The 283,247-nt window shown below is 45.8% G+C and overlaps 14 protein-coding genes, 2 long non-coding RNA genes, 3 other non-coding genes and 1 pseudogene across 33 annotated transcripts; 6 read left to right on the top strand and 14 right to left on the bottom strand.

Annotated features, from left to right (window-relative positions):
* Window positions 1–3,873: 3,873 nt before the first annotated feature.
* LOC101687011 (olfactory receptor 10AC1) lies at window positions 3,874–4,839 on the top strand. Its single transcript, XM_004772098.1, has one exon. The coding sequence runs from the start codon at window positions 3,874–3,876 to the stop codon at window positions 4,837–4,839; it is 966 nt and encodes a 321-aa protein (XP_004772155.1).
* A 25,833-nt stretch (window positions 4,840–30,672) lies between these two features.
* LOC106003718 (olfactory receptor 2F1-like) lies at window positions 30,673–31,614 on the top strand. Its single transcript, XM_013045637.1, has one exon. The coding sequence runs from the start codon at window positions 30,673–30,675 to the stop codon at window positions 31,612–31,614; it is 942 nt and encodes a 313-aa protein (XP_012901091.1).
* A 4,840-nt stretch (window positions 31,615–36,454) lies between these two features.
* On the top strand, window positions 36,455–37,037 carry LOC106003717 (annotated as a pseudogene).
* Window positions 37,038–45,620: 8,583 nt separating this feature from the next.
* Window positions 45,621–46,532, bottom strand: TAS2R41 (taste 2 receptor member 41). The gene is given in 4 exon segments (XM_013045661.2): window positions 45,621–45,931; window positions 45,934–46,032; window positions 46,035–46,355; window positions 46,358–46,532. Coding segments are annotated over 4 exon segments (906 nt in total).
* A 27,056-nt stretch (window positions 46,533–73,588) lies between these two features.
* On the bottom strand, window positions 73,589–80,070 carry TAS2R60 (taste 2 receptor member 60). Its single transcript, XM_045089751.1, is given in 6 exon segments — window positions 73,589–73,800; window positions 73,803–73,857; window positions 73,860–73,962; window positions 73,964–74,151; window positions 74,153–74,384; window positions 79,865–80,070. Coding segments are annotated over 6 exon segments (996 nt in total).
* Window positions 80,071–103,850: 23,780 nt separating this feature from the next.
* EPHA1 (EPH receptor A1) lies at window positions 103,851–119,492 on the top strand. Its single transcript, XM_004772072.2, has 18 exons — window positions 103,851–104,003; window positions 105,049–105,116; window positions 109,476–109,757; window positions 111,231–111,633; window positions 111,819–111,974; window positions 112,262–112,606; window positions 112,747–112,874; window positions 113,127–113,277; window positions 113,752–113,848; window positions 114,077–114,135; window positions 114,968–115,093; window positions 115,942–116,127; window positions 116,280–116,341; window positions 116,460–116,666; window positions 116,880–117,029; window positions 117,317–117,510; window positions 118,921–119,076; window positions 119,156–119,492. Exons 1-18 carry the CDS (start codon window positions 103,922–103,924, stop codon window positions 119,232–119,234), a joined length of 2,931 nt encoding a protein of 976 aa, XP_004772129.1. The 5' UTR covers window positions 103,851–103,921; the 3' UTR covers window positions 119,235–119,492.
* A 78-nt stretch (window positions 119,493–119,570) lies between these two features.
* ZYX (zyxin) lies at window positions 119,571–128,499 on the bottom strand. Of its 2 annotated transcripts, none has more exons than XM_045063106.1 (10): window positions 128,364–128,499; window positions 128,010–128,232; window positions 127,330–127,529; window positions 127,088–127,180; window positions 126,463–126,993; window positions 122,316–122,436; window positions 122,004–122,173; window positions 121,689–121,867; window positions 120,649–120,769; window positions 119,571–120,137 (listed from the first exon to the last, which is right to left on the bottom strand). In XM_045063106.1, exons 2-10 carry the CDS (start codon window positions 128,215–128,217, stop codon window positions 120,033–120,035), a joined length of 1,728 nt encoding a protein of 575 aa, XP_044919041.1. In that variant the 5' UTR covers window positions 128,218–128,232; window positions 128,364–128,499; the 3' UTR covers window positions 119,571–120,032. The 2 variants fall into 2 exon arrangements, with proteins under 2 accessions (XP_044919041.1, XP_044919040.1); XM_045063105.1 differs by having other exon boundaries at window positions 128,010–128,229.
* A 193-nt stretch (window positions 128,500–128,692) lies between these two features.
* Window positions 128,693–129,530, top strand: LOC123387057. The gene is made up of 2 exons (XR_006601431.1): window positions 128,693–129,042; window positions 129,329–129,530. It is a non-coding gene; the product is annotated as an uncharacterized LOC123387057 (long non-coding RNA).
* Window positions 129,531–146,788: 17,258 nt separating this feature from the next.
* Window positions 146,789–149,400, bottom strand: LOC101676480. Its single transcript, XR_001176378.2, has 3 exons — window positions 149,049–149,400; window positions 147,535–147,598; window positions 146,789–146,865 (listed from the first exon to the last, which is right to left on the bottom strand). It is a non-coding gene; the product is annotated as an uncharacterized LOC101676480 (long non-coding RNA).
* Window positions 148,017–157,723, top strand: FAM131B (family with sequence similarity 131 member B). 3 transcript variants are annotated; one of them, XM_045063104.1, is made up of 7 exons: window positions 148,017–148,247; window positions 150,867–150,976; window positions 151,530–151,565; window positions 151,818–151,911; window positions 152,176–152,373; window positions 153,800–153,943; window positions 154,140–157,723. In XM_045063104.1, the coding sequence occupies exons 2-7, from the start codon at window positions 150,923–150,925 to the stop codon at window positions 154,610–154,612; spliced, it is 999 nt and encodes a 332-aa protein (XP_044919039.1). In that variant the 5' UTR covers window positions 148,017–148,247; window positions 150,867–150,922; the 3' UTR covers window positions 154,613–157,723. The 3 variants fall into 3 exon arrangements, with proteins under 3 accessions (XP_044919039.1, XP_044919038.1, XP_044919037.1); XM_045063102.1 differs by lacking the exon at window positions 148,017–148,247 and adding an exon at window positions 148,368–148,594; XM_045063103.1 differs by lacking the exons at window positions 148,017–148,247; window positions 151,530–151,565 and adding an exon at window positions 148,367–148,594.
* On the bottom strand, window positions 157,539–188,179 carry CLCN1 (chloride voltage-gated channel 1). Of its 4 annotated transcripts, XM_004772061.3 has the most exons (23): window positions 187,898–188,179; window positions 185,077–185,197; window positions 184,496–184,627; window positions 183,927–184,055; window positions 183,570–183,703; window positions 182,414–182,491; window positions 181,315–181,393; window positions 175,817–175,942; window positions 175,459–175,543; window positions 175,160–175,261; window positions 174,779–174,863; window positions 174,382–174,531; window positions 169,679–169,748; window positions 169,380–169,490; window positions 167,389–167,602; window positions 167,025–167,158; window positions 164,106–164,350; window positions 163,722–163,833; window positions 163,327–163,406; window positions 163,039–163,077; window positions 160,047–160,151; window positions 159,870–159,956; window positions 157,539–159,381 (listed from the first exon to the last, which is right to left on the bottom strand). In XM_004772061.3, exons 1-23 carry the CDS (start codon window positions 188,075–188,077, stop codon window positions 159,007–159,009), a joined length of 2,973 nt encoding a protein of 990 aa, XP_004772118.1. In that variant the 5' UTR covers window positions 188,078–188,179; the 3' UTR covers window positions 157,539–159,006. The 4 variants fall into 4 exon arrangements, 3 of the variants coding, with proteins under 3 accessions (XP_004772118.1, XP_012901120.1, XP_044919036.1); XR_006601430.1 differs by lacking the exon at window positions 157,539–159,381 and having other exon boundaries at window positions 159,938–159,956; window positions 163,327–163,450; window positions 163,722–163,778; XM_045063101.1 differs by lacking the exons at window positions 157,539–159,381; window positions 159,870–159,956 and having other exon boundaries at window positions 163,327–163,450.
* A 4,465-nt stretch (window positions 188,180–192,644) lies between these two features.
* Window positions 192,645–208,769, bottom strand: CASP2 (caspase 2). 3 transcript variants are annotated; one of them, XM_004772056.3, is made up of 11 exons: window positions 208,599–208,769; window positions 205,419–205,569; window positions 204,959–205,126; window positions 204,724–204,805; window positions 204,022–204,116; window positions 203,583–203,759; window positions 198,632–198,760; window positions 198,391–198,481; window positions 195,262–195,411; window positions 194,976–195,085; window positions 192,645–194,844 (listed from the first exon to the last, which is right to left on the bottom strand). In XM_004772056.3, the coding sequence occupies exons 1-11, from the start codon at window positions 208,670–208,672 to the stop codon at window positions 194,713–194,715; spliced, it is 1,359 nt and encodes a 452-aa protein (XP_004772113.1). In that variant the 5' UTR covers window positions 208,673–208,769; the 3' UTR covers window positions 192,645–194,712. The 3 variants fall into 3 exon arrangements, with proteins under 3 accessions (XP_004772113.1, XP_044919035.1, XP_004772114.1); XM_045063100.1 differs by lacking the exons at window positions 204,022–204,116; window positions 204,724–204,805; XM_004772057.2 differs by lacking the exons at window positions 192,645–194,844; window positions 194,976–195,085; window positions 195,262–195,411 and adding an exon at window positions 198,241–198,305.
* Window positions 208,770–209,053: 284 nt separating this feature from the next.
* Window positions 209,054–211,574, bottom strand: TMEM139 (transmembrane protein 139). The gene is made up of 3 exons (XM_004772053.3): window positions 211,555–211,574; window positions 210,807–211,056; window positions 209,054–210,577 (listed from the first exon to the last, which is right to left on the bottom strand). The coding sequence occupies exons 2-3, from the start codon at window positions 211,037–211,039 to the stop codon at window positions 210,193–210,195; spliced, it is 618 nt and encodes a 205-aa protein (XP_004772110.1). The 5' UTR covers window positions 211,040–211,056; window positions 211,555–211,574; the 3' UTR covers window positions 209,054–210,192.
* An 11,083-nt stretch (window positions 211,575–222,657) lies between these two features.
* TRNAE-UUC lies at window positions 222,658–222,729 on the bottom strand. Its single transcript has one exon. It is a non-coding gene; the product is annotated as a tRNA-Glu (tRNA).
* A 1,823-nt stretch (window positions 222,730–224,552) lies between these two features.
* Window positions 224,553–229,275, bottom strand: LOC101694516 (glutathione S-transferase kappa 1). Of its 5 annotated transcripts, none has more exons than XM_045063096.1 (8): window positions 228,831–228,981; window positions 228,168–228,249; window positions 227,839–227,967; window positions 227,447–227,547; window positions 227,246–227,281; window positions 225,532–225,648; window positions 225,061–225,238; window positions 224,553–224,806 (listed from the first exon to the last, which is right to left on the bottom strand). In XM_045063096.1, exons 1-8 carry the CDS (start codon window positions 228,900–228,902, stop codon window positions 224,757–224,759), a joined length of 765 nt encoding a protein of 254 aa, XP_044919031.1. In that variant the 5' UTR covers window positions 228,903–228,981; the 3' UTR covers window positions 224,553–224,756. The 5 variants fall into 5 exon arrangements, with proteins under 5 accessions (XP_044919031.1, XP_044919032.1, XP_044919028.1 ...); XM_045063097.1 differs by having other exon boundaries at window positions 225,061–225,154; XM_045063093.1 differs by lacking the exon at window positions 228,168–228,249 and having other exon boundaries at window positions 228,831–229,275.
* A 5,574-nt stretch (window positions 229,276–234,849) lies between these two features.
* On the bottom strand, window positions 234,850–234,921 carry TRNAE-UUC. Its single transcript has one exon. It is a non-coding gene; the product is annotated as a tRNA-Glu (tRNA).
* Window positions 234,922–236,741: 1,820 nt separating this feature from the next.
* On the bottom strand, window positions 236,742–241,126 carry LOC101687538 (glutathione S-transferase kappa 1). Its single transcript, XM_045063098.1, is given in 10 exon segments — window positions 236,742–236,995; window positions 237,254–237,347; window positions 237,725–237,841; window positions 239,447–239,482; window positions 239,648–239,748; window positions 240,040–240,127; window positions 240,129–240,172; window positions 240,374–240,455; window positions 240,618–240,624; window positions 241,041–241,126. Coding segments are annotated over 10 exon segments (684 nt in total). The 5' UTR covers window positions 241,106–241,126; the 3' UTR covers window positions 236,742–236,945.
* Window positions 241,127–247,082: 5,956 nt separating this feature from the next.
* Window positions 247,083–247,154, bottom strand: TRNAE-UUC. The gene has a single exon. It is a non-coding gene; the product is annotated as a tRNA-Glu (tRNA).
* A 1,819-nt stretch (window positions 247,155–248,973) lies between these two features.
* LOC123387056 (glutathione S-transferase kappa 1-like) lies at window positions 248,974–253,708 on the bottom strand. Of its 3 annotated transcripts, XM_045063092.1 has the most exons (8): window positions 253,264–253,414; window positions 252,602–252,683; window positions 252,273–252,401; window positions 251,881–251,981; window positions 251,680–251,715; window positions 249,970–250,086; window positions 249,495–249,588; window positions 248,974–249,229 (listed from the first exon to the last, which is right to left on the bottom strand). In XM_045063092.1, the coding sequence occupies exons 1-8, from the start codon at window positions 253,333–253,335 to the stop codon at window positions 249,108–249,110; spliced, it is 753 nt and encodes a 250-aa protein (XP_044919027.1). In that variant the 5' UTR covers window positions 253,336–253,414; the 3' UTR covers window positions 248,974–249,107. The 3 variants fall into 3 exon arrangements, with proteins under 3 accessions (XP_044919027.1, XP_044919025.1, XP_044919026.1); XM_045063090.1 differs by lacking the exon at window positions 252,602–252,683 and having other exon boundaries at window positions 253,264–253,708; XM_045063091.1 differs by lacking the exons at window positions 248,974–249,229; window positions 249,495–249,588; window positions 252,602–252,683 and adding an exon at window positions 249,742–249,815 and having other exon boundaries at window positions 253,264–253,708.
* A 19,902-nt stretch (window positions 253,709–273,610) lies between these two features.
* On the bottom strand, window positions 273,611–274,550 carry LOC101684827 (taste receptor type 2 member 40). Its single transcript, XM_013050449.2, is given in 5 exon segments — window positions 273,611–273,724; window positions 273,726–273,786; window positions 273,788–274,062; window positions 274,064–274,160; window positions 274,162–274,550. Coding segments are annotated over 5 exon segments (936 nt in total).
* Between the last annotated feature and the right edge of the window lie 8,697 nt (window positions 274,551–283,247).

Genomic DNA, 283,247 nt, shown 5'->3' with positions numbered 1-283,247 from the left:
ATTTCCTCATGAGTTTCCTAAAGCCAGAATGCTATGTACACCCTGCTTCTAGGACCCCAAAAAGACAGAGAAGGCACCAAGTAGGAAAGCACCTGAAAGGATAAAATCAAGAGAGGAGAGGTTTGCTTGGTAGCCCATCAATACTGAAAAAGAGAGATAAGAGAAAAATGCTTTTCAGGCTTTTTGTGCACAGCGTTCTGAGCTAGTATCTCACGGAACCCACACAACATCCCTCCTTTGTTAACCTCAGCTGACAGTGAGGAGGCAAGCCTTTGGAAGTGTTAACTAACTTGTCCTCACCCCAAGTCAAACTCAGCAAATAACAAAGCAAAAATTTACACTGGGGAGACTCTTCCTTATTTCACAGAGGATTTAGAAAAGGAAAAAACAAAAACAAAAAACTTTTTGAATATATAGTGTGTATTTTTCCTTAAAGGAAGCACTGGAAAAAAACAGATTCCAGAACAATTTGTATCAATTCATAGACCAGAGGCCCATGACAGATTATTATATCAAGCTAGGGAAATACATGCATATTTATAATTTTCTATATTTAAGTCCACGGGAGACAATGATCTGATTTTTCTGTGACCTCTCCTGTGGTGCCTTTGTAAACAATAATACTAGATCGGTGGGCTTGGGTCTACTCTGGAAGACAATGCTGGCAGAAACAGAACTATTAACCAGGAGTTGTAAGACCTAGGCTCTGGCCTTGCCCTGCTGCCAACAGACAGCAGTGAGACCCTAGGCTGGTTAGGTGACCTCTCTGGTCCTCACCCTCTATAACAGGAGGATATGGACCTTTGACCTCTTAGCTCCAGTCCAGTTCCAGATTCTATGGAATCCTCACAACCCAGAGGGGCCTGACCTGTCTGCCTCTCAATCTCTCACTGTCCAACCTCTTTTTAGAAGTGCTTTGATTGACTATTAAAATGACTCTTCAAAACATCATTATTACAGATCATTTTCATTATTCTGCACAGCAAAAATCAGATCTCAGATCTGTATCCCAAGCCCAGTGAGGCTTCCAGCCACATCCAGATGTCCTGGGCCACCAGCCAGCCATGCTCTGTGGAGCCTTATACAATCAGGAAAGCAGATCAGCCAGAACAGTAACAATACCAGCGATGAATGTCAAAGCTAAGGAGAAATTATTTTTAGATTTGTTATCTGAGGTTATCTATATTACTGCTCGCATCGACATGTCCTCAAGAGAAATGTCAGCAAAGGGAAATCTGAGGACAGAAATGCCTAGGAGAGTGTAGGCAATTTCCAGGCAAGGGACAGTGGGAGATATGGGGAAAGGGGTAGGGTGTGTCTTATGTGTAGAGGATTTTTTTTAGGAGAGGTATAAATATGGAAGACTGTGTAGTGGATAAGACCATGAACTATGAGAGGTTAGGTTGTTTGAGCATAAAGCCTGCCATTAGCACTAACCAGCTACATGACATTTAATTCCTTTAGGCCTCAATTTACTTGTTGGTGAGATGGAGCTGCTAAGAGTTCACCTACCTCATGAGGAGCCTAAGAGTGATGAGGATTAAGAGTCACTAGGATTGAGTGAGTTAAATGTATAAAGTCCTTCTGAGCACGGACCTACCAGTCTCTTACAAGTAGCAGTTATTGTCGGTGTTATTAATCACCTGGAAATGAGAATATCTGCCCTTCTGCCCCTGGGGAGAAAGGTGGCTCACACAGGCCTTGTAGTGTTTTCCCTCTATAGCTTCTACTAGGTTGGAGCTGGACTTTCAATCAAATCATTGAAGTTTGGAAAGTGTCTCTTCCCCAACCCCCATCCAGCCCCTGGATAAAAGACATTTCTAACATACATTCCTAGGGTTTATGATAAATGCTCCTAAATATACTAAACTAAGTTGAAACATTCCTCAGTGGACATTTGATTGGATTGACCTACCTGGCTTGCTTTCCACAGCCTTGTTTGTAAAGCATGACACATCTTGAGTCTGTAGTTACTGGTGTCCCCGCCCAACCTTTCTTGTCATTTCTGTGCAGTGCGAACATGAAGGAAAAAGAACTGGATTGCTTCTGTCTCTCTGGCCCCCTCCCTGCTTCTTTAAGGAGATGAAAAGAAGGAAGTAGAGAAAGGGCAAGCCGAGGCAGAGTGAAGAGGGCCGCGGTGGGTCCTTCTGCAGTTTCACCCGGCCTGAGTCTCCAGGACAGCCAGGCTTCTCCCTCTTGTCCCCACCTACAGCTACAACACTCAAAACTTGACACCTGACACTTGGCAAGGAAGAGGCACCCAACACAGGTTTGTTAAATTGGCTTACAGATAAATACCAGCCAAAACAAACAAACCAACAACAACAAATGTGAAGGCTCTCAAATAGTTGGGACACGACTCCCCTCTCTGCACCCGCGCGAAACCCCACCCAGCTCCTCCTCTGGAAGACTCCAAACTTGTGTTTGAAGGTACTCCCCTCAGATGACAAGAAAGAGCATGGAATGATACTGAAATATATAAACCACCAGATTTCTCCTCTCAGAAAGGAGCATTAGATAGCAAAAATCAAGCTCTTCCCACTCCTTCAGTTCTTCCACTGATTTACGTGTTGTCCTTAAACTGGCTTTATTGCTCTTGCATTCTATGCTATAATAACCATGTACAGATACCACTTCCAACATCGGTCATCAACAGTGACTCAGAGGCACTAAGAACAAATAACAGTTGAGCTTACATTAAAGTTAATAAAAAGAGATAAGGGAAATAAAAAGAGATGTCATTAATAACTACTGGAAAGTCAAACACCATCCTCCAATTTGCTTCAAAGTCCTTATCAGCTCATGTTCCCCACTGCAGAGGTTTGCCACAATTGCAGCCAACCTACATGCTCTCAAAGTTTTCCAAATGTTGCCTGCAAATGAGTCACTGGGTAATGCTGAGAAAGAAACTGCATTCAGTCAGCAAATTTGGAATGTACTGCTAACTCTGAAAGGCAAGTTAGAACAGATACGCATCACTTTTTCTCATGTTGAGAGAATATTAATAAAAATGTTAGGGACATTTTGTTCCTGATGCACCTAGAGAGACCTTCCCACTACTCATTCCCTGCTGCCTGAGTGTCTGCCTCAGCACCTGGAACGGAACTGGGTCTCTATTTAAGGCTAAATCAATACAGATTAACCAACTCATCCCAGTGACCTTTTTTTTTTTTTTTTTTTTTGGCTACTTATGGGATCATGGGAAGTTCTACTTCAGCCTCAGGAATGCAGATTCTGTTCCTAGCTTTCTGTGAGTGGTTAAGCCTTCCCTAGACATGTCCTACCAGCTTTATTTTCCTTTGTAAAATCATGAGGTTGTATGAGATTATCACTAAGGTCTTCATCTGTATCTTGTTTTTGTGATTTTGTGACACACCACAGAAAGCAGCTCAAAGTGATAGAGTAGGGCAGGGAAGAGGAAACAGAAACAGGGCGTAAAGACACACTCGCTGCCTTGAGGAGCTGAGGCTGAGAGCAGCGTAATACTCCCGGCAATACAGGACCCAACAAATAACAACTAAGGTCTGAAGGCAGGGAATCCTTTGTAAGTGGAGGTCAAGAGTGATACACTGTAAGGAAAGGGCCCAAATTTAAGGCTTCTTTGGAAAAAGCATGTTGAGAATTCTAGTCCAGGAGGCAGGCAAAACTACGTAAGTTAATAAAAGGCCGACACGACGTGTGTGGGGGTGGGAAGGAGTGTCAGGGCGGCTGGTAATGCACCTGGGAGCCGTACCCCCTCTCTGCAGCCACTACTTCCTCCCACCCTCTAAATTCCATCTAGCCTTTCCTCACCAGTGGGGCGGAGGAGCTATACCCTCAAGCTCTCCCTGTCCCCATTTCTTTCCCTACAGGTACCTCTGGGCAAGCCAGTGCATGGACAGCTCCAGCAATGCCACCATGCCCTGTGGCTTTCTCCTTCAGGGCTTCTCTGAGTTCCCGCACCTGAGGCCGGTGCTCTTCTTGCTGCTGCTGGCTGTGCACCTAGCCACCCTGGGCGGGAACCTGCTCATCCTTGTGGCCGTGGCATCAGTGCCCAGCCGGCCGCCCATGCTGCTCTTCCTGTGCCAGCTGTCAGCCATCGAGCTCTGTTACACTCTGGTGGTGGTGCCCCGCTCCCTGGCCGACCTGGCCGCACCAGGCCCTGGCAGGGGCAGCCCCATCTCCTTTCTGGGCTGCGCTGTTCAGATGCAGATGTTCGTGGCTCTGGGTGGGGCTGAGTGCTTCCTGCTGGCCACCATGGCCTACGATCGCTATGTAGCTATTTGCCACCCGCTGCGTTACACCTCAGTAGTGACCCCAGGGCTATGCACAAGGCTGGCCCTGGCCTGTTGCCTTGGGGGACTGGCAGTATCCGTGGGGCTCACAGTGGCTGTCTTCCACCTGCCCTTCTGTGGCTCCCGCCTGCTGGTGCATTTCTTCTGCGACATCACGGCACTGTTGGACCTGGCTTGCACACGGAGCTACGTTGATGAGCTTCCCCTGCTGGGCGCCTGCCTGGTGCTCCTGCTGCTGCCCTCACTGCTCATCCTGTCCTCCTACGGCGCCATCGCTGCCGCCTTGCACCGCCTGCGCTCCCCTGGGGGTCGGCGCAAGGCTGCCTCCACCTGCGCCTCGCACCTGGCTGTCACCTTCTTACACTATGGCTGTGCCACCTTCATGTATGTGCGGCCCAAGTCCAGCTACTCCCCGCGACGGGACCGCACACTTGCACTTGTCTACACCAATGTCACGCCACTATTGTACCCACTCATCTACAGCCTGCGCAACCGTGAAATCACTGCTGCCATCCGCAGGGTGCTGGGGCGTGGGCGGCAGGGACAAGGTCTGCGTGGGCCCTGACAGCAGGCAGGGTACCAGGCCAGAGGGGGCAGCTCTGCTCCCTAAAGTTTTCTCTGTCAGGAGGTGTCTGTGTCAGGAACGCCACCAGGGGGGACTCAATGACTAGAAACCTGTAAAAGTGTCCACAAAAGAAGAGTCTCCCAGCAGGTGATCCATCCTCCATCCCCTCCTTTGAGGAATGGCCAAAGACAGTGAGGTATAGACCCTAGACCTAAAGACAGTGGCCCCATCAGCACTTGCTGGTTCTCGCCATGCACTGGGCCCTGTGCAGGGTGATGGGCTCACAGTGATGAAGAAGGCACAACTCTTGGCCACTGGGGCTCACAGATGGGAGCAGAAGGGGTGAAGAGGCAATGGATAGAACGGCTCCTGAGGAGGAGTCTCTGTGGTAGACTTTTTCAGAGGAGAGGGAGTCAGGGAAAACCTCCTGTGAAACAAGGGTGACTAAGTGGATTACTAGAAGTTGAGTAGAGGCCAATCAGAAGAGGAGGGTAAAGAATGGTCGAAGCTACAAGGGTCCAACAGGGGCGGGGACATTGGGGGAAAGACCCTGTAAACAGCGGAAAGAAGTGAATTCCCAGAGTGAGCTGTTGACTGGCGGTTCCTGTGTCCTCCCTCTGGCCACGGTATGGAGAAGGACCCAGGCCCGTGGAGGCCTGTCTGGGGAGCTCCGCCCTATTACAGGAGAAAGGTGACGGAGTGTGGACAAGGTGATGGAGTCTGGACCAGAGGACTGACACATGGGATTAGGGACATGGAGTCAAGAGATATGCCCGACGTGCAAACTACAGAACCTTGACTGGATATGGAGGCGTGAAAGAAAAGGGAGTTAAGGAGCACTTCTAACCTGGGTCACTAGGAACGTGGTGGTGCCATTTGATAAAAAAGAGAACACAGGAGCAGGAGCAAGTTGGAAAGGTGGTGATGGAGGCTTCTGGGTTGAACTTGTGGGGCTGAAATGCTGCCAGGACAAACCTGTGAAGATGCTGATTGAGGCAGATCCGGGAATCCAGAACACAGGCTCCAGAGAAGGGTAGACTTGGGTTTACAGATGTACACTGGGACCATGAACTAGGTGATGTCACTCACCAAAATGTTAATAACTGTTCCCTATATGATGAGATTATGGATCATTTTTATTTTCTTGACTGTATATTTCCAGATTTCTCCTAATCATTCTCAATGGATGTTACTTTTATACAGAAACAACTGTTACTTAAGAACAAGCATTTTGGGGGCCTGTTCATTGAATCATAGAGACTTCTTACCCTCCATCATGGAGATAAAGGCCTGCACCCGCTTGGCTAAAAAGTGTCTCCTCACTAACAGTTCAGGAGTAGAGAGCAACTAGAGTAAGCTTTGCAGGGACAGGTCCAGTGTGTGGTACAGGGTAGAAATGTACCAAGGAACTTTAATCCACCCATGGTCTGCAGGAAATATTGCTGTCATAGAAACAGAGAGGAGACACTGAAAGGAAGAATTACTAATTTAGAATTAATTACTAAAGAATAACTAATCTACATTGTGATGTAAAACCAACAAAAAAGATAAAGTCCCTTGATGTGACTGTTTCTAAACAATGTTACATTCGAATATCTTGGCATAATAAAGGGGACAAACAGGCACAAAACCTTAAGTACAAATGTTAGGGTACACTGGGAAAATCCCAGAAGCTACTCATTTATCCATATGCGTAATAAATAGTTGTTTATTGAGTGATGGTTCCATGCCTAGAACTTGACAGTTAAGGATTCAACTGTGATCAAAATGCCAAGGATTTTGAGCACCTCAACCCAAATTACTCAAGGAATGAAGATGAAGCCCATGTGTAATTTGAAATCTATAGGGGACTCAGGCAAATAAATAGGCATTGCACTATTATGTGACAGGTACCATGATGGGAAAAATACATGACCCTGTGGGAAGAAATTAGCCTAGAGGTGGGGTGGTAGGGGCATCAGAAAAAGGTTATGATTAAGTGATGTGTTAGGACCTCAGTGCAAGAAGGGATAGCTGAGCCAAACAAAGACAGCTGGGGAAGGAACATCCAGGCAGAGGAAAAGCATGTGCAAATGCACCAAGTCAAAAGAGACCATTATACATTCCAGGAGCTTATTGATAGGACTGACTCTAATTGGTGAAAATGGGTGGTTGGAGGGCTAAGTATTTCAAGTATTAAGAGATTATGCTAGAGGCACTGGAGTACACAAGCCTTCAAGCCATATTAAAAGTTTGGGCTTCACTCTAAAGAAAAAAAGAGGAGAAAAGAGAAGGGGTGGGCGGGCAGAGAAGAGGAAAAGAAGGAAAAGCAGTTAAAGATGTTCAAAGGGGAAAGTGATATGATCCAGTCTGAACACTGGCTACTGTGGTAAGAAGGAACTGGGAAGGACATGACAAAAAATATATTTTCTAGGAAGCCTAGATAGAAGTACAGGTTGGAGATAATGTTGGCCCATTTTAGGCAAGTGGTACTAGAAATGGAGGGCAGTGAGCAGGGGAGAGAAAGATTTAGAAGGTAGCTATAGCAGAACTTAATGCACATTGCTTAGGGATAAGAAAGAAAGAGGAGTCAGGGATGACACAGATTACCCGGAGAAGATGGCAGAACGGGCCCCCTGAGATGGAGCGCAAAGGAAGAATAACTAGGTTGAGGGCCGGACAAGGTAGAGAAGGTGAATTCAGTATGGATAATGTTGACATGGGGTGTGGAGCTATATGGTTGGCAGGTGGGTATAAGTGAGGAGAATGGGGGCTAGAGAAACATATTTGGAATTCACCGGCTTAGTCTCAACTGACACAGCTGCGAAGAACAGAAGAGACAGGAGGATCAGAGCAGTTCCAACAAAAGGACTGTGAGGAACAGCAGCACTGAAGGGTGGACTGACTGAGCATGACACAAAACATATAATTTGTTAACTAGATGTAAAACAGCTTGATTCATGGGACACTACCTTAAACAAAATGAAACAAGAGATGAACTTCCATACTTAACATATGGAAGAGGCCCATTTCATAAATGCAGAAGGAATTCTTGCCAACTGGTAAGAAAAAGATGAAGAATCACAAAGAAGAAATGGGCAAAGAAAAAGAGAAGCAAGTGGTTTTTACTCATAGGAAAAGAATTTTTACCTCATTCTTCAGAAAAGTTCAAAATAACATTTTAAAATGCTATTTGGAGCATTTATGTAGATGATACTCGAAGGGCAAACACACAACTTAAGGGTGAAATATGGACTCCCATACCTTGTTGCTGAAAGTACACATTTGTTCAATTCTATAGAGGGCAACTGGGCACATCAATTAAATATTAATTAGAATTAAAGGCACATATCATTTGTTCCTATCACTCTACTTCCCGGGTATGTCCTTACCAATGTATCTGTCTTATGGGCAAATATGTATGTTCAGAAATATTCCTGTCAAAATTGCTTGGATCAGCAAAAAAAAAAATTTTTTATTTAAATAATAATATGTGACCAGTTAAGTACATTATGGTTTATCCATTTAATGGAATCCTATACAGTTGCCGAAAAGAAAAAGCAGTTTAATCAGTGACAGACATGAAGCCATCTCTTATGTGTTGTCAAGTGAAAAAGCAAGGTATACAGCAATAGTATACATTGCAGTCATCCTTGATTCTGGCCTTTTTACTTGTGATTTCCACTCCTGTGCTCTTCCCTCCATTTTCAGAGACTGGCTCTTTGTCATTCAGATGCTGTCTGGACTCAAATACTAATTCCTTGTAGAAGGCTTCACTGATTGTACCATATAATATTGCCTCTCTGTCTTCCATCACATTATCATGCTTTAATTTCTAATCATCTCTCATTATTTGAAATGATGTTTCTTTCTTTTTAATGTTTTAATTACCTGTCCCTCCCAGCAGAATATAAACTCTATGAAAATGGGTCTGTTCACCACAGTATTTCCTGTTCCTAGACAGTGTCTGGCATGTTTAGCTTCTAGTACATTGTTGAATAAAAGAGTGAATAAGTCAGTGTTACAGTATAATAGCATTCATTTATAAAAACACATAGAATGCGTGTATGTACATATCACGTGTCTGTATATGTCCTGTATGTTTTACATATACATACATATTGTAACCAAATTAAAAGTCTGGGGAGCTGGAGCATAGGGTGAGACAGACCTTTACTCTTCATTGAATACCCTTCTTGCATACATATACTTATTCAACAAATGGTTTCAAAATAAAAATAAAAGCTAGGCAGAGAAGGCAGAATGCACAGAAAAGTTTGTTTGTTTGTTTGTTTGTTTGTTTTTTTAAAGAGCAAGCAGGAGAGTAGAAGAGAATCAGAGTGTGGCATCATGAAATTCAAGGAAAGAGCATTTCAAGGATGGAGTGGTTAACAGTGCCAAATGATACTACTATTTCTAGAATAACATGGTACTGGCACCAGAAATACCTTTAAGGATGTCTAATCCAGCCCAGAGGGCACCAAATTCACCTGTACAAACCTCAGCAAAGGCCTCAGCACGTGCAAGTCCTGGAAGGCAAGCAACAAACCCCACATCTAGAAATGCCATCTACTCAGGGATCGTGCAATGTCTCCCAGGCCTCAGTCAACATGGAAGAAATATGGAGAACCAAATCAAACCATGTTTAATCGCCTGCCGGAATGGGAAGTAAAATTGGATTTCAAATGCTTCAAGATTTGTACCTGGGATTTTTTTTTTCATCAGATACCGTAAGGTAACAGACAGAGAGACAACTAGCCCTTGACAGTAGGAGTTTATTAGTTACAATTCCCAAGAGAAGGGATGCATCACACCATGAAGGACCACTTGGGGAGGCATGGGTCAGTCGGGAGGCAGAAAGAAGGGAAAGCAGGGCCTTGAGACTTTCTTGTGATTTCTGTGGGAAGGAATGGGCAAAGCAAAGTAGGAAAGCTTGAGCTTTCCTTATCCAAGTTTAATTGGATAGTTTGAATAATTTCAGGGGGTTCTGGGATATCAGAGGGGTCTCTAGCTGTCTGGTTTAGCTGACCTGGCCCTGGGGTACAGGGCAGGCAACTTGCTGGTTTGGTACAGGAAGAGTCAGATGAAGGGGGTAGTTGAGGATATGGGTTCAGAACTGGTCAGTTTGCATATGAAAGGCACAGTCACAGGAAGCTGGTTTGGTATCTCAAGGAATTAGCTAGCTCTGGGAGGGGCAGGAGGCCTATCCTCAACCAGCAAGGCCCCCAAGATATCAGAACATAAAGTATAGAAAATAAAAGACACAGACTCTAAGACAGCATGTGTAGCTTCTCAAATACAGATCTGTGAGCACTTAGAACTGCTGAAGAAGCTCTCACAATTCTTCACGTTGGTGCCACTGGAATTTTAAGAGATTTAGACTCAGCCAGAAATTATCCTCCATCCACAATACATCGATTTCAGTGGGTCCCTCACTTGGCTGCACACTGAAATCACTGGAAGTCCTTTAAAAATACTGCTGTCTGGAACCAAATACTAGGGATTCTGACTGAATTGGTCTTATGAAGGTCAGGCATTGGAATTTTTAAAAGCTGCCCCCTAGGTAATTGTGAGGTGCAGCAAAGATTGAGAACTCCTGCTCCTCAGTATGAGAGACTCCAGCCCTTCAGAGAGGTTGTCCCTCCTCACTTAAATGTAATCCTTCCACCTGAGTTCCAGGTCCCATTTCAAACACTCATACATTTCTTACTGCTACTCTCTGCCACGGCTTGAACTCGAGCATATAAACATCTTTAAGATAGGAAAATTCCCACTTCTCTGATGGCACGAGGTCTTATCCTTGAAGTGGACAGTTCTAAGTGAGGGGAGGTGGCTAGATCACTAAGAATCACAGTTTGCTGTCAGTGAACACTTCCACAAGCTAGGCCGATACCAGGACAAGCAGGTTAGAAGGGGCAGAGGGGAGAGAATTAGAATGTGGTCATGCAGACCGGATAAAGGAAGGTGACGTAAACATGGAAGATGCTGATTTACCTTTATGAAATTCCTCTGCATATGAAACTGTTTCCTACATCTAGTTTTAAGGCCCACTTACAGAACTAATACTTGTGTAGCCCTGTGGGGGCCACAAGTCTTCAAGAAATTTGAGACATAGATAACAGTTTAGCCATTCTATTAATGACTTAAATCTTTACCTAGAGTTTCTGACATTCCAGTTCCACATGGTAGACAACTAAGATGTCTGTGCCTCCTGACAATGGGTACAAGCACCTTATTCATCTCATAATGAGAGGAAAAGGCCTCATAACCATATAATCTTCCTTAATCATCAGGTATTCCCATCCACTATAGGGTCAGTTTCCTCTTCTGGCTGTTTCTGACATGTTAGTCTTAGGGCCTTATCGCAGACGTCCAGATAGCCTCCAAACTTCAGCTGCTCCCTAAAGGAGGTCACTACCCTTGTGGGAAACATCAAAGGAAATGAGCTTAATCCATTCTGTCATTACAAATAAACACATATCCATGAAGAGGAAAGTAAAGCCCTTCACCAGAGCATTCCTGGAACATGGCAGCTATAGAGGCAAGGTAGACCCTCTTGGAGAAAAGTGGCAGTGCTATGACCATCGCTGGGACATTGTGCCAGGCTACTTAGGTCTGAATTCCGGGCCCCTGAATTCCTAACTGTGACCTTGGACAAGTTACTCTAACCTCCCTGGACCTGTGAGTCTTCACTGGATAATCTGGAATTGATATTAATACCTGTCTCATATCACCTGTTGTAAAAATTAAAGTTAATACAGGAAATGTGCTAAAACAGTATCTGGCATTAAAGCATCATTAATGGGGGATATTTTCTGATGGGCAGGACTGAACGCTGAAGTCCCAAAGTTATTCTAGGCAAAGAACATGTGTACCCCTACACCTCAAGCCCTATACCCTGAAATGGCATACATACATTAGAGGAAAGAGGGTGTATATGTAGTAGAGCATGGGCAAGGGGGTTGCTAGTTGGGATTACAGGAAAAGGAGAAAGCAGGCTGCGTTCTACCCTTTTCACCTCTACTTGGGTATTTCTTGGGTAGGTCTGTCTACAAGCTCTTGTATATTTGCTCTCATTTTTTGTCATTGTTTTTCCTGGATGAACTGAGGACCCAAGGTGGTTGCAGTTTTTGTTTTTCTGGACTGCTTTCTGCCTCTCTCCTTACCTAACAAGGGAGTTCTGAGGTAAGAAGCCTAGTAAAGTGAAATCTCTGAAAAGACTGAGACCTGGCTTATGGATTGAGGTTGAGATCAACAGGTAGATCAGTAAGCATTTTGGTTGCACTAAAAAAATAATAACAAACCACTATTGTAATTTAAGCAATTTAAGCAAAAAAAAAAAAAATTGTTTGTTATGGCTATTAAAAGACCTGTAGAATCCCTAGGAGGGCTGTAAAGTTGGGTATGTTGTCAGTGAAGCCAGGAACCTACCTACTCCACCCAGCAGAGTGCTTTGGTGAAGACTGCAAGCCTCTGCTTCTAGGACAGACCATGTATGATGCTGGGCACTGGATACCAGACATGTCCTGAGAACCTGGATCCTTCCATCATCTCCTTCTCTACATGGGATGCCTGCTTCTTCACACTGCTCTTTCCAGAAACAAACTAATACATGGGCATCTGGCTGAGGAAGCCTAGGCTATGGGGAAAGAGGTAGCTATAATGGGCAGAGGGATTTCAAGGAAAAAAATCAAAAGACATTTAGGGTGATTTTTAGAAAGGCTTGCTGTGTGACATATGAGGTTGCCCCACTTCCTCAATTTATCACACTCTACAGTGAAATCAATAACCTTTCCGTGCACTGGGATTTACAGTTCATGTGGTGGATGCAACCTTAGAAAAGGAAGTCTAAGGAGTTTCAGTTATGGTGTGATTATGTTTGCAAAATATGGGCTTATTTCGGCTTTGTCTAATGTCACTTCTAAAACTGAAACTAACTTATCATCGATAAAAATGTTTTTGCTGCATGGGTAGTTAAAATTAAAATCTTCAGCAGAATAAATTCACACTTAACTATTTAAAAAAATATTTACCTATGATATTCCTGGCAATTTACATCTTCAGGTGGTGTATCATGCTATAAATTACATTTTCCTAAAAGGACAGTATTATCAGCAGATAATTCTCTATCCAAAAATTGTCACTAAATTAGTCCTCTATGTGGCCAAAAATAGATCATAAAATAAAAATAAATAAAACAATTAATTAATTAAAAATAAGTAAAATAATTTACTTATAAATTTTTATAATTCATAATTTTATTATTATATAGGATGCATACTATACACATTTTATAATTTAATATATTCTATATAATATAATAAATAAAAAATTTAAAAGATAAATAATAATAAAAATAAAAAACAAACTTTCTAAACAATTTGATGTAGTGAAATAAATATTCTAAAGTCTTATAAAATGGGTATAAACCATCCCTAATTTGAATGCAAGGCTCCCAACCATAAAATGCACATATAGATAATCTTAAAAACATAACTTATGTGACATACTTTATTTTTAAAAATAATATGCTAGCTTTAATAGTCTTGTTGTTTTTCTTGGAAAGAAATTTGGAGTAAATATTTGGACAATCTAGGTATCTTAAAATTGCTTGTCAAGGGTTTCAAAATAGGTATCTTTTTTTTTCTTTAAATGAGTATCGTTTTTGTAAGCAGAAGCCTTCAAAATCATTCCACTGATATTGCTACTTCAAACTGATAGTATAGGATTTTAAACATGTTTGATGGTATGGTGGTAATAATGATTTTAGCACTGCTCCCACTAGATTCTTAAAAGAGCCAACCTACATCCATCAATAGAAGGACAGATAAAGAAGATATGAGGTAGATATAATGGAATGTTACTCAGTCATGAAAAAGAATGAAAAAAAAAAAGAATGAGATCTTGACATTTGAGACAACATGGGTATACTTAGAAGTTTATGCTATGAAATAAGTCAGAGAAAGACAAATACCATATGATTTCACCTATATGTAGAATCTAAAAATAAAAAAAATTAAGAAACAAAAAAGCAGAAACAGATCCATAAATACAGAGAACAAAATGATGGGGGGATGGACAAAAATGAGTAGAGAGCGGGAGGTACGGGCTTTCCTTTATGGAATGAATAAGTCTTGGGGATGAGAGGTACCCCACAGGGAACATAGTGCTATTGTAATAGCATTGTTTGGTGACAGATGGTGGCTACACTTGTGGTGAAAAAAGTATAATGTATAGAGCTGTGGAATCACAACAGTGAACACCTGAAACTGCATAACATGGTGTGTCAACTATACTTCAATTTAAAAAGAAAAGAATAGACTTTTCCTAGATGGTTAGATTTGGCCATTAATAAATGCAAAGAGCCAATCTAATGTAGGCTGGAGTCAGAACCCTTGGAGTCAGATTTAGGAAATATTTGACCTTGGAAAAATTTATATAGCCCAATTCAGCCTCGATTTCTCCTTCCCCAGTGAGATAGTGCTGATGAAATTCCTTAAAAATAATTAAACACAATGCAAATAAAGTTTTTTTCCTTTTTTATGATGAAGAGAAGTTGAACCCCCATCTGCAAGTACAGATCAGGAAAGTCAGGTGACTTTCTTATGGCAGCTGAGGGAATTCCTTTGGATTTTTTTTCGCCCACTGGACTTGGAGATAGATGGAGAGAGGGAAGACGTCTATAAGGCAGTTTCTAAGACAGACCCTTCCATCTCCACCCTTTATGACACCAGCAGTAAGTTCACTGTTAATAGGAGCAGGGGCGAGATGAGAAGGGGCTCTTATCTCTGTGGATAGCTTCTGGACCCATATTTGCTCTTTGATAATCATTCCCAGCCCCTATACTCATTTTCTTTTATAACTTCCCTGATGCCTCAGTGTCCCCATACCCACCTCACCTGGCTGGAAGAAGGCTTCCTGAGCTGGAATCTAGCCTCTGCTTGTGGGCTAGACCCAGCTGCCCTCCACAGCTCCATGGGCCAGGAGTTCTGAAGCTTTCTGCACTTAATGCAAAGTTTGAGGGGTAACAAAACCATGGAAGCCATGGAAGCTTCTAAAAAGATACTTCCAAAATGTCTCACAAAATTCCCAAATCAGCATAAAACACTTTGATTTTGATGCAGAGAACTGTTGGAACAGCTTGTATTTTGCAAAAGGGAAAACTAGAAAAAATTGAGTTTACAAGGCTCAACAGGATAGAAGTAAATGTATGAAGGAAAAATTTTACTTTCTATTTGTAGCACTAGTTTGACTAGCACCTCTCTTCTAAAGTGTTGGTGGTAATTTTTCACAGAGCTAGAACAAACAATCCTGAAATTTGTACAGAACTACAAAAGACCACAAATAGCCAAAGCAATCCTGAAAAAGCAAAGCAAAGCTGTAGACATCACAATTCTGGACTTCATGCTATATTACAAAACTGTAGTCACCAAGACAGTATGGTACTGGCACAAAAACAGACAAATCAAGTAATGAAATGGAAGAGAAAAGCCAGAAATTGACCTATAACTGTATGATTAACTAATCTTTGACAAGCAGAATAAAATATCCAATAGAAAAAAGGCAGTCTTTTCAACAAATGGTGCTGGAAAAATTGAACAACAACATGTAGAAGAATGAAACTGGACCAGTTTCTTACACCATACCCAAAAATAAATTCAAAGTGGATTAAAGACCTAAATGTGAGACAGGAATCCATCAAAATCCTAGAGAAGAACACAGGCAATAACCTCTTTGACCTTGGCCATAGCAACTTCTGCTAGATATATGCTGCCAGAAACAAAAGCAAAAATGAGCTATTGGGACTTCACTGAGATAAAAAGCTTCTAGGGGCACATGGGTAGCTCAGTCGATTAAATGTCTGCCTTCAGTTCAGGTCATGATCTCAGGGTCCTGAGATGGAGCCCCACGTTGAGATCCCTGCTCAATGGGGAGTCTGCTTCTCCCTCTCTTTTTGTCCCACCCCCCCTTCATGTTCTCTCTTTCAAATAATTAAATTAAATCTTAAAAAAAAAAAAAAAAAGATAAAAACCTTCCAGGCAGGGAAGAAAACAATCAACAAAATTAAAAGGCAGTTTACAAGAATGGGACAAGATATTTCCAAATGTCTTATCAGATAAAGAGCTAGTATCCAAAAAAAGACAGCCTCTTCAATAAATGGTGCTGGGAAAATTGGACAGCCACATGCAGAAAAATGAAATTGGACCATTTCCTTACACCACACACAAAAATAGACTCAAAATGGATGAAGGACCTCAATGTGCGAAAGGAATCCATCAAAATCCTTGAGGAGAACACAGGCAGCAACCTCTTCGACCTCTGCCGCAGCAACATCTTCCTAGGAACAACGCAAAAGGCAAGGGAAGCAAGGGAAAAAATGAACTATTGGGATTTCATCAAGATCAAAAGCTTTTGCACAGCAAAGGAAACAGTTAACAAAATCAAAAGACAACTGACAGAATGGGAGAAGATATTTGCAAACGACATATCAGATAAAGGACTAGTGTCCAGAATCTATAAAGAATTTAGCAAACTCAACACCCAAAGAACAAATAATCCAATCAAGAAATGGGCAGAGGACATGAACAGACATTTCTGCAAAGAAGACATCCAGATGGCCAACAGACACATGAAAAAGTGCTCCATATCACTCGGCATCAGGGAAATACAAATCAAAACCACAATGAGATATCACCTCACACCAGTCAGAATGGCTAAAATCAACAAGTCAGGAAATGACAGATGCTGGCGAGGATGCGGAGAAAGGGGAACCCTCCTACACTGTTGGTGGGAATGCAAGCTGGTGCAGCCACTCTGGAAAACAGCATGGAGGTTCCTCAAAATGTTGAAAATAGAACTGCCCTATGACCCAGCAATTGCACTATTGGGTATTTACCCTAAAGATACAAACGTAGTGATCCAAAGGGGCACATGCACCCGAATGTTTATAGCAGCAATGTCCACAATAGCCAAACTATGGAAAGAACCTAGATGTCCATCAACAGATGAATGGATCAAGAAGATGTGGTATATATACACAATGGAATACTATGCAGCCATCAAAAGAAATGAAATCTTGCCATTTGCGACAACATGGATGGAACTAGAGCGTATCATGCTTAGCGAAATAAGTCAAGCAGAGAAAAACAACTATCATATGATCTCCCTGATATGAAGAAGTGGTGATGCAACATGGGGGCTTAAGTGGGTAGGAGAAGAATAAATGAAACAAGATGGGATTGGGAGGGAGACAAACCATAAGTGACTCTTAATCTCACAAAACAAACTGAGGGTTGCTGGGGGGGAGGGGGTTTGGGAGAAGGGGGTGAGATTATGGACATTGGGGAGGTATGTGCTTTGGTGAGTGCTGTGAAGTGTGTAAACCTGGTGATTCACAGACCTGTACCCCTGGGGATAAAAATACATGTTTATAAAAAAAAAAAAGAGCTAGTATCCAAAATCAATAAAGAATTTATCAAACTCAACACCCAAGAAACAAATAATCTAGCCAATAAATGGGCAGAAGACATGAATAGACACTTTTCCAAAGACATCCAGATGGCTAATAGACACAAGAAAAGATGCTCAACATCACTCAGCATCAGGGAAATGCAAATCAAAACCACGATGAGCTAGCACCTCACCCTGTCAGAATGGCTAAAATTAACAACACAAGAAACAACAGATGTTTGTGAGTATGTGGAAAAGGGGGAAACTTCTTACACTGCTGTGGGAATGCAAACAGGTGCAGCCGCACTAGAAAACAGTATGAAGGTTCCTTAAAAGTTAAAAATAGAATACCCTGGAACCCAGAAATTGCACACAAGGTATTTACCTAAAAGATACAAAAATACAGATTAGACAGGGTACATGCACCCTGATATTTATAGCAGCCTTATCAACAATAGCCAAACTATGGAAAGAGCCTGAGTGTACACTGACTGATGAATGGATAAAGAAGATGTGGTGTGTGTATGTGTATATGTGTGTATGCATGTATGTGTATGTATACATATACATACACATACATACATACACACATACACACACACACAATGGAATATTACTCAGCCATCAAAAGAATGAAATCTTGCCATTTGCAGTGACATGGCTGGAGCTAGAGTGCATTATGCTAAGCAAAATAAGTCAGTCTGATAAAAACAAGTACCACGTGATTTCACTCATGTGGAATTTCGGAAACAAAAAAGATGAATATATGGGAAGGGAAAAGCAAAAGAGAGAAAGGGAAGCAAACCATAGGCTCTTAACAAACTGAAGGTGGAGTTGAGCGGGGAATGGGCTAAATGAGTGATGGGCATTAAAAAGGGCACTTGTTAGGATGAGCACAGGGTGTTATATGCAAGTGATGAATAACTAAATTCTACTACTGAAGCCAATATTACACTGTATGTTAACTAACTTGAGTTTAAATAAAAATTTGGAAGAAAAATTTAAAAATGAAGTGTTGGCAGTATTTCAAACATAAAAATACCTCACATTTGTGGGGGGTTCACCATAGACTAGACACTGTGCTCAGTGCTTTACATGAACTACCTCATTTAATCCTCATGAAAGCCCCACAGTCATGCAATGGCTGCCAGGTCCCAGCCAATAGTGAAAAAATGTGGAGAAACAACTCAAATCATGTTTAATTACCTGCTGGAGTGGAAGTAACACTGGCTTTCATTTTATCATTCTTTCCTTTTGACATCAGAGCAAACTGAGGCAACAGAGACTTTAACTTGTCCAATGTCATAAATGTACTGGAGGAGAGCCAAGATTTAAATGCATGCATTCAGAGTTTAGAACTTATGCCTTTAGTCACCAGGCATTAGTACCTCAGGCAGGCCACGGTCTGCTAAGTAAATAAAACAACCTTGGCTACACAGAGTCCATCCAAGCCTGAAACAGGTTTGATAGTCTTGGGAAAAGGTCATGGCCAAGATGGAATTCCAGGCTTCAAACCACAAGATCTCGTCTATCATATTCTGGAAACTAAGAAATGGTTAACTGAACATGCTGAATTCTCAGAGTATTAGCCAACTAACTTTATTCCTTTTGACCCCCATACTCTCAAACCTACACCATGGGGATAGTTCTTCCCCCATTCCTGAACCAAATCCACAACATGGAGCATTGATGCCCTGGCTCCTCTTGGAAAGTAAAAACTCTCCAGGTACTTTCAGTCCCCAAAATATTATTATTTCAGTATTAAAAGTAGCTTTTTATAAAGCTATAGATACAAATATATATATTAATATAAAATACAAAACATAATAAAATAAATATGACTCTCATTCCAGTCGACACTTCTCTTCACCCTCAACTCCAGAAGCCTACATTAGGAGGGTCTGCTTCTTCCTCTTCTCTAGACTCCTTCCTCACCTCTGTCTCCTGACTGGTCTTCACTAGACTGCTCCTGACTTTTCCTAGGTTGGAGCAGGGGAAAGATACCAGTAAGAGGTGGAAATGTCTTTCTTGACCAGCAATGGTGCCCTTTGAGAGCAGATTCCCAAAGTCAGCTGTATTCAAAAGCACCTTCACAATTTCCTCAGAGATTCTTCCCTGGGTTCACTGCAGTTCCCTTGATGTCCTAAAAGTTTCTGCTCTCCCCAACAAACATTTCCCCCTTCTCCCCCAGCTCTGGTGACCACAAATAGTTTCTCCCTAAATCTCTGGGTATCTGAAGGTCCACCCTTCTGTGAGGGTCACATTTCCCTTCCAAGCAGTCTCTTGGGGAAGAATCAGTGACACCTGGCTGACTCACTTCCATTGAGTCCATGTCTGATCTACAAGAAACCCTCAACCAACTCTGCTGCACCTTCAGGTGAAAAGCCATCTACTGCCCTGCAGCCCTCTTCCTTCTCTGCTTTGCCTTCTCTAGCTTCTTTAGCCATGGCTCCTCTTACCAGTCCTTAGCTTCCCAAACTCAAGGGGTACAGAGTAACAGGTATAAGACAATGAATGGCCTCAGGTGGGAGGGAAACCCTCCCATTCTTTATGCATGGAGGTGAGGGATGACAAACACTAACAAATACCAACTCTCTCCAAGAAACTCTTTTCTTCAATCTTTTCTCCCTCCTCTTCAATTTCAACCCTTTCATACTGGGCTGGGGGGATGGGACAAGAGCCACCAGTTGATTTTAGAAATCCTCTCTGAAAGCTCTGCAAAAGCTCTTCTCTTTGGAAAATTTGGACATAAAACACTGATCTGGTTGTTCTCACACAGAGGCAAAACAGAAATGGAATCCATTTTACTGTTCTTTTATACAAGTTGCAAAGCCTTTGGAGAAAAAGGAGGAAGCAGCTGGGGTCTTCATAAGTAGCTAAGATGATGTAAAATGCCTCTGGGACCCAGAGAGTCAATAAGTCCTTGAGCTATTGTGACTTGTGTCCTGAAACAACCCAGCACAGGGGCAAAGGAGGCAAGAAGCTGAGCACAGACATGCCTGCACTCCACATTTAACACATGAAAGGCAGGAAGATCGGAGTCAGAAAAAGATGTGTTGATAGAAAGAAGAGTCAGCAGTGATATGAGGAAGCAGTCACGAGTCAAGGAAGGCAGGTGGCCTCTAAAAAAGGCAAGGAAAGTGTTCTCTTCTGAAGTCTCCAAGAGGAACAAGCCTTGCCAACAGCTTGACCTGAGCCCAGTAAAAAGGTTTTGGACTTCTGACACCCAGAACTATAAGATAATAAATTTGTTTTGTTTTAAACCACTAAATGTGTGGTCATTTATTTTAGCGGCAATAGGAATCTAATACAGATTCTCATCTCTTTCCTTATTCTTTCTCTTTCCTTATTCTTCATCCCGAGGTTCCCCTGCCATTAATTCACAATTAATAATGTTTCTGCTTTGTTCTCCGTACCTTGCCTTATCTTCTTGCATCTGACCTTCTGCCTCTCCATCTCTGTCCCTCAGACTGTGGACTCTGTTTGCAGAATTTTCTGACCATCTTGTCCCCCAATAGACAGTACAAGTTAGGAATTCTGCTTTCCTCAGAATAGGTGATTCCTCCGCCAGCCTTAGTTCACGTTGAGGGACACTTCTTGCTGCCTCAGTTGAGAAGGGGCTCTAGCATTTAGTGATAATATTGGGGATATCCAGGACCATCCCAGATAATCTCCCCATCTGAGAATTCTTAACTTAATCACTTAACTCCTCTGCCATAGAAGGTAAAATTCATAGGCTCCAGAGATCAGGATGTAGACATTAGTGGGGAGATGGGGGCATTATTTAGCCTACCACAGGACCCAAAGTGTTAAGGCAAAATTGAGGCAAATGTTTAGGCCTAGAAGTGAGTCAGCAGACTTCAAAGGAAAAAAACAAGTCAGTTTCCTCGTATAAAGGCCAGGAAGCAACCATATCTAAGAGTAGCAGGAAACACCCAGTCAGAAACATTTTCCCTGCTCCTTTTGAGTATAAAGAGATATGGTTTTGCTTAATTGGGACATGGAAAAGATTCTGAAGCAGAAAGATACTGCCTCCCCTTTTGCATATCTCTATGTAGAGAATTTCAGAAAGTCAGAGCATCGAGAGACCTCCGCATTCTTCCATTTGCAACCACATCATTTTAGAAAGGGAGGAATGGTGGAGGCAGTATGGTCTAGTAAAAAAAAGCGTAAGATTTGACATCAGACATATATTGATTCTCATCTGCACTGGTTCTTTACCAATTGTCCAGCTCTGGCCAGGTCTGTGTCTACCTGAATTTGACAGATTAATGTTTCCCTCTCTCATTCCCTAGGACACGGCACATACCCTGTCCCCAAGTTATGACCAACCCTGTATTAAGCAAGGGGAACTGAGAAGGGCCTCTCAAGTAGATTCAAACAGGGTCTTTTAGCAAAATATTTCACATACCTTTTGCTTAGTGATCACAATCTGATTATCATGTTGTTGCTTGGTCCTGCAGTCAGATATGTGTGGCTACATCCCTCCATCCCCTCCACCCATATGGTCCATAGGCCCAGTCAGTTGTAAACATGGAAGAACAGAATGGGACAGAATGGCTGGCAACCCAGGCCAAAGACCAAGAAGAAACTGTACTCTAGATCATAGCCGGGATGCATATGGAGCACAAAGACTAAAAGAGCTCATGGAGAGAGAAGTGAGGAGAATATCCTCAATGGAAACTGAGGGAGTTGAAAATGAAGATCCAACTTGTCCAGTGGGGGCAAGTATGATGAGCTGAACAGAGGACAGAAGAGGTACCTGATTCCTCCTGAAAGACGAGCACTATGTGAAAAAGAGTGGGTATAACAAATAATACTTTGGGATTATTAGTTTTTTTGTTTTTTGTTTTTTTAAGAGGGGCAGAGGGAGAGGGAGACAGAATCTCAAGGAGACTCACACTCAGCATGGAGTCTGGTGTACTGGGGTGCATCCTACAACCCTGAGATCCTAACCTGAGCCAAAATCAAGAATCAGACACTTCATCAACTGAACCACCCAGGCACCCAGGTATATCAGATTAATATAGTTTAATCTTGATTAATTCTACACTCCTTATTGTCCTGAAGCACCCAAAGTCTTTGGATTTGAATTACCAAACTGAGATTTTAATAAACTAGGAGCACAGGGAATTCAGGAAAGGACATAGGGGACATCCCTGCATTCCTTAGAGGAGAAAAACCTTTCCCACTGACACAGGTATGGGAAGAAATAAAGGAAGAAAAAAAGTAATGGAAGCAGAAGTCTAATATATGTGTCCTGACCATATCTTTGAGGGACAAGTTCCCCGAGGATAGAGAAATGATAGGTGAGGAGAGGGTCAAGAGTGGAAATACTTTCCTGATCCGCACTGGAGACCTGTCAAGACATGATTGTTCGAGGTGGCTCAGAAACTCCAAAGAGGTTAAGGGATTTCAGAGCTGCAGTGGAGGAGCACACCAAATACGTCAATCTGAGACATGTTCCTGGCAACTAACTAGGTTGCAGGATATATGTCCCAATTCTGCATGCCTCCAATGTGGTATAGAATGAGACAACCTGCTAAGGGAGGATCAGCATTTTAGAAAGGAGGGGCAAAAAAAGTAAAGTTCCTTAGCTAGGGCCCCAGAAGGAATTGGAGTTGGTTCTTGGAGGTGGGTGGTGGTGGTGGTGGTGGTGGTGGTGGTGGTGTGTGTGTGTGGGGGGGGGGGATCACATCAGAAAACCCTGATGGGGGACCATTTCAACACAAAGATTGCCACTGAGCCCTGACAATGCCACAGACTTCCAACAGTGATGTCAAGGGCAAGATCTAGATTCTCAACAGAAAGGCTATGTACATATTCATAGATAAGAGTAAATGCCCAACTGCAGAGAGGAGCACCAGTATGAACATGAGGTAAGAGTGATTCTACACCCCCAACCCAAGTCCTGCCATATTCCATAGTATCAGTTTTCTCTTCTACACAAACGTCACCTCAAGAAAAGGAGAAAAAGAAATAAGCCATTCTGATCAAAGGTTAAATTTTGAATTAATTAAATATTTACTTGGAAAAATTATTTTAAGTTAAAAGAGACTGTACTGTAGGAAACTAAGATATTTTTAATTGGCATGCTATATTGTTTGCTTTTCCCCCCTTTCCATACTACCCATCAGGATGTAGACTTAGAGAGATAAGATCATTACTGAAAACAAGGAAGGTATATTTTCACTGAACATCCAAGAAGAATGTATTTACCCCATCTAAAGGAAAGCTGATCTTTTTTTTTTTTTTTTTTTTTTGGCAAGTTGATCTTGAAATAAAGGTTGTCTGGACGTCCTGTGTGCTGTCAATCTATTAAGGAAAGACTTCTTTTCCAGAAAGGAGCTGTACTGTACCTGTCCAATGTCAATACACAGTAAGGAAATTATATAAAGTTCCAAGGAGATGGTTCTTTTTTTTTTTTAAGATTTTATTCATTTATCTGACAGACAGAGATCACAAGTAGGCAGAGACAGGCAGAGAGAGAGGAGGAAGCAGGCTCCCTGTTGAGCAGAAAGCCTGATGCTGGGGCACGATCCCAGGAGATAGTGGGTGGAGAAGTAGGGGGTAGAGAAGTGGGTGAGGGCACTGCAATTCCAAAAGAGTAAAGAGAAAGATCTGACAAGCAGCAGGTCTGGGGCTACATAGGCTGTGCAGGAAGTGAATTATCTCCAAGGGCTAGGGGTCCCAATAGTATATAAAATACTGATTGCCAATGAAATTCCTGGCGTGGATCAGGCTCAAAGGAGACAATTAGTCCTAGCTCCTCAAGACCACAGTCTGGAACCCACAGCAGCCTATTCCAGCCTCAGACCCCATTTCCAGGATGAAAGCAGAATACTGTAATGTCCACACTAATAAAGAGACTTCCAGAATGCAGAATCCTTAGCAGTCTAATACAATCCTTGTTTCACAAATGATGAAACTGAGATCCAGGGAGTTTAAATGACATGCCCAAAGTCACAGAGCAATTCATACCAAAGCCAGAGCAAAAAACAATTGTCCTATCCCTGGTCCAGAGTGTCTACCACAATAGGCTATTTATAAATCCAACTTACATGGTCTAAATTACATAAAACCTGCCATCATATCTACTTTCCTGAGGCAGAATTATAGTGATACCTTCCTTCTACCATAATACTCACCCATGTTACTCAAAGGCCACTCAGTACTGATAGACTTGAGCCAGTGAACTGATTTCTCAGCATTCCTGTCTCATTAAGCTACACCTATATCAATAATAATCTTTAAAACATCACTGGGATTCTTCTTAGAAAAAATATTATGTTTATTGTAGATATTTTTCAAAATATGAACAAAAATAGAAATACCTGCAAACCTATTACCAGAGATAACCTGTTAATAGTTTTGATCACGCTTCCAGTTCTGCATTTCTAACTTTAAATACATCAAACTGTATCTATATTATTTTATACAATATAGGATCATATTGAACCTATAATTTTCTAACCTTATTTTTTTCATCCAGTTACAGACACCTGTGTTCAGAAAAGTAGGAAAGATGCATTTTTATTTTGCCAGCAAGGAGATATTTTCATTAGATGATCATACACTACGTCATCTGGGGAAGATGGTATCCAAAAGTTCTTTTCCTTTATACTTGGCTCCTCTACATCAGACCATATTGAGTCTACCTTCGATGTGCATCACAAGGCCCACCTGGCAGGGGTCACTCTCTCTTCTCCTTCATGGTATCCTCAGACTTCCACCTCTGTCATCCTCCTCAACTTTTGGCTACAGCTCTCAGACAGAAGGTCACATCAGCTTTTGCTGTCAGTGGACCTTAAGGTTAGGACAGCTTCAGGTCCTTAGTGTCCTGAGCTTTGTTATGTGATAGGAGGAGCAGAGGTGAACCTGAGGGAAGAAGAAATAAAAGTACCATTTCCCAGTCTGTTGTCATTAGAGTAACAAATCTTCAAAATAATTAAATCATTATCTTGTGGATATTGATTATTGTAGAAAAATTCTAATAAGTTACTTGCTAATAACATCTCTGTTTTTAAAAAAACTAAATTTTAAAAAAATGTGTTTTTTGTTCCTATCTTCTCAAAGACTTATGTTCTATTGCACAGAACCGATAGGTAAGTATTGGGAATAAAACCCATCCTGACCTATTGTTTTCTCTGCTCCTTCTAAGTAATTTCAGTAAAGAAATTAAAACTTTGGGCGCCTGGGTGGCTCAGTGGGTTGAGCCGCTGCCTTCGGCTCAGGTCGTGATCTCAGGGTCCTGGGATCGAGTCCCGCATCGGGCTCTCTGCTCGGCAGGGAGCCTGTTTCCTCCTCTCTCTCTCTCTGCCTGCCTCTCTGCCTACTTGTGATCTCTCTCTGTCAAATAAATAAATAAATAAAATCTTTAAAAAAAAAAAAAAAGTATTTAAAAAAAAAAAGAAATTAAAACTTTGTGGAAGATGATCAAAAACCAGGAAATCAAGCTTAGTGAGACATAGGAAAACTTCTGGTGGTATGAAAATATGCAAAGGAAACAACTTAACAGAAACGTGATATCTGGGGCGCCTGGGTGGCTCAGTGGGTTAAAGCCTCTGCCTTCGGCTCAGGTCATGATCCCAGGGTCCTGGGATCGAGCCCCACATCAGGCTCTCTGCTCTGCGGGGAGCCTGCTTCCTCTGTCTCTCTGCCTGCCTCTCTGCCCACCTGTGATCTCTGTCAAATAAATAAATAAAATCTTTAGAAAGAAAGAAAGAAAGAAAGAAAGAAAGGTGATATTTGAGACCACTGGGGAGTCTACAGAAATATTTTCATGACTGTGAACTTGGAACTTCTCAGTGGCTTCTAGGCCATAGACATGGTGGTTTTACCATGCAATCTTACTCACCACTCCCTGGTCACTAAAACTAGGTATGTGGAAAGAAGGGAGAAGGTGCACTCATCTTCTTCCCTTAGAAAGACCAGGCTCTGAAATTTCAGCTCCTCTTCTCTTTCCCAATTAATTTCAATCCCTTACCACCAACTCAGAGTAAATATTTCTGTCTCCTGACTCATCAAAATTTCTCAACAATGCCATAGCCTTTAAGGACAGTGAATGATCCAAAAGTCAGAGAAGGCAGGGCTCATTAGTCTGAGAACTAGAAGGACAATTAAAAATGGAGATAAAATATGTTCAGAATGTTTATCCCATAGGGAACTAAGAAGGATGGGGAGCTGTGGTTGCAGGGAAGTAGCTGGGGGCAGGGGTGAATAAAGGTACACACCAAGAACAAGTAATTGGCCTCTGGAGATTCTCATGTTCTAAAAAGTTACCAGCTTAGACTGAGAAAGTAAAAAGTCCATCCCCCAGAAGAGAATGGACTACTGCTTCAACGCTTTCTAAGAAATGTGCCACTTTCTCATTCAAAAGGAATTATGTACATGAGATGAGCACTGAACCTCGGTGAGTCCCCTACAGGAAGGTTGAGAGGAGGTGAGAGAGGAGCCCAAATTCCTGGGAGCAGTTAGGACTGCCCTGGGATTCTCCCCCATGTTTTTCTCACTATTATAGTTGGAGGCTCTTTGATTTTTCCCATGACCCAGAAAATGTAGCTCATTGTTTTCCAGCCCCTCAACAGAGTCCCGGGTCTTGGTCAGTCACCCAATCAACAGTATAAACTGAAGTGCTCAGTATATACAGAGACACATTCGAAACACTCAAGAGAAAGACAACTATCATATGATCTCCCTGATATGAGGAAGTGGTGATGCAACATGGGGGCTTAAGTGGGTAGGAGAAGAATAAATGAAACAAGATGGGATTGGGAGGGAGACAAACCATAAGTGACTCTTAATCTCACAAAACAAACTGAGGGTTGCTGGGGGGAGGGGGGTTGGGAGAAGGGGGGTGGAGTTATGGACATTGGGGAGGGTATGTGCTTTGGTGAGTGCTGTGAAGTGTGTAAACCTGGCGATTCACAGACCTGTACCCCTGGGGATAAAAATATATGTTTATAAAAAATTAAAAATTTTTAAAAAAAAGAGTGGAGGTCAAAAGGGATGCATCTCTTTTCTGAGCCTCAAGACACTTGCATTATGTTGGAGATAAGAAGGAATGCAAAAGGGCTGAGCTTCATTACTATAAGAACCAAACTTAGACATAAGCCTATCTTTTTTCGAAAAAGAGGAAGGTGAATATTCTTATCCATTAAGAAGCATAATGCTTTGGCGAAGGAAGGTAGGTATGTTAGGGGTCATCCAACTCTGGGAATTCCCTGGGTCCAGCTTTGGAAAGAAGCTTTGACCCAAGCGGATGTTCCATTTCTGTCTGCAAGGCTCCTTCTCTATTTCCTGATCTTCTGGTTCTCAAGTCAACCTGATCCCATTCAGTGGCACTTCCCCATAGTTACATGTGATATGAATGCTTTGATCCCCAAACCCAGTAACCTATAATATCTTAGTGCCCATAGCCTCACTAGCTATGCATTCTTAGAGTAATCAAAGATTGAAGGATTTCTTTTCCCCTCTTACATTGCTTTAAAGTATAGCTTACATATATTCACTTTCTGCAGACCGTTAGAGCTGGAGAAATCTTGGTGTCTACCTTACTTGCTCATTCTGCAGATGAAGAAAATATGCTTCATAAAGGTAGGGATCTACAATGATATCTAGATGGTTTGTGGATACAGGTAGAAACCCCGCCCTCCTTACTACCCGTCTACGTGAACCTTAAACTGCTTCTACTTTTTCAAAAAGCAAATGCACTGGTTGTTTCTTTATTCGGCTTTATTATTTCTACATATCTGCCTGGGTATTTAAATAGTCTGACTCTATGTCTCCAATTACCAGACTTGGTAGCTTCCTTTGAAAACTCTAGTAAGTCATGATAACTCACCCTCTCTATCCTTCGGCCAGGCTGAATTCTTGGAGAGGGAGACAAGGCTGCAGTGATCTTGTTACTCAGCTCCTGTCACTGGACCAGGCATTATTTGGTGCTCAGTAAATGTTCTCTAAGTAAATCTAAGTGGAATGAAATTCTCTAATCCCATAAAGCTGAGAACAAGACCATCTATTAGTAAATAATAGTTTATAGCCATCTAAAAACAGCATATTTCAAATTTTATTGGGAAAAAATATATTGAGTTCATACTGCTTGTAGAGCACAGTACTACCCACTGGGGATATAAGCAAACTCACTACCTTAGTTCTTTGCTTATTGGAACAGGGTCTCTATAAGTAAGTTATTTAGGCACTATGATGTATTGCAAAGGGGATTTATATTTATGTATATACTGTTAACTTTCTGGCCTCTACAGCACATATTCATACTGTTTCTTGTCTCTGAATCACTGGGCAGAATTTACTCCAGTGAAATTGACTTGCTGAGTATAACAATAGCCAGTTATAATTACTTAGTACTTTGCAAAACACATTCATGATCATTTCTTCATCTAATCTTACTCAAAATATTGTGAGGTAGGCATTATTATCATTCCCACATTTCAAATGAAGAAACTGAAGCTCAGGGAGGTCAAGTAACTAGCCCAGGAGACTTAGCAGGTGAATAGAAGAGGAAAATTAGAACTTGGATGCCTTGACTTCTCATTCAGAGCTTTTCCCACTCACTACACATATTTCTCTACATGGCAAGATAGCAGTGCTGGGCCTCTAATCTAAGATTCCTCAGGCATCTCCCTTCTAGTCCACATCCTTCCACAACTCCTTCCCACCCCTTACTATAGGAGCAGAGAATGTGCCATGCACACTTAAAACTTGGTGCCAGCTTGGTTCCCTGGAAGATACGACACATGGGCTGACCACCTTACTCCTGTTCTTTGGTTTCCTCATCTATACAATGAAATGAATGAAGTATGTGATCTGTATGGCTCCTTTCGCTTCTCACATGCTTGATTTTCTTATATATTAACCAGGCTCTTATGAAGGGAATCTGAATCCATGACAGTAACTCTGAAGGGTTGAATTCTGGATGCTTAGCAGCCTACAGATCATAGAAGATCAGAGTGGAGCTATTTCCTCTGGCTGATACAAGGACTTGGCTTTTCGGGCAGCCAAATTCTTCCTGGGGTGGTGTTCAAAACCCAGCCACCAACCACCATCTTCTGGTGAACGGGGCCTCCAAACCTGAGAATCTAGTGTTAATTTCTTTTTTTTGTTTTGTTTCTGTAGTGAAGCCCTCTGGCCACTGCAGGACAAGAGCTGAAGGGAAAGTGAGAGATGCCTGCTCCTCCCAGGTTCTCTGCTCTCCACAGGCCACTGTTACCAGCCAGAAGAAATCTCAATCAGATCACCCTTTTCAGTTCTATTGTACTTGATTCTGTGGATCCTTACTGTTGATGTATTCCTTTTGTCCTTTCTTTGGTTGACTCATTTGACAGTCACAGATTTTATTTTAAAGTTTCTTATTTGATTCTTTTGTACTGTTGATTTTCTAAACATAAGTTCCTAACATTGAGAGGCATTCTATGCTAGAAGTTGGATGAAAGCATAGTGCCTCATAGACTCAAATATTTTTACTAAATGAATTAATTTATTAACTGTTTTAAGAGCAGAAAATACACCTTGAGATTATATTCTATTAAGAAAAACTGGTGGCATTTAATTCTATTTTTATAGTGGGCTGGTGAACATGTTGGAAGGGAGTTAATCCAACACAATCCTAGCTAAGAAAGGAGAATTCATTCCCTCTGAAAGATTCAGTGGATTTCAGTCAGTTCATATTCAGTAGGAATATGATCATTGGTTTCCAAAAGCCCTCACTGCATTATTTTGCTAATCATTTACTTAAGCATCTAAATAAATATCTGCAGCTTACTATGTAAATTGCACATTATTGAGAAGTAAGACATAACCAGTGGTAATTTAATTATAGCCACAAATTTAATTAAACTAGTAACCTTGTTCTTCTCTTTCAAAATACTTAGCACAATTATACTTAATTAATTTTTGTAATTATTAATTTAATCTTGGTGTTCCTGATTAAATTACAAGAACCAAGAAAGCACGACTCAAGTTTCCATCTTTCTTGTTCCCAGGCAGGTGTCTGATATCTAGCATAGGCCCTAGCACGCACAGAGACTAAACAGATGCTGGCTTCAAACCAGATCTGCCTTTCTTCCCTATCTTCCACTCCCTTCCTTTTCTGATGTCCAAACTTTCTTCCTTAGTTTTTCTTTGTTTTTTAACTTTCTTTTTTGTCTTTCCTTCTTTCCTTTTCTACCACTTTTTTTTTCTTTCCTTGTACTGTGAATGATCACCTCCTCTGTAATTATAACCATGCTGGGTCCTAGCCACAAAAGGATGACCAGAACAGGGACTTTGTCCTTAAGAGAATCTCAATCTAGTTGAGAGTCCAGCTGTCCCTTCCTCCTAAAGTGAGACCTTTACTTACCCCTCTCTGCCTTTGCTCCTCTCCTGGCAGCCTGATCCACCTGCTCTATGAGGAGGGACAACCTGACCTGGGAAAGTGAGTTTGTCCTCCTGGGGCTCTCCAGTGACAGGCAGACCCAGGCTGGACTGTTTGTCCTATTTGGGGCCGTCTATCTGCTGACCCTGCTGGGCAATGGGCTCATCATCCTCCTGATCGGACTGGATGCACGACTGCACCTGCCTATGTACTTCTTCCTCTGCAACCTCTCGGTGGTGGACATTTGCTACACCTCTAGCGGCGTCCCCCAGATGCTGGTGCACTTCCTGCTGGAAAAGAAGACCATCTCCTTCACCCGGTGTGGGACCCAACTCTTCTTCTCACTGGCCCTGGGGGGTACTGAGTTCTTGCTGCTGGCTGCTATGGCCTATGACCGCTACATGGCTATCTGTGACCCCTTGCGCTATGTGGCAGTGATGAGCCCAAGGTGCTGCATTGGGCTGGCAGCTGTCTCTTGGTTTGTAGGCGTGGTGAATTCTGTGGTGGAGACAGTGGTCACCATGCGCCTGCCTACCTGTGGACATCATGTGCTGAACCATGTGGCCTGTGAGACACTGGCATTCGTCCGCTTGGCCTGCGTTGACATCACCCTCAACCAGGTGGTCATATTGGCCTCCAGTGTGGTGGTGCTGCTGGTGCCCTGCTGCCTGGTCTCACTGTCCTATGCCTACATTGTGGCAGCCATTCTACGGATCCACTCTACAGGGGGACGCCGCAAAGCCTTTGGGACCTGTGCCTCCCACCTCACTGTGGTTTCCATGTCTTATGGGATGGCCCTGGTTACCTACATGCAGCCCTACTCCACAGCCTCGGCTGAGCAGGACAAGGTGGTGGTGCTCTTCTATGGTGTGGTAACCCCCATGCTGAATCCACTCATCTACAGTTTACGGAACAAAGAGATGAAGGCTGCCCTGAGTCGAGTTCTGATGAGCAGTTCTGAATCAAAACTTTAGTATACAACTTTGTCTTAAGAGGCCTCACTCTGAAGACCATAGATCTTGGAGTGTGTGTCTTCAGCATAATGGATGCATGTGTCTGTGCAAGTGCATGGTGTAAGGGAGCAGGTAGGAGGACCACAGTCTGTTCCACTCACTATCGCTTGAGGTAACAATGAAATGGATTATATCCCTGGGCTCTATTTTTGGTCCCTAACTTATAAAAATGTGAATTATAATTTACAAATACATACACACTACAGAAAACTAAACTAAAAAAAAAAAAAGATACCCCAGCAGCATATATGAATTAGAAAAGAAGATCAAATCAGAAGTCAGGTCAATGCACAAAACTTATGCCAGGAAAGTATATTTCCTTCAAAAATCTACAACTGTATGTTTAAGCTTTCCTATAATCAATGAGAAAAGAGAGGGAAGGTGGGAGCTGTAATTTACAAAATTCACTGTGCCCAAGGGATGGAACAGGCATTGGGCCAGAGGTGCAAAGGTCACCCATGTGACTCACACATGGTCCAGCCCAGCTCAGCAGGGTGGGGAATTCACACAGGGACATGCAGCCAAAGACATAGGAATAATCCGCACAGCCCTGATGAACAGGACTGGACTGTGCATGAGTCATCTGAACATCAGTCTACATGCCTCCACGCTCTCGGGCTTGCAGTGGTGGCAAATGGCTGGCCAAAAAGTCAAGCCTTCAGAACCTCAAACACATACTTTCTACACAATCAGGTCTAAGGATGTACTCTTCTGAAAAGAGAGATGTGTTCAGAATTCACAGTTGACTATCATGCCACACACCATCAGAGGTGAGCCAAGTGAGCTACTCAGCAAGGAATCTGTTTCCAAGTTTGCTCTACTCTGGTAACACAATGAGTGACTGAGCACTAAACATTCTAATCCAGAAAGTGAAATAGAGATAATTTTTTCCAGAAAAATATTTAGAACATTTAAAAATTAAAGTATCTCTTACCTAAATATTACAGATATCTGGTTTGTCTTCCCATAAAATAAATTAAAAAAAAAAAAAAAAAACATAAATTGAGCGGTGTCTGGGGTGGCTCAGTCCAATAAGCGACTGCCTTCGTATCAGGTCATGATCCCAAGGTCCTAGAATGACAGCCCCACAACAGCATCTGGTGACCTACTCAGCAGGGAGTCTGCTTCTTCCTCTCTCTCCTCACCCCACTAATGTTCTCTCTCACTCTGCTCTCTAAGAAATAAATAAAATATTTTAAAATAAAAAAAAAAAACATAAATTGAGAATAATTCAAACTTCTAATCAATCTGCTGAGAAAAGGCCAAAAGTTTGCGGAGGAGGAAATGGAGTATCTTTTTATTTTTTTATTATTTTTACTTTTTTAAGTAGGCTCCATGCACAACATGGAGCCCAATGTGGAGCCCAACACAGGGCTTAAACTCAAGACCTGAGCTGAGATCAAGGGTCAGATGCTTAACCCACTAAGCCACACACGTGCCCCTGGAGTACCTTTTTAAATTCTAGTAAAATCTTTTTTTTTTAATCGAGATAAAATTCACGTAACATATGAGTTATGATTTTTACCTTTTTAAAGTGTACAACTTAGTAGCATTTAGTATATTCACCATGTTGTTCAACCTTCTGTCTCTCTAGTTCTAAAACATTGTCATCACTCCAAAAGGGAACCTCATACCCTTTAAGCAGACCTTCTCCATTCCTCCCTTCACCCAGGTGCTGGCAACCCTGATCTGCTTTCTGCCTTTATGGATTTGCCTATTTTAGATACTTAACAGAAATGGATCCAATACCTTTCATCCCTTCATCAGCCTCTCTTCCTCCCTGCTCCCACTCCCATGGAAGGCACTCAGCCCCATCTCCAGTCAAAATGTTTTAACTCATCATCATTTTTAGATTCTTCTATAACTACTAAGTTCTCTTCCCAAATCAACAAATTATCTTTTCCTTTCTCTAGTGCCTCCGTGTTTAGGTGCTTGTCTGCTCTTTGCCAATGTCTGCATTTTGCACAGCAAGGAAACCTCAGTTTTCTCTTTAGTTAGTAAGGAAGAACAAATCACAAGCTCTTACAGTTTAATGTATTTTTTTTTTTATCTTCATCACATACCAGTGGAGCATCTAGCACCGAGCAGTGTGATACCCTAGTCTACGATAAAATGGAAGGAGGTCAGGTATCTAATGAACTGGGCCACCAGTCGGCTGGCCTCTCCAAACTGCTTTTCAGCCAGTTTCCTTGCATCACTTTGCAGCAGCTCCAAGTCCCCCCAGAGCAGCATCTTAAGCACTACCCACTTCCTGACATCACCCTCCCCCCAACAAAAATCAAACCTGTCACACAAATCATTCTGTGGGTGTGCTGCTCCCCACCACCTGCTATGATACACTCCACCCTCCAAGTGATCACACACATGATATAGCAGGAAGAACATGGAATAGGGTCCTCTGATTCCAGACCCAGTTCTAGCTCTGAGCTTAGCTGGCAAAACCACCTCAAAGAATCACTCCTGCTCCCTGAACCTCAGTTTCCTCATTCTGCAAAATGACAAGGTAGACATGAAGATCCTAAAAGTTCTTTCCAGCTTGTTTTCCCTTCTGTTCTCATTTTGCATTTCATTCTCTTCCCTGGTGAGAATTTCAGTTAATGGTGTTCTGGACACTCAGGAGCCAAATTTGGGAAGTAAATTTGGCTACTTACTGCAGTGTTGAAGGAAATAGGCTCAGTGGGAATAGGGCTCCATCTCAGGTACAGGGCTCAGAAAATCAGTGGGGTACCCTGCCAAAGCCAGTCTATTCTTAGCATTTTCTACAGTGACACCTTCTGGACACAGAAGGACTGAAAGGAAGGAAACTGGCTAGACAGAGGTGTGTCCAGGGACTCCGTGCTCTTCACCCCCATCCAGCCATAAGCCTAATCTTTGAGTTAGAAAGAGAGCCTGGTTAGAAAAACTTGGGTTGAATTGTTTTCATTTCCATATCATTGGATTCTGTGACTCATCTCTCATTATTTCTCATACAGATCCTTCTCATTTAGATAATTTATGAAGGGTTTTCTCACACAAAATCTCACTTGATATTTACTACTTCTTCCCAGGGTCTAAGATACTCTGAAATACTGTTTTTGGGCAAGACCTAAGAAAGTAAGACTAAGGAAAGACCCAACACACACACAAAAAGGCAACATACCAAGGATCACTTTTTCACTGATCCAGTGGAATTTCAGGCAAAATCATTTAAACTCTTGACCTCAACTTTTTCTAACAAAGAATGAGAAGTTTAGCCCAAAAGATCGTTCCTCCACAAAAACTTTCCAGATTTATCTCAAAACATATTCCTCTCCCAAAAAGAATATGTCTTGAATCTTCAAAAATAAGATTAAAAGGTTCTGTCACATTTTAATTGTTTGGGAAATGTTAAAAGTTACAAATATACTAATATCTGTGTGTCACTCACCTGAGATTGTGACTTAATTGCTCTTGAGTTTTTTCTGGGCTTCTGGAGTCTTCTAAGTGTGCCAGGTGATTCTACTGTGTAGCTACTGTGGCAGGCACTGCCCTAGTGTCCACCATGGGTTGTGTGGGATTTTCATAGGCAAATCCTAATATGTATAGTTTTTTCCTTCCATCTCAAGCTTCCCTAGTGAGCATCCAAATGGGCTTTTCCAGCAGTCAGACTCTTCTCCATGTCTCTGTGGTCTCTCCTTATTCCTAAACTAGCCAATAATGCTATCTCCTCCCGCCATGTTGCAAAGATACACAATGTAAATATGGCAATGGAGCTAGTGGGACTTGCTATTAATATAGAGATAAACAAAGATTATAAAATTGCTTAGTACATTTATACTGCGGGAAAATATGACATCTTATCCTTTGGTAGAGGCTAAAGACCAGCAAAGTAAACAGGGAGGTGTTCCAAGGGCAAACCTGCCCCTGCTATGACAGAGGATTTACACATAACAAAGCTCAAAGGGTTTCAGAGGCACTCCCTTACTGACTCCCATCTGTGGGCACCGTCAGGTTCCAAATGCTATCACTGCAAATAAGTGATGTATGCATTCACCTTTTATAAATCACTTACTTTACCATTCAAATAAATGCCAGCATTTCACCAAGGAAATAGCATAATCACAAGAAGTTGGGACATAATTATAGTTAATATAATTGAGGCCCTGATCTTATCAACCCAGGAATAAGCCTTATTAATCAGTACAATGAGAACCAAGTTGAGCGATTTTCTCTGTCACTGACCTAGCCTGGCTTATGGGAGGAACAGGAAGAACCATAAGCTCCAGTGTGAGCAGTAAGGACAAGGAGGAAGTCCAGAACATAAGTCCTATATCTTAGGATCAGAGAATAATCCTCAAGGCCACTGCTTTTAACTTTTTTTTTTTAATTTGTGTATTCAACAAAAATTTTATTGTGAAACATTTGTTAGGAATCTTTGCATACAAAGAAAAATCACAGGGGCACCTGGGTGGCTCAGTCATTTAAGCATCCAAATCTTGATTTTGACTCAGGTTATGATCTCAGAGTCCTGAGATTAAGCCGTGGGTGGGGCTCCATACTGGGTTTGAAGCCTGCTTAAGCCTTCTTCCTCTGCCCCACCTCCACTCTGCATGCACTCTCTCTGTGCCTCTCTCAAAAAAAAAAAGAGAGAGAGAAAGAAAGAAAAAAAAAAGTAAAGAAAGAGAAAATCACCAAAGATCCCTGATTTCAAGAGGCTCAGAGTCTAATAGAAAAAACATTCAAGTTCTTGCAGTTCTGCTTACAGTCCTTTGTTCAGGCCCAAACTTAATTCTGATTGATTCTGAGCTACCTCCTCCTGCTGGCCACCTACTCCACCTGCTTCATGAGGAGGGACAACCTGACCTGGGAAAGTGAGTTTGTCCTCCTGGGGCTCTCCAGTGACAGGCAGACCCAGGCTGGACTGTTTGTCCTATTTGGGGCTGCCTATCTGCTGACCCCACTGGGCAATGGGCTCATTGTCCTCCTGCACCTGCCCATGTACTTCTGCAACTTCTCAGTGGTGGACATTTGCTACACCTTTAGTGGGGTCCCCCAGATGCTGGTGCACTTCCTGCTGGAAAAGAAGACCATCTCCTTCACCCAGTGTGGGACCCAGCTCTTCTTCTCGGGGGCCCAGGGGAGTACTGAGTTCCTGCTATTGGCTGCTATGGCCTATGACTGCTACATGGCTATCGGTGACCACTTGTATCATGGCAGCTGTCTCTTGGCTTATAAGCCTGGTGACTTCTGTGGTGGAAACAGTGGTCACCATATGCCTGCACACCTGGGGACACCACGTGCTGAACCACGTGGCCTGTGAGTGTCACACACACCCAGTTGTAATGGTGGCTCCAGTGTTGTGGTGCTGGTGGGGCCCAAACCTGAATGCTGTGCAGGAAGTTAGTTGTGTTAACAGAGAAATATAGACAAGTTGAGAAGGAGAAAGAGAAGGCTACTTCCTAAGGACAGTGAAACTTGTCAACTTCATCTTTACAGTCAATCACCAAATACCACATTTAATGGACACCTCTTCTGTGCCCAGCCCGAAGCCGTTCCTCACCTCAGTTATCATCCCAACACCCTCCTCCCAGATGCTAGGAGCATGATGGACCTGGGACACCATTCAGGTCTCAGAAAGAAATATCAATCAGTAAAAAGATTTGCGCGCAATACACCACTCCAGGTACCATAAGAGACACGCAAAGTCTGATAGGAGATCCTTCCCAGCTACCTGGAGACTATTTAAAAAGATAAAAGATAGGTGCCAAAAAAGAAAAAAGAACTTAAAACATAATCCAACAATGCAAAAAGTTAAATAAGGGGATATTTGGTTAATTACTAAATACAGGTCAGACATTAAAAACCCCACTGAACTCATGAAATTCCCCCATGAAGGGGAAAAATCTGGATAGTTTGCAAAGGGATTAAAGGAGGAGTACCTTGGTGACTCAGTTGGTTAGGCGTCTGCCTTCTACTCAGGTCATGATCCCCGAGTCCGGGAATCCCCAGGATGAAGCCCACGTCTGCTTCTCCATCTGACCCTCTCTGCTCTCATGCTCTCTCTCTCTCAAATAAATTCTTTAAAAAGAGGGGGCAGATTAAAGAAGAAGAAAAAATTATTTGGGGCCTTAGAAAATGGTCAGATTTTGACAGCTGAGGGAGTCGAGAGAGAGATCTATTCTTGGTGAGTGGGGGAACGACACAAATGAAGTGAGGAGGTTGAAAAAACTGAGGTTTGTCTGGGAAAGAGTGAGCAAACCAGTTTGGTTAGTGCAAAGACTTCACTCTGAGGATTTATGAGGCAGAAGTAAGGCTGGAAAGAGAGGGTTGACTTCGTAGGGGTCTGAAAACTAGGCCAAATAATTAGTTTAGAGGTCCTGGCATAGGAGAGTTTTTGATATGGGAAAGTAACATATCTTACAGGGTGTTCCAGAAGCTGTCCTGTTTCTCTAGAGCAGGACTGTTAGACTAACTAGACAAAAACAAGTAGCACAGACTTTTTCTTCCCTTAGTCTAACAAATTCTCTATTTTATGCTTAACTAGAGGGAGTAAGTGAAACGGCTATTCGTAATTCAACTTCCTCTAATTAGGGCAGACTTTGTAGAGCAGGTAGATAAGGTTTCAAAGACCAAAAGAGTTGGGAAGAATATAGACTAGAAATTATTTAAGAGATAGGGAAATGTTGAAAGTAAAAGTGAACAGATCTTGAAGTTGAGACTGAACAGAGGTGTAACTATAAAGTGCCTTCTACTTTCCTTTTTTTTCTTCTTTAAATGAAAAGTTAGCCATTCCATCTGATTAACACTCTGAAGCCTGAGTAAAACTAAAGAGTTTATTTGGTGTTTTTGTAAGCGGTGACAACCCTGTTTTTTTTCTGATCTCATGCCATGTCTCAAGAGGTAACCCTCAGGTTAGACAGGTCCCATTCTGGTTAAGGAGGAATCTGGAGTCTGCTTTTCTAATACTGATTCACAAAACGGGTCTGAGTCTCACCAAAAGCACTAGCCTGGCAAAGTCTTCATACTTTTATCTTTTTTCATGGAAAATAAGCCAATGTGTGAAGAATAGGAGAGAAAAACTCAGGTCTGAGCTGGGAACTATATATTAGGGGAGTATTTCTAGAGTCACTCGGAGACAAAGGAAAGAGTAAATGGGCATGTGGGAACGTTGTTCCGTGGCCATCCTGAACAGACCTGGGAATTTCATAGTAGAGGATCCCTGATGGTAAGACCTCCCTGCTTTGTCAGGAAAGCACAAATCCCGTCTCTTCCATCCAGAACAAAAATCACCCCCTACTAAAGCACTCTTTGCTTCACACTATCACACAGCCAAGATACCACCAGAGAGAATGCTTCCCAGACTGGAATTCACGGACGGGTTTCCAGGTCCACAAGCACCTGGAATTGTGTGTTTAAATGTCATCTCATCTACAATGTTATCACCTGCTGAAGCATTTGTAATGATATGCTCATTTATATGACTAGACACTTTGCCGGGCTCTCCACGAGACTATAAACACTATGGGGATAGAAACACCATCTGTAATGCCCAGTACTTTATCCTCAGCATAGGGCGTGTCTACAGATAGACACCCCAAAAATATCTGCTCACCAAATACATTCTCAAACAATCTGTGGCCTTCTACAATGTTAACACATCGTGACTTATATATTGTTTTGCATTATGTTTTTAAATTTTACAAAATGTCTTCTGTGAAACCTTTGGCAGTGATCTGTGATATCTGCCATGGATCAATAAAGACAGGGATGTTAGTTTAGCTTTCCTGATACCAAGAACTGAATTTGCCATTAGGAAATTTGCTACCAGAAGAGGGCTGAGGAAGGTCTAGCACATGGTCCAAAGTCCACCAATCAATCTGATTTCCTGCTGGTTTAATCTCCAATACATTTTCTCAGTCTTTTCATTTCCTTTCGCAATAGAACAGCTCAATGTAGTGACATGACAATGCATAATATAGAACATGGTTTAAAGACAGCTAGATAATGTTTAGTAACTCTTACTATTCCTATCTGGTTTTTCCCTTTCCCCTTTATGTCTTCAAAGTAAAAACACAACTCTTAGTTCTTTCTTTCTCTCCCTCAGCTGATGTCAAAAGCTACTGAAGTGCTAAGCAAAATAAGTCAGTCAGAGAAAGACAAATACCATATGATTTCACTCCTATGTGAAATTTAAGAAACAAAACAAATGATCAGGGGTACCTGGGTGGCTCAGTCAGTTAAACTTCCAACTCTTGATTTCAGCACAGATCTTGATCTCAGGGTCATGAGTTCAAGCCCTGTATAGGGGCTTGAAAAAAAAACTTAATGAAAAAAGGGGAAAAAAGGGAGAGAGAAAGACAAACCAAGAAACAGACTCTTACTACAGAGAACAAACACGATTACCAGAAGGGAGATGGGTGGGGGGATAGGGGAAAGAGGTGATGAAGATGAAGGAGTGCACTTGCTGTGATGAGTACTAGATAATGTATAGAAGTGCTGAATCACTCTATTGTATACCCAAGACTAATACTACACTATATCCTAACTAACTAGAATTCAAACAATTTTTTTCAAGCTGCTTAAGTGAACTGTTCTCGGAGAGTCACCCACCCAGTGAATCTCCAGTGACCTCCTTCAGCATCCGAATCCCTTCTCAAGTGATTCCTTACCCACCACAAGTGGTTTTTCTTTATCTCACTCATATTTAACATATTGTCCTGATTTAGTAGTTGAAAAAATTAAAAGAATGGGGAAAAAAACAAGAGGAGTTAAAAAAAAAAAAACACTAATTTTTCCTGGTGTCTAGAAATGTCCTCACCATACTTGGGTTTCTCAACTTTCTTCATACTGATGCAGATACAGAAAATAATTTTTTAAAGAATTATTTATTTATTTATTTGACATAGAGAGATCACAAGTAGGCAGAGAGGCAGGCAGAGAGAGAGGAAGGGAAGCAGGCCCCTGCTTAGCAGAGAGCCCGATGTGGGACTCAATCCCAGGACCCTGAGATCATGACCTGAGCCAAAGGCAGTGGCTTAACCCACTGAGCCACCCAGGCACCCCAATAATTTTTAAATAATATTAACTATCTAATACTATAATTATTATTGTTAATAATATGAAGAACACTAACATGTCATGCACATATATTACCTACTTTAGTCTTTGCAATTACTTCGAGACAGTTGTTATTACTTCAGTGAATATGCCAGGAAACTAAGGCATAAAGGGTTAATTATACATAAGCATTCACATCACATCATGTAAAAGGTATGCATTTTAAAAAATTAAAACACTACTGAAAGCAATAAAAGAAATCATGACTAAATGGAAAAGCATACTATATTTTTGAACAGAAAGATGCAACATCATGTATATGTATGACTCCTTATGTTGAATTATACATTTAGTTATATCCAACTTAATTTTCCTAAAAAGGAATTTTTGTTTGGGACCAGACACTATTATATTTTAAATAATGGCCAAGAAAGTTAGAAAAGAAGATTAATGAAGAAAGACTAGTTTACCAGTCACTGAAACATCATAAACCTAAAATAGGCAAAATGCTGTAGTACTGGTACATGACTGGTGCATATCAAGGTAGCAAAACCGAATAGAAAGTCTGGAAATAAACCAACATGTATAGGAATTTAGTAATAATAAAAAGTAGCTTTTTAAATCAGTCAAGAAAAAAAATTATACAATAAAAAGTGTTAAGGCAACCATTAAATGGTTAAGTTAACCATTAAATGGTTAAGTTAACCATTAAATGGTTAAGCTAAGCATTTTGGGGAAAAATTATGCATCTAGGATATCTTGTGTTAGAAAACATCCCAGAAGGGTCAAGTATTTAAATATAAAAATGAAAGCACTAGAAGAAACCAAAAGGCATTTTTTTTTTAATATCACAGTGAGGAATACCTCATTATTGTTTTAAATAAATTCAACAAGGGATGCCAGTCAGTTAAGCGCCTGCCTTCTGCTTGGGCCATGATTTCAGGGTCCTGGGATTGAGTCCCACATTCAGCTCTTTTCTCAGTGGGGAGCCTGCTTCTCCATCTGCTCCTCCCCCCGCTTGTACACACGCACATGTGTGTGTATGTGTGTGTGAGCTCTCTCTCTCTCTCCCCCTGACAAATAAATAAATAAAATCTTTTTTAAAAATTTAAAAATATATAAATAAATTCAACAACGAAAAAAAATCTGCATGGTGAAAGCCAATGTTATACACTCAAAAAACAGAAAATCATGTCAAGAAATGGGCAGAAGACATGAACAGACATTTCTCCAAAGACGATGTACAAATGGCTAACAAACACATGAAAAAATGTTCATCATCATTAGCCATCAGGGAGATTCAAATCAAAACCACATTGAGATACCACTTCACACCAGTTGGAATAGCCAAAATTAAGAAGACAGTAGACAACTTTTGGAGAGGATGTGGAGAAAGGGGAACCCTCTTACACTGTTGGTGGGAATATCAGTTGGCGCAGCCACTTTGGAAAACAGTGTGGAGATTCCTTAGGAAACTAAAAACAGAGCTACCCTATGACCCTGCAATTGCACTACTGGGTATTTACCCCAAAGATACAGATATAGTGAAAAGAAGGGCCATCTGTACCCCAATGTTTATAGCAGCAATGGCCATGGTCGCCAAACTGGAAAGAACCAAGATGCCTTTCAACGGACGAATGGATAAGGAAGATGTGGTCCATATACACTATGGAGTATTATGCCTCCATCAGAAAGGACGAAAACCCAACTTTTGTAGCAACATGGACAGGACTGGAAGAGATTATGCTGAGTGAAATAAGTCAACCAGAGAGAGTTATCATATGGTTTCACTTACTTGTGGAGCATAAGGAATAACATGGAGGACATTAGGAGAAGGAAAGGAAAAGTGAATTGGGGAAATTCAGAGGGGGAGACAAAGCATGATAACCTATGGATTCTGAGAAACAAACTGAGGGTTTTGGAGGGGAGAGTGTAGGGGGATAGGTGAGCCTGGAGGTAGGTATTAAGGAGGGCACATATTACATGGAGCACTGGTGTGGTGCATAAACAATGAATCTTGGAACACTGAAAAAATAAAATTAAATAAATAAAAGCACCAAATAAAAATGCACAGGAAAATACTGGGAGAAAATTACAAAAAAAAAAGACCATTGTTATAAAAGTAAAAATAAAAAATAAAAAACACAGGGAGGGTACAATGCAAAGGGGTAACATGAAAGAGTTCCTTTGTGATGATGGAACAGTTCTGTGCCTCAATTGTGGCTACATGAACTGTACTTGGAATAAAATTGTATTAAATCACACACACATGAATGCAGGTTTGAAAAAGGGGAAACTGAATAAGATCTGTAGACTTCTTACTGTAATGCACCTGTATCAATTTCCCAGTCTCACTATCGTACTGCGGCTAGGTAAGATACTACCATCGGGGGATGCTAGCTGAAGGGCACCTATGACTCTGTACTGTCCTTACAACTTCCTGTGATTCTATAATTACTTCAAAATAAGGAAAGTTTTAAAATTAATATCGGTCTCAAGAAAAATTAAAATAAAAAATACTGAGGGTAGGAGAATATTTTGCCACTCATATCAAAAACAAAGAGTTAAATTTTCTAAGGTATAAAGAGCTCTTACCAGCCAATAAAAAAAAAGCAAAAATCAGGGGGCCTGGGTGGCTCAGTGGGTTAAGGCGTCTCCCTCCGGCTCAGGTCGTGATTCCAGGGTCCTGGGATCAGGCCCTGCATAGGGCTCTCTGCTAGACGGGGTGCCTGCTTCCTTCTCTCTCTCTCTGCCTGCCTCTCTGCCTACTTATGATCTGTCTGTCAAATAAATAAATGAAATCTTTGGGGGAAAAAAGCAAAAATTCAAATCTAAATGTAAGCAAAGATATAGACTGTCTACAGAAAATACACACACAAATGGCTCTAAACATATAAAATAATAATTAACCTTACTCAAAATAGGAACCATACAAATGACAACTATACTAATAGGGCATTTTTTACCTAGATTGGCAAAAAAGAAAGTATGAAAATAAGTGCACTCCTAAATTGCTAATGGGGAAGTAAATTGATCTGAACCTATGTAGGGCAATATCTGTCAAAACTCGAAATGCAAGGTGAGGGGATGGGGTCACTGGATGATGGGCATTAGGAATGCATGTGATGTAATGAGCACTGGGTGTTATATGCACCTGATGAATTACTGAACTCTATATCTGAAACTATGATATACTATATGCTAATTAAATTTAAATAAAATAAATTAATTAAAAATATTAGAAATGCCACTTGACCCAGTAATCCCATTTCATGGAATTTATCCTACAGTTAATTGACACATGTGCAAGATTGCTTATGTAGAAGATTCATTCAACAGTGTAACATTGCCGTAATAGCAAAAGACAAGAAGCAACCTAAATGACCACTAACAGGTAATCAAAGACACTATAGTGCATCCTTGTCAAAACAAAAACCAGAAAACCTCAAAGTGAGGAAATGCTGTGTTCCCACATGTGTAGATCTCCAAGATATATTAAGTAGAGCAAGGAGCAGAAGAGCATGCATACTGTGCAGCCATCTGTGTAGAAGGACACAAGGAGAAAGGACATAGCTAATAAGTTAGTTAGTTAGTTAGTTAGTTAGTTTGTTCCTGGTGGAATACATAAGTAAGTACATAGGTAAGTTAGTGGAGTGGTCTGGTAGTTAACTATTAGTGGCTTTCTGCTATAGAATGAAATATCTCTAGAAGGATACAAAACTGATGAGAATACCTCAGAAGGAGAAGGTAGGAGAGACATTATATATATATATATATATATATAACCTATTAAAAATAAATGTTTAAAGTAAAAATATGGAATAATCTCCACAGAGATTAGTTCATGAGTGCACTTTCACTCAGCAACATATACCCTAATCAGTAGGAAAATAACTTACAGTCTCAGAGGACATTAAAATTTCTCTCTACCAGGCATCCAGTTGCGAGTCAAATTCTGAAATTTGAACACTAGTGCCTTTGAGCAAAAACTTTTAAGCCTGCCTTAGAGGCACCCCACTCTAAATAGAAGCTTTTCTAAAATTATTTCTAGAAATGTTTGTATAGTAAATGGAGCAAGCTATTTCAAAATAACTTTTAAACATAAGATTTAATAGGATGATTCTTTAAAAAAAAAAAGATTAGTTTTTGGACACAAACTAAGTGAAACTCTTGAGTCTTCATTTTTCAGAACTCAAAGTACATGTTTATTCAATTCACATGTGACTTTGTGACTTGCTTGAGGAAAAAAAAAGTTCCAGAGACAATTTGAAAATGTGGAAAATCACAATGTGTAATTCTAAAAGAGAATAAACATGGAAAAATTCTGGCTGCCACTTAGACCTCAGAGGGGAGAAAACTGAAGGCAGAACAATGGAAATAATAATGAGAAAAGAGATGGGTTGGTATAAAGAAACCCTCCAGTAGTTTTCATAAAATTAAAACCAAATTCTCCAAGGATGGTGAAGGAAAAAGGATCTCCACAGAAGGGAAGGCTATTAGACATAACAGCCCTGAGCACTGCCAGCTACAACTACCAACCTCTGGGGCTCCCATGGCAACCATTACATTATCTTCAAGAGGCATGCTCCTTCCCTATCCACAGCTCAGCCATAGACACATTTTCTCTTCATTCCCTGGGAGGCTACTGAGATCACATGTACTGTTAATCAAGATTTTTTAACCTAAAGCTGCCACATAATGAAGGGGATACAAAATAGAGAGTAGACAAAATTTTATATTCTGAATCTCTGAGCCCTGTGTGGCCCTATTTTAACAGCGTCCCAAGGAAGGAATCTCATTCAGAATGCCCAGATTTGATTTCCCTGCTCTCCTTCCCAAAGGAAGAAGCCCAGAGTAGAATCCAATGGATATCTGCTTGTGACTGTATCTCCATGTAAGTGGGCACTGACTGGTTCAATCATCATCCAGGGCTTTGGACGGGACCATGACACCTAGGACAGCTGGAAGCCCCTGGCTAACAGAAGTAGCTACCTGCACAACCTTCAAAGCTGGAGGTTGCTGAGAATGAGGATGTAGCGATGGACGGATGTGCCCAGGTAGGTTAAAATCTGCCATGGCCAGTACCAGTCATTCTCTTAGAAGAAGAAACCCACACCATCAATGACCAGGGATGAAAAAGACAGAGCATAAAGAATGAGGAAGGAGATGAGAGACTTCAGAGCTCTGGTGTGAGCCTGGCCACTGGGGTCCTGTGGGCTATGGGCGCTGTGCTGCATTCTCCCTGTATGTCACCTCAGAGAATCAACAGCGCAATTGAGAACAGAAAGACAGAGCAGGGAACCGACAAGGTGATAAGTTTCAGGGGCAAGAAATAGTGAACTTCCAGCCTCCTGCTCCACTCCTGGTCATGTTCCCAGGAAATTTTCTAATTAAAAATCTTTGATACACAGCGTGGTCTCCCCAAGAGAAGAGCAGGGTGATGCTGAAAGAGATCAGGAGAGAAGCCATGAAGAGCACTGACCCTGGCAACCTCCACTTCAGCCAAAGGAAGGTCGGGTGGGTGAAGTTAACAATCTTCATACAGAAGAGGACACTGAGCCAAGAGCTGAACCAAAAGGAGGCCGAGTTCAGGAAGTCCCAGTGGAGACCAATGAGCTGCCGCGTAGGACCACTGCTGTACTCATTCAGGTAGAGGAAGTAGTAGAAGCTGTTCACCATCCCAACCACTGCAGGCAGAAGCGAGAGGCACCCAAGCTAATGAGAATCATGTCAGAGGGAAGCGGCCTCCCACGCCGCATCATTTCCCTGCTCAGCACCAGCACAATGAAGCCATTGGCCAGGATTCCCAGGAGACACAGAAGGACAAAGAGGAGCATGAAGAAGGCTGAGAGTGCTGGCTACATTTTCGCCCCTCCAAACACCACTCTGAGCCTTGTGTCTTGCTCCCTGGCCTCCTCCCTACCCCCACCCACAGCCCCTCTTTTGATCTTTCCTGGGAGCCTGATTAGACTGCTCAGGCTCTACATCTGAACCACAGCTCACTTAGAAGACAAATGCTCAGGCTACAGGGGAAAGATGAGCTCAGTTCAGTGAGGATGCAAATTTCCCATGGGTTCAGTTACCAGCAGCCCCTGATTTGCCTTCTCTGGTTTTGCCTGCATGCTACCATCATTAGCATCAATGTAGAAGGTTTTTCAGTGTCTCTGTGAGTGAGTTCCATCCTTTTTACTTCCCCTTTGGGCCCTATAAACATAACCTCTCCCATCAGATCATTCTTAAGACGTCAAGTATATAGGTAACAAGTATATGGCACTTTCATGACTAAGACCTAAGCAAAACAGTGATGATAGACAAGTCTGTCTCCAGCTGAGCGTCCCTGTTACACATCCACCTCATCTACAAGTAGTCATCCCCTTTAAGGTCAGAAGCCTTGGTCCACATTTCTACCATATAGAAATCCTTCATGAACTTAAATCTTTCATGGACTCTGAGGTATAAATGATTGATAATGGTTTAAACTGGTTTTATGTTCCAGTGAGAGAATTCATTTCCTTGTGGTTGTGGAAATGTGGTCCACATTTCCTTGTGGTTCCGTGTGGAGAGAATTCATCTCCTTGTGGTTGTTCCTTGTGGATGGAGAGCCATCCGCTTCTTGCTGCATGTTGGTTGAAGGCTGCCTCAGATCCTGGTGGCCACAGGTGGTCTTTGCCAAGTGAGCTGCTTCAACATGGCACCTTATTGCATAGACACCAAACACAGTCTCTAGACAGAGCTGGCTAGCAAGACGGACTCTCAAATAGCACAGTATAATCACAGAAGTAACATCACCTTTACCATAGTCTATTGCCTAGAAGCAAGTCCAGTCTGTAGGGACACTCAAAGGGCAAGGTGTTACAAAAAGGTGAAGATCCCAAAGTTGGAGGTCATGGGAAACCATCTTAGAGTCTATCTGCCACACTAAGATACCATAGCATACAAGATGCATGTGCTGTCCTGTCCTCCAACACCAACATTTAAAAGAGATCCCTATGAGACCATCTTAAAAAGCAAAACTATTTTCTTGAAAGAAAATATAGTCAAGTTGATCTAATTTGTCCTTTCTCCACATTTATTTGAAACTTTTTTTATGTGTTTCCTTTTGGATTGTGACCTTGTAATGAAAGAAAAATCATTATGCAAATAATGTAAAAGTTGTCACAACCACAGTATCCGTGTAGAATTATATTAAAATACATAATCCACAATAGAAAGAGAGATCTCACTGAAGTTGGGTGAATATGCATTTCTCCCACTCTCAGATCTATGTTGCTCAGTTTTTACACATTCACTCAGCAAATATTTATTGAGCACTTATATATACAGAGTACCTTTTCTAGTCATTGCAGATAGAGCAATGAACCAAGGAGATGGGATTCCTGCTTCTATAGAACGTGCAGTCCAATGGAAGGTAACTGACAATAAGAACACATATGAACAAGATACTTTCATGTAGTAATCAGTGCTGTGAAGAAAACAGATGAGTAAGATTGCCAGAGAATATTTGGAGAGGGAAAAGTTGCTCCTTCAGACCTGCAGGCAGGGGAAGGCGTTCTCAGGGACATGCGCTAAGGGACCAAGCAAGTACAGTCTTTGCCATGTATGGCTGGCTGAACTCATAATATTATCAAGTCATAATTTCATTCATTCTTAGCCACCATATCTTCTAATTTTACCAAGTAAGGCCTTCTTCTGCCAGAGAATAAGGACTCCAGCAGGCCACATGTCTACATGTCTTACCAAACAGATTATCCCAAGATCACTTTAAGCTACAAAAACACCTCAAAAGAGAAACTGGGCGTTTCTGTCCAACATATGAATACAAAAATAACAAGACGGCTGCACCTTCAACCCCTCTGGGATTAGTTAATGCAGGTAGATAATGGAAAAGGGGCAGGGAGGGTCTTACTGGACTAGTTCCAAAGACTTGTACTTTTCACACCTAGCAGATATTGAATGCTGATTTTCCTTCATGACAAAATTTGGGGGCTCTGGAGGTTTCCCACTGGGCTATCTCTCTTGCAATTCCCTTTGATGGGGAGAAAGCATCTCTATTTGGGTGATCCCTTGAGACTCCTTCCTCAGCCCCTAAACATTTGCCGCCAAATTACTGCTTCTGGAATTTCCTCACTCCACTAGACAGTCCTATTGGTCAAACCTTAAGATACCCACAACACATGCTCTCTCCTTTGGGGCCCACAACTGGTGCCCTAGCTCTGCTACCACAGTTCTAATATGGCCACATTCTCCGGACTCTGCCCAAAAAATAACTAGTCTGTTTGTCTATCATTATCTTAATCCCACAAGCAACAGAAAGACCTTAGCTTACTACATCTCCCAACTGAAGCAATAACAAAGCAAGTTTTATAAGTGGCCCCATGGAAGGTCTAGAGCACCACCAGATTTGAGATAAGTCCTCCTTGGTGGAAGATGGACTGGGTTTCATTTCATAGCTTTTCTATATATTTATACTTCACAAAATCCTTTCTTTTCTACTCTCTAACCCTTTCATTTTATCAAAGTGTGTCAGGAATTAAAACAGGTTTATGCCCATTTTTTTTGAAAACCTGAATATTGTGAACTTCCGAAATCTCCTGTCACAACAAATTTCAACTTTTACTCGAAGGGAAAGATCAAGAAAGTCATGTTGGTCATGGTAAGAAATTGGAATGTTATTGTAACATAATAGAAAGCCACTAGAGAGTTTTAAACAAGGGAATAGCATAACCTAATCTATGTTTTTAAACAGATCCTTTCGAGAATGGAATTGGGAAGGCAAAAGGATAGAGGAGAGCAGTCAGAGGGTATTGCATTAGTCTATGCATGGGCAGACACAAGCTTGATCCCAAGTGGGAGCACTGGAGGTGGTGAGCAGTGATAAAATGCTGGCATATTTTGAAGACAGATTTAGTATGATTTTCCTGATATGGGGATGAAAGAAAAAGAGGAATCAAGGGGGTGCCTGGATGGCTCAGTCATTTAAGCATCTGAATTCAGCTCAGGTCATGCTCCCAGGGTCCTGGAATCAAGACCTGCTCAGCAGGAGTCTGCTTCTCTCTCTCTCCCTCTACTTCTCTCCCACTGCCCCTCCCTTCAGTGTGCTTGCTCACTCACTCTCTCTTTCCCCAAATAAATAAAAAAATCTTTAAAAAAATAAGAGGAATCAGGATGGATCCCAAATTTTTTACTAGTCACTGGGAGAATTTATGGAGTTATCTACTGAGATGAAGAACATGTTTGTGGGAGGAACTCAGTTTGGTCATGTGAAGTTTGAGACAGCTATTAGATATCTAAAATGAGGCATGTGGCAACAATTAAAATGTAAGTCTGGATCTCAGTAAGGCTGGAGTAACAGGTTTGGGAGTCATCAACACTGACTTGGTATTTAAAGCCATTACATTAGATGAGATCTTGTGGGAAAAACGTGTAGATGGAGACTACAAGAGGCTGGGAGTGAGCTTTCCACCTTCAGTTTTGAGGGGCAGAAAGCCAAAGGATACAGCAGAGGAGATTTGGTTGAGACTGATATTCAAAAGCAACTCCACTCTCCAGCCTCATGCTCAGGAATAAGAGAAGGAGGAAGCAAATGGCGAGGAGGGTGACACAGGAATGAGAACTATGCTGAATAGATCCTAGTTCTGCAGGGTGATCTAATCAAGGGTTGCATGCTGTGTGTTCTGGGGAGATGCCCTAAGGTAGATACTGTCAGTGTGTTCTAACTTTGAGAGGGCCTCTGGTCAGGACCTAAGCCAAGCCCAGCAGAATGTCAGTGTTGAAACTGTGCTTTACCCTCTTACTGCCTCAGCAGAGAAGTTCTACTTATTATTCATCCATTTAACAAAATCCATTCAGCAGGTACATCAGGCACTGGGCCAGGCACGTAGGCATGAAGACCATTTTTGAGGGAGAAGGACAAGTAGACATATGACAACTTCATATAATAAATGATAAAATAATAACTAATATTTACTCAGTGCTGCTATGCATACCCATGTACTTTTAAGTGCTTTACATATGTTAATTTTTGATACTCATAAAAACTCAAAGAGTATCAGAAATGGTGCTGAGACACTAGAAATCCACACACAAAAGAGTAAAATTAGACACCACACACAAAAATGAACTCAAAGTAGATCATAGGACCAAATATAAGATCTAAAACTTTAAAATTCTTAGAGGAAAACATAGGAGTAAATCTTCACGACCTTGGGTTAAACAAACCCTTCTTAGGACATCAAAAGCACAGGTGACTAAAGGAAAAATAGGTAAGATAGGTTAAAAAAATTAATTGGATTAAAGCAAAGTTTAAAGACTTTTGTACTTCCAAGGATACCATCAACAAACTAAAAAAAAACCGGAGATTGGAAGAAAATATTTGCAAATCATATATCTTCTAAGGAACTCACATCTGGAATATATAAAGAACATTTATTACCCAACAATAAAAGGACATAACCCAATTTAAAGTGGGCAAAGGATTGTAATAGACACTTCCCCAAAGATGACATACACATGGCCAGTAAGCATACAAAAGATGTTCTACATTATTAGTTACTATAAAAAGGCAAATCAAAGCAATGACATACCACCTCACATCCATTAGTGTGGCTAAAACCAAAAAGATGAGCAAGTGTTCAAAAGAATAGAGAGGAATTGAACCTTTCATGCACTGCTGGCAGGATTACAGAAAATGGTGCTGCTGCCTTGGAAAACTGCTTGGGTATAGCTCCTTACAGTGTTATACACAGTTACCATATGATCCAGAAGTTCCATGTCCAGCTATACAGATTATCTTCAATTCACCATTATCCTCAATCAATGGGGTTATGTCTGGATAAATCCATCGTAAGTGAAAAATACTGCAAGTTCAAAATGCATTTAATATACCTAATATATCAAATATCATAGCTTAGCTGAGAAAGCTCCAGGTGGGCAAAACTATCCAACACAAAGTCTATTTTATAATAAACTGTTGAATATCTCATGTCATTTATTGAATATGGTCTATTTATTTCAATTTCAAAAGATCATATTCAATATTTATTGAATATGGATATGGATATGAATATGAATAAATATTGAATATGGTTTATTGAAAGTGTAAAACAGAATGGTTGTGTGGACATAGAATGGTGTTATCAAAGGAGTCAAGATGGTGGAGGAGTAGCAGGCTAAGATGACATCAGGTAGCAGGAGTTCAGCTAGATAGTTATCAAACCATTCCAAACACTTACAAATTCAACAGGAGATCAGAGAGAAGAAGAGCAGCAATTCTAGAAACAGAAAATCGACCTCTTTCTGAAAGGTAGGACTTGCAGAGAAGTGAATCCAATGCAACAGGAAGATAGACCACAGGGGGAGGGACCAACTCCCAGCAAGCAGCAGAGCAACTGAGCACAAAATTAGAACTTTCAAAAGTCTGCTCCACTGAGGGACGTCGCTCCAGAGGCTAAGTGGGGGTGAAGCCCTCGTGTGGACAGCATGGTCTCAGGTCCAGCGGGGTCACAGAAGGATCAGGGTTGTGAGTGTTGCAGAGGTCACAGGTATTAGAGGGGGGAAGCCAGCTTCAGAGACAGAGCCGAGGAGTGAGCTCTCAACTCGGGGTAACCTTTAACTGTTATCCGTGGCACAGTCAGACCACTGCTCTTTGAGAAGGGACCCCACAAGTGGCAGATCTGGGAAAAACCCCTGGAAGAGCAACAGGAATCTGCTGGGTTTGGAGACTCCAAATGGGGCTGTGCGCCAGAGACAGAAATACTCGGTCACAGGCTGGGTGAGCTCGGAGCCCGGCTGGAGACCAGGGAGACAGGAGTGATTGAGCACCTTTCCCTGAGGGTGCACTGAGGGGTGGGGCCCTGAGCTCTGGCTCCTCCGGGCTGGAGGGTGGGAGGTCACCATTTTCACTCCCATCCTCCAGAGCTCTACAGAAAACGCTCACAGAACAAAAGCTCCCAAGAGCAAATCAGAGCAGATCACTTAGCCCAGCCCCTGGTAAAGACAAAGCAATTCCACCTTGGGCAAAGACATTTGAGAATCACTACAAGAGGCCCCTTCCCCCGAAGATCAGCAAGAATATTCAGCCAAGACCACACTCACTGATCACGGAGAATAGCGGAATTCCAGAGGAGGGGAAAGCAAAGCATGGAATTTGTGGTTTTCTCCCCATGATTCTTTAGTTTTGCAAAGTTAATTAAATTTTTTAACTTTATTTTTTTCTTATTCTAATTTTTTTAACTTTTACCCTTTCCTCTTTTAACGTTTTTTGAACAACCTCAATGTGAGACAGGAGTTCATCAAAATCTTTGAGGAAAATACAGGCAGCAACCTCTTCAACCTCAGCCTCTTCCTAGGAACATCACCAAAGCCAAGAGAAGCAAGGGCAAAAATGAACTACTGAGACTTCATCAAGATAAAAAGCTTTTGTACAACAAAGGAGACAGCCAACAAAACCAAAAGACAGCTGACAGAATGGGAGAAGATATTTGCAAACGACATATCATATAAAGGGCTAGTATCCAAAATCTATAAAGAACTTATCAAACTCAACACCCAACGAACAAATAATCCAATCAAGAAATGGACAGAGGACATGAACAGACATTTCTGCAAAGACGACATCCAGATGGCCAAAAGACACATGAAAAAGTGCTCCATATCATTCGGCATCAGGGAACTACAAATCAAAACCACATGCCAATCAGAATGGCTAAAATGAACAAGTTAGGAAACGACAGATGTTGGCGAGGATGCAGAGAGGGGGGAACCCTCCTACACTGTTGGTGGGAATGCAAGCTGGTGCAGCCACTCTGGAAAACAGCATGGAGGTTCCTCAAAAAGTTGAAAATAGAGCTACCCTATGACCTAGCAATCGCACCACTGGGTATTTACACTAAAGATAACAAATGTAGTGATCTGACAGGGCACGTGCACCCAAATGTTTATAGCAGCAATGTCCACAATAGCCAAACTATGAAAAAAGAACCTAGATGTCCATCAACATATGAATGGATAAAGAATATGTGGTATATATACATATATATAATGGAATACTATGCGGCCATCAAAAGAAATGAAATCTTGCCATTTGCAATGACGTGGATGGAACTAGAGGGTATTTTTGGCGAAATAAGTCAATCAGAGAAAGACAATTATCATATGGTCTCCCTGATATGAGGAAGTTGAGAGGCAAAGTGGAGGGCTTGTGGAGGGGGGGGGTAGGGAAGGAAAAAAATGAAAAAAGATGGGATTGGGAGGGAAACAAACCATAAGAGACTCTTTTTTTTTTTTTTTTTTATTCATAAGAGACTCTTAATCTCACAAAATAAACTGAGGGTTTCTGGGGGAAGGGGGGTAGAGAGAGGGTGGTTGAGTTATGGACATTGGGGAAGTTATGTGCTATGGTGAGTGCTGTGAAGTGTGTAAACCTGGCAATTCACAGACCTGTATCCCTGGGTCTAATAACACATTATTAAAAAAAAAATTAAAAAAAAAAAAAGAATGGTGTTATCAGTTGCTTACATTGTAATCATGTGGCTGACTGGGAGTAGAACTTGTATGTTCTCACCAAAAAAAAAAAAAGTAACTATGTGAGGTGTTATTTAAATTGACAGTGGAAATCTTTTCATAGTGTATACATACCAAATCATCACAATGCACACTTCTTATATATTACAACTCTTTGTCAATTATACTTCAATAGAACTGGAGTCAATAAAAAAAATAACAATGAATATAGTGGAGAAATGGTGAACACTTTGTTATGTGATAACTATTGTATTAGTTATGTCCATAAGATACACAAACACATGATCTGTGCTTATAAAAGAGAAAGAGAACTGCTAATACTTCGGATGGAAAATAGAAGAGTCATAATAAATGTCCCTCAAGTGACAGAGAATCAGTAAATATAATCCTTGGAACATTCTTAGATAATTCTTAGATAATAAAATTATCTATAGTGGTTAAAAATAGTAAATATAAAGTCAGCATACATTAAATCATGCTTTTTGGTACACAATGTTAAAATGCAGAATACTACTACCTGAGAATCTAGGGTAGAACTGACCCATGATTCCCTATTTGAAGAGAGGAAATGGAATGTTTAAAATGACAGTTAGCACAATATAGACTGCAAAATAATGAGCAAGGATATAAAAACACTGCCTGCAATAAAATCTTCAGAACCTGTGCCTTTTCAGACTGTCCTGCTGAGTTCTGGAGGGAAAACACCACTGTGGTGGAATATGGAATGACATTACCAAGTTTATTGTGTCCTGGTTCCATTTAAAATTACTGTAAAAGGGGCGACTGGGTGGCTCAGTGGGTTAAGCCGCTGCCTTCGGCTCAGGTCATGATCTCAGGGTCCTGGGATCGAGTCCCTCATCGGGCTCTCTGCTCAGCGGGGAGCCTGCTTCCCTTCCTCTCTCTCTGCCTGCCTCTCCATCTACTTGTGATTTCTCTCTGTCAAATAAATAAATAAAATCTTTAAAAAAATTTAAAAAATAAAATTATTGTAAGACTTAAAATTTTGCTTATTCAACAAAGTTATTGAATCAAACATTTTTACTCCTAAGCTTTAGGTTTCTCCATATTCTATGCCATACTTCCCACAAAACATTTGTGTGACCTAGAAAAGTGCCATCTGTGAGAACAAATGGTGATTCTCTTCTGAGAAATTAACCACTATTTTGTTCATTATTTTTTAAAATATTTATTGATTTTAGAAAGAAAAAGAAAGAGACAGATAGCAAGTTGGGGGAGGGGCATAGGGAAAGGGAGAGAAATCCCAAGCAGACTCTTCACCGAGGGCAGAGGCCAACACTGGGCTCAATTCCAGGACCCTGAGATCATGACCTGAGCCAAAACCAAGAGTAGGACACTTTACCAATTGAGCCACCTATGCACCTGCATTTTATTCATTATTGATCATCTTATTGTTCATGCTTTTTCACATATAAACCTCATAGTCTCTTTTGATATTTATCCAAAAGTCTTTCTTATGTCTGTCATGACAGAAAAAGGAAATAATCATAATACCTTGTATTTATTTATTATTCCAATTTTGTAAAAAGTTATTTAAATATGTGAAATATTAACTTTATTTATTTTTGTGTACACTTATACATACATGCAATTCTATGTAAGGAAAATGTCTAAAAGGAATAATGAGTGTTAATGATACTTATCTTGGGTAATGAAAATCTGAGTGATTATTAAACTTCTTTATAATATTCTGTATTTTCCAAGTTCCTACCATAATTATGTATTATCAAAAAGAACAAGTGGAGATGCAACATGGGGGGTTAAGGGGGTAGGAGAAGAATGAATGAAACAAGATGGAATTGGGAGGGAGACAAACCATAAGTGACTCTTTTTTTTTTTTTTTTAAAGATTTTATTTATTTATTTGACAGAGAGATCACAGGTAGGCAGAGAGGCAGGCAGAGAGAGAGAGGAGGAAGCAGGCTCCCCGCTGAGCAGAGAGCCCGATGCGGGACTCGATCCCAGGACTCTGAGATCATGACCTGAGCCGAAGGCAGCGGCTTAACCCACTGAGCCACCCAGGCGCCCCCCATAAGTGACTCTTAATCTCACAAAACAAACTGAGGGTTGCTGGGGGAGGGGGTTTGGGGGGGGTGGGGTTATGGACATTGGGGAGGGTATGTGCTATGGTGAGTGCTGTGAAGTGTGTAAACCTGTCAATTCACAGACTTGTACGCCTGGGGATAAAAATACATTATATGTTTATTTTAAAAAATTGAAAAATTTTTTAAAAACAATAAAAAAGAACATTTAAGTTTTAAAACTAATAAATCATTTGTACACAAAGTAAGGGAGACCAAATAACTCTACTTCATTGCCAACATTAAGCTTAGCCTATAAGACCCTATGATTTGAGACCAGTAAGAATTGATTCATTTGGTATAGAGCAGGCAACTTAGGGCAGAACAGAGCAGGATAGAACTAGAGTCAGTGTTCAAGATTCTACTAGTACACAGAGTTATATACTTATCTTCCAAAGACTGACTTACTGCTGTTTACCTACAGATCTTCTATATAAATACTAAGCATTTAATTAATTGGTGCAATGAACTTTTTCAGTACATCTGCCCCTCTGCCCCCTGCATACATATACCACCACCATCAACACCAGCACTACCATCTGACAGCCACCATCACAACCTGAGGATCTCACCCTTTTCTCCCATCCTACAGTAAGAAAACTGAGGTCCTAGAAAGGTTATTGACTTTCCCAAGGCCATAACATTGATAAAAAGGCAGAAAAGAATGAATTCTTAAATTCAGATCTTACTCCAAGATCCTGCACCATGTCCCCCAAGAGCCTTTATGTCGTTAGGTTAATTCTTAACATCATCAAAAGTTTCATGCCTTGGAAGCCCTTTAATTTCCAAGATAGAGACCAAAATTGGGATCTTAATAACTTCCACTATCCAAATCTCTGCCAGAAGAGTCTGCAGTAGAACATAGGGTGTGGGGCATGAAAGCAGTGTTAGTGTTTGGTCCTCACTTGTACTTTGGGAATCAGTGATTAGGAGGACAATCAGCTGTGATTAGGACTCTTGACAGGTGTATTCCAAATTCCCAGGTTCTGACTCCACAGGATTTCCTAAATTCATGGAAACCATTCACAAATTTCAAGTCAGAGAAAAGAAAAGAACCTTCTTGAGGTTTTGGTGATTTCATTTCTCAGGGTTCAGTTATCAGTTCCCATAAAACCAGGCTGACCAGGAGAAACTAGGATGGAATCCACCCTAGTCCATAAAGTTTGATGCTGTCTAAAGGCAAGTACAAGGCCAAAATAGACCAGTCTTATGAGTCAAAGACAGAAACTGCCCAGCTAGAACAAACTGGATAGAATAGGCCTGCAGAATCCTCCATGCAAAATCAAGTCACTTTCCAGACGTCTCTACAAGACAGAACCAATGCAAAACAAGCGAAGAAATGTGAGTAGATAGCATAGTTAAGCAGAAGAAAACACATCAAGGTTTAATCTGGTTTTTACCAAAGGAAATAAGCTACTGAATTTAGGATAGAGACTGATGCCTTGAATTCTGTGCTTTTAAAGCCATTCTTGATGTGAGAGAACTAGAGTTTCCAGCATGTGTGCTCCAGAGTTGAGTGAGGCTCCATCTATCAATGCCTCTACCTGCCACTGCCTCTGGGGAAACTCTAGGTTCTAAGAGCAATGGCTGAGCAGCTCCCCGTAGCTGAAGGACAATGATATGTCATATTCTTTATAGCAAAGATACTCTACAGCATGTCTTTCACAGCTCTAGTTTAAAAAAAAAAAAAAAAAAAAAGATGTTATAAAAAAGTTTCTGGTTCTTTCACCCATCAGCAACAGTAAATATTTTAATTCAGTGCACTACAATGAGTCTTCCTCATGGTGTCCACTCAGATTCAAAAAAGCATTTTCTTGGTCTCAAACAGATATTTGTACATCTATGTTCACTACAGCATTATCCACAAGAGCCAAGAGTGGCAGCAACCCAAGTATGCTTCAACAAATGAATGGATAAATAAAATGTGGTCTACACAGATGATGGAATATTATTCTGTCTTAACAAAGAAGAAAATTTTGACATCTGCTACAACATGGATGAAACTCAAAGACATTATGCTTGGTGAAATAAGCCAGACACGGAAGGACAAATACTATGTGACTCCACTTAAGTGGGGTGCTTAAAGTAGTCAGACTCATGGAGACAAAAAAAAAGAGAATGGTGGTTGCCAGGGGCTGGGGGAAGGGGGTGTGGAGAATGGGGCATTTTTTGTTTAACAGCTAGAGTTTCAGTTGGAGAGGATGAAAAGTTCTGGAGTCTAATGGTGGCGATGGCTGCATAACAATGTAAATGCACTAATGCCACAGAAATGTACACTTTACAAAGGCTGAAACGGTAAACTTGATGTTAAGTGAATTTTGTCCCAATAAAATATTTTCTCAAAGCATATTTTCTGGACACAGTAAAAGGGCCTAATCTTTTAAATGCACGCTTCAATTTCAGACATTGCTTTTGGGCTAATAGAAAAGTGTGTTTTTCTTTTAAAGCACAAAGACTGTGTCTTCTCCAGTCCCCACATCTCCCACACAGTGGGCACAAAGGAAATATATGTTGAATGAATGGGCTTGGTTGTTTTCCTTTTTAAAATAATCTTTATGTGTCACCCTTCTACAAATTGCATTATTGACATATCTTGCTCAGATGCTTTTAAATTTTTGGTTGTTTCAGGAGACTGAGTTAGCAAGACTTTTATACAAATACTATGATAACAGGAACAATAATACTTATGTATTATTATTCTACCTTGGAAATGCTGAGAAGAAACGTGTATGCTGTACATATAAAGATGTCCTGTCTTATTCACAGGAGCCCTGAAAATCTGGTCTTACTACTAAAAGCTGGTGATTATTTTCCCAAAAAATAACAGATCCGTAGAAACTCAGCTCCACTAATACATGTAACAAAAACAGATAACATAAAAATGCGGGGTGCCTGGGTGGCTCAGTGGGTTGAAGCCTCTGCCTTCGGCTCGGGTCATGATCCCAGGGTCCTGGGATCAAGCCCCGCGTCGGGCTCTCTGCTCCACGGGGAGCCTGCTTCCTCCTCTCTCTCACTCTCTGCCTGCCTCTCTGCCTACTTGTGATCTCTGTCTGTCAGATAAATAAATAAAATCTTAAAAAAAAAAAAGTGTTGCTGACTCACATAAATACATAAATTAAAGCTGATGAGCTTTAATTTGAGAAATGCAGCTGTGTCCCCAGCTTCCTTATGGATTTCACTATTACAGTACAAAGGACTTAGAATCTAAATGTTTTCCAATTCTGAACCTTAAGACCATCTATTTTCCATCTCCATTTGAAACTTTTCAGCAAGAAGGACAACAGTCTCCTAGAATCTGATCCCTACATGACTGAAGGATCCTACTTCTGGTGATGACCCAAATCCTAGTACACCCACGGACTTTGTCAGCAGGGTAAGAAGCCACCAACCTCAGTCCTAATCTTAAGAAAACCATAGTGCTCCTTAGAGGCAGGAATCCACATTGCTCTCAAAACTATTGTACTTTAGGAGTGCCTAGCTGGCTCAGTCGAAAGACTGCATGGCTCTTAATCTGAGTCGTGAGTTCAAGGCCCACATTGGGTGTAGAGATTACTTAAACAAATAAACTTAACAACAACAACAACAACAACAAATTGCACTTTCGTTCTGATGTAAGTGATATAATCATGTAATGACAAAGGAGTGGCTTCTCATTTTCAAAAATCACCTTGAGCAATATAGAGAATGAATACTGTTCTGTAAATACTGTATCTTAAATAGTTTATTCAAGCTCTTCTAAAAAATGGTTCATTCATACTAAAAGAAAAACAAGAGTCCTCAAAAAACACTGCCACCCCCTCTAGTTCTCTGCTACCCCACCCTGGGTTTGCATCACTGTAGTCCAGGATTAGTATCATTTATAGTTAAAAGACATGTCAGCTCAGCTTACTAAAATTTAAAATGCATTCAGCTGCCCACTGCTAAAGCCCAGTTTCAAACCTTTCATCTGTCACCAAGGCTGACCCTTCAAACCACTGGAACTTAGATTCATTACAAGTCTGAGCCAGAGGCCCGCCACGTGAGCAGCCACCTCAAGCCACGTCCTGGCTCATTCCCTGCTGCATGATTCTGACCTGATTTCAAAGGTTCGGTTCCCTCCCAACTCTCCTCCCATGCAAGCCCTTATTCTTGTGACTTTTTAAAATCTTGAGATTATCCCTCTCCTCTTAAGTGAACCACAAAAGAGTGGCCAGCAACGCAGGCCCCAAGTCTGTAGGAATTCAGAACAGGAGGCCATTGGTGACATTAAAAAATGTCAAAATCAAACAGTGTTATCAAAGATAGATGGGTCCCCTATATCATGTATTTGAGACATATAAAATTTGCAGCAAAACATTATAAATAATGCTGGACAACTGTGTCTGATTCATTTCTATTCTAGAATTCTCTCAGAACCAGGGTCACATGGGAACTAGTAGTATTTGATAGTGGTCACTCCAGCGCTTAACTGTTTTGTATCCCTGTAACTGGGGTGTGTATGTTAGATGGTAGATTTCTTGAATGTGGGAGATATAGACCTAAACTTCCATATCTAGATGCTCAATAAAATTCTTGTTCAAATGGCAAAGAATCACGGTGAAAATCAGCTCTCTCTACTGATGACTACAGAAAAAGTAAAGGCTAGCTGCTATGTCAGTGAACCAGCAAAAATCACCGAAGTGTCTGAATTTATAAGACACTCTTCATTGCTGAGATGCCTGGGTGGATCAGTGGGTTAAGTCTCTGCCTTCAGCTCTGGTCATGATCTCAGAATCCTGGGCTCTAGCTCCACACTCCGCATCCGCATCCAGCTCTCTGCTCAACAGGGAGCCTGCTTCCCCCTCTCTCTCTGCCTGCCTCTCTGCCTAATAAAATTTTACAAAAAAAAAAAAAAAAAAGACACTGTTCATTGCTGATCCAGTTTCTAGCAGCTGTAGATACTTCTATGGGCATAGAAATAATGAATTCTTGCATTAATTAAGTAATCTAGTTAATTATAATAAGATAATGCTTTCCTGTCTTCAACAAATATTTATGGAGTGCCTGCCACTTGCCAGGTGGGAAGAAAACAGACACAAATTGCTATCCTTGTGGCATTTACATCCCTGTGAGGGAAATAAATGATAAAAAAATGTAAGTCTAAAATAGAGAGCGATGATGCTGAGGAGACAAAACAGGGCAGGGAATGGGAGTACAAAGAATGGCAGTTTATAGAGGAGATGACAATGTCTGGAGCAGTGAGGGAATGAGTCATACCAACATGTGGGGAAGCAGAGGGGTCCCCAAATGTTAAGGCTCAGAGGAAGGCATATGCCTACTTTATTCAAAGGACACCAAGGGGGGCACCTGGGTGGCTCAAGAGGTTAAGTCTCTGCCCTCAGCTCAGGTCATGATCCCAGGGGTCCTGGGATGGAGCCCTGCATTGGGCTCTCTGCTCAGCAGGGAGCCTGCTTCCCACCCCCCACCATCTCTCTCTGCCTGCCTCTCTACCTACTTCTGATCTTTCTCTGTCAAATAAAAAAATAAAATCTTTCAAAAAAAAAAAAAAGTACACCAAGGAAGCCAAAGTGTAGTGTAAGACGGGAGTAGAATAGCCCAGGCAACTATCATACCAAACAGTATCATAAAGGGCATTCTAATTCATTACAGAAACTTGGGCTTTTTCTCAAGGTTGAAAAGCAAGTGGAGAATTCTAAAGGAAATGTGACATTATATGACTTATATTGTTATTCATTTAAGTTTTATTTATTTGAGAGTGTGCATGAGCAGGGGAGGGTCAGAGGGAAAGAGATAGGGGAAGCAGACTCCCTGCTCAGCCCAACACGGAGCTCGATCTCACAACTCTGAGACCATTGAAATGAGCTCAAACCAAAAGCTGGATGCTCAACTGACTGAGCCACCCAGGTGCCCCATGACTTATTTTTAAAGGAGACTGCTAGCTGCCATGCTGAATATAGACCGAAAACCAATGAGAGTAGAAGCTACAAAACCAGTTAGAAGGTCATTGCAATAATCCAAGCAAGATGCAATAGTGGCTTGCACCAAAGTAGGGGCAGTGGAGGTGGTGATAAATGGCAGAGTTACAGATTCATTTTGAAAACTGTTGATATAACACTGATTTTTTTCAAACTCTTTTGTCAGGGGCCAACTTTCAAGGGATTGCAGTGGAGGAGAAGGACCTGCTTGCTACATATGAAACCCCAACCCAGAAGTATCTTATCTAAACATCTATTTAGTAGCCTATTCAATAGTTTAACAACAGGATTACTGAATGATTGTACATGGAATGTAAAAAGATCTGTTCAAAGAACAGGAAAAATGGCATTGCCATCTACTGAAACAGAATTTTTTTAAAAGGTGGTGAGAATAGCATGTTTGAAGTAGAAAAATATCAGGTGCTCAGGCTGGGATAAGATAAGTCTGAAATGTCTATTAGACATCCGTGTGGATGTCTCAAGACGGAATATGCAATGTAGATCAGAGATGCAGTGAAGAGCAGACTACTCGGACCAAGCTATCTAGAAGCAGAGCCCATAGGGGTTCTTGCACAAGTGATTTCTGACTAACTGCTTTCTGGAGAAAACTGTAGGGAGTTAAGAAACACAAGATCGGGCAGGGGACAAAACTAGACCAAAAAACACAAAGGGGATTAATCTAGACTTGCTTTGATATCATGAGGAGATATGGAGTGTACACTGCTTCTAGAAACTTGAACCCCTAAGTTCTGTCAAATCTTCTTTACCAATAGAGGCAACTTTTCCTCTCTTACTGAAGAAGCTGGTCACCCCTTCCCTGCCAAGGTTGCAATGGACTCCCCTCTATTAGCTTCCTTGCAAGGCACTGCTGATCCTACTAATGACCCCACCTCCTCTCATTGCTTCCAGACCTATAACCAGACTCAAGGCCCAGCAGGCCCAACAGGGTTAGATACAAATTGTGACTGGTGAAAAGGTGTGATATACCCCCAAATCCTGGGGAGCATCACTGAATCAAAGGGTGCATGCACTACTAAATTTGATAGATATTGCCAAATTGCCATCTATAGAAATCATACAAATTTATGCTCCCATCAACAATGTATAACAGAACATATTTCCCCAATAATTTGGTTAAAAAAGTGGTTTCAATGTTTAGTTTTCCCAAATGGATAGTTAAAACTGCTCTCAGTATAGTTTTAATTTGTACTTATTATACATTAGATCAACTACCGTTCCTGTGTTAAAAAAATCATTTGTATTTCCCCTTTTCTGTAAACTACATATTCATAAATATTTGCCTTTTCTCTTTTTATTTTGGGTTATTGACTTTTTTCCATCATTTCTAAGAGCTCTTTATATATTAGAGATTAAACCTTCCTAATGAATGCAAATATTTTCCCAGCTTGTTATATTTTTGTTAAATTTCCTCTAGATTTTTACTATAAAGAATTTTTAAAATTTTAATTGATCAAACTTTTGTGAACTTAAAAGACTTTCCATACCCCCAAGGTTTTGTTTGTGTGGATTTTTTGAAGATTTTATTTATTTCTTTTGAGAGAGAGAGAGAACACACATGAGCAGTGGATAGGGGCAGAAGGAGAGGGAGAATCTCAAGCAGATGCCATGCTGAGCATGGAGCCCAATGCTGAGCTCAATCTCACCACCATAAGATCATGACCTGAGCCGAAATCAAGAGGTGGACACTTAACTGACTGAACCACCCAGGCACCCCCTCTTGTGTTAATTTCTTAATTTAATAAAAGACCTATAAAAATGCCAATTTACTGCCTCTTTTTAAACCTTTAAAAATAATACTAACATATTCAAAGGCTATTATGGAAGTTGAAAGAAGCCAAAAAAGAAAACAATGAAGGTAGACAAACTCTATCATATACTGACATATAGTGTGAATCTCAAAATTTAAGTGTTTATTGTTATATCCCAGTAGGATAAGTAATCTAGAAGCAAATACATACAATATGGGAATTTAGTCTTAATTCAGTACAAATAAATGTAATATTCCAGATCTGAAGCAAATGGATTATTCATTCAATAACTGATATTGAGATAACAGGATAGCTCGGGAAAAAATTAAGGTATTGCCATACCTCCAGCTGCATACCAGGATGAAGTCCAAATGAATCAAATATTTAATGTTGAAAAAAAACAATACAACTACTAGAAAAAAATGGGAAGATGAGGATTCTGTTAAAGCCTTGGGGAATGGCTGGGGCCATATGCTCCCTGCTGAGCACAGAGCCCAGCATGGGCCCCTATCCCACAAGCCTGAGACCATGACCTGAGCCAAAACCAAGAGCCATACACTTAAGCAACTGAGCTACCCAGGCGCCCCAAGAATATGGTATTATCTTCCATTCACTCGTGTCTTCCATGTCTACCTGGGTAGCTTCCATCGTATAGGATGTCTTTACAATTTATATCTGGGTATTTTGCCCTCTTGTTATTAATGCAAATAGAATCTTTTCTTTCATTCTATCTTCTAACTAGTGATTAACTGTTTATATTAGAAAATATATTTTTTTAATTTTTAATTTTTTATAAACATATATTTTTATCCCCAGGGGTACAGGTCTGTGAATCACCAGGTTTACACACTTCACAGCACTCACCAAAGCACATACCCTCCCCAATGTCCATAATCCCACCCCCTTCTCCCAAACCCCGTCCCCCCAGCAACCCTCAGTTTGTTTTGTGAGATTAAGAGTCACTTATGGTTTGTCTCCCTCCCATTCCCATCTTATTTCATTGATTCTTCTCCTACCCACTTAAGCCCCCATGTTGCATCACCACTTCCTCATATCAGGGAGATCATATGATAGTTGTCTTTCTCTGCCTGACTTATTTCGCTAAGCATGATACGCTCTAGTTCCATCCATTATTTTTCACCCTACTACCTTACAAAATTCTTATTGTTCTATAGTAGTTGTTACGTTGTTTAGATTTTTCAACTATACAAACAGATATTTTTACATCCCACTTCCAATGTCTGTATCTAATCTGTTTCTCCTTAATTACATTAGTTATTATCACCATTAATGTATAAATAGTGGTGGCAGTACTCATTCTTTTAATATTCTTGAGTTTTTTAAGAATGCCATATTCATCAAATATGATGGAGCTTTTGGGTTGAGATACATTTTTCATGTTGTTGGATATGTTATTGAGTATTTTATCAAAAATTAGTATATTGGGGCACCTGGGAGGATCAGTGGGTTAAGCCTCTGCCTTTAGATCCAGTCATGATCCCAGGGTCGTGGGATTGGGCACCGCATCGGACTCTTTGCCAGTGGGGAGCCTGCCACTCTCTCTGCCTGCCTCTCTGCCTACTTGTGAGCTCTGTCATATAAATAAATAAAATCGTTTAAAAACAAATAAATAAAAATTAGTATTAAATTTTTCAATTGTCTTTCAGCATTTTTGAAGGTAACTATATGAATTTTCCTTTAGATTAATAAATAAGATTGGTTATATTAATGGATTTCCTAATATTGAATCACCCTTAAAATTCCTTCAATAAATGTGCTGGGAAAACTGGACAGCTATATGTAGAAGAATGAAACTCGACCATTCTCTTACACCATACACAAAGATCAACTCAAAATGGATAAAAGACCTCAACGTGAGACAGGAATCCATCAGACTCCTAGAGGAGAACATGGGCAGTAATCTCTTCGGTATCAGCCACAGCAACTTCTTTCAAGTTATGTCTCCAAAGGCAAAGGAAACAAAAGCAAAAATAAACTTTTGGGACTTCATCAAAATCAAAGGCTTCCGCACAGCCAAGGAAACAGTCAACAAAACAAAGAGGCAACCCACGGAATTGGAGAAGATATTTGCAAGTGACAGTACAGACAAAAGGTTGGTATCCAGAATTTATAATGAACTCCTCAAACTCAACACACATGAAACAGGCAAACATATCAAAAAATGGGAAGAAGATATGAACAGACACTTCTCCAATCAAGACATACAAATGGCTATCAGACACATGAAAAAATGTTCATCATCACTAGCCCTCAGGGAGATTCAAATTAAAACCACACTGAGATATCACCTTACACCAGTTAGAATGGCCAAAATTAACAAAACAGGAAACAACATGTGTTGGAGAGGATGTAGAGAAAGGGGAACCCTCTTACACTGTTGGTGGGAATGCAAGTTGATGCAGCCTCTTTGGAGAACAGTGTGGAGATTCCTCAAGAAATTAAAAATAGAACTTCCCTATGACCCTGCCATTGCACTCCTGGGTATTACCCCAAAGATACAGATGTAGTGAAAAGAAGGGTCATCTGTACCCCAATGTTTATAGCAGCAATGGCCACGGTCGCCAAACTATGGAAAGAACCAAGATGCCCTTCAACGGACGAATGGATAAGGAAGATGTGGTCCATGTACACTATGGAGTATTATGCCTCCATCAGAAAGGACGAATACCCAACTTTTGTAGCAACATGGACGGGACTGGAAGAGATTATGCTGAGTGAAATAAGTCAAGCAGAGAGAGTCAATTATCATATGGTTTCACTTATTTGTGGAGCATAACAAATATCATGGAGGACAAGGGGTGTTAGAGAGGAGAAGGGAGCTGGGGTAAATTGGAAGGGGAGGTGAATCATGAGAGACTATGGACTCTGAAAAACAATCTGAGGGGTTTGAAGTGACGGGGGGGTGGGAGGTTGGAGTACCAGGTGGTGGGTATTATAGAGGGCATGGATTGCATGGAGCACTGGGTGTGGTGAAAAAATAATGAATACTGTTTTTCTGAAAATAAATAAATTAATTTTTAAAAATTCCTAGATTAAATTCTACTTGGTGATAATATAACATTTACTGCACTACTGGACTTTGCTTTCTAATTTTTTTTTTTTTTAGGATTTTATATGCATAAGTGAGAGTAAGTTGCAGTTTTCTGTTTTATACAATTTTTGTTAGCTCAATTTTCACAAATATTCCACTGGTATTTGCAAAGAAGTTGTGTTCTCTGGGTGTGTACAGAGTTTAATATCTATCAATAAAACTAACTTATTTGGTTATACTTTTTTTCTCTGTTTGACAAAGACAGTCTTTTGTTTTTAGTGAACCTGTTCAAATTTTCTTGTATTTCTTATAATTTCTGCTTCATAAATGTGGCTGCTATGATATTTGTCATATAGATATTCACACTAATTCTACATTAATTTTATATTTTACCACTTAATATTAAAAACTTATTATCCTGATATGAGGAAGTGGTGATGCAACATGGGGGCTTAAGTGGGTAGAAGAAGAATCAATGAAACAAGATGGAATTGGGAGGGAGACAAACCATAAGTGACTCTTAATCTCACAAAACAAACTGAGGGTTGCTGGGAGGAGGGAGGTTGGGAGAAGGGGGTGGGATTATGGACATTGGGGAGGGTATGTGCTTTGGTGAGTGCTGTGAAGTGTGTAAACCTGGTGATTCACAGACCTGTACCCCTGGGGATAAAAATATATGTTTATAAAAAATTAAAAATTTTTATAAATAAATAAATAAAAAGCAAAAAAAAACCTTATTATCATTTTAGGTATGAATTCCTTCTGTTTGCATTCACTGGACATACTATTTTTCATTTTTTAATTTTCGAACTTTCTCTTTTTTATGGATCTTAGAAACATAGAGTTGTGTTTTGCTTTTTGAGCCAATCTGAAGACCATTCTCTTTTAAGTATAAGCCCATTTTTACTTAATTTTATATTCCCTATGCTTCATCTTAGTTCTAGCACAATACTTTATGTTCTGTGTTTTGTTTATAAAATTTATGGGGGGTAAATTATTGTCTTTGTATTCACTGTGTTTCTTCATTTTTTGTTTGTTCTATTAATCATAAGAAAAGTGTATTTTTTGTTCTAGTGCTTACCTTTGTAATCATAATTTTATATAGTTCTCTTAGTCCTCTTTCTTTTGACCACATCTATTGGCTACCACCAATGAGCAATAATGGAAAAAATAATTAACTAGGTTACAAAGTCTGTGACTTTTGTCTTAGTGGTACTCTCTCTTTTGCAAATGCTCTGGGGCCAGTACATCTATTTACTCAAATGAAGTCAGATACTTTAAGAAGAGCATTATGTTGCAAGGAACTGAAGGAGGCCTCCAGCCAAAAGCTCATGAGGACCTGATGCTTCAGTCCAGTAATCCATGAGAAACTGAATCCTGCCAGCAAACAGGTTTGCTGGAAAGTGGCTCCTTCCCAGATGAGCCTGAAGTTGAGTAAGCCTGTGACAGGTAAGATATGCCTGGCTTCCTGATCCATAGAAGCTATGGGGCTATAATAAAGGTTGCTGTAAGCCATTAAGTGTGAGGATAATTTGTTATGCAGCAATAGATAACTAACACATGCATACTAAGGGTTAAGCATCTGACTCTTGATTTCAACTCAGGTCATGATCTCAAGGCCGTAGGTTTGAGCTCCATGTCAGGCTCCCCACTCAGCAGGGAGTCTGCTTGGGATTCTCTCTCTCCGTCCCTCCACCATCCCTCTGTGTGCTTTTTCTCTCTCTCAAATAAATAATCTCTTTTAGAAAGTTTTAAATTTACCAATTAATTCCATTACAACTTGGTATTTCAAGTTTTACTAAGAATGCCTAAGAGGGGCACCAGAGTGGCTCAGTTCGTTAAGCATCCTGCTTTTGATTTCAGCTCAGGTCATGATCTCAGGATCCTAGGACCAAGTCCCACATTGGACTCCACACTCAGTGGGGAGTCTGCTTGAGAATTCTCTCTTTCCTTCTGCTCCTTCCCCTGCTTATGTAAGTACGCTCATAAATAAATAAATCTTTAAAAAATAGAAGGTGGCAGCCTAAGAAAACAGGGATTTTCTAGATTGTGGAAGCTGAAGACATGTACACATGTTACAATGTCATCCAAAAAGGTGGGGGAGAAAATAGCGAACATTTCTGTCACATTTAAAGGCAGTATTTCATGAAGCAAAATACATGAAAAATTGAATTATCAAAAAAAGGGGATGTTTTAAAAAAATTAAATAAAATTCAGTCTAAAATAATCTATCTGCAATTGAGGATGAAATATTGGCTCTAACTATATTTTTGTTTTTCCAACTATAGTACCAATACACTGCAACACAATGAAATGACCATTTTTCCCTCACTGACTTAAGATGCCTTACTTATCGTATATAATTCTCCATGTAACTATTACCTGGACTATGTATTGATGCATTTATCTATCCCTGCATCAATACCACACTATTAAAGTTTATAGCACTAAGGTTTTCTACTTCCATCATTCACTCAGTAATCTTCTCTAAGCCTCAGTTTCTACTTTGCAGTGTTGTTTTCAGAATTAAATATATAAGGGATGTCAGTAAATAAATTTCCTAGTCCCATGCCTCACACAAAATAGGCATACATAAATGACTATTAGTAATATCATCATAATGCACAAAAAATTAGATGACAGGCAAAAGTTAATGATAATAATAAGCTATGTATTTTTAAAATATAACAAACCTGGCTACTCTTTTATGTTTCCCTGTGTGTTCAAGCTCCATGAGAACTAGTCCCTGTGGGGAGATCATTCAGATTCTGGTAGATATTCTTTTTCCCCAGGCTAACAATGTGAAAAGAGGAAGGAACAAAGATTAGCTTATACAGGGTGCTTTGGAGACGGAGACTGGGTCAGTAAGAAAAGAGAAGTGGCACTTCACTAAGATTCCCATAGGAAGGAGCTAAGCTAGTCATTCACAGTTGCTTAGCAACATGTAAATGCACAAGAAAGAAGCAAAGTACACCCATCACAAAATCGGGCATATCTTACTCTCTCACTTACCCATTTATTATTTCTACATTGAGGATTAGTCAAAGAGAAACAGAATATAAGTCTGACCTCCAAAAATAAGCTGGCCAGTCAGCAAAGGAAATACATTTCATACATCAACATAAAAATGAACTAGGTAGCCCAGAAATAAATATACAGACAAAAGCCCATGTACTTCCGGCTGAGTTCCAGGGGCCATAGAATTATTCTGTTCAACGTAAAAAGTATTTATAAGTGCTTCAGGGGACACATAGAAATGTACAAGGTAGCCCATGCTTTCAAACACTTTAAAAAATACTACAAAGGAGTGCCTGGATGGTCAGGCACTTAAGCATCTGACCCTTGGTTTCTGCTCAGGTCATGATCTCAGGGTCATAAGACTGAGCCCCACCATCTGGCTCCACACTCAGCTCCACACTCATGGAGTGTGGTTGGGATTCTCTGCCTCTCCTCTCCTTCTGCCCTTCCCACTCACACTCTCTCTTACTGAATTATACACATAAATAAAATCTTTTTAAAAAGAATAAAATAAAATAAACTATGGAGAATAAAGCATGAATATAAATCATTCCACCACAAAAGAGAATTCAGCCCATGACTGAGGAACATCCCATTCATATGTACTCAAAGGTCAGAGAAAGCAAAGCTTAAGGGGTAGCAAACCAGAAAAGCTTCCCTGAAGAGAAGCCATTTGAATTAACCTTTAAAAGTTAAATAGGGGGTGGAATGTATAGGATTTTCACAGGTAGATATAGGGATAAGAGAGCACATTTCAGTATGTCAGGGAGAAAGCTCCTGGTATGTTGGGAACAAGGTTAATCCAGATTTTGCTACAAAATAGGATTCTGCTAAAATAGACACAGAGAAGATAAAATTATTGCCACATTGTGAAGGTCTGTGAGTGCTTAGGGACCCATGTTTCATTTCTCACTCAGAGGCATTGACAGTGTGGGTGGAATGGTTAGTTATGCCTTCAAGAGATGAATCTGGGGGCGCCTGGGTGGCTCAGTGGGTTGAGCCGCTGCCTTTGGCTCAGGTCATGATCTCAGGGTCCTGGGATCAAGCCCCGCGTCGGGCTCTCTGCTCAGCAGGGAGCCTGCTTCCCCCTCTCTCTCTGCCTGCCTCTCTGCCTGCTTGTGATCTCTGCCTGTCAAATAAATAATAAATAAAATCTTTAAAAAAAAAAAAGAGATGAATCTGGTAAAGGTAGTTCTGATTAGGAGGGAGGGGAGAAGTAATGGAGCAAGTGGTGAAGAAGACATTTTAGCAGTCCCAGTGAGAGGAGGAGAGTCTAATCTAAACTAGAATCCACAGAAATGGGAAGAAGGGGACAGACAACAGAGACACTTCAGAGGTCGCAATTGAAGATAAGCTGCTAATTAAGTTCAAGGGCTCAGCAGAGATGGGGAGTGAAAATTATCTCAGAGGTGGATATAAAAGAAGAAACAGATGCAACTGAGCGTAAAGGGGGTTAGTGGAAGGAAAGGAAGAAGGGAAAGGACATTCATTTTGAACTTACTAAATTTGAAATGTTCATGGTACTATCAGGTGGTGATGCCCAAAGTGGAAGAAAACAGAGGTTTGGAATTCTGAGGAAGGTCAACGTTCTGACGACTGATTATTCACATGAAGGTCATAAGTAAAACTATGTGAATAGTTGTAAACACAAAAGGAAAAGGAGCAGATGAATGCCCAAGAACAAGATGGTTGGCTACGGAAAGAGCTGGCAGGGAGGGCACAGGAGGATGAGCACGTAGTGAGGGAGACACAAGAGGAGCAGTAGAGTGAGGAGAAGAGCCTAGTGCAGCATCACAGGACCTTCAGGAAGATCCATGGATGGGCAATTATGAGTGGTGCTCATTTTCCTTTTTTTTAAATCTTCTATCAAGATCAGGTTGTACTTTTGCAAAAGTATCATTAATCAGTTTTTTTTTTTTTAAAGAAATCACTTGTTATCATGAAAAGCAAATACTACAGAGACATAAGAAGATGAGGGCTGATGGGGCACCTGGCTAGCTCAGTTGGAAAAGCTTGCAACTCTTGATCTTGGGGTTGCAAGTTTGAGCCCCACACTGGGTGTAGAATATTGCTGAAATAAATAAATAAACTTAAAAAGAAGATGAGGGCTGAGGATAACATTACATTTAAGAATTAGGAACTCCTATGTGTCCTTTAAAAACACTTTTTTTTTTTTTTTTTTTTTTTTTTTTTTTTTAGAAAAAAAGGGAGCAGAGAGGATTGTAAGGCAGCATGGGGTGGTGGGTGATTCTCAGCACGTGACTAGCAGAATGGCTACTTGAGGGGGTAAAAGAATTGGGGGGATTTTTTTTTTCAGGAAAAAAGATAAGAGGCACATTTGTTGAGGAAAGTAAGGACAGTGAAGAGGGAAAGTTTGAAGATTCGCAAAGAAGTGGGAATCCTTGACAGAGCAGGGCATAGGAAAGAAGCAAAGAGAGCCATGAAAAGCCAACAGCCAGTCTTCTAGAAAACCTATCTTCTAATGAAAAAGTGGAGATGAGTCGTAGAGGTTTTAATGCAAATAGAGAGAAGGTTAGGGACCTCAGTTTGAATTATTCAAAAGGTAACTGAGTTTAAGGAAGGTTTGAGGTTTATGGAAGGCAGAAAAGCAGGCTGCACCCTTCACCAAACCAAAATCAAGTCTTTCTTCTTAAATCTTATCAGATAGATATAGGTAAACTTCCCCAAATCAAAAATTTCAGTAGGTCTCAGTCTCAGCATAAAAGAAGTCACTTATGGGTTCATCGACCTTAACAGTCACAGAACAGACTAGCAGAGTAGGCTATGGCAGAGAACATAAGCAATATATAAATCAGAAATCCCTAGCTTTCATAGGGATTTCCAAAGGTCATCTGCAAATATACAAATCCCAGATAACACACACTGCCACACAAGTGCACAAATGGACCATGGTCTGTGAGAAGAGTTCAGACACCAGGAACTCATGCACAGGAGAGAGGGGGGCTTCCCTGCACCAGACGGGGGGAAAACAAGGACGTGATAAAAAGAAAAGGGAGAGGGGAGGGCAGGACAGTGAGCGGAAGGGAGAGAAGGGGAGGGCAGGACAGGGAGCGGAAGGGAGAGAAGGGGAGGGCAGGACAGGGAGCGGAAGGGGGAGAGAAGGGGAGGCAAGGAAAAAGAAAAAGGAAAGGCGGCTTATAGCATGGAGCCAGAGGAAAATCGAGGCTCCAAATATCTTCTCCAGTCTACTCAACAGATAAAAATTGAACTATGTGTCAGGATCCTTGCATCCAGTTTCCAGAAGGATAATTTTAAACTCCAAGAGATCCATCACAGGGAAAATAAAAGTTTCCTGATTCTTTGGCCCCATCAAGTCCCACAGGGAACCTAGCTGCATTAGCTACACACTTGCTGAGTGTAAATCGGTGATGCAAGCCCATTATTTCAGGACCTTCGATCTCACCCTGAAATCCTGTTTCACTGAAGTTATTCTCCTCGTCATTAAATAGAGCAGAGAGGAAAAGAGCATTAAAAGTGGCAAAAAGATTTAAAGAAGCCACGTCGCATTGTACCATCCCCTCTGCAGTAGAGTCTCTGAGGTTTTTCCATTAATTGCCACTCCATTAAATGCCCAGCACCATGCAGAGCATCCCCCCTCCAGCACACCTCTCAGCCTAGGGCTGCTCAAGAGCAGTCATGGGTGGACAGCTGTGCACAGATAAATCACTGTTTGCCATATCCAATGCCTAAATTCCAAGAAGGAAAAACACCTGCAGCACTGAGCACCAGTGACAGAAAATAGGAGGTGAAGAGCATATAGAGAAGGAGATAAGAACCAGAAGAACCCTGATGTGCGCCTGGGCACTGGGGTCACGAAAGCCGCAATGGAGAGCAGGGCCTTCATTATGTCTTTCCAGAGAGCAAAACCATGCCAATGAGAAAGACAAGAGTAAAGATTGTTCAGGTAACAAGGTTTAAAGAGAACAGGGATTTCTCATATGATCTTATAGTATTCCTAGTGGCATTCCAAGATTGCAACCCTCTCCTTAAAAAGTAGTGATATAAGCTTTGGTTGTCTATGAAAATAGGATGGTGCTCACTATGGAGACCTCACAGAACTGAGCAGCATCTACGGAACCAATCCAGACACCTTCTGTTTTAGCTACAGGAAGATGGGGAGGGTGAAGGTTGTGGTCTTCACGCAACAGAAAGCACTGAGCTAGATGAAGAAGCATAAGGTGGCAGTGTTCAGGAAGGCCAGGTACTGCAATACAGAGTTGTATGGGAAGGCCAATGGATTCTGGAAAATATAAATGCTCTTCCCCATCACCACTCTGTTGCCACTGCCAACAGAGGCAAGAGTCCCCCACACAAGAGTCCCCCAGGCTAATTTAGCACAAGGTTAACAATGTTCTCTGTAACAACCACTCCATGCTCAATGTTACAGTGATGAACACTGCTTACTGCTGTCACCAGGAACAAAAAATAAAATAAAATGATAGCCAGGGTGATGGCTCTCTTATCGGCCAGTCACTGGAGGTTCTGGAACCATGTCATCTCCATTCATCTCTCCTGTGGACAAGATGGATCCCTCCAGACTTCAAGGTCTATTCCTTTTGGGTGGCTCTGGAAGGTCCTGCCTGATGTTTGCCCCTCTTGCTGCCGTCAGGTGTAAAGGACGGAGTAGAGGACACGGGCTATCTCCTGAGGGTAAAGAGGTTTCTTCTTCTCAGAATAGATGCAAATATTTCTAAGGCTCAGTTTCAAAAATCTCCCTGCCTATCCCTGAATTTGTGTGCCCTTCCTCTGCCCACTCTCTGTCCATGTCAACATTGGTGTGAATAATATGCCAGGCAGGCACTTGCATTTAGCATCCCTTACACAGAGGTTCTACTTCTCTGAGCTGACACCCACATCACAGCACACCTGCTGGCAGCTCTGTGAGGAAATCCTCTATCAAGGGTCAGAGCTCACATTCATTGGTTGATAGTTTGTTCCAGGCATTGTTCTAAGTGTTCTCCACTGTGTTAGTTCTCAGCATGACCTTATGAAATAGGTGTTTTTGGAAAAGTGAGCTAAACCTCTACTAAAGAGGTTAGTTTACTCCAGCTCCCTTCTCCTCTCTAAGAGTCTCAGCTAAGGTCATAGTTAAATGGAGGGAAGACCAAGACCCAAACTGATTTCAGAACCAGAGATCCCTGCCATAGTTAGCAACACATCCTTTACTCTGGTCTCCTTCATCCCTAGCTGAAGACAGAGACCAGGTTTTGAATCTTGTCACAATCACAATCTATTGATCTTCAGGCTAGTCATTTAACCTTTCTGAAAGCTTATTTCTTCACATATAAAATATATGGATCACAAATACATGTGAATATATATCTATACTATCTGCATAAGTATAAGAAAGAATTAAGGTAATGATGACAACTGTTATTATAATAACTACCTTCCTCCTGTGGGGGGACAAATAATCCAAGGAGAACTCAGGAGAGCATCAGAGATGCAGTAGAGGTCAGAGCACCAAATCTTGGACTATCTACATTAACCAGAGGGAGGCAAAGTAAGCAAAGGTTCTATTTTTCATAGGAATGCTGCTCAAAGAGTAAAAAAAAAAAAAAATCAGCAAGTAAGGTGAGTACTTACTTACCCAGGTGAGTGATAAGCAGATTAATGTGTCTATAGGCACATTAAGGCACATTAATTATTTACAGACAAACAGAAATTATTCTGGTTTTATTATATTATTTTACTATTATAATTATATAACATATATTACATAATATATATTATATAAATAAATTATATAATATAAAAGTATATTTTATTCTAATGATATAATAGTATTATTAATTAATTACAAGAAAACAGAAATTATTCTGGATCATATATGACAATACTGAAGGCTCAAGATAAAGTAACTTGAGAGTAAGGGAATATTTTATAGTACATTCCTGTTCTGGCCAACACTATATCCTACCAGTTCCATGCATACAACATCATCAAGAGAGAACAGAATGCAGAAACACAGCATCTCTTTCCACTTCCCAGTCCACTGGGACAAAGTTCCAGGCAGAATTGTTCTTCCAACACAGAGCCCTTGCTATGATGAATACTGCATTCCTGAAGACAGGAGAGATGAACTAAGGTGTTTTTTCACCTTGCCTTTCAGTGAAGATGCAAATCCTCAGTAGATAGAGTTTCTAACTGCTCTCTTTATTGACCTTGCTTCTCTGGCTGACATTTGGCCATTTCCTACTGGACCTTGGAGTAGGAATCCAATGGGGCAAACTTTGAACTCCTAAGTTCTAGAGTTTGGCCAGCCAGAGACCTCTCAGTATGGAAGCTCATCCTTCCCATCCACTTCCTACATCTTTGATGGCTTGTATAATTGGAAAGATATGTGCTACCCTAACCTTCAATGCACTCAACAATAATTTATGAGGCATCTCCCATGTCATAAGGACCCTGTGAAAGACACTGGGGATTCAACAGTGAACTAGGTACCTGCCCTCAAAGTGTTTTCATGCACCAATCATAAACTACAACATTACCTAGCCACAAACTTTGTGCAGATTAAGTTAATCCAAACAGGTAAATAACCATTTGTATTTAAATATGCAGTATGTTTTATAGTGATTCTTTTGTTTGTGCTTATTTGTTCACTGCCTTTTACTTCCTCATATCCAGATTTATCTCAGGTGGAAGCCAAAACTGAGAATTTTGAATTTTCACAGCTGGTCTTTATATGTGTAATGGTGGGGATGCTACAGTTAGGAATCCAGAGTAGATTCTCTACATGGGAAATACATACCTCAAGGACTCTCTCTGAGAGGGATAAAGTAGGAGGATTCCCAGGCTGCAGTTGGAAATGTTATATTTCCATTCCTACCAAGAATTCCAAGAAGAGCTCAGTGGGAGAAGCAGCAGCAAAGCCTTCACTGGGGTACAAGAAAGATGCTGTCTTGTATGTTGTAAGGAAGGAGACATGGGTCATTGAAGGAAATGGAAATGCCATTATGTTTAGGGAATAACCAGACAAGTTTGGGTACAGCAAAGGAAATGGTGGCTTATCAGGCTAGGAAGAGTACACAGAAGGCCTAGAAAGCCAAGATGAGATACCGGGTTATGTTTTTGGTCAAGATGGAGTCATCAAGTGTTTGAGGGCTCTTATGAGCTAAAACCTAGGAAAGAGTGGTTAATAACATCAACCAATCAAGAAGTCCTGAGATAAGCCCACTAGACGTGGCATAACTGAAAGGGTTGTGAACAGGATGCAGGACATAAAAGTCGCATCACCATCCTCTCTCCACCCAAGACATTCAGTACAGTTCTGGAACTCTACTGTTTCAGGGAACAGTAGACACGGAAAGGCAGTCTTCCAGGTGCTTCCAGCTGAGAGGTCTGTGGAGACAGATACTGCTGATGCTCTTGCCTTCACTGCTCCCACCCAACCCTTTTCTAGTCTTTTGGTCTGCATGTGTTTTTTAAAATTGATTCCATCAGCAGGGGCACCTGGGTAGTTCAGTGGGTTTAGCATCTACTTTTAGCTCAGGTCATGATCCTAGGGTCCTGGGATCAAGTCCCACATCAGACTCCCTGCTCCGCGGGGAGCCTGCTTCTCCCTTTCCTCCCCACTCCTCCCTGATCATGCTCACTCATCTCCCTCGTGCTCTCTGTCACTATCTTCATATCTCTCTCTCTCTCTCTCTCTCTCTCAAATAAACAAATCTTTAAAAAAAATTCTAGGAGCACCTAGATGGCTCAGTAGGTTAAAGCCTCTGCCTTCAGTTTAGATCATGAACTCAGGGTCCTGGGATCAAGCCCCACATTGGGCTCTCTACTAAGCAGAGAGCCTGCTTCCCCTTCTCTCTCTGCCTGCCTCTCCGCCTACTTGTGATCTCTGTCTGTCAAATAAATAAATAAAATTTTAAGAAAAAAAAAATTCCATCAGCAAAAAAAAACAAAAAATTCATGAGCATGCATCCAACCATATGCATATTTACTTAACATATTGTTTAACATGCATGTGTACTTTACTAATACATTCTGTACATCATAAAATATACACCAGGGGCGCCTGGGTGGCTCAGTGGGTTAAAGCCTCTGCTTTCGGCTCAGGTCATGATCCCAGGGTCCTGAGATCGAGCCCCACATCGGGCTCTCTGCTCAGCAGGGAGCCTGCTTCCTCCTCTCTCTCTGCCTCTCTGCTTACTTGTGATCTCTGTCTGTCAAGTAAATAAATAAAATCTTTAAAAAAATATATATATATATATATACACCAAAAAAAGGAACTAAAAGGATGAGATAAAAATAAGTGGAAATTGGAGTTGCCACACTTTTCTTTCCACATTCAGTGGATCATTACGCACACAATTCTGGGATGCCAACACCCCAATTTGGAGACTACCATCGTAAGCAATGGCATTCAGGATCCACCTTTTGGGTAAGCAGACAGGAAGGGCAGGATTATCAAAATTAAGAACAACAGCAAACATATTTTGTATTCCTTCTCTATCTTCTGTTGGCCAAAACCTAAAATTATTTCCACATCACACAATTCCTTTGAATTCAACATACAGCAAACAAACAAATCATGGGCAGAGCCTAGAGTGGTGGAAAACTCCTATACAACCTCAGCCTTCCATAGGATCAAACTGAAAAGACTCCATGTGCGTGAAATCAGTCATAAGCTGGGCACCAAAGAAGGGAAGGGACAAGACTGGCAGACAGAAGAAAGAAGTAATTTCCAGATGGGCCAAATGACCACAGGCTAGAGTGAAGAAGATATGGAGATGTGGGGAGATGGAAAGAATCTTTCCTGGACTGGAGTGGAGAGACCACTGACAGGAGAGCAGTTGTGTGTGGGATGGTGGGACAATCTATGCCACCATTAAAAAAATACTTCAGGTTGACCTCAAAGATAACTGACAGCCATTACAGGTCTCCATAAAGTGGTCAGACCCAAAGGATGTTTCGAGAACTCTCATATAGAGGGTGTGAAAGGTCTATTAGACAATGAGGCCATCATCCCAGCCCAGAGTGGTTTGGGACCCACACTGGGTACTAGGAGCAGTGGAGGGGATGGCAGGAACAGAGAAGGGTGCAAAAAGAATTGATAGGGCATGGAAGAAGTATAAAAGAAAGAGGGAAATGAAAAGAACAGTACCCAAAAGAACAGTACCCAAACTTTACAGGTTCTCACCACTCATGGGCTTGTCCACACATAATGATTACTGACACTGTTAACTTGAGACGGACCAGCCTTTGTCCAGAGCTTTCCAAAGCATGGTCTTCAGGACTTTTCGCAGCTTGGGGCTGCTTAGCACCAGGATGCTGGAGTGCAAACAGATGCTTGCATAGGTCACCACTTCCCAGGACCAGTACCAGTGACCCAGGACCAGTATCAGTGAAGACTGATTTTCATAGCAACAACAATCAGAGACAGGAAATATGATATATAAAAGACAAGGAAGAAAACAAGTGACTTTCGGGGGCATGGTGTGAGCCTGGGTACTAGGATCACATGCTCCCAGTCTACATTCCCTCATCCGCCCCAAGTGCTGGTACAGTGAGAACATGAACAAGAGCATGGACACCAAGAATAGGAAGAATGGGATCAACCATGTGAGCACTGTATGAGGTAGAACAAGAGACCAATAGAAGGGCTGTACTGTCAGCCAGGGTGCTATTTCCTTGGGAACTCTGGGGGGTAAGCATCTGCATAAAAATTCTCATTCCAGTGGCTGATGAGATGACTCTCAGGCCAGCTAAGACCAGAGAGCCCAGCAGCAGCCTGGGCATTGACGGAGAAATCCTTCACTTCAGGCAGAAGAAGACAGGGTAGGAGAAGAGAGTGATCTTCACACAGTAGAAGACGGCAAGCCACACAGTGAGCCAGGAAGTGAGAGTATTGATGAAGTTCCAGGGGATCTGGTAATAGTCTATTTCAGAGAAGGTCAAGAGGTTATTCAAGATGGCTACCCCATACAGGCAGAACTGGGAGGCAGCCAGGGAGGCCACAATCATGTCACCTGCAGGCAGCACCCACATCACACTCACTCCATGCCCAGCACAATAACCATGAAGCCATTCTGCAACATCGCAATCATCAACTCCAGGAAGAAGATGACCATGAAGATCAATGCAGGTGAGGAGGACATCATCTCCGGGAGGCTCTGCTCACACTGGGACACTGGGATACATCCACAAGGAAAAGTGGCCTCTCTGGCTAGGCCACTCTGTTGAGACCAGAGATCCAAAAAGCTCTCTCCCTGGATTCATACAAAAGCCCAGCTACTAGTAAATACCTCCAGTCCCGCAGAATTTGAAAAGAAGATCCCTGTGATCTCTCTTGGCATGCAAATCACTCCCAGCTCAATGATCCACTGTCTATATTTGCCTATCCTGTTGCCTGCTTCTTCTTTTTTTTTTTTTTTAATTTTTTCAATTTATTTATTTTCAGAAAAATAGTATTATTTTTTCACCACACCCAGTGCTCCATGCAATCTGTGCCCTCTATAATACCCACCACCTGGTACCCCATCCTCCCACACCCCCACCACTTCTAACCCCTCAGATTGTTTTTCAGAGTCCATAGTCTCTCATGAATCACCTCCCCTTCCAATTTACCCCAACTCCCTTCTCCTCTCTAACACCCCTTGTCCTCCATGATATTTGTTATGCTCCACCTGCTTCTTACCAGAGCCAGGGAAAGGGAAATGTTAACAGAAGAGAGGCTGCATGAGTGATTGAAAATACTCATATTTTGTACTTTATTTATTAACCATACTATTTTTTTTCCTGACTTTTCTTTAAAAGATGTCCTTATCCTTGTTTGGCTCCCCTAGCCCCAAACCTTCCTGGATCCTTCATGTCCCAGTTTAATATTTTATTCACTAGTCTGTACACATTACAATAAGGCCCATCTCTTGAATGGGTAAAGTAAAAAGTCATCCATATGCACAAGCACCAGGAAAAGGCTCATTTTCTCCTCCACTGACTGCTCATGCTGCCTAAAATGTCACTGGCAGGCTCCATATTGAAATTTGAGGAGTCTCCAGTTAAAATGTGAATTTCCCTAATGTTAACATCAAATCTGTTAGCCATTAATGCCTTAACTTCAGTGTGCTTAGCAAACAGAAATTACTCCCTTCCCAAGAAGGCTCTGAGGAAATGAGAGTAGGTAAGTCATGAGAAGGGAAAAACAGAGAAGGGAAACTGGGAGACCAGATCCAGAGTGGGCATACAACTGAAGCCAGGGAACCAAAAACTGGGATGACAAGAGGAGCTCTGAGCAAGCCCATGGGGTGGGGGTGGCACAATAAGAGAATAGCAACCAACCTGTTAGAACACCTTGCCGTTGAAAGGGGAAAGAAAGAGGAAGGTAGAAGGAAGCAGAAGTGCGGGAAGAAAAACAGGGAAGGGAGTCTCCTCTTCCACTATCAAAGATCCTGGAGTCACAGTCCTCCCCAAAGCCACTCACAAATAAAGGCTTCTCTCGGGGCACCTGGGTGGCTCAGTGGTTTAGGCTGCTGCCTTTGGCTCGGGTCATGATCTCAGGGTCCTGGGATCGAGCCCCGCATCGGGCTTCCTGCTCCGCAGGAAGCCTGCTTCCCTCTCTCTCTCTCTCTGCCTGCCTCTCTGCCTGCTTGTGATCTCTGTCTGTAAAATAAATAAATAAAATCTTTTAAAAAAAAAAAAAAAAGCGGTGGCGCCTGGGTGGCTCAGTGGGTTAAGCCGCTGCCTTCGGCTCAGGTCATGATCTCAGGGTCCTGGGATCAAGCCCCGCGTAGGGCTCTCTGCTCAGCAGGGAGCCTGCTTCCTCCTCTCTCTCTGCCTGCCTCTCTGCCTGCTTGTGATCTCTCTCTGTCAAATAAATAAATAAAATCTTTAAAAAAAAAAAAAAGTTACACAGCAATACATTCTTTAAAAAAATAAAAAAATAAAAAAAAAATAAAGGCTTCTCTCCCACTCAGTATGGTCTCACTCAAAACTCCACAGTGAGAGGTCTATTGTGAATGGTGAAAGAGAATAAAAACAAGAATAAACATTTATAGAAACCTCAGGAAAAAGAGTTTGTTTGTTTTTAAAGATTTTATTTGACAGAGAGAGAGACAGCAAGAGAGGGAATACAAAGCAGCAAGAGTTGGAGATGGAGAGGCAGGATTCCTGCTGGGCAGGAAGCCCGATGTGGGGCTCAATCCCAGGGCCTGAGCTGAAGGCAGATGGTCAACAACTGAGCCTCCCAGGTGCCCCAGGAAAAAGTGGTTTTGGTTACCTCTCAAATATGACATTTGGTTGAAGAACTGCTTCAGTTTTCTCAAAAGATCACCAAAGAGCAAATAACCCACTCTGATCATTGGTTTAAAACTCAGCTTCCGTGACTTGATTTAGTTCTTCCCATGTTTTCCCCTGCCTTCTCCTTGAAGATAGCAGCAGTAAGTGGCTCCTGCAAGTTTCACAATATTTTGGCTCTTCTTGTAATCCTTTTGGTGAAAGGCCAGTTTCATGATGTCATCAAGAAGCAAGTTGAGGCCATGGCACACACGCCCTGTTGCCATCACATGTAACCAAGTATCCCCCGTGTGCTCAAAGGCAACCTCGTGACTTACACGGACATCAAAGCAAATACTTTGCTGGAAATGGTTTTCCCGGGACTCTTCCTTTTCTATGGTTGATAGCTCTTCAAGTGTTTTCTTTTGTTTCCACACTCCTCCGTAAGCAGGTTGAAAGAGTACTCTTCCATGGGCACCAGTTCATCCATCTCTCAGTGCGTCACTAGATGTGAGCCTTAGAGAGGTCCCATGCCCTATGCATAATCTGCCTCCAAAAGAGGCCATAAACAGGACAACCCATTTCATTGTTTTTGAGACTCCTTCCAATATACACCACCAATCTAAATACCATGTGTTTCTCACCAGTTTGGGGCATGTTTCTGTTTTCTAAAGGTGTCTCATGGTTGAAAATAAAACGGATAAATCCTTTTGTAGCATAATTGTCAAAAAAATTTTTAGCATGATGCCTGAGTCGCCTGTGAAATTTTGCTGGTGTCAACACATAACAGCAGAAGGTCAGATTCAAGTGGATAATTCTGAAGAGACTTACCTGCACTCCCTTCATTTTGACTCTCTACACTAGAAAAGGACTTTTTTGGCTTCTGTTCACGAGGGAGTTTCTTTTATTTTTCTCTTATTACATTAGAAAACACACTGGGTCACTTTAGTGACATGTAAAAATACATATTTCATTTAACAGTAAATCCTTGTGTCCATTCCCAATTGGACCTATGAGTGACCTGCAGTGTACAAATACTTCCACATTCTTCCATGGTTTCATCAGGTAATTGATGGTCTGTGCCAGGGAGAGGTGGAGGAGGAAGGAAATAACAATGTTTTTAAAGGCTACACTGGGCATAAACATGAAGCTAAATTATGCACTAATTTAATAAGATTTCCTGGCAGAATTAATTCAAAATATTCTTCTGGCCCTACAGACCTTCTCTCATCATATATTCACGTAAATAATTTTGAATAAAACACTGAATTTATTAGAAATCCAGTATAAAATAGGGGCACCTGGGTGGCTCAGTGGGTTAAAGCCTCTGACTTCAGCTCAGGTCATGATCCCAGGGTCCTGGGATGAGCCCGCATGCATCGGGCTCTCTGCTCAGCAGGGAGCCTATTTCCTCCTCTCTCTGCCTGCCTCTCCACCTACTTGTGATCTCTGTCAATAAATAAAATCTTAAAAAAAAAAAAAAGAATTCCAGTATAAAATAGAATTGTAGCTTTCTAAAAGTAAACTTGAGTTTACAATATCCTTGTTTTTCAAAATGTATAAGCATAGTTAAATATTGCCTAATATTCAGGTAGATTGATGTATTTTCCTTTTAGCTAAAGAAAATAGCATTTTAAGGTTATTTTTGCAATGATAAAATTTGTTTGCAAGGAGGTCCAGAGTCTAATTTTATTCTAATTCCAAAACTTTTAGATTAGTTTTTTTTTTTTTCTTTCTCTGACTTGGACCATCTGAGCAATGGAGAGCAATAAAACTAATTTTTAAAGGAATAAATCAATGCTCCTTCCATAATGCCATAAACTTTACTCAAATGTCTAACATTTGGTAGAAGGATAAATCATGTTCAACTCCTAAATCAGCAGTTTACAAACCATGCCTTAAAGGAAGTTCTCATGGTAGAGATGGCACAAGATGAGAACTGAAGAAGGGCAACCACGGGCACCCACTTCCTTTTCAAACAGAGCAGCTTTGGGGTGCCTGGGTGGCTCAGTCAGTTAGCCTCTGACTCGATTTCAGCTCAGGTCATGATCTCAGGGTCATGGACAGAGTCTGCTTGTCCCTCCCCCACCTTGTGCATGCAGGCTTGCTCTTTCTCTCACTCTCTCTCTCTCAAATAAATAAATAAATCTTAAAAAACAAAACAGAGTAGCTTTGCTCATATCTAGTTTATATACATATATATATACATACATATACATATACATATACATATATTTGTGTATATATACATATACATATACATATACATATACATATATTTTCAGTTAAAGACAGTACTGTACCACAAAAAGCAAATTTGGAGCTGATGTCCCAAATCGAAAGTCAAAGAGGGAAAGAGATTGAATCCCTACATATTCTTTCACCCTCTCCCCAAAACTCTTCTAAAATGACTATACAGAGATTTTTAGAAATTATTTTTCAAGCCTTCAATCTACAATAACAGAATGAGGGAAAGAAAAAAAAAATTAGGGGGAAGCTGGAAAGTAGATGGACAAGTAGCCAAAAACATAGCTGATCTGAGAAAACTAAAGCCTATGCAAGCAGAAGGAAAAGTCAAGAACTAACCTGACTTTTACTCAGGATTTTCAGTACCAGGCACCTCTGGAGAAAAGTTGCTAAACATTGGTTATAAGTCAGTTTAAGATTCAGATTCCTAGATCACTTCCTCCCTTTTGTATAACTAGGCAACCACTCTTTCTCAGCCTTAGGGAAAGACTGGAGGTTATTCCCTGGAGATGATAAAACAGGGTCTCTGAGCTGGGTGAACACCAAACACATCTGAGGTAAGGGTACACTGAAAATGACAAATTAAGTAAATTAATATCTTTCCCTCACTTGGGTTCCAAGAACACTGGCACCCAGGCCTTCAGCTTCCAGGCATGAAATGAGTGTAGACTTTTCAAAGAATCCAAGCTTTCCAAGAAAAAGATGTAAAGACACTATCAGAGATTCCTCAGATAATTAGCCCTGCCAGCATTCTACAGGGAAGCCTGGGGTCAACAATCTCATTCACAAGTTCACAGCTTCCAGTCAGTCCTCCATCCCTTATTCAACACAAGCAGAAAACAAGGAGTTTGGAGTATCTGAGAAAAGGTGGAAGATAAAATGAAAACAAAGCAAAAAAAGAGCTACTTGTGGGAAATTCATCAATGCAAGGAGAAAAAAAACTTTTCTCACCAAAATTGACATTCTCAGAGAGTTCACAGTATCCAAAACAACCAAATAAAATAATAAGATTTTATTAAAAGAAAACATTCAAAACTTTAAAAAATTTCACTCAAATTAAAAACAGGATTAGCTAAAATTAAAAACTCAATATAAGAGACAGAAGATAAAACTTATGAAGTATTTCAAAAAGGAGAGCCAAAAAACTCCACAAAACCATAGGTAGAAAACAACAACACTAATCCAGGATATCGAATATCCAACTAAAAAGATTCTAAAAGGAGAAAAATAATAAATGAAGGGGGAAATCCCACCAACAAAATAACTGAAGAACTAAAAGACATAATTTTTTCTTTTAAAAGGGCCTTCCAAGTATCTGGGCCATCATAAAGTTTCAGAATATTGAGCATAAATTGAGGATCCCACAAGCTTCTCAAGAGGACAAGAAGTGAAGAGGATACTATATTCAAAATATTAATAATTTGAGTATTTTTTAGACTTTTTAAAGGTAATTTTAGAAGCTAAAAAGACACTGCAACAATCATCTCTGATCTAGAATTTTCTATCTGGGTACTCAAGTTCAAGGGCAAAATAGTCTTTTCAGACAATCTTAGTCTCAAAACAGCTTACTTTCTATCTAATCTTTCTCTTTTTTCTTAAGAAAAAAAATTAGAAAAGACAACAAGGAGAGAGCTAGAAGCAAATGTAACCAAATTATTCCTCCTTGGTTTTTGTAAATAGCAGTGCTTCCTAGAAGCATGGATTCATTTTCCTCTTGCAATTAAGTATTGGACTGCTATCCTCCATAAACAGGAATTATAATGATCTAATATTACTCATAATCTTATTAAAATCTTCCAAGTATGTGTTTCTCATAATCATTTGGAGGAAGAAAGGGCAGAAGTCAATATATGAGTCATGTTTCTAGAATGGCTTAATCATTCTGCTAAAAAAAATCATAATCTAAGATTTTCCATTGTTGAAATGGTGATTGTTCTCCTAACTTTTTTTTCTCTTCACACCCCTCCATCTTGTCCCTCCTGGGATCCTCAAACAGCCCCCATCCACCATTCATCATACACCTCTCTGGAGGCATAGGGGGTGAAGGAAGCATGAGACAGGAGGGAGTGCTGGTGATAGCATATTATGGAACACTTCCTAGGATGAGGCCAAAATGTGCTGACCATGCTTAATGGTGTGACAGTCCTGGGAACTGGGGGATAAAATAAAGGGGCAAAAGAAGAACACAGCATCCACTGTTTTCCCACCATGATGTGGGAGCTTAAGTGTCTCCTCTTAAACTCAATAAAGGAGTTTAAAAATGCATTCCCAATCATCCAGTGACTCCTAACAAGCCCCTCAGAGAGCTCCCATCATTTTGTCTGCATGTGCAGAAATGAAAGCAATAGAGGGACTTCAGTGGGCTGCAGTGGTCAAGTTTCCAACTGGGTAACCCAAGGGAAGAATTGCAGAATGGCTGCAGGAACACTGGGTGAGGGAGTGTGAATGCAGTAGGGACTGGGTACTGGGCTCCCAGGTAGGTAGCTTGGTAGACTCGTTCATTTTCCCCCATCAGACCATAGTAATAAAAGTCAGAGGAGAGTTTTGTTTGTTTGTTTGTTTGTTTTTTAATCACAAGGCATTAAGTAGGGAGCTCTAGGAAAGAAATACAATCTCAAATCGAACCAACATTCACTGAAAACCTAATTGTGGCTGGCATTTTGCTAAGCACATTTGCATACATCATTTTCTCATTTAATCTTATTCCTGCCATATGTGCTCCAGATTTCACTCTTTAGTACTAGATACACTGTCTATACCTCTGTGCTTTTCCTCAGGAAAGTACAATGAAGCTGTTGCCACTCTGCCTTTGCCCTGAACGGAAGACTGGGATGCCACATGCCACATGTGACCCAGCACCTGGTGGGACCAAAAGAAACCAGCTTTATCTCCTTGCTGCTTCTCAGTAACCGAGTCTCAAATTTCGGAACCAAGATTGCTGTTTGGAGTAATGAACAAGTGTCTTCTTATATTCCTGTTTCTCCTCTTCCCCATAGTCTTTCTTATCTACCACTAGGGGACAATGCGTAAAGACACCCAAGCAGACAAACATTAGAGAATCTGAGAAAATATCATGACATTCCCAAGAAAGCTATAAAAACACGATTTTTGTCGTAACATTCTATGAATTCATATTCATTTAGAGCTGGTTTGTTGTAAAGGGCATATGATGTAGATTTGGAAGCCCTGGGGTTGGGTTTTATTTCTGTCACTTTTTCAACCTATAACCTATGATTATAGGTCTTTTCCACCTGGGTGTGTACGACTGCGGTCATAAATACTTGCAACTCTGTGAACGTTAGATGAGGCAATATATATAAAAATATTTGTGTCCATGGCTAAGCTCTATATAATACTGATTGAGAAAAAGAGCAACAGCCCAGGAAAGATAATGGAGACAAAGCAAAAGAAACACAAAGCAAACTCCTTGCTATCAGTCTATTGGTTTCCTTTTCTGAAGGGAAACTTATTCCCATGACATTCCTGCTCCAGAGTCTTTTCCTCGTTTACAAAAAATTGCCTTTTCTATTCCTTACTTATGAACAAATCTCAACTCTTTTCATGGCTTCTCTGTAATTTTTTGGAATCCTGCTTCTTTTTCTTAGGATATAAAGCAGTAGTACCTGCTGCATCTGAAGCTTTTGAAAGGGGTCTTGCTCGTGGAAAGGGCACCAAAACTCAGACTAAATGTCCTTCAAATTTCCTGCCAGCCTGAGAGCCCACATCTCTAACCCTTCTTTCTTGTTCCCAGTCACTCTTTGGGAACCTCTATCTCTTTTTTCTCATCAGTCTCTTTGGGGACAAGTCCAACTTCACTAGCTCTCCAAGAAACACCTTCAAGGTACTCTTAATTTTCAACATGCACAATGAAGATACTTCATTATTTAAAAAAATCAACCTAATAGTTTCTGATATTTTACTCCTATTCTGAACTTGACATTTTGGCAAGTAGTGGCATCCCCACCAGCAGGACGTCCCACCAGAGATCATATCTTACAGTAGAAATTGTAAGGTACATTATAGCAGAGGAGTCACACTCACTGAGGACAACCTCTGTGGAAGAGGAAGGCGGGCTCTTTGATATCATGAATGTGCCACCTACCTTAGATGGACAGGTAAGAATGACCCACCTCAGAGGAGGGCTGCATTCCCAGAGACAGAAAGGAGGGCATGACTCTGAGCTTTCCGTGAATCGAAACCTGCTCTGACCCAGATCTGGAAAACACCTGGAAAAAAGAAGAAATTTGGAACAGAAATAGGCATCATCTAGAGAAGCCCTGCTTCATGCCCCTGATGACATGTGAGAGTACCTTGGTTGAAATGACTTGAGGATTTATCTTTCCCTGAAGAACTGTTCTGACATGTGCATAAGGAGGCATATATAAGGATATTCTTTGCTACTCTGTTTATAATAGCCAAAATCCAGAGGGGAACAAAGCATAAATACCCTCAGATCAGCGGTTCTTAATGAGGACAGTGTAACCCTCTCTGAAAGATACTTAGAAAATTTATGTGGGTATTTAGATTTGTACCATCTTTGGGGTTACTATGGGCATTTATTGGTGGGAGGCCATGATCTATCCTGCACGGTGAAGAATTTTCCCAGCCAGCAAGAACTTTGGGTGTCCTGCCAGATAGCCCTGTAGGTAAAGAACATCTGAGCCAAAAAGTAATTTTTGCACAGCTTTAATATGCAATGAGTCTTTTAAGAATGGAACAACCAAATAAACTGACACATCGGAATTTTGTGAAGTTTGAATCTTTGCCACAAGTTGTTCATCATCTCAGAGAAATCCTGAAATCGATAGCAACATCATCCCAAGTATTTAAATCAGCAACAAACACACCTAAATCTGTCTTCATGTGGGGCTGTAGCCATCCCTTAAATCCACACTTGGTGCAGGCATCTGTCTACTTTATGATGTCATATGTGGCAACGTGCATGAGTCATTTATACATCAAAATAACATATTCGCTTATTATAAATTGCTCTTCTTTATATCATTATACTGCACTTAAAGGGATGTATAGATTTTAAGTCATATTTTAAGTAAGCCATTTATGAATTTCATTTCAGGATAATATAGGAGGTATTTCTCAATATTTTATAAGAAAGGGGGCATTGATTCAGATGGAGTATCTTTAATTATACAATGTGATACATTATACTATGGAATAATCTGCAAGAGTTAAAGGATTAGCTAAATCTATATAAACTGATACGGAGAAATATCTAAGACAGTTAAGTGAAGGAAACTATTTCAGGGAAACATATATAGCATATGTAGGTAATACCAATTTATACAAAGATATACACACAAAATCATAAAATCATATATGATGATAAACATGTATAGAGAGAAAAATGCATGGAAGAAACATCTGAAAGTTTACAAAATGAGCCAATAACAAGGGGGTAGAATCAGGAATGGTAGTCAAGGTGGGTTTCCATTTTATTTGTAATGCTTGAGTGTACACAGAGAATGAATGCAGACATCTGCAACATAACTACAAATTGCTAAAATAAAAATTTTGTAAAGAAGTGCCGGGGGAGAAAAGCTCTAGCCATGTTCTCACAGCTGTCACTCCTATGTTCCTTGCCTGAATTTTGGTGTGGCCCTGTGCAGCAGTAGCATCTCCTGCTAGAGGGACCTCCCAGGTGCCAGGGCTCTCTGACCCCCTTCTGCAGTGCACTGACCCCTTCAGCTTTGGTCGGCCATACCTGGATTCCTGCATTCTTCTGCACAAGAGATAGGAAAGCTATGACTTGGGTCTCACCTTTTATTTTTTTTTATTTTTATTTTTTTAAAGATTTTATTTATTTATCAGAGAGAGCGGGGGGGAGAGAGCGAGCACAGGCAGACAGAATGGCAGGCAGAGGCAGAGGGAGAAGCAGGCTCCCAGCTGAGCAAGGAGCCCAATGTGGGACTCGATCCCAGGACGCTGGGATCATGACCCAAGCCGAAGGCAGCCGCTTAACCAACTGAGCCACCCAGGCGTCCCAGGGTCTCACCTTTTAATCAAAGGTTTGCCACTCTAGGGAATGGCACTGCATTATCACCATTAGCCATCAGGAATGTCCTACATCTTCACCCAGTATAGAAAAGCCAATTTCATGCAGCCATTGAGGTAGGACTGAGTCAGACTGGGCTCCCTCCTGCTGCACCAGACCAAGACTGGATTAAGCATTAGGACACCCCAGACACAGAACAAGAAGGGGCAGGAGCATCAGAGGAGGATTGGGAGGAAGTCCTGAGCTTTCTTTCATCACGGCAGGGTAGAGGGCTTGATGCACTCCAAAGAAGCAGGCACTTATCCCACGATCCCACGTGACTGAATCAGAAGGATCTTGTGGTTGGGGGTTATGGTCAGCAAAAACTGCCCCCCTCCAAAGTTCATTGGGCCCACTCTCAATAGTAAGTACAACAAAAAATTCTGGAACTTACCTTCTGATGAGGCACTCAATAGAGCAGTACATTCACATAGCCCAGTTTGGAAGATGTTCTTAACAGAAAAAAAACATTTGTCTATAGTAGTAACAGCTATTTCCCCAGGTTGCAACAGCCTGGGGGTCAAATGACACATCTCAATGGCACTAGGTTCTATGTGCCCTGCCAGTCTGGTCTGTGCATTTCCACTCCCCCTCCCCCCATGGGCCTCCCCGCCCCCACACAGCTGTGCAGGGTTCTGCTCCCGCAGCTGTCAGACTCCCTGCTGTTGCTGTCCATCCTGGCCACTGGTCCGCCTGCCCATGTCCTCATATCACCACCTGTATCCTGCGGCCCCCACACTTAGAGGAGCAGCCCCACCTCCAAGGAACATGTTCTTTCCCTCAACCTCAGAAAGTCAAGCCTTTAAGTTTTCGATTGCACAGAAATTCGTTCCCCTCCAGAGACATGCTTTAGACAGGCAGCTCTGCGCCAGGATGGCCGAAGAAGCCTCCTTGATGACAAGAGCAGTGTGCTGTGACAGCCGACACAAGATCTGGAGACGTGTGCAGAATGAAGCCACCACTACCATTTTCCTACGTGGCAATGTTAACGACCTGTATTCAGATTTAAATACAGTCTTATTTCTTTAGGATTGCCTTATCTCTAGCCTCTTCCATGATTCTGAAATTATGCTGGATTGATTCTGCCCTTGTTTCTGGGACCTAATAGTATTCACAGAATTGAAGATCTTACTAAAAGAGGGGCCTTTAGGAGATCATGTGGTCCCGCCCATTCAGGGAAGATCTTATCACCCCTACTCGAAGCCCCGGAGAGCTCAAAAGACTTGGCAAGGGTGTTCTAGCTAGTAAAGGATGGGGGATCAAAGACAGAAGGAAGCTGTGATTACCCAATTAAATCAGGACATTTTTCACATGATTGCATGTGAGTGTATCCACGGTTCTTGGTGTCAAACTCTCAACTCCCTAAGGACCAAGACTTTCTGGATAATAATTATGCTTGTTCCCCGCTATTCCCACAGACTAGTTACAATTCCATGCTTCCACAAGATTCAGTGATAAACATGACAATAGTCACAGTAATGACAAAATTAATGCCATTTCTGTTAATCTATCGGTTTTCACTTTGGTTCTGAGAATTGCAAAATGACAGCAAGAGGTGTATTTCAAGCTGGAAAATTGATAAAGGAAGAGGGAACCACAACAAATCCTCACCAGGAAATGAAAGACAAGTGAAGAACTGAGTAAACTTGTATCTCTTCCAAACAAATACCACCTTTGGGCAAAAAGCCAGACCCACAGGGAGGACTTTGAAGATCCTGGCACCCAGAGAGAGAGCTGGAGAGCAAAGGCAAGGCTGACAGTGACCTTTATTTTCAGTCAAGCTAGACTGTGGAGAGATATAAAGCAAAACCTACATCACAGGGCAAGAGCACAGAGCAAAACATGGGGCTTAGAAGAGGAGAAGGTAGGAATAGAACACATTAAATAGAGAAAAAGCAAAATATCAGCATAGTTGAAATTTTCAACTGTTTCATTCTCTTACCAAGCAGCAGAGCAAACAAAAAGATTGACCCGATCATGGGGGACTGTCCTTGGCATCCTACACTTCCAAGAAAACCAAGAATCTGAGTCTAAAAGCCCCACATAATGACTTAGTTTCTATGGGGAGAGAGAAGAATGCCACATCCCATGTGGTACTTCACTGCCGATCTTCACAAATGTCCCCTTCAAGTATCCGGGCCATTTTTCATCAACGTTCTACTCTGGAAGGCACCTGCCATGTCATGATTTCTTCTCTTGTCCTCTTTCAGACTAGTTTCTGCCTGTCCTCTCTGGTTCCCTGCCTCTCACCAGCCACTAACAACTCCTTTTCCCAGTCTCCCCAGCCATACACCCCACTCCACCACACAAAATCCTGGTTAACCATTCCAGTTCAAGCTGCAATTCTGCACCCAACTCTGATGGATGGGCTTTTTCCCCCCCAGCACCACAAAAGTCTGTAACAGCTGGGGGGTCTTTCCATTCAATTTTGACACTATCTACCCAGAAATAGTGTCAGATCCCACAGGTTACTCACTCAGTCCCACAAGACTGTCCCCCACTTCAGATGCGAAAGCAAGTCCAAATTTTCACCTGTGCTCCTGACCGACTGGCTGTAAATTAGGAATTATCATGCCCCTCCTCAGAGGGTGCCTCAAGAAACCGAGGAAAAGGGTTTACTTACTAGATTATCAGTTTATTATAAAAGGATATAACTCAGGAACAGCCAGATGGAAGAGATGCATAGGGTAGGATATGTGGGAAGGGGCACAGAGCTTCCATATTGTCTCTGGACTTACCACTTTCTGGCATCTCCACTCATTCACCAACCTGGAAGCTCTCAAAGGCCTTCATTTTAATAAAATAAATTTTATTTATTTTAAATTTTATTTTTAATGGGGGCCTCATTATACAGTCACGATTGAGTGAGTCATGGACCACTGGTGACTGACTCAACCTCCAGCCTCACTCCCCTCGCAGGAGGTCAGGGTGGGACTGAAAGTTCTGACCCTCTTATCAGGGATTCCTTTCATTCCCCTAGCAACAAGCCCTTCCTATGGTGAACTAGGAGCTTTCCAAAGTCATTCATTAACATGACAAAAGATACCTTCCCCACTCTCAGCACAGGATATTCTACTGTTTTTAAGAGTTCTGTGCCAGAAAAGGGCCTAAGACCAAATATATATTTCTTACCAGGTATTGAAAGACTCCTCCCCTAGAAGATAGATAGGATAACTAACCGCTTGTTTGCTTTTCTGTAAACCGCTGGCTTTTAGGTATAGACCAGGTTATTAATTAGGTTATTAATTGCTTATTAATCGCTCTTTTGCCCTTCTGTAACCGCTTGGCTTATAGAAATAATAGAGACGCCATGATGGCATTCCTACCTTCCCCCTTCTTGTTCCCCTTTTCCGCCTCTCTCCTCCTGCGCGCAGGCCCTCAGAACCAATCAGCTTGTTCCCCCTTCCCCCCTCTCTCTTCCCGCGCGTGGGTCCTTAGAGCCAATCAGCAAACTCCACGTATGCCTTTTTCAAAAGTTCTAACTGTCAACCAATCAGTTGCGCCCCACCCAAAACTTGTTTGTACCTGTCTATAAAAACCCGGCACCACCCAAGCCGGGTGTGCTCAGCTAGCAGGAGCTGCTGACCACCCGCAGGCGCGCGCTGACCACCCGCAGGCGCCTGCGTAACAATAAAGAACCTCTTGCTGATTGCATCCAGTGGCAGTGTTGGATTCTTGGGTAAGGGGATCCGCGGGTCTTTCAGTATGGCAATATCATACTGATTCATCATCATCTCTAAAGCATTTTCCAGAGACCAGAAATTCCTCCCAGCACACCTACTTCCATAGAAATATGGTTTTCCGAAATAAAAAATATGACTTTCACCAATATGAGTCTACATGAATTGGTGGACTTGCCTCACCTCCCCATCTAACTGGCCAACACACCCTATTACTCCATGAGTAAAATGTCACTCCATATCCCTTCCACTCCCTGCCCAAGTTTGAACTCTTATTATTTCTTACCTGTAGAGGCCACATTTAGGTAACAGGCGTGAGCACTGAAAACCTGACCAAGTGTACAAGGCAAAAGGGATCACAGCGACTCTCAGTTGAATGCAAACAGGCTCATGAAGGGACCCACCTCGAAAGAGCCACCCTAACTGACCAATTACAACCAGGCACCTTTCCTAAGATTACCAAAAAAGAAGAAATTCTATACATCCCCTATACATCTGCCCTATAACTATGGCCCCTCACTACTGCCTCACAGACACAGCCTCTCCTTTGGAGTCCTGCCCTCCACTTCCCAGAGGTATTATATTTAGTACTATCTCTTTAGTTCTGCCTTAGATGAATCTTTTACCACCTGTCCCACCGGCTTCCACCTGATCTGTCACCCCACATTTGGGGGCTCCCCATATGATTGGGAGATACACCACATTATCTGGACCATTATCTCTGCTTCCCTCCTCCTCTTGTACCTACAGTCTCTCCTCTGTTGTCCACCAGAGCTCAAACCCTCATCCGATCCTGTGCTCCCATGCTCAAAACTTTTGCTATATATCATCAAGGCCAATTCTACTCTGCCTTGTAGAGTTTATCTCCCGTCTCTTCCTCTTCACCCCAAGTAAGCCCATCACAACAGGAAGCCTGCCGTTTCCTGATCAAGCCATCTTCCCACTCTAAAGTCAAATGGCGCTGCCTGCTTGGTATAAAACAATGTTTGCTGCACTATGGCTCTCGCCCTCGCGGGAACGTTCCTCCAGAGCACTCTGCTTCAAGCCCTCCCATCTCTCCCAGGGGCCAAGACTGAGACCCCTAACTTGTCCCTGCTCTGCCCCCACCCCACACCAATCTGTTCTCTGCACACTAGAGCCAGTAGCCCCTTGAAGAGCTCAGGCTGAGCATGCATCTTCTTTGACTGACTCCTGCTAAGGGTGCCCCACTCACTCAAACGAAAAGCCAAAAAGTCTTTCAAATAGTTTAGAATGTTGCGTGTGTGCTGTTCCTTTCCCAGGACCTCTCTAATCCCCTTCTCCTGCTGCTTGCTCTGATCTGAAACACTGGTCTCCTCGCCTTTCGCTGAACCTCTGCACACATGTGTCCAGGGCCTTGAGCTGTTTTCTGCCTGGGTTGTTCTTCCCTCTAATCTGAATCTGTATGGCACATTGCTTCCTCTCCTTAAATTCTCTGCCCCAAACTCACCTCATCTATATTCAATAGAGACCACCTCGCATAAACCTGACCCCCTTCCCTGTTTCAATTGTTCTCCCAGTATTTCTCACGAACTGAAAAACTCATTTATTTGTGTACTGCCTGGTTCCTCCCCCTGAGATGTAGACTCAGTGAGGACAGGTCTTTTTTGTTTTCCCTGCTTACAGGTATATCCCAATACCTGGAACAGTGCCTCACTCACAGTAAAAGCTGATTACATTTTTGTGGGATGAATGAATAAACTGCTTTATTGAAGTCTTTCTATTTCATTCTACTTGTGGCCCAACACAAAGGCTACCTTTTCCTCAGACAGGATACTGTTCCTGTATCCACGTGGCTGTCCGCTTCCGCCTCCACCTGAGGGCTTATGGGAGCTGCCTTCCACTTGGGTGCACACCACACACACACACACGGAGGTACTCCCAAAAGGTAAATGAACCGCTTGCATGAGAGGAAGCCTAAGTCTCAGAGAGGTAAGAAAAACAGCCACACTCCTGCTCCTAGGAGGCAGAAATCCAAATTCTACTCCAAGTCAATCTGAATCCAAAAGCTCCAACACCTCCTTTCCACTAACCCTCAGTACCTCTCAGAAACAAATAGGAACTTTCTCCCTGCCCCAACCAGAAGAATTATTGGGACGTATAATTACACAGGATCAAATTGAGGCTTTAGCAACAGAGAAACCGACACCACCTCAGTATCATCTTCAATAAAATCTGGATATCTTTGGACTTTTGGACACTTTTTTAAGTGTCTTGAGCATTATTAAGTAAAAATAAATTCTGAGTTAAAAAATATTTTTAAGTAAATGAAACACCAAGTACAATAAGTACAAGTTTTGATTTTGGTATAATGAAACATGCTTCCAAAGAATTATTTTTAAAAAATAGAAACAAGAGAGGGAGGGAGGGGTAAGAAGGGCAAGAGAGGGAAAGAAAGAAGAAAAAAGAGAAACACTGTTGCCATTCTTTCTTCATGGGTTCTCTGCCCAGCTTCAGGATAAGAGGACTGAAAGGGAGTAGAGAAGCATCTCTCTCCACTTGTACCTGATGGAAGCACTGCAAATAATGAATGTCCTCTCCTCCAGCCAGCGCTTCCTAGGCAACTTGGATCCTACTTTCTCACTTCAGTTCTGGATTCGCAAGAACTGAGCTGAAGCAAGAAGGTAGGACAAGGCCTCATCAGGCCATGCCGAACTCCTACCTCCCTCCCTCCCTCCCTTCCTGCCTGGACCTTCACTGCTGGGATGACACGGTCAAGCTCCAAAAGCTACTTTCTAGCCTAGAGCCTACCCATTTTCATAATAATGAAAATCACTCTTTCAGATTATGTCGATCATTATTCCCATGCTATTCTAAGAGTTTATAAGGGGTAAATTACCTATTGATTGCATACCTAAAGATACAGATGCAGATACTTACTTCTCCTCACCAGGTGGCGCTCAGATTTTATGACCCTTGGCCTGGATACTTCCCCAGCTAGGGGATATATTTGGAGAAGTGTACATTAATTTCTTAACAGAGGTGGTTGTAGCTGTATGTTCAAACATGCATGTTTCTGTGTATACATTTATAACAGTAACTTTCTAACTGGAACTTCGAAAAAAGTATGGATTGCCCTATTAGAATCTCTTTTATTAAAAACTTATTCAAAGCAAAATTTGAAAGGAATCAAATATGGCCAATTAATAAGGTCCATACTTATTAAATACTTCTTTTATAAGACAACAAGGTAGTATTACCTCTGGCCCACAGGACCAGTAGCTTAAAACTGAAAGTGTGGGTTATACCAATCTACATTCCAGCCCTCTCTAGAGGTTAGTTTCCCAGAACTTCCAGCCTAGGCTAGCAATAAAATTGTAAGTTTTTCAAATAAACTTTGTTGTCCCAATCCGGAAGACAAAGCTGACAGTTTGTTTCAGCCCTTTCCTCTCTCATACTAGCTAAACAAAAATTGACTTTACAACATAGGTAGTCTACCACTCCCTGTTCTCTTCCTGCGGTCTAAGGAGTAAACATTTCAACAAGGACCAAGCTCTCACTCTTCTCCTGGGGGATTCTGGTATTTAACACTTGTCTCAACTTGTTCTTATTAAATTTCTGACATGCCCCAGTTCACTGAGACACATTTGTTCTCTCCCTCCCTTCTACCTGCCTAAGCATTAATGGAGCGTATTAACTTCTCAGGGTAGCAATATTATCTTCTGAGGCAGTCAAGCAAACAAGTTAAGGTAGAAGCACAAGGAATTCTCAAGAGACACACACAAATATTAGTATAAGGAATTCTGAGTCACAGCCCCTTTACTAATGACCACTCCATAACTGGAGTGTCACTATTCTAGAAATCAATGAAATAACAGGACAGACCGCAAATTGGTTTTATTTTCACTCTGGAATGAGATCAGTTAAGCCTGGAGGTGGGGGCAGAGCACCTGGGTGGCTCAGTGAGTTAAGCGTCTGCCTTGGGCTAGGGTCATGATCCCAGGGTCCTGGAATCCAGTCCCACACAGGGCACCATGCTTAGAAGGGAGTCTGCTTCTCCCTCTGCCACTCCCCCACCCTCCCAAGCTTGTGCTTTCTTTCTCTCTCTCACTCTCTTTCTCTTTAAAATAAATAAATAAAATATTTTTAAAAATAAAGAATTAGAAAAAGAATGGGGGATGAGGAAGATGTTGAAGGAAAGCCCATATCTAAATATGCACTCGGATGGAAGGCAGAACCCCTAGTGAGTTCCCACTTCACACCACCATGTATCTCCCATCAGCACCAGAAAGAGCCCCATCTTTTTTGTGGCTGCTACCACTCATCCTCCATCTTGAGTTTCCTCTCTTCTGGGGCCCATGCTAGAATGGGGCGCAAGCTCATGGCTTTTTCACTACCTTCTTGCCTCTAAAACAAATAAAATGCTTGGGAGGATTCTAATATTGCAAAGGGAAACAGAAGCTTAAGAAAAACAAGAGCAGGCAGAATTGCAATATCTTCTAAAAGTGTTAGTGTCATATTTAGTCCCATAATGGCCTCATAATCTAAATGGATCAAGAGTAATTTCTCTTAGCTCTTGCTTTATTCTTCTCTTTCCTCTTCTTGAGGTCTGAGCTTCAAGCAAACATCCCTTATAATTTAGGGGCTGACACTACTTAGTCTCCTCCTTCCTTCAGCAGACTTATTATTCCCTGATTCTCCAAATCTATCTTGCAAATAACCCTGTACAGGAGGACACAAAAAGGAAAGCAGAAGCAGAAGCATCTGCTTGCATCCTTTATCCTGTTGGTACCCATCTCATCCACAGTACTGTAGATGCTTAGAACCAACACCTATTACCACTTCCCCCATCTTTTAGAGGAGGAAGCTGAGATTCAAGACAGGTGATTTCCCCAAGGTCACATAGCTATTCAGTCACAACAGTAGGACTTTCTAATTGATATTTTTGCTCCTGAAATCTTCAGAAAAAAAAAAAATCCAAATGGCCTCAAAACAGTCCTACTCCTGGTATGAAGAGTTCCAACTACTTAAATCAGGTGCTTTCCTCTTATCAAAGTGACATGGGAGGTGGGAGGGACAGACAAAGGGACAGGGGAGCAGGAGGGCAATAACCAGGCAGTGGCATTGCTCACAGGCTACCTCTGTATAGATTTAATCAATTTAGGAATCATGGGGCTAGCAAGAAATCTCCTTTAAATACAGAATTACCAGGCGCCTAGGTGGCTCAATCATTAAGCAGCTGCCTTCAGCTCAGGTAAGATCCCAGGGTCCTGGGATTGAGCCCCACATTAGGCTCCCTGCTCAGCGAGAGGCCTGCTTCTCCCTCTCCCCCTGCTTGTGTTCCCTCTCTCTGAGGGTCTCTTTCTGTCAAATAAATCAAATCTTTAAAAAAAAAAAATTTAAAAATTTTTTAAAAACAACAATAGAATTACCTTCTGGAAAGATCAAGCCTCTTTCAGAGATATCCAGACCAGTCAGCCACATAAACTCTGGGAGTCACCCTGTGTGACAGTTCAAGTGTAGAATGTTTAATCAAGAGTAAAGAAATCTTTAAAAATAAGGTGTTCTTTATACAAGAGAATATTGTACAGCAGTGAGAGTGAGTTAGCACACAACTGCATAAATAAATCACACAAACATAAGAGTAAATGGAAGAACTCAGATACCAAAGAATGCATATCACGATTCCATTTCTAAAGCTTGAAAACAGGCAAATCTAATGCATGCTGTTTTAAGCCAGGAGACGAAGGTAAGGAGGTAGGAAAACAAAATTTAGGTGTTGCCTACTTCTTTTTTTTTTCTGGAACTTCAAGTAGGGTCCATAGGCCCCAGAGCTGGATAGACCTGGATTCAAATCCTGATTCTGCAACTGAGTGACTTTGAACTAAAGTAACTTAAATTCCCTGTGCCTCAGGTTTTTCCATCTATAAAATAGAACTAATAATACCTTCTTCAAAGAGTTGGTGTGAGAAGTAAATGAAATAATGTATGTGAAGTGCCCTGGCAGCATGCGTAGGTGCAGTAATAAATGGTAACTATGATTATCCCCACCCCTGTTGCCTGATGGTAAACCAGGATCAGAGAACAGATAGGTAAGAGCACAGAGGCGAAGGAAAGGGAAGGACCAAATTAGTCTTGTGATCAAAGATGTGCGGAATTCACCAGAACACATTCAGAGAAGGCTGTTCTTTCGCTTCCCACTGCCCACACAGTCTCCTGCACTATGCTGCCTACAAGTGCAGGCCAGCCCGAAACAGCCAAAACAAAGCTGTTTGGTCCCATCTACACAGGCCCCTGCTAAGGAACTAATACCCATTTGATAACCAATTTGCACTAATGTCCTCAGAGTTTTACTGGCAGCTTACTGCGTTACCCTGCTGGTTAGGCTGTGTTTTAACCAGAACTTTATGGACGTGACAAGGCCTTGACCTAGGCTAGCTGAAGTTTCCCTTTATCCCAGATCAGCAGAGCCAGATGAGGCTGGCGAGGGGGAATCAGGGCAGGCAGGGGACGGGACAACATAAACGTGAAAGTGTTAAGGTCCAGGTTATGGGAGCAAGCCAGAAACCCAGGAAGCAGGGACAGATAAGCTTCCCTTCCTTCTCAACTACAGAAGGAGAACAGGGCCAGACAACTTGGGTTCTTTCCACCTAAGAGGAAAACCAAGTGTTCCTCTGAGAAGCCTGAAGAGTTAAGGGGCCAATAGTTCCTGGGGAAGCTGAAAAGAGAAAGACTTTTGGGTTTGATTTTTATGTTAAATGATGTCTTAGGGCATCCACACAGGGAATATACTGGTCAACAAACAGAAGGAACAAACGGCTGATACCCAGAACATGCATGGACCTAAGGATAAAGTGGGGAGGGGGGGCAACACTTATCTATACTGACGGGAAGACTGGGCCCACCGTGGGATCGATTGCAAAGGGCATAAGGCACGGTTTCTGGGTGATGACATTGTTCTGGATCCTGACTGAGGCAGTGGTTATGAGGGCGTATGCCTTTGTCAGAACACATTGAACTGTACACTTGAAATGGGTGCAATTCATTTTCTGCAAATTATCCCTCAATAAATTTGCTTTTAAGAGAAAAAAAAAAAAAAAAAAGCTGATGCCTTAGTCACTGCGATTGTTCCAGTCCAGAAGTTCTCTGGAAGACCTGCAGGAGAACCTCAGTAAGCCACACCTCCAACCATCTCCTAGTACCTCAGTGTTTGTATAGCACCTCACTGCTAGGGAGCACTTTCTCCCCTTTGGATTATCACATCTAGCTCCTGAAATGGGCTCGATTAATCCCATTTTATTTTTTTTTTATTTTTTTTTTTTAAAGATTTTATTTATTTACTTGAGAGAGAGACACTGAGAGAGAGCATTAACAAGGAGAAGGTCAGAGAGAGAAGCAGACTCCCCATGGAGCTGGGAGCCTGATGCGGGACTCGATCCCCGGACTCCAGGATCATGACCTGAGCTGAAGGCAGTCGTCCAACCAACTGAGCCACCCAGGCGTCCCGATTAATCCCATTTTATAGCTAAGGAAACAGAGACACAGAATAGAGCCAGCCTATGTCTTCTGACTTCAAATCTTGCCATCTTTCCTGGAATGGGCTTCCAAGATTCCGAGTCCAAGGAAGCTAAGGTCCAGGGAGTATGAAGCGGCACTGCTAGTTAAGGGCCGAGGCCAAAATCGAAGGCCAAATGGAATGAGGAATTGTCAAACTGGGACCATCATGAATGGAGATAGAAGGTGGGCTTTCGTTCTCCTTCTGCATCACTTCCCGACCCTGGACAGAAAAGCAATCTTAAAACCAGCCCTCTCCACACCACCTCTCACTGCATGGAACAGCCCCCCACCCCACCCCCTTCCGTCCCAAGGGTCTCATAACTTTAACAAACTACAGCAAGGAACACATGCATTACCTCACCGCAGTCTGGCTTATTTCCTAGCAGCAATTGTCCAAAGCTTGCTCCATTTCCCCCCTTCTGTTGGCTGTGCACCCTTCACCCGCCCCATTCCTCCTCCCTGCTGAAATCACAAAGCTCTGACCCCTGTGGGCCTGCAGGAGCCTGGGCCTCCTTCCCAAAATACTTACCATTAGAAAGAGGCCCCTGGTGCATAACAGAGTGTAACCCAGGGCCCCTCTGTATACATTCTAAAAGCACATCTGTATGTGTGTGTTTAGGAGAAAAATCCTGGGAGAATCTCAAAACAGGATTGGTGGCAGTTAACTCTGGGGCGAGGAACTGGTAGGAGGGAGGGTTCTACTTTCCATTTTGCTTCTTATCTCTTCAAAGTGAATTTTCCAACCAAGGTGCAGGGATTACATTTACTTATTTATTTATGCCAATGAGAATAGTCTGGGCCAGGAAATTATACACCATTTTCTTCTCATATGTATCTATATAAAAAAGAAGAAAGCCTGAGAAATATTAATTTTTGAAAATAAAGTATGCATCTGTAATGCACCACCTCCCTTTCTCCACAGTGATGTGAAACATGCAGTTTAAATGATACAAAGACTATGAATGATTCACCCAAATGAGATGGAGCCATGAAGGCGCATAGGAACGAGAGGACCTAGGAGTGGAGCCTCCACCATCCTCAGTGGATCCATCACTCCCCCTTTGAGCCACCATCACTCCCATTTCACACCTCAGCTGGGGTCTACGCCTGTCTGTCATTTTAGTCATATGCATTTGCTTTATGCCCTAGCCCTCAACACTCCTCCGACCTATGGTTTGTTTAGGGCAGGAACTGTCTTACTCTTCTTTGATTCTCTCAGAGCTTGATGTGTGCAGACTAGAAAGTGAATAAACATTTGTTAAATATAATGTAAGACAGTCTTCAAGAGGATGGGAAGGATGTGAATTGTCTCCCTATAGGGCTAAAGCAGCTGGACCTGCTCCCTCTCAACACTTGTGCTGAGAACCCTTCACGGAGTCCTCTTTTTTTGCTCTGTGAAGTGCATGGTAACGTGTTTACCAAGACCTTCCCTGCTCTGGCCACACCTGCCTTTCTGCCCTGCTCCCAAGACAAATCCCATGCCCCAGCAGTCAGACTGGTCCATTTACCACTCCCAGAGTGCACCTTGAGGCTCCCTGCCTCAGGCCCTTGCCTTTCCCAATATCTGCCACTGAAAACCCAGTTCACACCGTCTACTCCCTGAAGACTCACCTAATGAGCCTTGAAGGCTGGGCTTGCTTCCTCTTTCAACCCCCTCGCTTCTCTAAGAGTTGTAGCCCACCTTGCACTATGGTTATCTAACTCTCCCCTACTGCAGCATAAAACCCTGCCTTCCCGGTGCCTATTACAATGCTAGACCTTTAGAAAGGCAGAGGTGTAATTCAAGTCAGAGGTAGAATTAGGTTAAAGGCTGGATCAAGACTGGGTTGGGTTTAGGTTAGAACCGGGCTAGTCAATTCCTAATCCCACTCACTAGGCGGCGCCCGCAGTCTCATTCCGGACGAGACGCCTCCGGTTTTGAAGTTTATTACCTGTCTAACAAGTTTCCTTCCTGCCCTACTGTCCCTTTAAGAAGGTGATCCAGGTGAGGCCGGGCTCCGCCCCTAGCGCTGGCCCCGCCCCCCACCCCCGCCCGGCCCTCCCTTCCCGTCCAGTCCTCGAGACCTGACCGAGCCGTCTGGGCCGAGGTCCCAGGTCCCGGCCCGGCGCCATGGAGCGGCGCTGGCCCCTGGGGCTTGGGCTGCTGCTGCTGCTCTGCGCCCCGCTGCCCCCGGGGACGCGCGCCAAGGAAGGTACCGACCCCCGCTCCCGTCCCTACCCCCTCCTCTGGGGCTCAGCCGGCATCCTCGTCCAGGAGCCGGCATTCCGGAGGAGGCCCTCTCCGCGCCCCCCTTTCCAGCGCTCTTGTTTTGCCCCGCAGCCAGGCGACCGACTGGCCAGGCCAGTCTTTGGTCTTTGACCCCCCAAACAACTGCTTTCCCGGGTCAGTCACCCTGGCCTACAGTTTGTGCCTGGTGGTGGGGAGGGAGCTCCTGGCCGCTGCGGAGAGGCAGCGTCCAGACCCCCACCCCAGGGATCGTGGAGATCCCTCATTCCCAGGCGGTTTTAGCCTCAGTTGCCCAACCCAGAGATCCGGACCATATGAAGTCAGGGGTGGGAAGTCGCCTTATGCCATCCTAGGCCCGAGGACAGAGGGACCTGATGATAGGGGATGGATTAGAATTCGGGGTGCAGGGGTTCCCAGATGTACAGGTCAAGCCTTCCCTGTGAAGGCTTGCACACCCTCTCTGGCGCTACCTCCCAGACTCAGCTATGCCTTGTACCCACACTGAGCACCCCCAACCACAGGCAGAGCAGGCCCTTTGCCAGCAGAAGGGAACCTCCCCACCCAGGAACCCCCTCGAATGTCCCCTGTCCACACCCTAATCATTTATGACCTCCAGGGGCTGAGATTCTCTTTTGCCTATCCACCCTTCCAGTTCTGCAGCGGATGGATCCCCCAGGCAGCACCAGTCCCTGCTGAGTGAGAGGGTGCAAGTCTTGTGTGTGGCTGCTCTTCCCAACATTTCCTGCCTTGACTTTGGCCAAAGATCCAGACATCCAGTCCTTGCCCCAGCCCTTCCCCGACTCTGCCTTCCTCCCTTCACACTCTGGAGGAAGACAGACTAATCCCTAGAGCTCTTCACTCCTCCTTCCTGGGCTAAACCTCAGGAAGTCGCAGCAGTTAGGAACAGGATGTGGAAGCCTTAGGGCTGGGGGCCCAGGAGGAGGAGAGTGGGTTGCATGACTAGGGCCTCCTCCCCCAGAGGTAACAGGCCCCTTTTCTCCCTACTTCAGTCACTCTGATGGACACAAGCACAGCACAGGGAGAGCTGGGCTGGCTGCTGGATCCCCCAGAGGATGGGGTAAGTGTCAGGGGAGGGAAGGCTCAAAGCTGCAGGCCAGTGGGAAATGGGCGGAGAGGTGGGTGGAGGAACAGAGAAAAGAGCAGGAAAAACTGGAAGCGTCTCCTCAGGGAGGGGGAGGGGAGGTGAGTCAGAGCCTCCTGAATGGGACATTTTGAGGGGGGGGTTAGGCTTCGCCCCATGAAGAACGCTTCAATGCCTGGCTCCCTCCCTCCTCATTCCAACGAGAGAGAGCTGAATACTTAGAACTTGGGGGTGATGAGCCCACATCACCCAGGGAGAGGATGAGCCATACTAGGGATGGTTGAGGGCTAAGAACCAAAACACCAGATGTGACCTCAATCTGAGGTCTCATCTGGACCAATAGAGTTGCACAGATAGGCTTCAGAGGGTCAGGGAACACCATAAATGTGTATATTCTAAATTGTGTGTATGTATATGGAGAGGAGAGCCAAAGTTTTCACCTAACTCTTTAAAGGGTGTTTGCCTCCCCAAAGTTAAACGCTCCCCCCACTAGAGGTCCTGAGCCCTTGGCACCTTCTCCATCCTCCCCAGCCCAGGCACACCATGCATTCCAGCTGTCTGAACCTGCTCCAAGTCCCTTCCCTCCTTGGGTGTTCCTAAAACCTAGTGAACAGAAGTAGGTTTTTGTGAGTCCCAGAGAACACCTTCCACCACTCAGCAGAGCCAGCCAAGAACCATGGGAGGCAGACCTCTTTGGCCTCAGCTTCCAGGAGTCTGGCCTCAGGCCCTCCTCCCCTCCAGTCCTGGACCCCTTTCCCCTTTCTATTCCAGTAGGAATGCAGCCTCTATTTCTGGGATTGGGGTCACTTGCTTACTTTCCCTCTGGGTCCTAGGGTCCTGGCTCTACTCTTCGTTCTCCCACAGAGTGGCCTATAATTAGAATTAATAGACTAAACCATAATGTATCCTACAGGAGGGGCTGCTTGGAAAATCCTGGATTAGGCCAGTCGTAATAGGTGCCTCATCTCATAAACCAGCTAATCACTCCACAATGAGGGCTGCAGGTCCATTTGTTGGCTCCCACAGGCCTTCATCCCCCTCCCCACAGTATGCACCAGCTGTCCCCACCCAAATAACTCTTCCCTTATTGGGTTGGAGTGGAAGCAAGACCCCTTTTGCAGCTCAAGCCAAACAGCTTTGCACCAGGAGGGCACAGAGACAGCCCCAGTCACATACTCCTGATGACTACCTTGCCCCCTCCCCTCCTTATCTTTTCAACACACACACACACACACACACTCACACACATTCAGGCTCCCCAGAATGTACCCATGAAGCAGCCAGCAGCCAAAATGATAAGCAAAAGGATTCTTGCTGCTGATCCTGGGCAGCTGGTTCTCCCCCGTCTGTCACTGCTGGGATTGGGAGAGGCAAGTAACAGCTGGGAACATCTGTGCCTGGCTCCAGCCGCAGCTATGGCAATCTAGCTAATGAGCTGCACATTAACCACCTACTACCCTTCCACCTGACCTCCATCCCAGGCCTTCCACTCGGGCTTCCCCATCATACTTCCTCTTAAGAACAGGCCCTGCATGCCTTCACTGCCGGGACTCTCTTGCCCAATCTTTGAACTATACCTCATGGATTTCTGCCCCTACCCCACCCCACCCAGTTCTTAGTTATTGGTGCTTTCTTCTTGCCTTTTCCCAGAGGTGAGTGTAGCAATGAACACCCTTGGAAAAGGAGATATTTTGAGGGCCTCAGACTCCACTATAAGATAAAGGCGTTGCAACCAAAATACCAATGGAATATTTTATAGAATTTGAGAGCTCCTTTCTTAAATCCATCTAGCATAAAAAAATACATAAGAATGGCTGAGAATTTTTGAAAAAGAATAATGAAATAGAATACTTGCCCTACTAGATATCAGAACATACAATATATCACCTATAATTAAAACATGTGACATTGCACAAGAATACTCAGGTCAATGGAACAGAATAGAAAACCCATATACATGAGACTTTAGTATGTGATAACACTGGAATTGCAAATCAATGTGCAAAGTATAGACTAGACAGTAAATTGACATTCGGATGTCCATAATTTTAAAAAGAAGACAACACGTTAGAAGAAGGCTGTAAAGTTACATCTCCATTTCACACTATACACAAAAATACAAATACTAGGGAGATTCAAATCTAAACCTAAAATCCAAACCTACAAAAATATTAGGAGAAAATATAGAAGATCTTTATAAGCTTGGGATGGGAGAGTTTTCCAAGCAAAGTACACAACCCAGAAATCATAGGGAGAGAAGAGAGATGTTATGTGAAATTTTTAAGGTACCAACATCAGAGACATCATTAGCAAATAAAGTGGCATGATGGGAAGAAAATATTTGAAACATATTTCAAGCAAATGATTAACATTTATCATGTAAAAAAAAAAAAAAAGCCTCATCCAAATGCATACCTCAAAAAGATAAGAACAGGCTATCAGGCAAAGTTTAGAAACAGATAATTACATAGAAATAGAAATAGCCAGTGAACAAATTAGAACTGCGAAACCTCCTTCTCAAAAAAATGTAAATTAAAATGACAAGAAGCTGTATTTGTGTCCATAAGATAGGCCAAAAGTAAAGAGATCATTAATATCCAGGTTTTCAAAAAATGGGGCCTCATGCATTGGTGGTAAAAGTATAAATTGATAAATCCTTTTTTGGAGGCCAATTTGACTGTATCTTCTTTAAAAATTTATAATACTTATCCTTTGATACAGCAATTCTACAGAAATCTTGTAGAAATCTGTACATGTTTACTTAAAAAAAAAAAACTAGAAACTACCTAAATGTTCAACAATATGTGAATGATTAAATGAATTATAGTTCATTCATACAATAGAATACTATTTTATGGACTGCTAAAAAGAATTAGATCTTTTTATACTCTTGTGAACATCTTTTTTTAAGATTTTATTTATTTATTTGAGAGAGAGAGAGCAAGCAAGAGCACTAGTGGGGAGAGAGTATGAGTCGGGGGAGAGGCAGATTCTCCACTGAGCTCGATCCCAGAACCCTGAGATCATGACCTGAGCTGAAGGCAGATGCTTAACTGACTGGGCCACCCAGGCCCCACTTATGACCCTCTCAAAGACTTTTTTTTGTTAAGATAAGAGCAAAAAGCAGGTTACAAAATTTTAAAAATATATATATGTTAAAAAACACATCCACCCAAAAATCTTCAGCCATTTCTATAGAGGTACTATATTCCAAATTATATTCCAATTATATTCCAATTATATTCCAAATTGTTCAGAGTGGCTCCCTGTGAAGGGGTAGTCGGGTGAGAGGACATTCACTTTACACTATACATGTTCTCTGACTTTGACTAACAAGTGCATAGAGACCTAATGATCAAGAGCATAAACTTGAACCTAGAGTGCCTGGGTACATGCCCCAACTCAGCCTCTTAACAACTGAGGGCATAGGGCAAGTCCTTTAACCTTGCTGTGACTCAGTTTCCTCATGGGAAGTGCTTACAACAGTGAGTGGCCCGTCCGTGCTATGATTATTAGTAGGTTTAAAAATTATTTTAAGGTAGGGACGCCTGGGTGGCTCAGTTGGTTAAGCAGCTGCCTTCGGCTCAGGTCATGATCTCAGCGTCCTGGGATCGAGTCCCACATCGGGCTCTCTGCTCAGCAGGGAGCCTGCTTCTCCCTCTGCCTCTGCCTGCCATTCTGTCTGCCTGTGCTCGCTCTCTCTCCCTCTCTCTCTCTGATAAATAAAATCTTAAAAAAAAAAAAAAGTCTTAAAAAAAAAAATATTTTAAGGTAAAAGCAGTTAAGGGGGCGTGGACTGCATGGTGTCCAGGAGTCCACCCAGTCCTGTCTGTTGTGGATTTTGATAGTGACCATAACTGGAAGGAATATTAGAGAGAGTGAGTTCCCCCTATACAGAAGAGTGCTGTGCCTGTTCTTGCCCTCCAAAAGCTTAAGGGCCTTGATATTAAATGCAGTATCCTCTTCTCTGAACAAACAGGCAGAGAGGTTTTGGACTGGGCCTATGCCCTAACAGTCTCCCTTTAGGGCCCTTGAGAGCTCCGCTGATGAGAGCCAGTACACATCGGTGCTCCAACTTCAGTTGGGAGTGGACTCATCCAAGGCTGCAGATCAGAAGGGGGTATTGTCTTGCCTGTCCTGCATATCTCAATAGCTCCTGACCCCAAACATTTAACTGACTTTCCTTGGGCCCGGGAGTGGGAAGAGAGCAGGAGCAGGACACGTAGCCTGAACCCCTGGAGCCCTGACAGCAGCTTCCCCATCATCAGCTGCACGAAACCAGAGTTGGGGGAGCACGTGCTGACTGGGAGCCTGACTGGGATTTTCCTCCCGCAGTGGAGTGAGGTGCAGCAGATACTGAACGGGACGCCCCTCTACATGTACCAGGACTGCCCCGTGCAAGCAGGCGGAGACACTGACCACTGGCTGCGCTCCAACTGGATTTACCGAGGCGAGGAAGCTTCTCGGGTCCATGTGGAGCTGCAGTTCACCGTGAGGGACTGCAAGAGCTTCCCCGGGGGAGCCGGGCCTCTGGGCTGCAAGGAGACCTTCAACCTCCTCTACATGGAGAGTGACCAGGACGTGGGCATCCAGCTCCGACGGCCCTTGTTCCAGAAGGTGCTTTTTAAACCCTCAGCGTTCGGTCCTAACACTGGTTCCTGCCTCCCTCCTCCCTGTGACCCCGCTCCGCTAAGGAAAAGGCAAAGTGGCAGAAACAAAGAGGGTCTAGATGAAAAATCAGGAGAATGTGGGCCTAGAGCTCAGAAGGGGTGGATGGGAGTAGAGCAGCCCCCGGTTAGCCGGGGGGGGGGCGCACGTCCCAGAACCCCCGCTGGATGCCCGAGCCGCGGGCAGTGCTGTTTCCGGGCGCCCGTCCCCGCGCACACGAGGCACGGCCGGAGAGGGCGAACAGTGACTCGTAAAGAACGACGACAGTTAGAGCAGCGTAGGGTGACAAAGGTCTTCGGACTGTAGTCTCTTACCCTGTCGGTCTCTCTCCATCTCTGTCTCTCTCTCTCTTTCTCTCTCTCGAAATACCCCATTGCTCCGTTCTCACCCTTTTCCTTCCGGTGATGCCCCCTGTGAGGAGATGAGGGGAGGCCAGCGGCGAGGTGTTGAGGCCTGACGGTGTTGAGGCCTGACGCTGGGCTTGCGGCGTGACGCTAGGCTTGCGGCGTGACGCTGGGCTGGCGGCGTGATGACGCGATGACGTGACGCAGCGTGAGGCTGCGGAAGGGGGATCACCCGTTTCGGCGCTGGCTGACGGCCCCGTGGTGAACACCTGCCGCCCCAAAAGCCAGCGTGCGGATAAGGAGGAGCCGCTGTGCCTTTTCTGCCGTGCCCCATCTTCGGCCTCAGCCTACCCCCTCCCAGGTTCCCGGTGCCCGCCTCGCCGCTTGCCCAGGCCAGCCTCGGCTGAGCGAACAGCCTTCCCTGGCGGAGACCGGGAGGGGGTATTCGGACCTGTGCCGTCAGCACGCAGGGCGCTGGTGTGCGACACGCCCCTGCGAGTCCGCCTGGAGTGGCGTAGGGAGACTGATCTCGGCAGGCTCGCTCTCCAATTCCGTTTCTTTCCTGCTCAGGAAAGCGCACTGGAAGGCGGAGGTCTACAGAGCATAGTATCATAGGAAGTGCTCGCGTTTTTTTTTTTTTCCAGAGGGAAGATGTTGTAAAGTTTGTTATTAGTAATAAATTAATGATGATGCACTCTATAACTGATCACCTCATTGGCACAGAGGTTGGGAACACCTTCGAGTAAGGGAAATTATATGGGCTGTGGCGTCTCACGGCCTGGATCCCAGTCCCGTCATGTAGTGACTGTGTGATCGTGGACGAGGTCTGGAACCTCTCTTAGCCTTAATTTCTCTGTCTGTTAAGTGGGGCTGGTAATCCATCCTGCCTCGTAGGTTTATTGTATGGACCCAAAGAGCATAACACACATAAGATGCTTACTTAGCTCACTAGCTCACAGGTAATAAGCCCTTGGTTTATGGACGTGTAAACGATGAAGAATTACACAAATAATCGTTTTCTGTTCCATGGAACTGAAGCATGACTTCGCCAGACCCCCTTTCCCCTGCTCCTTCCCAGGTAACCACTGTGGCGGCAGACCAGAGCTTCACCATCCGAGACCTGGCGTCTGGTGCAGTGAAACTGAATGTGGAGCGCTGCTCCTTGGGCCGCCTGACCCGCCGAGGCCTTTACCTCGCTTTCCACAACCCAGGTGCCTGTGTGGCCCTGGTGTCTGTGAGGGTGTTCTACCAGCGCTGTCCCGAGGCTGTGCACGGCTTGGCCCGGTTCCCCGACACCCTCCCTGGCCCTGGCGGGTTGGTGGAAGTGGGAGGGACCTGCTTGCCCCATGCCCAGGCCAGCCCTGGCCCCTCAGGGGCACCCCGCATGCATTGCAGCCCCGACGGTGAGTGGTTGGTGCCCGTGGGGCAGTGCCACTGTGAGCCAGGCTATGAGGAAGACGGCAACGGTGAAGGATGCCTGGGTAAGGAGCCTTGAGGAGGGGGTGAGGACACGCAGAGGCTGCTTGGGGAAGGGAAGGATGCCTGTCCCCCAAGGAGACACATGTAGGGTGTTTCTGGTACAAAGGCTTGGGGGAGAGGGGTTGAATGGGGAGGAGACTGCCCGTAAAAACTGGACATCCATGGCTCTCCTGCATTCTCTCTCCAGCTTGCCCTAGTGGCTCCTACCGAGCGGACACAGATGTACCCCATTGTCTCAAGTGCCCAGGACACAGCACAGCAGAGTCTGAAGGGGCCACCATCTGTCCCTGTGAGAGCGGCCATTTCCGAGCCCCTGGGGAGGGCCCCCAGGTGTCATGCACACGTGAGTCCAAGGAGGCAGGGCTTGGCTATCTGCAAGGGGGTGCAGCCCTTTGTTGAGCCAAAGCTAAGGTTGGAATTTTCCAGAGCTTTCATATGCTGGGCATCCTTTAAAGCAACGAACCATTAAAGCTCCTCCCTTGCGCCTTACTTTCCCTAGAAGAATGCAGAAATGAGGTGATTCCTCATTTCTGGAGTCAGACCTCCCAGCAAGGCCTTCAGAGGTGGAAGGAGGCAGGGGCCAGCAGCTTGGATGAGAGCAAAGCTTAACGGCCCCTCTTCTCCTTACAGGGCCCCCCTCAGTTCCCCAAAACCTGAGCTTCTCTGTTTTGGGGACTCAGCTCTCCCTGCGTTGGGAACCCCCAGCAGATATGGGGGGGCGCCAGGATGTGAGGTACAGTGTGTGGTGTTCTCAGTGCCGGGGAGCAGCGGTGGACGGAGGACCCTGCCAGCCCTGTGGGGGAAATGTGCGCTTTTCTCCGGGAGCCACTGGGCTCACAGTACCGGCTGTGCGTGTCAACGGCCTTGAGCCCTATGCCAACTACACCTTTAATGTTGAGGCCCAGAATGGAGTGTCGGGGCTGGGCCCCTCCACACAGGCCAGCGCCTCCCTGAGCATCAGCATGGGGCCTGCAGGTGAGCAACCGGGGCAGAACTGGAAGAAACCAGAAGGGCTTAGAGCCACAGGGATAAATGGATGGGCAGGAAGCAATCAAAAGGCCATTAAAGTTACTTCCTCTTTCTTTCCAAACCCCTGGGACTCCCCCGACTTACAGAGTCCCTGTCAGGCCTGTCCCTGAGGCTGGTGAAGAAGGAACCACGGCAGCTGGAACTGACCTGGGCAGGGTCCCGGCCCCGCAGCCCCGGGGGGAACTTGAGCTATGAGCTACATGTGCTGAATCAGGTGAGGGCAGGGCTGAGAGATGGTGTCCAGTGTCCATGCCTGGGCACACCCCAGCATCCCTGGCCCGGGTGATGGGATGGAGGGAAATCGGACCACAGTGAACTGTGCGGCTTTCTCAGGACAAAAGCCTACAGAGAGCCCTTGCCCTGGCCATTCCCCCATCCACCCCACTCCACGTGATCCCAAGACTGCCCATCCCCTTCACCGGGTCTGGCTTGGCACAGCCCAGTTAAGGTTAGCTCTCATCAACAGGACGAAGAACGGCACCAGATGGTTCTGGAACCCAGGGTCTTGCTGACTGAACTGCAGCCAGACACCACGTACATTGTCAGAGTTCGAATGCTGACCCCTCTAGGGCCTGGTCCTTTCTCCCCTGACCATGAGTTTCGGACAAGCCCTCCAGGTGGGTGGATTCTCCTGTGTTCTACCCCAAACACACACACAGCTGTCATCCCACTGAGTCTTCTCAGACCGAGCTCCAGTCAGTGACCTTTCCTCTTCCTGTATGCATGTGCACAGACACACGGGAGCTGCCCAGGGTGCAGGGAGAGCCCCACACATTGACACACGAAGCCCCCGCCTCTTCATAATCTCCTCAGATACACCTTCTGATGTGATGCTGTCAGCCAGCTCCCTATCAGATCTGCTAACCCCTCAGTTTTGTGCTCATCAGTAGGCCTCCCCAAGTGAGTGGTCCCAGTGTGAGGCCTCCACGTGCTGGCTCTCTTTCACACACACATAAAAAACACCCATCTCCTTGGGGAGGGGACACACACCTGAGGCCCACTGAGGGCCCTGCCCCTGGGTGTGCCCTTTCAGCCTCCATCATCCCGGTGGACTCTGAGCCCTCCAAATTTCCTCATCCCACGTGCCACAGTTTCCAGGGGCCTGACCGGAGGAGAGATTGTTGCCATCATCTTCGGGCTGCTGCTGGCTATTGCTCTGCTGCTGGGCATCCTCTTCTTCCGCTCCAGGTGCTGTCCCCGCCCCTCCCCAGCCACCCTCAGTGCTCCCTCAGCCTGGCCAGAGCCCCCAAGGCAGCCCCGGCAACCTGCCCATCGCCTAGTATGAAAGCTCTGGCATACCCCCACCCTATCCTATGCCCCCATCCCCTGTCGTTTGTGGGAAAAAGCCAGCCAGAGGCCCTTGGGTGCATGCAGTCATGCCAAGACTCTGAAGAAGCTGCCCCCTTACCCCCACAGGAAAACCCAGCAGCGACACCGGCAGAGGCAACGTGATCGCGTCACCGACTTGAACCGAGGTGAGTGAACCAAGGTGAGCTGGGGGCACCTGTGTGTGTATATGTGGGGAAGGGTATTGGGAAGTACCACTGGGATGGAACCAGAGAACCCACATTTGTAGGCCAACTCTGGGAGCGCAGGTTGGGGCTGTTGTCTCTAGGGCTTTTCTGTTTTGCTACCTAATTAACTTTGGTTAATTAATTTTGTTCTGATAGCCCCCCAGAGGCTCTGTGCAATTACCTGGTAGCTCTTGGTGCCACTGTTCCAGCACCCGGGCCCTGGGCAGCCTCCCCAATCCTGGCTGGCCAGGTCTGTGGGCTGAGGCTCAGCGGGAAAGGGATTGCTGGCAGGCTTCCTAAAGTCCTCTAAGGCATGTGGCCTTCCTAGTGATCACCTCATTAAGTGCCCCACCAAAGGGGGAGTCAGTGATCCATCCAAGTGAAGAAGTGAGAGTGAGCCTTGTCTGTGAATGTGAATGAGGTGTGAGTGATCAGAGGAGTATGGCTAGCAGGGGTGAGGAGGAAGGGCAAGGAATCCGAAGTGTGGTCAGTGAGCCGTGGGAAGATTGGGTCACTGGAGGCCAGGAACCGCTTTCAGGCCCAGGTTCTGGCCCAGTGCTCTGGGCCCCTGGGGGCAGGGACACAGTGCTTTGCACATGGACAGAGGAAGACCCCACTGCTACAGAGACTTTATTCCATGGGAGAAAGTCCCACGGGACTCTTAAGGGAACAGAAGAATGAGAAAGCTGGGAAGTGCTTCTGGCCTCACCTCTCCTCACCAACCCCCCAAAAAACCCTCCTGAGCCTTGCAGTTGGAGCTCCTGTGGCCGAGCACTCCCTGTTCTCCCCACAGACGACAAGCTGTGGCTGAAGCCTTACGTGGACCTCCAAGCATATGAGGACCCGGCCCAGGGAGCCCTGGACTTCACCCAGGAACTTGATCCAGGCTGGCTCATTGTGGACACTGTCATAGGGGAAGGTGAGCCGGGCAGGTCCCCTGTTACGTGGCAGCCCAGAGCTCCTAGCCAGCCAGCCTTTCAGCTGGCCCAAGAGCTCCTAGATGAGTTCCTTCCCTCTTCTACGCGATGTTCTCCTTGAATCACTGTGGTCATGTTGTAACCCCCTTATCAGGTGTCTGAGAGCCGCCCCTGCTCCCCACACAATCTGCTTCTGTGGTTGTGGACTTTCTGATGAACAGCCTGCACACATCATCCTTGTCAACAGAGGGGTCGCTGTGCCCAGGCCCAGGATATTCTCACATGGTTCCCAAATATGGGAGAGATTCAGAGCCTCCCTCTGAATCTCCACCTTCCACCCCACCAGAGGCCCAGTGTCCTTGGGCTGCCCTGATCCCTTGGGTCAGCAGAGGAAATGAATCTGAGCAGGAGAACAAAGCCTGGCAGTGTCCTTGCCAACTGTGCAGCCATGCCAGCTGAGCTGTGACCGGAGGATCTTGCAGAAGAGAGGAGGCAATGGTCAGCTTCCCTGGTCATTGGTGCGCTGGCCCTGGCCCCGCCTGCCCTTTGTTGTAAACACAGCCCAGAGCTACCGCATGACCGCCTTCACCGGGCATTTGCCGAGCAGCTCCTGTTAGCCAAGAGCTATGCTCATGTGGGAGACAGTTCTAGACAGGTCATAGAGCTACACTCCTCTTCCAGACTCCTGTCCTCTTCCCAAGAAGGGCAGCCCAACCCCGTGGCAGAACAAGGGCAAGCCACTTCTTTGATCAGAGAAGACAGGAATCTGGGGACTGGATGATATGGCTCCCTGTCCCCTCAGGGGAGTCTGACAGGTCATCGGGCCACGGCCTATTTTCTTTCCATCCAGGAGAGTTTGGGGAAGTATATCGAGGGACTCTGAGAATCCCCAGCCAGGACTGCAAGCCTGTGGCCATCAAGACCTTGAAGGACACCTCTCCAGACGGCCAGTGGTGGAACTTCCTTCGAGAGGCGACTATCATGGGCCAGTTCAACCACCCACACATTTTGCACCTGGAAGGCGTTGTCACAAAGAGTACGAGCGGCGGCCTCTCGGAGCATGGGGCAGGAGAGGAGGGCATGAGCCCCCTGGGAGTGATGGGAAGATACTGTGCCAAGGGCAGGAAGTCTGGCTCTGGGTAAAGATGGGGCAGAGGCTGCCGTGCTGACGTGTGCTTTCTGTCTCAGAAAAGCCCATCATGATCATCACAGAGTTTATGGAGAACGGAGCCCTGGACGCCTTCCTGAGGGTGAGGAGGGCAGAGCCAGCTGGGCAGGGGAGTGCACCATGGATCCCTGGGGTTGGCTCCTGGTTTGGGAAGAGGAGACCCTGCCCATTCCCTAACCTGCCCACTCACTGTGCTGCAGGAGCGGGAGGACCAGCTGGTCCCTGGGCAGCTGGTGGCCATGCTGCAAGGCATCGCATCTGGCATGAACTACCTCAGTGACCACAGTTACGTCCACCGGGACCTCGCCGCCAGGAACATCCTAGTTAGTCAGAACCTGTGCTGCAAGGTGTCTGACTTTGGCTTGACCCGCCTCCTGGACAATTTGGATGGCACATACGAAACCCAGGTTAGAGCCCTGTACTCATCACGCACGTGCACACATGCACACACACATGTGTGCAATTATGTGCCATATATATATATATAGTCACGTGCACGAGTAAGGACACATGCTTTTGTGGACATAATAATTACTCATCCCTTTGACCGTTATTTTCTCACCCACTGGCCCCACCATGCCCTGAAACATGTCACCTTTCTGTCCTACATGCCCCATTAGGGAGGAAAGATCCCCATCCGTTGGACAGCCCCTGAAGCCATCGCCCATCGCACCTTCACCACCGCCAGCGATGTGTGGAGCTTTGGGATTGTGATGTGGGAGGTGCTGAGCTTTGGAGACAAGCCCTATGGAGAGATGAGCAATCAGGAGGTAAGCCTGGAGTACTCCTCCCCCCCATGTCACCCCTAACTCGCTTCTCATCTCCTCCCCAAATCCTCCCATGGCCCTTGCCTGCAGATCCCCTCTTCCTTCTTCCTGACCCGCAGCTGTTCTGTACTCTTGTTCTCGGTGCCCTTTGCCTTATTCCCTGTTCTCTTTACTACTGTCAGGGGCAGGCAGAGGCTCAGTTGCCTCTATCTTGTGTGAACAGAGATTTCTCAGGGGCCACCAGGGAAGGTGAGCTTCTCCCTCAAGCCTGCACCCCTTCCCCACTGCAGGTAATGAAGAGCATTGAGGATGGGTATCGGCTGCCACCTCCCGTGGACTGCCCTGCCCCTCTCTATGAACTCATGAAGAACTGCTGGGCCTATGACCGTGCCCGCCGGCCCTCCTTCCACCAGCTGAAGGCACACCTGGAGCAGTTGCTTGCCAACCCACATTCCCTGCGGACCATTGCCAACTTTGATCCCAGGTACCCACATTGGAGGGGGCAAGGGCTTTCAGAGGCTGGCAGGTCTGCAAGAATGGAAGTGGACATTCAGCTACATTCACTGAGTTCTGGGCCTATGGATTTCTGGGAAGAGCACAGCATACTCCCAAGGCAGGACTGTAGTCAGCGTCCTTGGGGACAGTCCACCCTGATGGGAGAGCTTTCTGGCCCTAGCTTGGCGGAAGAGAGGAAGCAAGTGCACAGAGATGGAAAGCTCATAGAAGCAGTGCTGACCACCTGATACTGACTCCAGGGAGCTTGGTCCCGGGTGGGGAAGACAGAGACCAGCAAGTACCGGTGGGATGCATGTCGCGTGGCCTTGTGGGGTCTCCCAGGACACATGGCCAGCACGGGTTGGGGAGCGAAGGACAGGCTGATTACAAAGATTGCAGCGTTGTTTGGGGCCCGTGGCCAGAGATGAAGCTGGAGAGATGACCCGGTCAGTGCCAGGAAGACCAGCTCTGCCAAGAAGTTTGCGCTTCCCCCTGAGCATGGAGAACTGTTGACCAGTTTTTAAATGGGAGGGGCAGGATCAGAATTGTGTTTGACCAAAAAGATTGCCAGAATGTGACGAATGAACTGGTGGCAGGAGTAAGGTGTGGGGGATGGGCAAGGCTGGACTCCGAATGCTTAACCAAGTAAACCAGCCCTGGCATGCCAGCCTCTGTATCAAACCACCATATATAACCTTGTTTCTGGGAGAAAATGTGCTCCAAGTTCCAACTTTTGAAGCTATCTTTTGGAGCACAACTCCCTCCTATACTGGAGAGTGCATGTGCTAATCTTTCTGGAATGCTGAACATTTTTCCCCCAGCAGATTTACTTTGCTAATGGTTTTGGCTCTGGTTGGCTTTAGCACAGGAACACTCATTGTCTTGTGGGTGTCGGAGGGCAAGAATAACAGCCAGGCTTGGAGGGGGCGAGCAGTGGCTGCTCCTGGCATTGATGGGGGCCACTCTGACAATGGCAGGAGCCTGTCCGGCTTCCCAGGCCTCTGCTCTTCTGCCTTCTGCGTCCCCTCGGCTGGGATGGTTGACCCTTGCGCATCAGCCCCTGATCAGGCAGCACCAGTCCCTCTGACAGGAGGTGGGCTAGCGGTCTGCTGGTGTGCAGGCCTCCCAGGGCGGCCACTTCCCCTGGGCCCGTCAGTGCAGCAGGACTGTCAGCCTGCCTATTGACCTGAGCAGACCAGGAATCGGGCCAGGAAATGAGTTCACAGACAATGGCCAGGCTAATCCACAAAGTCCAGATAATCTCTGTGTTCAGACACCCAACTTGAATGCTGGCTGCAGATGCTCACGGGCTGAGTCCGGATGTCAGGGAAGCTGGAGGGGGGCGGCCGAGGACAGCGCCTGCCTCTCCCATGGGACTGAGGTACCCTGCATCCCACAGGGTGACGCTTCGCCTGCCCAGCTTGAGCGGCTCGGACGGGATCCCCTATCGAAGCGTCCCGGAGTGGTTGGAGTCCATTCGCATGAAACGCTACATCCTGCACTTCCGCTCAGCGGGGCTGGACACCATGGAGTGTGTGCTGGAGCTGACGGCTGAGTGAGGACCCCGCGGGCCTGGGCTGGGAGGGCTGCTGGGAGGGAAGCCCACACTCACACTCCCCTTTCGTCACCCACAGGGACCTGGCACAGATGGGGATCACGCTGCCAGGACACCAGAAGCGCATTCTCTGCAGTATTCAGGGTTTCAAGGACTGAGCCCCTCCCTCACCCGCAGAGATGAGGGCCGTGGTCACTCCCCCCCCAGTCCTCCCCTCAACCTACGAGATGTAGGCCTTTGGTGCTGCTCCTGCCCACCCTTCCCTGAGGAACTCCCCTCTGGGCCTGGGGGCCTTTGTGTTAAAAAGGGAGGTGGGGGTAGAAATAAAAAGGTAATTGGGGGAGGGACCTGGGGAAGGGTTTAATATATACACATATACATATATATTTTTGTAAATAAACAGTTTTCTCCTTTACCCCTGGCTGCTTTATGCTTGTTATTTCCTCCAACCCACCCATGAGGGCTGTAGGCACAGAAGAGTTGACTCCTAAGAATTCTGGAAAACAGGGTTTTTTATTTGTAGCTGTAGCCACAACCTGGCAGCATGGGGATGGGAGGGAATGTCCAGGCCCGTCTGCCCGGCCCAGTCCAGCCTCCTGGAGTCCGGGCATCTCCTGGCCTCAGCAAGCAGAGGACGCAGCTGCTCAGGCGCCAGCCAAGGGCATGGGTGCAGCAGTGAAAGCAGCAGCGCTCAACCTGGTGCCCCCACAGGTGGGGTACACCGGAGGATGGTGCGTGGTCCCTGCGGGGTGGGGGGGGGGGGGGCTGGAAACCCGGAGCTGGAACTCTGCAGCCCTAGGCCGTGCTGGGACCCCCGGACAGGGTGCTTGGGATCCTGGGGTGGGGATTGGCGCGTGGAAGGAGGGGCTGGACATCAAAAAAATAACTGAAGGGGGGGCAGGGTGGTCTCAGTGTGGGTGGTACGCTGATGGGGAAGAGACTCGTCCATCCCCTGCTCAGGTCTGGGCTCTGGCAGTGTGGCACTTCCGGCAGAGCACATGGCCATCCAGGGGGAAGCAGCCATTGTCATCTGCCTCAATGGACAGCGCTTTCCCACAGTCCTGGGAGACAGGAAGAAGAGTCTGCTGGTGGAAGGCCCCTGTGTCCCCCCACACCTCCATCTTTAAAGTAGGAAGACCAAATGCCTCAGGGCTTGGCTGATATCCAGGTCACTTCCTATGTCCCCAACCACACGCACCCCCACTCCTAGCCTCACCACTATTGCCACTCGTTTCGCCTAGACTCCTCCCACCGAAGGCAGGCATTGTGGGTAGAGCCATTTCCAAAGCACCCACCCAATAAAAGACATGGACCTCACCTCTCCCACATGCCTCAGCTCCCTTCTCTGCCTCCTTTAACTTCACCCAGCACATCCCCCTGCCCCTTCCCTTCCACTATAGCAAAGCACAAGCCCCTTACCTCCCACTGATCACGTTCTTTCTTGGTTTATCCAAACTCAGGGACCCCACAGCCCTCCCCCTCACCTTGCACAGGGACAGAAGCACTGGATGGGGCAGGCTCGGGCATCGCCCCCACCACCACCCAGCCCGGGGGTCCAGAGGCACAGCCAACCTCACACTTGTAGCACTTCATGTGGAAGTTCTTATCCAGAGCCACCACTCGCACGGTCTCCTCGCGGCCAGGCTCAGGCATGATGGGTCCCTCGCAGACAGAGCACCTAGGGGCGTACTGCCTGGAGGGGCCCAAAAGTGGGGCAGGAGTCAGAATGGGGGCACAGGGTACCCAGGGTTATCCATCGAAGTGCAGGAAGGAGATGACATGCTGGTTGCATGGCAATGGGGCAGGCAGACATCTTGGCCAACTTGCTTCACATCCCTAGGCAGAGGAAGCTCAACAGGGTAGTCCTAAGACAAGCCACCTTCGTGGGCCCTTATCAAGGGGAATTTCCTGCCTTTCCCCCATCCTCCCAAAGGCCCATCCACTCCAGGGACCTCTGCCATGAGGCCTTTACCTGGTGGTACAGACCACAGCCAAAGGCGCCCTTCTCCAGCCCCCCATGCCTGGACCCGGGACCCTAGCCTCCCCTGCCATGCAGCTATCTCCGCTCCACTGGTGGGGTGGGTGGAGGGAGGGATGTGAAGTTCTGGACACGTCAGGTGGAATTCTGAAAACGTACACCTCAAACACTGGCAGAGGTGGGAATGAGACTGTGCAATGTTCCCGCACCGACCTCGAGATGCACTGTGGGATCCTGCTGAGGACCTAGGAAGTAGCCACCTTGTAAACACTGTTTCTAGGAGAACACCAGAACTCCAAAAAGCTGATCTCCAAAAGAACTTTCAGAGCCCAGCTTGTGTGTGAAATGAAGTCATTCCAGCACACAAGGTTGAACCTAAGACCACACCCAAAAGAAGCCTCAGTGAACCAATGGCGGCGGGGGGGGGGGGGGCGCTACCAGGAGTGGGACTTGCTACCAAGTTCTGAGACTGCTGGACAGCTACATCCAGACAAATGGGGCTCCTGCTGTTGGACAGAATGTGGGACCCGAAAGTGAGGCCAGAAGTTTGAAGTGGTCTTGGACTTGTGGGAGGGCAGCCTAACTCTCAGACAACCTCAGAGAAGAGCCCAGGAGACAGGAGGTGGGTCCTCACTTGTGGTAGTCAGGTACACAGTGGGGCCGGTTGGCCTGGTCCACGATGAAGGAGGTGCCTTCCAGGGGGCAGGCACAGACCACACAGGTGAAGCACTGCGGGTGGTAGGCTTTGCCCGTGGCCCTCAGCATGCGGTCCGTGATGGGCTGCCCACACGTGTCGCACTTCTCCAGAGTGTCCTAAGGAGGCAACAGTAGGGCATTGGCAGGGAACTGGCACCCAAAAACCCGCCGGGAAGGCGCATCTGCCCCGCACTGCCCCCCACGCGCTGGCGGAGGCTCCAGGCAGCACCTCTCAGCCCCAGCAGGGACTCACGGTGTAGCAGCCCTCGCAGTAGGGCGCCCCCGCCAGGCTGTAGAACTGCTGTCCTTGCAGCTGCTGCTCACACTGGTGGCAGGTGAAGCAGGGCACGTGGAACAGCTGCCCCAGAGCCCGGACCGCGGGCTGGGTGCGTGCCAGCGGCTGACGACACCGGCCACAGGACTCTGGGAAGGCCGGAGAGGACAGAAGTAAAGGGGAGAAAGAAGCATGCAAGGGTCCGGCCACCCCGACAGGGAGCAGAGCCAAGGTGCTGGGCAGCACCGCAAGGCCAGGGGCGAGGTCCCAACGGCTCGCCAGGGAGCTCACCGTTGACAGCCACGTTCTGCCTCTGAGGGTGCTCCATGTCATGCATCAGCTGCTGGGTCAGCTGCTCCAGCTCCTCCACCTCCTTCAAAGTCAGAGGTCCTGGGGCCCCAGGGGAGCGTCCCTGAAACGCCAACACTCTCTTCATACTCTCCCGAGGGCCGCCCTCTCTAAGAACTTCACCCAGCCAGCTTACTCGCTTTCTTCCAAGACCGACTAACTCCCCGCCCATCTCCCAGACACTCAGGTTGGACTCAGAAAGCTGCTCCTCCTCCCTCCCTGACCCCCAGCACCACAGGGGAAGGGGATGCCGCTTCCGCCCACTTTGCCCAAACCCCCCCTGGGCAGTGACGGACAGGCCAGAACAACTGAGCAGACAAAGGCCACACACACACAGCAGCTGAGGTTACTGAAGCACCCGACACACCAGGCCACGCGTCAAGTCCACGGAGCATGCGCAGACATGGCCCCCCACAGGAGAGGTTGGCACGTGATGGCATGTGCACCCCGGTGCACACACACCTACCCGGCCCGCCTGCTGCCGAGCAGCCCCTGTCAGCGTGAGGATGCAACACAGGCGGGAATCACACGTTAAACCCCCAGGGCCATCTTTTGGAGCCCAGCCCCCAGCTCCCCAAGCAGGGGTCCAGGAGTACCCGACCCCACTCCCTTCCCCGCAGGCCTCAGAGGACCATTCGCCAGACCTGCCTACCCTTCTCTTAATGGCATCCTGAGAGAGTTGGAGACGGGGATGGGGGTGCCGGTAAGGTTAGGGGGGCACCGCCAGTCACCCTGAGCCGTGCCAGGGGCTTTGTGGCCTGCACCAGCATTTCTATGACACTCCAACAGAAACACTAGGTTGGTTTTCTCTGTACTGGATAAGCCCAGCCAGGACTGAGGCTGCAACCACCAAATGTTCTACCTGCCAGTGCCTTCATTTCTGTAACGCCTGCAACCTCAAAGCCTCTCAGCCCCCTCTCAGCCCTGATTCCCCCATACTCACACCCGCCTGCATCTAGAGCTGCCACGGCCTGGGGAAGCAGGGCTTCTCGGAGGCTCCAGCTCCTAGCCCCTTCCCCCACAGACTCTGACCACCTCCTGCCCTTCCGCGACTGTGGCCCCGCGGAGCCCCTTCTCCAATGTAAGCCTCTCTGTCTCTTCTCCCAGTCTTCCCTTCCTAGCATCTTGGGGACAGAGGAAGGGCACTCAGCCAGCCCTTGCTCTCTGGGGTCCCCTGAGGTGTCCATCCCATTCTTTTAAGTATGAGCTCTTCATACGCATCAGCTCCCCGTGGGTACCCAGCCACAGTTTTCCCTCTCTGCCTGCCAGCACCAATGTCCCAGCCTCAACATCCATGGTCAGACCCCTAGCTCTTCCACTAGAACAGCTCCAAATGTCCTTCCGTCTCGGGCACCTTCCGCCGGGAACACTTCGGACCCGAGGTTCACCCGTCTCAGGTCAATCTTCCTCCAAGACCCTGGTCTTGACCTCCCAACAATCACCTTCCTTTCTCCTTTCCCCTCCGTACCTACTGAATGCACCAATTCAGAAAAGGTTCCTCTGCTTCCTGACCGTCCCCACGTATCTTGTGCATCAAAACCTCCTAGCTTGCCTCCCCCAGGTCTGGTCCCTGAACCAGCTATTTCAACAAGGCCCTCACAGCTACTCATGCCTCCCTCAGCCACCATGGCTGGCTTAGCCGGCCCCATCTCAACCCTGGCTCATGCACTGCCCGCTTCCTGCTTCTGCCTCCCAGCTGCAGAAAGTAGGTGGAGAGATCCTGAACACCGCAGAGTGAGTTCACGAAACACTGCAGCGCCCTCTGTGCCCTCCAGCCTCAGCCCCAGGGGGGCTGTCTGGTACTCGGCTCCTGCAGATTCCCAGCTCCTGCCTTCCCCACAGCAGCTGTTCCAAACCTTTCCATCTCCTAGAGCCCCCGACTGCATTGCCCCCTCGCTCACCGATGACCTCACCTCCTACATGACTGAGAAGATGGAAGCCAGCCAGCTCCAGCTCCCTGCTCGTTCCTCCCCTACCAGAAAACACGGTGGCCATACTGCCCTTGCTCTCTGGGAATGCCTGGGGCGGCGGCATCACCATGTTCCCCTCCAGGAGGCCATGAGAGCAGCAGCCCCCGCTTGCAAGCATCATGAACCCCTCCTCCAACAGCTTCTTCCTCCCGGTTCTCACATACATGGGCACTCTCTTCCCTGCTGCTTCACCTCCCTGCCAACCTGGGGGCAGGCTACTCTGGCAGCTCCATTTCTCACCACCTACTGACGCCCCTCTTTTCACTCTGTCCCCAACACAGGGCCCCAAAGGGCAACAACAAAGTCATCTAGGACTTCAGAATGGCCAAATCTCTGACCTTAGTCCTCGTCCACCTCAAACCCCCGCTGAGGAACCTCTCCCTCGTCACACTGTCTTGAGACCCCACCCTGACTTGTGACCCTCTTCCTCCTGCTGCCCGTCTTCCCCCCCCCCAACCTGCTCAGCCTGAGCATCACCCAACTGCTAGACCCTCAGCTCCTCCTCTCAGCATCCCCTGGGCCCCTCAGCAGCCCCTGCTCCTCTGGTATCATCACACGCTCCTCAAGAGTTCAAGGCCCTCTCCTGAAACCCAGTCCTCCATTTCTAACTAGATGACAGTTCCAGCTGAGACCAAGTCCTCCTGGAACCTGTTGCTCAACATGCTGACAGCTGGGCCCCTCCTCTTCCCGTCCAAACCATTTCCCCTTCTGGACTTCTCTATTTTGTCAGCAATACCATCATTCCCCAACACACCCCTCCTCTTCCACGGCTTATCGGTTACCAAGCCTGGAGGCTCTTCCTTTTTAACAGTTCTCGTATCTGGGCTTTATTTTTCACTGCAACCAACACTACCACGGTCGCCCAGGAGTGAACTCCCATGCATCACTGACCTCCTACCTCTAGCCCATGCTTGTGCTGGAAAAATTTCCCCCAAAGCTTCCAAAAGCACAGCTGTCACCAACCCTCCAACCCGGCCACATGACTCCTCAAAACCCAGTACCGACTCTCCAGGACTCACGGGCTCCCTTGGTGTGTTGTCTTACTTCCTCCTCCCTCAAACCCCCACCTACCTATCTCTGTGAGTCCAGCTCTGCATTACTGCCACAGGAACTACTTTCTCTTCTCCAAACACCCCGGCAGCCCTTGAGTCTTGCTCATGCCGTTCCCACTCAAATGCCCTTCCCTCTCCTCTCGGGTACCTCAAGTCCCACCAACCCTTCAAGGTACACTAGGGCTGTCACACCTTTCCTAACCTGCAGCCTCCCATGTTGGTGCCTGTCTGGAGCTCCTGTAACAGCAGATTCTGTAAAACTCACAGGCACTTGCATCCCTTCAACTGTGCCCGCGCACTAACACATTGGTGGCATCGACTAACATGACAGTTCGTAGGACTATGTGACCGGCAGGTTCCCCTCAACTCAGATCTTGACCCCTGCACCAGAAGGTAAAAATGGTCAAACAGGAATGATCACTTTCCTATGGTTAGCATTCAAGAGCTAGATAGAGATCCCAGGCCTTTCTATGAGTTAGCTCACTTAATCTTCAGAACCACTGTGTAGGGTTACGGTGGGGAAACTGAAGGCCAAAGTTCACCCAACTTGCCTAGGGTCTTGTGAGCCAGGAATTCTATCCCAGGCCCATCTGACTCACTCAGAATTCACCTCTTCGAGAGATCTCTTCCCTCCAGAGCACAGAGCACAGTGCCTGGCACTCAGCGGACGCTGGCTCAGCCAGTGTTTACTGACACTGTGACTCTTATCATCAGATGAGCCCCAGGGCACTGAGAGTGGTTCAGAGCCCCAGAGAGATTAACTCAAGAATCCAAGAAGAGGAAAGAAGCAAGATTGGACCAGTGATGATCTCATCCCTCCATTTAACATTCTAGAGGGCAGGGTGCAAGGAAAAGTCGATCTTATGACCCCACCCAGACCCGGAACCTCCGGAGAACTTTCTCTTACCACTGACCCACCAGGCCAAGTTCAGAGGCTCAAAAGTCCTAGCCCACTGTTTCCATGTCCACCTCCCTCTCTGAAGCCACCTCTGCCCTCATTCTCTGGCTCCTGACTTAGCCCCCTCCCCAGCTCCCTGGTCTCAGCCTGGTCCTCCTACCCTTCCTCACCTGATTTTGGTTTTGAGCCGGTGGGGGCACCGGATGCTGTTTCTCCTGCACTCGGGGCTTTTCCTTCTGCTGAGCATAGGTGAAGCTGGGGGGCTGAGGGGAGCCTGTGCTACTGGAAGAGGGAGGTTCAGCGGACCCCAACTTCTGACTGGGCTGTGACCCGGGTCCACCTGGGGCTCCAGGGCTGAACTTGGAAGCCACAGGAGTAAACTTGGGAGGGACTGGGGAAAACTTAGGGGCTGGAGATGGGGCTGGGGGTCCTCGAGGCTGGGTGTTAGCCGAAGGCACAGGCTGGGGATGAGCCTGGGGCTGGGGCTGCACATGGAACTGGACCTGAGGCTTGGCTTGGGGCTGCACATGGAACTGGGTCTGACTGGGAGGCTTAGCCTGAGCCTGGGCCTGGGGCAGAGGCTGGGAGCTAGAAGGGGACTTCCAAGGAGGCAGGGGTGCTGTGCCCCCAGCTGCAGGCTTAGTACTGGACTTGGGAACGAATGGAGTGGCAACTGGTGGGGGTACATATCCAGAGGACACCTGCAAGGAACGGGAAGGAAGGGAAAAGCAGCTCAGTTAGAGGGGCGGGTGCCTTTCCTCCCTGCCCGGCCTTTCCTACTCTCCCATCTCTTACCCGGGCTTTGAAGGGATCATTCCTGGTCATGTCATCCAGCAGCGAGGACAGAGAGTCGATCTCCAAATCAATACTGCTCACCTTCTCCCTGGGCTAGAGGGTCAGGGGTCAGAGCAGGGATCCCAGGTCTCCACTCCCACCTCAACCCCCATCAGGCCAGAGGTGCAGAGGTCAGAGGTAAGGACTTGCCTCTCCTCCCCAGCGGGTGTCCCACTGTGGCCGACCCTCCCAAGCCCCCATACCTGTGGTGGGGGAGGTACGGCAGCCTCAGGCCCTCCCTCTTCCTCCAATGGAGGCGGAGGGGAAGGGAAGATCTCCTCCTCCAGAGCCTCAGAGGGAAACGGTTCCTCCACAGGCGGAGGGGGAGGTGGAAAGGCACCTCCTAGAGCACCCTCCGAGTCGTCGCCATCACCAAGGACAGGAGGCGGTGGTAGGGGAAAGTCTGAGGTAGGAAAGCGAGAGAGGACAGTCTGGTGAGAAGACAGTCTGCAGGCGACCCCTCCACCCCTTCCCCAAGCTACTCTCCTTCTACAGCTCTCACCCCTAACCCGAGAACTCTCCCGGGGCCCCGGAGCTTGCGGGAAGGCAAAGAGGAGGCAGGGCGCCCTGGGAGCGCTGGGTCAGTAAAGGCGGGGGACTCGACAGTGGAGTGATGCAGCTCCCGTTACACTGGGGAAAACGGACCCAGAGGGGAAGATTCGTGCCCCACATTCCCGCCTCCCACCCCCAGGCGGGGGACTTGGAACGGTCCCAGGAGCCCTGGCTCCCAGCCATGAGCTCCACGATGAGGTAAGAACATCTGCTCGGGACAGGCTAGCTGCGCCCAGCCCCCTTCGTGCAATCAGACCCCCAAACTCCCGAAACCCCTGCCCCCGGCCCGGCGCATACCCGCCGGGGTTCAGCCCCAAGCCCAGCCGCATACCTTCAGGGGGCGGCGGGGGGATCTCGCCCACCCGGCCCATCTGCGCGCGCTGGACCCCGGCGGCCGAGGGGGGCTCGCTGTCTCCGGGCCGGAAAGGATTTACTTTGGGCTTTGGGGCCACCACCGGGCCGAACTTCTTCTGTGGGGCGTAAAAAGCCGGAGCCGAGACCGAGACGGAGATCGCGGGAGGCGGGCGGGGGGCCGCCATGGCCAAGCCGGGCTGCTGGGGGGGGAGGTGGCCAGGTTACGCGGCGCGCGGCCGGCCCGAGGACCCCCGGCCGGCCCGGCTCCCCGCGGCGCCCGCGCCCCCGCCCCTCCCCGTGCGCAGCCGCCGAGCGGTTCCCCACTCCTCACCGCGGGCCGGAGCGTGCGCGCCGCGTCTCGGGTGGCCGCCTCGCAGCCGGGTCCCAGGACTCTGCGTCCGGGTCCCGAGCAGCCTCCAGCCTGGGCGGGGAGGGACGCAGGGAAGAAGGAGGGAGGGAGGGGGCGGGAAGAGAGCGGCGCTCAGACCATACAAGGAGCGGCCCGGAGAGGGGGGCGGGGAGAGGCGGGGAGAGGCGGGGAGGGCGGACCCGGCAGGAAACTCCCCCAGGAAGGGGCCCTGCTCCGGACCCCGGGCCCGAGGCTCTGCCAAGGTCCTCCCGCCCCCGTCCCGCCGCCCCCGCCGCCCCGGCTGGGCTGAGACCTCCCCTCCCCAGGCACAGGCCTCTGATGTCATTTCCTGACTCGCCACCACCTCCACCAGCACCCCCGCCCGACCCGACCCGCGGGTGCCCGAGATCTGACTCACCGTCCCCACTCCCGGCGAAGCCCGCGGAGGTCGAGCGGCTGCCCCCGAGGTGGCGAAGCAGCCGGACTGCGCCTCCCGCAGGGGCCCAGCCCCCTCCTCTCCCGGGCAGCCGCTACCTGCCCCCGCCACCTCCAGCTGCTCCTCCTCCTCCTGCCCAGCCGCCGGCCACGTCCCCCGTCCCCTCCGGCTCAGCCCAGACCGGCAGGACTGGGATGGAAACGGGCTCCAGGGTAGACGGGGATGGTGAGTGGGGGATTCTCCCTGCCCACGTCCCCCGGGTCCTTCTGTGCCCCCGAGGCGGGGTGTGAGCATGAACCTGGAGGGTCGTTGGAGGATCCTAACTTAAAATCTCGGGTAGCCACCTAAGGCTTCTAGGAATTCTCATCACCCGCGCCCCCGCCTGCGGATCGGTGAAGCTTCGAGGGAGAGAGAGACTGGGAATGGGGGTCGGGGGCCCCCGAGGCCAGGGCGGCGGGCGGACTTGGGGCGGGGAGGACGGAGGTGGACCCCCGCAACATGGCTTCGACAGTACTTAAGCGCCCACCGTGACCCACCCTTCCGAGAGGCTTTGGGCCGCGAGGCCACCCCGGGACAAGCGGAGCCTGCGTTCGGTGGAGCCCCCCACTGGTCCGACCGGATTCCTCGGCCTGGGACTCGGCCCCTGGCTACGAAAAAGGGCCAGACCTAGGCTCTTTTTCTCTTTGTTTTTAATAAATGGGAAATTTACCAAATTGCCGCCTGAATTCCAACACATCACTACTTGCAAAGTAGGAGACATAGGGCATTTCGGCCTGTGGGGCCAATATATCACCCGCGGGTGCTTCCTTTTCTTTCATTCTGTGCTCCCAGCCTTCACTGCCATCTAAGGCAGTCAGCGCCCTTGTGCGCACCATACTCAGTGTGCTCGGTCAGTCCTTGGCCCTAGGAATGGGCCATTCCACACAGTCAGGGAGCCTCCGGGCTGTGCTTTAGAGACCTCCAGACTCAGCCCTCACATTCGCACAAGAAAACAGGCTGGGGACTTAGGAGATGGGGCCAGGTCCCACCCAGTCAGCTGCAGGGTCTAGACTAGAACTAGGTGTCTTGAGGGCTGTAATGTGAGAGCTCATTCCCCTGCACCCTGGTATCAGGTAAAGCAACCCTGGATACAAGAGAGCAGAATGAGGTCAGGGTTCAGAGACCCAGCCTGAGCGCCCCAAATAAGTGACAACTGTCTTCATTCTCTCTGCTTCAGTTTTCTCTGTAAAAGAGGGGATGATCTTCAATCCACCAACCTTATTGCAGTGTTATGGAAAAATAAATAAAACTCCATACCTGAAAGTGCTATATATTGCTCCGTATTATTTTCAAGCCCCAGTTCTGCCCAGAAGGGAAATTCTGGTGGATTAACCTAGAACCAGTTCCCCCTGGAGGTTGGCAGGCAGACCTCTCATGGGCCTTGGTACACACGAAGCCCTGCTCCTTTCATGCACCTTATCCAAGAACTTATTCTACCTGTGACTACATTTTCATCTCCTTCTATGACCCCACTCTTCCTTTCTCTAGCGTCCTACGGTCGTCACTGGGATTTCTCGCAGCCACAAGCATGTGTGGCCATGTATAATACTAAGCCTGCAGTGCAGATCTCTGACACGTAGGAGCAGGTCCTGGGCCTGTCCCTATGAAGATCTGCTGGAAATTTGATATTAGATTTTTCCGTGCATGTCGGAGACTGTGTCTTGGGCTTTGCAGACCCAAAGTCTCATTGCCAACCCTTCAAAAGACAGTTGGTCCTTGAACGGCATTGGTTTGAACTGTGAAGGTCTATTTATAAACAGGGTTATTTTGTTTTGTCTTTTGAGAATTACAATACTGTAAATGTATTTACTCTTCCTTAAGATCTAGTTCACATTTTCTCTAGTTTCCTTTATTGTGAGAATACAGTATATAATACATATAGCATATAAAATATGTGTTCATGGTTTGTTTATGTTACTTCCAGTCAACAGCAGTCTGTTGGTGAATTCTGGGGGAATCAGAAGTTATTGGTGGATTTTTGGCTGCACAGGGGTCAGGTCCCCTAACCCCCATGTTGTTCAACAGCCGACTATACGCCCACTTGGGGAAAAAAGTTAGGAAGATGGTTTCCAGATAGCATCGCAAGAGTAAAAGCCATCTACCCTCCAAATGTCTCCTTAAGGAATATGCATGTGCAAAATATAGTACGTTTAATTGTTAGGCAGCTGAACCTATTTATAAATCAAGAATAGAAGAGTGCGTAGGCAGGCTTAGTTTTACTGACAACTAAGAGCATTTGGGATACAGAATATTAAACCCAAGAGTTTTAAGCCAGCTTTCCTAAATACAAGTAGAAACACTGCAGAGCATCTCAGAAGGACACATTTACTAGGCCAAGATGTCTTAAGTGCAGCTTCAGGGTCAATGCTATCAGAACGTACACAATGAATAAGAGAAGCCCTACAGATTCTTAAGTATTTTCTTAAGTAAGCAGTCCTAATTGGCTTTTTTGGGTAATATGTGTAAAGTGCAGCAAGTGTATAGATGTTCCCACCAAATCATTTCCAACAGCCTGGGGCCAGGTGAGAGAGAGGACAGGAGAAAACTGGCAGTGACCTTTTGCCACAGAAAACATCCCTACACACCTCTGAGGATTTGTATTCACCAGGTCTCAGAGAGTTTGCTTCAAGGGCACACAACATAAATAAGAAGTTAGAGGCAGTCAAGGGGAAAAAAAAAAAAAAAAAGAAGAAGAAGAAGGGAACAGGGCAACGAATTCAGTAATGAAAAGAGGGACGTCATCACGGATGTCATCACGAAGTTCTTTCTGTGTGCTGGCTGCCGATGGACAGAGGGTCAACAGGGCTCCAGGTGTGGTGCTGGCTGCTGAGACAACAGCAGGAACTACAACCACCATTACCACCACCACGTGTAACATCACCCGCACCACTAATAATCGCACACGAGGTAAGGCTTCGTGTGTGCGGCTAGGCACAAAACTAAACACTTTAAACATATACCCCTATTTTATCCTCACAATAAATCTGTGAGGAATGTACATTATTATCCCATTTTTCAGGTAAGGAAACGGAAGCCAACCAGATGTTGGATTTTCTTCACCTCCAAAACTGAAAAAAGAAGAAAAAAAATTGTAACACCAAAAAAAAAGAGAAAAATTCCCATGCAAATATGTTACTATTTGAAGACACCCCCACCCTCCACTTAGACTCTTGCGGTCCCTCATTTCTTCCCTTGAAAAGCCCCAGCCTGCTGCATCGACGACCTCTTCAGGTCCGCCTCCACTTCCATCCCTTATTGAAGTCCTGGTGCCTATCTGTCTGTCTGTCTATCTGCATGTGTGCATACACACTCGTGTTTTGTATTTGTGAGATTAGATACAGATATAGATATATAGATATAGATAGGCACTTTGGAAACTTCATATATATATATATATGAAATATATATATATATATATATATATATATATATGAGACAAGCCTTTATACCCAAGTGTGAACTGCTATCAGAGGACATGCTTAGGCTACAAGAAATCTTTTTGTATATTACACTTTTGTATAATATGTAGTTTTGTATGATGGAACGTTTCCAGGAGGCTTCTCAAAGAGTCGTTAATAGTGGTTGGTGTTATGGTTTGGAACTGGGGGCGAGCAGAAGACTTTTATAACCATTGTCTTTTTCTCCATGAATGCACATTACTTTTATAATTTTTTTAAAAAGGAAGAGAAAGAAAGAGGAGCAATGACAACGCCATGGTCTCTTTCCTCCTGTTGGAGAGCTCTCGTGCACCGGGGTACCGGGAGCACATGGTCTACAGTTCTCCCCCTTCCTCCAATATTTACTCCTCTCCTGGTCCCACTTGCATTTCTTGTGGGTACAAAATAAACTTGTAGCTGGAAGAATAGATACCAGGCAGGGGCTGGGTAGGGGCTGGGTAGGAGCTGCTGAAGTACTCAACAAGACCCAGGAAGCTTGGTGGCAAAGCCAAGGAAGCGGAGGGTCCTGCCACGGCCAGGAGTCACACCCCCCCACACACACACATAACCCCCCTGGAACGGATGCACTGACAACCACAAATGCCCCCTTTGTCCTCCTTTCTTCCAGGGTGGCCCCAACAGGCTGATATCGAAACAGCATCCTCAATGTACTTTTCTCTTCCCTCTCTCACTTCGGTTCAACCAATATTTACTAATAACGTCTGTATTCTTGGCACTCTGGATATAAAGATAAAGCCAGTTCTTGCCTTCAAGGAACTCTCCATCAAGAGGAGAAAACACTTACATGGATATTTTAGTATAATAGGGTAAATGTTAAGGTTAGGAAAGAAGCTTTCACCCACCCCACAGTGCTGCTTGGTGTGGTCACACTCCTTACAATAGCTGGGTGGCCTTCTGGCCCCTTAAACCTCATGATGATCATCCCACCAGGTCCCAAGCAGCAGTGAGCAGAGCCTGCATAGGTCATCCAGGGAACAGAGGTCAGATGAGCAGCAGAAGTCAGGGCCCCATACATCCCCAGGTCTGAGCCAGATGGGCACCCAAAGGCACTGCAAGTGTCAGCAAGGCAGAAATGCATGGTGGTTATGGAGGGCGGAGTAGGACAGATGGTCAGATGGCGGAGAGTCAGCAGCCCAGGGAGCTGGGAAGGGCAGACAGGAAAAGACACCCAGGCCTCCCACAGCAGCACAAGCAGGTTCCTGGCACGGGGGGGATGAAGGCGGGAGACGGCCACTGGTGAGACATCTGCTGCCTTCCTTCTCCCTGAACCCAGGCAAGCCAAAATCAGAGATGGTCTGGCCTCAAAGCTCCTGTGTTCACCATGGAAAATTGCAGATTAGGTGGCTCTAGAGAGTAAACACCTCCGGAATAGGGGGGTTAACTATAGAGAGATAACCTAGCTGCTTGAGATGAGGAGGACTGATGTTTCTCGAGTGGTTCCTGCCACCTCCACTCCCTTTAAGAAGATGGGCCTAATATGAAGAAACCCACCGGCCAATCTGACAAAGGAAGTGGGCACTCCGGAGCAAAGCCACAGAGCTTGTTCAAGCTTCCTCCAGCACCTTCCTGCCCCTGGGTTTATTTACCTGCCATCCGGAGATGCCACCCACGTGGCAAACGGACACCCAGTCTTAGAAAGATGAGAGAGGATCCACCCAGAACACAGCCGTCTTCCTCCACAGGCTCGCTTCTCTCACTTCTCCAGGAAGCCAAGAGACAAGCCTTTGTACCCGAGTGTGAGAAGCTAGCAGAGGACACGCTTAGGCTACAAGCAACCCACCCAATTCCCCCCAACCTGCCCTAATCTCTGTAGTAGCAGAGCCTAGCAGACCTAGCATAGCGCCTGCGGGGGGGGGGGGGGGGGGGGTTGTTGCACTTGCAGCCTGAAAGTGAGTTCCCGAGCCATGCAAATCTCATGCTAGATCAGAAAGGCCTGAATTTAAGGGCTTTTAAATTATCTTGAATCGTTCGTTTATCCATTTAAGATTTATTGAGTACCTACTGTGTGCAGGACTTTGTCAGGCGCTAGAGATGCAATATTGAGCGAGGAGCTCAAGCCCGCACGAAGGGCCACGCCCTTGGAGAGGCTACTAGGGGAGAGAAATATTAATCGAATATCGTAAATGCGAAACTGCAGCTGTTACTAGGACCTGGGGGTGGGGGGAAGCATATATGATGCCTCAGGGGAGATGCGATCTGGTGCGGGAGCTTAAGGAAGGGATGGCCACGCTGAGATCTGAAAGATAAGACTTAAGGAGGCAAAGTGGGAGGGAAAAGGCAGTCCCCGCCGAGGCCGGAGCAAGAGCAAAGCCCTCGCTGGCTGTAGGCACGCGCTGCCCGGGTGAGCGGAGGGAAGGCGGGCGGGGCCGGGCCCTCCGAGGGTGCGGCGGGAGCGCGCTCCGCTCCGGGACAGGTAGAGAAGGGGCGGGCCAGAGATGCGGAGCGCACTTTGTCCCGCGAGCCGTGGGGCGCCACTGCGGACTTCCAGGTTGAAAAGAATGGCATGAAAAGACAGGGATTTTGAAAATCCCACGTTGGGGGCAAGGTGGAGAACAGCAGGAGGGTCTGGTACAGATATGGACAGACTCATGTAGGAGGAGGACGTTTGTGGAGATGCACAAAAGTGGATATAGATCGAGGGCTGTTTCGGGAAGGAATAATTGGCAGAACCCAAGGATGGCTTGAATCTGATGCCTGGGCAGGGAGGGGAGAGGACGGGGTCGGGGTCGGGGGGGGCGGGGGGCGCTGAGGAGAGAGAGACATCGTGGACCCAGCACCGCGTCTGGCTGGTACCTCCCCAGAGTGTGGTGCTCAGGACTGAGAGCTGCAGGTCTGGGAGGAAGACCGTGTGTTTTCCTCCGGACTTGCCAAGAATGAGAGGGTGTACAGTAGGCAGTGGGCTGTCCTGGTCCAGAGCAGAGTAGAGCGAACTCCCCCGAATATCCACCTTTACAAGTCATCTGGCTCCAGGTACTAATGTGAAGTTGCTATTGACTGAAAAAAACCCGCCTTGTGAGTAGTTGAGAGGGCTTTGACGGATTACAGCAATTGTGGGACATGTGGATAGGGAGGCGCCACTCTCTGAATAAGGAAGCCCCTATCCAGGCCCCTCTGCACCTCCGGTAGGAGTGATGAAAGGCCGCCTCCACCCCGCTTCTCCTCCCCTCCCCACCTGGCCTCCTTGTGCTCCATTGCATTAAGCCCCTTAACCCCATGTGTCCGTCACTGTAAGAAGCCCCAGGTGCCCAGCTCACCCCACATGCTTGCTCTTCTGCCCACCTCTGGAAACCAGTGCCTGGCCCTCAGGATCTCATAGTGGGGGCCCTCAGGATCTCATAGACGCTGCCAGCCTGTTCTTCCAGCATTCTCTCCCCATTTGCTCTAACCTGAATCACCTCTGAGGACACACCTCCCTCTGCAGCCCACTCAAGTGGCAGTAAAAAATTTCCTCCTAGACTTCTTACCAGTAGCACTGGATGTGGACACAGATCTCCCTTTCGATCCTCATTACTACTTCCACACTATTCTCCTTGCCTCTTCCCTAGAATCCCCAGCTTTGTCTATCTCGTCATCAAACTATACCACCTCCTGCCCGTCTGTGGCGCAGCCGTCTATTGCCATGGGCCGTTTCTCCTTGTTTCTCAAAGACTGTCATGTCCTAGCTCACTAGCACTTTCTCCAAAACAATGTTGCTATTAAGTCTTGGTGATTTCAACATCACAAAGAAGATCCTTCCTTCCCTCTGCATCTCTCTGTTCCTTACACTTCTCTTATCCCATGTCTTTGCTCTGCCTCAACCACGATTCCCACGGTAATACCCTAACCCAATATTGACCAACAGAAATGTGACATGAGCCATTATTTAATTTAAAAATAATCTAAATTTAGGGTGGCTCCTGGGTGGCTCAGTCGGTTAAGCATCTGCCATTGGCTCAGCTCATGAGCCAATGTCTTGGAATTGAGCCCAGGTCAGGCTCTCTGCTCAGCAGGGAGCCTGCTTCTCCCTCTCCCTCTGCCCGCCACTCTCCCACTTGTGCACTGTCTCTGTCAAATAATAAATAAAATCTTTAAAAAAAAAAAGAAGAAGAGGGGCGCCTGGGTGGCTCAGTGGATTAAGCATTTGCCTTCCACTGAGGTCATGATCTCAGGGTCCTGGAATCCAGCTCCCTCCCCCACCTAGGGCTCTCTGCTTCGCAAGGAACCTGCTTCCTCCTCTTTCTCTGCCTGCCTCTCTGCCTATTTGTGATCTCTGCCTCTCTCTCTCTAATAAATAAATAAAATCTTTAAAAAAAGAAGACGAAGAAACAGATCACAGTAACTTCAATAATACATTTAATGTAATATATCCAAAATATTATCATTTCAACATGTAAACAATATTCTAAAATTATTAATAAAACATTTTACATTTTTTGTACTAAGCCTTGGGGATTTGGTATGCATTTTAGCGTTACAGCACATCTGGATTCGGAAGACGCCCGTTTCAGTGCTTAGCCACTAGCGACTACTGTAATGGACAGCCCAGCTCGAGAAGCCCTTGTGCTACCCCTTCCCAATCACAATTTCAAGCAACCCTCTCTCCAACCAGCTCCTTATATGTTTCCAGTTTATTCCCTTCTTCTAGCTTACCCTTAACAATCCTTGGACACACTGGGACCTACAACTGATGTCAGCTTTTCTCTTTACCTCCCCCTACATCATGCCCTCCCCACCCAGCTTAAATGCCTCAGGCAATCATGGGAGGTACTCCCTTGCACCTGCTTTCAACTTCCTTCTGCCTCCCATTTTGTGGTCCTCATTGGGCAAAACCCAACCCTGGGGTCAACCCAACTCTACCAAACCCATAACCGCAGCCAGGCAGCTCTATGGAGCGGAGGCAAACACACAGCCCTTCTGACCAATCTCATTTTAAAATTCATGACAACAGGCCTTCAGGTGCTACTCAGCAACTCTACTTCCCCATAAGCACCCAAATTTCTCTTGTCCGTTCACCTCCTTACTCTTTTGAAAGACTTCTAGATCTTCCCTCTCTTCAACTTCTTCCCCATCCCCCACCACAGCTGATGACCTTGCTTCCTGTTGCACTGAGAAAATTGACGAAATGGAAAAGCCCTTGCCCAGGTTCCCCTCGTGTCCACCCCCAACCTGAGTCTGCATTCCTGCCCTCTGCTCTCCTTCCTCTTAGTGTCATAAAATGATGCATAAAGCTACCACCACTCTTGCACTAGATTCTACAACTTCTCATCTGCTCCAGGATGTTGCTCCAGGAATTAATGCACTCCCCTGAATTTCAGTGTCCTTCTCTACCAGATCATTCTCAGCAGTATACAGATATTTGCTAGTGTTTGCCCCAACTTAAAAATTGACCCCATCCCCCCTCCCAGCTAGCTCTCCATTTCTCTGCTCATTTCCTGAGTTCTGTATACATGTTATGTCTAATTCCTCTTTTCCCATTTTCTCTTAACTTACTCTAGTCATCTTTGACCACCAGCACCGTACCAACATTACCTTTCTCAAGATTAGTGATGACCTCCTTATTGCCAGTCAATGAACAACTCTCGGTTCCTACTTTTCTTAACATATCTGCTATATTTGATTCAGTTGTTTACTCTCTTTTTTATGAAGCATCTGTTGCTTCACTCCCTGTGCATCATGTACTCTTATTTTCCTCCACCTCGCTGGTCCATACTTCTCGTTCCCCTTCTCTGGCTCCAGTTTTTCTGCTCAGCCTCTATGTGTTGGGATTGAGTTCTTGCATCTTGAGTCCACCCTGAGTCCATCCATCTGGGCACTCTTCTTGATGACCATACCCAGTCTCAAGCCTGTAAATGCCATCTATGCTAATGATCCCTAAATGTGTACCTCTGTGTGGATCTTTCCTATTACCCAACAACATACATCTGACCTCTTACTCTTCATTCCCACTTGATTATCCAGTTGACATTTCAAATATGCCCAAAACCTAACTTCTACTCTTCCCCCCCCAAAACTTCTACCCATAACCGTCCCTCATTCAGCTGATAGAAACTCCATTCTTTGGTTCAGGCTAAACATTCCGGAGACATCTCTGACATCTCTCTTTCTTTGGCACTCCAAATCCATGGAATCCTGTTGACTCTGTCCTCAAAACATTTCCAGAATCTGGCCACTCCTCGCCATCTCTATCACTACCCTCTTGGTCAGAATTTCCATCATCTCCCCTGATTTACTGAACGATCTTGCCGCCCTACAGTCTACTCAAAATGCAGACGCCAATGCTATCCTTTCATCTTGTTTCACATCATGTCACTCTGATCAAAACTCTCCTTTCTCATTTCACTCAGAATGAAAGCCAGAGTACAAGGCTCTCCCCAGATGGGTCCCACATACTCTCCGAGCTCACACTCTATGACTCATTCATTCTGCTCCAAACACACTGGCCTCCTTGCTTCCCCTCCAACATGAAAGGCACATTTTCCCACCCAAGAGCCTTGCTCCTGCCGTTCCTCTGCTTCCAAGGCTTTCCCCCAGACATCTGCATGGGTCGCTCCGACATCGCCTTCATAGTCTTCCTCAAATGCCGCCTTCTCAGTGAGGCCACCCTCACTGAGGGTTAAAACTACATATGCTTAAAACTATATACTAAAAAACCGTATGGGTCACCCGGCTGGCTCAGTCAGTTAAGCATCCAGCTTCTGATTTTGTGTCAGGTCATGATCTCAGAGTGGTGAAATCAAGTCTTGCATGGAGCCTGCTTAAGATGCCCTCTCTCGGGCGCCTGGGTGGCTCAGTGGGTTGGGCCGCTGCCTTCGGCTCGGGTCATGATCTCAGGGTCCTGGGATCGAGCCCCGCATCGGGCTCTCTGCTCAGCGGGGAGCCTGCTTCCTCCTCTCTCTCTGCCTGCCTCTCTGCCTACTTGTGTTCTCTGTCAAATAAATAAATAAAATCTTTAAAAAAAAAAAAAAAGATACCCTCTCTCTCCCTCTGCGCCTCCCCCAGTGCATGCATAAGCACATGCATGCCTATGTTCTTTCTCTCTGAAAAAGGAAAAAAGAAAGAAAAAAAGAAAAAGTAAAACTACATACACGAATCCTGTTTATTTATTATCTTCCTTTCTTTCATTTTTCTTCATAGCACTTATCTCCTTAAATATATTCTACTATTAGGTCCTGGGCTTCAATAGCCAAAAAAAAAAAATTATAATACTTATTTAATTTCTATATTGATATCGCCTCCCAACTACTTCTCACTAAACTGTGAGCCCCGTGAAGGCATGAGTTTGGGCCCATAATACTTGGAATAGTTCTGTTATATAGGTGCTCAAGAAATACTTATAATATGGAATGAATGAATGAATGAATGAATGAACGAGCAAAGAAAGAAGACAGAGAAGGAGCAGCCAGAAAGACAAGAGGAAAACCAGGAAAGGATGTTTAGGGACAAGGGAGTGGTCAACTGTGGAATGCTCCTGATGTGTCAAGTTAATATTAGAAATGAGCCCCATCTGCTGACATGGAGGAGACGTGAGACCACCATGCAAGCTGTTTCAGTGAAGTGAAGACACCAGATTGGAGTGGGATGAGGAGGGAGTGGAGGTGAGGAAATGAGGAGGGATGTTGGCAGCTCCGCCAAGAACTTGGGCTATGAAGGAAACTCGAGATACAGGGAGAGAAAGATCAAGTGGCAAATCCCAGCTCCCACGTTAGAAGGCAGAAAGTGTTCCTGTTTCCTCCCTCAACACAATTTTCCACCGTCAGTAATAAAATCCAGTGTCCACTACCACCAACCGCGTCAGTGCGTATAGATGCATGAGTCAGTTTGAAAGGAAATGCTGTAAAATAGTGATAGTGTAAGAAATAGGTGAGGGCTTTGGTGTCCTTCTTTCTGCTTGTGTGTATTTAGATTTTTTCTGGGGGTGGGGAGGGGGATGTGGCTGGCTCAGTCAATAGAGCATGTGACTCTTAATCTCAGGACCATGAGTTCAAGCCCCATGTGGGGCTGTGGAGCCAACTTAAGAATAAGTACATTTTTTCCCCCTAAAACAAGTATATATTGTTTGAGAAAAACATGTACACACCACTCAGAGCTCAAAATTTCCAGTCTCTTTTGGACTTTCCCGTCTGGGTGAGTCCACTGCCCATTGGCAGGACAATCGTGATTACTCTGGTGCATGAACAGCCCTCAAGTGAACACCCACCCACCCCGACACCCAGGGAAGGAAAGCCTTGTCCCCTGCAGCTTATCACCATGAAAAACACCTAAACCAAACAATGACCTGAACATATACATAAAGATTACATACCCATTTTTTTTTCTTTTCCCGTACACACCCATTCTCAAGCCCAAAGAACAAACCTCTGGAACTCCTAAGTTAAAACAATGTTCTCTACTTTTTTTTCCTTTTTTTTTTTTTTTTAATTTTATTGTGGTAAGAACACTTAACATGAAATCCACCTTCTTAGAACAACGTTGTTTTTACCTTTTAGGTCCCAGAAGGAGCTGATCATCTACATGAGCAAAAAGAGTAGGGGGTCTGAGGGTATTTCAACAGGGTTTAGTGTTACACACATTTTACGTAATATAAACCAGAAAAATGACCCACCATACATTTAAGGTAGCATCATAGATAGGGAAAAGAATGCTAGAAGAGAGTTGGAGAACATGAATTTAGGTCATTAACTGAGCCACTTAGCCGTAGGATTGTGAAGACTGGAGAGACCAATCTTCCGTGTCTGTGAAACACTAGGAGCAGACTTGATGTCTAAGGTCTTGTCTAGTTCCAACACTCTCAGACCACTACTTAATGCCCTGCATATCTCTGCTCTTCCACTGTCGGGAAGACGCCTCTGATTGGCTCGCTCATGGGAGAAGAAAACAGACTGAGACAGGCAGAGCTGGAGCTACACTGACCCATTTTGCAGTAAACTCATCATTGGGGATCTGGACCAGTCACGGGAAAGAAGAAAAGGTTCCAGGCAGTTAGACTTTGCAGCAAAACAGATCCTTGTCCAAGAAAACATTTGCAAGAGGGATCCATGCTGAGATTGCAGGACATCCCAAAATTTAAGGAAGGCAAGGGGCTGGGAACCCAGAACAGGGGTAAATTCGGGGAATCCAAAAAGGGGGCTGTCAACTGTCAGCTGGTGACAGAGAAGTCTGGCAGGTAGTCATGGAGCCTCACCCAGCAGGCCATGATTCAGAGGTAAGACCAGGGGAGAGTGTGTTGTAAGCAGAGGCAGCGGCTCTCCTGGGGGAGCTGGGCATAAAGGTGCAGGCAGAGGGGTGCCAGCAGGGGGGTGAGAGGGCTCTAGAGGCATGGTGTGCTTGGCTGTTCCTCTCCTTTGAGTTAGTAAATACTGGCCCACAAGCTATCAGTGATGCTCAGGACCCAGTCTTCCAATTTCGGGTTCTCCCTGATTCTCTCAGACGGAAGACTATGACATTGGCAGGTAGGCTGCAAGAAGCAGCTGCCCGGCGTTCCCCATCTGATTCTTCCCTTCTCTGTCCGGGGCTCTGGGATGTGTGAGTGCTGAGAATTTGCTGGACCTCTGAAGATCCCATCGGCTCCGTCTCTCTTGCTATTGATGGACTCCCCTTTTTAACTGTTGCCTCACGGTTGCCTATACTTCGGGCCTGCTTCCTTGGTCCTGGCACCCTGCCTGATCTGCTGCTGGCTGTGACCTGGACATGATGAAGATGGTACCCCGAAACCCTAAATATACTTGGGGCCACCATGAAAGCAGTTGTAAAGCACTGACATCTTTTGGGCCCGTTGGACCAAAGCCTCCTCTTCTCTGAGGGACGTAAGATCTTGTTGGCTTAGAACCCGCTGGTCTTTCTCATCAGAATCTTTGGAGGGAAACCCCAAATCTTCAGTAATTCTCTGATAGCCTTTCCCCCAGGGCTGCTTTTCAAAGAGAAAACAGGGCAAATGCATCCCCTTGATAAAAAGAATAGAGTCTATTAGGGTCACCAGGGAAACATTCATTTAGGCACTGTCCTGTGCTGAATGAAACCACAGGACCCTGGACAATGGATTCTGTGATGGTGAACTGCCCAGGCAGGAGACTTTGCCTCACACGCAGAGGTGTGTCTCCAGCCGCTGCACCAGAGACAGCTCACCGCCGCTGCCCTCGCTGCCAAGTTCCTTATCTCAGTACACGTGGCCATGAGTTCACCTTACCTTGATCCCTAATGTTCTGTAAAGTTTCAAACTTCCTCTAAAAGTCAAACCAGCAATGACCTATGCCAATCTAAAAGGTTTTATCTTCCTCAACGTCCAACAGATCAGACATTGGTCAAGTGAGGTCTCTCTGCCCCCACCAACCACACTGAAGCCGGAGAATTTCTGTTATGGAATGTGTTGTCCTGTATAATCAGCTGCCCCGAGTCGGCTCCCTCTCCCTCAGCAAACTTGCGCTGCCCTAGGAACGCCCCATCCCCCCACAATGGCCAGGAAACTCATCAACTGACTACTCGGGGAACCCAGCCGAAGGGGGGGGTGGGGTGGGGAAAAGAACTTCACAGACCACCGAAGATTCAAGGGGTACTTCCTCCTCCGTGGAAATTCCATCTGCACACCACTGACTCCCCCGCCCACTCATGACTTCGTTCTGAGCCTGTTCCTCTGTGTCAGCAACTTCCAGCTCCCTTCTTTGTCTTCCTGTTCCCAGAGGATTAAGTAAATGACTCCCACTTGAAAGAATCCCTGCCGCCATCACTGCTGTTCTGACCTCACGCAGATGCACTGCCATTCCAGGTGCTACCACCAGATAACCTGCAGCCCCTTCCCTGAGTTCCCTAAGTTCCCTAGTAGCCGCATGGCATGCCCACTTCCGGTGCCTTCAGCCAACGAGGCCTCCTGTGAGCCACTAAGAACTGCCCCAAGGCTGACTGAATGTGGGGGTGGCCTGAGTCACTTTCTTGTCTCCCTGAGACAGAGACTCTGATACAAAACACTGACATTGATAAGTAGGAACCGACACTCTGGTCATCTGTGCCTCGTGACCTACACCAGGGGCTGCAAATCTCCCTTGGCATTTCAAAATTTAAGAGTGTGGATAGACAATTCCTCTCTTCAGCTTACGGCCCCACCTTCATGAAAGAAAGACAACAGTGAGAGAAGGTGTAGCAAATAAAACCCTGAACAAAGTAGCTCTAATTATTTAAAAAACAGATGAACAGACACATAAACGAGTTTTCCTACAGCTTCCCGAGTGAATTTTCTACCGGAGGGGCTGAGTTTATGCTCTTGCTTCTTCTCTTTCCAGCTGGGTAATTTGCGGGGGGGGGGGGGAAGATAGTTAGTTAATGGGCCTCTAAGCCCAGATTTCTCAGCTGCAACACAAAGACAATGATTTCCCTCTTGGATTGTTGTAAGAAGACAATGAAAACTCTTTGTCAACTGCTCAGTGATATTTGCACATTACTTATTATTATTTTATGCCATCTCCCCCATTCCCAGACTTAGTAGATGACTTGCTTCCCACTTCTCAGAGAAAACAGACACCATCAGACTGGAATCCCTCAACTCCCCAACACCAAATGTGCGACCTACTGGCATCTGCTCCATCTTTGCATCTGCAAGAATAGCTGGGCTTCTCGGTCTGAGCCCAGTGCCCCTTCCTGAGCCTGGTGTGCATCCCTTGCGGTTGTTGCCTTAGGAATTCACGCTCTGCCTCATGAACCTTCCTCTCCAGTACTTTGAACCTCCCCCTCTCAGCTGGATCTTTTCATCCACCCTTAATTGTGATTTAGTGTCTCCCAGTAAAACCAAAGAAATTCTTTATTAAGCTGTTGTTGTTTTAGGGTTTCCTCTGGATTTCTTGGGGGCGGGCATGAAGCTTGAGTGTGACTCTTTTAGTCCTGCAGATAAAAGGGACCTATCTTTGTTCCTGGCTTGGGGACCAAGTCTTCAAAATGAGATGTCAATTGTCTTGCTTGGTCATTGAAGTCGGTACTATTAACGGGATTATTAAACTCCTGCAGAATCAGAGACCACCCCACATCACCATCAACACCAAAAATATATTTAGAAGCCAGAGATTCTTTTTTTTTTTTAAGTTTTTCAAAAAAATTATTTTTAAGCAATCTCTACACCCATAGTGGGACTTGAACTTACAACCCCAAGATCAAGAGTCAGAAGCTTCCCTGATCCAGCCAGGCATCCCTGAGGCCAGGGATTCTCAAATGTTTTTCTGGTCTGGATCCCTTGGCAATCTAGAAAATCCATGGCTTCCCTGTCAGAGTAATACTAAATACTAAATACTAAACAATAATATAAAAAGGGAACAACTAATATAAAAAAAACAATTATTATAAAATGGTGACATAGTAATATATTTGCTTCTTTATCAAAGCATTTAATAGGAACATGTACAGGCAGGTTTACTACCACAATAATTTCAATGTAGTGATGAACATAAAGGATAGTGTAAGAAATCTGCAACAACCGTTGTATAATAGAAACATCTATGATTTCTATGGGCGGTAAAGACACAGAACAACAGCTCTAATACCACTGTGCTTTGCTGCCTATACACATACCTGAAGGACATGGAGAATTTCAGTTACAAGTCAGGGAACATAAAGATGTAAGTGCTTCCTAACTTTCAAGTTAGACACTCTGGATGCTGCCTGTGTATCCTGGGACAAGAGTTCCTGTTTTAGGGACACCTGGGTGGCCCAGTTGGTTAAGCACCTGCCTTTGGCTCATGTTGGGCTCCCTGCTCAGCTAGAAGCCCGCTTCTCCCTCTCCCTCTGCTTCTCCCCATGCCTGTGCTCGTTCTCTCTCTCTCTGTCAAATAAATAAATAAAATCTTTACAAAAAGTTCCTGTTTTATTTAATATTTATTTATTTATTGGGAGAGAGAAAGATCGAGCAAGCCAGGGGAGTGGCAGAGGGAGGAAGAGAGAGAATCTGGAGCAGACTCTTCATTGAGTGTGGATCTTGACCCTGGCCTTGATTTCAAGACCCAAGTCAAAACCAAGAGTCAGAGGTTTAACCCACTGGACCACCCAGGCACCTCTAGAGTCTCTGTTTCAGATGGTGCTATTTCTTTCTTTCTTTTTTTAGAGCAGGCTCCATGCCCAGTGTGGAGCCCACTGTGGGGCTTGAATTCACAACCCTGAGATCAAGACCTGGGCTAAAAAATCAGACACTTCACCAACTGAGCCACCTAGGCACCCCTAGACAGCACTGTTTCTGAACTCGGTTCTATTCCTTCTGTCCAAGAGCTATCCATAGGAGATTAGGGGCATGAAACAGCAACCACAGAGAAGGGGGAAACATCATTCCACCCCGTCGTGTTCCAAAAGGGACCAGTTAGGAAGTACCAATGCCATACTTGGGCATTCGGCCAAAGTCCTCTATTTTTAGAGTTTGGAAATAGACTCATTAATATGGTGATTTCATTGAGAGCCAAACTTACCTGATGAGTGAGCCCGGACATCTGTGAAACATAGACTTTCCTCAGGGAATCCCATAAATTACTTGGGATGGAAAGCCTGACAAAAGGCAGAAGAATGTGTGTATGCGATTTTTAAACAAACATTGATATATTCTAATTCTTGTATTACAGCTTGCTTCTTTATAATGTCATATCATGACTAATTTGTCAACAAATTCAATTGTCAAATATTATCAGTGGCTACATAGTATTCTCTTATAAGCATATACATAACTTATTTAATTAATCCCCAGGTTTGAGCATGTGGGGTGTGTACCATCTTTCATTATTATGTAAATAGTGCTCTGATGGGTGCTGTAGATTAAATCTTTGTCCACATTCTATTTTTATTTCCTTAGAATATTTCTATAAATGGAATAGCTGTGTCACAATTTAGTAATGCGCAAAAACAGCAATGCATATTTTAAAGATTTTTTGATCAGTACTGTCAAATCGTCCTCCAGAAAGGTTGTTCCTGTTCATATCAGAACTGGAATCTTTGACCTTGGCTCTGAAGATAGCAAAAAGACTGGGAAAGAATGCTTCTAAATGGGGAAAAGTAAGAGGATCCTGTACTAGAAGCAGAAAGAAAGCAGGCCAGTGTTGCGCCTCTGACATTCTGTGTTTCCCTCGTGCTGGAAATACCTTTAAAACAGAATAGGAAACAGGACTGATTCCTTAAAACCTGGGGTCCCTTTTGTTGACTGGATTTCAATCATTAGGATAAACCCAGCCTTGTACAGCTGTGGCAAGGGGAACAGGAGCGGGGTTTGTATCCATGTTTGGACCAGATGAATAGTGGGAATACTGGAATCAGAGAGCACCCCAAAGGGAGAGCAGTTTCAAGTGGGAAGGTGTGAGCAGAGCTGGCCACTTGGTCTGTTACTTCCTGACCTGGATATTCCCATCAGTGCTTTCCCTCCACAAGCAAAAGGGACTGAGTGGCGCTGCTGTAGTACTGGAAGCTGTTTCCTCTTCCTATTCCCCTTACCCTTCTCCTCCTCCTCCTCCTCCTCCTCCTCCTCCTCTTTCTTCTCCTCCTTCTTCTTTCCCTCCATCATTCCATCTTCTTTCCTTTGCAGCTGGACAATATATTCCAGAAGGGCAGAAACCACATGATGCTCCTTTGTATAACCAACAATAGTAAGTATGGGGGGAAAATACTTGTTAATTCTTCTCACTGTCAAAATAAGGTATCAGATCTTGCCACAAATGATACTGGATGATTAAAATCTCAGATGCCTACTGGCGACTCCCTCTTCTCTCTCGTGCTTTTATAGATGCAGACTGGATTTCTTTTGTCATGCACAGAGAACAAAGATCAGTTCTCTCTCCATAATTCCATCTCCCAGATCTACAATTAGATTATTATCACCTTCTCTCCTATCTTTCATCTGGGACTCCACAGAACGTGGTGGTTATCACCCTAAAATTTAGCTCCCCATTCAAACTATACAGGGTTAAAAGGTGCATCTATGAGACTTGGTATTTTGTCCTGTTACACACCCGCACCAGGGACAGTGCCCTGCTCCCTGCCCAGCCCGGGAGAGACATGAACGCAGGTGGGGAACACACAACCCTGGGTCAGCATTTGCTGTCATTGGTGCTGACCCCATCAGCTCTCTCACACTCTGGGTTTGTGGGCGCTGCTTTGACAAGAGCCTCTGGTCCCTTTCTTGTGTGACTTTTCTGGACTTCACTTCCTCCCTGCTATACTATAGTACTTGACCCCTACCACATAGATCACTCCCTCTTTCTCTCAGTCTCTTACCCACCGCACCCTTGGTACCTACCTGACCCCTTCTGGCCAGCCAGAGGGCAATCCTCCCTTCTCTCGACTGCTTCCTGACATCCATGCTGTCATTTGTCAGAGGAGATCATCGCACAGAAAGTTAAATTGGATATAAAACTGTGCCGTCTAGTCAGTCTTGAATCCTGATTTTTATTCCCCTCTAGCTGGGACGGAATTATCTCATTCTACTCTCCCATCCCCAGGCAGGCCTGGAGGGATCTGCGCCAAACCCATACTTATCCCCGAGTTTCCAGCGAGCGCCCAGTACAGGGAAGCTTAGCACACGATCCACTCGCAAAGACTCCGCGATCTGTTTGGGTGGACAAAACAGCGCACAGGAAACGCAGAGCAGCCGAAGCTGTATCCAATCACGCTCGCGTTTGTGTCCCAGATGAGGCCCCAGGAAGAAAACAAGTGTTTGCGGAATTAGGCGGCCAAGGCCCTTCATCCAAGCTCTATTGCACGTCCCCCGCGCGCCGCCCCCCCACCCCCAATCCCGCGCCTTTCTCGCTGGGCATCCCCAAACCCGGCCCTCGAAATCCATCTACCAGAACCGGAGGGCGGGCGCTGGGTTCCTTCCCAGCGGTCCCCACCGGGGACCCAAGGGGGACGTTCTCCGGGTCTCCAGCACCCCCCGACGCCAGCCCGGCCGGGACCGGGCGAGGAGCCCCCGAGCGGGCCACGGACAGGGCGGGCGGAGGGGAGCGCCGCGAGGTGCGCGGGGAGCGCGGCGGCGGGGTCGAGGGCAGGGGCGGGGAGGCGCCGCGCGCAGCCAATCCCCGGGCCGCCCCCTCCCCGCCGCCGCCAGCCGAGCCGGGGCGGGGGAGCCAGGCGGCGGCGGCGGCGGCGGCGGCGGCGGCGGCGGCGGCGACGGAGGCTGCCGCGGGGAGGGATGGAGAGGGGAGGGGGGAGCGGAGCCGAGCGGAGACAGCCGCGGCGCTGCAGAGCGGCTGGGGCGGCGGCGCGGCTCCCGGTGCTGCCCCCGGCGCCCGCCCCGCGGCGGTGAGCGCCCGGCCCCGGAGGCGCCCGAGCCATGGGCTGCATCGGCTCCCGGACCGTGGGTGGGTACCGCGGCGGGGCGGGGGCGGGCGGAGGCAGGCTCGGCCCGCGCCGCTCCCTGACCCCCTCCCCCACCGCCCCCCGGCGCCCCCCGGCCCCCGCCCCGGCCTGGCTCCCGCACTTTCCCCGCGCTCGGCTCTCCTCCGCGCTCTCCCCTCGCGCCTCCGGTGCCGGACGCCCTCCCGACTGCTCCGCTCCCTCGTCTCCCTCCAGCCTCCTTCCGCCGCCCTCCCCCCGCGCCGCGGTCCCTCTCCATCATCTCTCCAGCAGCCTCCTCTCGCTACTCGCGCGTCCCCGCGCCCGCCACCTCCCGGCCCTCCGCCTCGACCCTGCCTCCCCGCCCGCGCCTTTCTCCCCTTCCATTTCTGGGGCAGCCCCCTTCCAAGGACCCCCGGCCCCCGCCTCGGCCCCCGCCCCCCCCCCCGCCTCCGTCTGCCTTGGGTGTTTTGCTCCCACCTCTTTCCCTCTGTCTTGTTGCCTTTTTCTGCCGTTTCGGCCTCCCCCGATTCGCTTTGTTCACGTGCATCTTCCCTCCGGGGCGGGGGCGGGATGCGCCCGGTACCTCGGGGAGGAGAACTGGGTCCACGCCCGGAGAAAATGGGGCCGGGCTGGGCTGGAGGAAAGGGCCAGGGGCGCGGGAAGGAGGCTGGGGGATTTAGAGCCGCGGACTGGGGTGGGGAGCCCGCTCCCAGGAGGGTGGGGCCGGCCGGCCGGAGGAACGGGGACCAGCACCTGTCGGCGGGGGCTGGCGGGGCGGGGCCGCCTCTTTATTTACCTTGGACTGGGGGCGGGCACAGGCGCCTCCTAAGTCGTCTCTCCCCTCAGCCTTTGCCTTGCTTCCACCCCCTTATCCCCCGCCCCGCGCACCCACTCCACGCTCACAGCTCCATGAATTAGTCCAACCCTCTCCCAAACCCCCCAATTTTTCCCATTCCAACTCCCAATTTCCCCCGCCTACACGACCCAGTGACCTCAGGCTGAGAGAATAAATCGTATTATTATTACAAACAAACTCACTCTCGGGAAGCCCGATTTCTCTGAGACCCCATTTATTTCCATGGATACTCCCCTCCTCTGCTTTCACCTCTTCCTGGGGTTCTCTTTCCCTCCCTGCCCCCCCCCCCAGCTCTGACTCAGCTCTCCCTCCTCTACAAAGGCCACCCCCCCCTCCTTCTCTGCCCTCCTCATCTCTGCCCCCTTCCTGCTCCCTACCCCAGGGGTCAATTATTTCCTCTTCCCTGACAACCACAGCCTGGTCTGACCCATCTCATCACTCCCCTGTAGCTCCAAGGGAGAGGGGCTCACTTAGGAGGGGGCTACCTCCTTCCCACCCATTAACCACCATCCGCTTTGCACTAGCTGTGTGGATTCCTGCTGAAGGCCTCCCCATGCTTAAGCAAACCATCTGATGGTTGAGTCCCTTTCCAACTGCCCAAGGGGTTCTTCCCCAACTTCTCAGGAGAGGCACCACCCTGTCCTCTTGCCAGCATCTGCCTTGGCCACAAGCTCTGGCCTCCCCTGAACAATTCCCAGCCTCCTCTGTCCTCCAGCTCTCCAGTCCGCCCTCAAATCCTGTGCACCAGCCCCCTCATTATTTTTTGTCTTCTCCTTGACTTGAATGCCTATTCTTTTAGGTCCTCTTTTTTAAAGTCCCCTTCGCTTCTCCCCCATTTTGCTCCTCCTCCATCCATGGCTTGTCTCCCACCAGTCAGGGCAGATGATGGCATCTCAATCTTTGCTTTCTCCCCTCTCATCATTTCTGAGTGAACACACCCAAATCCTGCCTCTATCCTTGCCAAGCCTCCTTCCCGCCAGAAAGACTCACCAACTCCAAGATACAAGTCACAAAGGCCACATATAGGGAAGCTTACCCCTAAAGAAGCTGTGCCCTTATTTGTGGAAACAGAATGGATGAAAGGCACCGCTCCCATATACTCCCATATAGAAACCCTCAAAGATTCCTCAGGACAGAATAAAGAATGATTTTCCTGGTAAAACCCAACCACCGATTCCTCCATTTAAACAACAACAAATAAGGCCATACAACACTTTCTCTGAATATGCTATTCTTGGGTGAGCTCAGAGGGAATATTCTGGCTCAGCATTAGGGTTTGTCCTACCAAAAATTGGGGAAGAGTAGGGACCGGAAAGGAATGTACTTTCAGAAGGAGTGGGAACTGGAGGGAAAGGAAGGTTCTGGTGGGGCTGCCCCTGGGCAACACTCTGCAGGGGGTGTTGATGGTGGAGCAACTAATGAGCCTGTGGCTTCTTCAGGGAATGAGGTGATTGCAGTGGACTGGAAGGGCCTGAAGGATGTCGACCAGATCCACATGGACAGCACCAGCTCGCTGCACGGGAGCAGTCTCCACCGGCCATCCACTGAGGTGAGACCCCATGCCCGGCTGCCTCCTAGCCAAAAGAGTTTTTGTTTGTTTGTTTGTTTACATTTTATTTATTTGTGTGAGAGAGAGAGTGAGCCAGGGAGGCACAGAGGCAGAGGGAGGAAGCAGGCTCTTTACTGAGCTGGGAGCCCAAAGTGGGACTCCATCCCAGGACCCTGGGATCAGGACCCGAGGCGAAGGCAGATGCTTAACTGACTGAGCCACCCAGGCGCTGCAGCTGAAGGATTTTAAAAGACCCCAGAAACCCTCATGAACAAAGCCTCCCAGCTGCCTGATCCTTGAATTATCTCCCTAAATTCCAAGAGAACAGCCCAAATACTTCTTCAGACTGACACTTTTAAGGAACATTTCTCCTGCTTTCCTCAAAACACAGGCCAAATGTTCCACATTGAACTCCTAATCCCCTAAATTAAGCTGAGGAAAAACCTCTCTACTTCACACACTCCTAGAAGTCCCTGGGATGGGGGTAGGGGGCGGGCTACTTGCATTCCTGGGAGTGCCTGAGAGCCGCACTCCATTTGCTCTCTCCTCACAGCAAAGCCGGACCGATTTCTCCTGGGACGGCATCAATGTGAGTGCAGCCTCGGCCGGCCCTCCCCGGGCACCCTCGCTCCTCTCCCTTATACTCTCCCTTGGTCTGCCACAGCAGGCACCAGGAGCCTCACATTTCCTAAGGATTCCCCATATTTTCAAGGGCATTTGTGGGATAAGCGTCCTTGGGATTCCTGGGCATAATGTTTCCCCGTCACCTGCCCTAACTCAGACCCTTTCTCCTGCAAGCTCTGAACTCCTCTCTGCCCCTCCTCCACGTTCCCTCTCCCAGCTCTCCATGGAGGACACCACTTCCATTCTTCCAAAGCTGAAGCGAAACTCTAACGCCTATGGCATTGGGGCCCTGGCCAAGTCATCCTTCTCAGGTGAGACTCCTGACCTGGGGATGCATCCAGACAGGAGAATACCTGTGCATTCCTGCTCTCAGTCTCCTCGCTCCTTGAGGTCTAAAGAAGACTCCTACCCCTGACCTATTTGCCCTTTCCATCAAGCCTCCTGTCCGGGCTGCCCGTCATATGGGGCTCCCCCATTGGATGGAGTCCCGTGGGACTTGGGTGGGGACGCGGGGTGGATCTTGTATGGGTATTGTGTGCTATTCTGGAGGATGTGGAGAATGTCTGGCCCCTCAGGGATTTCTCGCAGCATGAAGGACCATGTGACGAAGCCCACAGCCATGGGGCAAGGCCGGGTGGCCCACATGATTGAGTGGCAGGGCTGGGGGAAGACACCAGCCATTCAGCCGCAACACAGCCACGAGGCGGTGCGCAGGGATACCGACGCCTACTCGGACCTCAGCGATGGCGAGAAGGAGGCACGTTTCCTAGCAGGTACTTATTCTGGGGACCCTCAAGAGACATGTTTTCAGGATGACTAGAGACTGACCTTCCAGCCCAATCCCTGATGGTAGGATTGGCTCTATCCATAGGATGAGCATAGTCATAATTTCCCCATCAGCTCCGATTTCAAGTACTTTGACTGATTTGGGTAAGTGCCCTCAAACTTATTTTTATTATTATCTCAGAAATTAAAGAGAATTACATAGGACTGTGGGTCCACCTGTTCCAAATTCCTTCTTTCCTAAATGGCAGCACTATCAGTATAGAACAAAAAGGCAGGGGCCTTCAACTCTGAAAGACTTTCCTTCCACTCATGTCTCTTGAGGAAAAAGAAGAAAAGGCAGTGGGAAGTCCCTTCTAGACTCTGCCCCCTCAGCACATTGCAGTAGTGGGTTCACTCACTTGACTCATTGCTTATGACAGCCACTAGAAGATCAAGGGAGCTCGGTGAGGTGAGGGCGGGAGGCAGAAAAGGCTTCCGTCCAGGACGTGGAATCCCTGCAAGACAGGCATATGGCGTGATTACAGGAAGACAGCTGGGAAGAATGATAGATCTGGAAGAGAAGGGAGGTCTCTCTGTGCCGGTGGCATGAAGGTAGAAGAACTATCCGCAGGGAGGGGGGAGACAAACGTGTATTCGTAGGGGGTAGTCTAGGGCAATTGGAAATGTAAGCTTCAACCGTCAGCTTTGACTGCAATGGCGACCCACAGATCTACCCAACCTCCCTTCTCCCAGTTGCTGGAACTTTCCTCTTGATACCACTGTGGACCTACAAGGCCATGGTGCTTCCTTGGGGATTTTCTATTGGAATCGAGCCCCCTCATTTAGTTTCCACTGTCTTTGATGACCTAGTACTGGCTAACATTCTTAAAACCGTCCAAAGAGAAACTTCTGGAAATTCCTCATTTTAATCCCTTTAGATATTTCACTAGAAGACCCTCCCCCCCACACACACACACCAACTCTCTCAGCTTAGAATTCTTAACCTGACCTCTGGAAGTCCCACACGGTTTTGCCTTGTGTGGGGGTTAGTCTGTGCTGTCCCATATAGTAGCCACTTGAACTTGAGCTTGAAATGTGGCTCATCTGAATGGAGATGTACAGTCAGTGTAAAAGACCAGCTGGATTTCAAAAACGTGTATGAATAAAATAATGTGAAATACCTTGTTAATTTTTATATGGATGACATGTTGAAAGATAATCCAAGATATATGTTGGGCTAAATAACATATGTTATAAAAATTCATTTCACCTGCTTCTTTTATGTTTTCTTTAATATGGCTGTGAGAAAATTTCAAATTGCACAGGCGGCTTGCATTGTATTTCTAGGACAGTGCTGCCCCCATGTCACCAAACCCCGCACGTGTGTCCAAGAGTTCCAGAGGTACCTCGTGCCAACTCTGTTTCTTCTTGCAGGTGTCATGGAACAGTTCGCCATCTCTGAGGCCACACTCATGGCCTGGTCTTCCATGGATGGCGAGGACATGAGTGTCAACTCCACCCAGGAGCCCCTGGGCTGCAACTACAGTGACAACTACCAGGAGCTGATGGAGAGTCAAGGTGAGGGACGGTCCCTCCGAGGTCTGAGAGGACCCCCCGACTTCCCTGGGCTCCCTCCGTTCCTGTGGGCTCCCGGTTCGTCTCAGCTTTCTTTCTCTCCTCCCTACGCTGTCGCCCTCTCTACTCAATTCTGTGGGCTGTTGCTGCCGCCGTCAGTGTTCTGTGACCCTGCTGACTTCCCTGATTCTCTTTACAGATGCCCTGGCTCAAGGCCCCATGGATGGATGGCCTCACTCCTATGTGTCCCAGGGCATGTACTGTCTGGGGTCATCGGATGCCTGGGAAGCCAGCGACCAGTCCCTCATCGCCTCTCCCGCCACGGGATCCTATCTTGGCCCTGCATTTGATGACTCCCAGCCTAGCTTACATGAAATGGGGCCTTCCCAGCCTGCTTGCGGATACTCTGCTCAGGAGCCTCCACCTTTGCTGGGGTCAGACACGGACTGGGCTCCGGGGGTGGGGGGAGTGGACCTGGCAAGGGGCCCTGCCGAGGAGGAGAAGAGGCCATTGGCCCCCGAGGAGGAAGAGGATGCAGGATGCCGGGACTTGGAGTCACTGTCCCCACGAGAAGACCCCGAGATGTCCACTGCTCTCAGTCGGAAGGTGTCTGACGTCACATCCTCAGGTGTGCAGTCCTTCGATGAGGAGGAGGGCGAGGCTAACAACTAGCTTCCCCCGACTCCACGCCCAGCCTTCCACTCCCACCTGAGGGGCACGGCTGCAACAAAACCCTCCCTACCCCAGCGGCACAGCTGAAACCCGGGCAGAAGACCATGAGGTTACCCAGGAGTTGCCAGTCCTCGCTGGGAAAATGGAGAGCCAGGATGGGATTTTACCCAGGCTTATGCTGTAGAAACCACAGGTCCGGGAACTGAGGCCCAGACCACCAGATGGCCCTGAACTTTGCTTGGCGGCAGGCTTCTGGGTCTGTAATGATACGGCTCCCATGTGGCACCCGAGGGCCGGAGCACAGAGCAGCTCGTCGTCGTCGACTGGACCTCAGTTCTTCACCCTCTGATTCGTCTTCCAGGAGCCTTGACTGTGGCTGTGGGAATGCCTCCTTTCTCTGTGTCACTCCTGCTTTTCCTGACTCTCTGTTTTCTCTGACTGTGGCCCCAGCTCATCCCCACTATGAGGAACAGACCTCGGGGGCTCTTGGTATGGCTCGACGACCCAAAGTCGTGGGCCCTTGGAGGGTGGAGAGTCTGCCCTCAGCGAGAAATTGGCTTCTGAGATCAGGAGTCATGGGGGAGGGGGAAGTGGCAGCTGAGACGCACAGGGACACAAACATGATTCTCTGTAACAGGGCCTGCTCAGAGACCAGAAAGTCGTTGATGAGACCGAGAACAAACATGGCCGCCTGTTCCGAGATCTTGATTATTCCCTTGTCTGGAAGGAGGATCCAAGGATCTGGGAAAGGGCCCAGCCAGGGCTGGCTGCCCCAGCTCTTGCTTCCGTTTTCTGCCTTCTTCTGTCTCCTGCTCTGGGAGCCCTGGCCCTGAGGGGGTGACACAGAATGCAGGTGTCCTGGCCAAATGGGGAAGCATGAGGGCTGTGTCTCCTTCCATCCACCCTCTAATTCTCTGGAGCTGTTTACACTTTTCTCTTTGCCTTTTCTACATTTTTATAACTTCTTTGGGGACTCAGGGTTGAGTGGGTTGGAGGGAGGAGTCCGGTGCTGTCAGGTCCCGGCCAGGGCGGGCTGTTTGCTGAGGAGCAGTGTGGGCCCTCGGGTCCTTTGCCCCTTCTTCAGCTCCTCCCAGGACTCTAAGGAGGGCCTCACAGATGTCCTCCCCCCCTCCCCAGGCCCCCTGTGGAGGAAGAGAGGAGAATCAGAGTGTTCTTCCTTCCAGGGCGGGTTACAGTGAGGCGCACGCCCCGAAAGGGCTGGTCCTCGCACTCCCTGTTTCCATTGTGGTGGGGACTTCTGCGTAGCCCTTCTGTGAGAGATCCTGCCAGCAGAGGCCCAGGGGGAGAGAGAAGGACGCCACAGCTGTGGAGATGCTGGCACATTGCCCCTTCCCACTGCAGGGGCACAGGGAGACTCCGGGTAGAAGAGAGAAGCTGAGAGCTTCATTGTTGCCTTCCCTCCTGCCTCGTGCGGGGCTAAGGCTCCAGCTCCAAGGCCTTGTGTCCTACCCAGACTTCGTCAGGGGTCCCACCTCTTTACCCTCTGCCAGGAAGGGGGCACTGTCACTCTCTCCCAGACCCTGGACAGAACTGCCCTCCCCCCCCCCCATGCCCCAGACTTCTATTGCTTTGGAATGAGGAGGTTGAGAGTCGGGGTGTTTCTGTCCATCGGTGACTGGACCCCACCCCGCACTGAGTTCACACAGTCATTCACATGTGCTCTTGCAATGCAGCTGAGGCCAGGATCCCATGTCCTCCAGAGGAGAGGGACGGTGGCTTTCCTGGGGCTGGTCCTTGGAGGACCCGGGAGTGGGCCTGGTGAGCGTGGGGAGGGGGTCACCTTATCCACAGCTGTCTCAACAGAAGGCCTCGCTTGTGTTTGGTGATGGGACCTGACACAGGAGGGCGCAGGAGGGCGCAGAGAGCGGCTCGGGGAGGTGGCCCTGCATGCCCTCGCTGGTTGCCCCTCACTGGAGCGTCCTGCCCTCCTGCCGTAGGACCTCCGGGCTTGGCATGCTCACGGTTCCCTCTTCCCACTGGTCCCCGTTTCCTCGCCTCACGTCACCTGCTGTCTCAGTGCCCCGTCCCTTCCCGCTCAGTCTCACAGCCTCTTGCCTAGGTTCTGCCCTGAGACCGCGGCGGACATCCAATCCAGTGGGCTCATTCAGTACAGTTTGTCCTTGCTCAGGGCCTGTGGCGTCGGGAAAGGTGGACTAAAGCCGTGTTCTTTCCTCCCTCCCTCCCTTCCCAAAGGAAGCCAAATGGTCCCTGCAACAGTGGCTGAAGCCTTGAGGGAATCTAGCAGACTTTACTCATGGAGGGGGCTCGCAGACCAGAGGTCAGGTGGGGGCCTGCATTTTCCATTCTGAAGAGCCAAGGAGCTGGCCTGGGACCCTCTTAGGACTCTTCTGGAGGGAGGAACTGCCTCTCTGGTGCTGGGGGTAGGGTGCATGGGGTTTGCTTATAGCCTATTCAGGGGGAGGGGAGGGGCATGTGCAGGAAGAGGCTGTCAGGGGTGGGGTGGGGTGGGGGAGGGTTGCTTTTCCTTTGGGGTTAAAGGCTGTGCAGCACGTTTTCCAACAGTCCTGGAACAGGGCTGTTTTTATATTCTTGTGAATGAAACTGCTCTTGCTAAATGATTTTCCTTTGGTGGGGGGGGTGCACTTTCATTTTCGAATCACTTTATTAAAGAAAAATCCAAATCTCCCACTCCTCCCCCTCCACTGCCCCACCTCCCCCAATGCCTCCCTTCTTATCCTTGTGCTGGGGGTGGGGGGTGGGGGGGCGGCTCTTGGCGAATGAGCGTATGACCTTTTCTTTGTCCCCACCTCTACATCCCAAGCTCTGTCTTCCAGGTCTGGGAAATAACCATTTTTATGGCCAGTCTTAGCATGTTTTCTTAATGTGACATTCCTACCCCAGGCCCAAGAGAGATTCTATGACATATATTACAGAGAGAATTATATATAAATATATCTATATATATAAATATCATAGATTATATACACATGGGCACGGGCTCAAATGCCCACTGCCAGCCCCCCTGCCCAGGCTGCACCTTGTCTTGGCCTGGGGGCGGGCGTGGAAGGGACATCCTGTTGGAGAGGGCTACAGGCTGTGTTCAATGGCACTAAACAGAATGTGGTGGCACCTCTGACTATGAGTGTCTTCTTTGGGGGATGACGGAGAGTGGGCACAGGGGAGGGGAAGGAGGAGAATGTGGGAAAAGGAGTACAACTCGTAGAATTAGACAGGGACCAAAAGGAGGGAGGGAGGGAAGAAAGCCTTGGGTGTGGAAGCCAGGGCTGCCAGGGGCTCAGAGCACCCAGGCCCATTTCTGAGGAGAGACAGGCTAACGACAGGCACCCTATCGCTGGTTTGGGGAGGATAAGTCTCTGGCTTCCCTGGCATGGGAAACGTCAAAGAGGTTTGCCATCTTGACATTGAACCCCCATCTCCCCACCTCTAGAAAGGCCGGTGTCTGAGTGACACAGTGACCCGGCTGCCCTGAGCCTTGGTTCTTGGCAGGAGAAGCCCCAGCGGCAGCAACTGGAGGGCACGGCGGACCCTGGGGCAGGAGAGGTCCATGAGGACCGTGGAGAGGGGATGAAGTTGCCAGGGTGTCCTGGAAACTGGAGGGTGAGGAAGCTGTCGTTGGTGCGAGATGGGCTGGGTTTGTGCCCGAAGGAGGCATGCATGTTCTGCAACAAGACACGTGCTTCCTGCACGGAGCCCTTTGCTCTTAGGGGCCGCTCCTCCTTCATCCACAGCGCACTGTTTACACCCTGGGACGAAGAGGGGCCAGTGGGACCGGCCTTTCCCTGCCTCAGTGATGGCCCCTGCCCGGTGACAGGGAGTGGGAGCCAGAATGGAGTGGGAGACACATTTCAGGGAGCGGAGGTCCGCAAGCCGGAGGATGGGGTGGGGGGGGGGCTGTGAGAGAGGGCCGTGGGTGAGTATATTCAGGGCTGGCACTCTGTGAGGCCGGGAGGTGACCCTGTCCTCCGAGGCCACAGTCATTGTGGGCCTCCCCCTGCAGACCCTGTCAGTCACAGGGGCAAAGCCAGGGCGGTGTTGGGTCACGACACTGGGGACTGCGGGGGACTGAAGGAAGGCTGAGAGAGGCAGGGGACTTTCCAGGCATGTTCCAGGAAGGCTCAGGAAGTCCCATGGAATATCGGGTTCTCCACTGGGCTTGGAACCCCCGCCTGTCCGGACATGGCCTAACAGGCGGACGTGGCCTAAAGAACTGACTGAGGCTACTCTCTCTGCCCAAATTTTAACCCTCCTCTAAGACTAAAACTATCACCTTTTAAAATTCCCAGGAGGGGTCGGGACGGTGGTGTGCTCTCTCCAGCTTCAGGACATACCCCCTCCACACGCACACTGGCCTGGGGCTCTGGACAGTCTTTAAGAGGCGGTCCTGGAGATGGTCACAGGATCAGCTCGTCCTCCTCCTCCTCGTCAGTGTCAGTGGATCGCAGACTGGGGCCCTGCAGGATGTCGGCCAGCTCCTCCAGCCCCGGGCTCCCCACCAGCTCCAGCTCCTCCAGCTCGCCCTCTGCCTTGTCTGGAGCCGCTGACAGAGGGGGCTCTGGGGAGGGGGAGGGCACGGGGGTCTCTGGGGAGGCGGGAGTCCCATCCCCCGCCCCAGAAGCCCCCGTGCCACCGGCAGGCAGGCTCCAGGCCTCTGTGGGCGGGGGCGGGCCCCCAGGGTTCTGCCGAATGGAAGTCGTGTTCCGGAAGCTGGCGAGGGGAGGGCGGAGCTGCACCCCAGACTTGGTGTGCCCCTCAATGGCCTTCTGCAGCTGGTGGGGAGAGGGAAAGGGGGTATAAAATCGGGAAGAGAAAGAAGATGGGACGGGGTGAGACAAACAGGCGTGTGAGAAGGACCCATTCATGCGGAGGGGCACGAGAAGGGGCAGGGGGGAGGCACCTGTGGATCTGCGAATCTCAATCTCAAGCTCCGCTGGCAAGGCCCCTTCCTAGGGACCTTCAGGCATCCTTCAGCCACACCCCATCTCTTCCCTCTTTCCACGCCCCTCCCCAGAGCAAACACATGAAACTGTGACTCATGCCTAGAATCCTCATCCCAAACCCCCAGGCCATGGAAAACCCTGGAGCATTCCTCTCCACCTGCCACTTGCTCCCTCCGTCCCCTCCAATCTCTGCCTAAGCAATAGAGAGGGAATTCTGGGGGACCTCCCAGAAGTTAAACCTTCCCCTCCGTACCCCCGCACCCTTATCCTGGGCCCACTCTTCCTCCTGCTGCTCAAATGGGACCTGTCCCTTTTACCTCTTCCAATGCCAACACGCCCCTGAGCTTCCCCATGCTGGTGACGTAAGCAAGGTGGAGGCCAAGGAGGGAGAAGAGCGTGTGGGTCTGCAGAGAAAGAGCAGCACGTCAGCGCACGTTCACCCCAGACCTCCGCTGCCTTCGGCAGCCCTGAACGATCAGGGGGCAAGCACTTGCCTTGTGCAGGGACGTCTGCTCCACCAGCTGGAAGGGGGACTGGTCAATGCAGCAGTAGTCAAAACAGACAGGCTGGCTCAGCTGCTCCTGCTCCCAGGCTTCAATCTGTGCGGCGGAGTAGGGCAGTCACTCAGTATCCTAGAGCCCCCTTCAGCCTCAGATCTGCAGCTTGACCCCACTCAGCCCTCCCAGCCCCAGCCCAGACCCTGAACTCTGCAACGAACTCTCACAAATGCTCCGGATCACTAGACCTGCTCCCTTCCTCCCAGGGGCCTCTCCTCCCTCACCAGGTCCCCATCACCTTCACCCTTCGGCACTTAGAGCGCGGCTCTGTCTTCTTGTCTTCCCGCCTTCCCCACCCCGTGCCTCCAACACTTGGTCATTTCCAGCCCTTCTGCCCAGTTTTATTTTCCACCACTCCTGCAATACCCGGTGCTCAGTGAAACCAGGCATGTCTTCTCGGATCTGCATTTGCTCTTCTGGATTCCCCTTATTCCTCCACCTGCCCGCACGCTGTCCCCCTGAGGATCCCTATCGTACTCTGCCGGTCTCTCCTTTTCCGAGATGACCTGGGTTGCGCTCGGGCTCTTACTGGTGTTTGTCTTCTCTCTCCCTACAGGACAGGGGTGAGGGTGTAACCCCTTAAGCGTGTTCTGTGGGGTTGCCCCCGGAATGCTGTGCAGAATCTAGCACATTTGTCTCTTACAGAACATAGCAGCTACCCATTGGGTTTGAAGAGCTGTCCTGGATCACGTGGCACTTGGTTGGCTTGAGTAAAACCATTGTATTTTGTCTGTGACAGAAGCATGAAGGCATGAAGGCCTTAACCTCTTTTTGATTTTAGAGATACATGCTGAAATCCCCGAGATTCCAAATAATCCAGGAGAGCTCTCACTTTCATAACTGAATTGAAAATTTCTTGAAATCTCTTTTCAGTCGGTACCCTCTGAACTCTGTACTATTTTATTTTCCTAATGTCCAAATTCGCATGTCTCAGGCATCAGAGAATCTCCGAAGGCCGCCTCATAGTTCTCAAGCCCAGTGTGGAGTCCATAGTGGGGTGCCCTCCATCTGTCCCTTCCTGGCAGTTCTGGACTGCAATCCCACCTCCTCTAAACCTCACTCTCCCTGGCTGAATGTTCACACCAGGTCTGGCTGGCCCTCACACCACAGGGACCCACGGATGGATGGATGGGTGACCATTCGGCAGGTGTGCTGTGGATACGATTTATTTGTAGGACCTTTGCCGACCCTGGTTTGGTGGGTCCTGTCCTCCTGGACCATTTCATGCCCTTCCCAGTGCCCATGCACCAAGCACTTCCTCTGGGCCATGCATTATTCCAGCTACTGTACATGTCTTCACTCATTGAATCTTCTCCAACAGGCTCTCATTGTCTCTGTCTTGCGGATGAGGAGACGGAAGCATGGAGTACGTAAGCAGTCTGCCCAAGATGACACAGAGGTGGAGCCAGGCTTCCGACCTTGGCTGACGATCCTGTTCCAGGAAGCCCCAGCTTGTCTCCAAGGGGCAGGGTTTGTCTGCCTCAGGGTCTGATCTGTCCCACTACTTGCAAAGGCTCAGCCCCTTTACCAGACCGGAGCTCTGTGTGTGCTCCGAACCAGGGAGCAGAAGGAAACACTTCTGGTGACATGTAACTGAGCTCTTCCTGCAGGCGTCACCAGGATATTGCCAAGGGTGCCTCCTCGATCTTGTCTGAAAACTAGTTTCAAAATATCCTGAATTTTTACTCCTATGGGATCTTATCCCTCTAGAATATCCCAGAGCGACAGGGGAGCTTCGATACCCGAAATCTTCTTTGGGAAAGACATAAGCTAAAAATGTATGCTTTGTTTATACCCCTCGTTGGTTGTTAAATAGCCTCACTGGGTCAGCTAGCCAGCTTTCCCTCTGGTGTGCTTCTTTGAAGAGTATGATTATTGGGTTAGCACTTAGCAAGGCCCTCCTCAACCATAGTTATGACCCATCTGATTCCTGCTTGGGGGCAGAAGCAAGAGCTATTTTTTTCCTCTGTGCTCATCGAACTTTCCATGAAGCACTGATCAGAAAAGTGCGTGTTTTGAGAGGTGACAAGGGGAGAAGGGGAAGGCTTCCTTCTCTCCTATGACTCCCTCCCCCCACATCCAGTCTGCACAACCAAGGAGAAGTTTATTTTAAAATAACACCTGCTAGGTTCTTTGTCATCTACATACTTTTAAAGCTGTGGCTGTTCAGCCTCCACAGGGGGCCTGCATTCTTTTACCAAACAGAATGGTTGCTAATAGACTCTGCTGTTTCTCTGCAACCCTGGGGTCTCTTTCCATCAGGACTGTGATCAGGACCGCCCTGCTGCCTCCAAATCATGGCTCCATGTCTGTCCCCTCCTCACAACCAAGCCCATTCAGGGCTGGGTTTTCTCTCTCATGTACTCAATAATTACCTTTTTCAGGAAACAGGTGTTTGTCCCAATGAGACGCCACTGTCCATATTGGCTCTCCGTTTTCCATTCTTTCCAGTCTCGCTTCCTGGCATTTCCTAGTTGTCCACTGTCTGGAGGCCCTGTCCAGTCCGGTATCGTAACCTCAAGCAGGCACTGACCGCCTTAGTTTCCATGCTGCTCCTCCACATTAGTACGTGTAACTGCAGGCTGCCTGGGGCCCTCTTACTTCAGGTGAAGCTCGTCCTTCCTGCACGGCCTTTTCCAGGTCCAGAACGTCCCTAATGTCTAAAAGATCTAAGGCTCATCTTAGCACTGTTGGTCCCATCTATGCGTGGAAGCTCACAGTCTTTCTCCTCTGATCCCTCTGAGACCGTCACGTTTCCCTCACCTCTGAGCAATGGGCCCATCCCTTTCTCCATAATCACGTCTCATTCCCAACCTCTCAGAATGCCTTCTGGCCTAGACTAGCATCTTACTGTCACAACACAATGAAGCAAGTGAGCAAAGCCTTCACCTGACAGAACGATCCATCCCAGACGGCTGTTTTCTCTTACCTCTTCAGGCGACATGTTGTCCACTAAATCCGTGGACTCCTAGAGAAGAAAGCCACAGGTCCAAGTTCTTTCCCTTTTCTCCCCATGACAGCTGTGGTTCCCCTGACCATTAGCAACCCTCACAGGCCAGGGCCACAGATGCCTGCTTTCCTGCTCATCCTTCCTGCCCTGTGATGAAGCGTCCCTGTGCTGGAACCTCCTCCCCCTTGATTTAAGGACCATGGCGCTCTCAGTCTTCAGAGACGTGGTCCTTTCCCTGTCCACCCTCTACAGCACATCTGCTCTTACCTGGGTTGTTTTCTTCTTTGTGGGGCGAGGTCTGCCCAGTAAGCAGCGCAGCAGGGACCGAAAGACAGAGGGTCTTTGACCTGAGAGGAGTGGCGAGCAGGTGGAAATGGAGACAAAGTCCTGTCTGTCCTGGGAGGAAAGGGCCGGGGCCACGGGCGATGGGAGGCAGCGAGGGGCCCCTGACACTTTGTCACACACAGTGTGCTCTTCCCAGATGCCTCCCTCTACAGATACTCTCTATCCTACCCTCCTGAATCAGCCCTTGCTCCCACCACTCGGGACAGTCATACGGAGATTCAATGATCACAACTCCCTTCCCACAGCCCTTGGGTGGAGGAGAGCCCAGCGAGAGCCCAGGAGGCACGAATGCGGGTGCATGCTGGGAGAATCTTCACCTGCAGGTTCCGGGGCTTCTGGCTGCTGTTTGTGGCTGGGCAGGGGCCCATTGGACTCTTCGGAGGACAACGGGGCAGTAGGAAAGGGGTGAGGAGGAGGGAGAGGAGGCAGCTATAAGGAACAGTAAAAATTCTCAGTCCTGGGGAAGAGGCTGGTGTCCCAGGAATTCTATCTACGTCCATTCACCCTCACACCCGTTCAGAATTCCTATATCCCTTTCAGTTCTCACTGGTGCCATCCCCCGCAACCTGATCTCCTTCAGTCCCTGCCCCGGGTGCACTGGGCGCTTTGACTTCCTCGGTGAGCAGCATCCCATCTCCCTCCTCCCAGTTTCCCTTTGCCCCGATCCATCCCCCTCCTGCAGCCCATCCCTGCCTGGTCACCTCAGGCTTCCCAGAGAGGTCCTCATCTTCATCCTCATCCACAAAGGCAAAGGACTCCCTCCGGCCCTCAGGGGAGATGCCTTGGTGCCCCTTGCCAGCCAGCAGAGCCTTCCCGTCGAAGGGCAGCTCGGACAGCTTCCTGGCCATGTCCTGGGCCGCCCGCAGCCTCCGCTCGGGGCACAGGTGACGCTGTAGGAGGGCCTGCAGCTCTGACCGCTCCACGGAGCCCAGCAGGATCATTGAATCTGGGGGAGAGCCAAGCGCAGCCTGAGGGCCTGCATGGTTCCCTGCCCCCTCCAACATGCTCTGCAGGACTGAGCTGGGGACAGAAGCCAAGCACCCCTGCTTCTTTTTCCAGCTCTTCCCCTCTCTTCCTGAAGATTCATTTCATACATCTTCCAGGACTGACCTCATTCAATCCTTTTTATTTCACTCATTTAGCACTTAGAGACCCAATTGGTAGTATGCTAATTGGTGTTAATTTATACTTATTTTGATGCAAGCCCTTCCTTATACAGGCTGTTTGTAAATAGGTGAACTTGGTACTAAAATGGCTAATCAATCCTATCTCGAGAGAAAGAAAGAAAGAAAGACTTCAAAAGCCATTTATATAGACTGAGATGTAAATATACTTAGAAAGAAGTCTAGAAGGCTATCTGAGGTTTAATCACTTAAAGACTGTGGGTCCTTCTAGGATATATAAACAAAATGTCTCCTTTTCCTGGGAAGATCTTTCATATATGGAAGAGTATTTTCATTGTTTTAAGCCCATAAAATTACAACAGTGTTATTAAGATAAATCTTACCATTAGGTCTTAGTCACTATTATGAAAACCCTGTACCTCCTTGGCTGTACCCCTGCTCCAGTGAAAAGCCACTGCTTTAGAGACCACTTACAAAGTATTTGGGATTTTGGAAAAATATTAAAATGAATCTAACTTAAACAACATGGACATTCTGATTATCTGAAATCAGGAACTAACAAACTTAATGGCTCCAAATGGCCCTACATGATCCTTCTTAATTACATGAATTCAAACATTAGGCAGTGTTTACTTAATATCTAGTAAATACCTAGAAGGAGGCAGTCTGAAGGAGATAGAAGTTATAGTCTCTGCCCTCAAAGAATTCTCAGCCTAGTGAGACATAGATATAAACTCCAATAAGAAATAATATAGAGGTGCCGGGGTGGTTCAGTCGGTTAAGCATCTGCCTTTGGCTCAGGTCATGATCCCGGGTTCCTGGGATCAAGCCCCACAAAGGGCTCCCTGCTCAGTGGGGAGCCTGCTTCTCCCTCTCCCTGTGCCTACTGTTCCCCCTGCTTGTGCTCTGTCAAATAAATGAAAAAAACCCTTAAAAAATCACAATACAGAGCAGAATTAAATGCCAAAGGTGGACGAAAAGGATGGTGAAGGAAGGGAAAGAGCTGCTGTAAGGCCATTCCAGAAACAAACAAACTTCCAGAAACAAACTTCCAGAAACAAACAAACTTCCAGAAACAAACAAACTTCCATAAATAAACAAACAAATGAATAATTTTAAAAAGGGGTGCCTCGGGGTACAGTTGGCTAAGGGTCCAACTCTTGGTTTCAGTCTGGTTTGTGATCTCAGTGTCATGAGCTCAAGACCCGTGCTGGGCTCCGGGCTCAGCACAGAATCTGCTTGGATTTCTCTCTCTCCCTTTCCCTCTGTCCCTTCCTCCCACACTCGCTCTCTCTCTCTCTTTAAGAATAATAAATAAATTCTCTTAAAAAATTAGAAAGGAGTAAAACCACTCACTCTTTCATATGGAACCGTTTCATTTGCCCCTCAAGTTGGGCACTGAAGAACAGCTCCCATTCAACTGAGTAGCAAAGAGAACCACATAAGGGGCTAGGGTTTTACAGCGGGGCCTCACTCTTCATGAATGCCCTGTTTGCCAATTTGCCTCCTGGCTGAAGTCCAGGTATTTGTAAACCCCAATCAGGGCTCAAGATGCCTCCACCATCATTCACAGACTTGCACAGCGCAGCAAACCACTGGAGCCTCCCCCAACACATGTTCCCAGCTGAGGTTAGAAAAGTAACATTCTGCTTCTTCTCTCAGCCCTCATAAGCAAGCATTCTTTTCATTGTCCATTTGATGTCACATTTTCACACTTCTGTTGGTTTTGTGTTAGTGATTCTTCCCACCCCTACCCCCTACCCCCCAAACAAGAAGGCTGTGATGTGCCTTATGGAGAAAATATACCTGTTAGGTAAGCTTTGTTCAGGCATGAGGTGTAGCCCTGTTGGCCATGAATGCTAGTTAATGAATCGACAGTATATAAAGAAAGACACACATAAAATAAGTTTATGCATTCATCGGTTGAAGAAAATGAGACAGGAGGAAACTAACCCTGTATTTTTTCCAGGGCAGTGTTTCAGTATAGTAACCCTAGTTCAGTGTTTAGTGACTTTAGAGGACATAGCTACAGTGACTAAAGAGCATCGGCTCTTTAGTTCTCTAATTGAATTTTTTTTTTTTTAAAGATTCATTTATTTTAGAGAGAGCGAGAATGGGGGGAGGGGAAGAGGGAGAGAAAGAATCCCAAGCAGACACACCGCTGAGCATGGAGCCCAGTTCAGGCTTGATTTCACGACCCAGAGATTATGATCCAGAAAGTGCAACCCCAGCCGAAATCAAGAGCCCGGTGCTCGACTCACTGAGCCTCCTGGTGCCCCTCTCTGACTGTATTTTTAACTTCCTTCTTTTGCTTGTGTTCTGGCAGTATTTTTCCTCCTTGAAGATGATCGTGTTGACTAGGAACACAAGCTGGGTATCCTGTGGCAGACTGGGTGATCCCTAAAGATAAGCCCGCACTACAGTGCCTCCTCCAGCTCTGTGGAGCCCTGGTTCAGGTCACTGGCTCAGGAGTCTGCTTCCTTTCTTCCCACTCACCTTTTGAATCAACCAGTGGTAAAGTCTTGACTGTGGTGGTCTGGAGCAGGGTTTGCAATTCCCCATAAGTGCAAGTGGCTGAAACAAACTTCACATCACGTACCATGATGTCCTCAACAAAGATGGTGAATTTACTACGGGGGGAGAAGGCATGGGGCGTTAGCCCCACCATAAACTTGTTCCTTTGCTGTCCCTTCCATTCTTCCCATGAGGTTTACCATGCATCATGTCACTCATAATACTCATTAAGTACATGGGAACATAAAAATAAGTAAAAAGCAGTATTCCCAAATGTTGATCCTAATCTCAGTAGCTCCCACCTCCACCCCATCAAGCCTGAACTAATTCCAGCTGGTGCCCTGACCTGAGCTGGTTCCAACCAAGGTCAGGCAAGTAGGGTAGCTTCTTGACCTGGATGATGCTGTCATAGAGAGAGGGCTGAAGGCTCTGAGCCACCATGTTGGCCAAGATGACAGCCACCATCATGGGTAAGATGTGGGCAATCTGACCCGTTAATTCGAAGCAAATCACAGCGGTGGAGACTGTGTGGGATACTGCACCGGTCAGCGCGGCTGCCCCTAGAATGACACAGGAATGTACCAGTGGGTTAGGGCTGCCACATGCGGGATGTGATCCTGGTCAGTGCCAACACTCCTGACACAACCATCTGTCAAGAGTAGGAGCTAGAAAACTGTCAGCAAATCATTTTGATCTCATTCTGTGTCCTTGGGCAATTTACAAAATCATTGTGTGTGCCCAAATTTTCCTTTGTAAGATGAAAATAGTGATGTCTTATCTATTCCTTGCTTTTGAAAGTTTGGATCATTTTTTTTTTTTTTAATATTCTCTATATCCAACATGAGGCTCAAACTCACAACCCTCAGATCAAGAATCACATATTCTACTGACTGAACTAGGCAGGCACCCCCAAAAGTTTGGATCATTCTTAATTGAGCATTCTAAAACCCAGTGACAGCATTTTCTACTGGACCTCGGGTTTTAATGTCAACAATATATGAGGGAAGGGAGTCAAAACCCAGGACTCATGGTGTGGACTTGGAGTAATAACACCTGTGTCAGATTCTGATTCTATAGTTTCTCAACTGTGTGTGTAGAACTTGATCCTTCTGGAATCCCATACTATCATCTCTAAGGGAAAAAAAGGTCATTGAATAAGTTGTAAAGCCCTTGCAGATTTAAAATGTTATGATTCTATGAACTCTTTGAAAACAGAATCTTACTTTTCATTGTTTTCCCATCAACAGAAATAGTCACTAGAAGATACACGAGAGAAGAGAACAGGAAAAAGACACAAACGACAGGAGCGCAATTGAGAGAGCACGTGACTCTCGATCTCAGGGCCGTGAGTTCAGGTCCCTAGTTGGGTGTAGAGCTTACTTTAAAAAAAAAAATAAGAAAAGTCACAAAAGGGAAATACTGGGAGGACTAATTCTGCAAGATGGTACACATGACATACTTCAGAACATCAACTGTCACAAGAGATACGTATTCCGGGAAATGTCCACCAGGGGAGATGGGTGACACTGGAGAGTCATGAGGATGGGGAATGAGAGCTGAGGATTCTTATGGATGAAAGAGGCTTTTCATAAAGGTCTGTGATGAGGGGTAAGGACACCATATGCACTGGAAAGCTGCCTAATGCTTCTATATTTAAGGGAGGCACGGCTGTAGGTGTTATGGGGTTTTGATGGGGAAGAGCAGGAGCGGGGAGGCATAATAATTTTGAGGATTATACAGGCCACTGTGTTTGTTAGACAGGGTTTTGGTTGGATGGGATTTTGGATTTAATGAGAAAAAGATTATCACAGATTCTCAGAATGTGAGGGTTGTAAGATATCTCAGAAGTCATTTTATAATAAAGAAACTCTGGTGCAGAAAGGTAGGTAACTTGTTCCACTGTCATCCAGGTGACAAGTGACAGGGATGAGTAGAGACCATGTTTCTTTGCTCTTAGTCAGGTACTTTAAAGTCCTGTCAGTATTAGCCCATCTGCAGTTTGGGAGTATCCAAGCCAGTCACCTGCACTGCGGTTTCTGTAATTCTTTGGAAGGAAGGAAAAAACCCTTACCAAACATTCAGACACAATCCTAGTTGCTTTCATTCTTATTATCTCATTTAATTCCCATAATCCCTTTTCTACATAAAGAAACTGAGCTTCAAAAACGTTCAGTAAGAGCTAATGAGAGTCAAAGCCAAGGGTTGATTATTTGAATGAAAGTTGAATCAAATAGCATAAAATTAAAACCACATTATGTAGTTTGTCTGGAATAAAGATGTCATGGGAGAGTTTGCATGTGGCTATTAGGGGTTACCAGAGGGTGGAATGTGTCTCACCAATTACTGCGTAGCCCCCAGGTAGGATCTTGTAGATGATATCATCAAATAAGATACCATCAGGGAATAGCATAGCCATGATCTCTCCTACCAGCCTTCCGAATGCAGCTCCTAGAGGAAAGACAAAAGGAAGGAAGGTGTTGAAAGATCCAAGTTCCTTATCCTCTATATTTCAGAGCCAAGCCCTTCTTGGGCATTAAGACCAAATACAACCCCTGGCCTTCCAGGCCTTTCCTTAATTGCCCAGTACCCGAGATTGCAGCTGTTAGCAAGATCCCAGGCTTCCCATCAGAACTTACCTAGCACGAACACAGGCATGAAGCCTCCGCAGGGTATGGGCATAGTGGTGGCCACGATGGACATCCAGAACTGGGGTAAAAACAGGCATCAGGACACCCTCTCAACTCTGCCCAACACACACACACACACACACACACACATCCCTATTCTACTTCCTCCCCACTTCCAACCCTTCCTCTTGCCTCAAGAGTCACAGAAACCCTGGGGTAGCTAATTTGTCCAGAAGCCATCTTGTCTGTACTCTTTCTTCAGAATCAAAAAATGTGGAGTGCTCACCCAGGCTAAAAACCACCAAAGACAACATTGTAAGAGTTCCTCTTGATGATCGTTTCCCCTTGGAGTGACTATATTTGCCTTTAGGCAATCTAGAACAAGAAGCGGAGCCCCTGAAGATTCCTGTCACTGCTTCAGAAGGTATAGTATAGCCTATACTATACCCTCCTAGCCCAAAAAGTTCACCTCAGCATAACAGCCTGAAACTCTTGAAGCTGGAGGGTTATCTTTTCCTGGTCAGATTGTCTCTGAAAAAGAGCTCAGCTCTAAGTGTCAGACATCTTAGAGTCTCAGTGACTTCCTATGTGACTAATTTAATGATACAGTTATTTATAAACCCATTTATATGGCAAACCTCACAAAGGAACCTGGAGTGAAGACTGTCCTGCCTGAGTCATTTCCTTTAACATCAAACCACATTAAACAGAGGTTCAAAAGATCAAATCTATCCTAGCCATACTGGAAGGACACATTGAGAAAGTTAGCCAGTACAACAGAAAAGATCTCGAAGGTCAACTTTGTCAGGTAATATTCCAAAAGAAACCAGAACAATTTTAGCAAAAGTAACACATACATTCTGTGGCAAAGAAATGTGGAAGAATTAAGAAATAGAATGGAAAAATGAGCATTGGTTGAACCTTTAAAATACCTGTAAAAGAAATAAAAATAAGAGATACACCATGAAAATGTAGAAACAGGTTTTATATATAACTTCTAAAATAAGTAAGCCAATCTTACAAAAGGATCTCAAACTCATGTAGTGAAAGATGGTAGCAGCTAAATTAGAACAAATTGCCAGGATTTAAATATTTGTAATTGAAAATCTGTACCAAGTGCATTGTAAACTAATGAGAAACACATTTCTTACTATTCTGAACTGTAGAAAGATTCCCTTGATCTAGGGCTGATGTCAAGAGGCCATGCCAAAGGCTCTAAGAAGGCTGCATCCCAGAAGCTCTGAGATGAGGCAAAAATGCATACTTCTTCATGTCAGAATATGACCAGCTGAGAAGTCAAAGGTACAGATGAAGACATTATAGACTGAGAAAGCCTTGAGTATAAAGCAACCTTGTGTCTTGTTTTCTCTGCCTGCTCTCAGTCCTGGTGGGGTGCTCATCAATGCGGGTAGCATGTAGGTAGGCCACTGGGGAGGGAAGGCGGAAGGAAGGAAAGAAAGAAGAGAGCTTGGTCAAATAGCGTCCATGCAGCACAGAAAAGGCTTCTCAGAGCTACTATTTGCTGAAACGCCCCACAGAAATGCTCGTTGGGGAATTTGTTGAACCTGCAGATGACCAGACACCATGTAGGTCAGTGTGGACACGGAGTTCTGGGTATTTGTAGCTTACTTAACCTTTGCAAATGATTCTGACATGTAACAACTGGAGACCCCTTGAACTACTTTGTACCATCTATTTGGAATAAGCACATGAAAGCCGTATGGGATTTTATAGGCTCGGGTTAATCTGAAAGCTCCAGTAATACAGATTATAGGTGGCTGATAGGTCTGATTTCAGAGGATGAATTTTGGATTATCCTCCAAGATATGTGTAAGAACAGATGAGGATCAGAGGGCCCTGAAGTGAACAACTCCTAAGGACAAAGAATGACCCGAGGTTAGCAAACTTTTCGAGCTATTAGCACACCAAAGGAAAGATCCAGATGCAATGTAAATAATGTAGAACACAAATAACTCCCAAGAATTTAAACATCCAGCGCTGGAGAACTCGGAAGCTAGAGACCCACCATGACAGATTCTACTTTAGTCAGACCCTTCACAAGAAGGAGTGCCACGGAGAATTCTACAGAGCCTCAGGCTATGCTGGTCAGTGATACTAGGTAATGACTTTAGACTTATTAAATAAGGAAACTGAGAAGTTGTAATTTTATTCATACCCATTGTAGCAGCTGTTAACTTACAGCATGCTGATATTTCCATGTCTTAAGACTGGGGAAGATGGAAGTTCCCTTCATCAATAGGGGAGAACCTTATCTGCCTGTGTGAATACCGGCCGGAAGCCCATACAGGCTAAATTTCAAACCAGACTGTGGAAAAACAGTTCTAGTCACTTTCATATTCTAATTTGGTTATGTAGCCTATCATCTACACTTAGGAACAGATAAAGGGATGGATGCATATGGGTCCAATTACAGAAAAGTGAAAATGCTGGAAACAGTGATAATTGGACAACACCATGGATTTATAGCAATGAGTGGTGTTAGTTACATTTTTATTTTTATTTTTTTTAAGATTTTATTTATTTATTTGACAGACAGAGATCACAAGCAAGCAGAGAGAGAGGCAGGGAAGCAGGCTCCCCACTGAGCAGAGAGCCCAATGCAGGGCTCCATCCCAGGACCCTGAGATCATGATCTGAGCCGAAGGCAGAGGCCTTAACCCACTGAGCCACCCAGATGCCCCTACATTTTTAAATATTATGGAATGGCATAGGCCTGATGCAAACTGTGAGGCTTGAAATATAGCCCAGGAAGTATGTGAGTTTCTTCCCCTGTTACGTGCATGATGTAAACATTATCAAGGATGTGATTCAGTGAGAAATTAATAATAGCGACATACAGTTGAGTCCTGCTGTATAATCCAAGTAGGCCTCCCAGAATAAACTTTAATCTGTGAAGTCAAATCCAGATACATACTTGGGAATCTGGGGAGGTGAGGTGAGGTGTAGGGGAAATGGCGAAAAATATATGGTATTTTGTTTCTACAAAACTTTGCAAGAGCTTGACATTTTAAAAATATGTATGATCCCAAAGTTACCATATAGTTCAGTCTAGAGGAACAACAGGAAAACGCAATCATTATCCTTGAACAATAAATCCTGAGAGGCTATCAAAGCTTGGATTTGGTTACTTACAGGAAGCTGGGATTTATAAGTTAGAGAAGAGGAAGTCTGTATTGAAAGTCCTAAAGTCAATTCCTTAACAAGGCTGAGAACGAACTTACGATGAAAATATCAAATCTTTTGAAGGTAATAAAGTGGGTGTACAAAATATTGAAGCTGCCGACCCACCATGGAGCAGAACGGGAAAGAACATGCAGAGATGCAGTTTCCAGAAACCCAGAGCAAATCCTGAGAATATAAGTCACAAAGTTGGAACCTGGTGTGTCAAGCACCTGATGTCTTTAATCACAGGGTCCTTGACAAGTACATTAAAGGAGCAGCCAAAAACAAAGACATTTTTTTCAACCATAAGCATGAGATTTGCCAAAGTACAACAATCAAATATTATATATTTGGCACACGGTAGGTGTGTAATAACATTTATGGAATAAATGATCCCATGACAGCTATTATAATGTAAATATAACTTAGTGACTCATATCCTGGGAAAATATAGATTCAAAAAATGTGTCATGAATAAGTGAATATTCAAAAGCATGAACGTTCAGTGTGGACAGACTTTTGAATGAGAACCTTAATGTACAGAGGAAAATGCTGGATCATTCAGGCAAGACATAGGATTTGTAATAAGGCAATCACGGAGAAAGAAAACAAAATGGGGAAAGCAGCAGTTGTAATAGATGTACAACTGGGCGTGGAAATAAGAGTGTGTTTGTATAAAGCAGTGACTGAGAAGCCTATGAAGACGTGGAAGAGGCCAGCTTTGGTTCCCTAATTGAAATGAAGAGAAAATAGCTTGCAAGTGGCAAAATCCTCATGGCCTCACCAGCAAAAGGGGAAATAACAACATGTATAAAAATTACTTATAGGGCGCCTGCGTGGCTCAGTCAGTTAAGTGTCTGACTCTTGATTTTGCCTCAGGTCATGATCCTAGGTTTGTGGGATTGAGTCCCATGTTGGGCTCCATGCTCAGCAGGGAGTCTGGGTAAGATTCTCTCTCTCTCCTGCTCCCTCTGTTCCTCCCTGAGCTCAAGAGCATGTTCTCTCTAAATAAATAAATAAAGTCTTAAAAATTATTTATAGTCACTAAAAAATTGAGTTAAATATTTAATCTCTTTGGCAATTCTAGAAAAGAGATTACCCACTAGGTAGGGACAAATGGATATGCAAATCATCTAAAGATAGATCACTGGATATAGGAGAATGAAGTACCTAATTATCTAATATGTGGGGGATTTGGTTAATTTATGCCGGGTGTTTACACAGTTATCTAAGTTGCTCAACCTTGTCTGTTCCTCATTTACTAGGCTGCTGTGACGTCTTGATCATTTAGCAAGTAGAACCTTTAGCAGGCTTATGGTAATTATGGCAACATTGCTAGGTTGACATGAAGGGAGCAATTAACCCAGATATGGGCTCACTTCTGTAGGTGAGCAACTCACCTAGGCTATGGGAGCATAGCTATTTCTCTTTAGGTCGGACAAAGCCCCAATGAAGTTCTTAGGCAAACTGTGGGTTCCCGGTTGAAAAGGGACAGAAGCTTAAGGGGTTAGGAGTGCAAGGAAGGGTACCTTCATGATAAAGAAGAGGAAGATGATGATGACCACATTGACCTGTGGGTGGATCCACACAGCCGACCGGCCCAGGCTTTCAGGGTCACCCACATGCTTCACCCAGGTGTTGTTGTCAAACAGGGTACTGATGGCTTCACGAGGCATCAGCTGTGAGAGGAGGAAGCAGAAGGGGGAGGTCTCCAAGCATGTCAGGTACTAGCGCTCTGTACAGAACTGCTCCCCCAGTCTCATTGTTTGAGGGACTCTCCTGCTCTTCTTTCGGGGGAGAGGTTCTACCTTTGAGCAAAAGAGCTCAGAAGCCTGAGGAATGTCTGCTGTGGCCCTGCCCTGGCTGCGTCTGGCCTTGGGCTCAGTGACCTGACCCCTCCCACCCCCCAGACTCCTTGGAGCTGACCTCTCCAGCCATGAATTGACCCATTCCTGGCGGAAAGGTGAGTGAGGCAATGATGAAGGTGACTATCCCGGGATACAGCAGGCGGCTGAAAAAGAAACAGATTGGAACCCTGCGAGTTAGCCCCCGGGGGACGCCACGCTGAGCCAGCGAGCTGGGCCCACGCAGCCTCAGCTCTTTAAACACACGACATTCTTGTCACCAAAAAGCAACTTTTAAGGGGCAGGCCACGCCCCTTGCTCCCCCCTGTGTGGTATATTGGGCTCCCATATTTCATCGCGAGCCACCTAAAGCCAAGGACGGCCTTTGACAAAGATTAAAAGGGAGGGGCTCATGGAGAAAGCAGAATGGAACCGGGTAGGACACAGGAGGGCAGTGACTCACTGCTTCGCCAGAAACTGGCTGAGGGCCTTGTTCTTTCGGACACCGAGCATGACTTGGCGATGCAGGTACACAAACACAGCTCCCAGGAAGCCACAGCAAATCCTGCGGGCGTAAGTTACACAGCAATGGAACCCTCTTCAGGACCCGCCCTCGGCGGGAGACAAATTCCAGGCGTGCACGCTCCCTTCCTGCGCTCTTGCCCTCAGCCATGCACCCTTAGCCAGGCCTGCCCCCCTCCTTCCAGCCGCAGCCGCGCCCCGCGCCCTGTTCACCACTCCCAAGCGGCCAAGCCCACTGACCCGATGACGGCGAAGGCTGGGAGCTCCTGCAGATCAAAGGGGAAATCCATTCGGAAATTGGTTCTGAAGAGAGCCGTGATGGTGACTGAGGGACGGAAAGCCAGGCATCACGGTGGGAGCACCACAGAAGCCCGGTGCTGGGGGTGAGGGGGTGAGCCGGGGGGAGGGGGGGGAGGCTGGAGTCCTCCGCTGCGGGTCAGCTCTTTCCTTCCGCCCAGGCTATGACCTAGATCTCTGCCCTATATCCTTGGGCCCTGGGCCCTCTCTCCAAATAATGGCATCCATTCCTTCTCTAAATGGCCCCAAGGACTTCTGTTCCCCAGCCCAGTTCCAGCTCCAGCCCAGGCTGCCCAGGTACCTGCGTCCTTGTTCCACACGGCCAGGACGCGGAAAACAAAGGCGCTGAACGTGGCCGCAAAGAATCCTCGCCAGTAGTTCCGCACCGCAAAGTAGGTAGAGGTGACCTCGATGCTGAACAGCACTCCTGCAGGGCCGTGGGGGTAGTCGGGCGCGGAGGAAAGCCAGCAGCTCTCCCCCACACTCTCCCTCCTGCGGGCCTGAGGTGCTTTTGCTGAAACCCAAGTCGTGAGGGAAGCAGTAGTGGGAAGTGATGGTCTCCTGGAACCTCATGCTCTAAACCATACACTGGCTCCTGCTGGCAGTGGTTTGCAGGCCGGGGATGTGGTCCATCAAAGATACGGGGATGGGGGGCGGTGGGGGGGGAGGGAGAGGGATGGGGTGGGAGGGGGGTGGTTCTTAACCCACAAACCAGGAAGATCAGGAGGTCCTCCCTCTCTCTCCCTTAGAAAGTAGGGTTGGGTGGGATTCTCATGTCCACAGTCATGCAAGTTTCTGCAGAGAAGTTAGGAGAGAGAACCTTTCCAGAGCAGGTGCTCCACAGAGTTGCGAAGCAGAGCTCGGGATTTATAGGGACTCTCCCTCACATTCCTCCCATGCGCCATATACCGTAGGGCAAGTTCATAAAAAACAAATAACCAAAATGAACACAAAAAGACTTCATGAGAGGGGCGCCTGGGTTGCTCAGTGGGTTAAAGCCTCTGCCTTCAGCTCAGGTCATGATCCCAGGGTCCTGGGATCGAGCCCCACATCGGGTTCTCTGCTCAGTGGGGAGCCTGCTTCCTCCTCTCTCTCTCTCTGCCTGCTTCTTTGCCTACTTGTGATCTCTGTCTGTCAAATAAATAAATACAATCTTAAAAACAAACAAACAAACAACAAAACTTCATGAGAGCTGATAATACTCGATGTTCCAAGAAAAGAAAGTAGAAGATTCACCCAGAGTTTAAAAAATAAATAAATAAAATAAAAACCTGACTTAAAAGAACCAAACAAGGAGAAAAACCAAGAGGCTAGAAGTTAAAAACGATTTTGCTTAAGAAAAAGGTGAATGAGATAGGAGGAGAGCTAATGGAAAGCCCTAAGCACTACTGTTTCCCAGAGCAGATGGTGCACTGGAAAAGGAGTTGGTAGATGTACAGACCAACAGTAGGCGTGGGCAGGGACAAAGTCAGGAACGCTAGGGAGGGCATAAAAACAAAATTCAAGAGACGGCAAAAAAAGTAACCTTTGAACATATTAAGAATAAGGGAGTGGACTTTGATTAGAACCAAAGTAAAAATTGGTGACAAAATGACCTAGTTACACTTCATCTTTATCAGAAATGAGGAGGAGAAACCAGGGAACTGAGGCATATCATCGGATAAATGGGGAAGAACTTGGCCCCATGAGAGGCCATGAGCCAGATGAGGTTTTTCTCCTCCTTTCTGCCCATGGTGGACAGTTGCTGGCCTGCCTGAGGCCCCCACCAGCTCCCCTCTACCCCTTCAGGGAGCATCTCACACCCCAGCCACTTTTTCTCCTTGTTCTGTACTCCAAGTTACAGTTCTCATATTCCTCAAGAGTCCCCCCTCTATTTCACAGTCACAGGAAGTTACTTGCAGCGTGGGGGTGGGGGTGGTGGTGGCCCAACCGTTACCCTCTCGTCTAGTAGCTGCGGCGCTTGGCCGAAGGGCCCTAGTGGTGAGCTCAAACGCCACCCTCTCCCAGAAGGCATTCCCAGCAGCCCTCATCAAGTAGAAAAGGCCCCTCTCACCTTCCTGTCTCAGAGTTTGGGACTTTTTGGGCACTTGCCACTTGCAGACAGAGTGATTTGTTTCCATCTCAGAGTTCTCTGCAGGATCAAAAATTCCTTGGAACCCCCCACCTAAGTAATCCCATGCCTGGTACATTATCAAGCCTTAGAGCCTAGTCTGTGTGTGAACCGTGAGGAGAGGATGGGAAGGAAAGAGAATAAAAGAGAACAGAACGGGTGAAATTTCAGAAAACGGAGCGAGGGACCGTGGAATTGGGGGCAGAGAGAGCTGCCAGCCACCCCTTCTGCCCCTGCTCCTCAAATCACATCAGGTGAGGCATCTGTGTCCTCGGGCTAAAAGGACCGATTTGACACAGTGGGGAAGCAGGTGGGGCAAGTCTCTCCTTTTCTTGAGTAGTAATAAAACCAAACCAGCTTTGATTTGCGGGGGGTGTAAGCTATCCAACTTATGCATATTTTACAACCATTTTTTTTTTGAAACCCTAGGCTAGATTTTCTTTCCTACGAGGTGGTTCTGGGATGCTTTCCCTAGCAGTCTGTCACTGTATCCTCAGGAATGAGAACTGATTTTAATATTCGTCGGAGCCAAACAGAAAAAATGTGCTTCTAAAAGCAAACAAAGCCTTACAAACACAAACAGCTTTTGGAAACTCTCTGGTGTCTAAGGTTCTGGAGTTGGCTCTCTCCTGGCACCCTGGATGTTCTCTGTGCCCCTGCTCTGGCTCCTTTGCCTCGGCCCAGGCTAGGGCCTTCCTTGCCTTGGTGTCCTGTTCTTGCTACTCACAGACGCACTCTCGTAGCTCCATTTATGCCCACGGCTTCAAGTGCCGCCTCCATGCTACTGGGTCGCAGAGTGATGTTTCCAGCTCGGTTCCTGAACTTCAAACTCACCCATCTGGCTGCCTATTTGGTATCACTTGGATCGGCCACAGGAACTTCAAACTCAACCAACTACAGTAAAACCGGGGGCAGCTGGGAGGCTCAGCTGGTAAAGCGTCTGACTCTTGACTCTTGGTTTCGGGTCAGGTCATGATCTGGAGGGACGGAGCTCAGGGCTCAGCAGGGAGTCTGCCTGAAGGTTCTCTCCCTCTGCCCCTCCACCCCTCCCCTCTCTCCTTCGTCAAAATAAACAAACAAATCTCTCTTTTTTAAAAAAATAAAGTAAAATTGATCAACTCCTCCAGACCTGTTTCACTTCCTCTATTCCTTGTTTGGCTTACTGGCACCACTGGCCATCCAGTTTTCTTCAAAATGAACTTTGGGAACTGGCCCCAATTCTTCTTCCTCTCTCATCCTTTATAAAACCTTGCACAAAATCAGCCTCCAGGTCCGTCAATTTGACTTCTTATCACTCCGTGTGTATCATCCCCTTCTCTCTCTCTCTCCTCTGTCCCCATCCAGTTCACTCTCTCATCATCTAGCAGTAGGGCTACAATAGTCTTCTTGTTAATCTCAGATGAATCCTGTTAATCCATGGCCAGTTCTATTCCGCACACTTTTGCCAAAGGGATCGGACGAACGTGCAGTTTGACATGTCACTTCCTTGTTCAGAATTCTTCTGTGGCTCCCCTTCGCCCATGACCGAATCTCCCAAAGTCCATCTGTGAGATCCTAGGAGCCTCATGAGAAGTTCCTCGCTAAAGGGGTTCTGTGGGAAACGCTGTGTTTGAGCCAGAGTTTGCATGGTCGCAATGCCTGCCGGCAGAGCCAACATTCTGGTCACTTCTCCAGTCGGTCTGTTTAACATAGCATCTTCCAACTTATTTGACCTTGGGGCCCTTTCACCTGTTATATCTATTAACGCCGCGGAGAACTATGTTCTGTAAAACACATTTGGACAAAGTCTAGTCTGGAGGACAGAATCTAAGTTCTTGTGTGTGGCCGCTGAGGACCCTCACGATGCAGCCTCATAAGTTCCCCTGCATCCTCTAGCGATTCTCTCATCTCCTGTGATTAGAGCCCCCAGATCGCGACTCTGCGAGGCCTTTTCTTCTGTCCGGAGCACCCTGTCTTCACAGCCTTCTTTGCACTTTGCCCAAGAGGCCCTGGAGACGCGTCTTTGAGTGGGCTAGAGACCGGTCTGTCTGCCGGGCCACCCTCTCAGCTGGGAGCGCCTGGGAGCACAGCACCCAGAGCACAGGTGACGGAAGAAAAAGGATGCTTGCCGTTTTAGCAGAATGTGGAAGCAGATTTTTTGCAGTGGTGTAAGGAATTAAGAGTTGGCTACATAGCGAATAAATTACCTTATTACTAATTGTTTTTCTTTCAGGATTATTCTATGATCATTAAAAAAAAGGAAAACAATCAAATAAAACGACCTGCCAGGACATTTATTACTTGTACTCAATATAAACATCCTGAAAATGGCACCTCAACTTTTCAGTCCTGAACCTTTTCTCACATCAAGAGGCGTGTTTTATCTGTAACTCTCTTATCTTTCCTATAGTCTCCACTGAAGTCTCCAAGAGAACCTTCCTCGTTCATCCTAGAAATTCCAGTTTTATGCAAACAAAACAAAAAACCCCAAACCCAGATTCTCTTCATTTTAAAAGAATCTGGCTAATTAAAACCAAAATTTAAAAAGTCTTCCTGTCTGAAAATGTTGTTTAGATCTTCTGGATTTGTAAGGCAAAAAGAGTAAGGAAAGGTGAAAGTGGGAATAAGTGTAAGCGTGTAATGTCTAACCTGTACAGAAATTCAGACACACCCCTCACTCAGGGGGCCTAGTGACTTCAATGACAAGAGCCAGAGTGCAGAGGATGCTAGCTGATGTGATCTCCTTGAGCTGCGTGGGCTGCTGTAGCGTCAGGATAAGCGAGCAGGACGCACTTCCATTCACTCTGAACGCTTATCCCTACGTCATTCCCGAGCCAGGTCCTGTTAGCTACCTGGACACTCTTCTACGAAGGCACTGATGACATTGTCATAATTGAAGAGATAGCTCTCACAGCAGGTGTGTGGAAGAAGCATAGGCTTTTCCAGCAATTTTGTTCCCCCAGTTGTCAGCTGGGTGTCCTTTTTATCACCAATGACCCGAGGAATGATGCGCGTAGTCCCACTGCATCAATCCCATTACAACGTACACCGAGTCGTAAACAAATGGGTACAGCTGCTCTCCCTGTCCGGACCCCTTTGTTCGCGTTCCAGGACACAGGTGACAGTCCGAAAAGCCACCCTTGGCCTTCCACATGCAGAAAGAGCTAATGTCAGCTTTAAGCTACTCTCAGGGAGCTACAGGGTTTAACTCCCATCTTTAGCCCTCGTGAAAGCTGACCGTGGGTCTAAGTAAGGCCCACCTACACACCCGTGTCCTAATAACACGCACAAATGGAATTTTTTCCTTGGAGAACAAACTACGGAGAGTCCCCTGGTAGAAGACGTAGCTGTAAATGGAGGGCAAACACGACCAACCATATCCACAGGCTTTAAGACAAGGACGGAACCAGGGAGGCTGCTTGGGTTTTCATTCCTGCCTCTCCTGCTCGCTCAAGTCCCTTACCCTCTCTGTGGTCAGTTTTCTCCTTCCTCTCCTCTGCACTGTGGCTCTCATATGGCTTTTAGCAGGAGTGAATGTAGAGAGACACTTAGAATGTCACTAGCACATAGTAAATGCTCAGTAAAAGTTCGCTATTCTTGCCATACTTTCGTTTTAACTGGCAATATTGCATTTGGGGATGCTGACAAAACCTGGCTGGAGAGAGCCAGCCTGGGCAGCGGACTGATGTAGGAGGGGGTGAGTCACTTGCCTCCAAGTGGCGTCCCAAAACAACAGCCGACTCCTACCGCACAGCCCACCGTCAGCATGTCAGTGTAATAGTACGGCTGCTACTAGGGGAGAGACAGACAGACAGACAGATGGGAGGGGCAGGGAGGGGGGCCAGAGAGGAATGGAGAACAAGCAAGGGTGGGGAATAAGGCAGAAGGGGAGGCTTAAGTTACAGGGAATCAGAGTGGCCCCCTCATCCCCAGTGATTCCCAGGCCAAGTGAAACTCAGTTAGTTTGGCAAACAGGAAGTGACCTCATAGCGCAAGTCCAAACACAGAAAATGAAATCAAAGATAACTATGTGGAAGGCCCGTCAGGCAATAAGTGCTCATCAGAGAGAGGCTGGAGATGGGGACGGCCCAGGGCAAGAAGTGTCAGTAGCAAGAGAAACAGAAAGGACTCCGGACAGTACCAATAAAGCCTGCATAAACCAGCCGCCAGCCACAAAGGAACACACAGCCCTCTACATAGTAGAGAAGTATGGGTGCCTGCAAGCCAGGGGCTGCGATCTGGGTCACTCCTTGAATGCCCACCCGCTAGTCCCGTTGGCGAGCACCCTCTCCACCCCAAAGGTTAGGCAGCCACTCCAACCCCCTTCCAAGTCGTGCTCGGGGAACGGGGTAGGGAGGAAGTGGGACTTGCCTCCAATAGGGGCTGCAAAGCAGCATCCCACGCCCACCGCACAGGCCGACACCAGGAGATCAAGCTGCCCAGACACGGTCTGCAACAGAGAAGCACGCAGGACGAGGAGAGTGGAGCGCTGGGGCTGGCAGCAGTGTTCACGAGGGATAGGGTGGGGGCTCGGGAGACCAAGGGACAGGGGTAGACAGGAGGGCAGCAGAGGAACTGGGCAGGGTGCAGGTCTGGAGCAGGGGTGTGGATCAAGAAGGGAGGGGTGTCCTGGGGATGGCAACAGGTGGCTGGGGTAGGCGGGTGGGGGTGTGTGTGAAGAGGATAAGGGAGCGTGGGTTAGCGCAGTGCCCCACATCAGCATCGCGTCCAGCCCAGCACAGACAGCCCCCCCCCCCCCAGGCCCCGAACACACACAGCCCTTCCCTTATTTTACTTTCTCAACCTTACCTCATAGACTCCACAGAACATCGACATGAACCTGCTGAGGACAGCAGCACAGATGCTGGCGATGTGGACAAAAGGGCCCTGAGAGAGAGAAGGAGTGGACAGGTCAGGGGCTGGGGGTCCGGATAGGAGATTTGTGTCTCCAGGCACTGAGCAAGGTGCCCAAAATACAGTAGTGAGCAAGACAGAGGGTGTGCCCTTGGGATCTACAATCCAGAGAGGAAGGGGTGGGGTGGACCAGCATCTCGGGGAAGCTCTGGGGACAGAAGAGGAGGGAGGGTGAGGGAGGGTGAGGAGGCAGGGCAGACGAGGGTGCAGTGGGGGACTAGAGAGGGCGCTCAGCCATCACAGCTGAGCAGAATCTCCGCTGAGAGGGGGTTGGGAGCCACATGCATGTCAGGAGCAACAGAGAACAGCAGGGGCAGGAGCCTTGGTACAGGAACAGCTTGTGTGGTTGAGGGACGGGAAGAGCTTGTCACCCAAACACAGTGAACGAAGGGCAGCTTGAGAGGACCAGAGACCAGAGGGAAGCCAGATCAGCAGAGGTCTCCTAGGCCCCAGTAAGAAGTTGGGGTTTTATTGTGAGAGGACTGGGCAGCCATTAGAAGTTCTGAAGCAGACGTCAGCTAGTACTGATTGCTTTTTGAAAAGACGACTCTGGCTGCCATGTGGATCCCCGACTGTAGCAGGGCAAGAATGCACAGCAGCGGAACCTTGGAAAAAGCACAGCCTTTTTCTGGGTCTCAGCTTCCACATATTAAAACAAGGAAACTGGTGCTCAACTGGGGGAGACTCTCTATTCCCTCCAACCCCGGGGACATTTGCCAGTGTCTGGAGTTATTCTGATTGTCAAAACTGGGGGGGGGGGCACTCCTGGCATCTAGGAAGTAGAGGCCACGGGTGCTGCTAACCTCCTACATAATGTACAGGGCAGCCCCTCAGAACCAAGAATTATCCAGCCCCAAATGTCCACAGTGGCCAGGCTGGAGGCTCCACTCTAAGTCCCTACCGGCTCAGACAGGTCTGTCATTCTGCGTCAGGACTGGGAACTTCCTGAGTATTGATTTCCTTCCCGGTGCCCCTTGGCACTGCCTCTTCCTGTGCCCGGGGCTCCCTCTGGGCTCAGTGCTGCCCTCTGCTGGAGAACCAGCGGACCTACCTCCTTCCCCACAGGAATGCCACTGCCCAGCCCCGCAGTCAAGGCCACAACCTTGGCCACAAAGGCCTTGAGGGTGAGATATTCCTTCAGGATCACCCCACGGAGTATCGTCTTCATTTCAGGGATTCCAGAGCCTAGAAGGGTCAAAGAATGATTATGCGCAGCTTCCAGCAAGAGTTTCAAAGGGAGAGGAATGGCCAGACAGTGGACTTGGAGATGGGGGGGGGGGAGCGATGGCAGAGCGGGGGAAAGGGTTGTCAGGAGGGCTGGCAGGAGGAGAGAGCGGACTGGAAAGGTCTGGAGGCCAGCGAGACTGTGCTGACGACATGGCGCGGGGAGGACGGGGTCAGCGCTCACCAACAGCCTGGGGAGACATGAGGTGGCAGAAGAGGGCGCTGAAGAGGATGAGAGTGAGCGGGAAGGTGACCCAGACCAGGTACTGCAGAGGCAGGCTGGGCTGCATCTGGTAATAGCTCCACTTGTAGGCTGCAGAGACACGAGCCTGGGTTCAGTCCCAGGGTGGCGGGGATGTCGCCGCTCCCGCACGGCCGCAGCGCACCGGTGTGCCGTGAACGTCCTCATGCCCCGACCGTGCTGCCAACCCCACTGGAGCAGGCACACTGTTAGCAACTGTGCCGGTTGGCCCAGAACTGAGTGGTACCTGGGACTCGGGGCGGACAGTGCTCAAACCAAAAAAGTCCTGGGAAAATGGGGGTGAGTTGGTCACCGAATTAGAGGGGCACCGTCAGCTTGGCTGGTAGCAGGCGAAGGGGCAGGAGAAATGGATCTGGGTCCAGGTCCAGTCTTAGCCTGGGCCAGATCTCCTCTGGGCAACACCCGCCTCCCCGAACACCCAACTTGTCCTAGGCAGGAACTCAAGAAATAGCCATCGTGAGGGAGAGGCTGAAGGGCCACGGTGAACCTACCCTGAAGGGTTTTGGCACTGACATAGTCCATGCTCCAGCTAACCAGAGCCATAAGCAGTCCCAGGAGCACCAGAAAGATCCAGTCTTCTCCTAATTTTCTTCTCATCACATGTCCCAGGCGGTGGACACAGCCTGCGAAGAGGGAAGGGAAAGGAGAGCGGCCCTCCAGTCCCCACCGTGGGCTCTGACCGAGGGCTGGCCTGGAAGAGCGGGGGGCCGCGCCCCCCCCCCCCCCCCCCCCCCCCCCCCCCCCCCCCCCCCGGGTCTTGCTGTCTGGGTCATTCAGCAAGCTTCTATTCACCTCTCTGCCAGCTGTGCCCCGTCCCTTCCAAAGGCACCCCAGTCCAATTCCCCTTGGGATACTTGAATGCCTTCTAAAACTCTTGCTTCCTGGGGGGCGAGTGGGAGAGTAGGGAATAAGGCAAAGCCAGAGGAGACAGGGAGGGAAGCCTTTCTTTGTGGCTAGGAGGAGGGCTCGAGTGTGGCTAGGGGGAGGGTGCAGGGCGGGAACTTCCCAGTTACTCTCTTAGTGCCTGTACTTCCTTCCACTCCAGATGCCTTTAGCCTGCAGGCCCCATCACCTTGACATTTAGAAGAGTGATCCTCGTCCTCGCTGTCCACGCTCTCCCTGGAGCCCGTCTTCTTGGGCATCCCTGTGTCCTGCTCCTTGTCTGAGAATTGCTGTTTGTAATGGCCATAAATCTGGACACAGAGAGAATGGGAAAGGTCTGTTTTGCTGGAGGTAGAAGAAATAGGTAAGAGGGAAGTGCAGAGACCTGCGGGGAAAACAGCTTTTTAAACTCCTGGGTGTTGAGGGCCTGGCCTAGGACCCTTTTGTGGCAGAACCCGCCCTGAGCTCTCTGCATGCTTCTACTCCTTACCTACCCGTCCGTCCTCACCCTCTCTCCGTCCGCGCCCCTCTTGGTCAAGGGAGGCCTTCCAGGAGGCCAAGTCCTACTCTGCAGTAGAGACACAGGAACTCTGCAAGACTGGACATCCGTGTCACTGAGGTGTTTTGTTCCAGCTTACGGTGCTTCAGCCCCTGTCTCTCTACCACCCTAGCTACCCCCTTCCTTCCTAGGAATCCTCACCTGGACTCATGAGGACAGACAAGAAGGTGCCTCTCGGTTTTTCCATCTTGGTGTGTCTGGCCTTTCTTGAGGCCCCTCAGATGCTCTGCCAAGCTCAGAGAAAGCCCATCCACCTTGCCTCCCTGTGCTCATGTGCACAAACAGGAGCCAGGCCTGGTAAGGGACTCCCTGGACCAGGATAACTAGGTGCTCACTAAGTGTGGGGAGGGCAGAGCGGCACCCCTCTGATCTGGTAGCCCTCTGCTCTCAGCTGTGCAGAACATGTGTGTTTGGGGCAGGGGGAGCAAGGGCTCTCACTGCTTTTAGTCTGTCCTTCCCCCACTGTACTAGGTCTGTCCTCCGAGGCCAGGGTCAGGCCAGGCCGTGTTGCTGGTTCTGGGAGAGCCTGGGTAAGAGAGATCTGATTTCACAATATGAGTGGCAGGGTTTACGCCCCAGTTCTGGACAGGCGCACACTGACGGCCCCGGCTCACGGCTGTTTCATCTTCTGGGAGGAGGTTAGTGACTGAGGGAGACAGTGTGTCCCTCCCTGTCCCACCTGGCCTCAGAGGGCGGACACTACCCGAGCAGCTTAGGGCACATCCCTCTCCACCGGCTGTCTCGGCGGCCTCTGGTCCTAGGCTGGAGGAGGTGAGGGACGGGGTCCTCCCAACCAAACCCTGGCTGGGAAACACCGAAAAGAGCCAAATCAGAGCCGGCTGGTTCAGGGCTGAGCGCGGCATCAAAGCAGGTCTGGGGAGGGAGAGGACGACCCAAGTCTGAAGGGGATGCTGCGGGGAAGCCGCGTCTGGGCTTCAGGGACAGAAGCAGCAGTGTGTGGAGCCGGGAGGCGGGGCCTGGGAAGGACAGCTGAAGCAATGTCGCCAAGTACTGCTAATGGTTGCAGCTGGGTACGGGGTGCTTTGGGGATTCATCATATGGGTCTATTTTTAAGTTTGAAATTTTCCATAATAAAAATTAAACAGAGGAAAAATGAAGTCCAAACCCCTTGTCTTTGCTTTCAAGCCAACTCTACTTCCCAAATTAATTTACCAGTCCTTTCCCGCATGAAGCTCCATGTTAATCTGCCTGGTTTCCTCACTGTCAGCAGAAAGTGCCTTTTACTTTTCACTCTCCCCACCCAGGTAGCTTGGTGAACGGGTGAGAGGAGCCGGGGGAGGGGAGCCCGAGGCCATGCGCGGGGTCTTTCTGTCCCCTCCCATCCTGTGTTCCAAGGCCGGAGCAGGCTCCAGCTTCCCTAGGAAGCACCTTCCCTTCCACTCATATTCCAGCCTCCTCTGACTTGGTGTCCCCATCCCCCCGCTGCCCCCTTTCCCCAGGGTTGCCTCACGTTGGGGACTAAGGCTGCAGCGTGAATCTCATAGACTTGTGGCCCCCAATGCTGAGATCACCCGTGAAGTCCCCCTCAGGTGCCACCCTGTCTAGATCCCCCTCATCGCTCCTGGACCTATCTTTAGATAAAATACCTTTCAAGTCTGGCTTCCTGGTCCTGACAGGATCCATCCTGATACTCTGCAACCGCCTTTCCTCACTGACCCTCACTTCCCTGTCGATCCACGGCAACCTCCGGCAACCTCCGGCAACCGGCAACCGAAGCTTCCCTGTGGTTGCGCCCTCCCATTTTCCCTTTCTAGATGTCTGCGCCGCACCACTCCCCACTCCTGGGCAGGGAGGTTATTCCTGGATATTCCTGGACACTCCCAATCCCCTCTCCCCGGGAACAAGCACCTCTACCTTCCCAGGCCCCTACCCATGAATAGGTTCTTATCTGATCAACCCTTCCCACCTAAAAGTTTGATGCGTTTCTTCTGGTCCTGTTGACCCCGGTGTATCTTTGATCACTCACAAGCAATCCAGTTAGTTTCCTCTGCTTCTCTTAGCACCTTCCTTCTGCCTTCTCAGCAGTGTTTGTGCGTGTTCTGCTGAGGGTCAGGAGGGAGAGCTCTGGCGGTGTCTGCATTGGGGTGAGGGTGTAAGACACAGCTTGCACACACAGGGGTGTGGGTTCCCATGCCTGTCACTCCACGCACGTTATGTAAGCACGAGCTAGTCCAGCATGCGTCGCTGTGCCGGTGCCCCAGGATTCGGGTGTTCCGTTAGTCAGGGTTATATAAAACTGCATGGGTCTCTAAGTGCATGCTTGGCTGAGCTTGGCCCTTTGAAGGATTTTCGTATTTCGAACACATTACATGTACTTTTTTAAGTTAAAAGATGAACACTTTTGCCTCTTTTCACCTAATTCCTAATTTCCCCCAATCCATCACACAACTATCTCCTGGATTCCACCACCCCTTCCCCCGCAGGACTTTACCTGTGTGGGGCGGGTGTTGGCACGGGGGCCTGCATCCCTCCGGAGCCTGTGCTGAAGGGCCCCGTTCTCGGAGGGCAGTCCGTAGCTGGTGCAGTGTTCGAAGGGCATATACTGGTACTGGGGAGCACTACCCCACCAGCTCTGTTCGCCCCCACGCCGCAGGGACCCAGCTGGCTCCATGTTCCCTCCCTGGGCTGGGCCTTGGCCTGCTTGCCCCCGTCCTCCCCCCAGTACAGCTCCTTAAGCCTGTCCTCTTGCCGGTCCCCAAGGCGTCTGGGGCAGCATGCCCACCCCCAGCTATTTATAGGCATCTCTCTGTCACATGACCCCCCCCCCCACTGCCACATCTGATCTGCTTGGGGTCGAAGCAGGTGTGAGAGCAGTATGGGGGAGGGGCTGGGAGGAGAACCTGCGGGACAGCCCCACAGGGAATTCCCTCAGCAGGGCCAGCAGCACTGTCTCCCTCCATAGCCACAAGGAGGCTTCCAGCCCCAAGGCACTGGGCCCTCTCTAAATATTGCTCAGACCAGGACAGACAGCAGCTCAGCAGCTCTCCAACCTGTGTGCTCCCAGGGAGTGGCAGACCTGCACCCTCTTCCACGCGTGGAGAGGTGAGGGGTGGCCGCTGGAGTGACTCTAACGTCTGGGAACACGGGAGGGTAACTCACCGGAGAGAGTAACTGGTGCCTTTCTGCCATCTTTTCCTGTTGGGCTGCTCCCAGCTCAGTATCTTCCCAAGACTGAGTCCTCATCTGTTGGACCAGCTCTCCCAAGATTTTCAGTTTTCTCCTCCAGCTTTGCTATTTCTATCTGCCAGATGCTAATAATGCTTTGGTGTCATCCCCTTGACCCCACCCTTATTACCCATTGGGTGTGGGAAGCAGGGGTAACAGCCATGGATTCTGGCCTTTCTCCTACTTCCCAGACAGATATATCAATCACACCAGAATTCTGGACTCTTCACGGAGGGACTGAGCTTCTACTTAGACTGTGGAGCACCTGCCTAGGTCTATCAGGGCAGGTTAGATAACAGGGGAGAAGGGGAAGTGGGCCAGAGGCCGCAGGAGGCCCGAGTCGGAGGGGAGGGAGTAAGTTTTATCTCATCATGAGGCCCACAAACATAAAAGATGACGGGGAAGTACTCTGCTCTTCTTCCCTTTTCCGATCAATAAACAGATTTTGGCCAAGGCCAAACTACTTTATCTGCTGTCACTTTTTTTAAAAACTGATTTTCCTAGGACATTCCTTCCCCTGTGAACTCTTCACCTTAGAAGTTACAAACGCGAGCCAATGTATAGTTTAGAATCTGTCACCAAGTAGGATCTGCCCCAGAATATTCCAAGTTCAGGGACAGCAGAATAGGGACACCAATCATCTGGTCTACAGTTAAATTTCGATCTCAGCTAACTGAATCTGCCCAAAGCAGGTGAGACAGATGCTGTTAAAAGCAGGTTGTCTGGGGCACGAGGCTGGCTCACCTGATGGGGAGGATATGACTCCTGATCTTGGGGGTGTAAGTCGGGCCCCGTGTTGAGTATAGAGATTACTTACGTAAATAAAATTTTTTTTTTTTTAAATAGAAGCATGTTTTCTAACATAAATCCTACAGCTTGAAGGCCTATAATCCACCAGCAATGATTAAAAACACATGACAATTTGAGGGACTTGAAGGCTGTGAATTTCACCTTCTCTCTAGGCAGAATGAACATCTAAGTATGAGGTATAAAATGAAAGGAATATTTCTTAATAAGGACAGTACAGTGCCAAGGTGAAGGTGGATTCTTTGGGGGGTTTCAGAAACGGAAAGACTGTCACCTGCTTGTGGGGCATGGCTCTCCTGAAGGGAGCCAGTTTTTACAAGGACATCAATAATCCCGAGAACACAATTACTATTTCTTTACTACTCCTTAGAAAATCAGGACCTGGTTACAGATTCCAAGATCTTAAGGCCAGTGGGACCAGGAAAATCCTCATTCCACAAAACCAAGTAGAAATGCCAGCTGTAATGCTAAAGACCAGCTCCTGAAATTGGGAGGGTCGAGGAAATGTACAGCGGCTAATGCTAGAGAGTAAGGATTTGTAACTATCTTGAGTTTGACATCACAAAGAGTTAAAAATCTCATGGGCTACCATCCTTTAAGAGAACAAGAGAATAAAATGTAAACTATGACTACCCTCCACCCAACAACTCCCAGGGACCGGTGCTTAGGGTCTTATTTGGAAGATGGGTTTCTGGGGAGTTCTGTGAAAAGCTCCGAAATCTGGAAACAAACTTGTAAGCATGCATGCATTCTATTAGGTATGTATATTGTGTAAGGTAAGTATTCTTCTGATATTTTGATTTTCTTGAGGTCCATGATACCAAATAAAACCTAGAGGCTTCTGGAATTGCTATTGGAAGGAAGGTTGTAAAAAATAACCATACGGAACACGTGCGGAGGAGAAAGTGTGTGCTGGGAGTATAGGTGGGTGTGAGCGAGCCAGCCCCTTGGCATTCCATCGATTTAAGCATGAACTTTCTGGGTTACACCCTTGTTTCCAGACCTCTTCAAATCTGACCCCCCCAGCCCACTGGACGACACACCATTACTCTTTTAAGGGCTTCTGGCTGTCACTTTCCCTCTGCACATCCAGCCTGGCACCTGGACCGCCTCCTTCCTAGTGTCACCTAGGCAGCAGTGACCCCCTCACCCCACACTTTCTCTCTAGATGTACTCACTGGTAGTCATTTCTCCTCTGCTCCCCATTGGACCCTGCCCCACAGATCTTGACAAATCCTTGGTGCCTTCCAAGGCCTACAGAAGGCCTTCCTGATAGCCCTGGACAGGTTTCTCTCTCCCCCTTCTGGTTTTTCAAACATGATACACTTTTTGCCTACTCTCTACCTAGCTAGCACAAAGATGTAATAGTCTTTGGTCTCAGGCTCATTCTCCCAGTTCAGTGGGAGAAAATCTTTCTTCCCCAAAAAGTGAGGGGGGGGGGAAATCTCATGCTAGGAAGCCCCAAACACAATACTGTTAGCAAGAAGCATACACTCAAGGTCACATTTTCACATCCTGACCTCAGTTTCTACAGAAAGGCAGTAACTTGGGGGGTTCCGGTAATAGAAGAAAACCCACCAGTGTCTGTCCCGAGAGTAAGCGCGGAGTATGGAGGCGTCACAGAACTGAAACTCACTATGGCAGAGCCTCAAGTGTTTGTAGTGCTAACCCCTGCTAACACCATGTTGCGAGTTTGCCTCATGTTTTTAATCCTCACAGGGACCTTCTGAGGGAGAAGTAATTTTCCTCCTTCTTAGCTAAGGGAAACTGAGGCTCCATGAGCTTAGGTATCTTAGCCAAGGTCTCCAGTATCTCAAGAGGTTTGGGCCAGCTTTCAAAACCTATTTAAGTCTAGAGTTCGTGGCCTTAAAGCTACATTTCTTCCTTTTTTGTGTGTATTTGAAGTCTTTGAGACTCATTTCCTTCTGGAAAAACCAAACCAAAACAAAACAAAACAAAAAAACGCCTGGGAAAATGACTCGATCGTGGGCCGCAGGGAGGGCAGACTGTGGAGGTGAGAGTGGTCCCTTGCCGTGGCCATCATTGCTGTGCTCCTCCTCTGACCAGACCAGATGCCTGCCCTGCCCGCCCCTCAAATCGGGGATCCGCTCTCCTGACCCGCGCGTCCTCTTCCCCCTTACAGGAAGCAGGACGGAGGAGAGCAGCAGAGAAGGGCAGCCCCCAGCTCAGGGAGGGGGATAATTTTAGCAGAGAATCCCTGGCAGCGGTAGCAGGGGGGAAGGGAAGAGAGCTATGAAATTCGACCTGATGCTCTCCTTCAAGGGCGGGGTGGGAAGGACACGCGATCCGAGTCAGAAACCAGAGCCTCGCTCTAATTCCCACAAACGTACACTTCCAAAAAGTTTGCTTATGCTGGAAATGGGCACTCCGCTCACTCCTATGGCTCCAGTAGTTTCTTAACCTCTTCGACACTCTGCAGCCCTTCCTCTCCTAAGGACAGCCCTGCTTTCCCCCCCCCGCGGTGCAGCCAAGCAGTGTCAGGGGCTTCTCCCACCCGACTGCTGTGTTCCTCAGCCAGTTCTCCTCTCTCCACGTGCTCATCTGCCTCGGCTCAACTTCATCCCTTTCTGATCTTCCTCCTCCTCCTATATCCCAACCGCTCTCCCCCAGGTCCCACTGATGCTTACTTCCAACATGTTCCTAAAGAATTTTCCATCTCTTTCCATGGCTCACATGCACTTACATACTCGTCTCTCCATGCACATACTTTGGACACACCGCAACCCAAGAATTTACCAACCTACAGAGCCCACTGCTTAGATCTCTTTCCTGCTGCCCTGAGTTCTCTCACAGTCCATGTCCACTCTGGAAAACCTTAAATCCAACTTGGGGCCACAGAGATCCTATAATCCTCACCATTTTGTAATTCCAGCCCAATCTCTTTCTCCAGCCTCTATCCCATAATCTACATAATCCAGAACCAACACTGCTTGCTAATAACTCTCAGGTCTCTTCTGACCCTGAGAAATCCCAGTGTCAGCTATATTCTGGGCAGTTGCCTATGGCCACGACAGCTGAGATGGGCCCCCACCTGTATATGTCACAAAGATCGTGGCAGCAAAGGAAGAAGGGTGTTCAGCTCGGTTTGCCTTGGGAGGTGGTGAGGAGTGCTGTAAAGGGCCAAGAAAATGAGAATATATGAACTTCAGAAGATTATCTGTGGAAAAAGAGATGTCAGGCACACATCAGCAATAAATACGAGCATTTATTTGGCACCTGGAGGCAATATAAAATCCTGGCAGTGGGAAATGGAAAGGTTCTATCACCTAAATACTTCCATATGATACTGATCCAAGAGCAGGACTCAGCAGAAGTGTCCAACACCCCCCCCCCCCGCCACCCCCGGCTCACCCAACAAGTATTTACTGAGCACCTGAAGTACTACAGGCTGAGCACTGTGCCAGCGATCATGGGAGATGCGGAAGATGGCGTCTGACACATGACAGCTGTCTTCCCGAGCTAGGACTATCAGTGGATAAAACAAAACACCTGGAAAAACCTAGCGTGTAAATACTAAACTGTGTATATTGTTCAAGGGAAATTTTGTCCAGAAGTAGGGTTCTGGTCAGGGTTGCTTTCTTCCTTTACCCAAAAGCATTTATTGAAGACCTACCACGTGCCAGGTGCTGGGTATATACTGGTGAACAAAAGAAACAGAGACAAGATTTCTATCCTCAGGGAGCTTACAGCCTAGTAGGGGTAACAGAAATGACCAAGTGAAGCAAGCAAAAACGTAATTATAAATTGCGCTAAGTGCAATGAAGGAATTCAACAGGATGTAGTAATAAAGAAACATGGAAGATTATTTAGACAGAATGACCCAAGAAGGCCTCCACAAGAAGGTGGCATGTAAGCCAACACTTGTGAGGAACGGAGCTCAGCAGACCCCAGGAAAGTGTGTGATGGTCCAGGGCGGGAAGGACCTCAGAATGTTTGAGAAACTGAGGATGGCACGGGACAGTCACTTCGAAGGAAACCAGCCTTTGAGGAGGTTCAAGGGGAAGGCAGGAGCCATACAGGCCGAGGTTAGGAGTTTGGACATTGCTTCAGGTATGACAGAAATCTTAGCAGGGGAGTGAGATGATCAGATTTATATTTAAAAACCCCAAACCAAAATCTGTCATGTAGAGATCTGATTGGAGGGACAAGAGATGTCCCTGAAGAACAGGGAAAGCAGGACACGTGGCACAGATTAAGGTTTCTAGGGGACACAGCATGTACAGCCAACAGCCTAAAATGGAGGCCTGGGAGAAGGGAAAACGGGCCATAGAAAATCAAAGGGGATTTAATACTGAAACAGAAAGCAGGAACAAGCTACCACATTCTATCTGTGAGCAGCCAAATGATCCACTTAGAGCAGTATGTTAGACAGATTTGGCAGCAGCAGTAAACAGGATGAGGAAAAGGTGAAAGGGGAGAAACAGGAAGTAGGGAGATAACAACTAGGATGCTTTATAAAAAAAAGGACATTTCAGAGGAAGCAAAAGATAAGGTGACAGGTTCGAGTATGAGGAAGCACACCACCCTTATCTGCCTCTGCTAACACTCGCTGCTGAGGTTCATCTCAGTAACCAAGCTCAGAAAGAGAATCTCTGATTAAGAAAACTCTGGAACTTCCCTGAGCAAAGATCAAGGAGTTCCAGGTACCAGGGATCCTCAGTAGGATTCCTTGAGCCCAAAGAAGCCAACTGTGGAGCGGAGAACGCCGGCCTTCCACTGGCTGGCCTTGCGGTCCCGACCACACACGCGGAAGCAACGTGCCGCCAGTCCTGTCTGCCCTTTTAAGGCAAAATGAAAAATGCCCACTTGGAATCAGAACGCTTTCCAAACTCTCAGTCTGGGATAAATGCGGTGGAAATATGAAAGAAAAAAGAAAGACAGGGGATGGTCTCCGAAACGTCTTAGCTAACGTAATAAAAGCAATCACCAAAGTGCTGTCTACCAAAGACCTGGGGCGGGAAGTGAACACAAACCATGGGGAAACCCACATGTCCTCTCCCCATAAAGACACTGTGCTCTTAATATCATCCGCCAGGCTCCTCTACTGCAGCTGCCCGTCCGGCCAGAGTCCGCTCTACAGGGAGGGAGCTGCCACAGGAGGGGCTGGCCCGAGGCCCTGCGCACGCAGGCGGAGAGGGCAGGGGTGCTCCGCGAGCCCCGCAGATTCCCAGTCCCTGAGGGGGAAGAGACACCGCACACCAGAAGAGGACATGTCCCATCAGGCCTCCACGCAGCAGGGCGGTGGGCACGGCGTCACGTGGGAGGGTGGCCCGGGAACAGGTAGAGGGGGCGGCACAGGGTGCTACAGTACTCGGACATCTCCTTGCAGCGGTGGAACTCCGTGCCAGGGGCGTAGCCCTCACGCTCCTTGATGAGCGCGTTCACCTGCGGAGACAGAAACCCACCGTGGCCCCGTCTGAGCCTGTCGGCAGCAGGGGCAGGCTAGAGACGATGACAGACAGGGCGAGGCAGGAGGGCAGAACCTGAGCAGACAGAGCCGGACGGAGATGACTGACCTTCACGAGCATGTCGGCCACATGCATGTCACAAGCCCGCTCGGAGAACACCTGGGTGAGGGCCTCGATATACCAGGAGCCCCGTTTGGTGTTGCGCATGGCGGCAGTCCCTGCAACAAGGAGGGTGCCACCCACGGCGTGAAGGTCCCAGGACAGCTTACACGGCTGGATGTCCCGAACTGGACTTCCCTGGCATCCTGGACCCTCCCCACTCAGAGAGCCTGGGGGCAAATGTGCCCGACTCTGGGAGCACAGCACGGGACTTCCCTCTGGGCGCTCCGAATACCTCTGAGGCAGGCATAGCCACAGATCATGTCTGAGCGCGTGGGCAGTCGGGCCTTCAGCATCTCCTCTTTGCTGGCGTCGCTCTCCTCGCACTCAGAGGATCCCGTGTGATTCTTTCCGTCTCGCTGGTCCACCCCACGGTCTGTTTCATCTGTAGCAAAGGCAGACAGAATGGACAAAGACGTTACTTCCTCCCGTGGCTCCTGAGCCTGCCACAGGCAAGCCAGAGTTCCCTGACACCTTGACTGGGAAGAGCCATTTCCAGCTGCTGCCTCCAATCTCCGGCTGATGAATTAAAAAAAAAATCATCATTACTCCCATTCCTGCCCAGCTTCATCCACTCTGCGCAAGACGGAAATTGTCAATCAAACACTCCTTGTGATCAGAACTAAAAATCCTATGTCTATATTTGTTCAATTAGCAATACACCTGGAAGTCACAGTGCTTTTTATGACAATACATAATTAAGTGCTGACAAAACAGTTTTATATATAAACAGGAAAACCAAGTTAATAAGTGGATAATATTATTACTACATGCACGATGTATGAAAATCACTTCAAATCTATGTATCAATAAAAAAAAATTTTAAAAACCCCGAACGTGATCACTTTCTAAATCTTTTGGTATTTTTAGGTTACTTACTCCTTATTAATTTCATAAGTCAAATTGTGGCAGGCATCCAAGATTTAAGAGAAATTTGTAAAAGGAAAAACTTAAAAATTGGGATAATTTGATTATTTTCTTCTATATGATTGAAAAAGAACACTTACTAAATTTTAGCAATTTTCAACATACCTGGACTACATGTCCAACCTCCTGACCCAGGCCTTACCTATGCCCAGACATACTCTTTTTTGGAGGTTGCTGTTTTATTTTGGAGGTCGGTAGGATACAGTCAAGAGGAAAAAGAGACAGGGAAGACACACAGCTCAACACACCAAAAATAAGAAAGCGAAGCCTTTTACAGTATTCCTACGCCAGGCAACACTTGAGAGCCCAAAAGGCAAGTGAAGCTTGAAGAATTACGGGGAATTGACCAAAATTTGCTGATCCCAGAAGAAGTTATTGAGCAACTGCCACGTGTCAGGCACTATTTTGCATTAAGGCCCAGGATCTAAAGATTCCTGCCCTTACAGACCTCACACTCTAGTTTAGGAGCCAGGCAGCTGCAGAAAGGAGAGAAATTTTAGAGACATCAGTTCTAGTAACTAATAAGTACGACAGTAGACAGGGGAGTTCAAATCTTCCAAGGTCAGCTCTTGAAGGATTTCATTTTAGAGAGAAGATTCAGATTACCCCAGGAAAGAGCAATTCTCCCTATCCAGATCTGACACTGTATATATATCTCTGAATATAGTAAGAGAAAATGATCATAAATGTCTTTAATTCATTTTATTTTGCCAGTAATACCTCCTGAAGGCAATAGGCCAATCTAAATGTGTCCCTCAAGGAAAAGGAAACTTTCTTTCTTGGCTTTGAGGTTCAGATCCATTAATCAATAAATGTTATTGCTTCTCCCAGTAACACAAATCCCATCTATTTTCTGTGTGACTGCTACAATTTTTGAGAAGATTAATTTTCATCCCTTTGTTCAATATTTATTAAGTGCTACCATGTATCAGACAGTGCCCTGGGTCTGTGCATCCAGCCGGTGAATAAACAGTAAGTTCCTGCCCTCACAAACTCTTTCCTCACTATATCCCTCCATGTCCTTTCAGTCTTGGTGTGCTTGTCATCTTGTATCCCTGTCTCCTCTGAAAGGCTCTATTGACTACTCCACACCTATGCAGATTTTATCCTTCTGGGTCCAAATTAAGCCATACCACATTAAAATACTTATGAAAGGTCTTCAAACTAAGCCGGCTTAAAACAATCTATTCCTTACTGCTTATTCCTTCATATGCATGGCCTGTATGTAACTAATTCTCCCCTTGCTTGAGGCCTCCGAATCATTCTCAAGCTACTTCGTGTATACTTGCATTATCTTTTTCGTAACTGGAAGGCTCTTTCAAGAGACACATTTTCTTTCTCTTTTTTCCTTTTTTTTAGATAGTAGCAGTCTCCTGAGAGACCACACATTTTCTTCTGCTTTTCTGATAGTAACTTAGTCATGTTGTACGACCATAATAAATTATATTCTTTGGTGATATCAGAAAGATAATGTTAACCATTTATATTTGTTGACTACACGAGAGATAAGAATTATTTGAATGTTAGGACAAAGTGCTCTTTAAACCAAACTATAAGCCCCTTGAGGGCACGGACCATGCCGTAACAGTCACAGCTCGGCCTCTTCTATGGATTGACTATGAGCCAGATGCAAAATAAGCCCTTCATACATATTATTCCATTCAGTTATCTCAGCAACATTATGAAGTAGGTCTGATTACTAGCTACAGTTTATATGGAGAAAATTAAGGTGGAGGGCCATCAAAGAACTTCTCTAACTTGATATAGCTAAAAATGGTCAGAGCTTTTAAATATTACGGTTTCCCGCTAGGAGAAGAAGTATGCCGGCATGTCTTCGGCGCACAGCCTCGGTGCCCCGGCTCTTCGCGGTTAGGAGACTGCACGCGAGAAAGAAGAGGGATGGAAGCAGCTCAAGGCTGAGTGAGAGCCACGGCCTGGCCTGGGGCCTCTGTACTCCCGGGCTGCGCACTACAGGGATGAAGCAGAGAAGCGGCCACGACGGAGCGTGGATGAGGAGAGAAGGAGGAAGAGGCCGGAGAACAGAGGACGGGTACGAAGGGATAGAGAGAGAACGCAGAGACAGACAGAAGCTCCTCAACTGCAGTGGGGAACAAAACCGAGCACAGCAGAGTTAACAGCACAGGAGAAGTGAGAGTTCTCCGGGAAGAAGGCAAAGGCACGGATAAAGAGAGTCCTGAGGAGAGGAGATGGTGGTGCACAGAGAGCTGACCAACCTGAGAGCCATGGGCTGCCCAAGGCCCAGCACACCCCATGCATTGGGAGACACTTACAGAGCAAGAGAGGCGGTGGCAGCAGTGAACAGAAGGAGGTGCCCAAGGGATCCAATAGCACCTGAGAGGAGCAAACAGGAGAGTGAGAGCTGGTGGGAGGCTGCCCAGGAGCCACCACCCAGGTGCTGACCTGCCAGGGCACTCACCTCCACGGCAGGCCTGGATGAAGAACATTTTCGGTTTGTTCTGTAGGTTTGGGCAGCTGGCGTTGTCAAAGAGCCGAAAAACCTCTTGAAGCTGCCAGAAAGACAGAAAAGAGAAGAGAGGTTAAGTAAACTGCAGGCCTTTCTGAGTCCTCCAGGTACTAAGGCCACCGTTATGAGAGGCAGGTGGGCAGGAGGGGAAGGCATCGAGCATGAACAGCTGTCGCCACAGGATGACACACACCTGAAGCAGTTTGCCATCCACACCGTAGATGCCTCCCTCCACACCGTGAGAGAGAAGCGCCACAATGCAGGAGTCGGTGACACGGTGGGCAGGTAACTGGGCAAAGTTCTGAAGTTTCTCTTGCATTTCCTGGAGGAAAAACACATTTTAGTGTTGTTCACTGCAGTCAGCACCAACAGAATCCTTCTTTGGATTCTAACCCTAAGCTGTTTATTACTGTGGTCAATGAAAAGAAAAGTCAGACACCCTAGGAAAGGCTAAAAAAAGGCTGTGGACTCATCAGAAAGATGCATGACTTCAGATACAGAATTTTCTGAATATTATCTCACAAAATCCAGACTCACTGAGATATGTCAAGAGTTCTTGGACTAAACCAAGACACTTATAAAGCTAATTAAGTGCTAGATAACTCTCTCCACTCCCCAATCATCAATCTGATCCCTTTCTTAGAGCAAAGGCTCTCTCTATAAACATAAATGGCACAAGGCGGACCACCAGGTGAGCTATGAATGAGTAAAACACCTATCCAGCCATAAGGAAATAAATTGTTCTGACAAAGGGCTAATGGAATCATGATAATAGAGAATGGCAGTACTTCCACGCAGTTTTCGGCCCGAGATTTTATGTTCCCCGGGGACGTGACAGTGTCTGGGTAAAATGCTCCATGCACGGAAGAGCACACCGTCTGGAGAATTCTGCACAGGACCATGGCCACATACATGGGCTACAGGAGCAGAAAGACTTGGGTTTGAGCCCTGGGTTCACAAACTGAAACGAGTTCAGTTTTTTGGCCCCTCAAATCTCTAATACTCATTTTGTAAGAAGATAATTAAGAGTAAATGTTCTCCAATTTCATAAAGACTAAATGAAATACTATGTAGAAAGGATTTATAACAATGTCTGGCACATACTGCATTATTCTGCCATTCCGCCCTTCTTATAACGTACATATCTAACACGGAGTAGCAATGTTATCTTTTCAGAGAACCTACTACTGGTCCATCTTTAGTCCAAACTAAGACTCTTGTTTACGGTGTACCAGGTTGCCATACACGAGTATCACTCTGCCTTAAGCAACTGGCCCATCCAACGGAAAGTTGCACCAAATAGTAAATAACCCAATACAAACTGTTAAACCTATGCCTCCTCTACAACTCAAGAAGTCTGAGTGGTCTCTCCTATTTGAGACCCGAAGAGAGAAAACAAGTTCATTTTACTATGAATTTTAGTGAACTATAATGAGTACAATGATAGCAAACTAGGGAGGATAGTTGCAGCATCACCTTACTTAATAGTTACCAGGCACAGCTCCCCATAAAAAGCACACTCTATAATACATCGCAGTAGTTCTGGAAACTTGCAAGAAATGCAAAATTTTGGGTCGCAGCAAACTGTTTTAATACGCCCTCCAGGTGACTTTGACATGCTGAAGTCTGAGAACTACTGGTCTGTGTGGAATACTTCTGTTTGCAGGTTAACAGAGACAATTGTATAGAAGACTTGGAAGTCTGTAACTAAACTGGAAATGAAGAAGAAATTGGCTTGATTGAAAAGTATGTACATTTTCTGGGTCAAGAGAAGCCAATCATAATATTGGAAATCTTAAGATAATAAAAAGATGTCCAAACTCATTTATTTCAGGAATATATAATCTCAAGAGACTGCAGAAGCATGAATGTTCTGGAGTTGACCATAATAGAATTCTCATTTGTAAAGATTTCATTTATTTATTTGGAATCTTAACACAGAGTAGTTGATGCTAATTTTGCTGGAAGGCAGCAATAAAAACGTATGTTTGGCACCTACTCATGAGCATTTTGAACTTCAGTGAGACTCTTAGATCAGTAAACAGAGGACAACAAAGCCCAAGAAAGAACACACGTCCTCAGTAATCGAATTTAACAGTACTCAACTGGTAACCGGGCGTTATTTATTTGGGGGGAAGTTTTCCAAAAGTAGCACAGCTTAAAACAGAATCTCTAGATTTATTTCTGATAAAATTATAGCACTTCTAAAAATAGCAAGGTTCTTCACTCTTGCCTGTGTTTTTGACTGGAGGTTGGGGGGACACAAGGGAATAAACTATAAACCCTCTGAGATGATATGCAAAATTTTATGGCTAGCTGCATTCTCCAGGGATGGCCCCTAGTGTACCCTTACAGTTTCAAGGCAGTCTGTAACCCATATGCAAGTTAAAAATCGATACCACATGGTAAAAGGAAATTTGCCACTTTAAAATGTATCTCATTTCCTAGCACAGGATAAACTGTAATTCTAGAACTAGAAACCTCAGGAGGGAGGCATGGTGACAGAAGACTTTGATGACAAAGAGAAAAACTGAAAACCCACACAAGCGGTGAGAATACTAGTGCACTGTCCAGCACTGTCAAGTGAAGAGGGTTAGCTAAGACTATACTTAAATGCAATTATTTCTGAAGTCAAAAGGTATAATGGGGGGCGGAGGATCTTAATTTTTTTGGTTCTCTTTGGCTCATCAAATAATCAGATGATAAAAGAGTTGAATCTCTCTCTCTCTTTTTTTTTTAAAGAGTTGAGTCTCTTGAGAAGTCGTATTATGAAGAAAGTACTCTGTGCAGATGCCCAAAGAACCAAATTATCATACCCATTGTAACTACTTGGTTGTAATTGTATCTCAGCATTTGACTGGCCACTGTTGGAAACCGACTTTGCAATGTCCTCCTCACATTTCTGAATCTCCAAAGCTGAGGACGAGGCTGCAAAGGGAGGGTTATATCCCAAGATTCAGTCCTATGCTTTCTGCTTGTTACTCTCCTCTCCTCAAAGATCTCATACTCTCATCACTTAAAGTATTTCTTCTACACACGTAATGCCCAAACTACATTTTTGGTACTGACATCTCTTGAGAACCCTCAATTCCTTACTTAATTTTTCTGTCTTCTTCCATATGCAATCATTTAACTACCAAGCTCTTATAGTACAATCATGCCATTGTGCTATTTTCCATACATATTATTTCCCTCTTGTTCCATTGTTTTGTCCAGGCTCCCAACATCTTGTATTGGCATTATATCAACTCCACACTGGATTCCCTGCCACTGGTCTCTACTTCTTTCTTTTCAATGGTGCCTTGAATCATCACTGTGAATATATCACCTTTCTGTTAAAAGAATTACTAATGTTTTTCTCTTACTTTCTTTTTTTTCAAAAATATTTTATTTACTTGACAGAGAAAGACAGCTAGAGAGAGAACACAAGTAGAGGGAGAGGAAGAGTGAGAAGCAAGGCTCCCCGCAGAGCAGGGAGCCCGATTCAGGGCTTGATCCCAGGATCCTGGGATCATGACCTGAGCCAAAGGCAGACGCGTAACGACTGAGCCACCCAGGTGCCCCTACTGTTTTTCTAAAACATGGAAGTTCAAGGTCATGGCATTCAGATCCTTATCTTATTCTTGGCACTCCTTTGTCCTAGCCATTTGGTTTACCCATTAGGTCCCTAACATCACACACACATTTCCTATCCGTAGGCCATTCTCTCTGCCTAGGACCCATTCATCACTCCTCTGTGCTTGAGTAGCTTCTTTCAAGTCCTGCTCAAGTCTCACACCCTCCATTTATCCTTCTGACCACATCTACCCAGGTGGATTGTTTCATTCTCTTAACTGCTGTAGAATGCACTGTCTACTCTTGCTTGGTCCTTCAGAATATAAGGGTAAGTACTTCTGCTTTTGCTGATGTCAAGACTCCCTCATCTAACTGAGGTCCTATGAATTTAAGATTCACATTTAAAAACATTTTTAGTATAGCAAGCAGAGTCCCCGCACCAGTATAAAGTACTCAAAATTAATTAATTTTTAAAGTAACCTCTATGTCCAACATGGGGCTTGAACTCACAACCCAAGATCAAGAGTCACATGCTCTTACACAATCATTCCCATGAAAGATAGCTAAGATACAGAATTAAAAACCACAGACAACGCTGAAGACAAAACAGATTCTCTACCTCAACAAATCAAAGTGAATGTCCTAGAAACTTTGATTTTACCACTGACACTCCCAAAGGCAAGTTTAGGAAAGTGCTATTATTCTGGAATCAAAATAAAGAATTAGGGGTGGGGATGGATGGGTGAGACAGGTGATGGGGATTTGGGAGTAATGTACGGAAGCGTTGAATTACTGTACTATATACATGAAACTGTTTTAACACTGTATGTTAACTAACTGGAATTAAAATTAAAACTTTAAAAAAGAGGAAAGGATAGAAATGGAAAAAAGATGAATAATTAGTATCTATTTACTAATAAGGCTACTATCAATTTCAGAACAGAAATACCTAAAGGTAACTAAATCAGCAGTATAGCTCAGTAATTAAGGGTTAACAGGGAATAATGAAAATGCTTGTGATTTGCAGGAATCCAGTTTAGAAGTAATCTCCCCTAAGATCTGTCTTGCGGTCACACAACTGGTAAGAGTAAGGAATTTCCCCATATTCATTCATTAAACCGCCATGGACAGTTCTAGCAAACTTTCATTTGCAAGAATGTCATCTGCTGAAGTAATAATAACTGATCAATAACTGGGCTTGTAAGCGACAATGTCAAACCAAGGAGTAAATGTCCTGTATTGTCCCAGCTTATAAATATCTTTCCTGACTAGTTGGGTGAATCTCAGGGTCTCCTCACATGCCGAGTGACTAGGAATTGAGTCTCTGGTATATGAGAGTAACAACCCAATCTGGGACCAGTATTACCCAGGGAGAGCACAGTGACTCTGAGAAGCTAACACTGAAGCAGCTCGCTGGCCCTAATTCTTTTTTTTTTTTTTAAACTAGGTTGCAAGGTAGGACAGGAGAGAACGAGTAAAAAGGGAGGGAGAAGAAAGTAACCAAGTAAGACCTATCCAGCAGGCAGAGGGGCAGAGGATGTGTCTGGCCCCAGTGTTGCTCAGCTCTCTACTGTACACATTACATGTACCTGCGCAGTCTGGTCAAGTAGGACATGGACTTTGTAGCCTAAGAGCTTGAAGAGGGTGACCAGAGTGCTGTGGTCCACATCGCCTCCAGAGCGAAATTCCAGGTCTTTCTCTCCAGTGAAGTGCACATTGCTCAGCACCAGTGCCAGTCCACGAGGCTGAGACTGTAACCTATAGGCCTGGGGGAAAGGGGAGCCAATTAGAGCTTCTTATGGATAGAAACCATTTCCCCAACTAAATGAGACATTTCAAGTAAACAAAGCCATCATATTCTTGTTAACCCCACCAAGTCAATATAGAGAAATGCTCAGAGAAGATAACCAATCAGTATGGACTTTCTGACTAACAAAGCAGGAAGGGGTATATGTGTAAACTAAGTTCAGGTGCCCAGGAAGGGTGTCTCATTTCCCAACTTTTCTTCTTGCATTTTGTAGGACTCACCAGCTGGTAGTGTGTTTGATAAAACTCGGGAGTGCAAGGCTTCACCTGAAGGCAGGGAGGACCATCTCCGTGGTCTAGGGAGTGCTCCACAGTATCTGTGGCACAGAGAGCCGAAAAACTGGTGTACCATCTGTGTGTCAATCCCGGGACTTCATTCTAACCTAAGGCTCCCTGCTGAACTGGGGTTTGACAAATTACTGGTCTTGCTCATTCCCCTACGTTAGAAGCTCCATGAGGCCAAGACCCCGTCTGCTTTTGCTCACCACTGGGTCCTCTGCATTGAGCCCAATCACAGTAGGTGCTTAACCCACTGAATGACTGCATGGGCTATCTGATAAAAGCCTTGTTCTAATCACTAGGATACTCAGTCAGCAGGCTAATGGCCCATATTGCGACAGCTCATCCTAAAGGAGCCAGGCTTCAAGGAGCCAGGCTTCAAGGAGCCAGGCCAGTTATGGGCTGGAGTTTCCTACTTGGACCGGTTGCTCTAAGGACCAAATGCCAGAAGAAAAAAATCATCTGTGACAGAGCGGAAGCAAGGCCCAGCCAATCCCCTAACTAAACTCTGCTGCTAGTCCCTAACAAATTTGCAAAGAAGACTGTTCCCAGTATGAATGAAAACAGGTATCATGCTAGGGCAAAGTCAGATATCAGTCAAGAAAAAAGTCAATCTGTGGGATGTGTCATCTCATTGATTCTCACCTGGAGACAGGCGGAGCTGCTTGTGAGGGGGACAGGACTCACACATCGGGAAGGGGAGACTCAAGTCGTAGTCACAGCTCAACTGTAAGAAATGAGGACCCACCATGCCAGGACTTAGGGAGATGGTGCAGTTTGAACAAAACCATAACCTAGCCTACCCCACCTTGTCTCAAAAATTCCTTTCCCACCAAACTAACCCTTCTCAACACACCACCACATGTCTAGGGCTCCATACCGGCGGGCGTGCATGCTGAAGACCAGAGAGGGTTGTCAGCAAGAGATCCTCCAGGTGACCCTGCTTGGTCTCCCTCAGGGCCACACAGAAGGCATCAAAAGCGTGAGGACCCCTCTTGGGCAGCAAGTTGAGAAGTTCCACATTTTGGCTGAAACTGCCCACTTTGCCCTAAGATCAAAGAATACAACATAAAATCATATTTACATATACAGCTGTAATTCTGTTTCTTCAGATGACCTTCCTAGTAATTTCAAGAACCCTTTTACAGAAGAAATGTATGTATGGGGGCAGTCTTTCCTATTATTTTAAAATTATGTATCTTTTCTGAAAAGGCGTTAGGGTAGAAGGGCGTTTTCATTTCCTTAATAAGGTTCTATATCCTTGCCACACTTCACAGTGTTCTGCTGCCCCTACTACGACCAGTTTACTAATTTGGTGTTTCTCTTTTGCTTCCCAATACCTGAATGTGCTCCCTCATTTCCAAGGTGATGATGTCCCTCTCCAGGAGGTGTTCTAACAGTTCACTCAGCAACAGCTGTTTGGCTAGCACCACTCGGTTCTTTTTCAGTGCTTCCTGATGGTCAGGATGCATGCCACACACTCCCAATATCCTGCGGATAAAAGGCAGAGGGAAAGGCCATCAAGTAGAAGATCTGACACAGAAGAGTAGAATGGAAAAGGAGTGGGTAGGAAGAACAAAAAGAAGGGGACTTATGATAACCAATATTAGGCATATTTTATTGAATCTGGTTAAAATCAAAGTAGTATTAAGCAGTAACACACTAATCATGAAGAAATAATGTATAATTTTTTATGGAGTATGTTGCACTGAGACCATCTTCTGAGGTGAGGGAAATATCTAGGGGAGGGAAATATCTACCTTGACAAAAATACACACAAAAGAAGGACTACTCCTCTGTCGGACAGACCAATTTTAACTAAGAGATTATTCCAGGCCGTTGAAAAAAAGTGGTTCCGAGAAAGGGGGGGGGGGGAAGAGGGTAAGGGGGAGCAGCCGCCTCTGGGAGTGACAGTTCGGACAAGAAGGCTCAGGGTCCCAAAGGTGGTGGCCATATAGCAAAGGTCAGACACATTCTGTGTGAGGAACATGAGAAAATCAAGCAGGCCATGGCAAAGTTAAAGTCTGGAATAACTTTCAATGAAGTGGCCACACATTATAGTGAAGATAAAGCCAGGCAAGGGTGCGACCTGGGCTGGATGACCAGAGGTTCCACGGTGGGACTATTTCAAGAAGCAGCATTTGCCCTGCCTGTAAGAGGGCTGGTTAAGCCTGTGTTTACAGACCCTCCGGTTAAGACAAAATTTGGGTATCATACTATAATGGTGAAAAGAGAAAATAAAATTGTATGAAAGACTGAAAAAAAAAAAGAGAGAGATTATCCCAGAAAACCTGTCATATTATTTACCTAGGCTGCTAAAAATAATATGAGTTAAGATGATCCTGGGTAAGGAATAAAATAATTTGATACAATGGCAAAAGCTCAAGCCAATGGCTGGCTTTAATAGGAAATAAATGAGACAGGCTGACACATACACATTACTCTCCAGCCCACTTGTACCAATTATACCTGTGGTCTTTAGACTTAGTTCCTGTGACAAAATGACATGAGAAATGGTCAGAATCCTGTAATTAAGAACTGAGAAAGTAGCAAGTATGACAGAAAGTCACAGGAGATAAACATCCATGACAGACACAATGAACATAACCTGAGATCACCTGAAAGAGTTAAAGCATAAAGGTTAAGTTGTTTTGGTAATTTATTAGGGGTGTCTTTATTTCAAGGATTCTTTGGTTTTCTAATTGGTTTAAAAATACAATCAGCTTCTGTTTATGAATTTAAAAAATTCCATTTCCAACACACTATCATCTCTGTGCCTAGTTTATATAAATGCACAGCTCCCCAGCCTGCCTAGTTAGTTTCTGAAAACATGACCACAGTAAGGGCCTGAAGGCAGTGGGAAAGGGATGAGATAACATCTACAGTTCGTAAGTTAAAAACTACTTAAAAATGCATATGGCTTTCAAAGATGTTAAAATATGTATGTGTGGGGGGAAATGGGCATCTCAGAAATTACTTAGCTACCATGCATTTATAGGATGTACTTGGCTTGACTCCAGGTTAGAGATTTATTGAGGAGGGAAAAGACGGAGTCCTGAAACTGCTAAGAGAGATCCAACAAGGTGGCATGTGGGATCCTGAGTCAGAGAAGTTATCAAACATTCCCAAGGCTGGAAGCAGCTAACTAGGGTTAAATCTGGGATTTGGGACAATGATGTCTGAAATTCTATTTTAACTTCAGGTTTCTAGTCTATAGAAATACCCCTGTGACCCCAAACCTTCGGTAGAAACCTGCTACGATACATCTAGAGAAATTAAAAAAAAAAAAAAATTAAGAATCACCTTAAAAAACACCAAAGCAGTAACAATGACAGGATATATGAAACTCTGGTAACAATGTTATTAGGCCACCAATTGGATGCTGGTTATTTCCTCAGGATACGGATCATTGGTGAGGCAGGTCTACTCAAGTTTCTTCTCTTAATTTACCAGGAGTGTTTTCTCCTTAAAACTTTCTCCGCCCTTGGTTTCCTGGATACTATTCTCTCCAGCTCCTCTCTCTGCCTTCCTGAGATCTTTAACTGTCCCTTAAATGCTGACATTCCATTAGGAACCCCCCTCAAAGAGCCTGTCCCTATTCACTCTCATCCATACACAGGATTCACCGACTGACTCCCAGTTCTTGACTCCTTCAAGTTCTGGACTTAAAATTTCAGTCAGAAACTCATGAAGTTTAATCTGAAGTCATTATCCATTCTCCACACACCTGCTCCTCCCTGCACTCCACTTTAGGGTGGAAGTCTCAAATATGGACTTTTCCCAAAGTAACCATGATCACCCAGAACTTCAGGGCACAACTGGAAGGGGAGGAAGGAGAGGAGAAAAGGACACAAAAGGAATTCTTAAGTCTTGATTCTGTCTTTCTGCAGGTTCTGGCTCCCAAAGTCCTGAACGGGTCCTCTGGGTCTGGACCGCGAGTCATTAAAATGTTATCCAGGGTGATGCCTGCCATGAAATCAAACCAACTGGGGCCGAGGCGGAGACACACTTCGGAGTCTCGGAACCACCTTGTCCTTTCAGAGTACTCAAACCCCAATGCCCGTGTCGACCGCATTGAAAACCGGATCGTTACACCCAAAGCAGTACGTGTCATGCTATACTCAATCCAAGTCAAATGCACATCGGGCAGAACCCCGAGGTTTGCAGGTCTCGTCCGTTTTTAAGGGGACAGAGTAAAGTTTGTCATAAAAGAATAAGGGGAAAGAAAGGATGGAGAATCTTTAAGAGAAGCCGAGATGTGGCAGAACTGGAGAGCTCCTCCTGTTCAGAGCCCCCGTGGGTTGGACAAAGCAGGCTGGGGCGGTCGGCTCACGAGGGACAAGGCCGACGGGAGGCCGCCGCTCGCGCGCCCCTCGGGGGCTCAACCCGGCCTCCCACCCTAGGCAGCAAGGGCGGACACGGCCGCTTCCAGGGATGCCAAGGGCCGGGGACGCCGGGGCCATGATCCGCACTCCCCTCCCTGGCCCCACGAAGGACCTCTGCGACCCTCCCTCACTCACCGGCGCCCTCTGTCAGCGGCCATAAGCGCCTTTCGCTGGAGGGCAGGCCGAGAGCCCGTGCTCGGCGCCGCCATTTACCGCTTTTCCCGGGCTGTGCGCGAACCGCCCACAATCCAAACAAGCCGAAAGCCCTGGCGCCCTCTGCATCCCTCCCCCGTCCGGCAGCGCACACTGCGCCTGCGCATTGCTTCTCCTAGCTCCACCCCTACGCGAGGCCTGCCTCGCCCCTCCCGCCGCCGGTGCGCGCGCAGGCACGGAGCTCTCGCGCTGGACGTGCCGTCCAATGGGATGAGAGAGCGCACTTGGCGGAAAGGGAAGGGGCGGGGGTAACGCGGAGACGCTCCGTCCTACGCGGAAATGCGATTGGTCGTTGGTTCCCGCGGAAATCACGGCTGGCTCTCCGGCACCTCCCACCTTGCTTCACCCGCCTACTGGAAGCACGTTACCGAGATGGGTTTGGTCTGACTTTTGATTTTATTGAAGTTGAACTATTAGGGCCAGGGTAAGGAGGAGATGGAGAGCCCTAGAAGGCGTTGTTAGATGCCGCACAGTGGGCGAGTGACGAAGTGGGGAGCGCACCCCTGAGGCAGCTCCCAGGGGCGAACACCTACATCGCAGCCACAGCCCGATTCCAGAGAATCTGGTGTTCTGGTGGGATCCGAGGAAGCCGGACCGGGGGCTGGGCTTAAAACCCTGTGGTCAGAGCGCAGGGGTGAGGCTTAACGGTTAGACACCGTGCGGGTGGCTCCAGCTTCACAGGTGATTCGAGAGGGAACCTTAGATCCTCCGCCACCCCTCGCCAAGCGCCTGTTTTCTCCCTTCTCAGCCTCCAACACTCATCTCAGAGTCGGAAGCCCCTCCGCCTGGGGCAATTTACTCCACTGCTTCCCGTTAGCAGGCACTAGAGAGTGCTCTCCGGCCCCTGGGCAGAGGCTGTCTCCGCTTTGCTTATCCAGGAGGCTGGGCACGCTTGGTCACACTCGGCCCGCACTGCCTGTAGACACAACTATTCCACCACTCTGTCCCTAGGACGTCTCCCACCCCTGTCCAGCAATTGTCCAAGGTAAAGACAGAGATTTGTGGGTGACCTTGTATTTGAAAATACAATAGGATTTGGGATCAGAAGAGTCGAGTTTAAATAATTGTTATGCTGTTCACTAGCAGTGTGCCCTGTGCAAGTTCTTAAACTTCACTGTCCCTTGGAACCCTCATTTTTCCCAATAAGGGTATTGACATCTCATGGCTGGAAAGCCTAACTGAGCTGGTAGAGAGAAGCACCCAGAAAAGAAACAACAAAGTTGTCACTCAGATGTTTCTTTTCTTCCTTCTCCAGATTCTCTGGATCACTCCTCTCACCCTCCATTTAACTCTGGAAATACCGGATACGGGGTAGGTCACTGAACATTACCTGAATACTCAAATTGTGCCACACACATGCCCCCTGGAAAAGGCTTATGGTAACCTGACTCCGCTCTGTGTTCATTTCCCCACGCAGAAACACAGTTCCTGACACAAAGCAGGAACTGGAAAAATGTTGGTTCAAATGCATGAATGGGTCTGGTGCAGAGATGATAATATATCGTGGGAAAGTCTTTTAGGGGGGTGTCCAGTTGTTTTCAAAGAAAACATCATCATCATCCGGTTGATCAAAGCTGACATCATAGGCGGGGGGTGGAGTAAGAGGCTCCAACGTGGGGTGCACCCCCAAACTCTGCAGATCAGGAGCAGTGGACATGACCCGGGGTCCCCGAAGTCGGAGGCTGACTGGAACTCTTCCAGTCACAGACCCCTCTGAGCCCACTCGCCTTCCTAGTCTGGCTCTGTCGGGGCCGTCTGGATGGCTGGGCTGTCCTTCCTCAAGTCCTGGAGGGATTACAACACTGCTGTAGGGGGGTGGTTGATCCAGCTGCTGGGGGTGGCATTGTGATTCCAGCACCACAGCTTCTTCATAGGTTGGCACCTCAAAGGCTTCATTGTCGCTGAGGGAGAAGAAACAAGTCACTGGTGACCTCCTGGAAGGAGTCCTTTTCCCCTTTACTATCTTCTATTGGCAAAAGACCCACCCACCCCTGACCCCACCCACTCCCTCATAGATAAAATTAACAGGAAAGCAGAGCTGTAGGTCTGAGAGATTAGAGGGACACGGGGGTGGGGGGGTGGGAAGAGTCCATCATGTATTCCTAGAATTCCACCCACCCCTTAACTCACCGTGCATTGCCCGAGGCCCCTGGGTTCTCCGTCTGCATTGATCGGAATCCCCATTCCAGAGAACAGGCCACGAGGCAGACAAACAAAAAGAAGCCACCCAAGGCGAGAAAGAAATAAGCAACGGGGGTGATGTCTGGCTGTATGCCCAGCAAAGTGAGCCCCAGGAGGAAGGAGGCACAGCACAGGAAGAGAAGCGGCTTCTCCAGTCTCCCCCACAACTGGCTTGGCACCATCGCCCCTCCCCAGGCTCCTGCAAAAAGACAGTATGTCTAAACCAGCAGTTGGCAGTTGGCAGTTGACAGGAGTCTGCCGCATCAGATTCCAAAGTAACCACATTAGACACCTTTAGGTTTTAGGTTCTTCAATCTCAAATCAAATGGCCCAAATATATGATCTTCAAGGTTCCCTTCAGTTTTGTAATTCTAGGATCACACTGCTGTGTGATCTAGGATCACACATGATATCAGCATGTGTGGAGTAGCCAGGAAATAACCCCAGCAGCCTTCATGGCCCTGCCTTTCTAACTTCTTCCTTCTCTGCATTGTCTCTTCCAGCCCTATCTTTCTACACCACCCAAGACCCAGGGCCTTGCCTGGGGCCTCAGTGCTCAACAGCATTGGAATCCAGGTGATGAGGCAGGCCCTGCCTTTTCTCTGTAATTGCTCTGCGTTGGACCTCCACCCTACCCACCCTCATCTTCCCAGTTAGACACTGTTGGAGAGGGAATCTGGGGAGAAATAGCACTTACCCTGTCTGACCCCATCTTCCCATTTCTTCCACTCAGCCCATGCTCTGGTTGACGGGGAGAAAGTACACACGGATACAACAAAGGGACACAACTATGAGATTCTTAACACAAAGGCCTACGGCAATGGACACAGGCCCAGATAACCCCTGATCTCTCCATATCTGCCAGGGTATCCCATCCTCTATGGACCTTAACTCAGGAAGCTCAGATTTCAAGTTTCCTGCCTGTAGTTACCGCAAGGGGTAGGAAGCTGGTGGGGAGAAGCCTTTTCCCTCTGCAACACAGCAGCAACGCCTAGGCAGTTGTACCTCAAAACCAACCCATTAGGAATTCCCTGAACTCTGCATAGCAAGAAGCCACAGACTCTAGGTAGGGGCCAGATCCCCTGCTTTAACCCTAACCCCAATCCCATGGCCTTCCAACCCTTCTCACCGGTGTTAGGAATTCCTCCCTCACCTGTCCAGACCGACTCCGCAGAAAGTAGGTTGTAGGGGAGCGGGAGGGCGGGGGTGGAGCCCAGTGGCTCCACCCACTTTTCTGTTCCAATCCCTCAGTTCACGCGCAGGCTTCCTCCTCCCCTTTCTGTTCACAACTGACTTGTTATTGCCGAACCTTGATTTCTTTTCTTTCTTTTATTTTTTTAAACACCGTCCACCCTCTTTTTAATGAGAGTGCTCCTGCGTCCCCGCCCTCACCCCAATGATCTTTGTACTCAGGACCAGAGTTGTATTCAGTTTCCTCTTCTCAATGCTTACTGCATTGTGAGTAGTTTGTCTTGTATTTAGTTAATATGTTTTATGCCTAGAGCAGAGGCCACGGTTTATTTAATCTCTAGATCACATAGTGCTTTGCATGATTTGCTGTGGGCATGGAATGGCTTGTCGTGCTTTAGCTGCCAAAGTACCATTTCTTTGAACTTGTTTTCTGCAGACCTGTTAGACGTTTTTGTGTTTGCTTCTTGGCCCAGTTAACTCTTGATTCTTCAAAAGCCATGCCCATAGTGGTACCTAATGTGGAGGCTGTCTCCAGTGTATCCACAGCATTCCTTCCTACCCCTGTTCAAACCTCTAGCTGTTTATATAGTAACTTTCTGTTTATGTACCTTTCTTCCACTGTGAGCTTTTCAAAGTGTGTAATTGTTTCAATAAATGCTGACTCCCTGCAACTGACTTGGTAGGTGCTCACTGAACAGTAGAATGCTCTATTCGAAGGCTGCCATCTTGCCTGGCCTCACCACCCCCTGGAGATCCAGTACCCACTCTTAAAAAAAAAAAAAAAAAGTTTTATTTATTTATTTGAGAGAGAGAGCGAGAGCGAGCATGAGCAGGGGGCAGGGGCAGAGGGAAAAGCAGGCTTCCCACTGAGCAGGGAGCCCCACATGGGACTTGATCCCAGAATCCTGGGATCCCAGAACTCTGGGACCAAAGGCAAGACACTCAACCAACTGAGCCACTTGGGCATCCCTATGACCACTCTTTTAAGGGGAATCATGGTAATAAGTCTAGGTGATGCAGGTACTTGGAAGGTGTAGAGGATGGGCATACTTTATTCTTGAGAGTCAGAGAAGGACACAAGGCTGGGTTCCAGGGCTTCAGAGTATTACTATTGGACAAACCAATGGGAGTAGGAGATAATGGGGCACAAATCTAATCCCAAGGACAGTTGTGGGGGCATAGCCAGGGCTGATGCTTCAGAGGATGTGTGGAGTGTGTGAGTGTGTGTGAGAGAGAGAAACAGAGACATACCGAGTGGGAGAGGAAGGGAGAGAGGAAGGGAGGGAGGGAAAGAAGGATGAGGGTGCCTGGAATGGTGCAGGTGTGTCTAGTGGTGGAATGTCAATGATGATTCTTTGGCCAGAAAGAGGATAGGGAAGAGATGTAAGAGGAAGGCTGTGGTAGTCCAGATGAGCTGTATCCCTATAGGAAGTGGGAATGGAGAGTAGGGGGAGAGCTGGTGGTTGTTTTGTTTACATGAATTTCCTTACTGTTCATCTCCTATAAGGAAAGTATGCCTGGGATCAGAAGGATTTGCATCTGGGGAGTCTGGCTGGTTTAGTTGGTACAGCAGGCAACTCTTGATCTCAGGGCCATGAGTTTGAGCCCCATGGTGGATGTAGAGATTATTTTAAAATAAAATCTTAAAAAAAAGAAGGATTTATATCTACAGTTAATATATTAATAGAAGGAAATTGGTCAGGAGTCATTGGTATGTATGACAAGTAAGAGGGCTTTGTTAAGAAGTGCGTCTGGATAGCAAGATGGGGGGCGTGTAGACTGAGAAGCAAGGGAGTCAAAGAGGGGGCTGAATGTCTACAGTGTGAAAGGATTTGCAGTTGGGAGAATGAGATCTTTGTAGCATACGGCTCTTGGTTGTCAGGAGCCTACACTAGAGAGACTTGCTAGTTAAGAACCAGTTCCAAGTCAGGAAGGCTGGACTGTGCCTTCAATATATTCTCTATCATGATAATTTTAAATAGATTTTCTAAAAATTCCATTTTTTTATATTGTTACTTTTTGAGAGAAAGAGAGGAGGGGCAAAGGGAGAGAGAATCCTTAAGCAGACTCCCTGCTGAATATGGAGACCAGATGTGGGGGTGGGAGGTGGGGGCTTAATCCCAAGACCTTGAGATCATGACCTGAGCTGAAATCAAGAGTTGACTACTTAACCCACTGAGCCACCCAGGCAACTCTAAAAATTCCACTTGTTAAATATAAAATCTTGCAAAATATTTAAAGGTTATAGAGAAAAAATATCATCCACAATCTCCTTATTCTAACATGGCTGTTTAAAATTTCTACACATTTCTTCTAGTCTGTCCACACACTGGTTGAAATGATCTTTGGCTGAAATCAGAGTACTCACCATTTTGTATTTTTTAAAATTAAATATTGTATCACATATATTTCACCTTTTGATACAGTCTTTGTTGTGGTAATTTTTAACAGCCACATAGTATCTTATTGAATGGATGTCCCATAATTTAAGATACCTTTATGTTATGTTACTTAGTTGCATTGGTTTATTTTATTCTTTCTTTTTTTTTTTTTTTGCTCATCAAATGTTTCAAGAGACAGAAAGTAGATTAGTGCTTGCCAGGCACTGGAGAGGGGGAAGAATGGGGATTAACTGCTAATGGATTTCTTTTGGGAGTAAGGAAAATGTTTAAAAATTAGTAGTGATGCAGGGCACCTGAGCAGTTCAATCAGTGAAGCATCTAATTTTTGATTTCAGCTCAGGTCATGATCTTGGGGTCATGGGATGGAGCCTCTCGTTGGGCTCTCTGTGTAGCCTGCTTGGGATTCACCTTCTTCCTCTCTCTGCCCTCACCCCTAAAATAAATAAATCTTAAAAAATTAGTAGTGATGCTGGCACAACTCTGAATATGCTTTAAAGATCAACTGAATTTTTTTACACTTTGTAAGGGTGAATTATGCCTCCATATAGCCACTTAAAGAATGATACTACAATGAACCTCTTCTTACATGTTTTGCCTTTTTGGATTATTTCCTCCTGTTGAATTCCAGGAAATGTTATCATTGAGATTTTGTGAGAGCAATGAGAAAGAAAGCTTTCGTTGAATATGTATGGCCAAACTTTTCCCCAAACATTTTACTTTCCTTTTTTCTTCAACTTAGTATCCTTAGCAAAATATAAATGCTGAAGATACTGTTGGTCTTTCATCCTGCTTTCTACGTGCCTGTCTCTACAAACCACCGTGTCAGAGGTCAGATTACTGCCCTAGGTGCACCCACTATGCCCACCTCATTTTGGGAGGGAATAGTGAAGGGAGATGGGAGGTGGGGGAGGGGGAGAAGCAGAGATAATTGACAGACTATTGTGAGAGGTAGTTAATGTCTACCACTGAGCACTTCTGTACACCTCTGTATTCTTGTGATTTTGTGTTTCTGAATCTGAGTTTGCTTTATACTTGTGGCCAACATGTGCGTTTTGTGTATTGCTCACTGTGCTAAATGCTTTACACAAATTAAGTAATTTAAAATATAACATAATAAGAGGTAGTTGCTATTATTATGTTCGTTTTATAGATGCGATCAGAAACTCGAGGAAAATGTATAGCTAATAAAGGTTGGGGCCATGATTTGAATCTGTAGTCCCACTCCAGAAACCTGACTCTTAAACATTATGTCATCCAACTCTAAACACACTTTTTGGCTGATTTAGTAATGATAATTTAACAAAACACCTTTGACATTCTAAAATTATAACTCTGGGGTCTTCCCTGGACGTTATTTCCCCCACTGTTTGGCATCTTAAGGCTAATCTTTAGAGAGCAAAGGCAGCAAAAGAGATTATGAGAAGATTAAAGAAAGTTATCAATATATAAGGCAAGAATGGGAAATTATGGTTGCAGCCCCTGTATCGGGATGTTTATCTTTTATGAGCTAATTAAGACTGATTACGAAAGGTAAGACTTTTACCTGAATAGCTCTAGAAGCCCAATGTGCAGGTTAACTTTTTAAAAAAACAGCATAGGTGAGAAGACAACGTATGCGGTGTGAGTGCACAAATTGGCCCAATCTCATTTGATCCTTGACAATCGTGTGGGCGAGTCTGATTATCATTTTCATGTTACAGAGGAGGAAATCAGCAGAGAAAGTAGATTTGCTGAGTTAGAATCAAACTCAGAGTCTTTCCCTTTTAACTCAGTTTTCAGTGTTTCTCTTTGTGTTTGCTGCCTCCCCCACAGTGCTTTCCAAAGTGTAGTGAAGGTGGATAATGATTTAATATGAAGTGTATCAGCATCACTGGTATTTCTGGGATGGAAATGCTTCCCATAAATGATGAATTCTCAAGTACATCAGGATAAATACGCATTCTTACTCTCATCATCTAGGTGTAGAACTGCACAAAGCTCACTGGGAACGCACCGAACGAATATGAGGTTCAGGCTGTCCCTCCGTCTCAGCTATTCGGCACTGAGCCACAATAAGTAATTCTCAAATTTGAGAAGTTGAGTGTGGTTGTTACCCAGAGACAAAAAAAAGCATTGTGTTTATGAGATGTCTGCAGATAGCGGCAGAGGAGTCCCACATGAGAATGTCCGTAAATAAGAGAAAACAGAGAGGTATTTGTGGTTGTGGTTAAGCACATATTTTTAGAGATGTGCAGCCCAGGTTTCAAATCTCACTCCTACTGCTTATTTGCTGTGTGACCCATAAGCTATTTCATCTTACTGCATGCATGAAAGTAGAGTTAAATATTAGTTAATGTTTTCTCTTTTGAAATAAAATTTGTCTACAGTGTTCAGCAAAGAGTTTTAGTGGACCACTCCGTAAGTTTCGATAAAGAGTTATACCTGTGTAACGCAAACTCCAGTCAAGATACGAAGCATTGCTATCATCTAGAAAGGTCCCTCATGCCCCCTCCCTGTCAACCCCATAGGCAACTATTGTTTTGGTTTCTTTCCATCTATTATGCTCTTGAAAATAGTTTCTATTTTATGAAACAACAATTAATTTATTTAATGATAACCACTGATAACTTTGTTATCCAAGTGATAACCATTTAGTTTTTATCAAGGAATTTGCAATTCCTATCTTTGTATACATGTCTTTTTTTTTTTTTTTTTTTTAGATTCTACTTATTTATTTGACACAGAGAGAGAGACAGTGAGAGAGGGAACACAAGCAGGGGAAATTGGAGCGGGAGAAGCAGGCCTCCCTCTGAGCAAGGAGCCTGATGTGGGGCTCGATCCCAGGACCCTGGGATCATGACCTGAGCCAAAGGCAGATGTTTAACAACAGCCACCCAGGTGCCTCTATATACATATTTTTACTCATTTGTATAAATCAGAAAAATTCCTGAAAGTGAAGTTTTTGATATATATTGCCATTTGCTCTCAAAAGGAGTTATAAAAATTCACTCTCCTGCTCACATTGCAGGAATATCTGTTTGCCCACGGACTTGGATTCAATAAATTTTTACTATTCACTTGCTACACAGGACGTTGTAAGGTCCTGTGTAGGAATATCACTCTCTATCATAAAGAGGTGACTGTTCGTGAGAGGAGAAACGTGTATATAACTAACTGTAAGACCGGGTACAAGGTGACAAGGAACAAAGTGGTGCTGTGCTTCCCAGCAGAGACTCGGGGCTGACAAGGGTGGGGATCTGAATGCATCATGGATACAGATGGGGTTTGTTTATAGTCCTTTTACGTCCATCTCGTCATTATGATTGGAGTGGATAGTAAATACTTATATCATTGACTGGCAATTAGTGAATATTTGCTGAGTTAATGATTCATGATCTTTCGATCCCTTGCTCCTCCCTCAATTGCCTCCCCACCTTTCCAGGCTTTTTTTCATCTGGCATCAGCTAGAGCCAGCCATACCCTTGAACATGGACTTGGAGGAAGTTGGTCTGATGCAGGCCAAGGATTTTAGTTTTCCCCAGTCCCCTGCAAAGACATTGAAGGAACTCTCCGGGATTGAGATCATGGGATGTGTGAGGAACAGTGGTCCAGTTGGCCTCCTAGCCACCAATCCCCTCTTTCCCTGGAGTCCGAAGTGGCTAATTCTTTCTGCTTCCACTTTTGCTTAACTCTGGGAATTGTGGTCAAATGAAGCACTGTGATTCCTCTGAGGAGAATGATGAATAGTACGCCCTAGGTTCGTCTTCTGGCTGGACTCTTGCTTTCTCCAGGCACCTCCCCAGCAGCATCCCTTCCTGCAGCCCCCATTCAGCTTTTTCTACTTTGAGACTTCCCATATCTCCCCCTTGACCTAGTTATCTCCTCCTTTGCCATCCCCATCGCTTTTTCCTTTCTTTCGCTCATAGTCTGCTTTTTTATTTATTTTTTTTGTGGGGGGGGGGTGCTCATTTATTTGACATGCAGTTACTCAGCATGTATTATGTGCTTACAGGAGCAGCACAGTACATACTTTGTGAGGTCTGGTGCAAAACTGGAAAATGCAGGGCCCTTAATTGAAATTAAGAATTTCAAGACAAGGCAGAGCATCAAAGCAGTCATGAGGCCCTGTGTGAGTGCACAGGTTGCAAGTCCATGAAGCTAGGGCTGACCTTGTATGCACAATACTGTGGGGACAGGGTGAGAATGTGTAACATCACAGAATTGACATCTCAGTACATTTTCTTTTTTAAAGTAAACTCTACAACTACTGTGGGGCTCAAGTTCATGACCCTGAGATCAAAGGTTGTATGCTGTACTGACTAAGCCAGGCTGTCAGTACTTTTTCAAGACATTTTTATTATGGAAATAGCCCAACACACATAAAAAAGGAAAGAACAGTATAATGAACTTTCCATGTACCCATCACTCAGCTTCAATAATTACATTTCATCTACTCTTTCCACCTCTCCCACTTTTTAAAGTCAGCATGTCATTTCCACCCTAAATGTTTCAGAATGTAGTTCCAACTGATGAGAACTTAATCTGTGCCCAGCCACCCTGCCATTATCACACTTAATGAAATCAATATTAATTTCTTAGTATCACCTAATATTCAGTCCATGTTATTTTCCCCCAGTTGTCTCAAAATGTGTTCTTATAGTTGGTACATTCTTTTAAGATATGCTGTTAAGGAACTGGCTGACTCAGTCAGTAGAGCATGCAATTCTTAATCTCAGGGTTGTTGGGTTTGGGCCCCACATTGGGTGTGGAGCCTACTTAAAAAAAATTAAAAAGGGGTGCGGGGGTGGCTCAGTTGGTTAAGCATCTGACTTGATCTCGGCTCAAGTCTTGGTTGTGAGTTTGAGCCCCACGTTGGGCTCCACACTGGGTGTGAAGCCTACTTATAAACAAACTATTAAGGACAATATGGACATTTCAAAAACAATCCAGTTAGAAAGGATGAATACCCAACCTTTGTATCAACATGGACGGGGCTGGAGAAGACTATGCTGAATGAAGTAAGTTAAGCAGAGAGAGTCAGTTATCACATGATTTCACTTACTTGTGAAGCATAAGGAATAAACATGGAGGACATTGGGAAAAGGAAAGGAGAAATGAATTGGGGGAAACCGGAGGGGGAGACGAACCATGAGAGACTGTGGATTCTGAGAAACTAAGGGTTGTGGAGGGGAGGGGAGTGGGGGGTTGGGTGAGCCTGGTGGTGGGTATTAAGGGTACATACTGCATGGAGCAGTGGGTGTGGTGCATAAACAATCTTAGAACACTGAAAACATAAAATGAAATTTAGAAAAAAGAAAAGAGCAGAAGAGTATAAAGAGGGAATAAAAGAATATTTTTTAAAAATAAAGAAAAAGATGGGCAGAAGGTGTGAACAGATATTTCACTGAAGAGGATGTACAGGTGGCGAAGTACACAAAAAGATATCCATTATTCCTTAGGAAAATGCAAATTAAAATCACAATGAGACAGCACTTACACACCTATCAGAATGGCTAAAATTAAAAAAAGAGTAATGACACCAAATGCCGGTGAAGATGCAGAAAAACTGGATCACCACATACCTGGTGGGAATAAGATGGTTTGGCCACTTGGGAAAAACGTAGCAGTTCTTTGTACAATTAAACATACACTTACCATATGACCCAGCAACTGTATTCCTGAACCCCCTAAAATGAAAATCTGCATGCACACAAAAACCTGTACAAGAATATTCATAGCAGGTTTGGGCACCTGAGTGGCTCAGTGGGTTAAAGCCTCTGCCTTCGGCTCAGGTCATGATCCCAGGATCCTGGGATGGAGACCCATATCTGGCTCTCTGCTCAGCAGGGAGCCTTCTTCCCCCTCTCTCTCTGCCTGCCTCTCTGCCTACTTGTGATCTCTGTCTGTCAAATAAATAAATAAAATCTTAAAAAAAAAAAAGAATATTCATAGCAGGTTTATTTGTAATAGCCCTAAAGTGAAAACAACCTAAATGTCCTTCAACAGGTCAAACAAACTCTGGCACATCCATACCATGGAATACTACTCAGCAATAAAAAGAACAAACCACTGAGACACACAATACCTTGCGTGTGAAGATAAGCCAGTCTGACGCCATTAATATAGCACTCTTGAAATGAGAAAACTATATGAAGAACAGACTGTCATTGCCAGGGCTTAGGGTAGTGGGGAGGACAGAAGGTAGCCTCGCTATGAAATGGAAACATGAAGACCTCTTATGCTAGAAATATTTTGTATCTTGTCTGTGATGGTGGTCCCACACACATCACACAGAAAAAAAAAAAAGACACAAATGAGTGCACAAGAAAGTAGTGGAATATGAACAGGGTTTGATGGAGTGAATCGCGGTCAGTTTCCTGGTTGTGTCATTGTGCTGTAGCTGCACAAGATGTTACTGCTGGGGAAACTGGATGAAGGGTAGACTGAGTCCTCTGAATCATGCCTGACATTTGTATGTTAAAACACATGGACATTTCTGGTTGCACACACAGAAAAACCAGAGAATGGGAATGACAAAGGGGAGACTTTTCACTTGGTACTGTGGTTTTTTTCCCTTTTGTTTTACCACATGCCTCTGAAACCTTCTGTTGTTAACTAATGCTTTTGTTTTGGGCCTGTAAAAAATATAATTCTAGAAATTTTACTTAAGGAGTTTGTTTTAGAAGCATGTTTTTTGGTAAGCTTCAAATTTGAACTGCAATGCAAAAAAGTGGTTCAGTGAATTCTGAGTACTGACGTAACTGCAAATTTTATATCGCACTAGGACTGTTGATGGAAGGGGCAGAGAGGAAGAAGCTAATAGTATGAAACTCTTTGGGTTAGAAAAAAGTTCTTTTATTTTAAAATACAGCTGCCTTTGGGGGCTTCCCCTTTTCTCACTGATAGTTACTTTGATGTGTCAACTGAGTAGGGGACACTCAGAGAGCTGACAAAACATTTCTGCGTGTGTCCATGAGGGTGTTTCCAGAAGAGACTAGTATTTGAATCCACAGACTGAGTAGAGAAGGTGGCCCTCAGTGGTGTGTGTGGAGGTATTATGCAATCTGTTGAGAGCCTGAACGGAACAAAAAGCAAAGGGCAAACTTGCTTTCTCTGCTTGCACTGAAACATCTGTGTTCTGTTGCCCTTAGACACAGGTGCTCCTGGTTCTCAGGCCTTTAGATTCTGGATTGGAACTATACCACCAGCCCGCTTTCCTGGGCCTCCAGCTTGCAGATGGCCGACTGTGGGACTTCTCAGCCTCCATAACCATGTGAGCCAATCCCTGATAACAGAACTCCTTTTATATATACCTATAAATGGTCTATTATTTGTTTCTTTGGCGAACCCTGACTGTTGGATTTTACTCAGAAGTTCAGACATTGTAATCTAAACTATATTTGTAAGGTTTAGTCTAGAAATTGTCTCATTCCTCCAGAGATTAAATTTGCTATAGATTAGGAAAATAGAATGCTAGACTCCTTGAAGGAAGATTGGGCAGAGCTGGCAGATATGAATCTACAATAAAAGATTATGTCACATTAGCCTGGGATAAGATTTAGGATTAAGTTAAGCAAATGATAACATTTCAAAAACAACTGTGCCCAAATGTGAATCTAAAAATTCTTTTATTTTTTCATTTAAATATTATATAATTTTTCATATGTCAGAATAAATGATCATTTCAAAAAGTGTACAAATGAAATAGAAACATTTTGGCATATTTTATTCCAGGATTAATATATTTGTGTCCTCTATAATGTATTTTTATTACATCAAGACATAACTGAGATCATACTAGGTAGTTTCATCTTTTTTTTTTTTTTTTTTTAAAGATTTTATTTATTTATTTGACAGAGAGAAATCACAAGTAGATGGAGAGGCAGGCAGAGAGAGAGGGAAGCAGGCTCCCCGCCGAGCAGAGAGCCCGATGCGGGACCCGATCCCAGGACTCTGAGATCATGACCCGAGCCGAAGGCAGCGGCTTAACCCACTGAGCCACCCAGGCGCCCTTTTTTTTTTTTTTTTTTTTTTTTAAAGATTTTATTTATTTATTTGACAGACAGAGATCACAAGTAGGCAGAGAGGCAGGCAGAGAGAGAGGAGGAAGCAGGCTCCCCGCTGAGCAGAGAGCCCCGATGCGGGGCTCGATCCCTGGACCCTGGGATCATGACCTGAGCTGAAGGCAGAGGCTTTAACCCACTGAGCCACCCAGGCGCCCCAAGCGATTCCCTGACCGGGAATCGAACCCGGGCCGCGGCGGTGAAAGCGCCGAATCCTAGCCACTAGACCACCAGGGACATCTTTTTTCCAAATAATATTCTAAGAATTTCCAATGTTGAAATTCTTTACAAGTAGAATTTTTGAGGGTGCCTGGGTGGCAAAGTCAGTTGAGTGACCCTTGGTTTTCGGCTTGGGTCATGCACTCAGGGTCATGAGATCGGGCCCCATGTCAGGCTCCCCACTCTGTGAGGAGTCCGCTTCGGATTTTTCTTTGCCTGTCTGTCTGCCCTTCCCACTTTTGTGCATGCTCCCTCTCTCTCAAATAAATCTTTAAATATATATATATATATATATATATGTATAAAACTTCTTAAAGATTTTATTTATTAATTTCTTTGACAGAGAGAGAGAGAGAGAAAAAAGAGCACAAGTAGGGGAATCAGCAGGCAGAGGGAGAGGGAGAAGCAGGCTCTCTGCTGAGTAGTAAGCCCGACTTGGGGCTTGATCCCAGGACCCTGGGATCATGACTTGAGCCAAAGGCAGCCACTTAATGACTAAACCACCCAGGTGCCCCAAAACATATATAATTTTTTTTTTAAAGATTTTATTTATTTATTTGACAGAGAGAGATCACAAGTAGAGAGAGGCAGGCAGAGAGAGAGAGAGAGGGAAGCAGGCCCCCTGCTGAGCAGAGCCTGATGCGGGACTCGATCCCAGGACCCTGAGATCATGACCTGAGCCGAAGGCAGCGGCTTAACCCACTGAGCCACCCAGGCACCCCCATATATAATTTTTGATGGCTATGAAACCTTATATCCAGGATGTACCATGACTTATTCAAACATCCTATTGTTTATATTAAGTTACTTGATATCACAGACACTATTGAGACAAGCATCTTTATGCACAAAACTTTTCCTCTACCACCATGCTGTCAGCATATATGAGAACTTCTATATGCTTAAATATGTGATTTCAATATATGAGAAGTAACATTTTAATTTGCTCATTTCTTATTGGACATTTTCCCATATTTTAAATTTATATTAACTGTACATGTCATGAAGTCTTTGAAAAAGGGAGTGTGTATTTGGAGATATACTTCTGGCCTTGGTGAGCAGATTAGCCTAGTAAGGATCACTGGAAATCCTGGAGTGTGCTGGAATAACAGAAGGGGGGAGAAGAGGAAAAAACAGCAAGTGAAGGGGGCTAAGAGGGGGAAATGAGCTCTGAGAGCAGAAAAAGCCAGAGGGCAGGGGCAAGGAATCCCCTCTTAATGCCTCTGGAGCCACTGAGCCAACAGTGGTTCCTGCTTCCCAACAGATGTCCAAGTATGGTTTTAGGGTACTGTCAATCAGGTCAAAAGACTACTGAAATAACTGATTATTGCACAGGTGGCACATACAAGAAGGGCCTTTGGATAAATAATTGAGGGAGTGGGAAAGCTGTAGGTTTGTGTGGGAAGGAACAGGGGTTATACTAGGCCAGGGAGAGAGGCCCTGGGGTTTGCTCAGGATCTGCTTTGTGGGTGAGCAACTTCCCAGGCCACGGCAACTTCAGCCTGTGGCCCTGTGCTGCCACCTTGCTCTGGTTCTGCTAGTCAGTGTAGTTGGAGCTGGTTCAAGTATCTGGGCAGAAGCTCAGCCAAGTTCTGGCTTTTTCTGATCCCAGCTCTGTCTCAGGCACTGTGGCTGGTCAGAAGATAGTAACCTCCAAACTGTTTAGCTGCAAAATACATCTGGCTTTTTTCCATCCCTGAAGAGGGACTGTTTCCTCTCCTTCCACATAAGCTGCCCTGAGATGGGCAGCAGGGCTCACAGTATGGAAAGAGCTGTTCACAAACACCTAGAGTGGATAGGTGACTGCAGGAAGAACATACAAACATTAGAGAGGACACAGATCCAGAAATATGATGCCTCATGGCATTATGTTTATTCTGAGGGAAAGCAGAGTTTGGGGCACTACGCGACCCCCTCTACAGCAACTCCCAGGACCACAGAGGAACCTCTATCAGAGAAACCAGAGTCCCAGTGTCACACAGTGGAAGAAGGGGAAGCAGAAGGTCTGCTTTTTATCCCAATAGTTTTGCTTCTCCTGGCCATCCTTAAAGTCTGGCGTTTGTGGCTGGAGGCACAGGGCCCATCCACTTCTCTCCTAGATGGAGAAAATCAGTCAGAGGCTGGCCCCACAAGCCCCCAGTGGTTTTCTAGGAAGAGCTCTGTTTGGCATCATTCTCTTCTAGGGGGGTAAATGTGGCCTTTTTCACATTTAGCCCTGAGAACCTCTGTGTATAAGGCTTCATTGCTGGAAATACATAGAATATTTTTTTTTTGCTCTGTATCTGTCCTGGTCAACTGGTAAATGGGGGGCTGGGGTTGAGGGCAGCTCACCATGAACCTGTAACTTACCCAGCAGGTGTGCCAGCAACTCCATCCGATCAGAGCCAAACAGCACGTGGGTTTGGTTATCCAGATGGGCCACTGTGATCGGCAGCCCAAAAGCCTGGAGAGAGCAGTTAGTGCAGGGAGGAAGGTGATGGAGCAGGTGTTCAGTATGGCTGGGATGGAAGGCTGAGTCCGTACTCGTCTGAGGTCATATAAGCAAAGCAGACACCTAAGAGGTGTCTGCTAAGAGGCTCCACAGCTTTAGGAGTTTTCTGTTTCTAATTCTCAGATGCTCTGTCTTTCCTCTCACCATCGAGCTCCCTCCCTTCCTTTCCTTGGACTCTGGGACAGGAAGGGAAAGGATAAGGGCTGTCTGGACAGCTGCGAGCACTCATGTTGGGAGCAACTTTTAGAACAGGAGCATGGGGACCCAGCAGATGCTTGGCCTCAGTCTTTAGCACTGGGGTTGGGGGACCCACATCAAGAATCGCTCACCCCGTATTTACAGGCGGCCTCAGTGGTCTCCTTGAGCTTGTTCTTCACCTTTGGTGTTGAGATCTTTTCCAGAAGTCCCCGGGCTTGTTCTGAAGGCATGCCAGCCTTCTCTGCAGCCTGAGGGAAGGCGGCGGGGGGAACACAACTGTGTATTAGTGAGGTAGGGCTCAGAAGAAATTCTGGTCTTTATTTTCTGCTCCCATTTTCCTGGTAAGGCCTTTACTCACCCACCCACAGAGGTCCATTTTTGCTAACAGGGCCTGTTTTTTCTCCGCCCCCGCTCCCCCTTAAAATCTTGTGGTTGGTGGAAAGAACAGGGTGCAGAAATTTAAAGCCAGAGGGCATCTTAGAAACGAGCTCTCTAACTTATTAACCAAGAGGGGACTGCTGCCCAGAGGTAGTACCTGACTTGGTTGGCATTCAAGAACTTGTTAGTGGCAGAGCCAACACTGGAATCCAAGTCTGGGCTCTTGCCTTTCTACTTCTCAGAATTCCCGAGTATCTTGTGCTTTTTTTAAAATCAAGGGCTGGGCTATAATTCTTATGGCATTTCCCGAGGACTTTTGAGCAAGGCACAGGGAGATAGTCACCGGCAGGGCTTAACAAGAATAAGCATTTCTATTGGGGGTTTGTCGGTATCATTTGGGGTTAGTGGTTCTCCATTTTGGCTGCATCTTCCGAGGGGGCTTTTAAAAAAATCCCACTCATAGGTCACCCTCTAGAACAATTACATCGTGATTTTTGGTAGGCAGTGCCCAAGTGCTCCAGGTGACTAAAATATACAGCCAAGGTTGAGAACTACTGTAGTCTGACCTCCTCAACTTGGAGGGGGGAAACAGGAAGTCATGAGGTATATTCTGATGTGACAGGGTCTTGGAGTTGGCTACATGAGAGAATTGTGTCCCAGACCAAATGTTCAACAACAGGGAAACAGTTAAGCAAGCAAAAGGAGGCCCACTGAATGGACTGCTGTGTAGAAACTAAGAATGATACTTTCAAAGAATTTACAATGGTATGGAAAATGATTGTTTCTTAGTAATGGCAAGACAAGCCTGTGCATATACTTTGCAGGAATAAAAACACTGGAGGAACATATTGGCCATTCCTTGTTGATTTGCCATTTTATGTATTAAATTTGAATATGCCTCAACTATCTTTTGTAAACTGCAGGAAAAATACCGTTTTGAATTTCAAACTTACTTTTTATACCCTCATCTATGGCTGGCACACATTTAAATGTTTTGAGCTATTTCCATGTGTTTCCACTAAGGCTTCTGTGGGATTCTGGCTTGAGTCCGTTATCTCTCTCTCTCTGTTTTTTTTCTTTTTAAAGCCTGTCTGTAAAGTCTCCTGCTTTCTACTCTGGATATTATCAGTGAGGTCTGGTGTTGGGAGTGTTTGGGGCCAATAGTTCATCCCTCCCCACCTGGGGGTGCCAACATGTAACATCTCCCTCCCACTGAGTTCTTTCATGAAATAAAATCCACCCAGGTAGAATTTTGCACTTTCCCTTTCAACCACGAGATATATTCTTTTGAGAGTCCTCTGAGTTCCAACCTTTCAGGAATTTGGCTCCTCAAATACAGATATCCTTTCTCCCCAAATAACTGTGACCTCTTCCACCCAATATGAAAACTGTGTCCTCTTTGCCTTTAAATGTCAGCTGTTCTCAGCTTCACAGTGAGAGGGGTGGGGACAGAGCCAGGATACTCACAGCCAGGATGCTCTGGGGCTCCGTGATGTCTTCATCCTGAGAAGAGAACACTCGGCAGGAGTGGAGGCAGTGAGGGTTGAGATGGGTGGACAGCGGCCAGTGAACAATGGGCAGGGCTAGGACTCTGGGAATCAGGTTCTAGGGGAGGGTCAGCACGTTATCCAGGGTCTCCTAAGTAGGTTCCCAGAGCTCTGCACTCACCCGTGACCAGACACGCATCCATAGTTCCCTGGACACTTTCTCCAGCATCTCTGGGTGTTCCATGCTCACAGCAGTGAGGAATCTCATGGCTGATAAACTTCCTGTGGGGCAGAGGTACTCAGAGGCAGGGCTCGTCTAGCTTGTTTCCCACGGAGGACCGGCTCTTTTCTGCTTCTGACACCCCCGGAGTGGCTCAACTGCCCTCACCCTCCCACCCAAATTTCTCATAACTAGTGTATCCGGCTCTTCTTTCCCTCAGGTCCCCACAAGCTGCTGTCACTCAGCGCTGACCTGTGTTTTCCCACGCTTTGTTTCATCTCATGTGGTTGCCACCTCCTACTTCCTGGCCTTTGCTGTCTTCCACTTGATAACCCATCTGTAGCTCACTCTACCTTTTTCAAGGATCACAGAGAAGAAATCCTTGGGGAACTGCACGGGAACCTGGACATGCTGTCCCAGGAGCCTGACATCATTTCTCAAGTACTGGGCTTTGCGGGGAAGCAGAGCTGGTGGCTGGTTTCCTGCAAGTGGAAATTTGGGCACACTGGTGAGAGCCTACCTAAGGGTCCCAGGCCTGAGGGGACCCCTACCCGGGTTTTCAGCAGAGTGCAAATTACTAGCTGCTGGTGCCAATATAAAGACCCGTTTGAGGGCAGCCCTCCTGGACCTTTGAAAGCTGCCCTCCCTCAAATCTCTGTCCCAAACACTTTTGCCTTCACACCACTGTCTTTCATGATCCCTGCAATGAAGGTGGGGCGCAACTGCAGGCTGATGTTCCAGATGTTCTTATACCGGCACAGGACCTGAGGGAGCAGAGGTGGAGATGGGGAGCCAGTGTGTAAGACGGACACAGTGAAAATGGCCAAGGGAGAGGCAGGGGTGTTCTATGGCAACTGATTAGCCAGAGGCTCTAAGTGCAGAAGAATAAGGGTTATGCGAACACCCTACACTCTTTGGTTTTAAACGGCAAAACTCCACTACCAGAAATCAATCCCATGAACTTTGCTCCATCCCAAGAGATCGATCCCAGGATCTTTGTTCAGTGGACAGCTACCCTACCATCCTATTCTGCACGGCATTCCCCCCCCCCCCCCCCCGCCCCCCAAACTAACTTCGGAGTAGGCTAAGAGGGCTGTGCCACGGATTTCTCCTTGATTCTTTGGAGTTACCCCCCTTATTCCAAACCGTCGTGGGAAACCACTGCCTTAGGCTATAAAGGGTCGATCTGGAGCCAGCGACCATATCCCGTTTAGAGACACAAAATGACTTTCACCCCTGGCTGGCAGTGCCAAGAATTTCACGAGATCACGGTCCCCGCGCCCCGCCTCCCCATCCCCTCCGCCCTTGCCCTCCAAGCCCCAGCCAAGGGGGCTCCCGGAGTCACCTCGAAGCCCAACCAGGAGTAGGGGGACAGCACATCGTAGAAGAGCTCCAGGGTTCGCGGCAGGGGTCCCATGCTGCAGCAGCGCGCGTTTCCCTGGGCCTGTGCGGCGACCCCGCCCCGATTCCCGGCCTGCCCCGGAGGACCGCCCCCGGCCCCGCCTCCGCTGCGCAGCCGCGCGCGAGGAAAGCCGCCCGGGGCCAAGTCTGGCCAAAGGGCGCTGGGGGCTGGGCCCCCTGGGGAGGGCGTGGCTCCCAGCGACACACCGCCCCCACCAGCACCCCTGCGCAGCCTCCGGCCGCTCGGCGCGCCTCCTGGTCTCCGCCGGCCTCTGGGGCCCAAGCAGGTGTTTGAGTTGTTTACTGTCCCTCTCACTTAGCTGTGCTGCTTTGGCAGGCCCCAGTGCCTCTCTGAACCTCAGTTTCTTCGTCATTCCTCTTTAAAACGGACCTACGTGGTGATAACCCCTACCTCGTATAGCCTTGTGAGGATGGATACATGTCAGTTATTGGCGTGACTTGGCACTTGCAGGAACTTTCTGAGACCCGGGCAGAGTAAGAAGTGCCCAAATTAGACATTTTTTGTACTTTTCTGAGAGTGATTGCAGGAGAGAAGGAGGCCTCTCTGCCACGATAATCGGAAAGATAACGGAGAATGGTGTGTCCTATATTTCTGTTTATGAATATGTCATATCCTCTTACACTGGGATCACATTTACTGCAGGGAAATAATTTCTTAAAATATCTTTTTCATTTTATTAAAATTATTCTTAATGTTACTAATTTTATGAATTGGAAAACATAACAATAAAGATTCCACTTCTCATTTGTATTCATTAGAAAAACAACCTTAAGCTACTAGAACACAAAGACTGTAAACATTTACATAGAGTAGAACCTACGAAATGAAACAAGGGTGCTATTTTCACCCACTTGCAAATTGAACTAATGGCTTTGGAATAACTGAAACTGAAAACTTACACATTTCTCCAGTAATTTTTATTTAAAAGTATCCAAGAGCAAATTTAGCCTCATAATAATATTTTATTTTTAAAAATAAATCACCACTTATTTTTAAAAACCTTAATATTTAGGCATGACTTATAGATTTACAGAAGAGTTGTAAAGATAGTACAGAGAGTTTCTAGATACCCCTTATCTAGGTTTCCTTAACAGGGGACACCTTGCATAACTGTGGTATGATGATCAAAACTAAGAAATTAACATTGGTACATTACTATTAACTAGATGATGGGCTTCATTCAGATTTCATTTTTCACACTTATCCTTGTTCTGTTCCAGGATTCATTCCAGGCTACCACCTAGCATTTAGTTGTCCTTTTCTTAAGTCTCCTCCTATCTGTGAAAGTTTCTTGACTTTCTCTTGTGTTTCTCGACCTTGACACTTTTGAAAAGTATTGGTCATGTGTCTTGTAGAATGTCCCTCAATTTGGGTTTGATGTTTTTTTATGTCTAGGTTGGGATTGGGATATTATGGAAGTATACCAGAAAGGTGAAGTGCCCTTCTCCTTGAATTATGTCAGGGGTTCCTGATACTAACATAACTTATTAGCCATGATGTTAACCTTGACCTTTTGGGTAAGATGGAAAAAAACTGTCAGGTTTCTCTACAGAGAAATCACTGTTTCTGCCTTTCCATAATCTATTGTTTGGAAGGGAGTCATTAAGTACAGCCTAGTTTGGAGGTGGGAGTACTGGCTGAGTAGATTAAGCCCATCTCTTGGAGGGAAGGACATCAAAGAATTTGTGGCTGTTTTATAAAAACCACCCATATTTTGGGGGGAGATATGTTGAAGCTATGAAATGTCCTGTTTCTCCTTAAATTTTCACCTGCCAGTTTGATCATTCAAGGTAGGGAAGATTTTGCCTGCAGCAATTATTACTATGGTGTTCTAATGGTGATTTTCTATTTCCCTTGTTTCTTCATTTATTAATTGAAATTCTGAAAGGAGAATTGTTCCATTTATGTATATATCTATTAATTCAGTCATTTATTTATATCATATGAACTGATGAATATTTTAAGAATCATAAAATGGTAAAAACATTGATCTGAGTCTCTACATCCTGCTTCCATCTACTATTATTATTATTATTATTATTATTATACTGGGCTCTGAGTAGGAATAACAGAAATATATTTACACTTCTTTACACATGCTGAGAGGAGTGCCGAGGTACTGACTAGAATTGTTGGAACAAGAAATAGTGGTGTAAGCCAATTATTTACAGTTACAAAAGTAACTAATAAAGAGACTGAATATGATGTGATTATCAAACTTAGGAAGGGTGGAAAAGGGGTGGGATATGTAAACCAAATCCTTATCTTTCATGGTCAATGATATTGTCTCCATTTGAATCATCATTAGAGCTTTGATCATGTAATTTGGAATTAAGTATTTGAAACCACAAATGCTTTAAATAAACTGCCTTCCCAAATAAGTAAAAGATGGATTGTCTGATAAATGGTTTTTTTGGGTCAACTGGGAAGTTTAAACAAAATGTAGCTGGACCCGTACATCACACCTTACGCAAGGAACATGGCTAGCCTGATTGAATATTTTATTTAAAAAAAAAGAAACCTCTGAGGTGCCTGAGGAACTTATGGAAAAACCTTTAAAAAAATCTGGGAGTAACTGGGGCACCTGGTGACTCAGTGGTTTAAGTGTCTGATTTCAGTTCAGGCCATTATCTCTGGGTCTTGGGGTGGAGCCCCAGCATTAGGCTTCCTGCTCAGTGGGGAGTCTGTTTGTCCCTCTGCCTCTACTTCTGTCCCTCCCCCTGCTTGTGCTCTCTCTGTCACTCTCTTAGAAAAATAAAATCTTCAAAAAAAAAAAAAAATCTAAAAGTAGAGACCTCTTTGTTAGCTGTGATACTAAATGCAGAAACTTTAAAAGATTTATACATTCAATTACATAAAATTTAAAAAATTTAGCAAACTCTAGTAAGTCAAAAAATAACTGGGAAAAATACTTGGGTTCATTTCATAGTCAAAAAGCTAATTTTTTCTTAATTTCCTAGACTCTCCTTAAGGCTTCGATAATGTCTTTTTTATTTTTTATGGAAGAGCTTTGTTGTGTTATAACTGACATACAATAAACTGCACATATTTAAAATGTACCTTTAATAAGTTTGACATCCGCACGCACCCATGCAACCATCACCATGATCAAGGTAGCAAACAGAGCTGCAAACTTCCTCGAGACCCTTGGCGATCCCTGCCCTCCGTTCCCAAACAACCGCTGAGGGCCTTTCTGTCACTAGAGGCCAGCCTGCACTAATCGTTCTGCCACGACATATTAGCTGGCATATTTTTTTTAAAAAGGTTTTATGTATTTATTTGACAGACAGAGACCACAAGTAAGCAGAGAGGCAGGCAGAGAGAGAGGAGGAAGCAGGCTCCCTGCTGAGCAGAGAGCCTGACATGAGGCTTGATCCCAGGACCCTGGGACCATGACCTGAATGACCTGAACCAAAGGCAGATGCTTAACCAACTGAGCCACCCAGGTGCCCCCTGATTTTTAAAACATTTTATGGAAGAGCAGTAATTCCATTGCTTGAGTACTCAGTTGTCATGCTTCCTGTGGTGAAGGAACTCATGTTAAAAACTGTCAGTAATTTACTCTTGTGATGAATCACATAGCCACAAATAATTATTTTTATTATTTAGCTAATACATGTAGAATTGCTTATTAGATGTCAGAAACTGTGCTTTATAAAAATTAACTCATTTAGGGGTGCCTCAATGGCACAGTTGGTTAAGCGTTTGACTGTTGGTTTTGGCTCAGGTCGTGATCTCAGGGTCATGATCTGAGGGCTGTGTTGTCAGGATCATGAAATTAAGCTCTGCCTTGGCTCTGCGCTTAGCCCAGAGTCCGCTTGAGATTCTCTATCCTTCTCCCTCTGCCCCTCTTGCTCATGCTCTCTCTCTTTCTAAAATAAGTAAATAAATCTTTTTAAAAATTAACTCATTTTATCATTTAAACAACCCTACAACGTAGGTGCTATTTTTTAGTAGCTTTGTTGAGGTATAATTTACATATATAAAATTCACCCATTATAAGTGTACCATTTAGTGAATTTTATTAATTATATAGAGTTGTGCAACCATCACCAAGATACTGTCTTGGAATCTTTCCATCACCTCAAACAGTTCCCTTGGACCAGATTGCAGTTAAAACTACTTCTCCCCCCTGACCTCTCCCCCACTCCCCCAGGATCAGGAAACCACTGATCTGCTTTCTGTCTCCATAGATTTGCCTTTTCTGAAAATGTCATGTAAATGGGATCATATAATGTATAGCTTTTTTGCATCTGTTTTCTTTCACTTTGTATGTTTTTGAGGTTCATCCATGTTGTAGCATATATCAGTAGGTTTTTTTTTTTTTTTAACTTATTATTGCTGGATAGTATTTCATGTATGGATGTACTGGTACCACATTTTGTTTATCCTTTCACCAGTTGATGGGCATTTACCGAGTCTTGGCCATTATGACCAATACTGCTCTGAGTATTTGCATTCAGGTCTTGATATGGGCATGTGTTTTCATTTCTCTTGAGTAGATAGCTGGGGTGCAATTTCTGGGCCTAATGGTAAGTTTAACTTTAACTTTTTAAGAAACTGAACCTGGGACGCCTGGGTGGCTCAGTGGGTTAAGCAGCTGCCTTCAGCTCAGGTCATGATCCCAGCGTCCTGGGATCGAGTCCCACATCGGGATCCTTGCTCCACAGGGAGCCTGCTTCTCCCTCTGACTCTGCCTTCCACTCTGTCTGCCTGTGCTCGCTCTCACTCGCTCTCTCTCTGACAAATAAATAAATAAAAAATCTTAAAAGAAAAAAAAAAAAAAAAAAAGAAACTGAACCTGTCGGGGCACCTGGGTGGTGCAGTGGGTTAAGCTTCTGTCTTCTGCTCAGATCATGATCCCTGGGTCCTGGGATCTAGCCCTAAGTTGGGCTCCCTGCTTAGCAGGGAGTCTGCTTCTACCTCTTACTCTCCCTCTGTGCTCTCTCTCTCAATCTCTCTCTCTCAAATAAATAAAATCTTAAAGAAAGAAAGAAAGAAAGAAAGAAAGAAAGAAAGAAAGAAAGAAATAGAACCTGTACTCCCTAGTGTCTCTTCAGGTAGGTACTATTGTCACACTGATTCCCATTCTACTGATGGGGAACTGGGGGCATAGAGAGATTCAAAAACTTGCACAAGATCATAAAGCCTGTAAGTGGTGGGGGGTGGCAGTTGAACTCATGTGGTCTGGAGTCCTATCTGTGACCTTGACACTAAACTTTGGTGGCCACTTCCTAGGTTGGAAATTATTCTCAGTTTCAAAGAATGAGGCATGTCTGCTTTCCCTCACCTGATTTTGGTTTCAAGCTGCTGGAGAACATGTTGTTCAGCTCTGTCCATGGGAATCATGCTTGAAGGAATGTCTATGATGTCCTTTTTCTTCCTTACTTCCAAGGTTATTCCCTAAGCAAATTTCAGGCCACTCAAGTATTTTTATTTTTGTTTTTCTTCGTGAGAAAAATGAACAAAACTAGCAAGTGTTTTGCAATTGGGATTTGTAAACTTTCCAGTGACCAAGTCCTCTTTCTTGGACCAAGAACCACCTTCTTAGGGCAACATGACATTGTAGTTACTGAATCAGTGTATGCCTGCTGGATTTCCTTTCAATGCAGCTGCTGCTATCCTGCAGTGCACTTGCCAATAATAGCTTGTGGGCTGATGGCCACTCATAGGCCAGTCGTTCAAAACACCCTCTGGCTCTGACTAATAATACCAACTCCTGATTTTTTTTTTTTAAGATTTTATTTATTTATTTGACAGACAGAGATCACAAGCAGGCAGAGAGGCAGGCGGAGGGCGCGGGGTGGGGGGCGGTGGGGGAAGCAGACTCTCTGCTGAGCAGAGAGCCCCATGCGAGGGCTCGATCCCTGGACCCTGGGATCATGACCTGAGCTGAAGGCAGAGGCTTTAACCCACTGAGCCACCCAGGCGCCCCAAGCGATTCCCTGACCGGGAATCGAACCCGGGCCGCGGCGGTGAAAGCGCCGAATCCTAGCCACTAGACCACCAGGGACATCTTTTTTCCAAATAATATTCTAAGAATTTCCAATGTTGAAATTCTTTACAAGTAGAATTTTTGAGGGTGCCTGGGTGGCAAAGTCAGTTGAGTGACCCTTGGTTTTCGGCTTGGGTCATGCACTCAGGGTCATGAGATCGGGCCCCATGTCAGGCTCCCCACTCTGTGAGGAGTCCGCTTCGGATTTTTCTTTGCCTGTCTGTCTGCCCTTCCCACTTTTGTGCATGCTCCCTCTCTCTCAAATAAATCTTTAAATATATATATATATATATATATATGTATAAAACTTCTTAAAGATTTTATTTATTAATTTCTTTGACAGAGAGAGAGAGAGAAAAAGAGCACAAGTAGGGGAATCAGCAGGCAGAGGGAGAGGGAGAAGCAGGCTCTCTGCTGAGTAGTAAGCCCGACTTGGGGCTTGATCCCAGGACCCTGGGATCATGACTTGAGCCAAAGGCAGCCACTTAATGACTAAACCACCCAGGTGCCCCAAAACATATATAATTTTTTTTTTAAAGATTTTATTTATTTATTTGACAGAGAGAGATCACAAGTAGAGAGAGGCAGGCAGAGAGAGAGAGAGAGGGAAGCAGGCCCCCTGCTGAGCAGAGCCTGATGCGGGACTCGATCCCAGGACCCTGAGATCATGACCTGAGCCGAAGGCAGCGGCTTAACCCACTGAGCCACCCAGGCACCCCCATATATAATTTTTGATGGCTATGAAACCTTATATCCAGGATGTACCATGACTTATTCAAACATCCTATTGTTTATATTAAGTTACTTGATATCACAGACACTATTGAGACAAGCATCTTTATGCACAAAACTTTTCCTCTACCACCATGCTGTCAGCATATATGAGAACTTCTATATGCTTAAATATGTGATTTCAATATATGAGAAGTAACATTTTAATTTGCTCATTTCTTATTGGACATTTTCCCATATTTTAAATTTATATTAACTGTACATGTCATGAAGTCTTTGAAAAAGGGAGTGTGTATTTGGAGATATATACTTCTGGCCTTGGTGAGCAGATTAGCCTAGTAAGGATCACTGGAAATCCTGGAGTGTGCTGGAATAACAGAAGGGGGGAGAAGAGGAAAACAGCAAGTGAAGGGGGCTAAGAGGGGGAAATGAGCTCTGAGAGCAGAAAAAGCCAGAGGGCAGGGGCAAGGAATCCCCTCTTAATGCCTCTGGAGCCACTGAGCCAACAGTGGTTCCTGCTTCCCAACAGATGTCCAAGTATGGTTTTAGGGTACTGTCAATCAGGTCAAAAGACTACTGAAACAACTGATTATTGCACAGGTGGCACATACAAGAAGGGCCTTTGGATAAATAATTGAGGGAGTGGGAAAGCTGTAGGTTTGTGTGGGAAGGAACAGGGGTTATACTAGGCCAGGGAGAGAGGCCCTGGGGTTTGCTCAGGATCTGCTTTGTGGGTGAGCAACTTCCCAGGCCACGGCAACTTCAGCCTGTGGCCCTGTGCTGCCACCTTGCTCTGGTTCTGCTAGTCAGTGTAGTTGGAGCTGGTTCAAGTATCTGGGCAGAAGCTCAGCCAAGTTCTGGCTTTTTCTGATCCCAGCTCTGTCTCAGGCACTGTGGCTGGTCAGAAGATAGTAACCTCCAAACTGTTTAGCTGCAAAATACATCTGGCTTTTTTCCATCCCTGAAGAGGGACTGTTTCCTCTCCTTCCACATAAGCTGCCCTGAGATGGGCAGCAGGGCTCACAGTATGGAAAGAGCTGTTCACAAACACCTAGAGTGGATAGGTGACTGCAGGAAGAACATACAAACATTAGAGAGGACACAGATCCAGAAATATGATGCCTCATGGCATTATGTTTATTCTGAGGGAAAGCAGAGTTTGGGGCACTACGCGACCCCCTCTACAGCAACTCCCAGGACCACAGAGGAACCTCTATCAGAGAAACCAGAGTCCCAGTGTCACACAGTGGAAGAAGGGGAAGCAGAAGGTCTGCTTTTTATCCCAATAGTTTTGCTTCTCCTGGCCATCCTTAAAGTCTGGCGTTTGTGGCTGGAGGCACAGGGCCCATCCACTTCTCTCCTAGATGGAGAAAATCAGTCAGAGGCTGGCCCCACAAGCCCCCAGTGGTTTTCTAGGAAGAGCTCTGTTTGGCATCATTCTCTTCTAGGGGGGTAAATGTGGCCTTTTTCACATTTAGCCCTGAGAACCTCTGTGTATAAGGCTTCATTGCTGGAAATACATAGAATATTTTTTTTTTGCTCTGTATCTGTCCTGGTCAACTGGTAAATGGGGGGGGGGCTGGGGTTGAGGGCAGCTCACCATGAACCTGTAACTTACCCAGCAGGTGTGCCAGCAACTCCATCCGATCAGAGCCAAACAGCACGTGGGTTTGGTTATCCAGATGGGCCACTGTGATCGGCAGCCCAAAAGCCTGGAGAGAGCAGTTAGTGCAGGGAGGAAGGTGATGGAGCAGGTGTTCAGTATGGCTGGGATGGAAGGCTGAGTCCGTACTCGTCTGAGGTCATATAAGCAAAGCAGACACCTAAGAGGTGTCTGCTAAGAGGCTCCACAGCTTTAGGAGTTTTCTGTTTCTAATTCTCAGATGCTCTGTCTTTCCTCTCACCATCGAGCTCCCTCCCTTCCTTTCCTTGGACTCTGGGACAGGAAGGGAAAGGATAAGGGCTGTCTGGACAGCTGCGAGCACTCATGTTGGGAGCAACTTTTAGAACAGGAGCATGGGGACCCAGCAGATGCTTGGCCTCAGTCTTTAGCACTGGGGTTGGGGGACCCACATCAAGAATCGCTCACCCCGTATTTACAGGCGGCCTCAGTGGTCTCCTTGAGCTTGTTCTTCACCTTTGGTGTTGAGATCTTTTCCAGAAGTCCCCGGGCTTGTTCTGAAGGCATGCCAGCCTTCTCTGCAGCCTGAGGGAAGGCGGCGGGGAACACAACTGTGTATTAGTGAGGTAGGGCTCAGAAGAAATTCTGGTCTTTATTTTCTGCTCCCATTTTCCTGGTAAGGCCTTTACTCACCCACCCACAGAGGTCCATTTTTGCTAACAGGGCCTGTTTTTCTCCGCCCCGCTCCCCCTTAAAATCTTGTGGTTGGTGGAAAGAACAGGGTGCAGAAATTTAAAGCCAGAGGGCATCTTAGAAACGAGCTCTCTAACTTATTAACCAAGAGGGGACTGCTGCCCAGAGGTTTTTTGTAGTACCTGACTTGGTTGGCATTCAAGAACTTGTTAGTGGCAGAGCCAACACTGGAATCCAAGTCTGGGCTCTTGCCTTTCTACTTCTCAGAATTCCCGAGTATCTTGTGCTTTTTTTAAAATCAAGGGCTGGGCTATAATTCTTATGGCATTTCCCGAGGACTTTTGAGCAAGGCACAGGGAGATAGTCACCGGCAGGGCTTAACAAGAATAAGCATTTCTATTGGGGGTTTGTCGGTATCATTTGGGGTTAGTGGTTCTCCATTTTGGCTGCATCTTCCGAGGGGGCTTTTAAAAAAAATCCCACTCATAGGTCACCCTCTAGAACAATTACATCGTGATTTTTGGTAGGCAGTGCCCAAGTGCTCCAGGTGACTAAAATATACAGCCAAGGTTGAGAACTACTGTAGTCTGACCTCCTCAACTTGGAGGGGGGGGAAACAGGAAGTCATGAGGTATATTCTGATGTGACAGGGTCTTGGAGTTGGCTACATGAGAGAATTGTGTCCCAGACCAAATGTTCAACAACAGGGAAACAGTTAAGCAAGCAAAAGGAGGCCCACTGAATGGACTGCTGTGTAGAAACTAAGAATGATACTTTCAAAGAATTTACAATGGTATGGAAAATGATTGTTTCTTAGTAATGGCAAGACAAGCCTGTGCATATACTTTGCAGGAATAAAAACACTGGAGGAACATATTGGCCATTCCTTGTTGATTTGCCATTTTATGTATTAAATTTGAATATGCCTCAACTATCTTTTGTAAACTGCAGGAAAAATACCGTTTTGAATTTCAAACTTACTTTTTATACCCTCATCTATGGCTGGCACACATTTAAATGTTTTGAGCTATTTCCATGTGTTTCCACTAAGGCTTCTGTGGGATTCTGGCTTGAGTCCGTTATCTCTCTCTCTCTGTTTTTTTTTTTTTTTAAAAGCCTGTCTGTAAAGTCTCCTGCTTTCTACTCTGGATATTATCAGTGAGGTCTGGTGTTGGGAGTGTTTGGGGCCAATAGTTCATCCCTCCCCACCTGGGGGTGCCAACATGTAACATCTCCCTCCCACTGAGTTCTTTCATGAAATAAAATCCACCCAGGTAGAATTTTGCACTTTCCCTTTCAACCACGAGATATATTCTTTTGAGAGTCCTCTGAGTTCCAACCTTTCAGGAATTTGGCTCCTCAAATACAGATATCCTTTCTCCCCAAATAACTGTGACCTCTTCCACCCAATATGAAAACTGTGTCCTCTTTGCCTTTAAATGTCAGCTGTTCTCAGCTTCACAGTGAGAGGGGTGGGGACAGAGCCAGGATACTCACAGCCAGGATGCTCTGGGGCTCCGTGATGTCTTCATCCTGAGAAGAGAACACTCGGCAGGAGTGGAGGCAGTGAGGGTTGAGATGGGTGGACAGCGGCCAGTGAACAATGGGCAGGGCTAGGACTCTGGGAATCAGGTTCTAGGGGAGGGTCAGCACGTTATCCAGGGTCTCCTAAGTAGGTTCCCAGAGCTCTGCACTCACCCGTGACCAGACACGCATCCATAGTTCCCTGGACACTTTCTCCAGCATCTCTGGGTGTTCCATGCTCACAGCAGTGAGGAATCTCATGGCTGATAAACTTCCTGTGGGGCAGAGGTACTCAGAGGCAGGGCTCGTCTAGCTTGTTTCCCACGGAGGACCGGCTCTTTTCTGCTTCTGACACCCCCGGAGTGGCTCAACTGCCCTCACCCTCCCACCCAAATTTCTCATAACTAGTGTATCCGGCTCTTCTTTCCCTCAGGTCCCCACAAGCTGCTGTCACTCAGCGCTGACCTGTGTTTTCCCACGCTTTGTTTCATCTCATGTGGTTGCCACCTCCTACTTCCTGGCCTTTGCTGTCTTCCACTTGATAACCCATCTGTAGCTCACTCTACCTTTTTCAAGGATCACAGAGAAGAAATCCTTGGGGAACTGCACGGGAACCTGGACATGCTGTCCCAGGAGCCTGACATCATTTCTTTCTCAAGTACTGGGCTTTGCGGGGAAGCAGAGCTGGTGGCTGGTTTCCTGCAAGTGGAAATTTGGGGCACACTGGTGAGAGCCTACCTAAGGGTCCCAGGCCTGAGGGGACCCCTACCCGGGTTTTCAGCAGAGTGCAAATTACTAGCTGCTGGTGCCAATATAAAGACCCGTTTGAGGGCAGCCCTCCTGGACCTTTGAAAGCTGCCCTCCCTCAAATCTCTGTCCCAAACACTTTTGCCTTCACACCACTGTCTTTCATGATCCCTGCAATGAAGGTGGGGCGCAACTGCAGGCTGATGTTCCAGATGTTCTTATACCGGCACAGGACCTGAGGGAGCAGAGGTGGAGATGGGGAGCCAGTGTGTAAGACGGACACAGTGAAAATGGCCAAGGGAGAGGCAGGGGTGTTCTATGGCAACTGATTAGCCAGAGGCTCTAAGTGCAGAAGAATAAGGGTTATGCGAACACCCTACACTCTTTGGTTTTAAACGGCAAAACTCCACTACCAGAAATCAATCCCATGAACTTTGCTCCATCCCAAGAGATCGATCCCAGGATCTTTGTTCAGTGGACAGCTACCCTACCATCCTATTCTGCACGGCATTCCCCCCCCCCCGCCGCCCCCAAACTAACTTCGGAGTAGGCTAAGAGGGCTGTGCCACGGATTTCTCCTTGATTCTTTGGAGTTACCCCCCTTATTCCAAACCGTCGTGGGAAACCACTGCCTTAGGCTATAAAGGGTCGATCTGGAGCCAGCGACCATATCCCGTTTAGAGACACAAAATGACTTTCACCCCTGGCTGGCAGTGCCAAGAATTTCACGAGATCACGGTCCCCGCGCCCCGCCTCCCCATCCCCTCCGCCCTTGCCCTCCAAGCCCCAGCCAAGGGGGCTCCCGGAGTCACCTCGAAGCCCAAACCAGGAGTAGGGGGACAGCACATCGTAGAAGAGCTCCAGGGTTCGCGGCAGGGGTCCCATGCTGCAGCAGCGCGCGTTTCCCCCTGGGCCTGTGCGGCGACCCCGCCCCGATTCCCGGCCTGCCCCGGAGGACCGCCCCCGGCCCCGCCTCCGCTGCGCAGCCGCGCGCGAGGAAAAGCCGCCCGGGGCCAAGTCTGGCCAAAGGGCGCTGGGGGCTGGGCCCCCTGGGGAGGGCGTGGCTCCCAGCGACACACCGCCCCCACCAGCACCCCTGCGCAGCCTCCGGCCGCTCGGCGCGCCTCCTGGTCTCCGCCGGCCTCTGGGGCCCAAGCAGGTGTTTGAGTTGTTTACTGTCCCTCTCACTTAGCTGTGCTGCTTTGGCAGGCCCCAGTGCCTCTCTGAACCTCAGTTTCTTCGTCATTCCTCTTTAAAACGGACCTACGTGGTGATAACCCCTACCTCGTATAGCCTTGTGAGGATGGATACATGTCAGTTATTGGCGTGACTTGGCACTTGCAGGAACTTTCTGAGACCCGGGCAGAGTAAGAAGTGCCCAAATTAGACATTTTTTGTACTTTTTGGAGTGATTGCAGGAGAGAAGGAGGCCTCTCTGCCACGATAATCGGAAAGATAACGGAGAATGGTGTGTCCTATTTCTGTTTATGAATATGTCATATCCTCTTACACTGGGATCACATTTACTGCAGGGAAATAATTTCTTAAAATATCTTTTTCATTTTATTAAAATTATTCTTAATGTTACTAATTTTATGAATTGGAAAACATAACAATAAAGATTCCACTTCTCATTTGTATTCATTAGAAAAACAACCTTAAGCTACTAGAACACAAAGACTGTAAACATTTACATAGAGTAGAACCTACGAAATGAAACAAGGGTGCTATTTTCACCCACTTGCAAATTGAACTAATGGCTTTGGAATAACTGAAACTGAAAACTTACACATTTCTCCAGTAATTTTTATTTAAAAGTATCCAAGAGCAAATTTAGCCTCATAATAATATTTTATTTTAAAAATAAATCACCACTTATTTTTAAAAACCTTAATATTTAGGCATGACTTATAGATTTACAGAAGAGTTGTAAAGATAGTACAGAGAGTTTCTAGATACCCCTTATCTAGGTTTCCTTAACAGGGGACACCTTGCATAACTGTGGTATGATGATCAAAACTAAGAAATTAACATTGGTACATTACTATTAACTAGATGATGGGCTTCATTCAGATTTCATTTTTCCACACTTATCCTTGTTCTGTTCCAGGATTCATTCCAGGCTACCACCTAGCATTTAGTTGTCCTTTTCTTAAGTCTCCTCCTATCTGTGAAAGTTTCTTGACTTTCTCTTGTGTTTCTCGACCTTGACACTTTTGAAAAGTATTGGTCATGTGTCTTGTAGAATGTCCCTCAATTTGGGTTTGATGTTTTTTTATGTCTAGGTTGGGATTGGGATATTATGGAAGTATACCAGAAAGGTGAAGTGCCCTTCTCCTTGAATTATGTCAGGGGTTCCTGATACTAACATAACTTATTAGCCATGATGTTAACCTTGACCTTTTGGGTAAGATGGAAAAAACTGTCAGGTTTCTCTACAGAGAAATCACTGTTTCTGCCTTTCCATAATCTATTGTTTGGAAGGGAGTCATTAAGTACAGCCTAGTTTGGAGGTGGGAGTACTGGCTGAGTAGATTAAGCCCATCTCTTGGAGGGAAGGACATCAAAGAATTTGTGGCTGTTTTATAAAACCACCCATATTTTGGGGGGAGATATGTTGAAGCTATGAAATGTCCTGTTTCTCCTTAAATTTTCACCTGCCAGTTTGATCATTCAAGGTAGGGAAGATTTTGCCTGCAGCAATTATTACTATGGTGTTCTAATGGTGATTTTCTATTTCCCTTGTTTCTTCATTTATTAATTGAAATTCTGAAAGGAGAATTGTTCCATTTATGTATATATCTATTAATTCAGTCATTTATTTATATCATATGAACTGATGAATATTTTAAGAATCATAAAATGGTAAAACATTGATCTGAGTCTCTACATCCTGCTTCCATCTACTATTATTATTATTATTATTATTATTATACTGGGCTCTGAGTAGGAATAACAGAAATATATTTACACTTCTTTACACATGCTGAGAGGAGTGCCGAGGTACTGACTAGAATTGTTGGAACAAGAAATAGTGGTGTAAGCCAATTATTTACAGTTACAAAAGTAACTAATAAAGAGACTGAATATGATGTGATTATCAAACTTAGGAAGGGTGGAAAAGGGGTGGGATATGTAAACCAAATCCTTATCTTTCATGGTCAATGATATTGTCTCCATTTGAATCATCATTAGAGCTTTGATCATGTAATTTGGAATTAAGTATTTGAAACCACAAATGCTTTAAATAAACTGCCTTCCCAAATAAGTAAAAGATGGATTGTCTGATAAATGGTTTTGGGTCAACTGGGAAGTTTAAACAAAATGTAGCTGGACCCGTACATCACACCTTACGCAAGGAACATGGCTAGCCTGATTGAATATTTTATTTAAAAAAAAAGAAACCTCTGAGGTGCCTGAGGAACTTATGGAAAAACCTTTAAAAAAATCTGGGAGTAACTGGGGCACCTGGTGACTCAGTGGTTTAAGTGTCTGATTTCAGTTCAGGCCATTATCTCTGGGTCTTGGGGTGGAGCCCCAGCATTAGGCTTCCTGCTCAGTGGGGAGTCTGTTTGTCCCTCTGCCTCTACTTCTGTCCCTCCCCCTGCTTGTGCTCTCTCTGTCACTCTCTTAGAAAAATAAAATCTTCAAAAAAAAAAAAAAAATCTAAAAGTAGAGACCTCTTTGTTAGCTGTGATACTAAATGCAGAAACTTTAAAAGATTTATACATTCAATTACATAAAATTTAAAAAATTTAGCAAACTCTAGTAAGTCAAAAAATAACTGGGAAAAATACTTGGGTTCATTTCATAGTCAAAAAGCTAATTTTTTCTTAATTTCCTAGACTCTCCTTAAGGCTTCGATAATGTCTTTTTTATTTTTTATGGAAGAGCTTTGTTGTGTTATAACTGACATACAATAAACTGCACATATTTAAAATGTACCTTTAATAAGTTTGACATCCGCACGCACCCATGCAACCATCACCATGATCAAGGTAGCAAACAGAGCTGCAAACTTCCTCGAGACCCTTGGCGATCCCTGCCCTCCGTTCCCAAACAACCGCTGAGGGCCTTTCTGTCACTAGAGGCCAGCCTGCACTAATCGTTCTGCCACGACATATTAGCTGGCATATTTTTTTTAAAAAGGTTTTATGTATTTATTTGACAGACAGAGACCACAAGTAAGCAGAGAGGCAGGCAGAGAGAGAGGAGGAAGCAGGCTCCCTGCTGAGCAGCAGAGAGCCTGACATGAGGCTTGATCCCAGGACCCTGGGACCATGACCTGAATGACCTGAACCAAAGGCAGATGCTTAACCAACTGAGCCACCCAGGTGCCCCCTGATTTTTAAAACATTTTATGGAAGAGCAGTAATTCCATTGCTTGAGTACTCAGTTGTCATGCTTCCTGTGGTGAAGGAACTCATGTTAAAAACTGTCAGTAATTTACTCTTGTGATGAATCACATAGCCACAAATAATTATTTTTATTATTTAGCTAATACATGTAGAATTGCTTATTAGATGTCAGAAAAACTGTGCTTTATAAAAAAATAACTCATTTAGGGGTGCCTCAATGGCACAGTTGGTTAAGCGTTTGACTGTTGGTTTTGGCTCAGGTCGTGATCTCAGGGTCATGATCTGAGGGCTGTGTTGTCAGGATCATGAAATTAAGCTCTGCCTTGGCTCTGCGCTTAGCCCAGAGTCCGCTTGAGATTCTCTATCCTTCTCCCTCTGCCCCTCTTGCTCATGCTCTCTCTCTTTCTAAAATAAGTAAATAAATCTTTTTAAAAATTAACTCATTTTATCATTTAAACAACCCTACAACGTAGGTGCTATTTTTTAGTAGCTTTGTTGAGGTATAATTTACATATATAAAATTCACCCATTATAAGTGTACCATTTAGTGAATTTTATTAATTATATAGAGTTGTGCAACCATCACCAAGATACTGTCTTGGAATCTTTCCATCACCTCAAACAGTTCCCTTGGACCAGATTGCAGTTAAAACTACTTCTCCCCCCTGACCTCTCCCCCACTCCCCCAGGATCAGGAAACCACTGATCTGCTTTCTGTCTCCATAGATTTGCCTTTTCTGAAAATGTCATGTAAATGGGATCATATAATGTATAGCTTTTTTGCATCTGTTTTCTTTCACTTTGTATGTTTTTGAGGTTCATCCATGTTGTAGCATATATCAGTAGGTTTTTTTTTTTTTAACTTATTATTGCTGGATAGTATTTCATGTATGGATGTACTGGTACCACATTTTGTTTATCCTTTCACCAGTTGATGGGCATTTACCGAGTCTTGGCCATTATGACCAATACTGCTCTGAGTATTTGCATTCAGGTCTTGATATGGGCATGTGTTTTCATTTCTCTTGAGTAGATAGCTGGGGTGCAATTTCTGGGCCTAATGGTAAGTTTAACTTTAACTTTTTAAGAAACTGAACCTGGGACGCCTGGGTGGCTCAGTGGGTTAAGCAGCTGCCTTCAGCTCAGGTCATGATCCCAGCGTCCTGGGATCGAGTCCCACATCGGGATCCTTGCTCCACAGGGAGCCTGCTTCTCCCTCTGACTCTGCCTTCCACTCTGTCTGCCTGTGCTCGCTCTCACTCGCTCTCTCTCTGACAAATAAATAAATAAAAAATCTTAAAAGAAAAAAAAAAAAAAAAAAAGAAACTGAACCTGTCGGGGCACCTGGGTGGTGCAGTGGGTTAAGCTTCTGTCTTCTGCTCAGATCATGATCCCTGGGTCCTGGGATCTAGCCCTAAGTTGGGCTCCCTGCTTAGCAGGGAGTCTGCTTCTACCTCTTACTCTCCCTCTGTGCTCTCTCTCTCAATCTCTCTCTCTCAAATAAATAAAATCTTAAAGAAAGAAAGAAAGAAAGAAAGAAAGAAAGAAAAAAAAAAAAAGAAAGAAAGAAAGAAAGAAAAGAAAGAAAGAAAAGAGAACCTGTACTCCCTAGTGTCTCTTCAGGTAGGTACTATTGTCACACTGATTCCCATTCTACTGATGGGGAACTGGGGGCATAGAGAGATTCAAAAACTTGCACAAGATCATAAAGCCTGTAAGTGGTGGGGGGTGGCAGTTGAACTCATGTGGTCTGGAGTCCTATCTGTGACCTTGACACTAAACTTTGGTGGCCACTTCCTAGGTTGGAAATTATTCTCAGTTTCAAAGAATGAGGCATGTCTGCTTTCCCTCACCTGATTTTGGTTTCAAGCTGCTGGAGAACATGTTGTTCAGCTCTGTCCATGGGAATCATGCTTGAAGGAATGTCTATGATGTCCTTTTTCTTCCTTACTTCCAAGGTTATTCCCTAAGCAAATTTCAGGCCACTCAAGTATTTTTATTTTTGTTTTTCTTCGTGAGAAAAATGAACAAAACTAGCAAGTGTTTTGCAATTGGGATTTGTAAACTTTCCAGTGACCAAGTCCTCTTTCTTGGACCAAGAACCACCTTCTTAGGGCAACATGACATTGTAGTTACTGAATCAGTGTATGCCTGCTGGATTTCCTTTCAATGCAGCTGCTGCTATCCTGCAGTGCACTTGCCAATAATAGCTTGTGGGCTGATGGCCACTCATAGGCCAGTCGTTCAAAACACCCTCTGGCTCTGACTAATAATACCAACTCCTGATTTTTTTTTTTTAAGATTTTATTTATTTATTTGACAGACAGAGATCACAAGCAGGCAGAGAGGCAGGCGGAGGGCGCGGGGTGGGGGGCGGTGGGGGAAGCAGACTCTCTGCTGAGCAGAGAGCCCCATGCGAGGGCTCGATCCCTGGACCCTGGGATCATGACCTGAGCTGAAGGCAGAGGCTTTAACCCACTGAGCCACCCAGGCGCCCCAAGCGATTCCCTGACCGGGAATCGAACCCGGGCCGCGGCGGTGAAAGCGCCGAATCCTAGCCACTAGACCACCAGGGACATCTTTTTTCCAAATAATATTCTAAGAATTTCCAATGTTGAAATTCTTTACAAGTAGAATTTTTGAGGGTGCCTGGGTGGCAAAGTCAGTTGAGTGACCCTTGGTTTTCGGCTTGGGTCATGCACTCAGGGTCATGAGATCGGGCCCCATGTCAGGCTCCCCACTCTGTGAGGAGTCCGCTTCGGATTTTTCTTTGCCTGTCTGTCTGCCCTTCCCACTTTTGTGCATGCTCCCTCTCTCTCAAATAAATCTTTAAATATATATATATATATATATATGTATAAAACTTCTTAAAGATTTTATTTATTAATTTCTTTGACAGAGAGAGAGAGAGAAAAAGAGCACAAGTAGGGGAATCAGCAGGCAGAGGGAGAGGGAGAAGCAGGCTCTCTGCTGAGTAGTAAGCCCGACTTGGGGCTTGATCCCAGGACCCTGGGATCATGACTTGAGCCAAAGGCAGCCACTTAATGACTAAACCACCCAGGTGCCCCAAAACATATATAATTTTTTTTTTAAAGATTTTATTTATTTATTTGACAGAGAGAGATCACAAGTAGAGAGAGGCAGGCAGAGAGAGAGAGAGAGAGGGAAGCAGGCCCCCTGCTGAGCAGAGCCTGATGCGGGACTCGATCCCAGGACCCTGAGATCATGACCTGAGCCGAAGGCAGCGGCTTAACCCACTGAGCCACCCAGGCACCCCCATATATAATTTTTGATGGCTATGAAACCTTATATCCAGGATGTACCATGACTTATTCAAACATCCTATTGTTTATATTAAGTTACTTGATATCACAGACACTATTGAGACAAGCATCTTTATGCACAAAACTTTTCCTCTACCACCATGCTGTCAGCATATATGAGAACTTCTATATGCTTAAATATGTGATTTCAATATATGAGAAGTAACATTTTAATTTGCTCATTTCTTATTGGACATTTTCCCATATTTTAAATTTATATTAACTGTACATGTCATGAAGTCTTTGAAAAAGGGAGTGTGTATTTGGAGATATACTTCTGGCCTTGGTGAGCAGATTAGCCTAGTAAGGATCACTGGAAATCCTGGAGTGTGCTGGAATAACAGAAGGGGGGAGAAGAGGAAAACAGCAAGTGAAGGGGGCTAAGAGGGGGAAATGAGCTCTGAGAGCAGAAAAAGCCAGAGGGCAGGGGCAAGGAATCCCCTCTTAATGCCTCTGGAGCCACTGAGCCAACAGTGGTTCCTGCTTCCCAACAGATGTCCAAGTATGGTTTTAGGGTACTGTCAATCAGGTCAAAAGACTACTGAAACAACTGATTATTGCACAGGTGGCACATACAAGAAGGGCCTTTGGATAAATAATTGAGGGAGTGGGAAAGCTGTAGGTTTGTGTGGGAAGGAACAGGGGTTATACTAGGCCAGGGAGAGAGGCCCTGGGGTTTGCTCAGGATCTGCTTTGTGGGTGAGCAACTTCCCAGGCCACGGCAACTTCAGCCTGTGGCCCTGTGCTGCCACCTTGCTCTGGTTCTGCTAGTCAGTGTAGTTGGAGCTGGTTCAAGTATCTGGGCAGAAGCTCAGCCAAGTTCTGGCTTTTTCTGATCCCAGCTCTGTCTCAGGCACTGTGGCTGGGTCAGAAGATAGTAACCTCCAAACTGTTTAGCTGCAAAATACATCTGGCTTTTTTCCATCCCTGAAGAGGGACTGTTTCCTCTCCTTCCACATAAGCTGCCCTGAGATGGGCAGCAGGGCTCACAGTATGGAAAGAGCTGTTCACAAACACCTAGAGTGGATAGGTGACTGCAGGAAGAACATACAAACATTAGAGAGGACACAGATCCAGAAATATGATGCCTCATGGCATTATGTTTATTCTGAGGGAAAGCAGAGTTTGGGGCACTACGCGACCCCCTCTACAGCAACTCCCAGGACCACAGAGGAACCTCTATCAGAGAAACCAGAGTCCCAGTTGTCACACAGTGGAAGAAGGGGAAGCAGAAGGTCTGCTTTTTATCCCAATAGTTTTGCTTCTCCTGGCCATCCTTAAAGTCTGGCGTTTGTGGCTGGAGGCACAGGGCCCCATCCACTTCTCTCCTAGATGGAGAAAAAATCAGTCAGAGGCTGGCCCCACAAGCCCCCAGTGGTTTTCTAGGAAGAGCTCTGTTTGGCATCATTCTCTTCTAGGGGGGTAAAATGTGGCCTTTTTCACATTTAGCCCTGAGAACCTCTGTGTATAAGGCTTCATTGCTGGAAATACATAGAATATTTTTTTTTTTTTGCTCTGTATCTGTCCTGGTCAACTGGTAAATGGGGGGGGGGCTGGGGTTTGAGGGCAGCTCACCATGAACCTGTAACTTACCCAGCAGGTGTGCCAGCAACTCCATCCGATCAGAGCCAAACAGCACGTGGGTTTGGTTATCCAGATGGGCCACTGTGATCGGCAGCCCAAAAGCCTGGAGAGAGAGCAGTTAGTGCAGGGAGGAAGGTGATGGAGCAGGTGTTCAGTATGGCTGGGATGGAAGGCTGAGTCCGTACTCGTCTGAGGTCATATAAGCAAAGCAGACACCTAAGAGGTGTCTGCTAAGAGGCTCCACAGCTTTAGGAGTTTTTCTGTTTCTAATTCTCAGATGCTCTGTCTTTCCTCTCACCATCGAGCTCCCTCCCTTCCTTTCCTTGGACTCTGGGACAGGAAGGGAAAGGATAAGGGCTGTCTGGACAGCTGCGAGCACTCATGTTGGGAGCAACTTTTAGAACAGGAGCATGGGGACCCAGCAGATGCTTGGCCTCAGTCTTTAGCACTGGGGTTGGGGGACCCCACATCAAGAATCGCTCACCCCGTATTTACAGGCGGCCTCAGTGGTCTCCTTGAGCTTGTTCTTCACCTTTGGTGTTGAGATCTTTTCCAGAAGTCCCCGGGCTTGTTCTGAAGGCATGCCAGCCTTCTCTGCAGCCTGAGGGAAGGCGGCGGGGAACACAACTGTGTATTAGTGAGGTAGGGCTCAGAAGAAATTCTGGTCTTTATTTTCTGCTCCCATTTTCCTGGTAAGGCCTTTACTCACCCACCCACAGAGGTCCATTTTTGCTAACAGGGCCTGTTTTTCTCCGCCCCGCTCCCCCTTAAAATCTTGTGGTTGGTGGAAAGAACAGGGTGCAGAAATTTAAAGCCAGAGGGCATCTTAGAAACGAGCTCTCTAACTTATTAACCAAGAGGGGACTGCTGCCCAGAGGTAGTACCTGACTTGGTTGGCATTCAAGAACTTGTTAGTGGCAGAGCCAACACTGGAATCCAAGTCTGGGCTCTTGCCTTTCTACTTCTCAGAATTCCCGAGTATCTTGTGCTTTTTTTAAAATCAAGGGCTGGGCTATAATTCTTATGGCATTTCCCGAGGACTTTTGAGCAAGGCACAGGGAGATAGTCACCGGCAGGGCTTAACAAGAATAAGCATTTCTATTGGGGGTTTGTCGGTATCATTTGGGGTTAGTGGTTCTCCATTTTGGCTGCATCTTCCGAGGGGGCTTTTAAAAAAATCCCACTCATAGGTCACCCTCTAGAACAATTACATCGTGATTTTTGGTAGGCAGTGCCCAAGTGCTCCAGGTGACTAAAAATATACAGCCAAGGTTGAGAACTACTGTAGTCTGACCTCCTCAACTTGGAGGGGGGAAACAGGAAGTCATGAGGTATATTCTGATGTGACAGGGTCTTGGAGTTGGCTACATGAGAGAATTGTGTCCCAGACCAAATGTTCAACAACAGGGAAACAGTTAAGCAAGCAAAAGGAGGCCCACTGAATGGACTGCTGTGTAGAAACTAAGAATGATACTTTCAAAGAATTTACAATGGTATGGAAAATGATTGTTTCTTAGTAATGGCAAGACAAGCCTGTGCATATACTTTGCAGGAATAAAAAACACTGGAGGAACATATTGGCCATTCCTTGTTGATTTGCCATTTTATGTATTAAATTTGAATGCCTCAACTATCTTTTGTAAACTGCAGGAAAAATACCGTTTTGAATTTCAAACTTACTTTTTATACCCTCATCTATGGCTGGCACACATTTAAATGTTTTGAGCTATTTCCATGTGTTTCCACTAAGGCTTCTGTGGGATTCTGGCTTGAGTCCGTTATCTCTCTCTCTCTGTTTTTTTTCTTTTTAAAGCCTGTCTGTAAAGTCTCCTGCTTTCTACTCTGGATATTATCAGTGAGGTCTGGTGTTGGGAGTGTTTGGGGCCAATAGTTCATCCCTCCCCACCTGGGGGTGCCAACATGTAACATCTCCCTCCCACTGAGTTCTTTCATGAAATAAAATCCACCCAGGTAGAATTTTGCACTTTCCCTTTCAACCACGAGATATATTCTTTTGAGAGTCCTCTGAGTTCCAACCTTTCAGGAATTTGGCTCCTCAAATACAGATATCCTTTCTCCCCAAATAACTGTGACCTCTTCCACCCAATATGAAAACTGTGTCCTCTTTGCCTTTAAATGTCAGCTGTTCTCAGCTTCACAGTGAGAGGGGTGGGGACAGAGCCAGGATACTCACAGCCAGGATGCTCTGGGGCTCCGTGATGTCTTCATCCTGAGAAGAGAACACTCGGCAGGAGTGGAGGCAGTGAGGGTTGAGATGGGTGGACAGCGGCCAGTGAACAATGGGCAGGGCTAGGACTCTGGGAATCAGGTTCTAGGGGAGGGTCAGCACGTTATCCAGGGTCTCCTAAGTAGGTTCCCAGAGCTCTGCACTCACCCGTGACCAGACACGCATCCATAGTTCCCTGGACACTTTCTCCAGCATCTCTGGGTGTTCCATGCTCACAGCAGTGAGGAATCTCATGGCTGATAAACTTCCTGTGGGGCAGAGGTACTCAGAGGCAGGGCTCGTCTAGCTTGTTTCCCACGGAGGACCGGCTCTTTTCTGCTTCTGACACCCCCGGAGTGGCTCAACTGCCCTCACCCTCCCACCCAAATTTCTCATAACTAGTGTATCCGGCTCTTCTTTCCCTCAGGTCCCCACAAGCTGCTGTCACTCAGCGCTGACCTGTGTTTTCCCACGCTTTGTTTCATCTCATGTGGTTGCCACCTCCTACTTCCTGGCCTTTGCTGTCTTCCACTTGATAACCCATCTGTAGCTCACTCTACCTTTTTCAAGGATCACAGAGAAGAAATCCTTGGGGAACTGCACGGGAACCTGGACATGCTGTCCCAGGAGCCTGACATCATTTCTCAAGTACTGGGCTTTGCGGGGAAGCAGAGCTGGTGGCTGGTTTCCTGCAAGTGGAAATTTGGGCACACTGGTGAGAGCCTACCTAAGGGTCCCAGGCCTGAGGGGACCCCTACCCGGGTTTTCAGCAGAGTGCAAATTACTAGCTGCTGGTGCCAATATAAAGACCCGTTTGAGGGCAGCCCTCCTGGACCTTTGAAAGCTGCCCTCCCTCAAATCTCTGTCCCAAACACTTTTGCCTTCACACCACTGTCTTTCATGATCCCTGCAATGAAGGTGGGGCGCAACTGCAGGCTGATGTTCCAGATGTTCTTATACCGGCACAGGACCTGAGGGAGCAGAGGTGGAGATGGGGAGCCAGTGTGTAAGACGGACACAGTGAAAATGGCCAAGGGAGAGGCAGGGGTGTTCTATGGCAACTGATTAGCCAGAGGCTCTAAGTGCAGAAGAATAAGGGTTATGCGAACACCCTACACTCTTTGGTTTTAAACGGCAAAACTCCACTACCAGAAATCAATCCCATGAACTTTGCTCCATCCCAAGAGATCGATCCCAGGATCTTTGTTCAGTGGACAGCTACCCTACCATCCTATTCTGCACGGCATTCCCCCCCCACCCCGCCGCCCCCAAACTAACTTCGGAGTAGGCTAAGAGGGCTGTGCCACGGATTTCTCCTTGATTCTTTGGAGTTACCCCCCTTATTCCAAACCGTCGTGGGAAACCACTGCCTTAGGCTATAAAGGGTCGATCTGGAGCCAGCGACCATATCCCGTTTAGAGACACAAAATGACTTTCACCCCTGGCTGGCAGTGCCAAGAATTTCACGAGATCACGGTCCCCGCGCCCCCGCCTCCCCATCCCCTCCGCCCTTGCCCTCCAAGCCCCAGCCAAGGGGGCTCCCGGAGTCACCTCGAAGCCCAACCAGGAGTAGGGGGACAGCACATCGTAGAAGAGCTCCAGGGTTCGCGGCAGGGGTCCCATGCTGCAGCAGCGCGCGTTTCCCTGGGCCTGTGCGGCGACCCCGCCCCGATTCCCGGCCTGCCCCGGAGGACCGCCCCCGGCCCCGCCTCCGCTGCGCAGCCGCGCGCGAGGAAAGCCGCCCGGGGCCAAGTCTGGCCAAAGGGCGCTGGGGGCTGGGCCCCCTGGGGAGGGCGTGGCTCCCAGCGACACACCGCCCCCACCAGCACCCCTGCGCAGCCTCCGGCCGCTCGGCGCGCCTCCTGGTCTCCGCCGGCCTCTGGGGCCCAAGCAGGTGTTTGAGTTGTTTACTGTCCCTCTCACTTAGCTGTGCTGCTTTGGCAGGCCCCAGTGCCTCTCTGAACCTCAGTTTCTTCGTCATTCCTCTTTAAAACGGACCTACGTGGTGATAACCCCTACCTCGTATAGCCTTGTGAGGATGGATACATGTCAGTTATTGGCGTGACTTGGCACTTGCAGGAACTTTCTGAGACCCGGGCAGAGTAAGAAGTGCCCAAATTAGACATTTTTTGTACTTTTCTGAGAGTGATTGCAGGAGAGAAGGAGGCCTCTCTGCCACGATAATCGGAAAGATAACGGAGAATGGTGTGTCCTATTTCTGTTTATGAATATGTCATATCCTCTTACACTGGGATCACATTTACTGCAGGGAAATAATTTCTTAAAATATCTTTTTCATTTTATTAAAATTATTCTTAATGTTACTAATTTTATGAATTGGAAAACATAACAATAAAGATTCCACTTCTCATTTGTATTCATTAGAAAAACAACCTTAAGCTACTAGAACACAAAGACTGTAAACATTTACATAGAGTAGAACCTACGAAATGAAACAAGGGTGCTATTTTCACCCACTTGCAAATTGAACTAATGGCTTTGGAATAACTGAAACTGAAAACTTACACATTTCTCCAGTAATTTTTATTTAAAAGTATCCAAGAGCAAATTTAGCCTCATAATAATATTTTATTTTAAAAATAAATCACCACTTATTTTTAAAAACCTTAATATTTAGGCATGACTTATAGATTTACAGAAGAGTTGTAAAGATAGTACAGAGAGTTTCTAGATACCCCTTATCTAGGTTTCCTTAACAGGGGACACCTTGCATAACTGTGGTATGATGATCAAAAACTAGAAATTAACATTGGTACATTACTATTAACTAGATGATGGGCTTCATTCAGATTTCATTTTTCCACACTTATCCTTGTTCTGTTCCAGGATTCATTCCAGGCTACCACCTAGCATTTAGTTGTCCTTTTCTTAAGTCTCCTCCTATCTGTGAAAGTTTCTTGACTTTCTCTTGTGTTTCTCGACCTTGACACTTTTGAAAAGTATTGGTCATGTGTCTTGTAGAATGTCCCTCAATTTGGGTTTGATGTTTTTTTATGTCTAGGTTGGGATTGGGATATTATGGAAGTATACCAGAAAGGTGAAGTGCCCTTCTCCTTGAATTATGTCAGGGGTTCCTGATACTAACATAACTTATTAGCCATGATGTTAACCTTGACCTTTTGGGTAAGATGGAAAAAACTGTCAGGTTTCTCTACAGAGAAATCACTGTTTCTGCCTTTCCATAATCTATTGTTTGGAAGGGAGTCATTAAGTACAGCCTAGTTTGGAGGTGGGAGTACTGGCTGAGTAGATTAAGCCCATCTCTTGGAGGGAAGGACATCAAAGAATTTGTGGCTGTTTTATAAAACCACCCATATTTTGGGGGGAGATATGTTGAAGCTATGAAATGTCCTGTTTCTCCTTAAATTTTCACCTGCCAGTTTGATCATTCAAGGTAGGGAAGATTTTGCCTGCAGCAATTATTACTATGGTGTTCTAATGGTGATTTTCTATTTCCCTTGTTTCTTCATTTATTAATTGAAATTCTGAAAGGAGAATTGTTCCATTTATGTATATATCTATTAATTCAGTCATTTATTTATATCATATGAACTGATGAATATTTTAAGAATCATAAAATGGTAAAACATTGATCTGAGTCTCTACATCCTGCTTCCATCTACTATTATTATTATTATTATTATACTGGGCTCTGAGTAGGAATAACAGAAATATATTTACACTTCTTTACACATGCTGAGAGGAGTGCCGAGGTACTGACTAGAATTGTTGGAACAAGAAATAGTGGTGTAAGCCAATTATTTACAGTTACAAAAGTAACTAATAAAGAGACTGAATATGATGTGATTATCAAACTTAGGAAGGGTGGAAAAGGGGTGGGATATGTAAACCAAATCCTTATCTTTCATGGTCAATGATATTGTCTCCATTTGAATCATCATTAGAGCTTTGATCATGTAATTTGGAATTAAGTATTTGAAACCACAAATGCTTTAAATAAACTGCCTTCCCAAATAAGTAAAAGATGGATTGTCTGATAAATGGTTTTGGGTCAACTGGGAAGTTTAAACAAAATGTAGCTGGACCCGTACATCACACCTTACGCAAGGAACATGGCTAGCCTGATTGAATATTTTATTTAAAAAAAAAGAAACCTCTGAGGTGCCTGAGGAACTTATGGAAAAACCTTTAAAAAAATCTGGGAGTAACTGGGGCACCTGGTGACTCAGTGGTTTAAGTGTCTGATTTCAGTTCAGGCCATTATCTCTGGGTCTTGGGGTGGAGCCCCAGCATTAGGCTTCCTGCTCAGTGGGGAGTCTGTTTGTCCCTCTGCCTCTACTTCTGTCCCTCCCCCTGCTTGTGCTCTCTCTGTCACTCTCTTAGAAAAATAAAAAAATCTTCAAAAAAAAAAAAAAAAAATCTAAAAGTAGAGACCTCTTTGTTAGCTGTGATACTAAATGCAGAAACTTTAAAAGATTTATACATTCAATTACATAAAATTTAAAAAATTTAGCAAACTCTAGTAAGTCAAAAAATAACTGGGAAAAATACTTGGGTTCATTTCATAGTCAAAAAGCTAATTTTTTCTTAATTTCCTAGACTCTCCTTAAGGCTTCGATAATGTCTTTTTTATTTTTTATGGAAGAGCTTTGTTGTGTTATAACTGACATACAATAAACTGCACATATTTAAAATGTACCTTTAATAAGTTTGACATCCGCACGCACCCATGCAACCATCACCATGATCAAGGTAGCAAACAGAGCTGCAAACTTCCTCGAGACCCTTGGCGATCCCTGCCCTCCGTTCCCAAACAACCGCTGAGGGCCTTTCTGTCACTAGAGGCCAGCCTGCACTAATCGTTCTGCCACGACATATTAGCTGGCATATTTTTTTAAAAAAAGGTTTTATGTATTTATTTGACAGGCAGAGATCACAAGCAGGCAGACAGGAGGCAGAGAAAGGAGGAAGCAGGCTCCATGCTGAGCGGAGAGCCGGACATGAGGCTTGATCCCAGGACCCTGGGACCATGACCTGAATGACCTGAACCAAAGGCAGATGCTTAACCAACTGAGCCACCCAGGTGCCCCCTGATTTTTAAAACATTTTATGGAAGAGCAGTAATTCCATTGCTTGAGTACTCAGTTGTCATGCTTCCTGTGGTGAAGGAACTCATGTTAAAAACTGTCAGTAATTTACTCTTGTGATGAATCACATAGCCACAAATAATTATTTTTATTATTTAGCTAATACATGTAGAATTGCTTATTAGATGTCAGAAACTGTGCTTTATAAAAATTAACTCATTTAGGGGTGCCTCAATGGCACAGTTGGTTAAGCGTTTGACTGTTGGTTTTGGCTCAGGTCGTGATCTCAGGGTCATGATCTGAGGGCTGTGTTGTCAGGATCATGAAATTAAGCTCTGCCTTGGCTCTGCGCTTAGCCCAGAGTCCGCTTGAGATTCTCTATCCTTCTCCCTCTGCCCCTCTTGCTCATGCTCTCTCTCTTTCTAAAATAAGTAAATAAATCTTTTTAAAAATTAACTCATTTTATCATTTAAACAACCCTACAACGTAGGTGCTATTTTTTAGTAGCTTTGTTGAGGTATAATTTACATATATAAAATTCACCCATTATAAGTGTACCATTAGTGAATTTTATTAATTATATAGAGTTGTGCAACCATCACCAAGATACTGTCTTGGAATCTTTCCATCACCTCAAATAGTTCCCTTGGACCAGATTGCAGTTAAAACTACTCCTCCCCCCTGACCTCTCCCCCACTCCCCCAGGATCAGGAAACCACTGATCTGCTTTCTGTCTCCATAGATTTGCCTTTTCTGAAAATGTCATGTAAATGGGATCATATAATGTATAGCTTTTTTGCATCTGTTTTCTTTCACTTTGTATGTTTTTGAGGTTCATCCATGTTGTAGCATATATCAGTAGGTTTTTTTTTTTTTAACTTATTATTGCTGGATAGTATTTCATGTATGGATGTACTGGTACCACATTTTGTTTATCCTTTCACCAGTTGATGGGCATTTACCGAGTCTTGGCCATTATGACCAATACTGCTCTGAGTATTTGCATCCAGGTCTTGATATGGGCATGTGTTTTCATTTCTCCTGAGTAGATAGCTGGGGTGCAATTTCTGGGCCTAATGGTAAGTTTAACTTTAACTTTTTAAGAAACTGAACCTGGGACGCCTGGGTGGCTCAGTGGGTTAAGCAGCTGCCTTCAGCTCAGGTCATGATCCCAGCGTCCTGGGATCGAGTCCCACATCGGGATCCTTGCTCCACAGGGAGCCTGCTTCTCCCTCTGACTCTGCCTTCCACTCTGTCTGCCTGTGCTCGCTCTCACTCGCTCTCTCTCTGACAAATAAATAAATAAAAAATCTTAAAAGAAAAAAAAAAAAAAAGAAACTGAACCTGTCGGGGCACCTGGGTGGTGCAGTGGGTTAAGCTTCTGTCTTCTGCTCAGATCATGATCCCTGGGTCCTGGGATCTAGCCCTAAGTTGGGCTCCCTGCTTAGCAGGGAGTCTGCTTCTACCTCTTACTCTCCCTCTGTGCTCTCTCTCTCAATCTCTCTCTCTCAAATAAATAAAATCTTAAAGAAAGAAAGAAAGAAAGAAAGAAAGAAATAGAACCTGTACTCCCTAGTGTCTCTTCAGGTAGGTACTATTGTCACACTGATTCCCATTCTACTGATGGGGAACTGGGGGCATAGAGAGATTCAAAAACTTGCACAAGATCATAAAGCCTGTAAGTGGTGGGGGGTGGCAGTTGAACTCATGTGGTCTGGAGTCCTATCTGTGACCTTGACACTAAACTTTGGTGGCCACTTCCTAGGTTGGAAATTATTCTCAGTTTCAAAGAATGAGGCATGTCTGCTTTCCCTCACCTGATTTTGGTTTCAAGCTGCTGGAGAACATGTTGTTCAGCTCTGTCCATGGGAATCATGCTTGAAGGAATGTCTATGATGTCCTTTTTCTTCCTTACTTCCAAGGTTATTCCCTAAGCAAATTTCAGGCCACTCAAGTATTTTTATTTTTGTTTTTCTTCGTGAGAAAAATGAACAAAACTAGCAAGTGTTTTGCAATTGGGATTTGTAAACTTTCCAGTGACCAAGTCCTCTTTCTTGGACCAAGAACCACCTTCTTAGGGCAACATGACATTGTAGTTACTGAATCAGTGTATGCCTGCTGGATTTCCTTTCAATGCAGCTGCTGCTATCCTGCAGTGCACTTGCCAATAATAGCTTGTGGGCTGATGGCCACTCATAGGCCAGTCGTTCAAAACACCCTCTGGCTCTGACTAATAATACCAACTCCTGATTTTTTTTTTTTTAAGATTTTATTTATTTATTTGACAGACAGAGATCACAAGCAGGCAGAGAGGCAGGCGGAGGGCGCGGGGTGGGGGGCGGTGGGGGAAGCAGACTCTCTGCTGAGCAGAGAGCCCCATGCGAGGGCTCGATCCCATGATCATGACTTGAGCTGAAGGCAGAGACTTTAACCCAGTGAGCCACCCAGGCACCCCTCCTGATTTTTTAAAAAAGATTTATTTATTTATTTATTTATTTATTTATTTATTTGAGTGAGAGAGAGAGAGAGAGAGAGGAAGGGGAGGGGAAGCAGGAGAGGGGAAACAGTGGGAGAAGCAGACTCTCCGCTGAACACAGATCCTGAGATCATGACCTGAGCCAAAATCGAGTCTGAAGCTTCACCGCTTAACTGACTGAGCCACCCAGGCACCCCTTCCTCCTCCTGATTTTAAAGACCAGCCTCATCATCACCCCCTTCTGCTTTTAAGATCTGATGTGATCACCCCCCTTAGGACCCTTCCTTTGCTGAGAATTATAAATAAGGCAACAGCTTGCTTTACAATGTACTCTAAACAAATCAGTGGGCAGATGCATTTTCAGGCCTTTAGATTAACTTGTACATGCTGGGCAATATGCGATTTTGGGGGTTTTTCTTAAAGAGATATGAACTACTTGAGAGAGGCTTAGTTAAAGCTGAGATTATAGAGAGGTTTTGCTGGGGTCTTTGAGTTCCAGTAATATATTCTTAGGGCCTGAGTGTTTTCTAGGTGTAGTTCCTCTAGGAATGTAACTTGCCAAAAATCACACAGAATAGTAAAAGGCACAACTGTGATTCTAACTCAGGTCCCAAATATTTTTCCTTTTTAAAAGAAAAAATTATTTCTTTATTTTGAGAGTTAGAGAGAGAATGTGGGGAACTTGGGGGATGGGGGAGAGAGAGAATCTTGAGCAGAATCCCCACTGAGCACAGAGCCCAATGAGGCGCTCAGTCTCATGACCCTGAGATTATGACCCCAAGATCATGACCTTGAGATCATGACCTGAGCTGAAATTAAGAGTCAGATGCTTGATTGACTGAGCCACCCAGACACTCCTAAGGTCCTAAATCTTTTTTTTTTTTTAATTTTATGATTTTATTTATTTATTTGTCAGAGAGAGAGAGAGAGAGAGAGAGTATGCACAAGCAGGCTGAGGGGCAGGCAGAGGTAGAAGCAGGCTCCTTGCTAAGCAGACAGCCCAATGTGGGGCTGGTCTCAGGACCCTGGGATCATGACCTGAGCTGAAGGCAGATACTTAACCAACTGAGCCACCAAGGCATCCCATCAAGTCCCAAATCTTAAACTCTGAATCATCCTGCCTCCCAACACTCCTTTCCTGCAGAATCCCTTTGTGAAGCTATAGGCTCATTTGTCTCTCTTCCGGGTTCTTGTGCTGCCCTGTGCATTCTCTTACCGTAGCCCTTATCACAGTCCATCGACATTTTCAGTGTCTTCCCCTGTATTGTAAGCTGGTGCAGGGAGGGAGGGGTGTGTGTGTATTTTAACCTCAGGTACAGAGAGAGCTGAACTAAACATTCCCTTCTATATATAGCTCACTATTATCATACACGCAAGTTTCCAGCCTAGTTTTTTTTTTTTTTTTTAAGGATTTTATTTATTTACTTATTTATTTGAGAGAGAGAGAGTGTACGAGCTGGAGAGAAGAGAGGGAGAGATAATCTGAAGCAGAACCCGCACTGAGCACCCAGCCCAATGCGGGGCTCAATCCCGTAACTATGAGATCCTGACCTGAACCAAAACCAAGAGTCTGCGCCTTAACCGACTGAACCAACCAGGTGCCCCTCACCGTAGTTTTTCAAATTTTATTTTTCTCTTCCACTCTTGATTCCCCTCTCATATTATTACAGATAATAATAGCAACAGTAACACCGAGGGAGCACTAACTGACAAGCATTGTTTATATACTTGTATCAAGTCATCGAATCCTCACAAGCATATAGAGTACTTGCTCTTAGGATCTTCCCTTTTCCAAACAAAGACACTGATTAACCAGAGAGTTTAAGGGACGTTGCCCAAGGCGACAGAACCAGTAAGCTGCAGGGCCAGGATTTGAATCTAAGTGGTGTTTCTCCAGCAGCCCTGCTCCTAACTACTGTGTGGTGCATACTCCCAGATACATGCTATGGATTTTGTTTTTCTCTTCCTCCTCCTTCCCCTCCCCCCACTTTTTCTGTTGTTCTTCTGCTTCTCTCTTGGAAATACCTGCAGTGCTGTTTGTACTTCCAGCACACCAATTCTGACTGCTGCATGCTGTTCTGCCCTGGACATCTTCCACATCTTTCTGACCCATTCTCCTTGTTTGGGGTGCCTACAGCTCACTCCCTCCACAAACAGTGCTGCAAGGAACACCTTATCTAGTCTCCTCAAGTCTGGTGCTAGAGTTTCTCTTAGGGATGTCCCTAGGAGCAAGTGGATCACTAAGTCAAAGTGTATGTGAATATTTTACTTCCCCAGTACTGACAGATTGGTCTTTGGAATGGTGGTACATTTTCCCACCCTGCCAGCATCAGGGGTTTCCTTTCTTCACATCCTTGCCAACACTTAGTAATTTTGGGCTATTTTGATGAATGTGAAATAGTATCTTATGTTTTTTGGGGGGGAGGGGAGCGTGTGTGTGCAGGGATGGGGGAAGGTAGGGGCAGAGGGAGAGGGAGAGAGAAAATCTCCAAGCAAACTCCATACCCATTGTGGAGCCTGACGTGGGACTTGATCTCAGGACCCAGAGATCAACTGAAATTAAGAGTCAAAAGCTTAATGGAGGGATGCCTGGGTGGCTAAGTTGGTTAAGCAGCTGCCTTTGGCTCAGGTCATGATCTCAGCATCCTGGAATCCAGTCCCACATCCTGCTCCTTGCTCAGCAGGGAGCCAGCTTCCCCCTCTGCCTCTGCCTGCCATTCTGTCTGCCTGTGCTGGCTCGCTCTCCCTCTCTCTCTCTGATAAATAAATAAAATCTTTAAAAAAAAAAAAAAGCTTAATGGACTGAGCCACCCAGGTGCCTCTCTCTCTCTCTCTCTCTCTCTTTTTTTTTTTTTTTTAAGATTTTATTTATTTATTTGACAGAGAGAGATCACAAGTAGGCAGAGAGGCAGGCAGAGAGAAAGGAGGAAGCAGGTTCCCTGCTGAGCAGAGAGCCCGATGTGGGACTCCATCCCAGGACCCCGAGATCATGACCTGAGCCGAAGGCAGCGGCTTAACCCACTGAGCCACCCAGGCGCCCCCCAGGCGCCTCTCTTATGGTTGTTTTAACTTGTATATTTCTGGTTACAAGTGGGAATGAACACCTCTTCTACCCGTTGGCCACTTGAGTTTTCTCTGCCTGTTCATATTTATGTGTGTGCATGTGTGTATACCAGTTTTCCTTGTACACTCTCATTAGTGATCTCCTGTGGCTTTTGGTTGTTGTAAATGCTTTCTGCCTGACTGTTATCCCTATCTTTCACTGAAAGGAAATCCAATCAACTTTCGAGCTTCCAGGTTCTTGTTTAGTAAGCCATTCTCTATCCTGTAGTGACAAAATTATTCCATATTTTCTTCTATTAACTTTATAATCTTACCTTTCACATTTCGATCTTTTATCCATTTGGATTTTCCTTTGTATAAAGTAAGAGGAAGGGATCCAACTTTATTTTTCTCCAAACAGTGAACCTCATTCCCAGTACTTTTTATTATACCTAGTTTTATTTTTAAGAGATTTTAATTTTTTAAGTGATCTCGACATCCAACATAGGGCTCAAACCCACAACTCCAAATCAAGACTGTGTATATCACTGACTTGAGTCAGCCAGGCGCCCCCACCAGTACTTTTTAATAAATAATCCCACTTACATATGGTTCACTTTTTATCATATCTTAAGTTCCCATTGTATGAATGAGTATATTTTATGCACGTTTTCCTCTTATATTAGTTTAACAATAGCTTAGTAGTATGCCTTAATACCTGGTAGAGATTAGTTATTCAAGAGCCTTTATTCTTTTATGTAAGTTTTAAACTAAGTTGTTGAGTTCATAAAAAAATCAATATTTTATTTCTGGAAAGATCTAGATTTGTCAATAGGCAAATTCTTTCCTTCTATGATTCTTATTTACCTTTATGTCCTTATTACCTGGCACAGTATGTCACGTGTCCAGTAGCTCAGTATTTATAGACCTGAACTATTGTTAGACTGATTTATGTCCCTTTTCAAAGTGACTGTGCAGGAAGCAATGTGATGATGATAATGGATGTCGCATTTGAAGGCATATTGTCTTGAGTGAGGGGAGAGAGATGAGGAGAGCAAAGATCAGAGAGCTGACCCCTTGTGTCACAAGGACAGCTGTAGCTTTTGTTTTGATTGTAGTTACCAAATTACAATTTAGTATTTATTTATTTATTTCCTGTAATTACTAAATAAGATTAGAAATTCTTGATTGGAAATAGCTTCTGCATCGAACTTTAAAGGTGGCTGCACACAAGGGTCAATAGCTGGGTTCCTAATGGGATTTTCAAAGGAAAATAGGAAGCTTGAGCCAGGAGACTAGAGAGGGGAAAAGTCTTATTAGTTAATGACCTTATTCCGTTAGTGACTTGTTCAATGCTGACTTGCAAATTCGTCTTTGAAAAGTGATTGTACTTCGGCAGTGAGGAGGCTGCCATCTAGTGGCACTAACTCCACACGACACTATTTGATCTTCAGTCCCCGTAATAACAGGAAACACTAGAGTGCCTACACGATGTTAGGGACCATTGTAAGAGTTGTGCACTTTACAGCAAAACCCACGAGATAGAGGTATTTATGACCCCTATTGTAAAAGTGAGGAAATTGAGCCTCAGAGGAATTAAGTAACTTTCCCAGGGTCACAGAGCTAGTACTATGTTGAAATCTTGGCAGTGGGTGGCTGGCTATAGCTTTGGTATGTTCAGTCTTTTTGTTATTTGGCCTGTTATTTTGCCTGAGAATGGTGTGCCAGAGTCGGCTCCTACCAGACAGACAGTATGGATGGTGAGCATCTCTTCCCAACTTCCCATTCAGTGACGTCACGGTGGTAGTTCAAATTCCATCACGGTAGGAGTATTTATACAATGAAAATCAGACTACTCCACACATCAGGCCCTCATTCTCTCTCTCTCTCTGTGTCTCTTTTTTCTCTCTCTCTCTTTCCTCCCTCCCCCATACTCTTTCCCAGAGAACTGGTTTGCCAACATACCCTGGGTGAGGAGAACTGAGAATTCAGAGGCATAGCCCTAGGCTTTCTTTAGAGAAGTTGGGCAAGAGATTTGGAAAGTAATCAACACCGGTTTTGGGGGAAAAATGTGTAAAGAGATCTTGGGACTTTTTCATTTTCTTGGTATTAAAACAGAAACAGGTAGTTTATGACTAATGTAGAACTCCTTAAAATGAAGACATATTGAAGAGTAATGTAGGGTTGCTCACTTGCTTTAGCAGGAAAGAAGGCAAAACAGTTGCACAGTCTGTGTTGCAGATCACACATTAAACATGGCTGCAGAAGGATGCCTGGCTCAGTTAGGGAGAGCATGTGACTCTACATCTCGGTGTCCTAAGTCTGAGTGTCACTCTGGGCATAGCGATTACTTAAAAAAATGCTCAAAGAGACAGATGAGTCAGGAAAGGTGAGCAGAACCATTTCTAGAGGAACTTAAGCTAAATGTAGCGGGACCTACTTAAGGATTGTGGAACGTGCGAAGTAGGATTAGAAAGTTCGGAGAACATGACACCTGGGTGGCACGAAGAGTTGTGTCTGCCTTTGGCTCTGGTCCGTCAGTTGTGATCCCAGGGTCCTGGGACCAAGCCTTCATCGGGCTCCCTGCTCAGTGGGGAGCCTGCTTTTCCCTCTGCTCCTTCCCCTGCTTGTGATCACTCTCCTCTCTCCCTCTGTCAAATAAATAAATAAAATCTTAAAAAAAAAAAAAAAAGAAAGTTTAGAGAACAAACACATGTATGTCAATTTGAAGGGGATCAAATCACAGATGGGAGAGTGGCCATGGCATTTAGGGGAAATGACACAAAGTTGCTGTAACTTCCCAAATTAAAACCCACAAAATCTAGGCTAAAGCTCCAAGAAATATTTGAGTCATATAATAGCCTCTTTCGAAAGGCTTCCACAGACAACACTGGCAGAAAGTTGATAGTTGCTAAGCCTAAGATACATAAAGGATCACTGTTCTATTTCTTTACTTTTCTATATGTTTGAAATTTTCCATAATTAAAAAGAAAAACCAATTCCAGACCATCAGATTTTTCAAATGATTATATGCAGTTCAGTGAATATAATAGAGCATTGAAATCTGTTAGGAAAGGTAGGTCTCAGACGGGGTACGGAGGACTTTGCAGCCCATCTGCAGGTCTATAGGTAATGGAAGCCATTGGAGGATTTGACACAGGTCGTAAGTGCGCACCTGTGTGTATGTTTGTGCGTGAAGTTCAAGTCTCTGCTTTTAGAGGAATGAGACAGGAGCGAATATAGCCGTCGTTGAAAGGTAGTACTTGAAATCTGAATGTCGCTTCAGTCATTTGGGTGGTGCTCGGGTGATGAACTGCTCTGGTTTGCCCAAGACTGAGGGTTTCCTGAGATGAGGGATTTTGAGTTTTAAAACCTTGATAGTTGGTCACCTTAGTGATGGCAACAGAGAGTGTGCAAACCGTGAGTGGGTTCTTTGTTTCAAGGGTGCTTAATGGGTAAGGAAACAGGATAAAGACCAGGCAGCTGAACAGATGCAGAAGCCAGGGGGAAGAGTTTTTAAACAGGTGGTTGGCCATTGCCCCAGGCCATGGAGAACTGGAGAGGATGGATACTCAGGCCATAGAATCGGATGTTTAAGGATGACCTCTTCAGATCAGGACTTGCCAGACATACTCTTCAGTTACCCACCCTTTGGAAACCATATACAACCAAAGCCAAAACTAACATCAGGTACAATTAATCAATGCCAAACATGTAATTGCATTAGTACTTTTTGGTGTTAGAATACAGATTCAGAAATTAATTAGTTAAGTAACTCATGAAAAGGTAAACTGCAAAGGCAAAGGCATTTTATCATTTAATAATTTGATCAGTTCATAAATGGATTAAAGCAGTCCCTTGTAGGATTTACTTTCTCATATTATTTTCCTATATTAAATTTCACATAAAGCTGAGCAAATATTAGTCAAAACATAAATATAAATATAAAACATAAACATGTATAGCAAATTTATATACTCCAGAGCAAGTATCTTATCCCTGCTTGCTAATTTTAGCTACTTAATTAATTGAGTCTGTTTGGCATTAGCTGCGCTGCACTGTGAATGAAGTCTTCGGCTAAGGGTTTTGGGGAATAGAGAGATCCAGTATGACTGTGCATGTCTTTTTTTGTCAGCCGGCCCAGTGCTGAGATCCCAGGCTCTCTAGTCCTCTCGGGTTTGCAGTTGGAACTCTGAGGTTTATTCACCAAAGTTGGGTAGGTACTGATTCATTGGAGCATTGCCCTGTCTTCTCAGATACACTTCAGCCAGAGACCCAAAAAGTCCTACGGCTTTTTCTTTCCCGTACCTCAGTCACTTTATGGCCAGAGCTTACCTTTGGTGTAATTTATTCCCATTGCTATCTCCAACACTCTGTGAGTGCAGAGAAAACACATGCTTCCCCCAGTAATACTTCCAGATGCCACTGCCTGTCAGAACCTGCTCAGGTTAGGTGGGGAATCTGGGATCCATGCACACTGTGAGGGCAGGCAGTTGGGGGGTAGTTGATGGGGAGTGAGGGGGTGGAGCTAGGAGTGAAGTCATGTTTCCTCCTATTTCCAACCTCAGCGAAGGTCACCAAATCCAGCTCCTCTTCCCTGTCCCTGTAGAGTCCTCCAGGCAGATTAGCCGTTCTTCCTAGGCTAAGAGGAAGGGGAGGGTGGCTTCAGGGCCCAGGATAGACACAACCACAACCTCCAAGTGGCTAGACTGAGTTTTTTGAGGCATATTTCTGGCCTTTAAATCTGAAGGGAGGCAAATTTTTCTCTCTGCATTCATGAATGGAATGTGAGTGTCAGGTCCTGTTCCATTGAGAAGTAAGATGAACAGGAAACCCGACCAGGATCCTATGAGGTCTCCAGTCTTTGGAGAGTCAAATTGCCCCATCTCCCTGCTAAGCATTTCTGTCACTCTTGGTCCCAGCTGCACTCAGGGCCACCAGCAATAATTTATTATCCAGCATCTGGTTTGAATAAACCATAGATTTATCTGTGGTCTCTGAGGGCTCTAGGGAGGAGAAGCAAACCTCAGCTGTCATTAGGGAGGACTGGATGTATTGGGACCCTTTTCTCTTTTGCATCCTCTGGCTGTGGTGGGGATTTCTAGGGATGCTCAGTGGAACATTCTTCTCTTGGCCCTGGTCTTTCCTAACTGGTCCAGTGGGACTGAGAAGAATTGTCTTGAGTTCCCCTTTTTCTGTCCGAGAAGGAAAGCAGAAAGATTGGGATTTATTTTTTTTAAAGATTTATTTATTTATTTGAGAGAGAGAGAGAATGAGCAGAGAGGGACAGAGGGAGAGAGAGAGAAAAACCCCAGCAGACTCTGAGCTGAGTGTGGAGCCTGACACAGGTCTCATCTCAAGACCCTGAGATCATGACCTGAGCCAAAACCCAGGGGTCAGAGGCTTAACTGACTGTACCACTTAGGGGTCCCAACAGTTTTATTTTATTTTAAAATGTATTTTATTTATTTATTATATTTTTTTTCGTAGGCTCCATGCCCAGCACAGAGCCCAAACTGAAATCAAGAGTCGGCAGCCACTTAACTGACTGAGCCACCCAGGCACTCCTATTTCGTTTTGTCTTTTTTTTTTTTTTTTTGAGAGGAATTTGAACTATGAACATTGCACCCACAGTATAGGGACCTCCACTGAAGTGTTTCCCACCTTGTAATTAAATGGGTTGTTCTTTCCTAGTCTCCGAGCCCTTGGAGATTGACAGTTTAGCTGTGTTAACCTTTGAATGCTTGTTTTATCGTTCAGTGGGCACTCTCTGTGCTCTCAGTGCACTCTTGTTGAATGAATTTACAAGCTCACCTTCTTATGGTGGCTTGTCGTTTATTATGCACAGATATATTGTTTCCTTTGAACCTCAAAGCAACCCTGTGAGGTGAATATTATGATCATTTTTGTTTTCTGCATGGGGAAACTGAGGCCAAAACATGGTTGGTGACCTTCCAAAGATCACTTAGAGCGGGGACTTGAATCTAGATTTTTGAATCTAGATTTCTTCCCCTGTGCCACACTGACTCTAGACATTTCCCATCATCGTCTAATAAACCAGCCAAAAAGGACACAAACATGTCAGCATTGCCCTGTTGGGTCAGAACCTCAGGAACCCGCAGCCTTGTGTCCAGTCTCACAGTGGGAGTCTGGAGGAGCATGATCATTTCAGAGCTAGAGATGCAGCCATCCAGATGTTCCCAAGGACCCTGCAGGAACCTGTTTCATGATTTTTACTCTTTGTTTTGCACAGAATAGCTTCAGGGCAGTATCTTTTAAAGCTTTAGATGCAAACTCCTTTGGGGCCTTGTATGTGTCTGTAACAGGGGGGTGGTGATAGGAGCAAGGGACTAGGCACTCCTTGTTTGTTTCTCACAAACAACTAAAGGGTTGTGGTTTAGGGATGACCAAGGGGTAGGCCAAAGCTGGAGGAATTGAAAGTGGCGAAATATTCAGGAAGTTGCATTCAAAACATGTCAAAATTGCCATGATGAGTGTCTCTGGTTTTCAGTGAAGGTAGCTGGGATTTGGTGGTGGGTTTTGGTCCCTCCTTGTGTTGGAGAAAGTACCAAGTACAGGGTTGGCAGACTGTGGCTTGGGGATCACATTACACTCACTGCCTGTTTTTGTAGAGGCCACATACTAGGAAAGCTTTTTGCATGTTTACATGGTTAAAAAAAAATCAAAGGATATTTCAAGATGTGTGAAAATTCTATGAAATTGACATTTCAGTGTCTGTAAATAAAGTTTATTAGAGTGCAGCCATGACTGTTCCTTTACATGTTGCTTTTGGTGGCTCGTGTGCTACAACAGAAGAGTTGAGGACTTGTGGCCAGGACTGTATGTGCCCAAGAGCTTAAAATATTTGTTGTGTGTGGCCCTTGACAGGAAGTTTGCTGAGCCCTGACCTAGTGCCCTGCTTCATTCAAAATGGCCAGGGGATTAAACTCTGGAATACTGGATGTCTTTCTGGTGTTGCCAGAAGGGTATGCAGGAGCCAAGTATTTCAGGGTACCACCCTGCCCACCCTGCTTGGGGTAATGAGCTGCTGTGGATTGTGCCACATTTCCCCCTGAGTCTGTGGGACAGGCTAAGCCCCCTGTGCGGCTCCTTCCCAGGTCTTGGTCTCTTCACAACTGGCCTGTTCTAAATATCCTCATTCTAGACTCCTGGCCTCTCAGCCTGGCATCCCTTCCCTTTGTCTGTTTGAGAGCTTGTGCTGTGTTTTATCTCTCTCATTTCTTAGGGTGAGGTAGATAATTCTAGGAGGGAGGTATTATTATTATTATTCCCATTTTACAGATACAGAAGCTGAGGTTCAGAAAGGTGCAACAACATGCCTGCATCAAATGCCAGGAAATAGCAAAGCCCAACCCCGGGCTGAAGTCATTGTGATTCCAGGAACTGCCTGGCAGGAGGGGAGGGGGCAGCTGCCCAGAAGTGAGATTTTTCCCAGTAATGCTCTGCCTTGGAATTCTTTCCTTGAATTGCCTTCATTGCTGCTCCCACAGTCAAATCCAACCCAACCCAACCCAACCCAACCCAACCCAACCCAGGGGACTGTTGATTCTTTTTCTTTTCAACTGTTTCCAAAATCACTTTTCTCTTATTTTTTTCCTGACACAACTGAGATAGCACAGAATATTTATAAGACACTTTGCTTAAAAAAAAAAAAAAAAGAAAGAAAGAAAGAAAGAAAGAAAGAAAAATCAAATGAGAGATAAACAAGAAACTTTACAAAAAATCCAGTCCCCCTGCTCCCCCCCACAGTGAGGCTGGCTGACAGGCTAGCTTCACAGACACAGAGTTTCTGGGTGGTATAGCATGCTGAACTCTGAACTCTGAAAGGCCCTGTCCAGAAATGTTCCTCTGGCAAGTTCTTGGAAGACATTTTACTGCTTACAGGGATCACTCCCAAGGGCCAGGTAAGATCTGTAGAGTACTTCTTCCAACTGAACCTGGCCAATCACTTAGCACTTTCACCCCTTCCCTTTCCCAATCCTTCTGCTCTGGTTTCCCACGCCACACCTCTTGTGCTGCCCCTTGCTCTTTTCTGCCTTCACTTGCCCTTCCTGGGCCACGTTCTAGGCTCTAAGATGCTTCTGTCCTGCTTCCAGTAGAAGTTTCTAATCATATAACACATCACCTCTCCTCAAAGAGGATGGGGATGAACACTTTCCTCTGACTTTTGCCTCTGATATCTGAAGCAACCTGCCCCAGTCTAGTGAAGGGGTCCAGAGAGCTCCCTCAGCCTTACAGCACTAAGGACTGGTGCCCCAGCTTGTTTACCCTTACTCCTTCTCCCGCAAACCAACCTTTCTGAGCATGTAAGGAATTAACATTCCTCCTACCTCTCTTCTAAGGAGTCCACTTGTGTCCAGAGGGAAGAAGCAGGAGTCTAATGGGACTCTCCGTCTTTCTTCCCATTCTGCCATGGTTTTTCCACTTGGTTTCTTTTCTCCTCCCCGCAACTCAAGACTCACTGGTTGGTTGAATGTGTAGTTCCTTTTCCCTTATTCAATAGAAGGTTCTTTCCCAGTAGCCCAAAGTAAAGAGTGTGTGAGTGAAAAATACGAGAGAATTTCTACAGAGTCCACTCCCAGCAAAGCAGGAACCACAGGGGAATCAGCAGATACTGAGGTATTAGGAGGCAAAGATTGTTGCGGGCTGTGGAACAGCTCTTTGCCTCTCAAGTCCCAGCTCTTAGATTGGCCCTAGCTGCTACTGTAGTTCTCATTCTCCAGGACTCAACCAGGTTTGTGACACCCTGCCCTGTTCTGGGCCTTCTACTTGGGAGTCCTGTGACAACCAACATTCCCCTGCTGCTCTACATGGTGGATGAATGTCCAGAGTGACTTTGTGGGTAAAGAAACTCTTCACACCATAACTTTTGAACCTCTCTCAAGGTACAGTGCTCTTATGTAGAGTTTGCAAAGTAGATCCTTTAGGACTTACTCTTTCTTTCTTTCTTTCTTTCGTTCCAAGACTTTATTTATTTATTTGAGAGTGAGAGAGAGGGAGAGAGCATGAGCCGTGGGGAGGGCCAAGGGAGAGGGAGAAGCAGATGCTCCACTGATCAGGGAGCCAAACATGGGGCTTGATCCCAGGACCCTGAGATCATGACCTGAGTTGAAGGCAGAAGCTTAACTGACTGAGTCACCCAGGCATCCTAGGACTTCTGATTTCTGTCTAAAGCCAACCAATTTGAAAATAGGGTGTTACGGCCCATTACAGAAATTTAGGTGTGTTGTACAATAAGAAAGAAAAAGAAAAGATGGAAGGAAGGAAGGAAGGAAGGAAAGAAGGAAGCATGGACTGGAGGGAACTTTGTCTGGTTGAAGGTAGGGCAACTAGGAGTATTGACGTCTTCATCCTTGAAGCTCTTGTTAGCTCTCTGCTGCTTTTGGCTTTTGCAAACAATGACATAATATTTTCTCATAATAAGCATGGGGAGGGATTATACAGTTTCTCATCTTGGGATTGTTCATATCAATCACATTGTGGCTCTAAATTTTGTTTTTCTCTGTTTTTCAGTAGATAGGTATACATGTAATATTGGAAAAAAAGACATTTCTCTATTGTTTAGGAGTTGGAATGACACTTCAGAATCTGATTTGTCTTATCATACCAACCAACCCAGCCTTAAATAGTCACAGAAATAAATATCAGTTAGGAAAACTATGAAAAATGTTTATTTATTTTCATGAATCTTTTCTTTTCTAGTTGAATAAATCCCATGCTGTTGGAACTTCAAAGAGATGTACTTGAGTGTGTGTGTGTGTGTATGTGTATAATTTTTTTTACTGTTCACAGATATAAGGGACTTTCTCAGAAAAACGTGCTTGAGAGCCCAGATACTCAGCATTTAGTCTTTGCTACTGATGTTTCATTTTCATTTGGGGGCCTTGGTGTGATCAGTAGCCTTCTTTTCACATTTTCCTCTATAATTTTGATTTAAAAAACACCAAATACAAGAAACCCCCCGGTTCCTAACTTTCTGGTTCCAAGATATCTAGGAAGGGGGTGTCCTGTTTTGGGCACAGCCCTTTAAGACAGTGTTTATGCCATCATTCTAAAGAGTGACAGTGAAGTATGATGTTTTCCTTCTTCTCAAACAGGCCCTCCCTGGTCACCTGCCCCTGCACCACCCATTGCTTCAAGGAGATCTAGAACTGACAACGCCAGAGGCAGACACACTTGCATAGCCACAGACTCAGGAGCACAGCAAAAGAGACATTTCTTTACTCTGGACTCCTCCTATTTTCTCTCTGCGGCTGCACACAGGACTCGTGCCCTCAGTCGTCCTCTCTTCTCCTCTCATCCCCCTACCATTTGGAAAAATGGAGCATTCAGCTGACCATCCATTCACCCCACCTGCCACCCTGTATTTCATGTTTCTCTCCAGACAATGTCCTGGAATTCTTGGTCCTTACAAACTCCCTCACTGTTTTTCTCACCTTCTCCGGAAACTTCTGCAATCAGAATATCACCTGTCATGCCACTAATAGTGTATGCAGCCTCCATTCTCTCTCTCTTTTTTTTTTTTTTTAAGATTTTACTTATTCGACAGAGAGAGATCACAAGTAGGCAGAGAGGCAGGCAGAGAGAGAGGAGGAAGCAGGCTCCCCGCCGAGCAGAGAGCCCGATGTGGGGCTCAATCCCAGGACCCTGGGATCATGACCCGAGCCGAAAGCAGAGGCCCTAACCCACTGAGCCACCCAGGCGCCCCAGCCTCCATTCTCTTTAAAGTCTCTGTGGCGTTTGATAATTCTGGCCAGCCTTTCTTTCCAGAATCCCTTTTCCCTATATTCCAGTTTCCCTTCTACCTCTTGGATTGCGTCCTACACTCATCCCTAGCTCTCCTTTTTCCTCACTGTGGGTCAGTAGGCTGCCTTAACTAGGGTGACCATGTCATTTTTCATCCAGACCAAGCTATCCTTGAGAATGAAAGGGTGCTCAGTGACAACAGGCACAAGCTGAGATCATCCCAGGCCAATGGAGATGTCTGGCCAACCTCTCCTTTCAGGCTCAGGGGAGGAGAGGCAAGGAGGAGCTCAGGGCAGGACTTGAGTGAGCATAGATTGAGAAGATTTCACAGATTCATCTTAGAGTTGCTTAGCTACTTTTTCTTAGAATCTCATGTTAAAAATTCAGCGTCCCTTTCATGAAAGGGCCCAGTTAACCTGAGGAGAAGTGTCAGAGCAAGATTAGGGCAGTAGAGATGGGTGAAGAGAGAGGTCTAGGTGGGGAGAGGCAGAACTGGTTGAACCAGGTCCTGTGGTTCTCTGGGTTTCAGTCACAGAGTCTGCTCTTACAGGTGAGGATGAACATGGTGCTGAAACCTCTTCCAAGCTCTTCTCAGCTCAGGGTTACCCAAGATCAGTAGCACTGAGTGGCCAGCTGGAGAAGCGTCCATGATGACGCTTTTTGCACAAAATATTCCAGGAACTGTTGACGTTGAAGATGTTGGACATGGAAATAAATAGCAACTGCATTGAAAATGTAGAGAACGAGAAAGCAGCTGATAGCTTTGTTGGCCCCCATGTGAGCCTTCATGCTGGGGTCCCTGGAGCCAGTGGCATGGCTTTCCATGTGTAGAGTACGTGTCTTGAGAGAGAGGATCAGCAGGGTGGCTGAAAGGATGAACATGATCAGTGGAATGAAGACCCCCAGGTTATAGAGAACCAGGTTAACCATATTGGTCTCAGAGAAGTATTTCCTCTCAGTGGAAATGGAACTACTACCATTTCTACTACCATTTCCTCTCTGGAATAGAACTACTTCCATACACTTTGAAGGTATCTATAGAGAAGGGAAAGCTGAAGCATAAGGAGATGAATGGTGATAGTCCCAGAAGCCAACAAAGGGTGAGCAAAGTTTGCAATTCTAAGACAACAGAAGATGCTGAGCCAGGCAGCAAGCCGGAGGTTGAAATAGCTCAGAAACATGACGACGACTTTGAAGAGTATAAACACTGTGGTTTGGTTATGAGTGACCAGGAAGAGTAGACTGTAAGTATTCTCCAGCATCATCCAGATCTGCAGCAAGAGCCTGGAAAAGCCGAGCATCAGCGGAATGCAGTCACTGACAGGGAGTCTTTTGCCTCTGGCCCACTTGGCCCCGTGGATAGCTGTAATGAAGCCGTTCCCAATGATGCCAGTGATGCACTCTATTCCAGAGACCACCAGGGTGAGGATGATTTTAAACCTGGATGTGTCTCTATCTGTGGCATCTGTGCTCACCGTGGCCATTCTCTTTGGCCCTCACTTTCAGGTTTCCACACCAAGGACTGGTACCTGTTCTGCAAACTTCTGACCCTCACTCAGTGTTATTGTAATTTTTCTTCCAGTTAATGGTTATTTCCAGTTTTTCTTCATTTACTTGCTGCATGACTAACTACAAGTCAGAGGCTTGAAATGCAAATGATGGAAGGATCTTGTTACTGGCCGTCTCCATTTTTCATAAAGACCCATTTGCCTCGGGCTTGCAGAGGCTCATTGGAAAAAAAATTTGGAAGAGATTCCTATCACAGCATCTTTCTACCTTATTAACTTTAAGCCCATATTCACCTTACAGGCAAGAGTCCCAGATTAGGAATCTTAACTGTTCCCATGCCTTTGTACTCATCTCACAAGACCTGTTACCTGCTAAATTGTCTTTAAAATGCAACAGCTCCTTTGATCTGCCTTCTCCGGCTTCCTTTATTTTCTCTCTTATTTGTGGAGTTGTTTTTATCCTAGAGCTAGCATGTTTACGAATAAGAAATTCCCATCAGCTTGTATATGGACATTTTTACTTAGAATCAAGTTTCCTTCACAAAGTTCAGCTATTATAATGTACCCGAACAAGAAGAACCAAAATTTGATGCTATTTGGGTTAATTAGAGATGAGAAAAACTGCCCTGTTACAGTTTATTTGCCTGTGTATCACCAATTATAATTTACTGATATGCACATCAGTGTTTGAAAGCTGGAACAGGTAGCATTACCCTGGGAAAGTGACAGGGTATTCTGAACACAGTGCTGAACTTGGACATGTGACCAAACACTGTTATCTTGAAATTTAATTCCTTACTTCTTCACACTGTGAAACACACTGAACCCTGGCATTTTCAAACAATATGCAGATGCCTGGGACTTATTACAGATCTAGTAAGGTAGGATCTGAGATAGGGCCCAGGCAGGTTGTATTTTTAAAAAGCTAAAAGTAGGGCGCCTGGGTGGCTCAGTGGGTTAAGCCGCTGCCTTCAGCTCGGGTCATGATCTCAGGGTCCTGGGATCCAGTCCCACGGCGGGCTCTCTGCTCAGCAGGGGGCCTGCTTCACTTCCTCTCTATCTGCCTGCCTCTCTGCCTACTTGTGATCTCTGTCTGTCAAATAAATAAATAAAATCTTTAAAAAAAAATAAAAAATAAAAAGCTAAAAGTAGTTCGTATTGCTCATAACCAGAGTGAGAACCGAAATCTTAGCTAGACACTAATGAATTTTGGGCCAAATCTGGCCTGTGGTTGTGTTTTATTTTGTGCAGCCTAATCCTGGACGGCATTAGCCCACCAGTGCTTAATACTTCTTATTGGTCAACATTTAAATTTAGGAGATTGCATATATGCACACACAAAAAAATTAGTCCTTGAAAAATTAGAAGATTGGGCAATTTTGGGGTTGTGTGGTGAATTGGTTGAAGTGGAACAATGGCTATACATTTAAAAAAGGTATATGTGTACTTTTCAGTTTGTCACAGTATCCACCAATTCCTAGTATCTTTTTTTTTTAAATTTATTTTCAGCATAACAGTATTCAGTTTTTTTTCACCACACCCAGTGCTCCATGCAATTTGTGCCTTCTATAATACCCACCACCTGGTACCCCAACCTCCCACCCCCCTGCCACTTCAAATCCCTCAGGTTGTCTTTCAGAGTCCATAGTCTCTCATGATTCACCTCCCCTTCCAATTTCCCCCAACTCCCTTCTCCTCTCTAACTCCCCGTGTTCTCCATGCTATTTGTTATGCTCCACAAATAAGTGAAACCATATGATAATTGACTCTCTCTGCTTGACTTATTTCACTCAGCATAATCTCTTCCAGTCCCATCCATGTTGCTACAAATGTTGGGTATTCATCCTTTCTGATGGAGGCATAATACTCCATAGTGTATATGGACCACATTTTCCTTATCCATTCGTCCATTGAAGGGCATCTTGGTTCTTTCCACAGTTTGGTGACCATGGCCATTGCTGCTATAAACATTGGGGTACAGATGGCTCTTCTTTTTACTACATCTGTATCTTTGGGGTAAATACCCAGGATTGCAATTGCAGAGTCATAGGGAAGTTCAACTCTATGGTCAATTAATCTTCGACAAAACAGGAAAAAATATACAGTGTAAAAAAGACAGTCCCTTCAATAAATGGTGCTGGGAAAACTGGACAGCTATATGTGGAAGAATGAAACTGGACCATTCTCTTACACCGTACACAAAGATAAACTCAAAATGGGTAAAAGACCTCACCATGAGACAGGAATCCATCAGAATCCTAGAGGAGAACATAGGCAGTAATATCTTTGATATCAGCCACAGCAACTTCTTTCAAGATATGTCTCCAAAGGCAAAGGAAACAAAAGTGAAAATAAACTTTTGGGACTTCATCAAAATCAAAAGCTTCTGCACAGCAAAGGAAACAGTCAAAAAAACAAAGAGGCAACCCATGGAATGGGAGAAGATATTTGCAAATGACAGTACAGACAAAAGGTTGATATCCAGTATCTATAATGAACTCCTCAAACTCAACACACACAAAACAGACAATCATATCAAAAAATGGGCAGAAGATATGAACAGACACTTCTCCAATGAAGACATACAAATGGCTATCAGAGACATGAAAAAATGTTCATGATCACTAGCCCTCAGGGAGATTCAAACTAAAACCACATTGGGATATCACCTTACACCAGTTAGAATGGCCAAAATTAGCAGACAGGAAACATGTGTTGGAGGGGATGTGGAGAAAGCGGAACCCTCTTACACTGTTGGTGGGAATGCAAGTTGGTGCAGCCACTTTGGAGGACAGTGTGGAGATTCCTCAAGAAATTAAAAATAGAACTTCCCTATGACCCTGCAATTGCACTCCTAGTATCTTTTGACTCTGAGGCTTCATGCCAGTGTGATGGCCCTGTTATAACCCAAAAAAAGAAAAAAAGAAAGAAAGAAAGAAAGAAAGAAAGAAAGAAAGAAAGAAATTTATTTTAGCAAAAGAAAGAGCATGAGTGGGGGTGGGGCAGGCAGAGGGAGAGGAAGAGAGAGAGAGAATCTCAAGCAGACTTCCTTCCCACTGAGTGCAGAAACAACATAGGGCTCGATCTCACAACCTGAGGATCAGGACCTGAGTAGAAATCAAGAGTTGGACATCGTGTTGATTTCCAACATGGTGGACCAACCCACGCTGTTACAACCTCTATAATAGAGGTGTAGAGATGATGAAAATTCCTTTCCTTCCGTAAATTAATTTTATTTCAAATTAAAGTCAGAGATATATTTTTATTATAAACTTTCCTTTTATTATTAAATCATGTTTGTGTAAAAATAACATCAGAAAAAGCAATATATTGCAAAATTATGAAAAAAATGTTAAAAGATATTAAAGCTCATGTCAACACAAAGCCTTGTACAAGTGTTCATAGCAGCTTTACTCATAATAGCCAGAAAGAAGAAACAAGATTCCTTGACAAGTTCTACATATCCAGTGAGAATCAACTTCGGTTACTTCTACTAATAGAGAGAGTCATATTGGGGTGCCTGGGTGACTCAGTTGGTTAAGCATTGGACACTTGTTTTCTTTTTTTAAAAAGATTGTATTTATTCATTTGAGAGAGATACAGGGACAGAGACACACAGAGAGAGAGAGAGAGAGCACAAGCAGGGGGAAAGACAGAGGGAGAGGAAGAAGCAGACTGCCCACTGAGCTGGGAGCCCAACATGGGGCTTGATCCCAAGACCTGGAGATCATAACCTGAGTTGAAGACAGACGCTTAACCATCTGAGCCACCCACGTGCCCTGTGTTTGATTCTTTGATTTCTGTTCAGGTCATGATCTCAGGGTTGTGAGATCAAGTCCAAGTCGGCCTCCATGCTCATTGGGAAGTCTGCTTGAGATTCTCTCCCTTTCCCTCTGCCCCTACCCCTGCTCTCACTCTCTCTCTCCAAAATAAAGAAACAAGTCCTTAAAAAAAAAAATTGAGAGTAGTATTTATCAGCAGCTTTCACGAATTCCAATGCAGCAAACTCATCTTTTTGTGTATTTTGTTTCAACTTATGTAAGTTTTTATAAATAATGTCTTCCTAAAGTTCTTGCACATAATGGATTTCTGCTATTCTGGTACCATCTTCTGTTGATGATCATTCATGTTTTCCTCTATTTTAATATGCAAGAGCAGTGGGGTCTGGTGAGCAGGTGTGATATTAATAGGGATGTGGGGCCCATTCATTTTTTAGTCTGTGGTCATTTCTCATTCAGGGAGCTAGAATGGAGTCTCCTTTATTCTAGGGAAATCCTCTGGGTGAACCAAAGGCCAAAGGCTTCATATTCTTGGCTATTGGGTTCAAAAAATTTGGTGCTGTTGTAGCATAGATCATATTTGGAAGAATATGTTATTAGGAAAATCATTTCCTCTAACTTCTCTCTCAGGCACTGCCATGCAAACTAGGAAGCTTTCTCAGTTGGGGAGGGGTGATAAGTGCAGGGATGAGTTGGAGTATGTTGAAACATCTCCATGAAAGTGACTCCACATCCTGCCTTGTGTGGGGCACACCATGGGGCTGCATGGGGTGGCAAAGACAGAGTGGGGCTGCAGGATTGCTCCTGAGTCTCCCCAGGCATACTCGAGACAGTCGCTAAACCTTCCTTGTGTTCACACAAAGGGTTTTGAAATTTGCCGAGGGAGTTGGTGGATTCTAAGGAGGTGTGTGGTGGTCTTAGCCAGGAGGCTTTGCCAGCTTGGGTTCAGATGAAGCCAGTGCAAGGACAAAGGAATGGCCAAGGAAGAGGCTCCCCATTCCCCACCTCCCTCCACTTCCGTTTGATGATCGTGGAACATGGATATCACCTCCTGGAGGACAGGAAGGAGAAATCCTGAGAAAATCTTGTAATCATAGTGTTTAAACCTGGTATGACTGAGAAAACACTAAAGTATAATTGGCTCCTAAGGTGGCATGAACTCAGTGAGCAGGATAAAACCTGACCAAGATTCTTTCCTTCAATCATAGCACCCTGCTCTGTGCTGCTGTCTCTCCCTTTCCCAACCCACAGTGACATCTTGGGCAGATTTCATCTTTTTTGGCCTTTTTGGGTTATTAATATTTGATCCAGTTTGGTTTCATGTGTGGGTTGAATCTTTACCATCTCCCTTTTACCCAAGCACAGTTTGAGCTGAGACCCCATCTGCTCAGATCGGAGGGGGACTGGATGGGTCTGGGACACCTGTCTCTTCCTCTTCTTCTTCTAGGGTGCTGCTGTGGGAGAGGGGACAGATTTATTTTATCTCTTTATTTTACTGGCTGCTGCGCTAACTGCATTCTCTCATGGTTGCGACTACTGTCCTGACACCATCTGGCCATGTGTACCTCTGAGGGCCAAGCATTGTGTACTAGCATGAGGAGCATGTGGGAGTCCTAGAGGGCTCCATGGCAGCACTGGAGTCAGTCCTTATTTATTCCAGTAACCCTTCCCTCCTACTTTGATAAGTCTAGCTCTAGATGGCGGGCCACCACTGGTTATAGTAGGGCTGGCATTGCCACCTCTTGATAAGCTTTGCAGGTCAATATCTAGCCCCACCGTTGGCTGCCTGTTTTAGATCTGGCCTTCTCAACCTTGTGTATATACCAGAGTTCCCTAACACTGTGAAGCTTTAAAAAACATCCATACCCATGTCCCATCCTCGAAGATTCTGAGTAATTGTTCTGGAGAAAAGCTAAGTGTTGGCATCTCTGAAGCTCCCCATTGCAATTCCAGTGGGAGCAGGGGAGAGTTGAGAACCACTATGGGCATGGGGTATTTACCCACATGGTTTATGGTATGGTCTCTAAGGCCAATTCTGGGACAACAGGAACCCTGCACTCAGCATGGCTGTAGAGGTGACTGAATGACTTCCTGGATAAGACTGAGGACATGTCCTTCCATCAGGTAGAGGGAGATCAGATCCAGAGGTTGAATTTCAGTTACAATATTTTGCAAAACTGAGTTTTTGCCTTGTGAAAGTCACTTCTACTGTAAAGTATTAGAAAAGCAAATATTTCTCAGATCTCTGTGAAAAGGAGGAAAAAGAACATAGATGTAAAGAGTCATAGGTTTCTACTTTATAAACTGAAAACCACTCCTATGTGCTTATTTGGCAAAGGAAGTAAGGTACAAGAAGAGCCGTTACGGTGCCATTATGAAGCAAACCACCATAAGCACAAAGGCCAGGGATGTGGAAAAGATGTGATCAAATCCTAATGAGCTGCACAGAGACAGAAGAGTCAACAAGGTTTGTTTTGGTCGTTAATGAAACATGCAGTTATGTATTTCAGTGAAAAATCTGCCAGGACATGACCTTCTTCACAGAGTGCAAGTTGTAAAAGAGTGTCTTCTGAATGTGATGGAAACTGTGGGTCCTGAAAAGATATAAGCATGTGCAAATACAAGTGTAATCAGAAACACTGTTGCTCAATGTACTAGAAATATGGCTGAGAAATTAAAAGGAAAAATTGTGTGAAAAAAGTCTTAAACATTGTGACATTTGCTTTTGCAGCTGATGAGGGTACATATTTAGTAATACTTAGACGTAATAATTAGCTCTATTTATTCACTGTGGGCTCAAGAATTTTTCTATGACTGAAAATATTTCACAGTGTGTCCATGACAGGCACAACACTAGGAAGTAATTAAGAAATTCATTTTTGTAACAGAGGAAACTTTCAAAAAATTTAATATAGATGATCTTCCTGGGATAGATGGTGCTAATATTGGACTTGCAGTAAAACTTAAATTCCGTTGGCAAGTCATGCAAGGACACAACTTTACCTCTACTCATTTGCGTTATTCAGCAGGAATTGCTTTCTGTTAGAAGTTATAAGTGGAACCCATCACAGACACAGAGCTTACTACCTGTAAGCTGGATCTCCCCTGGGGCGTGGGGCATGGAGCGTCGCAAGCAGCGTTGGATGAATCGGACACCTAACACAGCGGCCTGCTCACTGCACATAGGTTGGGAGGCTGAGCCAGCACAGAAGCTAAGGAGAGGTGTTAAACTGTTGAAATGAGCTCATGTCTTCCTCACTGAGGAATAAAATTTCTGCTTATGCTAAGCAGCGAAGATTGTTATCCCATAATTGGCTAACACTTTGAATGCCCTGCAAAGGCATCCACTGTACTTATAAAATATTATGAGAAAGTTATCTGGCATAGTGTTACTTGGTCCTCTTTTCTGGTCTAGAATTAGTTCTAGCACTGTAACTGATGGTCTGAACCCCGCGATGAGAATTCTGTTAGGCTGAAGGCTGATGGCATGCCAAGTAGCTTATTGGTTCCAGCTCTGTGAAGATGACCTCCCCCTGCCCAGTGCTCTGTTATCTCTTCATACCTGCAGTGTGGAAGGTGATCCACGGTAAGATACATGAACGGGACAGTAAGCACAGGGACACCAGAGCATCAAACTCCTGCAACTATCTGAACAATTGTGCAACGATTGTTAAAAAAATCTTAGGAAATGCCTACGTTTGTGAACAGCTCTTTTCAGTTTTTGAAGTAAGACTAAATATCACTCCTGGTTGAGGCTACCGGTCAAGGATGAATTCTGCGTTGGCACTGAACTTGGTACAAGATTTAACCATGACAGGCTAAAGAAAAAGCCTCAGATTTCTTGTTCCAAAACAAAAGTTAACAAGTTGTGAAAGAAAATGTTAAAAGTAAAATATTTGTTTTATGTTTCCCCCCCCAATTTTGAATTTATGTTGCAATCATGAATATCATACGTGCATGCACTATGTGCTATGGTCATAATCATAGTTCAGAAAAATAAAGTTTGATTATGCTCCTGGCACTTGTTGTGTTTTTCTTCCCTCTTCTATGTTTACCCATAGACTTTTATGTCCCTGGCTTCTTTAGACCCTGGAGTTTTCAGTGACCTCTTTAAAGTGTGTCTTGTGTGGGCAGATACGTGGTGGCTCTAAAGCTTAGCAGCCATAAGGTGGAGCCTGGGAATCCTTGGAAAATTGGGCAATTACTTAATTTTTCCACTAGTGGGCGGGCATGTTCTTTCTTTTTAAATAGGAGCATCTAGCAAAACTTAGAAAACCTTTTTCTATTTTGGGCAATCTGCTAAGAGTTTTCTCCACCCACTTTCAGGAAGACCTCTGAATCTTTGTACTCAGGGTCAAAGTTATGGTCATGGCCAGACAGTTTTCATGAGGAAACTCACATTGTCTCTTATAAAGCAATTTTTTTGGTTAATATTTATTTTTGAAAGATAAGTTGCAAATAAAAACTGTATTCCTTAAATAGACTAACTGCAGTTGCCTACAGAGCCCATTTCTAAAGACTCTGGAACATCAGAATACCAGAATACCAATACTACAGGTGACTCAAGAGCTGGTGTTGGGGATGAGAGAATGCAGGCCTTAAGCAGGGAGGAGAATTGCCCAAGGCCACTCACCTGCTGCACTCATTACTGGAATATCAGGTAATGCTTCTTGGGTGGTCCCTTTACACTTGCCTTTGGATTTCTTTCTTTCTTTCTTTCTTTTTTTTTTTTTTAAGATTTTATTTATTTATTTGACAGAGAGAGATCACAAGTAGGCAGAGAAGAAGGCAGAGAGAGAGAGAGAGGAGGAAGCAGGCTCCCTGCTGAGCAGAGAGCCTAATGTGGGGCTCAATCCGAGGACCCTGGAATCATGACCCAAGCCCAAGGCAGAGG

This window comes from Mustela putorius, unplaced genomic scaffold (genome assembly GCF_011764305.1).
Source record: "Mustela putorius furo isolate JIRA1106 unplaced genomic scaffold, ASM1176430v1.1 tig00003845_pilon_pilon_pilon, whole genome shotgun sequence".
Classification (NCBI taxonomy): domain Eukaryota; kingdom Metazoa; phylum Chordata; class Mammalia; order Carnivora; family Mustelidae; genus Mustela; species Mustela putorius.
The sequence above is the reverse complement of the archived record's forward strand: the minus strand, read 5'-3'. Positions and strand labels throughout refer to the sequence as shown.

Excerpts from the sequence above, each read along its gene's own strand:
- LOC101687011 (XM_004772098.1), top strand. The coding sequence starts at position 3,874 with ATGGACAGCTCCAGCAATGCCACCATGCCCTGTGGCTTTCTCCTTCAG.
- LOC106003718 (XM_013045637.1), top strand. The coding sequence starts at position 30,673 with ATGAGGAGGGACAACCTGACCTGGGAAAGTGAGTTTGTCCTCCTGGGG.
- EPHA1 (XM_004772072.2), top strand. The coding sequence starts at position 103,922 with ATGGAGCGGCGCTGGCCCCTGGGGCTTGGGCTGCTGCTGCTGCTCTGC. Across the intron at positions 115,094-115,941 it reads GGACACTGTCATAGGGGAAG|GAGAGTTTGGGGAAGTATAT; the intron begins GTGAGCCGGGCA and ends CTTTCCATCCAG. Across the intron at positions 119,077-119,155 it reads GTGCTGGAGCTGACGGCTGA|GGACCTGGCACAGATGGGGA; the intron begins GTGAGGACCCCG and ends CGTCACCCACAG.
- ZYX (XM_045063106.1), bottom strand. The coding sequence starts at position 128,217 with ATGGCGGCCCCCCGCCCGCCTCCCGCGATCTCCGTCTCGGTCTCGGCT. Across the intron at positions 121,868-122,003 it reads ACTGCGAGGGCTGCTACACC|GACACTCTGGAGAAGTGCGA; the intron begins GTGAGTCCCTGC and ends TTGCCTCCTTAG. Across the intron at positions 120,138-120,648 it reads TGAAGTGCTACAAGTGTGAG|GACTGTGGGAAAGCGCTGTC; the intron begins GTTGGCTGTGCC and ends CCTGTCTCCCAG.
- FAM131B (XM_045063102.1), top strand. The coding sequence starts at position 148,567 with ATGGGCTGCATCGGCTCCCGGACCGTGG. Across the intron at positions 148,595-150,866 it reads CATCGGCTCCCGGACCGTGG|GGAATGAGGTGATTGCAGTG; the intron begins GTGGGTACCGCG and ends TGGCTTCTTCAG. Across the intron at positions 151,912-152,175 it reads GGCCAAGTCATCCTTCTCAG|GGATTTCTCGCAGCATGAAG; the intron begins GTGAGACTCCTG and ends CTGGCCCCTCAG.
- CLCN1 (XM_004772061.3), bottom strand. The coding sequence starts at position 188,077 with ATGGAGCCAGCTGGGTCCCTGCGGCGTGGGGGCGAACAGAGCTGGTGG. Across the intron at positions 175,943-181,314 it reads TTTTGGGACGCCACTTGGAG|GAGTGCTGTTCAGCATCGAG; the intron begins GCAAGTGACTCA and ends ACGGCCCTGCAG. Across the intron at positions 167,159-167,388 it reads CTTGGTTGGAACCAGCTCAG|TAAATTCACCATCTTTGTTG; the intron begins GTCAGGGCACCA and ends CTCCCCCCGTAG.
- CASP2 (XM_004772056.3), bottom strand. The coding sequence starts at position 208,672 with ATGGCGGCGCCGAGCACGGGCTCTCGGCCTGCCCTCCAGCGAAAGGCG. Across the intron at positions 204,117-204,723 it reads GCAGCTCCGCCTGTCTCCAG|ATACTGTGGAGCACTCCCTA; the intron begins GTGAGAATCAAT and ends TCTGTGCCACAG. Across the intron at positions 203,760-204,021 it reads ATCAAACACACTACCAGCTG|GCCTATAGGTTACAGTCTCA; the intron begins GTGAGTCCTACA and ends CCTTTCCCCCAG.
- TMEM139 (XM_004772053.3), bottom strand. The coding sequence starts at position 211,039 with ATGGTGCCAAGCCAGTTGTGGGGGAGACTGGAGAAGCCGCTTCTCTTC. Across the intron at positions 210,578-210,806 it reads GGGGCCTCGGGCAATGCACG|CGACAATGAAGCCTTTGAGG; the intron begins GTGAGTTAAGGG and ends CTTCTCCCTCAG.
- LOC101694516 (XM_045063093.1), bottom strand. The coding sequence starts at position 229,260 with ATGACGAAGAAACTGAGGTTCAGAGAGGCACTGGGGCCTGCCAAAGCA. Across the intron at positions 227,968-228,830 it reads ACTCCTGGTTGGGCTTCGAG|GAAACCAGCCACCAGCTCTG; the intron begins GTGACTCCGGGA and ends TTCCACTTGCAG. Across the intron at positions 225,239-225,531 it reads AGGCCGCCTGTAAATACGGG|ACGAGTACGGACTCAGCCTT; the intron begins GTGAGCGATTCT and ends ATATGACCTCAG.
- LOC123387056 (XM_045063090.1), bottom strand. The coding sequence starts at position 253,693 with ATGACGAAGAAACTGAGGTTCAGAGAGGCACTGGGGCCTGCCAAAGCA. Across the intron at positions 252,402-253,263 it reads ACTCCTGGTTGGGCTTCGAG|GAAACCAGCCACCAGCTCTG; the intron begins GTGACTCCGGGA and ends TTCCACTTGCAG. Across the intron at positions 250,087-251,679 it reads AGCCCCAGAGCATCCTGGCT|GCTGCAGAGAAGGCTGGCAT; the intron begins GTGAGTATCCTG and ends GCCTTCCCTCAG.